The following is a 277,608-nucleotide window of genomic DNA, read 5'->3' on the forward strand; positions in this document are numbered from 1 at the left end:
AGATATTATTTACTTCTTGATTGGAGAGCAGTTTGTGAGCTTCACCCAACATGACCACAGAGCTGCTTCTTTCTCTGGCAATGGGAATAAAATTGATCGGATCTTTTCTCGGAATAACGCATGAGTTGATCCAAAAAAACTTTTTTTCCCTCACAGCTCACATTATTTACTTTCTGTCAAAATAATCCTAGCATGCCAGGCACTAGGCAAAACACAGATTTTTATCTAAGAATTTTCATCTCTGTTTAGTGAATGCGTCTGCGTGTGGCACATCCCTTCTGCTCAACACATCCACAACAGAAGGAGAAAAGGTGAGGCAAATGACTCAGACTTGGTCATTTGTTTTCCCTTCATCAAAAATTTGCTGACACTACTCCTTGCTTCTCATTTGTACTAAGGATACCTTTCCTTATTTTGCACTTTCAGAACTATTGGGTCTCTTTAGTAACCACTCGGGATTTAATTATACCCTCAGAGCCCCGGGGGGGAATAAAAAGCCGCCCCTGCCAGCCACACTGTGCACCTGCTGTCAGCTCCCCAGGCTAGTGGGAGGTCCTGGCTTCTAAGCTGGGTCTCCTTTCAGGGAGCATTGGCAGGACAAGGTAGTCAGTCCACTTGGATAATGCAACCCAGGACTTTCAGAGTCTAGCAAAAAAGAAACCCCATTATGTCATCTCTAACTTTACCAGCTCGGATCATAAATCCCTGGCCAGAGCCCCTCGCCCCAAAGAGGAAGTTGTTGCTGGAAATGGGAAGCATGAATGCACGTGGGATGTCCCACAAAGTGCTAATCATTTAGCCGAACCTGAACAGGGAAAAAAATAAAAACAGTAAGATGAAAACATTCAAACCTCACAGCACAATGTAGGACAATTTTAAGCAGCACCCAGCATCCACTAGCATGGAGAGTGTATTTCTGATTTGAAAACTGCCTTTTGATTCTCTCTCGGGCTGGGACAGAGGACTCAGTAGAGGAGACTTCTAATTGAAACTGCACAGAAGCCTCCAGCGCTTGAGGCTGAGAGTGGGCAGCACTGCATGGGAAGGGGCTGAGCAGCCTGCCTTTCCTCTGAGCTGCGTGCAGGGAACCTGGTGATGACCTTTGTTCTGATCAGAACCGGGCTTTGGTTGATGGGGTATGACGTGGTATAAGGATGTGGGCTCTCGTATGCAGATGTGCACAGTTCATGGACTTTGTTCTCCAATTCCCACACAGTGATCATCAAACCCATGTAGTGACAGCCCTGGGGACGAATATCCATCCAACACTGTCAGCTACATGACAGGACAAGGAGATTGCAGCCAGAGAACGGAATCCCAAAATGACAGATGTTGGTTGTAAGTTCAGAAAAGCAAAGAAAATGAGAACCAGAAGCATGAAGTTAAGGTTAGAAAGGCTTCTCCCTGGAAGGCCTTAACCCCCAATACCAGCGGCTCAGAAAGCACAAATTGCCCTAAAGGTGCTTTCTAAGAAGGCAAGCAACAATGCTTGATCCAAAATGCTAAAGACCAGAAAAACCACAGATATCATAGTACCAGCCTCAAAAACCACAGGTTAAAAAGAACTGCCTTAGCATCCTCTGATTAGAAATAATAAAAGTTGCTTTTTGACAACATGTAGCTCAAATAAAGTTGGGCGTCCTTCCTCCTGCTTTAGGACCAGTGCCATTACAGAGCTCCTTCTAAAACAAACAAACGAACCAAACTCTGTATCATTACTGAAGATTTTCATTGCCAGGAACTGATTGGGAGCAGAAATGGTATGTTACAATCTACAACAAATGGTAAAACTTTCTAAAAACCCTCTTTCCCTGTCTCTGTACCCCAGAATTCTACGTTTCAGTGCAGCAGCCCCTATTTTCATTCTCTATTAAAATATTCCAGCATCAGTGGACTGGACATCTCACTAACTTGTCAGCATCTTCCCTTTATTCCTCGGAACTTTCAGGTTCCTTCTTATGTCCAACCATTAATTCTCTGCAGTTTCCTCAATTTTTATCTCTGACCATTTTCCCAACTGGATCCAGTAGATCCTCAAGGAAGAATCCCTGCTCTCGACAAGAAAGAATATTCATTATTCACTATCTACACCACTGTTTTGGTTTTGTATTACTGCTGAAACAAATTATCACAAATTTAGTGGCTTAAAATAACACAAATATATTCTGTAACAGTTCTGAAAGTCTGAAAGGAGTCCAGAGGGGCTAATAACAAAGTATGGGCAGGGCTGCGTCCTTCTGGAAGTCCCAGGGGAGAATCTGTTCCTTGTCTCTTCAGCTTTTAGAGGCTGTGGGCATTCCTTGGCTGGTGTCTGCATCACTTCAATCTCTTGCTTCCATCATTGCATCTACTACTCAGTCTGATCTCCTGCCTTTCTCTTAAAAAAGATTCTTGTGATAACATTGGGCCCACCAGATAATCCAAGATAAGATACTTAAAAGCTCAAGATCCTTAATTTAATCACATTTGCAAAGTCTCTTTTGCCATATAAGGAAGCTTATTCAAGTTCCAGGAATTAGGATATGGATATCACAGAAGGACTATTCGTCAGCCCACTTTACCAGCTTACTGTCACTTCTCACACAAATCTTTATAAAACAACAACAACACTGTGATGGTTAAGTTCATGTGTCAGCTTGTTTGGTTAAGCAAGCACCAGTCTGATTGTAACTATGAGGGTGTTTTGTGGATTTAGATCATTAGTCAGTTGTTTGCATCTATGGCTGATTACATCTACAATCAACAGAAGAGATTGCCTTTGGTGATAAGAGAAGTCTCATCCAATCATTTGAAAGTCATAAAGGGAGAACTGATGATTTCAGCAGTCAGAAAGAAGAGTTTCTCTCTGAACTTCAGCCAGCCAGGGAATTCAACTTCACCTTCATCAGCATTCCCAACTTGCAGCCTGTGCTATGGAATTTAGACTTGCCAATCCCCACAGTTATGTTTTTCTAGAGGACTCTGACCAACACCAAGGACAAATTCAAAGCAAGATAATTGTAGAGTGAAACTGCCAGGCTTGCACTAGATGAATGATTTTGTGAAGTCAACAGAAGTGATGGTTGAGAACCACTGGAATTATACCCAGAGTCACTGACAAATGGAAACCCAGCAGAGGTAGAACACTTTACAATCGAAAATATACAAAATTAGCAAGGATAATAGCAGCCAAGTACAACAAAGAAAAAAGTATGTAACTACCAGCTGATTAAGAGGTAGTCTTAGGAAAACTGATGAAGCTCTCAAATTTTTGTTTATGATGTAAAACTGTGAAACAAATGATGTAAATAATGATACAATTATCTTAGGAAAAATTTTTACCAGAAATGAATCAATCGTGGCTCATTCTTTGTTCACTCTAAACTGACAAGCTCAATTACAATCATTTTACTCCAACAAAAAAATCCATTTTCATAATTTTTAGTTTTATTTTTCAAGACAAATAACCCACTCAAAGCTTTTCACTATTCATTACAATGTTTTGGTGCCTATTTTAAGTGAATTCATTTAAAATGGCTGTTTTCTAGTGAAAAAAAAACTCAACCTTAAAATAAGCATGGGGTCTGATGGGGAGCCTAAATGAAGCGGCACCCTAGAGCCAGGCAAGAGGCCTGCAGCCTAAACACAAGTGAGAAGGAGGAGCTGTGGGGAGCAAGTCCGTATCCACCTTAAACAGAGCCCTTTCCTCATGTGAGCCAAAGACTTCCTCCTTACTGCAGCCTCAACGTCATCTGTGTGTTTGTGTTGGGGTGTTTGTGTGTGTGTGCGCGCAAATTACTAGTCTATTAAATGTAACCTTTATGAAGTGATAACAAAAATCACAATATTACATGGCAAAGCTTTTAGGCACTTTCTGAAGAGTATAAAACCTGCCGTGCAGTGAATGCCTTCAAAGTGCCAAGTAATTGTTCAAGGAAATTAAGTTCTAGCCATCACTCACCTGAAAAAAACTAAGTAAGTGAATTTCCATAAAAACCAGTAATTTCCCCCCAGGTCTCGTATATACAAAGCAGTAAGGTCATGGAGGGAACAGGCCTTCCCCGCCGGAAGCCCACACCATCTTGCTTGGCATGTCTACATGCCACCACAGGTGCGGCCTTGGGTTCCGGGACTACAACGGGGTAGGTGACATGGCGGAGGTGTAGACAATGCACTGCATTAGAGAGTCACCTGCATGAGGGGGGATACCTGGTTCTAGGCCCTCTCCAAGTGTTGTTAGTTTTATGACTGAGGAGTAAGGAATGTTTTGAACCTCTCAGCAGATCTGTTCTTCCTCTGTAAAATAAGAATGTTATTAATACTGGTCTCAAGAAAATTCACCTTAAAGTTCAAGTGAATAGCTAGTAAGATGTTCATTTTAATGCTATCCCAATAAAGACACCATACAGAGTATCTGGAACGAGACAAGCTAATTCTAAAGTTAACATGGAAAAATGAACTCACAAGAATATTCTAGAAAAGGAGAGTAATGCGAAAATGAGCCCAATCAGGAAGGAAAAGGTATCATGAAGCTGTATTACTTAAAACCGTTTGGTTTTTTACTTGAACGGACAGAACAGTAGAGCAGAACACAGCAGCTTCAAATAGGCTCAAATATACACAGAATTTTAAGATATGATCAAGGTGTCATTTCAAATCAGTAGATAAAAGACAAATGAGGACACCAATAAATGGTGTCAAAACAACTGAGTAACCCTCTGAAAAAATATATCTCTACTTCCTACCTTTCACAAAAATAAATTATAGATGTATAGGTGATGTTTCATACAAAACAAAACTACTAAAATTGTTAAAAGAAAATGAAAAATTTGTGTAATCTCAGGTTAGGAGGGTCTTTACATTATTTAGAAACTGTAAGAGGATTAAAAAACTATGAATTTGACTACATAGCAATTATAAATTTCTGCATGAAAATATCACAAAGTAAATAAAAGCAGCCCCATTATTCTTTGGTTCGTCCTGCATGTCTTGGGGTATTTGTGCTTGCTTTTCCCTCAGCTTGAAAATGCTTTTCATTTTTAATATTTGCAATACATATAAAGATGCTAAGAAGTCAATAAGAAAATTATCATCAACAACTCAATGGGAAAATGAGCAAACACCACAACTCATGAGAAAATGAAATACAAATAGCTTTGCAGCATATCAGGAGATAGTCAAGCTTACTCAAAGTTAAGCAAAACACAAATAACACTACAAGATTCCACTTTTTAACTCTTGGATTGGCGAAAAACAAAACTTTGATTGTATCTTATATTGGCGAGGTGAAGCAAGTACTCCATACAATGTAGGTGGGCATGTAACAAGAACAACCTCCTTACAGGGCAACGTAGGCATTTCTATTAGAGAGACAAATGTACATACATTTGACTGATAAATTCTATTTCTATCAATATTAATATCTGTGAACATTTTAAATATACATATTCCGATTCTAACATATCCTATGAAAATACTCTCACACATACACAAAAAAGTGGGTGAAGGGAAATTAAATGCAACATTTTTTATTTGGGGGATAGAAAATAATCAGATCAAAATCAAATACCTTTCAGCTGCAGAGTGGTTAAATAACTCATAGCGCATATATTCAATGAAATATTTTGAAATTAATAGGAGTCAGATAGCTCCAGGTGCACTGGATGAATTTCAAGTTATATTAAGCGGAAAAATCAAGGTACAGAACAGAACATATGATGTCCCACCGCTGTTATGTGTTCTAACTGATATATGTGCATAAAGTCGGATCAAGGGTAGAGGAAAGCTTTTCACTATACAACTTTTGTATTTTTAAATTTTTATCATGTTCATATATTATGTATTCCAAGCATTAAGAAAGAAAAAAATATTCAAGCAAGATCCTGAACTATTTGGGCAGATCATCTGTGATTTCCAGTTGCCTGCACCACTGAGCTTTGTTGTTGACATGGATAATGAAGTGCTGGCTGTGTGTAATCTCTCATTGTTCATTGAGCTCTGGGATCCAATGAAGTCTGAAATTCAGTGGGAGACACATGATGCTGTACAAAATGCACAGTAAGCATTTGGAGTTAGATTTGGGTTCAGTTTCTAGCTCCATCTCTAAAAACTATGTGATCTTGAAAAAGACACCTACATTTTCTGAATCTCAGTTTTCTCAACTATCAACAGGGGCAGATACCATCAGACCTCCTTGTGAAGTGCCAGTTAGATGGTGACAGAATTAAAAATGAAATGTAAACTCAAGGCAACATGCACATGCTAGTTAATATCTAATTAATCTAACATTTAGAAAGTCAATAGCCTGGGTAGGTGTAACCAAGCTGGAAAATCTTGAGGAAGGACACAAGACAAAAGAAACTTAAATAGTAAAACCCTCAGCCACAGCAGGCAAAGAAGATGTTTGGGTTAGCCCAAGTTGATGATCTGTCCAAAGAGGAGGGTGCAAGTGTGTCTGTGTGTGTGTGTGTGTGTGTGTGTGTGTGTCTGTGGGTGGCTGGGTGTGTGTGTCTTTGTACATCATATGTGAGTGTGTTTTTTTAGGGTGGGAGTGAAATGTACACGTATTTTTCTTTTCAGCTTGAGTCTAAACAGGAAGTTATTCTTTTTCTCCAAGAAATGAATTCAACTCCTCCCTCTTCCCTGGCACAGTGAACACAAAGAGACACAACAAGAGACAGCTGGCCACTGAGCAGAGATCTCAGTAAAAGGCAGAAAATGCCGATGAGCCATTTCCAGGTGAGTGGGAAGTGCCTCATCAAGTAGATTTGACAGCCATAATTCCATAGCTATGAAAGACATGCATGTTATTTAAAATTTTACCACAAGTGAAACTGAAAAAAAAATCTGCAAACAATACTAAGGGCCCCATTATAAACAAAAGATAATCCATGTGAACAAGAATTTGTGTGAAACATAAAGAATGATCGGCAGAACGTAGAAAATTCAAAGAGGAAGAATAGAAGGAATCTGGATATGGAGGTTTTATACATATATGCAAATTCTTTGGTACTCTTAACCATCAAAAGGCGGGTTCTATGTCCCCTCCTCTTAAATCTGGGCCCAGCTTAGCGACTGGTCGACCAGTAGCTTTTGGTGAGAGTGACACTGTGTCACTTGCAAGCAGGCCCAGCTGCACGGGTATGGGGCCTGCACAGCCAGAGCAGGGCCTGGGCTCAGAAAGGACCCTCACTCGTTTAACGCTCCGATGCCACTGCCTTGAAATTCTTAATCTGTTTTGAACAAGGGACTCCCACGTTTCCATCCTGCACTTGGGTTCTGCAAATGCTGCAGTCAGTCCCAACTCCCAGGCTGCGTCATAAAAGGCGATGGCGGCTTCTGCCTGTTTCTCTGGCACAATTTGTGCTGGGCCTGGCAAGCCACCATGTAAGCTCCCTGCCCTGAGGCCAGCTTTCTGTGAGGAAACCAAACTATTCCACCCAAAGAGACCGCATGGAGAGGTCCTGAGACAACGTGGCGAGAGACATGTCTTGCCAGCCGCCTGCCGCTCCAGGCCCAGCCGCTCTCGGCAGCCACAGGGGGAGACTCTGAGCTGCGGCTGCCCAGCTAAGCCCTTCCCAAATGCTGCTCGGGAAACTGGGAGAGATGATAAAATGATGATTGAAGTTTGAAGTCTTTAAATTGTAGGCTGACTGGTTACAAAGCAACAGATAATTGGAACACCGGATTGCGCCAGAACAGATTTTATTTCTTGAAGCACGGGTTCTTAATTCTTTTTAGTGCAATAAAGAGGAGAGGACAGGTGAGGAAGGACAGAGACACCCTTTTTCAGGATGTTATCTCTAGCTATTAACCATTAAACAAGAAAGGGAGAGCATTTAAGGGCACGCTAGGCCTGGAATCCCAGAAAGAAGGCGCATCCTGACACAGACAGAGCCTCGGCCTGAGTCCGCTGAGCCAGGCAGGCAATCAGCTCACAGACTAACTGAAAAAGAAAAGCGAGCAAAGGGGGACCACATCTTATTAATCTAACTGATCTCCCTCTGGTTTGATCATCCCCAGGATGATCCTTCACACTGCAGAGAACCGTTGCAATGCCAGCCCCCGGTGGGGTCTGCAGAGCTCAGGGATCATGAGCCCCGTTCATCAGGGAAGCATCACGAGCCAGACCCTCCACTCACACTGGCTCCAGTTCCACAAACAGCTCCGTGGGGGAGGGCTTTTTTAGCATATGTTTTTTCTTTATTAGAGAAGTTGTGGGTGTACAGAATAACCATGCATGAAATACAGGACTCCCATACACCACACCAACACCTGGCATTGGTGTGGGCGTTTGTTATAATTGATGATATGGGGAGGGTTTCATTATCCCCACTTTAGGAGTTAAGAAAGGAAGTTTAGAGTAATGAAGTGGCTTTATCAAGCTAATATCTGTTGAGTGTCCACTTGCTGCAGGCTTCACTGTGCTCTCTGTGATGTTATCCCACAGACTGTTCACGGACATGTGCTGGAGTGGGGAGGATGCGGCCCCGTGTTATAAATAGATGACAGGGCTGTATGCATAAAGTATCTTTACGTGTAGGGAAACTTGCCTGTCTGGTTCCACTTCTTTCGGTCCAACAAGGCAGCACCATTTGAAACAAATGCCATCAGCTATGTTGTCCAAACTGGGCCACATCTCCATTTCAGGGAGTCTGGGGGAAGTCACAAACACGTTCCAGGGGCCATCTCCCAGCCCTGGCCCACCCCTCCCCTGCTGCTAGCCTCCTTTTCTATGGTGTGCCGATATTTCCATCTGTTTCCATTCCACATCTGGGGGAGATGCTATATCTAACAAACAGACCTGAAACTGGGAAAATGGGAACAAGCCACCCCAGATGCTTATTAGGACTGGGATTCTCAGTGGTAGGACCTCCTTCCCCTGCATGAATAAATATTTCACACTCAGACAGCGCGGGGTCTCTGCCCTCCAACATGAAGGGGGGCTTGCGAGCTGCCATGCACCGATCCTGATCCAGTTTGGCCTCTCTGGGAGAGTGGCCACTATGGGACCTCTTCCCCTGCTCTTTTGGACTCTTTGTGCTGTTCTAGTAAGAGAGCAGTCATTTGCTGAAAGTTTTTGTTGTGCCTGAATGCACCGTGTAGCAACTCACTCTACAGCAGGGCGGTGGGGGGCTGGGGAAGTGGGAAGGGTGGTAGTTCACACACACCACCTAAGCTCTTCCTGTCTCTTTGGCTTATGGTCACATGTGTTTCCAACTTTCAGAGCTGATTTTGCTGGCACTTCCTAAGGTTAGCAACATCACCCCCATCAGACACCTCTTTTCCATCTCCTTGATGGAATCTTACACCATCTATTCCCAATCATGTTTTCTTGCTTATCTGTAAATTGCATTCATCACTCTAAAAGGACTCGAAACATCTTGACTGCTTTCTCTTATGTGGAACTTGAAATGCATTGATTTCTGTTGCTACAGCCCTAGCTCTATGTTTATTATCTGTCAGTTCTAGTTTACTTAGAAGTTGGCTGTAAAGAACCTGGCAGTCTAAAACCAGCTCATAAAAAAAATAAATAAATAAAGGGAATCAAAAGCCATATTTCATCCACCATGATGACTCTTGCTGTTCTCCATACCAGTTCCACTCAAGGTCTTTTAACTGAGAGGAGCCTGGCATCTGAAGACTCAGTCTCATTTAGCAGCCAGCAGAAAAAAAGTCCCCTACCTGCTCCTAGTTGCTAGAAGAGAACAGAGTTGTTGTTTCTTGGGATCAAATTCAAACCGCCTTGCTATCTGGCTGTTACTACTGTCCCCATCGTGGATCTCTGTCACTCGGCAGTGCCATGGGAGCCGCGGTTTCCAGGAATCCCACTGAGTCAGGCATGTGCTTAGCACAGGTTCTGGGAAATTACCTCAGAGACATACAGACTGGCCCAGGGGGCAAATGGTGGGATTTGGAGCCTTATAGACATGGTCATAGAAAAGTCATTGAATTTCTCTTGGGGTGAAAAATTCTTCTCTGTAAAATGGGAATAATGGTAGCTAACTTACAGGGTTAATGTAAGAAAAAAAACAATATCTGAAAAAAAAGCTCTTCTCAGTACCTAAAACATAGAAGACCCTCAGTAGCCAGTATCTATCACTTTTATGATCCCCCAAAAGTTGGTATAGTAGCTTTCTTTAAAGTCTTGATTTTATCTTTAAGAAAGTTATGCATGCACATATTTTGAAAGGTCAAAAAGGGCAGTCAGTCTGGTAATGAAAATGTTACCCCCTCAATTATGCACACTCACTACTCTACAGACAACAACAAACTACTTCCAAAGTGGTTGGATCCCTTAACTCTCCTGCAGGTCCATGGACTCTTGATTTTAGAAACTCTTGTCCTTGAATCCTGGGTGATTACTAGAAATTCTTCTTTGATGTATTTTCCAGCTGATTACTTCAACTCTGTCTTCCTGCCCTTCCAGTGAGCTTTCATCTCTTCTCTCAGTTTTAATTGTCACTATTGTTCTCTGAATGTTCCTTTTTCATAGCCACTGTTTTTGTTTTTGTTTCGTCTATGGCTACAGTATTTCCTTTCATCTCCTTGCCTATATTAATGACTTCCTTCGTTCATAGTTTCTTCTTCCTTTTGCATTCCTAATGCCTGTTCCCTCCAAGATGCTTTTTTAAAAAAATATTGTTTCTATCCTTGCCTCCCAAATTAGATGCTTCCCTATAATGTCTGACATTCCTTGCTTATCAGCTCCTACTTAAAAGTATTGCACTAATAAGTTGATTGGAAGCACCATGCGCATGGGCAAGGCTTGCCAATTTTATTCTTCAGTATAAGGTCATCTTCCTAGGCAGTTTCATTGGCAAACCCCTCATGTCAAGAGACAAAGGTCTTTTCTCCTGGGCTGATCAGATTTTTCAGACAATATAGTTCCAGTTTCCGGCATGCAGGTGAACCTTGCAGAAGGGAAGAGTGAGTGGAGTCCCTTTCAATATGTAAACATTCATTCCAATCCCTTGTTTTCAGAATGATCTTTCAAAAAATAATCCTCCAGTCTCCCACCAGAGTAGCCAAGGGGCAGTTGACTGGCTATGCAGAGTGGGAAAGAAGCTCTTAAGGTCTGCTTCTACGTTAATTAAGAAAAGTTTATTACTCTCACACAAAATAATCCAGAAGTAGGCAGACTATATTGAGTGGATAGACTTTGATCCATGAGATAATCCAAGGATCCAGGTGCACTTTATCTTGTTGCTTTATCTCCTTCTTGGAGCTTGTGTTCACCTACCTGGTCAAAGCTGACTCATCACACAACAACCCCATTCCAGTTCACAGAAAGAGATGAGAGAGAAATTGAAGGGCAAGTAACTTCTTTTCTAAGAATCTGACCCATCACATCCCAGATAGCCCACATTTGGTCATGGAGTCATAACTCTACCAAAAAAAAAAGTGAAAAATGCAATTTCTAGCTGGGCACCACATATTGCAGCTAAAAGTTGGTGAGGAAGAAAGGGAGAGAAGGAGATTGGATTTGGGGATTTTAGTTTTTCCTTCTCCGGCTTCTCAAATAGAGTTTCCATCAGTCCTCCCGTTCTTGGCCCCACATCCATTTCCCCCTCTAGAAGAATCTGGGCCACCAATTCCAGAGCTTTCTTAAAGTTCTTCAGTGTAAATCAGTTCTCTTTTTTAACTTTCCCACTGCTGGACCAGGATTCAGGTTTCTCAAATCTGCTTTGCCATTTATAACTCAGCCATCTACTCTGTAGCTTCCAGAATAGCATGGTGGTTGTCCTCTCCTGAGTCCCTTTTCCTTAAAGCTTCATTCCCTGTTAAATAAAACCTTTTACCCTTATTTTAGTTGGATTCAGAGAGGGATTGTTGATTAAATGTGCGCTCAATCAGCCAATTTTAAACATTTCTGATTTCACCAGTTTTGGTTTTTAATCGGGATTAAAGATGATAAGTATCTGCTTTATTCAGTTCTTTCACTGGACATCTTCTATTTATTCATTTATTCATCTTGCAAGTATTAATTGTCTGCTATGTGGCAATCACTGTGTTAGCCCCTGAAGACACAATAGCTTTATCAAGCTCATAGCTCAAAGGCAGAAAGAGATAATAAATGGAGCTTTTTAAAGTAAATATGAAACATGCAATAAAGAAAACAAACATTATGCTGCAGTAGAAAATAAAGATGCAAGAGAAGACCTCTCTGAGGTGGTGGCATTAAAGCTGAGATTTAAAGAATGGGAAGGAACGAGCCACACAGAGACGTGGAAGCTGCACATCCCACGCACAACAACTGCTCTGTTTGAAGAACTTAAAAGACACTATTATAATTCTCAACTTTACAACTTCTTGCCCTCGACTTCTAAATAGTCCCACAAACCTTGTCTACTTTTTCCTTCTCAAATTATAGTTCATGCTGGTATAATGCAAAGAGCATCTCTCTTTAACTCAAAATACATGGGTTCAAACGCCAGCTCTGCCACTTGCCAATTTGTGTGACAGTAGCCAAATTATTCAACTTCTTGGAGCTTGATTTCCCTCAGTTGGAAAGTGAAATATTATAAAAGACTTACAGTGCTACTCAACCGAGATAATTGTGTGAAAACGCCTGGCATTTAGTCGGTGTTCAGAAGTTGTTTAGTTTGTTGAATCTAAATCTGATTGTGGAACACTTTCTTAGCCTACATTAAACTTGGTTTCTCCTTCAAACTGATGAAAGACTCATAAATTAGACAGATTATAAGAAAAAAGAAAACATCTGTGAATGTTGTAAGCAAATATCCTACATAATAAAACCAGAATTGACTGGGTTAGATTCATGGCTTCCCTGACTTAGAATTTCACCTAAATGTATGTTTTGGAAGGAAGGTTATGCCCCTTGACACTGCTTTAAGGTTAGATGTAACAAGCCTCAGCACTCTAATCTGCTATAGCTCATCACAGAGCCACAGTTTACGGATTTATTTGGTGGTTTTGAGTAATTCAGCTTTTTCACAGATGTGAACTCTGGGAAGCCATGAGCTCCCTAAGTTTAGGTTTAACATGAAATACTTCAAGTTTATTTTTCCATAACTTAATGTCTAATTTTTGTGGTCTAAATATAATCATGTCTAAATATAATAAAATTCAGATAACTCTCAAGGCTTTTTTTAGTGATTCAGGGGGTTATTTTAGATCTTGCAACATCCCAGAGTAATTATTATGAACATCAATTACTATTCTATAAGGACATGCTTGTCATAGAAAGACTGAATAAGAGTCGGTAAGACACAAAATATCGGTAGAAGTGGAAGTTGCTCTCTTCTGTGTGCTCCTAACCTGTTCTGTATGGTACTTGAGATTTACCATAGTAGTAAGCTACACACACTAAGAGATTTCCCTTCAGGCTCTGAAATGTTCAGTGACCAGTTCTGAGTCTTTTCCATTTTTGCATTCTCAGCACCTATAATAAAGTGAGGCATACAGTATACACTTAATAATGCCTCTACAGTATTCAATTTAATCCCCTAGAAAATAAACAGTCATAAATAGTGATACTAAAAACACTCTAAATAGAACACTGAAGCTTAGCATTAGCATTGCATGTAGCAGAGCTACTATTTGTACAGCAGTATATGTTTATGCATATAAGGGGTTAACACCAGGCCTCAGCCGATGCAGGCAAGCCTGAGAATGACCTTGCTCTCCTACAGCACTGTTTCTAGTCTGCAAGCTCCCGGAGTGCAATATACCAGAAATAGAATGGGTTTTTACAAGGGGAATTATTAAGTTGCAAGTTTACAGTTCTAAAGCCGTGAAAATGTCCACATTAAAGCAAGGCTATAGAAATGTCCAATCTAAGGCACCCAGGGAAAGATACCTTGGTTCAAGAAGGCTGATGATGTTCAGGCTTTCTCAATCAGCTGGAAAGGCTCATGGCGAACATGGCAACATCTGCTAGCTTCCTCTCCAGGCTTCTTGTTTCATGAAGCTCCCCTAGGGCCATTTTCCTTCTTCATCTCCAAAGGTCTTTGGCTGCGGGGGCTCTCCTGGTTCTCGTGACCCCACTGCTTTCTCCAAAATGTTTCCTCTTTCAGAAGATTCCATAAACTAATCAAGACCCACCTGAAAGGGGTGGAGTCACATCTCCCTCTAATCAAAGGTTAGTACCCACAATTGGGCGAGTCACATCTCCAGGGAGATAATCTAATCAAGTTTCCAACCTACAGTACTGAATAGGGATTGAAATAAAGGGCTCCCTCCACAAAATGTAGCAGGATTGAAGCATGGCTTTTCTAGGGTACATAATCCTTTCAAACTGACATACTTAGGAACAATGGAGTTACCATAAATGGGGGAAAGTTGCCTCTCCCTCCATAGTGTATGGAACAAAACTTGAGTTGGGGGATCTGCAAGCTGGCATACAAACCTCAGACTTGATGGGAACCCTATACAAGATCAATGGGAAAAAGGCGCTGCACACGCTCTGTGACAAGGCGGCCCGCCCACACACACCATGGCTCCCACTCCTTGTAGTTGTCTGGGTGAGGGGGCAAAAGAAGCAGCTACTTGGGAAGCTGTGGGACCTCCCTGATGAGTTGAAAATGCTGCAACTCCTGCCTTGTTTCCTTCCAGCAAGCTTGGTAGGCGTGGTATTAGATTAAAGCTGTTTGGGTCCCCTGCGTTTCATTTGCCAGCTCGAACCCTAACCACCGCTTAGAGGTCACAGTGGGTCATCTTGAGGCCTGGCCTTCCTGTTCCCAAAAAGCCACTTTAGGCACAAAGAAGAGCAAGTTGAAAAAGAAAAACAAAAAAGAAGGAAAATCTTCAGTGCTGTGAACCCCAGGGTGAATAGTTAACCTCAAATATTTTGGGATGCCGTGAACTTCAGACAGGACCCACACCCACTCCCAAGAAGGCACCTCACTCCAGCCCCTCCCGGGTTAGCTTGATGATCACGACCCAGCAAAATCAGGGTTACTCAGAAGGGAGGGAACTAAAATTAATCCAAGTAGCAATGCCTGGAGTAGGCACCGCACGACTTAAACTGTATCACCAAACACAGGTCATTTAGGAAAGGAAGTGCAAAAGAGAAAAAGCAGAAGGGGGTAATTTCATGCTTAGAGAAAGGTCAAAGGGCACAGTCACTGAAGGTCCCGCTGTATCAGTGAACCAAGAGGGAAGAAAGTGCATGCATGTTAATTGAAATTAAAAACCCTTTGAGGTTGTTTACTCTGCTGAATTCTGATGGCTTGAAAATGATTTTTAAATTCCTGAAAGCAAGTCCTTCCCCTCTGAGTGAATGTTCAGCCTCTTTCAAACACTTTAAGCATGAGTTTGGTATGTGCTTTTAAGCCAGGATAAGAGTTTTAAGGAAATCTAATAGGTCCTGCAGGTGTATGTGCTTTTTCAGGCACCAAACAAGCAAGAAGAGTCGACAAACTAATTAACCCCAAAGAGACCACGAGTGACATCAGACAAAGCGCCACCCAAGCACCTGCCACTAGGCTGACCATCTTCACTATCATTCATTCGCTGTCATTCATTTTTTAAAACAGACTGCAAGCCACCCAAGAGCAAGTCAAACTAACCCTAAATCTCTCTTGTTTCAATGATCCCATACGTTCAGTTCCAAAGAGAAATTTCTCACAGGTCATTTCTCTCTGTATATTTTTAAACATTTACACAATCTCCGTGGATCAATTCCAAGAAATATTGATAGTCTTAGCTATATCAATCTAAATTTAAGGTAGATGTCTGAAAAATTATATATATGTTCCAAGAAAATCCTAAATGCGATATATTTAAGGTCGTCTCTATATACCAATATTACTTTAATAAAATTGCTTATAAGCCTATAGCAATTTATACATGCCTAAAAATTTTGCATGAATTAGCTAATGTGATATTCTCAATAACCCTGTGATGTTGTAAGGCAGATATTTTTATTACTATTCAACTCTCTTGGAAACAGTAGTCAAAATATGTCCATCAGAGCACAAGAAGATATTAAATGGTCTTGAACTATAATCTAGACATTCTGACTTCTAGCAAAATACTCTTCCTACCATGTGCTGGTTTGCAAGGAAGTATGCCCCCTAAGAAAAGCCATGTTTTAATATAAATCCCATTTCATAAAGGTAGACTAATCTCTATTCAATACTGTGTGTTTGAAACTGTGATGAGATCATCTCCCTGGATGATGTGATTTAGTTAAGAATGGTTGTTAAACTGGATTAGGGGGTGACATGTCTCCACCCATTTGAGTGGGTCTTGATTAGTTTCTGAAGTCCTATAAAAGAGGAAACATTTTGGAGAGCGAGATTCAGAGAGAGCAGAGAATGCTGCAGCACCACGAAGCAGAGAGTCCAGCAGCCAGCAACCTTTGGAGATGAAGAAGGAAAATGCCTCCCGGGGAGCTTCATGAAACAGGAAGCCAGGAGACAAAGCTAGCAGATGATGCCATATTCGCCATGTGCCCTTCCAGCCGAGAGAGAAGCCCTGACTGTGTTTGCCATGTGCCATCTCACTTGAGAGAGAAACCCTGAACTTCATAGGTCTTCTTGAACCAAGGTATCTTTACCTGGATGCCTTTGATTGGACATTTCTATAGACTTGTTTTAATTGGGACATTTTCTCGGCCTTAGAACTGTAAACTAGCAACTCATTAAATTCCCCCTTTTAAAAGCCATTCCGTTTCTGGTATATTGCATTCCAGCAGCTAGCAAACTAGAACATACCACTTAATCAAAATTAAAGCAAAATATTTTTTTCAGTTCATTTCTACAAAATTCAAAGTCAGTAAAAACAAATAAAAGTTGTTAAATATATCTCTTTCCCTCAGTAACAAGGTAACTAAGTAATTCATCTGTTACTAATTTTAAAATTCAAGCTTCTGAAAAATATGTAGCTGTTACTGTAAGCCACTGAGTGAGAAATTGGCTGTTTCTTTTTTAATTCCTAGGAGGACCTGATTAGACAAATACTAAGTATAAAAAATTATATAGGACAAGAGCAGTTCAAAATGTTTAATTCCAGCACTAGAAATAATTTAATTTCCCTCTCATCAAAAATCAAAACTTGGGGGCGGGCCACGGTGGCTCAGCAGGTAAGAGTGCTTACCTGCCGTGCCCGAGGACCCGGGTTCAATTCCTGGTGCCTGCCCATGTTAAAAAAAAAAAAAAAATCAAAACTTGGACCCATTTCATTTAGAACACGTTCTAACAGTTCACCAAGCGCCACATTTTGTTTCAGAACATGTGCAGTGGGCATTTCTATCCACTGAGGCACTCTTCAGATTTGCTTTCAATTCTTTGAGAAGATTCACACTTTCTCTAGTTGGAAAGAAAAGTGTGGCTTCTGGAAAGCATAGAGAAAAATATTGATAATGGGATTTCGGAACAGGAGTTTTGCAATTAAAAAAAAAAACATTTAAACATTTTACATAAATCCAACTAAACCGGAGTGTCAGCGCAATTCTATTTGTTAATTTTGACATGATTTACTGAATATAATCCCCTTAAGTCCGAAGCTGACCTCCACAGTAGTCAAGCTTCCTGTGGGATCAAAAGGAATAATAAGAACCATGCCACTACTGTAAAATAAGCAAGCTGGTGTTATGTGCAGGTTTGTTCCTATGTTGTCAAATAGACAAGCATGCAGCAAATACTCAGCAATAACAAAATAAATGTCCAGAGACCTTTTTCCAACCGACAAGCAGACAACTCAGCAACTTCAAACAGATTTTTTTTTCTTTTGGAGCCAATTCACTTGCAGCATGGGCTGATAAAGCAGTACTAATCTCCTGCTTTAAATCAAGTTTCTGTCACTGGGCTCCATTAATCTCCCCCCTGTTATCAAGTGTCTCCATGGCAGGAAATTATATTTCTAAATTGAATTTTGTTCTGTTTCGATGTAGTAAGAAATATTTTCCAGACTACTAATAGGATGCATAAAGATTGTGACTCTGACAATACCGTTAGATAAATAAAAGCTATAAATTAAAGGCACCTTCATTCACTAGCCAGCCTAACAGCAAAATAGAAAGCATTGATTACCTGGAAAGAGTAATCAAATAAAAGATTTTAAATTAAAAGTGAGGTAGCAGATGGTTAACTTTTTAATTTACCTTTTTATAGGAATTGCCCATAAAGGTAAAAGGGAAAAAAATCAATCCAAACAGTCTCTTGGTGCTAATAAAACACATATTGATTCCTCGTGCATATGCTTACTCTATGAGATGCTTGAATCTGGTTCCACCATAGGTAATGGAAGCAAATACCATTTAAGAGCATTTCAGTGGAGACATATTTACAGTAAAGAAATGTCTCTGGGCTCGTTTTATCATGAAAGCACTAAAACTTATAACTCCAAGCCACAAAGAGATTTCATTTTATGGGCAGAAATCCACTTACAGTGAGGCCAGGACAATTCAGTTCCATCTCGGAAAGAGGCCTTCAAAATGACAGTCCCCTTTTTTTGTTGGTGAATAATACAGTGATTTCAATAGAGTTTAGACTTTTTTTTCATAGATAAAAACTGTTTTGAACTGCCAACTTTAACACAGTTCGAGGTTCTCTTTGAGTGTAGCAATTTCAAGAAAGTCTCCTCCAAGCATTATTGAACACCTGGTCCTAAGGTTGTACATTTAAAACCTACCATATATAAAGAAACATTCCAGGAAAGAAGTTTTTCATTATGCACCAATGTAAGGAGCTTTTAGAACACTCAATTAATGCTACGAATGTACCAAGATGCTGGTAGGACTTGACAAATGTACAAAGTAAAGAGAAGTTTTCTACACAGAAGAGGGGTAAATAGACCACAGCATTCCTTTCCCAGTCTAACATAGAGACCTTGGCCCAAAGAGATAAAATATATTGGTCAAATCACTAAGTCCTCTTTAACTTTATGTTCAGAACTTTTCAAATGTGGAATTACTGTGGTAAACTAAAATTACTGTAAATCACTTTTACTCATACTATCTTTAACAATTTAAGTATTTTGAAGCTCCATTAGATGAAACACTAAGATTATTCATAATGGAAAAAGGAGTAATAATTCGAGGTCATAGATCTTAAAGCCTATAGAAGTAAAACTAAGAATCTGATGGGTAAGTATAAAAGAATACTTGTAAAATAACCAACAAATATTAACTAGAGCTGGAAGATTAACTGAAATGGAATAAATTACAGAAGAAAAAAATACAACATGTCATTTGACTTAAATCAAAGCAGGTGGTGAGAAGGAAGTCAGAATTTGGAAAAGATACATCCTCCTCCTTTCCTCTTTGAGCAGATCTTACCTATATGCACAAGAAAAGAAGAAACTGCAGCTTCCCAAAGTAGTCACAAGTCACATTCCTCAAGAGCAACCAACTGGAATGATAAGTTTGGAAAACTATAAAGCTTATTTTATTATTTTTAATGTATTTTCTTAAGGAGAGTAAACCAAAAATATGTTCCTGGGAAGAATGGCAGAAAAAGTGAATGCTGCTTATTTTTCTATATGCTGTAATTTGACGATGGGTTTTGCATAAACACCACCACCAGATGTCTAGCCTCTGGACTCACTTTTTGTCCGAAAAACCAACCATCTCATCAAGTGTGATATATGTTTCAAGAATTTCTACTATGCTCAGTTTAATGCCTGAAGGTTTGGTGGACTTCCACGTGGAATTAATTTGTGATTCTAAAAGCCAATTTGGGACAGACCCAAGTTTAAGCTGAGTCTATCTGCCAAAATGTTGCTTCGCACATGAAATATATGTGCTAGTGGTGAATTTTCAGAAGCATCTCATAGTCTCTTCCTGATCTATAAAATGTTTATCACTATTGCTATTCATTAAGGGATTACAAAACAGAAGTCACAAACAAGGGTGTAAAAGCACTTTTTCAGGAGAGATTCTTATAGTGTTTTTATTGAAACTCTCCAGCATCAGTCACTCCCCCCCACCTCCCAAGGCTGAATGTTCAAGATTTTAATTTTCACCATTAAATGGTCCCTCCTAAAGGATTGCCTTGCTTGGAAAATCATGTTTATACACACAGTTGTACTGGTTCAAAAGCTTCTGGTTCTAAAGGTCTATAGGTGAGAGAGAGAAGTGTTAAGAGCTGACTTCACCTTGCCTTTTCCTGAGATCTGAGAAAGGCTGCTCTACCACAGACCAGTACATTAGAATGTGGTCGGGGGTTTCATTCTCCCCCACTGAGTGAAACCTTCCTTAGAAAGCAAATCTTCAGTAAGAAAGGATTAGGCAACTAAGGGCTGTGCCAGATGTCTGCAAGGAGTTCAGAACACTTTGGAGATCAAAATGTTCAACCAAGATCATTTTGCAAACGGATAACTCACATCCGTTATCATCTATGTGGTCAACTGAAGATGAAGACTTCGCCAGGGATATTCTATTTTCGTCTCCAAAAATGATGGCACCCTTTCAATTTTTAAAATGTAAGTATCTTTAGTCATTTCCAAGTATAGCGGAGCTTTGCTTTGAATAATTGTGCTGGCTTCTCTGTGAGCATGCTTCCTAATCCACTCTCCTTGAACGTCAGATTGTCCAGGATGCTTGTTTATCATGCTTCCAGAAGACACCAAATCTTAAAACTTGAGTTGAATAGGAGAATGAATGCTTGATTTTAAAGTATTTCCTCAATTTCTGCTGGGTAGAAGGGGCAATTCCTAGAGCAAACCAAAATGTCTTTGAAGGTACACATTATAAATGATTTGTTAATCAAGTGAACAGTACAGAGTGGAAGGAGGAAAGTTCACTGGCATGGATTCTTAATACCCATTTGGTTCCAAATAGCCAATTTTTATAGTAAAAGGCTGAAGCTAAAAACTTGTTTCTTACCTGTAACAGCCTTAAAATGTAGTAAGATCTTGTTACAAGTAACAAGGTAAGCATACTGGAAAGTGTGCTTGGAGTAACCAAAGTGTAGCTTAAACAAAAGCATAATCTTGTAGAATTCCTTCAACTAAATTCTTTGGCAACTCTTCAGCAACATCTGTCACCGTTCCACAGCATGCTGAGCACAAAACAGGATAAAGTAAACAAAAAGAGCAGTTGGAGTTGATGTACTTAAACAGAGTTGTAAGAGTTTTGAAGTAATTGGTATCATTTAAAAATCTGTATATTTCCCATAAATATCCAGATCTCTGGCTCCTTTTTTCTAACTTGGAAGATATAGCAACACCAGCCTTTCCTTCCTAGCTGGGAACAGTTGATTAGCTCTGAATGGCTGCTGCTTAGTCCTCGGGCCAGATCTTTTCCAAAATCCTTCCAGGAATAAAGTTCTGATAGTCTAAATATGGCTGTAGTGAGCTTATTGTTAAATTTGGGATTTAAATAGTGTTAACAAACAATTCCTAAATGTGACACACAAAACACTACTTAGGCAGAAAGTAATTTTCTGAATTATGATTATTTAAGATGAACAGGGCTGGCCTTGCCAATGCTACACAAAATGGGGCAAAGACACCAAGAAATACACACAAACACTGAAAAGTGCTTCACCAGACCCTACGATTAGATTTTGGGATGTGAGAAAGAAGTTTTGTCCTGAAGTACAGAGAAAAGAATGAGCAAAACTGAGGGGGACAAAACAAAGGAAGAAGCTATCCTTACAAGCTTGTTAGAGAGAGAAGGGGGTAGTAGCATCGTAGGAAGAACAAGAAATAAGGATAAAGTACCTTCAGGCATTTTTGTTTAACCCCTGTAGTTAATCAGGCTCTACACATAGAAGTCCTGGAGATAAAATAGAAAGTAAAGAGATTGACTTGGTAATTTTAAAACTTCCCACACACAGAAAGAAACCCAGAACCAAATGGCTTCACAGGTGAATTCTACCAAACATTTAAAGAAGAATCAATACTAATCCTCATAAAATCCTCCAAAAATTAGAAGATGAGGGAACATTTCCCAGCTCAATCTATGAAGCCAGTTTTGCCCCAATGTCATAGCAAGGTACGGGGTGGCTGGGGAGTGGGACTAGGACAGGGGTTGCCTCTTGCCTTATTGTCCCCTAGCACCACCAGGACATCATACCCGTTGCTGGTACCATGAAGATATGGTCTTCAGAGCACATCTTTGACCACTCATGGGAAACTGTTAGAACAGCTGCCATGCAGAAATACTCAATGGAACCAAGTGCGGTTGGAGTTGATGTACTGGACAGACATATGGATCCCCCTGGAAAGCTGCACAGCCATGGACTTCTCAACACAGAGTGGGGCCTGCCCTTCATGGTGAAATCTCTTATTGGTGCAGCAAGAACCGAAGTATATGTGCAAAGGCATTTGGTAGTTGATCCTGTAGAGAGAACAATGAAACTTAAATTTACTAATATTTCATTTACAAATATGGTTAGAGTAGATGAACAATGTTTATACAAACCAAATTCTCAAGACCCAGAAAAAATTGCTTTGACTCAAGAAAGGAGTCAGCTTCAGCAGTTACCTGGAAGAACTGATGGCAAATACAATTTGTTCAAACACTAATAAAGGCCAAGAAGCAATGGATTGGGTAAAACCTAAGTCAACTGTTGAGACTGAAGAATGATGGCTTCGGCAAAAGGAAGCATAAGGACACCGATTGTGGTGGCAGATTTGTAGAGAAATGATCATGAAAATTGGTGTGCCACAACAGATCCCCAGTCTTTCTAAGCTGCCAATATATTTATATGTTATTTTAAAAAGAAAAAAAACTATATTTTAGGTAGACTTTTTTGTAATAAGCTCAAGAAAGGGTATGTGACTTTTGATGAAGACAAAGAGATGCAGGGCCTCTAAATAAAAGATACCATCCAAAATTTGTATTATTGGAAATGATCATCTAATATTTTTCTTTTTCTTTTTTTTTTTTTGGTGCATGGTCCAGGAATTGAACCTGGGTCTCCCACATGCAAGGTGAGCATTCTACCACTGAAACACCAATCATCTCATTTTAAGGATTCCAGTATTTAAGTTAGAATTTTGCAATTTTTGAAACAGTACTTTGAAATTGGTGTTGGCATATTATATCTCCTTCAGGTTGAATTCTAAAGCTTCCCATGCACAGGAACTCTACTTATACTAACCCCAGAGCAAAGCAGAGCCACCTCTTTATATGCACACATGCCCTGCCACATTAAATTTCGATAGTTGACATGAAGGAACTCAGTTTAAAAGGAAAAATTGTAATTTTTAAAGGATGTTAATTTGTATTTTAAAACTTGTCCTGCTCTAAACCACCATTTAAAAAGTGACAGTGGTTAGATATGGCTTATAAGTGATATTTTGGGAGTGAAAATTATCACTAAAGTAATATATGACTCAAAAAAATAAAATACAATTTTATTGTATTAAAAGAGTATAGAGGGGGCGCACATGGGTGGTTCAGTGGTAGAAAGTTTGCCTTCCATGAAGGAGACCCGGGTTCTATTCCCGGATGACGCACTCAAAAAAAAAAAAGGAATATGGTATTGAAATCTGTTCTACAATTTATTGTTGCAATATGCTTTGAAATTTATTGCTTTTTTGTATGTTATTTTTCACACACACACACAAAAAAAGTCAATTGTGAGGATAAATGTACAACTATATGATGGTATTGGAAACCATTGATTGTACACTTTGGATGATTACATGGTATGTGAATAAATAATATATATCAATAAAAATTTAAAAAATAAAATTTAGGGTGGGCAAGAGTGACTCAGCAGGCAGAGTTCTCACCTGCCATGCCAGAGACCTGGATTTGATTCCTGATGGCTGCCACGCCAAAAAAAAAAAAAAAAAAAAAAAAAAAATTTAAGGAAAAAAGAAGAGTATGGTATTGATTTTCCAAAGTTTTGTAACTTAGCAAAGGTATTACCTTCCTTGTATGTGTACTTAAGACTCTTTATGATTTTGTATGTTGTACTGTGGGCTGGTTACATTAACTGCAAAAATAAAGTCATTACCTGAATTTTGCAGCATTCTAAACAAAAACAGAAGAATAATTGTTCACATCTTTTAGCATTTCACATTTTCCTAACTTATAAATTGCCATGTGTCAAAATCAGGTTCCGTAACTGTTAAAGTATGATACGTTAGGTTATTTGAATATTATTACTTTTCAAAGTAATTGTGATTACAAAACATCTTTTTTTTACATGGAGCTGTATGATGTCTTGATTTGAAGTGTAAATCCCAGGTACTTACTGTTTTCAATAATATGATGCCACTGCAGGGTGTGGGGATGGTGGGGGGGTGAGAAAGATAAAAGAATAAAAGAAAAAAAATGCATTGAGCTAAACTAATCACTGAGTAAATTTCACTGTAGCTTTACTTATGAGAAATCTCTGTTTGGTTGCAGAAGGGCAGCTACAATCTGAAAAACAATCTAGTAAATGCATTCTGTTTTATATTTTGTGGCAGGTAATTATCAATCACTAAATAATATATTTAATACTTATTTGTTGCATACAAAGTATTTTTGTTAAAATGTGATTAGCGCTTGCCTTTATTTTACAGTGTATTATATACAAATGATAAACATCCAGTCAAGTTTCCTACGAAAGAGACCAGGGAATGTGTGTACATAAACCATAGGAAAATTATATCAAACTATTTAAAAATTAGTGGGTTTTTCTTACTTAAAATATTATTTGGCTTCAGGCTTCTTGGGACATTTCAAAAGCACATTAAATCCAGTATGGTTTCTGATTATATTTTGTAACCAGGGAGGGTTTTTTGCAAGTGAAATATTTCTGTTTAACAACACTGCTAAATTTTGATATTTGCTAAAAATTTGCCTTATATAATTCCTGTAAATTATACTTGTCTGAGAAAAATGTTACACTTAATGATAAAATTTACAAGAAAAAAACCAAATAAACAAAACAAGGCAAAACATCACAAGAAAAGAAAACCATTCAAAAGAAAACTTGTGACTATAACTGCAAAATTCCTCAAAAATATTAGCAAATTGAATACAATGGCATATAAAAAGGATTATGCATTATGACCAGGATTTATCCCAGGAATGCAAGGTTGGTTATATATACAAAAATAATGTAATATACCATATTACTAGGATAAGGAACAAAAAAACACAGTCATTCTAATAAAGACAAAAAAAAAGCATTTAACAAAATTCAACTATCCTTCATGATAAAAATGCTCAACAAATTAGGAATAGAAGGCAATTTCCTCAACTTGAAAAAGGGCTCCTATAGAAAACCCACAGCCAACATAATATTTAATGGTGAAAAACTGAATGTTCTCTCCTTAAGATGAAGAATAGTGCAAGAACATCCACTTTCACCATTTCTATTCAATATTATACTGGAGATTCTAACCAGAGCAATTAGGCAATGAAAGGAAATAAAAGACATCCAAATTGGAAAAGAAAAGTTAAACCATCAGTAGTTGCAGATGATACAGTCTTGAATATAGAAAACCCTAACAAATCCACTAAAAAACCACTAGAACTAATTAAAAAGATCAGCAAGTTTGTAGGACTCAAGATCAATATCAAAAATAGTTGTATTGCCATATCCTAGCAATGAACAATTCAAAAATGAATTAAGGAAAAATCCATTTAAAATAGAAAAAAATGCTCAGGAATAAATTTAACAAAATAAGAACAATATTTGTGCACTGCAAACTCAAAACATTAAAGAAGTTCTAAATAAGTGGAAAGATATGCCATGTCCATGGATAAGAAGACTTAACATTGTTACGTTAGCAATACCATCCAAAATCAACTACTGATGCAATGAAATTCCTTTCAGAATCTTAGCTTATTTCTTTGTAGAAATTGACAAGCTGATTCTAAAATCACAGGGAAATGCAAGGGACCCAGACTAGCTAAAAGAAAGTCGACAAAAACAAAGTTGGTAAACTCATACTTCCTAATTTCAAAACTTTTTACAAATTTACAATAATCAAGACAGTATGGCATCAACATAAGGAAAGACCTATGGATAACTCTGGAAATGAACCCATATATCTGTAGTCGTTTGATTTTCATCAAGAGTGTCAAGACAAATCAATAGAGAAAAAAGTAATCTTTTCATTAAGTTGTGCTGAACAACTGGATATCCACATGCAAAAATAGAAAGAAGCTAAACATTTCTTACACCATACCAAAAAAAAAAAAAAAAAAAAAAACTCAAATCATAGACCTAAACATAAGAGCTAGAAGTATAAAACTCTTAGGAAAAAACATAAAATTAAATTTCTGTAACCTTGAATTTTGTAAAGTTCTTAAATATGACACCAAAAGCATTAGCAACAAAAGTAAAAAGGAGATAAACCATATCAAAATGTTTAAAACTTACAAATTGCAAATTATACTATCAAGAAAGTGAAAAGAAAACCCACAGAAGGATAGAAAATAGTTGCAGACTATGTATCTGATAAGGAACTGGTATTTAAACGAATCTTACAACTCAATAAATAAAAGACTAAAAATCCAATGGATTTAAATAGACATTTTTCCAAAGAAGATACACAACGACCACTTAATGCATTCAAAGATGTCTAATGTCTTAGCCATTAGGGAAATGCAAATCAAAACCACAAGAGATACTTCCCATCCACTAGGATAGCTATAATCCAAAAGACAGGTAATAGCAACTGTCTGTGAGAATGTGGAAAATTGGAACCCTTATAGTTTCTTTTGAGAATGTAAAAGGGTGCAATCACTTTGGAAAATAGTTGGCAGTTCCTCAAAGAGATAACATAGAGTTATAATATTACTCAGAATTCCACTTCCAAGTATATTCCCAAGAGAGATGAAAACATATGTCCACACAAAAACTTGGACATAAATGTTCATAGCGCCATTATTTCCAAAAGCTAAAAAGTAAAACTAAAAATTTTTCACCAACTGACGAATAAATAAAGTGTGCTAAATCTATGTAATGGGTATAGTTATTCAGCAATAAAAAGGGATTAAAGTACTCACATATAATACAACATGGATGAACTTTGAAAACATTAGGCTAAGTAAAAGAAGCTTGTCAGAAAAAAATCATATATTATATTATTCTATTCGTATGAGATGTCCAGAATAAGGAAATCCAAAGCAGCAGAAAGTAGGTTAGTGGTTCCCATGGCTGAGGGAGGGGAAAATGCTAATGGTACTGTACTTGGGTCTCTTTTGGGGTGATGCACAGGCTTCAAACTTAGATCATCACGATGGTGGCACAACTCCATGAAATACAATTTAATGGCCATTGTAACAATGCTTTTTGTTGAGAGGATAATGTATACCAAATTCACACAATTAAAACTCTGTATAACCAAAGTTTTCTATAGACGAGGTCCACGTAAGGATGGTACACCCAGCAGACTTAACATACCTCTAAGACAGAAGGGAGGACACCATTAAATCAGACTTCTCATCTCCAGTTTGCACATCTCAGTCAGTTCCCATATTTAAAGAGATCAAAGAGCCTGAGCATAAAAGGAAGCTGTGATGGAAGAGAGGTTGTGTATGAGAAGTCCTCTTTCTCATACTAGTTTCGAAACTCAATTTATTTGCTGATCCACCACAGATAAATTGGACGTCAGCTTAATGACATCTCAACTTCCATTTTTATCTTCAGTTCATGCAGGCAGAGAATATAATTTCAGGCCTTAGACTTAAATTTCACTTAAATCAGATGTTCCATTCAGGTTTTGAAAACAAGATTTAAATTGTAACATTCTGCTGTTTCAGTCCCCTTGATGCTATTATTTCTTGTCTTAAAATCCTAGGTCCATTCAGAGATGGGGAAGAGGGACATGCCTATATCCCAAAATGCTTTTCATTGTTCAGCCTAGAAGACAAATCCTTTCCACTGCAGTTGTACTGGTGGTCAATGTTGTATGAATGTGGAGCAGCATGGCACCTTAAGCATTGTTACAGACTTAGTACATTGGGCACAGATAAAGTTACTATTAAGAGCAATGGACTATTTCCTCCAAAACACATGCCTGGGGCCACTTTTGTTTGGCATTCATGCTCTCTTACCTTATTGCAAAACCGTACCCCAGAGTCCTGCTAAGTCAGTTTTCTTTTTACTACATTGGATGCAATTTTCACATCAAGATGTTTGTATAGACTGGACAGAGTTAGAGTTCAGCTTCTTCTAGCCAAAGTGTTTAAATTTGACTAGACAGCAGCAATTGCTTTTTAATCTAAGCAAACTGATCTGTCAAAGGCAATCAACTCAGGGAAGTTATTCCAGGAGGATCCTAATAATCCCGATGAATCACACTACCCTCTGAGAAACTCAGCTGCTGAACTCTTGACATAGCATGTCACAAGTACTTAGAGGAATAAGTACATACAGCTGAACTCTGTTGACACACAAACTCAGGCCTCGCATGCATCAGTTAATGATCACTGTGTTTGGTCTGGTGGAGGAGTACACTTTTCCTTGATGATGTCAATTCATGTTTAATGATGCTACATCAACAAGCCTTCCTGTTGCATAAACTATGAGCATTTATCAAGAGTATGCTTGATTCTTGTAGATGTAAAGTTTGGTTTTTTAAAATCACTCTTATCTGTTAAATAAGTGTTCTCAACCTCTTAATAATACATGTATCAATTTAGGGCTTTACAATTACCAAGGACTTTAAGTATTTTATTTTTTTGATTATCACAACAACACTGAGAGGTCAGTAGAGATAGTAACATTGGTTACCTCATTAGTAAGTGACAGAACTGAGACTCACACCTAGATCTTATGGTTCTAGGTTTTGAGGGCTTCCTTTTGCACTAAACTTTGCTATTGGAGCTCTTGTTTTAGAGTTAAGGTTACTGGGACAAGGAGGCAGGGTGGGGCAGCAGTTGGAGAGTCCTGTCCGTGAGAAGGGCAGCACTGCTGGGCTCCCTCTGTTCTCCACAGAGAACCCTGTCAAACCTCAGATAAGAGAACAAATAGGGAGGCAAAATAATGAGTGGAGATGGTGGGGGACTGAAAATACCCCCTAAGTGACAGTCCGGGTGTTCTTTGAGAATCACCTGTTCTTATTGACAATTGGAAGACAGTTTTAAGAGAAAGTAAGCATTAAAAAATAATAATAGCTAATATACATTGAGCGCTTAATATTTTCCCTGTTCTAAGTTCATTATGGGCATTAATTTATTAAATTATCATCACAATTCTATAAAGTAGAGACTGTTATTACTGATAAGAAATCAGGCAAAGGGAAGCTGATTAATTTACCTCTGACAATGCAGCTAGTATATGGTAAAACCAAAATTCTAACCTAGGCAAACTGATTGTACAACTTGTGCTCTGGTTATGGTTTGATGGTAATGATGGATTTGGGAAGGCTTCTTGGATTTATAAGAAATTTCATTAACCTTCTTACTTAGAAACAATGATGAATATTTCCATTTCAGGCAATCTTGTGGCCTAGATACTGACTGACCCTCCTATTGAAAACATCCAAAACTGTTGCATAGAAATAAAAGGAAATTACTTGTTGAATCTGCCAACAAGATGGCAAAAAGGTAAGGAACACTGAGGTGTCAAAAATTACAGGAAAATATAAATCCAGAAGTGTCAATAAGATGGCAAAAAGGTAAGGAACACAGAGGTGCCAAAATTACAGGAAAATGTAAATCCAGAGAGGCAAGCTGAACCATGAAATCAGTTTTCATTCTGATGATATTCATTGATCTTGTTGACCTTGATCTTTGATTTTTATAGCGTCTCGGGGAATGAGGACACAAGTCTATGTCTATAGCTGGACAATGATAGGGAGTCAAACAGGAAACCTGAAAATAAAGCTGGGACCCACAGATCTCACTTTCTCACATGGAGTATAATAAGAAAAACTAATTCCTCATACCCAAGTGCCAGTAGAAGAGGTAAGAAACTCTCCTAAGAATTCATAACACAAAACAGACCTTCATTTATGTTTTCAGTCCAAATTCACAATTCAAGGATTGTACCAGAAAAACTTTAGGCTAAGAATATGGTTTAAAATGGATCTGGGATGCTAGTGCACTTAGATGCCTGGCAGAATCAAAAGCAAACCCAATCTAAAGGAAACTGCCTTAAGGAAATTCTCAAGGAATTTCCATAGATGGACTTCCAAAGAATAAAAGCTCATAGCAAAATATCACAAAACACACAAAGTAACAAGATGACACAAATGTAGAGCCAGTAGAAACAATAGCCATAAGAGTTCATCCCCAAAGACATCAGATATTAAGACTATACAATAGAGAACATGGCAGGTTGAATTATGTACCCTGACTAATATATGTTCTTTTAAGCTTAATCCATGTCCCTATGGGTATGACCCATTGTAAATAGGAATTCTTGAAGGGGTTATTTTCACTTAAGATATGGCCCAACTGATTGAGGGTGGGTCTTAATCTGGATTACTGGAGGTCTTATACAAGAGAATCCAGAAGTCAGACAAGGAGAAAAGGAGGAGATATTGCCATGTGATGGGAAGTAGATAAATAAGCCAAAGAATCGCATGGATTATCAGCAGTTAGCACCAGAAAGCTACTGTCTCTGGGGAGAAAGCAAGCTTTGCAGAGATTTTGATTTTGACCTCCTTCTACCCTCAAACCATTGGTTTTGATTCTGCCAGGCATCCAAGTGCACTAGCATCCCAGATCCATTTTAAACCATATTCTTAGCCTGAAGTTTTTCTGGTACAATCCTTGAATTGTGAATTTGGACTGAAAACACAAATGAAGGTCTGTTTTGTGGTTACGAATTCTTAGGAGAGTTTCTTACCTCTCCTACTGGCACTTGGGTATGAGGAATTACTTTTTCTTACTATACTCCATGTGGGAAAGTGAGATCTGTGGGTCCTAGCTTTATTTTCATGTTTCCTATATCAATAAATGCTTGATGTTTAAGCCAACGTATTGCATAATATTTTCCATAGCAGCCTGGCAAACTAAGACAAGACTAAGAGGTATATTCTTATAGTGTTTTAGCTGAACTGTACCATTTATTCCTCACTCTCTGCTTATGAGCTTCTCTGATATCCATCATGATGCCTTTAGAAATCAACAAAGTACTTATGCATACACAGTCTTGAAGTATAGAGAAGCTGCCATCCCCAGGGTAGCCATAACCAATGGAGTATGGAAGCTAGAAGATAAATGGTGCCATCATTCATTACTTAGATGGGCAGTGTTTAGATGCCAGCTCTTCGAAAGGTCCTAATGGCCTTGAGCCCCAACTGCTCACAGTGATGACCAGTCCATAAGGCCCCATTGTGTTGGCTTTCCCTCCTTCCTTGTTTGATTTTCTCCAGGACTCATTTCTGTTCCCTGGGATCACATCCTGCAGTAAATAATTTGCCTGAAAATTCAAAATATGAATACAGAACAAAAGATTATAAAACATGACAAATCGTATGCAAGCCTCAGCTAGATATTGTTAATTACCATGATTTTCCAAACACCAACCAAAACCATTCCTAATAACCCTAAAGAACATCTAGGGCTTTACCTGAGATTCTACAAAAGTTTCACATCCTAAGACTACTTTCCAGAAACCTATTAACCTCCAGATGGATTCCTAGGCCAGACAGATCCTGAAACCCAGAGGGGAAGCCTCTCCAAGAACATCAACTAATTCCATCCCCCATCACATCTAACTGAAGCTCTTTCCAACATGAAAAAGTTAGAATGGGCATAGTCCAAATACCCCTAAGATTGGGGGAAGCCTCAAAGGAATAGGAAGGGTTACAACAGAGAAGATAGGACTTAACAAATGAGTATGACTGCTGAATCATTATATTGATATTTCTTTCAGTCTCCAGTGTCTTGGAATAGCTAGAAAAAAAAAAAAACCCAAAATTGTGGAACAGTAACCCATACCAAACTCTGAAATATTTTCTCTAATTACTTGTTACAATGTATCTTGAAATGTATTACTTTTTTGTTTATATATTTCACAATAAAAATGTTTCAAAAATAGAAAAGAATGACTATTGGTTTTCTGATGGGCAATACAATGTTTCTGATGTAAAAGATTGTGGTGACATCTGGAATTCCCTTAAGGATACTGAAGGGATCTTACAAAAGGTAAAGAAGTTGACATGGGACTTTTGGGAACTGAGATGACTCTGGCATCCACTAGATACTCACTCTAGGTGTTTAAAGTGGTAAATTTTGATTTATAAAACCGAAGAACTACACATCTTTGGGGGGGGATGGGGGAGTACAAGAGTCAGGAATTGAACCTGGGTTGTCACTGAACTACTCACGCACACTGCTACACCTCTTTTTTGTTGTTGGTTTTTGTTTTTGCATGAGCAGACACTGAGAGTCGAACCCAGGTCTCTGGCATGGCAGGTGAGAATTCTGCCTGCTGAGCCACCGTGGCCCACCCACCGTACACCTCTTTTTGAAGTAAAAATTAACACTTAAGTCATAAGTGAATGGATGTCCTCTATGTCCTCAGAAGTTGAATCTAAGAATTCTATTAGACTTTCTACAGTTATTCTCATGAAAACTATGAAATTTGAGCATATATAGGAAAAATATATTCTCTAGTACTTGTACACTTAGCGCGGGGAACTAAAACAAACAAAGAAATTATTGATGGATCTTTTTTTTTTTTTTTTAAAGAGAGAGGGAGGAAGGGAAGGAAAGACAGAGAGAAGGAAGGAAGGATAGAAGGAAGGAAAGGAAACATCTTTAAACATTTTCTTGTTTTATTGTATTTTGTTTGTTTGTTTGTTTTTTACATGGGCTGGGGCCGGGAATCGAACCGAGGTCCTCCGGCATGGCAGGCAAGCACTTTGCCCGCTGAGCCACCGCGGCCCACCCTATTGATGGATCTTTATATCACATGTTTCATTTGGTCAGTTGCTCACTCCTGAAGTACCATCATAGATGTATTATATAAGAAAAATGTTTTGAAAAAAATGACAAAGCATACTTGAAAAAAGAGTAGAATAGAAATAGAATTTCTACTCAAATAGAATTTTTAGAGATAAAAAATCAAATAATTTTAATTTAAAACTCAAGGGGTAGAGAAGAATAAGCATAGGATAAGAAACAGGAAGCTGTCAGGAGATTTTGCTTAATACAGCACAGAAGACACAAACATATGGAAAATACAAAAAAGATGGCAAAGTGAAAACATACACAAACCTCAAACTGGAATTCCTAACAGAGAGAATAGGTAGACTTTGAAGAGGCAATATGCAAGAAATAATGGCCAAATTTTCCAGACTGAAAAATTCAAGTCTCTAGATTCAAGAAGCTCTAAGTTGCAAAAGAGAAAAACATAGAAAAACTGGACAAATAGAAAATATGAATTAAGATATTGGAAATAAAGTATATGTATAATTATATGAATTTAAATAGAAAAATGAATCTATTTAGAAGTAAAGATTAACAGATGGGATAAAAATAAATAAAGCTACCTATACAGTATTTGGAGTAGGGGGTGGGCAGTGCATTGTCCGGGAATCGAACCCAGATCTCTCACGTGGAAGGTAGGCATTCTAACCACTGAACTACCCGTGCAACCTACAGTATTTTTAAAAAGCCTAAGAGATAAGGATCCCAAATGCTTGAAATCAGAAGGGTGAAAAATATATATATGATAACCAAAATAAAGCTGATGCTGCTATGCCAAACAAAACAGACTTTAAGGCAAAAGGCTTTGAGATAAACTACATTAACGAGAAAAGGTTGAAGTTGCCAGTCAGACACAATGTTTCAAAACTAAATTAGAAATAATGTACCTTGAAACAGACTGGGGGGAAATAATTGCAAAATATATATCTGATAAAGAACATATATTCAACATATAGGAAGAACTCTTATAATTCAATAACGAGACATTAAAGTCCAATTTTTAAAAGGTCAACTGGTACCTCACAAAAGAAGATATACAAATGACCAATAAACCCAAGAAGATGCTCAACATCATTAGTCATTAGAGAAATGCCTATCAAATCTACAGCGACATAATACCACACATCCCCTAGAAGAGTTCAAATTAAAAAGACCAATTATAATGTTGGTGATGATGTGGAGCCACTGGAATGCTCATGCACTGATGTGATATGGCAGAGCCACATGGGAAAACAATGAGGCAGTTTATTATAAAGTTAAAAAGAAACATTTACCATGTGAGGCAGTAAAGCTACTCCCAGAATTCTACCCCGGAGAAATAAAAACATATGTACCCTCAAAGACCTAGGTACAAGTGTTCATATCATAGCAATTTTACTCATAATACCTAAAAACAACTCAAAAGTCCATCCATAGATGAACAGATAAACAAATGGTGGCACATCCATATAATGTAATATTACACAGCCATAAAAAGTAATGAACAACTGATACAGAGAACAACATGACTGAATAACAAAAGCAAGGTAGGGAATGGAGTTAATGCTTATTTGGTACAGCGTCTCTGTTCGCAGTGTTGGAAAAATTTTGTTAATGCATGGTAGTGATGGTAACATAATGTTGTGAATTAAAAACACTGAAATAGATATCTGAATGTGGTTTGAAGGGGAAACTTTAGGTTGCATATATGTTACTAGAAAAAAGTTTAAACCGTATAACTTTACAAAACAGTGAACTACGGGCTACAGTCAATAGTATAATTATAATAATATTGTTTCATCAATTATAACAAAGGAACCACACTAATGCAAAGTGTTAATTATAGGGTAAGCTATGTATATGTGGGGGACTATGGGAAAGCTGTATTTTTTACATGATTTTCCTGTAAACCAACTTCTCTAATTAAAGAAATATGATTTAAAAGAGGCAAGGCACAAAGATTACACACTGTATGACAGCCTAGAAAAGGCAAAACTTTTGGAACTGAAATCAGATCAGTGGTTGCTAGGGGCTCAGGTTTGGAGGAGGAGATTAACTGTAAAAGGATACGGAGAACTTTTGGGGTGATGAAGATGCTTTATATTTTCATTGCAATGTCAGTTACATGGGCTGTGTACATTTGTGAAAATGCATCAAACTATACTTTGAAAAGGTGAACTTTATGGTATATAAATTAAATCTCAAGAAAAGAAAAAAGCAAAACAGAAACCTATCAGTTCAGTTCAAAGAAAAAAGTTCACAGAAATACCTGGAAGTCCTGGAAGAGTATACACCTAATTATTAAACAGTGATTGGTTTTGAGGAATGGCATAATTACCACCTTGCACTATTTAACAAGTTCCTTTCAAGAATGCCAAAGTTTCACTTGCATCTTCTTTTTATCATTTTTAATAAATATTGTCTAAATCATATTTACGTCAAGGTTAATCAGTTCCAAAGTATAACATTTTATTAATAACTGTATGGCACATGCTATTAATTATTAATGCAATGGAAGTGACTACTCATGAGGATTAATTTCATTACACTGAGTAAAAAACACTCCTTTTAATATTTGGATTCCTTACTATATATAACATAATTGCATTATTGATACATTAATTGAGAGCCTAGTGTAGTGAGAACTCTGAAGCCAGACTCAGGTTCAAATCTTGGTTCTGTCCGTAATGTGTGAAATGTGACAAGTTGACTTCATCGCTCTGTGCCTCAGCTTCTCATCTGAAAACAGGAGTAAAAAGTGCTCCCTTATAAATAAACTCCAAGACTGTAGTAGGTTGAATGGTGAGCCCCTCACCGCCCCCAAAATAATACATCCCGGTACAAACTCTCCCAGACCTGAATGTGACATTATTTGGCAAAAGGGTCTTTGCAGATGTAATTAAGTTAGGGATCTCCAGATGAGATTATCCTGAATGATCCGTGTGGGCCCTAAATTCAATGCCATGCATTTATAAGTGACAGAAGAGAACTCAGTAAAACAGAAGCGATGTGAAAAGGTAGGTAGAGATTGGATGATGTCCCCACACAGAATGCTGACTGCCCCCTCAAAGCTGGAAGAGGCAAGGAAGGATTCTCCCCTAGAGCCTCCAGAGAAATGCTGCCCTGGCTATACCCTAATATTGGATTTCTGGCCTCCACAACTGTGAAAGAATCCATTTTCATTGTTATGGAAGCCTAGGGGAATCTAATACAAAAAATAAATGTGTTAAAACACATAAAGCATTATAACAATACCCAACATATAGTAAGTATTCAATAAATTAAGCTTTTTTCATGTGTTTACTTATTTAGCAAATGCTGATAATAGCAGTGTATTTGTTTGTTAAGCTGCTGGAATATAGTATACCAGAAACAGAATGACTTTTAAAAAGGGAATTTAATAAATTACAATTTACATTTCTAATGTCATGAAAGTGTCCAAATTAAGGCACCAATAAGAGGTTACCTTCACTCAAGAAAGGCTGATGCTGTCCAGAACACCTCCATCACCTGGGAAGGCACGTGGCTGGCATCTGCTGGTCCCATGCTCGTGAGCTTGGTTGCGTTCAGCCTGTTTCCTATGAAGGTTCCTCACTTGGTACCTGTTGAGTCTTCACTTAGCTCTCTGGGACACAACTCTGGATTTCATCTCTTAGCTTAGCATCTGCTGGGGTCAGAGATTTCTTCCCTTTAGGTTCTGGTTATTTCTCTGAGTCCTTGCTTAGCACCCAAGCTATTTCTATCTTGATCTCCAAATGTCCACATTGATCCTCTCTGTCAGCTCTGCTCTCTCCAAAATGTCTCCCTTTTTAAAGAACTCCAGTAAATTAATCAAGACCCACCTGGAATGGGTGGAGTTACATCTCCAGCTAATCAAAGGGCCACACTCACAACTGGGAGTGCCACATCTCGGTGGAGATCATTTCATCTAAAGTTTCCACCTACAATATTGAATCAGAATTGAAAAAAAAAAAATGGCTGCCCTACAAGACAGGATCAGGATTATTGCTTTTTTTGAGTACATAATATTTTCAAACCTGCACAAGCTGGCATTGAACAAGACAAAGCTCTTACCATCATGGAGTTTAAGTACAAGTGAGGAAATAAGTGAACTAATAATTCCAAAATTGTGCTAACTTTTAATGAAGGAAATAAAGATATTTTAAGCATTTGCAAAGGTAACTTTTGAGTTAGGATCTTAAGAGTGATTTCCAGTCAGTCAAGTGAAGCGCTTGGAAAAGCATTCAAGGCAGAGGAGACAAGCTCAGAAGTTCAGAGGATGGGAAGGGTTCTGTTTTTCCATAGGAAGGAAACCAGTGTGCTGGGCACTGTGGAGGAAGGGCAGCTAGGCTGCTGAGCTGGTGAAGTTGTTTAACAGGACCCTTTCAGTATGACAAGGAAAGTGGATTTTATTCCATAGGGAATAACAAGCCAGTCTCCACTTACTGTGAACTTGTACCTAAGCTGCCATATGTTTACTGGACAAAAATAGAACTCCATGACCACTGGCTCTACTTTCATGATGACTAGCCTCATATTGGTCTTCCTTGCTCCCCAACAATTCTACTACATTTTCCAAATTCATTCATTCTCAAACATCCAACACCTGCTGCCCCTTCTGCTCAGTATCTTGAGAAAATAGAATCAATTACAGAACTTCCATTCTCTTCCACCTCCACTACCATTAACCTACAGCTTTACATATCCATGTACTTTGTCTGCCCCACTGTTATTATGTTACTGTGGTTTAACCTGTGTGAATGCCCATTCCCTATCCCCTACCACCTCAGGACATTATCCCTTCTTGCTCTGGTATCAAAAATTTTCCACTCAATCATTACTATCATCATTCAAACATACTTTAATATGGCCAACTTAAAAAAAAAAAGCCACTCAATCCCATACCCCCTCCAACTTCTGTTACATTCCTCACAAATGGATCTGCACACTGCTCAGCAACGTTTGTCTATACTGCCGTCTCCACTTTATATACTTCCGATTTTCTCTTATTTTTGTGTTTTTTTAAAATGAAATCTTAAGAAAATCACCCTTAATTCTGGCACTTAGAGATAACTAATGAAAATATTTTGTTGCTGTTCATCAAAATTATCATCCATGCATACACACACAAACGTATATGTGAGCTTATTTTTTATGTTAGAATCTTGGATCATATTATGTATATTGTTTTGTAACCTGCTTTTTCACCACATATATTCTGTATTTTTTTCATATCAAGAACTATACATCCTCACTCTATCATTCTTAATAGCTGCACATATTCCATTGCCTGGTGAATTTTTACTCATTTTCGTGAATAAAGAGAAAAAAGAAGAAAACAGTTAATGCTAGAGAAGAAACTGCTCAAATGGTCAGTGAATCCAAACTCATAGAAAAAGCATATCTTAATGAAAACAATTTGAACAGATTATTTGAAATGCATGTGGCTCGGTGCTAATTTGAATATAGCCAACTACTAAGAAATTTATACAATAAACTCTATGCTGAAGTCTAGATTTTATCAGGCACTCTTTAAATGCCTTTCAATGTGACCATTTTATATATGAGACCTATACTATTAGTTTATTGCTGATTTCATGTCTGGATTCTTAATCTTCTCTTGTTACAGTCAGAGGGAAGGAAATCCATTATTTGATGACATGGCATAATCCAAACATTATACTATATAACATGAGTGTCTACACTACCCTGGAACAAGGCAATGGAATTGATGAATACAAGAGGTCATGAAATTCAACCTCTTCATTTTATAAATGAGAAAATTTTGACTTCTAGCTCTGATTCTTAGAAGAGTACTTTCCTCTCTTTTAGTGGCTTGTAAAACAAAGGTGGTGTTAAAAAATGTTGATGTCATGAAAGACAAGGAAAGGCTAAGGAACTATTCTAGAATGATAAGAGGTTAAAGGGATCTGACAGTTAAATGCAACGTGATTCTGCATTGGATCCTGGGAAGGAGAGTGGGAGACAGGTGCCATAAAGGATATTATTGGAACAATTGGCTATAATTAAATATGGACTACAGGTTAGGTAATACTGTAGCTATGTCAAATATTATGAATTTGACAACCATCCTGAGTTTATATAAGAAAATGCCATTGTTAGGACATTTAGTTAGGCATTATTTAGGAGTAATGGAGTAAGATTACTTACTCCACAACTAATCGTTCTGAAAACATTGTCCTGAAAAACAGATAGATAGATAGAGAGAGGACAGAAAGAGACCCCATAATGTAGCAGTTGGTGTGTCTAGGTGAATGGTACGTAGGATTTCTTTGTAATATTCTTGCAACTCTCCAACCTTGAAATTATTTCAAAATTAAAAGTTTTTTTAAAAAAGTAAAACAGACCCACGCTTTAAAAAAAATTCTACAAGAGGCACCAATATATACCACAAACAAAAGCAGAGTGCTCTGTTTTTGGAGGAAATTCGGGCTCCCCATCTTATTCAGCCTTCCCTATGTCCTCAGTAGCAGTCACTGAGTCAGGGCTCTCCACATCCCTCAGACCTCCCATCACACAAATATAACTTGGAAAGCATCAAACTATGTCAATTTTACTTGGTTACATCTTGACACCCAAACTACTTACATTCTCTTTCCATCTCCATCAACTTTTAAGATAACATTTAATAAATTATACTGATACATACATAAGAACACATATAACATGCATGCAGGCTAGAAAACCTAAGAATATAATGCATAACTGTGAACCTTAGATTCATCCAAGAACTAGAACTTCACTTATGACCGGAATCTTCTCTGTTCCAACCCCTGCCTCACCTCTTGGTTGTTAACCCTTAATCTGAATCTGGTTTTCTATTCCTTACTTTCTTTTAATACTTTTATCACATATGTATGTATCCCTAAGCAATATATTATTTAGTTTTGCCTATTTGTTGAGCTTTGAGAAAATGGTATTATGAAAACTGTAATCTTCTGAGACTTTTTTTTACTCAAACTTTTGTAGGATTCATTCAGGTTGTTGTGTATGATTGATAGTCATTCACATTTGGTCCTGTGTTATATTCCATTGTGTGACCATACCACAACTCAGGCATTCCCCTGTCAGTGAACATTTTGGTTGTTTCCAGGTTTTCGCTATAAGAAACTGTGTTGCTAAATATGTGTCATGGTGCACATTAGCCAGACAAGGTTTTTCTAGAGCAGTTACAAGTGATTTTCCAAAGTCATAGTTAAACCAATTTGCACTCCTACCGACTATATAGATGAATTCCTGTTGCGCTACATATTCTCCAAAACTTTGTATTATCAAACCTTAATTTTTCATAATCTCGTAGGTATAAAATATCTCATTGTAGTCGTAATTTGCCCATTCTCTCGGACTCACTCATATCAGATTTTATCTCAATCGCTCCAACTAAACAGTTCTTATTAAGGTCACCAGTAAGCTCTACATTGCTAAATCTAATGGTCAATTTTCAGACCTAATCTTATTAAACGTGTCAGCCACACAGTTCATCTCCTTCCTTAAAACATTTTCTTAACTTAACTTTCTGGGCATTGCTGTCTCTTGGTTCTCCTTTCAACCTCACTGGCCATTCATTCCTCATGATTGTTATTGATTTTTCTCATCTGACTGACCCCAGTGTCTCATGGCTCAGTCCTCAGACTCATCCCCTTGGTGATTTCATCCAATCTTATAGCTTTAAATACTTTCTCTATTCCAGTCATCCCCAACCTCATACATACAGCCCAGATAACACTCAGGCCAGATTTACATATACTGCAGCCTATTCTATATCTCCATTTGGATGTCTCAATTTTTACATGTTCAAAACCAACCTCCTCATTTTCCCTTCCAAAGCTTTTCTTCCCCTAGCCTCCCCCATATCTGCATATGGTAGCACCATTCTTCCAGTTGTTCAGCCCATAAATCTTGGAAGCATTCTTGATTCTTCTCTTTATCTCATACTACACATCAAATCCATAAACAAATCTAGCAATCTCCAACTTCAAAGTGTTTCCCAAACAAGAATTTTCATCTTTTCTCCATTGCCATTCTGACTTGAGTCACCATTATCTCTTTTTTCTTTACCATTCTCTCTTGCTTCATTTATCTTAAATAGTTTAATTTGTCTCCATGTGCTGCCACATTTGCTCCCCTACTGTTTATATGCCCCATAGTGGACAGAGTGATCTTTATAGAAATAGCTTCAGGTCATACCATTCTTCTGCTCAAAACCCTGCAATGGGCCTTTAATCCTGTATAGCTTAATGTAATGCCTGGATATGTCCTAGAATATATTAAGCAGATAATCAAATAGTATTGGCAAAGTCCCTTGAGGGATGGGAGAAAAAATATAGAACTATTAAACCTTACCACTGGGGAAATCCCAATACTGTGTCAAATCAATAGGCCATGCCCTGGATCTTGAGGCTTGTTCTTGTGAAGCTATGCGTGTAGCAGATAAGCTTAGTCTACCTATAGGTATGCCTAAGAGTCACCTCTGGAGGACCTCTTTTGTCACTCAGATGTGGCCTCACTCTCTCTAAACCCAACTCTGCAAGTGCAATCATTCCCCTCCCTTCTATGTGGGACATGACACCCAGCAGTGAAAGTTTCCCTGGTGGCATGGGAGATGACTCCCAGGATTGAGTCTGGCTCTGGCACTGTGGGATCAACAATGCCATCTTGACCAAAAGGGGGAAAAGAAGAGTATCAAATAAGGTATCAGTGGCTGAGAAAGGTCAAATAGAGTTGAGAGGCTACTCTGGAGGTCACTCTAACTCAAGCTTCAGTTAGACATTGCTACCTATCATAACTTGCCAAACCCAACCAAAACCATTTCAGCCAATCCTAAAGAACACCTAGGGCAATATATAAGATTCTACAAAGGTTCCATGCACTAGGGTAAATTTCTAGAAACCTACAATCTCCAGATGAGTCCCTGGGCCAGATAAGTCCTGAAACCCAGAGGGCTCAGCCTCTCCAGAACATCAGCTAGTTTCATCTCCCTACCCCATATTATTGACAGTCCCTTCCAACATGAAAAATTTAGAATGGCCATAGCCCAAATACCCCTAAAGAGTGGGATAGAAAGACCAAAGGTGATAATGGAGTTATACAGAAAAGGTAGGGTTTAACAAATGAACATGACTGCTGAATCATTATACTGATATTTCTTTTAGTCTCCAGTATCTTAGCGCAGCTAGAAGTAAAAACCTAAAATTGTGGAATTATAACCAGTATCAAACTCTGAATTTGTTCTACAACTAATTGTTGCACTATGCTTTGAAATTTATTGCTTTTTTGTATATGTTATTTTCACACAAAAAAGAAAAAAGTCAATTGTGATGATTAAAAATATATATATTTATTCCTTCTAGCCTCCTTCTAGTGTTCTGGAGCAGCTAGAAGGAAAAACCCGAGATGATGGTATGGTTGCCCATGACAAACTCTGGGCTCTGTACTGTAATTACTTGTTGAAGAGTGCTTTGAAAACTATCGCTTTTTTCTTTCTTTGCTTTTTATATATGTTACATTATACAATAAAAAAAAAAGTCAAAAAAAAAAAAAGCCAATCCATTTCTGGCATATTGCATTCTGGCAGCTTTAGCAAACTAAAACAATGGGTCAATTTCTTCCTACATTTCAACTTTCCCTGACCTGCCCTCCTGCCTCATGTCTCAGGTTGCCTTTTCTGCTTTTCTCTTTTGCTTTCAAGCACTTAGGTGATTAGATTATGGCCATCTGGATAATCAGGATAATATCCTTATTTTGGAGTCAATTGATTAGTAACCTTAATCATATCAATAAAATCTCTTTACAAACATAAAAACAAAACACAAAAACAAAAAAAAACCTGCAGTGGTTCCTCAGTCCATTCACCTCAATCCATTCAAAGTCCTAAAGGTCTTGCTGATCTGACTTCATGACTTCTAGTGCCTTTGTCCACTCAACTCTAGACACAGTGGCTTCCTTTCTCTCCCATCATAAGACTTTAGGACTCTGCTTAAATATGACTTTATCAAATAGTCCTCCTGATATTACCCCTACATTTACATACAGCACTCCCTGACCCCTTACCCAACTTTTATCACCATCTGACATTCATTTGCTTTTATTGTCTTTCCTTCTCACACCCATTTCTAGAATACGAGCTACAAAAAAAAACAAGGATCTTACTCACTTTCTTAACTGCTGTATCCCCTATACCTAGAACAGTATCTGGCTACTAGAAGGTATCTTAGTTTTCTAGGGTTGCTGTAATAAAGTACCAGAAATTGGCTGGCTTAAAACAAACAGAAATTTACTGTCTCGTAGCTCTGGAGTCTAGAAGACTGAAACCAAAGTGTTGACAGAGTGATGCTTCCTCTGAAGGCTATAGAAAAAAATTTGTTCAAAGTCTTCTCCTGGCTCTGGCAGTGGCTTGCCAGCAATCCATACTGTTTTCTGCCTCAGTCATATGGTATTCTACACTCTTTTTCTCTCTTCCTATCTGTGTCTAAATTTCTTTTTCTTATAAGGACACCAGTAATGTTTGGATTAAGGCCTATCCTACCAGTTTGGGCTCATCTTAACTAATGACATCTTCAGAAATCCTATTTCCAGATACATTCATGAAACTGGTGTTTAGGACTCGAACATATCTTTTGGCAGGACACAATTCAATCCATAATAGAAGGCATTCAATAAATATTTGCTGAATGAACAAACCAGAGTTTCCGCAACTGAGGCTTTTTAAAAGTTAAAATTTAGAGTGCCCACTATGTGCCATGCACTATTTACAGTGATGGGCAGAATAATGGACCTCTAAAGATGGCCATGTCCTAATCTCCAGAACCTGTTAATATGTTATATTACGTAGCAAAGAGGTATTATGGTTGCAGATGGGATTAAGGTTGCTAATCATCTGACCTTGAGATAGCGAAATTATCCAAGATTATCTGGGTGGACCCAATGTAATCACAAGGGTCCTTAAATATGGAAGAGGGAGGCAGAAGTGTGAGCATCAGAGTGACACAATGTGAGACAGTATCAGCCAGCCATTGCTAGCTTTGAAGATGGAAGGGGACCAAGAGTCAGGGAATGCAGACAGCCTGTAGAAACTGGAAAAAAGCAATGAATAGATTTTTTTCCCTAGAGCCATTAGGAAAGAACACAGCCCTGTCAATCTCTTCATTTTAGCTTAGTGAGATCCATTTCAGACTTTTGGCCTCCAGAACTTTAAGATAAATTTTTGTTGTTTTAAGCCACTAAATTGGATTTGTTACAGCAGCAATAGGAGACCAACACAATGGGTGATTCTCATAAGTTTACATCTCCATTATAAAAGTTGAAGAACCCAAGGTCACACACCTAATAATGGAAGCACTGGAATTCAGATCCAGGCAGTCTTGACTCTTAAGTCTGAATTCCCAGTCACAATACTCCACTATCTTCTTTTAGACTATTGTAGTTCAAAGATGATGGCAACTTAGACAAGGGCAACAGAAATTGACTAAATTAAGATATATTTAGGAAGTACAATTTAACAAGAGTTTGTAATATAGGTTAGACATAGATGATAAGAAAAAGGGAAGAAAAAAGAATGATTTTTAGGTGTTTGGCTATAGCAAATGGGTAGACAGTGGTGCCCATTTGCATAGATGGGAGATTGGGATGGGATGACAGGTGCAGAGGAAGGACGGTGTTTTAGTTTGCTAAAACTGCCAAAATGCAGTATACCAGAAATGAGTTTACTTTTACAATGGGGATTTATTAACCCACAACTTTCAGTTCTGAGGCCATGAAAATGTCCAAATCAAGCATCATCAAGATGATACCTGGACTCTGAAGACCCTCAGCTCCTCTGCCACATGGTGGGTCTGTTGGTCTCTCCCTTCTCTTCTTGGTTTTGCTGCTTCCAGTTTCTGGCTTTCTCCATCTGTGGCTTCCTTTCCAAGCTTGTTTGTGTCCCTTTTTCCTGCCTCTTCACTCTGTCTTCTATCCTCTTATGAAGAACACCAGTAAGAGTATTAAGACACACCCTGAATGAGGTGGGTGGGTCCCATCTCAAGTTAAGATCCTACTTACCAAAAGAGACTACTTACAATGGGTCTACACCCATGGGAATGGATTAGTTTTAAAAACATTCCTTTCTGGGATACATACAGCTTCACACCATCACTGATGGGAAAACAAGAGCTCCTCTCTGCCCATATTTAAGGTTTGTGGAGCCTAATAAACAACCAAGTAAAGGTGTCATGTATACCAGTGCATATAGTATCCTAGAGTTTGGATGACAATACCAATTTTATTTTCTCTATTCCTACACATTCATTTGGAAAAGAGAAATACTGCCTAAGGGAACACAGGACAAATACTATTTTAAATACTCCTCCCCACCCTACAGTGAGCTTCTTTCACCTGCTAGATACTGTCACTCTTGATAAAAATGCAAACCTATTCTTAAAATGTGGCTGGGGCAATATGGACAAATAAGTCTCCAAATGGTAAACACCACCAGAACAGAATTTCCAAGGAATGACCAGAATCTGGAATAGCAAGTAGCTATTCACTAAGCAAAAAATTTGACTATCATATATTAGCCTTGTTTTACCGTAAACTTATCTTTTACTCTTTTCAGTTATTTGCTCAAACAGGCTGAATAATTTATCTCCAAATTTAAAGGGTAATTATGTAAGGCCTGATATGTGAAGCTGCCTTGGAAGTTCAGTTTACATCAAAACCATCGTCCCCTGCACCAATACACTTCTGTGGAGGGCACCCCTGATTTTTACACTTGATCATATGACACACTGCACAGTTTTAAAGCCTGTTTAAAATATGCCTTCCATCTGCCTGAATTAATTTTATATCCTTTGAGGATAAGGACTGGGTCAGAGTCCCTAAACCAGTGTCGAGGATATAGAAGGCACAAAATGGAATTTGATAAATTGATTTGGAAAGTTTTTTTCATTAACTGTATATCCAGCACTCACCTAGGACTACTTTCCCTCCATTTCAGTCACTAGACTCAATTCACACACGAATATAGTTATTAGATTCTTTCTCAGTTTATGGTTTTAATGGTTTTGCAACATAAGATGCACGGCATATTTCCAAGCACCAAGTATGCTTGAAATTGAACAATTTTATAAAGATAATAAAAGTTAATGACTACCCATGATCTATGATCTGACAATACATCTGTTCTTTTTCATTTTGAGATGATAAAATACTCAACCTAGCTTGTGGCACAGTGGGAGAGAACAAATACAGTCCTATTAATCATTCTTAACTATCAGCTTATTAAGTTATAGTTTTTCAACAGGCTGTTGTACATGGCTGTTAATGGGCTGCAGGTGTTTTTCTAAGAGTCTTTTCAATGCAGTTATGTCATAAAGAGACAGTATGGTTTAAGAGAAAATCTAGTGGACCAAGAATAAAACCATCGAGGTTCTAAATTTTAGTTCAGTTAACACGTAGTAGCCCTGCAACTTTGAGCAAGTCATTTATACTCTAGTTGCCAATTTTCTCATCTTTAAACTGAGAGATTATAAATAAATGAGTCTGTGCCAACTTATACTATAGCAATAGACAAGTAACCACAACCCAGAATATAAGGATTTCACCAAGTATGTACTAAGAAATCTGCCCACATTAAAGTAATTTAAACCAAACTATGAAACTGGGATTTGTTATAATTTTACCTTTAATTGTGAATTTTGGGGCCCAACCACTGTGGAAGTGCAGCAGGACAGGGGAGCATGTTTTACATGAAAACAATTCTGACTATTGATTTATACTAATAAGCTTTAAATTGAGGTGGAAATAACCAAAATTTTAATATTAGCTGAATATCCAATGATAGAGACAGCTGTTACACATATATTCTCCAATTGACAAGAGGGGTGTGCTCCAAAAGCTTGTAATCAGGCAGGCCTTGATTGGTATACTTTAAAAGAGGAAACATTTTGGAGAGAGTTCCTTTTTAGAGAGTCACGAGAACAATAGAGCCAGGACCACAGGGCCCCCGCAGCCAGAGACCTTTGGAGATGAAGAAGAAAAACACCCCCAGGGGAGCTTCATGAAACAAGAACCCTGGAGAGGAAGCTAGCAGATGCTGCCATGTTTACCATGTGCCTTTCCAGTTGAAAGAGAAACCCTGAAGGCCATCGGCCTTTTTGAATTAAGGTGTCTTTCCTTGGATGCCTTAGATTGGACATTTCTATAGCTTTGCTTTAGTTGAGACTTTTTTTTGTAGCCTTAGAACTGTAAACTAGCAACTTAATAGATTCCCCCTTTTTAAAAGCCATTCTGTTTCTGGTATATCACATTCCGGCAGCTAGCAGACTAAACACCTGCCTACCACAGGACTCTGTGCTTCAATACCCATATTACACAATTGTTGGGCACTTTTTTCTCTGGGTGCTACACCAATTAGTGCTTTCCAGATTGTCCTATATCAATCAAACAAGTACTACTTTTGTTACTTAAAAAAGCAAAATTAGGAAACATTTAATTCAAATCTCTGGAAGAATTTTAGGGAGCTAAACACAGTGCTAAATATAAGGCAATGTGGAAATTGAGCTTTATGGCTAAGGAAGCATTCCTTTCTTTGACTTTATTTACAAAAGAGTTTAATTAGGAGATTTGTTTTAAACAAGCCACATTACAAAATTATTTACAGATTCAGTAACAAGTTATGTTAACACTTCTTCGGATTGAGGATGCTGATGTTTCTTTAATCATAGAAATCATTAAAAATCATGTAGAAAATAACACAGGCGTGTGGTTTAGAGGAACAATCAGGAAAAAAAAAAGGGTTACATGTAAAAAAAACTTTTTATCCCATTTTAGAACTCTCACCTAGTGTTAGAGTTGGGTTCATGTGTCAACTTGACCCGTTGTTTGATCAAGTCAGCACTGGCCTAGCCATTACTGCAAGGACATTTTGTGGATCGTTAATAAATAGAAGGCTGGTTTACTAAATCACCAGCATGTTCATTGCATCCATGATTGATCATAAATGCAGTTGGCCAAAGGGAGTATCTTCTGCAATTCCTGATGTTTAATCTAATCAACTGAAGGCTTTAAAGGAGAAATCAGAAGAAATAATCTCTCTCTCCTGGAGAATTCTTCAATGACCTTTACCAGAGCTGTCGGCACGCAGTCTGCTCTATAGAATTTGGACTTTTGTGCATGCTCACAGTTGTGTGAGACACTTTTATAAAATCTCCTATTTAAGATATTTCCTGTTGGTCCTGTTTTCCTAGAGAACCCTGAATAATACACCTAGACACAGTAATTGTCTCTTGTGCATTCACCCAGAAAGTTTTCTTGCACATACCTCTATGCATTTTGTTTTTACATACTAATTCTTTTATACACCTTAATTACTTCACTTACAAACCTTAGAAATCTTTAAATATCAGTATGTATAGATCTATCATCTCATTCTTTGTAAATACTCATAATCTTAACACAATTTAATCAGCTCCCATTTAAATTATTTCATATTTCTCTATCACAAAACGAAGTTTCAGTGAACATTCTTGTACACATATTTTTATGTACATGAACAAGCACAGCCAACAGATAAATTTCTAGAAATAAAGAGAAATTATTGGGTCAAAAGTGTGCTGGTTTGGGGAGTGTGAAGGTAGTTCAGTGGTAGAATTCTCACCTGCCATGTGGGAGACCCAGGTTCAATTCCTGGCCCATGCACTTCCTAAACAAACAAATGAAATACCAAACCAGAGAAAAAAAATTCAACAAATGGTGCTGCAATAAGGGGATACTCACATGGAAAAAGAATGAAATGTGACTGACCCCTGCCATACAGCACACACAAAAAAGTGTGCTGGTTTGAAAGTATTATTACCTCAGAAAAGCCATGTTTTAATCCTGATTCAATCTTGTAGGGGCAGCCATTTCTTTACATCCTAATTCAGAAATGTAAGATGGAAACTTTTGAGTTGATCATCTCCAGGGAGATGTGACACACCCAAATGTTAGTGCGTCCTTTGATTAGAGGGAGATGTGATTCCATCCATTCCAAATAGTCTTGATTAGTTTACTGGAATCCTTTAGAGGAAACATTTTTGAGACAGTCAGAAATGACAGAGGTGACAGAAACGACAGGAGCCTCAGAGCCAATAAGAACTTTACAGCTTATTGACAGAACTTGACAAAGACGTGGTCACATGGAGAACAGAGACATGATGTTTGGAGATGCTTGGAGCCCAGTAGACTTTGCCATGAGATGATAAGCAAGCCAGAGCCTGGAGAGAGCCAAGGGAAGCCAAGAGATGAAACCCAGCCCTGGAAAAGTCAAGTGAGGAACCCCACAGGAACAGAGGCTGAAAACAACACAGCCCAGGAGCAAAGGACCAGCAGATACCAGGTATGTGACTTCCCAGCTGACAGAGGTGTTCCTGACCCATCGGCCTTCCTTGAATTAAGGCATCTTTCCTTACATGTCTTAGTTTGGGCATTTCTATAGGCTTAGAAAACTGTCAACTTGTAACTTATTAAAGTCTCCCTTTTAAAAAGCTATTCCAGAAATCAGAAAGAAAGCTAGACGATAAAGACTGAGATGGTATAATCTAGGAATGCCTAAAGTGTATACTGATAGTGACTTAATGTACAAAATGCTTTTGCATGAGGAAGAACAAAGCAATAAATTACTGCAGGGTGTTGAAAATAGATGGCAATTAATATTTAAAAATTTTAACTTACGTGTAAGACTAAAGCAAAAAATGTTTATTTGGTACAAAATTTATATTTTGACTTAGTGTAGTTCCTAATATAACTTATGTGGACAGCTTAACTGAACACCATAAGTACATGGAACCTTGAATAAGGCATAAGATTCTGTAGGTTTATCCAGAGTGATGCCCCAATAAATTCCAGAGTGGTTTGAACAGTGAGTAAAAAAAGTATTTGCAAAGTCCCCTTCGGGGAATGGTGAGAAAGGGGGAAAATTCAACTTCCCCAAGTGGAGAATTCTTGATATTCTCGCAAGCAGTGGGGACAACCAAAGCAATAGGCTGAGTTCCCAATCTTGGGGTTTGTTCATATGAAACTTAACCCCACAAAGGATAGATCAGGCCTACTTAAAATTAGGCCTAAGAGTCACCCCCAAGAGAATCTCTTTTGGTGCTCAGATGTGGCCTCTCTCTCCAGCCAACACAACAAGCAAACTCACTGCCCTCCCCATTTATGTGGGACATGATTCCCAGGGGTGTGCACCTTCCTGGCAACCTGAGACAGAAATCCTAGAATGAGGTGGGACTCAGCATCAAAGGATTGAGAAAACCTTCTCAGCCAAAAGGGAGAAGAGCAAAATGCGACAAAATAAAGTGTCAGAGGTTGAGAGATTCCAAACAGAGTCAAGAGGTTATCCTGGAGGTTATTCCTACACATTAAATAGATATCACCTTGTTAGTCAAGATGCAATAGAGAGGCTGGAGGGAACTGCCCGAAAATGTAGAACGGTGTTCCAGTAGCCATGCTTCTTGAAGATGACTGTATAATGATACAGTTTTCAAAATGTGACTGTGTGATTGTGAAAACCTTGTGTTTGATGCTCCTTTTATCTACCTTATCAACAGGTGAGTAAAACATATGGCATAAAAAATAAATAACAGGGGGAACAAATGTTAAAATAAATTTAGTAGATTGAAATGCTAATGATCAATGAAAGGGAGGAGTTAGGGGTATGGTATGTATGAATTTTTTTCTGCTGTCTTTTATTTCTTTTTCTGAATTGGTGCAAATGTTCTAAGAAATGATGAATATGCAACTATGTGATGATATTGTGAATTACTAATTATATATGTAGAACGGAATGATCATATGTTAAGAATGTTTGTGTCTGTTATTTTTTTTCAAAAAAATTAAAAATTAATTTAAAACGAAGTTGTTCCATTTCTGGTATACTTCATTCTGGCAGCTTGCAAACTATCAAAAAAGAGTATGTGTACATTTAAAAATATCTGAAACACCCAATGTCACATTATCTGATTGTTCTCAAAAAAAAAAGCCAAACAGCTGGACTTCTCCATGAAATCTTCAATTTTTTTTTTAACATAAGTTGTACATTCATCACCATGATCAATTTTAGAACATTTGCATGATTCTAGAAAAAGAAATAAAAAAAAGAAAAAACTCATAGTGCCATACCCCTATCCTTCCTTCTCACTGACCACTAGTATTTCCATCTACCCAATATATATATATTTTTAATTTTAACATTTGTTCTCCCTATTATTTATTTATTTTTAATCCATATGTTTTACTCATCTGTTCATACCATAGATAAAAGGGGCATCAGACACAAGGTTTTCACAATCACACAGTCACAATACAAAAGCTATTATTATTATTATACAATCATCCTTAAGAACACGGCTACTGGAACACAGCTCCACAATTTCCAGTACTTCCCTCTAGAATTCCCTCTAAAATTGAAATTTTAGAATTGGCATGACAAACAAAATACACGTGTGAGTAGGAATCATCTCTTGGCCTCTAACTTGTGGCCTATGCTTTAAAGCTTTCTTTTACCTCTACATTCAAAAATGTAGTATAGGGGCTGCTTTTGACAGATTGTCCAAAGCTGAGACTTCCTTATTTTGTTCTAGAATTAATTAGAAAATAGCTTTTATTAAGTACATGGTCCTATTCCTTCATACTATTTGAATATCAAGCTCCAGATATTTTCATTAATCAGTTGTCTATATTTTGTTCTCTTGACTTATATTTTTCATTCCTTTAGATTGCTGTATTTCTCTGTTTTCTTCCTTATATGGAACTACCATACAGGCATCAGGAATTGATACCTTTTCCTATTAGTGTAATCTTCTTTTTCTCAAAAGGGAAGAAAATCTTTCTAATCATTTTTCTATACCACCTTGCATTCAACATACTCATCTACTTACAGAACAAATTGCGGGAATGGGAGTAAATTTTAAAGATTTCTTGCCTCTAGGTTAAATTTCATTTTTAATCCATTTAAAATCTTCTTACAGTAACTTCTTTTATTATGATTTAAAAAATAAAGACAACATAAAAGAATAAATCCTGAAATTACCAAATCTATATTAAAAACACTCAAAATCATGAGTATAATATGAGATATTTGGATGTTTTATTATCTCATCTACATAAATATGTGCAAAATGACCACTGTGAGAAAGTCATTGTATTTTATAATTATAAACATAAATAGATGTTTTTAAACAGTAAAATTAAGCAATGTAATATTAAAGTCAGTTACCTATTTGAAAACTCAGAAAACTTGAGTTTAAAATTAAATTTCAAATAATATTTTTTAAAAGTGTAGCTTAATTTATTGCAAATAAAACATCTGAATTTTTATTTTAGAGCTAACAGCATTTTTTAAAGAATTCCTAATTTTTCATGCAGTCTCTTGAGAGAGATTTTCTTCATCTAAAAAAAGCAAAAAACTATCAAAAAAGATATGTTAAAGAAGCCTTAGAATTTAGCAAAGCTTTCAAAATATGTATATTTCTTTCGATTAACTATCACTCACAAACACACTGGCTATTTGAGAAAATCTGCATGTAAGTAATTCAACCAATAAGCAAGAAGAATTGGATAGTCTTTCTTAGTTTCCAGAGAGCAAGGTCCTAAACATTATGAATCATTTCTACATGTATGAGTGTTCCTATTTTCCTTTAAAAGGTATGCTGTAATTATTCAAAGGTATTTATTCAAAAGAAAACTGATTAGACCATCCTAAAATTCAAAACCTCAGTGCTTTGATTTAGACATAAATCACGCCAACTAAACATTCTAACTACAAAAAGTACATTAAAGAAAATATAAAATTTATATTAAAATTATAATCTGACATCAAATTCCTTCTTCAAATGTGTCCTCAGAGCTCACAGATAAAGCAAAAGGAATCAAAAGAACTATGGTAAAACATTAGATTTTAATTTGACCTTAAATATAAATTAAGGCATAAAAAAACCTTTGAGACCATGACACACACACACACATACATATACATATATGAAAATTGATTAAAAGATGCAAATAATTCATACAATATAGTGTAAGCTTTAATATATAAATTAGATGTCATTTCATCGGCTGTTAGTCACATAAGTCTAAACTTTACATTATATATTAAAATATTAAAAAGCTAAAAAACATGATTGCAATATAGACACAATGTGGGAAAATACATATTTGTGACTTTATACACAATCTAAATCAATCCATTCTATACAATAGTTTTCCAAAATATAAACAGCACTTTAAATGCAGTAGAACATACTAGGGTGGATGTTCTCATATAGTTTAATATACAGGAAAGTAAAGAGAAAACACCCTTTTAACAAAACAGTTACACAGATGAGGTGGAATGTAGAATAAAATTTTGCCATAACACAATCTTAGATAAGATTAAGGGAATATGAAAAAGGAATTTCTACTACTTTCAACTATCATTTTTTAAAATAATGTCTACAGTGATTTTATTTTTTCTAATTGCATCACACATTGAGAAAACACAAAAGGGAAAGGGGGGGGGAATAAAGAAAACCTGATCGTTCATGAATTTTAAACATCAGCCCTACCTACGGGCTGCATTTTGGGTTGCTTTTCTTTTGAAAGTTTCCTAAATTAATTCTTTCACTCTGAATTGCACATCAGTAGTCAGATGAGTTTTCCAGACTTCATTATGCCATAGTGTAACCATAGCTGCCACAATGTAGTGCCACGAGAAGTCTGTCCTTGAGTATTTCTTTACTTGGGTATTCAGGTAACTTAAGCATGTTGATGCTTTAAAAGAAACATATACAACCATTAAATAGGAAAGCTATGAATTTTCTAATTGTTTTGTCTCAAAGTGAAAAACTACAATAATTAACATAAAACCACTCTCAAATTTGCATTCAAATTGTAAAAGCCTGAAGTTGTATTTAAAAAAGAAAAAAAGTTTCCGTTAATATGCAAATGTAGTAGAAGAAAATCAGTTACTTCCAGTTTAAAAAAATAATCAGTAGGACAATTTAGTTTGAAGTGATGGGTGTAACTCAGTGATACTTGTGACAATATAACTTAAGGAATGCTTGATTTATATTTAATAAAACTATAGGTTGTTAGGGTTTCCCCAAACATTATGCCCACAAAAAAATGGAGAGCAAAGAACATAGGTTCATATTTATCAGTCATTCCAAAATCCTGAGGAGAGATTACAGTTGAGGTTTTCCTCTCAATGCAGCGAAATAGAAATCAGACTGTTGATCTTCACAATTAATAAAAACAATTCTTAATGCATTTCAATAAACCAATTTAACATACCATGTGCTTGAAGTTGGTAGAAGATTTGGAGTATATGGCACAGCAGCAATTGTAAAGTTTTGTAATCCGCTTCCACCCATGATATTAGCAAACCCACCATGTGGTACCCTGGAACTAAAAGTTCATGGTTTAATAAGTTGTAATCATAAAATAAAAATCAATCTGCTAGAAATATTTCAAGTTCTAAGTTAGGGTAAGAATCGATTCAATTCTGGGGACAGTGGCAATATGACATGTTTAAGTCTGCAAAATTCAAACAGATTAATAAAAACATTAATAAAGGCTGTAAAAGTTGCTTTGTGGCCAGTCAGCAAGCTTCCACTGAACTCTACAGTTCCATATGTCATACTATGCTTTCAAAAGTGATCACAGCACATACTTCTACTACTGCATTTATCATGCTGTATTTGCAATTATTTGCTTTCCTATTAACTGGGACCAGTATGAGGGCCCAATAATGCCACATTTACATTTGTATCCCCCTGGGGTTAGTGAAATGTCTGGAATCTAGTAGACAACTATTAAATATTTCTGGAATGAAGATCTGATTGCTTAATTCAAGAAACAGACTCTTTCTTATACATAATCTAAATGATTTCCCTGTTTGGGCAAAACATTAAGAGCCAAGGATTTTTTGTTTTGTTTCTCATGGTGGGAAAACTGGAAAATTCTTTACATTTCTCTTTGTATGTATTTAGAATAGGAAATGTATTTTTTTTAATGCCACCTAACATAAGGAGATCACAAGAAGACAAAATGCATAGTCTTAACACGTAATCTTGGGTATATGGCTGTAAAAGACGCAGCGTAACTTCTACAGTTTGTTTACATTTGAAAAAACAGGAATATTTCAAATTAACCTTTATATTTATCATGATCAAACAAACTGAGTCTGGAAAAACTCTGATTTAATGCTATGTTCATGACTCATCAGGTAAGTATGGATAGAAAATAAATGAAATGGTCTTTGGTTGAATATTATGGCACCCTTGGGTCATGCAATGTAAAATTACAGTTAATAAAAATGACACACTACTATTCTATACGCAAAGAAATCAAGTCTTAGTATCTAAATATAAATGAATAGGTGATCAGATATTTCTAAAAAGTACTAAAGTCACAAAATACATAACTTTACTTTTAAATGGCAAATGCTATACTATACTAATGACCTTAGAAGTGAGACTGGGGTTTAATGTGTAAGGAAAGTTAAGATATAATGAAAGTTAAGATATAATTGAGTCTTTCTTGGTTTGAACTCAAACCATATGACTGTAATTAGAGAAAGTGCTGCAAGGTGGATTCTTCAGTCTGAAGGTAAAGCCTAGCTCTGTGATGCTTCCTCTCAGATTCTATTCTTTACCTACATCCTTCACTTCAGTTCAAATGAATTTATGTGCCATGCTTCATGACCAGTAACATAATAAATTGTGCAGTTCTTTTAAGCATTGCTAGTAATGGCTACACACACACACACACGGGAGAGACACCAAGGTATGTTTTTACTCTACAAAAGTAGCAATATACTAGACACTTTTAGTACCAGAGAACTTGAGCAACTGTTTTGCATTCCTTAAAGAATCCAACTGCATCATAGGGAAAAATACATAATTAATTAATTGCTACTGTGGCATAAACCCTTCAGAAAAAACAAAGTCTAGATGGCTTAAAAACTGAGACACAGATGAAACAGATCAAGAGGGCAGGATAACATGCCCCAGGGTGCAATTCCTTCACAGAATCGTTACTAGCAACTAGCAAAAATGGGCAGGGCCATCTCCCTCAAATCTCCAGAAAACAGTTAAGGGTTGTAATAACTGAGAAAGTACCAAGTCAAGAAAAAGCATCTTTAAAAATAGTTGGAGAAAAAAAAATTGTAGGAGAAGCTCCTGGCAACCTTGCTGGTCCCTCTTCTACATCCTCCCCAGGATGGTGTGGAGCCAGCCTGAGCTTTCACTGTGGATCCCTGGCCTTGTTCCAGGTAGAGAAGAGGACTCTCTATGTGTATGCCTGAGTGCTTTTATGCCAATGCCAATCTATTCAGTGACAGCCAGAAAGACTAAATGAGGAAACTCCCACAGGCTTGCCCTCCCAGAACTTACCCTGCAAGGAGCAGTTTGTATTAAAGGACTTCATCATGAAAGGAAAAAGACAACCTCCAGAATGGGAGAAAATATTTGGAAACCAAGTATCTGATAAGGGTTTATTATCCAGAATAGAAAGAAATCCCACAACTCAATAACGAAAAGACAAACAGCCCAATTAAGAAATGGGCAAACAATTTGAATGAATATATCCCCAAAGAAGATATATAAGTGGTCAAAAAAGCATCACTAGCCATTAAGGAAATACAAAACAAAATCACAATGAGATACCATTTCACACTCACTAGAATGGCTACTACTAAAAAATACATAGAAAATAAGTGTTACAGAGACTGTGGAGAAAGAGGAATACTCATACATCTCTGGGAGGGATGTAAAATGGTACAGCTGCTATGGTAAAGAATCTGGAGGTTCCTCAGAAAGTTAAGTACAGAATCACCATATAAACCAGTACTAGGTATATACTGAATTGAGAGTAGGGACTCAAACAGATATATGCACAAAGATATTTCATAGCATCATTATTCAGAACTGTCAGAAGATGAAAGTGCCCAAATGTCCCTCATCAGATGAATGTTTCATTAAAACATGGTATATACATAAAGTATTATTCTTCATTTTCCATACAAAATGAAGTTCTGATACATGTGATAACACGAATAAACCTTCATGACATTATGCTGAGTGAAAAAAAGTCAGACACAAAGGACAAATCTTGTATGATCTCACCAATATGAAATATTTAAAATAAGTAAATTCAAAATAAAAAATCAGAATACAGGTTATCAGAGATGGGGTGGGAATTCGGAACGCAGAGATAATGCTTTATTGGTACAGAATTTTTGTTTGAGACAATAGAAAAGTTTTGGTAAAGGACAGTAGTGATGGTAGCACAACACTGTGAATGAATTTAACACCACTGAATTACATACTTGAATGTGGTTAAAGAAGGGGAAATTCTAGGTTATATGTATGCTACTAGAATAAAAAATTAAAAACAACAAAACAGGACTGTATAACACAAAGTGAACCCTAATGTAAACTATGGACTATAATTAATAATACAAGTACAATAATACTCTTTCATTAACTGTAACAAAAATACCACATTAATGCAAAGAATTAATAATGGGGAGGGTAATATGGGAAAATATAAATTTCTATGTATGAATTTTCTATAACTGTACAACTTCTCTAATTAAAAAAATATTTTAAAAATTGGAATGTAAAAACTGAAAACAGAAAGTTACTGAAAAACACAGAGATAAACATATATACAAATTCTTAGAGTAGGGAAAGATTTATGCAAAACAAAAAGAAAAATCCTGATAATCAAAATGGCACAAATAATTTAAAACGTCCATATTATAAATGTAATTCACTTTTAAATTTGTGTACTTAACTTCATAAAGTTAAAAGGCAAATAATACATGCAGGAGACCTGGGTTCAATTACTGGTCCATGCACCCCCCAAAAAACAAACAAAACATTGTGAAAAAAATTCTCTAAGATACACATATCACATATCTGCCTCTGTGTATATGTATGTATAGATAAAGAAATATATACATGTAGGAAGACTGAAAATAGGCAAATGATAAACTAGAAAAATATTTAGAAGTTATTTAAGTTAAAGAAAACTTAAAATTGAACTTTTAAAATGACTGTAGAATAATACACAAAAAATAAAGATGCAATTCACACACGAGAAAGTTATATATATGAGAAAATAAAAATGATTACATCCTGCATTGACAGAAAAAGGAAACAGGCCATCTAATTCCCTACTGATGTGAATACTGATATTTTCTGGAGGATAAATGATTAATATATATCAAGAATGCAAAAATTTGCATACTCCAGAGACCATGGGATTCTGTACAACATTCAGGGAAGTGTGGGAGGAAGAGTCTAAGAAATCGTGTTTAGGGATGAAGAGTAATTCTGTCAGTGGCACCTACTGCCCATCTCCCACCCCCAAGGGAAGCCACTGCAGGCAAGGTCTGATCCTTGCCTGGAGGAGTGCTGAGGGCTGGGATGGCTGCAGCAGTCCTCCACCCCAAGTACAGAGGGGAACACAGCAAAGTACTGAGCCAGATATTGACTGATGAAGTCTGAAGGTAAGATACTGTGGGTTCAGTCTGTGCCAGTCAGACAATGCCAGGCATTGTTGTTTCAACCACATCAGAGGCAGAACTGGCAAAGGGCCAACACACCCTGAATTCATAAGGCTGAGGAAAATAGGTAGCCAAAGAGCACCATCTGCTGGGCAGGACCTTCTGTCTAGCCTGGTAATGTGGAAGGAAAAAAAAAAGGTCTTTTGAAGTTCTTCCTGCCTCTCTTCCAAGGCCCTGTGGATCTGGTCTGTGTTCCCTGCATGGGTACTTGGCCCTGCTTTGGCTGGGAAATAATGACCAACCAAGGTCAAAGAAAAGTCTTAACACAATGCCCAATCAACAACAAAATCCTAGGCAAGAGAGAGAAACCAGCTTTCAAAATAAACCCATCAAGATAATCAGATGCCCAGATACCAGCAAAAAATGACAAGCCATACTAAAACTGAGGAATGCATGGCCCAGACAAAACAACAAATTAGAAAATTTGAGGAACAACTAATCAAAGATGTTCAAACAAATCTCCTAAATCTATTCAAGGTGATGGCTAAAGAGATAAAAGATATTAAGATGACACTAGGGGAGCATAAAGAAGAATGTGAAAGCATACAAAGAAAAATACAGACCTTATGGGAATGAAAGACACAATAAATGAAATTAAAAATATGCTAGAGGCACACAACAGCAGATCTGAAGAAGCAGAAGAAAGGATCAGTGAGCTAGAAGACAGAAAATCCAAGATCAAATAGAGAAAAGAGCAGATGAAGAAAAGAATGGAAAGATTTAAGCAAGGTTATCAGGAAAATGATTGACAATACAAAGAATGCAAACATATTCATCACAGGTATCCCAGAAGGAGAAGGGAAAAGGACCAGAAAGAATATCTGAGGAAATAATGACCAAAAATTTCCCAGCCCTTATAAAAGACATAAATATGTATATTCAAGAAGCCCAAAGTACACATCAAACAGAATAAATCCAACTAGACCCATTCCAAGACACAGACTAATTAGACTGTCAAATGCCAAAGACAGAGAATTTTGAAAGCAGCAACAGAAAAGCAACTTACCACATACAAGAGAAACCAAGTAAGACTAAATTCTGATTTCTCATCAGAAACCATGAAGGTGAGAAGACAGTGGTACAATATATTTAAACACTGAAAGAGAAAATTGCCAGCCAAGAATTCTTTATCTGGCAAAGATGTCTTCAAAAACAAGGGAGTATGGGCAGCCCACAGTGGCTCAGTAAGTTGAGCTCTCGTTTGCCATGTTGGAGACCCGGGTTCAATTCTTGGTGCTTGCCCATGCAAAAAAAAAATTAAATAAATAAATAAGTGTGTGTGTGTGTGTGTGTGTGTGTGTGTGTGTATAAACAAGGGACTGTTTAAAATATTCATAAACAGAAGCTGAGAGGGTTTGTTAACAAGAGACCTGCCCTACAAGAAATACTAAAAGGAGTTCTGCAGGCTACAAAGAAAAGCCAAAGGATAAAACGATTGAACTAAGCACTGTCTTTACAGCAATAGGACTGAATGTTAATGGATTAAACCCCCCAGTCAAAAGGCACAAATTGGAAGAATGAATTAAAAATATATATGATTCATCTAGTTGTTGCTTACATGAGACTCATTTAGACCCAAAGATGTTAACAGGTTTAAAGTGAAAGGCCAGAAAAAGATATTCCACACAAGTGGTAATCCTCTTCCCACCAAAAACCTGGGTTAGCTATATAAATATTGGACAAAGTAGATTTTAAATTTTAAAATATTATAAGAAACAAAGGAAACTATATATTAATAAAAGGGACAATTCACCAAGAAGAAACAGCAATTATAAGTATCTATGCAACTAACCAAGGTGCCTCAAAGCACACGAGGCAAACATTGTCAAAACTGAAGGGAGTAAGAGACGTCTCTACAATAATAGTGGAGGATTTCAACACACCACTCTCATCAATAGAGTATCCAAACAGAGAATCAAGAAGGAAACACAACCTAAATAATATGATAAATGATGTAAACTAGACCTAAGAGGTATATATAGAACACTGCACCCCCCAAAACAATATATACTTTCTTCTCAAGCGCTCATAGATCATTCTCAGGATAGACCACATACTGGGACATAAACCAGGTTTAATAAATTTAAAAAGATTGAAATTATTCAAAGCACTTTATCTGATCATTATGGAATGAAACTGAAAATCAAAAACAGTTAGAAAGGGTGCATGGTAGAATGTTCAGTGGTAGAATGCTTACCTTTCATGAGGGAGACCCAGGTTCAATTCCCGGACCATGCACCTCCCCCATCCCACAGCTAGAGAACTAAAAATTCACAAACATATGGAGCTTAAACAACACACTCTTAAACAATTGGTGGGTTAAAGAAGAAATTGCAAGTAATATCTTCAGACGAATGAAAACAAGAACACAACATATCAAAAATTATGGGATGCAGCAAAGGCAATGCTAAGAGGGAAATGCATAGCCCTAAAATGACTACATTAAAAAGAAAGAAAGAGCCAAAACCAAAGACTGAACTGAAGACCTAAACAAACTAAAGAAAGAACAGCAAATCAATCCTAAAGCAAGCAGGAGGAAAGAAATAACAAATATTAGAGGGGAAACAAAGGAAACTGAGAACAACAACAAAAAAATACAGAGAACTACCAAAGCTAAAAGTTGGTTCTTTGAGAAGATCAATAAAATTGACAAAACCTTAGACTGACAAAGTCAAAAAGATAGAAGATACAAATAAATAAAATCATAAATGAGAGGGGGGGTCATTACCACTGACCACTTAGAAACAAAAAGATTATAAGAGCATACTACGAACAACTGTACGCCAACAAATTAGACAACAGAAATGAAATGGACAATTTCTTTCAAACACATGAACAATCTACACTGCCTCCAGGAAAAATAGAAGACCTCAATAAATAAATCACAAATAAAGGGAATGGTTCAGTCATCAAAAACCTCCCAAAAGAATGAAGCCAATCTGGTTGGGATTAAAGTAATCCAAAACACAGCAATAAAAAAGACATTGTCTACATTTTAAGAACTGCACCTAATCTTTGAGACCAAAGGAAAAAAGGTTTATTTTGTCCAGAACCTAAATTTTCTGTAGCACATAATCTAACTCCACCTGTCTGGATAGATCATTTGAACAACTGAAACACCAGAAGCCAAGAATATGAATCAGGACCTGTATATATAATCCTGTATAGCTTAATGTAATGCCAGGTACATCACAGAATATATTAAGCAGATAATCAAAAAGTATTGGCAAAGTCCCTTGAGGGATAGGAGAAAAAATATAGAACTATTAAACTTGACCATCAGGGTATCCCCTGATACTACGTCAAACATTAGGGACACCCAAATCAATAGGACAAGCCCTTGATCTCGAGGCTTACCCTTGTGAAGCTTATGTAGGTAACGGAGAAGCTTAGCTTACCTATATCTATGCCTAAGAGTTACTTCTGGAGGACCTCTTTTGTTGTTCAGATGTGGCCTTACCCTATCTAAGCCCAACTCTGCAAGTGAAATCACTACATGGGACATGACATACAGGAGTGAAAATCTCCCTGGCAGCATGGGAGATGACTCCTGGAGATAAGTCTGGTCCTAGCATTGTGCGATCAGCAACTCCATTCTGACCAAACTGGGGAAAAGAAGAAATAACTAATAAAGTATCAGTGGCTGGGAGAGTTCAAATAGAGTTGAAAGGCTACTCTGGAGGTCACTCTAACTCAAGCTTCAGTTAGACAGTGCTACCTATCATAACTTGCGAAACCCCAACCAAAACCACTTCAGCCAATCCTAAAGAACCCTGGAGCAATATATAAAATTCTACAAAAGTGCTAAAAAAAATAAGCACTAGGGTAACTTTCCAGAAACCTACAACCTCCCAATGGGTCCCTGGTCCAGATGAGTCTTGAAACCTAGAGGGGCCAGCCTCTCCAGAATATCAGCTAGTTCCATCTCCCTATCCCACATTACTGACAGTCCCTTCCAACGTGAAAAAGTTAGAATGGCCATAACCCAAATAACCCTAAAGAGAGGGATAGAAAAATCAAAGGCGATGGTGGAGTTATACAGAGAAGGTAGGACTTAACCAACAAGCATGATTGCTGAATCATAATATTGATACTTCTTTTAGTCTCTAGTATCTTAGAGCAACTAGAAGTAAAAGCCTAAAACTTTGGAATTGTAACCCATTACAAACTCTGAAATCTGAACTATAATTAATTTTGTGCTGTGCTTTGAAATTTATTCCTTTTTTATATATCTTATTTTTCATAAAAAAAAGAAAAAAAGTCAATTGTGATGACAAAAAAATACTTATTCCTTTTAGCCACCAATGCTCTGGAGCAGCTAGAAGGAAAAATTGGGAGGATGGTATGGTAGTCCATGACAAACTCTAGGCTCTATCCTATAACTACTAGTAGAAGAGTGCTTTGAAAACTAAAAAAAAAAAAAAAACTTCACAAGTAAATTCTACCAATCACACCAGCAGAATTAATACTGATCCTGCTCAAACTCTTCCAAAAAACTAAAGAGTAGGGAACACTACCTAACTCATTCTAGGAAGCGAACATAACCCTACAACCAGTGCCAGATAAAGATATTACAAGAATAGAAAAATCATAGGCAAACCTCTCTATGAATACTAGATGCAAAACTCAACAAATTACTTGCAAATCAAATCCAACAGCACATGAAAAGAATTACAGACCATGACCAAGGGGCTTTATTCCAGGTATGCAAGGATGGTGCAACACAAGAAAATCAGTTAATATAATACACCACATTAAAAAATCGAAAGGGAAAAACCACATGATCATCTCAATCTATAGATTAGATGATAAGGCATTTGACAAAATCCATCATCCTTTCCTGTAAAAACACTTTGACAGGTAAGAATTGAAGGAAACTTCCTCAATATGATAAAGGGCATATATGAAACACCCACAGCTGACACATACTAAATTGTGAGAGACTAAAAGTTTTTCCTGTAAGACTGTAACAAGACAAGGATACCCACTGTTATTCACCATAGTGCTAGGAGCGCTAGCTAGAGGAATTAGGCAAGAAAAAGAAAGAAAAGGCATCCAAATCTGAAAGGAAGAAATGAAACTTACACTATTTGCAGAGGACATGATTCTATATTTAGAAAGTCCTGAAAAATCTACAACAGAGCTACTAGAGCTAATAAATGACTCTAACAAAGTTGCAGGACATAAGACCAACATGCAAAAATCAGTAGTGTTTCTATACATTAGTAATGAGCTATCTGAGGAAGAAATCAAGAAAAAATTCCACTTACAATAGCAACTAAAAGAATGAAATATGTAGGAATAAATTTAATCAAATATGTAAAGGAATTATATTCTGAAAACTACAAAACACTGCTAAAAGAAATCAAAGCAGACCTGAATAAATGGAACGACATTCCATGTTCATGGACAGAAAGGCTAAATGTTATTAAGGTATCAATTCTACCCAAACTGATCGACAGATTCAAGGCAATAACAATCAAAATTGCAATGGCCTACTTTGCAGGAATGGAAAAGGCAATCATCAAATTTATTTGGAAGGGTGAGTGGCCTTGAATAGCCAAAAACATCTTGACAAAGAAGAATGAAGCTGGAGGTCTCAAGCGTCCTAACTTTAAAGCATATTACAAAGCTACAGCAGTCAAAACTGTATGGAATTAGGAGAGTTCCAAGATGGCAGCTTAGTGAAGTATGGAATTTAGTTAGTCCTCCAGAGCAGCTAGTAAATAGCCAGGAATAGTACAGAACAACTGCTGGGGACACATCAATGACCAGACAAACACAGCATATACCAGTCTGGACAAGCTGGACCAACTGCAACCACACATAGAACTGTAAGACCCCTAAGCTGTGAAGGCCAGCACCCCTTTCCCACAGACACAGAAGACTGGTTCCCCAAGAAAGAAAAGAGACTTTACTAGCAGCAGGAGCTTGGCTCAACCAAGCTCCAATTGTGGAATTAACGAACTCTGCCTACTGAAAATAGTATCTCAGCTCAGATAAACCTCTAATAAGAGCTAAAGTTACCAAGAGTTTCTGTGCTGGCAGAGAGAGAACTGGGTTGGGGGAAAAAAAAGTACAAGATACTTGGAAAGGGCTGGACTCTAAAAAAGGGGGCAGGGGGGCACACAGAGCCTGGAGACATATTGAGCAACGTATCAACTTAAGCCCTTGATTAACAAACCCAAGGTGGGGGGGCTGCTCTGAATAGGATATATATATATTTTTTTTTTGCTTTATTTCTACTACTTAACAGCTCATTAGATAGAACTGCAACATTTCTCAGGCTCCAACTGCCCCAGGAAGGGCGGAATTAAGTTTATCTGAGAGACTAAGCAGCTGGTCAGTGGTCAGGTAAAAGCAGCTAATTCCCTGGAGGTTGTGTCTTCCCCAGCAGAAGGATGGGACCCAGCTCAGGTGGAATTCATTGCTCAAGGAATTCAGACTCCAGGGACTGGAAAACTGAAGCAATTAAAGCCAGCCTACAACCTCTCCTTTGTCTCAACCACGCCCTCCGCAAGGAGAGTGTGCTGAAGTTAAAGGCATCGCCTCACCTTATACTGGCGGGAAACCTCAGGCAGACAAGCACCACATACCATGCAGGGTAAGAAAAACACAGAATCTAGAGGCTTCATAGGAAAGTCTGTCAACCTGCTGAGTCTGACCCTCTGGGAAAACTGATGCAGGTGACTCTCTCCTCCTGAGAGGAAGCCAGTCTGGTCTGGGAAAATCTGATTAGGGTCTATAACAGCTAAGGAGACCCTCCTAAAAGAAAAAAAAAGTTCCTTATAGGCAGGGCAAGAAACAGAAAAACCAGAACTGAAAAATTCTGATCCATTAAACAAAACCTGTGCTAGAGGTCTAGAATAAGCTGAACTGAATGTCAAAGACCAGAGAGAGAACAAAGCCATCCAGCAAGGAAAAACAATCTCCAGAATAAACTAAGGAAATCAAATGCCTAGATGCCAGCAAAAAATAATGAGTCATACCAGGAAAATGGAAGATATGGCCCAGTCAAAGGAACAAACCAATAATTCAAATGAGATAGAGGAGCTGAAACAACTAATTCAGGATGTTTGAACAGACATGGAGAATCTCAACAAAAATCAAATTAATGAATTGAGGGAAGATACAAAGAAGGCAACAGGTGAACAAAAAAAAGAAACTGAACATCTGAAAAAACAAATCACAGTACTTATGGGAATGAAAGGCACAGTAGAAGTGATGAAGAAGTACAGGTTCTCAGGAGAAAGAAATAGGGTAGAGATTGTGTAACTGGTGCTTAAAGGATGCAGGTTGTACAACAGGACTGATTACAAAAATTCAGAAATGGATATGTCAGTACTACCTGAATGTAGCAGAGCAAAGTAAGTACACTGAATGAAGCTGAATGTGAGAATGACAGAGGGAGAAGGGCTGGGTATGAAACAGAAGAAAAGACAGACGATAAAGACTAAGATGTTTTAACTTAGGAATGCCTAAAGTATACAATGATAGTGACTAAATGTACAAATCAAAAAATGTTTTTACAAGAGGAAGAACAAAGGAATGTCAGTATTGCATGGTGTTAAGAATAGATGGCCATCCATATTTTAAAACTTTTACTTCTGTGTGAAACTAAAGGGAGAAATGTTTATTTGGTACAAAATTTATATTTTGACTAGTGCATTTCCTAATTCAACTTGTATGGTCAGTTTAATTGAACACCATAAGTACATGGAACCTTGAATAGGGCATGAGATCTTGTTGGTTTGTTCAGTTTAGTGTGATGCCCAGATAAATCCCAAAGTCCCTTGGAAGAATGGGGAGAAAGGGGGAAATAGTCAACTTCCCCACTGAGAGTATTTCCACTATTTTCACAAGCAGTGGGGACAACCAAATCAACAGGCCAAGCCCTCAATCTTGGGGCTTACCCCTATCAAACTTATCCCTGCAAAGGATAGGCTAAGCTTACTTAAAATCAGGCCTAAGAGTCACCCTCAGAGACCCTCATTTGTTGCTCAGATGTGGCCTCTCTCGAAGTTAACACGGCAAGCGAACTCACTGCCTTTCCCATCTATGTGGAACATGACTCCCAGGGGTGTAAACCTCCCTGGAAATGTGGGACAGAAATCCTGGGATGAGCTGGACTTGGTATCAAGGGATTGAGAAAACCTTCTTGACCAAAAGGGAGAGGAGAATAATGAGACAAAATCTATTAGTGGCTGAGAGATTTCAGAATTGAAACATTATCCTGGAGGTTATTCTTACACATTATACAGACATCCCCTTTTTAGTTTATGGTGTATTAGAGTGCCTAGAGGGAAGAATCTGAAACTGCAGAGCTGTGTTCCAGTAGCCATGTTTCTCAAAGATGATCATATAATGATATATAGCTTTTATAATGTGACTGTGTGATTGTGAAAACCTTGTGTCTGATGCTTCTTTTATCTACAGTATGGAGAGATGAGTAAAAAATATGGATAAAAATAAATAATAGGTGGAACAAAGGTCAAAATAAATGGAGTAGATTGAAATACTGGTGTTCAATGGGGGGGGTAAGGGTATGATATGCATGAGTTTTTTCTTTTTTATTTCTTTTGCTGGAGAGATGCAATATCTCAATATCACACAACTATGTGATGATATTGTGAGCCACTGATTGTATACCCTGTATAAATGTTTGTATGTTTGTTGTTTACAATGAAAATATTTTTAAAAAAAATAACAGTATGGTATGGGCATAAAGACAGACATATTGACAAATGCAATCAATTTGAGAGTCCACAAATAGACCCTCAGATCTATGGTCAATTGATTTTTGACAAGTGTGTTAGTTTGAATCTGTTGAGTACCTCGGAAAAGTAAAGTTCTTTAATCCTCATTCAATATCGTTCAGTGGAATCTTTTTTACTGTTTCCAATGAGATGGGGCTTACCAAATTATGGGTGGTAACTTTTGATTAGATGGTTCCCATGGACATGTGTCTCCACCCATTCAAGGCAGGGTTGCTTACTGGAGCGCTTGAAGGGTGAACCATTTTGGAAAAAGCTTTAGAATTGATGGCATACCACCAAACACCTTTAGAAATGCATAAAGAAAATGCCCCAGGGAAGCCATTGAAGAAGCCTGGGGAGAAAAGCTAGCAGATGTTGCCATGTGCGTTTTCAGCTGAGAGAACCAAGGTATGTTTCCCTGGATGTCTTGGTTTGGGCATTTTTATAGCTTTGCCTTAATTTGGACATTTTCACAGCCTTAGAACTGCAAACTTGTAACTTAATAAATTCCTTTTTTAAAAGTTGTTCCTTTCTTGGTATATTGCATTCCATCAATTTGCAAATTAAAACAACAAGGCCCCCAAGTCCACTCAACTGGAACAGAACTGTCTCTTAAATAAATGTTTTTGGGAGAACAAGATATTCATACCCAAAAGAATGAAAGAAGGCCCCAATCTCACACCCTTTACAAAAATCTACTGAAAATGGATCCAAGACCTAAATATAAAAGCGAGTACCATAGAACTCCTAGATGAAAATAGGAAAAGCAGGGAAGCATCTTCAAGATCTAGTAATAGGCAGTGGTTTCTTAGACCTCATCCTCAAAGCACAAGCAATAAAATAAAAAAATAGATAAATGGGACCTCCTCAAAACTGAATCCTTTTGTTCCTCAAAGGACACTGTTAAAAAGGTGAAAAGGTAGCATACTTAATGGGAGAAAATATTTGAAAACCATATATCCAGTAACGGTTTGCTAACTAGAATACATGAAGAAATCCTACAACCCAACAATTAGAAGACAAACATCCCAATTAAAAAATGTGTGAAAAACATGAATAGAAATTTTTCCAGAAGGAAATACAAATGGTTAAAAAGCACATGAAAAGACGCTCAACTTCACCAGCTCTTAAGGAAATGCAAATCAAAACCACAATGAGATATCATTTCATACCTACTAGATACCATTCATACTGCTGTTAAACAGGAAAATGCAAGTGCTGGAGGATGTAAAAGAATATTTATTCACTGCTGGTGGTTCCTCAGAAAGCTAAGTATAGAACTGCCATATGATTGAGCAATCCCGCTACTAGCTATATACCCAGAAGAACAGAAAGCAGGGACACAGACATTTGTACACTGCATTCACAATGGCATTATTCACAATAGCCAAAAGATGGAAACAACCCAAGTGTTCATCAATCGATGAATGGATCGTCAGAATGTGGTACACGTGTATGACAGAATATTATTTAGCAATAATAAGGAATGAAGAACTGAAGTATAAGACAACATGGATGAAACTTGAAAAGATTATGTTGACTGAAATCAGTCAGACACAAAAGGACAAATATCGTATGATCTCAAGTATGAACTAATTATAATAAGTAAACTCACAGAGTTAAAATATAGAATATAGGTTACCAGGAGATAGAATGAGGCTAGAGATTTGGGAGTGGATTTTTAGTGTGTGCTGAATTTTTAAATAAGTTGAATTTAAATGTTTGTAAATGGATAGAGGTGATAGCAGCATATTATGGTGAGTATAATTAACAGCACTGAATTATGTACCTGATCATGATTTAAAGTTTAGGAAGTTTACTTTCAAGGGAAGTTTAGAGTCGTGCATATTACCAGAAGGAAAGCTAGAGGATAAAACATGGGAATGTAAAATACAATGAACCTTGTGGTGGACAATAACTGTGATTAATAGTACAAATATAAAAATGTTCTTGGGCGGTACAACGGTGGCTAAGTGGCAGAATTCTTGCCTGCTATGCCGGAGACCTGGGTTTGATTCCCAGTGTCTGCCCATGTTAAAAAAAAAAAAAAAAGAAAAAAGTCCTCCATGAACTACAACAAATGTATGTCACTATTACAAGGAGTTAATAATACAGTCATATATGGAAAAAAATGCACCAAATTTAAAAAAAAAACAGAGGAAAAAAAAGAAAATACACCAAATTTCTTACAATGGTTACTGCTGGCAAGGGATGATTTTTTCTTATTCATTCTAATTTTCTGTTTCAACTTTCCTAGAAACATGTACACTTATAATGGAAATATGAACTACATTTTCATAAATAGAAAGTAAACAGATGATGTTACCAAGAATGAATAACATACCTTTTTGACATTTTTCAAAACATAAGTTAAAAAAGGTTTCAATCACATAGTTTTCAAATATCTATTATATTTAATGAGAACCAAAAGTGAATTTTTTCAAGAAGTGTAGTATTACAAATTATTTTTTTAGGAAATGAATCTTGAGACTGTAAAGTTTGATAAGAACTAGAGAACGATAGCTGTGTATAGGTGTATATGTGCATATATATGCTGTCTAAGGCAAAATGAATAACCTTACTATTAAATCAAACTAGCAATATACAATAAAAATTTAACTACCATCATTGTCCTATTTGAAGAATGAAAAGAAAACCAAATCATAAAATAAAATACATGCTCATAGTCCTTAGTGGAACTATTTTCTTTTACACACTGAACAAACATTTATTGAGCAGTACTATGTATTCTTTACCTTTAATATCTAAATAAATCTTTGTTTAATACCTAAAAGAGTGGAAATGAAGTAAGATTCACAATTCACAATAATAATTCTTCATTTTGGCTGTTTATCCCTAAGTCATTAAGCAATGGAATACATTAAATTCTTTTCATATTATCATAAAAATACTTCTTACCTGCCAGTAACAAATTGCAAAAGAAGAACTCTCTCCTCTTGAGTAATGTCTTCCACAACTTCCCAGAACCACTAACAACAACAACAAACAAACTTAGCTCATATTTCAGAGCAATTGTAGACTTTTTAATACCAGAGAAATATTCAATATTCATAAAACATATTTTATTCTATGAAACTCATTTACCAAAAAAGATTTCACACAAAGCTTTCATAAGCAATATTCCCATAAGAAAAATTCACAGAATTACTTTACTTGCCTAATTAAAACAGGTTTCATCCAATGATGCTGGAAAGCTTACAAAATTAAATGGCAAAATTTAACTTTGTTCTATGCTCTAGAGAGATTTTACCTGTATTATTGGATCTTCTCTTTCATAGCCACTTGTGTATTCTGTATTTTTTATCCAATCGCTCACATCAATTTCTGGCATGCCAGAAAGCAGTAGCTCCTTTGGGGAAGAAGAAAAATATTTCATTGATCTTCTTTGGGAAAAACACTTACTACATTTAATTAGTAAATATGCCATAATTGGAACTAATCCCATGTAAAATTGACTTATTTTTGTGCCAGTTTCTGCATGTGATCAATAAGAAGCACTCATAGGACAGAACCCTTGACACTAACGACCTCAAAAATTATGAAACATCTCCACACTGAATACAATGTAACTGAAACGTGAGAAGACTAGTTTAGCATAATAGTTCATATATCCAACAGCTTTATGAACATTATCATCCTTGGTTTATATTATGCTTATTTCATGATTCTATGGAAATTTGTTAAATTCTTTAAATACAGACAACAGTATCCTCAACATGAAAGTGACAACAAAGACCTTTAAAGGAAGGAAAGATCATCAAGAAACCTTTATCACTAAAGAAAAGACGGAATATAATATATTAGGGAAAGGAAAAAAAAAAAACAGATTTAGGCCTTTTAGGAACTCTATTCAGGAATAATTTGGATCATGTTAAGTCAACTTTGTCCAAGGTGAGGAAAATATGCAATTTTCTTAACGACTTTCGGTAGCCTTCTCTTTTCCAAGATGATTATAATGCAAACAAACAAAAAGCTCCATCAAATAACTAAAAATGAAATTAAGAATGGCAAAAGTATTTACTGTCATGCTGTCCAAGGAAGCAAAGCATATAAAAAGCTTGTTCACATCTCTGAATCAGTCCATATTTCAGTCAGATGTGCTTTAACAATGGGTAGGTAAGGCAATGATTAGCATACCTTGACTAAATGCTAACAACCTGGAATAACATGGACACAGATACCTGTGGTACAAAAATCATGTCTCCTACAGTATAGCAACTACTTATAACATATACTTTATGAGTACAGAATATACTCTGAACAGAATTCATATAAGGCAGTGCCCAAGAATCCCTAGCAATCTCAGATCTTTTCAGGGGGTCCATGAGGTTTCTCCACTTTCCAACTTATCTGTGTGAGGTTGAATTTTCTCCATTTACTTAAAAGAAAACAGCATACCACAACAGAAGTAGATATGAGAATCCAGCTGTTTTCTATCAGCCAGACATGAAAGAGACTTCCAAAAATGTAAAATAGTGCTTAGTGCTATTCTTTCCACTATTTCTGTTTTGTTAAATGTAGTTACTTTTCCTTTAAAATTTTTCTCATGCTAACATAAAATAGACTGTTATTTTTATATGACTCAATAAAATGTTTTCAAATTGCTTTAATTTCTAATACAGTAAAAATTGATTGATATAACAGACATAAACAAAATCTTTTTTTTAAGTGGTCCTTTACCAGAAAGTTTGAAAACTGTTGGTACAGTGCTTTAGTCCATGCCCTGCCAGTAAAATACCTTATTGAATGAAGGTGTTCTGGTTAGTCTCCATTTTCTCTGTGTACCAGCTTGTGTAGACTGGCTCCCTTGCCTACTGGCTTCAGCCTGGGTTTGGAAAATGGGCAACACAGGCAGAAGTGTGGAGGAGATGTTATTTTCTAATTTCTCCCTCCTTCAGCACACCTTTGCAGCGGCCACAGCGCCTCAACTATAGCTCCCGCTAGGTGGCCCCTCTTTAGCAGTTCAGGATATTACTGGGCTCCTAATATTCCGCTACCTGTAGCTTCAGGTCTATAGTATAAAGGCTGCCTATTGCTGCTAGGCTATGGATGCCTTACCAAATCTTGTTTATTCTTAACATTGCCCACATATCTGAAACAGTCCCTTTGTTGAAGTTAGTTTATTTGGATCCTCTGAGGAGAATTCTGTTGCCTGGCAAGACTCTATATAAATCTGCAAATAGGGAGTGGGAATGCATTTTACATATTTCTTGCAATTCATGAGTTTAATCCTTGTCCTTTTAGGCCAGAGATCAGTTTTTAGTAACATTAAATATTTATATTTAATATTAATTAAATATTAAATAATTATTAATAACTATGACAAATTACTGAAACTATAATCTATCAAAAATAATGATTTGAAGTAATAAATTCTCGATCAATGCAAAGTGTCTTTTGATTTTTATTTTATCTCATGAAATTAATTTTACCTTAAGCCTTGAATAAAGATGCTGATATGTACAACTATACCCTATTTAAAATACAGTGTTTTAGACAATCAAAGAGTCTGAAAATAATTTACTACCAAAAATAAAATGAAAAAGAAATGGAAAATGTAGACATAAATCATCTAAAATTAGAATTAGGAAGGCAAATAAAAGTAACAAAACAAAACAAATGGAAAAGCATAAATTTATGTACCTGGTAAAATAAGTAGCTGGAAAAGTTAACACAACAAGAAAAACCCTTTTAACTGATTCTTCTTTGTATAAGTACAAGCAGTTAGTATTATCATCCCTTACCTTATGTAGCCAAATAACACATTCAGAAATAATGTAAGCAGTGCTTAAGGGAAGACCAACCTTCAACATCTCTCATGTAGGGGACATTAGAAATACATTTCATTTTTCTTTACCATCAGTTTACCCCACTTTACATTGAGGAACTGCCTATCTGGTTACTAAGTTTAAGATAAGGTGAACCACAAATTTCCCACCACATCTCTAAACAAGAATATCAAACGACATCTTATGCATTATTCTGTTCATCAGAGTCCAAAATTATTTCTCAATTAAAACTGGAATTTTATATGTTGCAATAAAAGAACAGATATTTTTCCTTACCAATTCATATTCATCAAAAAGTTGTATTAGGGAAGGTGGAATGAACATATGAAAGCCCTGTAAAAAAGCATTGATCTGAGGCTGAATGGCTCTTGTCATACGAAGTTCAGTAACAAGCTGGACATACTCTGCCTATAAAGAAAACAATTTGTGATAATTTTAATTTCATATAATTCAAATAATGCTGATATAATTTTATTTATTATGCAAGAGGTAAAGGTTTAGGATATTCACACTTGTCAGGAAATCACTGTTTAGACCAAAATCCAAGGAATCATCCATGATTTCTTTCACACTCTGTATCCGTGAATGCTGCCAGATCAACCTTCAAAAAATATTCTCAAGCTAACTTTGTCACTTCACCTCCACTTCTGGCACCCTGATCTAAGCCATCATCAACTCTCACCTGGATTACTGTAACATAGTATCTGTTTCCATTTTTGCCTCAGTACTACTGCTCCTCCACATCACAACCAGAATGATTTTTCTTTATATATATAAATACGTGTTATATTTTGAGAATTACTGAGATACACACATAACTCTATTGCTCAAAAGCCCTATAATGGCTTCCCGTGATACTGAGAGTAAAATTTAAATTCCTTGCCCAGTCACTTAAGCCCAAATGATCTAGCCTCTCTGACATTTCCTTCTACTCTCTCCCTTGTTACTTACTCAACTCTAGCTTTCACTGGTCTTCTTGATATTCACCAAACATATGCCTCTTCAGGCTTCAGAGTCTTTACACTTCTGGTCTCCCTAACTGAAATGACTCATAAGAACGTATTATCCTGCAGACAGTGGCCTTGTTTGTTCTACCATTTTGTATTTAAACTCAAAAAACGGCTGCTACTTTTTAAGAGTACATCAAATATATGACGAATAAATAAATACACATTCATCAAACTCATTTAAATCATACTTAGAACTTGATGAAATGGTGTATTTAAGCATGGCCAATTCAATTCTGAGTTAAGGTAAGCTATTTTCATACATTTTACATTAAAATACATCATCGTCATAGAAAATATTCTCCTAAAATTTAACTAGCAATTTAAAAATATATATTTTGGATCAGATCAAGTGATCATATCTCTATTTAATTTAGACACTGTTATTTACAGCTTTTAAAATTATTTCTACATGAAACTTTGTGAGTTAAAAGCAAGTATATAGTTCAAATCTCCCAAGAATGAATACTCTAAACATAAAGGCGAGAAAGCCAGTTCTAGGTCCCTTCCTTGATTCCTTCTTGGCGCTAACCTGATGTTGTGCTCTAAAACTAAAAACAAAACAAAATTAAAAAAACTAGGAACTGAGCCAGCAAGTTATAGTTATATATGACTGAGACTATGAATTCTCTGTACCTTTCAGAATTAACAGTGTTTTAGTTGATTCCTCTCAGCTTGACACAAACCCTCTGAGGCTGCTTGTACAATTCAGCAGAAAGTAAGCTACCATCTCTACTGTCCAATCTACCTACTCCACCCTCAAATCACACTCTACACCATCCTAAGGTTTTTCTCCAGTATATAGGAATTAATAAGTTACACAAGATTGCTTCTATAGAGAGGGAGACAGAAATGTGTGCCAAACAAACAGAAAGGTACACTGTCAGAGTCAGAATTTAGAATACAAGTAACACTCTCAAGTACTGGTAACTCTGACTAGATGTATTAAAATCTTTTGCCTCATTCATACGTATCTATATGTTTATGAGACCTATTTTCCCTAAACAAGAATGATTTTTTTCCTAAGAGGCTTTTGTTTTATAATTTTACAGCACTATTTAATAATTATTGTTCAAGACTTTACAAATTATGAAGCATGAAAGATTTGTGAATTGCTCAAGTTCACAACTTATTTTAACACGTCACTGCATTCTATATCAGAACTGTGCAATATATTTTTATCAATCAATTCCTATTATTTCCTTATACATTTTTTGTTTTATTTTGTTTCTGTCATACATTCTATTTATAGGAAATAATTTTTGCAAGTACACAGTTATTCCTCACAGTTTCTTTCTATTTCTTCTAATATTATGCTCCACACTTTTTAATAACTCTGATCCACAGCTCTTGGATACCAGTTTGTGAAAATCAGCTTGTTCAGATCCCAGTCTCCATAATAAGTAATTTAAATGGGCAAGGTTCTTGGAAATTATTTTTCAGTTCAAAATAATAAAATCCTAGTCATTACAAACCCTCCTGAGTTGTTTAATAAAATAAGAATTTTTCAAACAGATGAAAGACAATTGTGTTTAAGTAAAAGTCAGATTGTTTGTAAAATATAATATATACTTCCCTGCCTTCTTAAATAGCACATACTTAAAAAGAATACAAAGTAACCTTTTCTTGATACTGTAATTATTACTATGAATAGCCACAATTATTACATCTAAAATTTCAATTTTTCATATTTTGCAGATTTATACTAGTTGCAAGTTCCACTGCCTATAGAGGTATTCAAGTGACTCGTCCCCACCCTTTATGCCCTTGTATAACTTCATCAAATATCCTACACACTTTAGGGAAACAGTGTAGACATTTAGATGACAATCAGTTCACCAAATTCTGATATAGAGCTGTATAATTAAACATTAAATATAAACCAAATCTAAAACCTCACTGTTCTAGTATTAAAAAGCTGATATAACTTTGGGGGGTGGGTCTCTTTTGTCCCCAACAGATGGCATATCCTAAAAGAGACATATCTAGTTTCGATGACAATTCTGTGAGGGCATAAAATTATGACAGATGATACAGAATTAAACTGAAGAATTAACCATATTAAAGAATCTGAGTTAGTACTTATACCGGTACAATAATTATGAAATTATACAAAAAGTTTTCAACCAAAAGAGCCCCAGCATAGAGACAAGACCAACATAAAAAGAGCATTAGCAAGTTTTCTCCAGCTCAGTCTCTGGGCCTGATGACTAATAGAAGATAGGTAAGCAAAAGAAACTGCAAAAGAAAAAACAAAAACACTGTAACAAGATTCAACTTTCAGACATTATGTTTCAGTTAAATTACATGTCAAATTACAGAAATAGTTCATTTCTATTAGTTCCTAATCTTCTGAACATAAGGAATGGGTAACTTCTATCCTCAGAGATCTTCCTTAAAATGTTAATCTATTTTCAGGCTTTGAACCTAAATTATGTCTTCTTAGGGGGAACAGGGAATATTGAAAATTGACTCATTTCATAAAGTTATTTTATTCGTGAACATCTTTTTTCACCATTTCCTATAAATTCTCCACTGAGAACTCAAAGGATACCATTCTTTTATGGGAATAAGTAGATATAAACAAAAGGAAAGGCACATTTTACACAATGTATTTCAACAATATATTCTTTACCAACATACTCTTATTTTTAAGGACACAACTTGGTTATAGGTATTGACAGTCTGGTAAAGAGTCCTATTCAATTTCCTTGGAACAAATTCAATCATTGAAACTAGTGATCTTTCATGTTAGTATTTACAGATTTAGTAATTTTTAAAGTGAATATTTAGGATATACTAACCAAAATGCAAGGAAAATTATGTTTTCCTTGTTTACAGAAAGATACACAGATAATCAAAAATTTACCTAAGAATACACATGTAAACTCAATATGGCTTAGACTTGAACTATCTGTTTTTAAAGTTTTCATAGTAAAAACAACTCTCATAGTATACTTTTATCAAATTGCAAATAAAGAACTCACTTTAAAGCAATAATTTATATATATAACCCTTTATTTTGTGCTTGTGAGTCAAATATGTTTGTATATGAACAAATTAAATGAAACTAGCAATAAACTAAAGGTATTAATCATATAAAAATGAACCGAGGAAAACATACTAAATTTGTATTTTCTACATTGCTCACATTCACCACCTCAGTAATGAAAGGCCTATCGGTTACACAGCCACACAGAATTTTAATGGTATGAGGATCCACTAATTACTGGGTTTGAACTCCTGGGCAGTTATCTAACTTCTAAAGAAATACAACAGATGAATTTTATTGCATCTTTAACATATCACAAATAGATCTGGCATTGTGTTACTTCCATAGCTGGACAACTCTCAGATCTTATTCATCAGCCTGAGGAACTGTTTTTTTTTTTTTTCCCCAGAGACTTAGATATACCATCTAAAATTTTTCTGATAGCCTTTATTTCAACTGTTGTGGCTTGCTGAATCAAAGCAGCTGAATTTAGTACAAGTTCAATGTCATATTCTTCAAGAATTAACTCATCTTTTTGGACTTGAGATACTAAACAAGTAATACCTGGCCTCATCTGAACCCTAAGGATATATTTTTCACTCAAGAAATTTCAGATTTCTAGAAGCAGCCCACTCTCCTGAATAAAGATATTGATGGGGAAGTGAGCATACACAGACCTTATCTTGTGATGGAAACCCCCATCATGTTTTGTACATGATTTACAAACCATGTGAACAGTAGACAGTTTCTTTCTATTTCCTATCACTTGTCAAGCCAAAGCCTCTTCTTTTTCTTTCAAAGGAAACTGAATTCTGCTTTACCATGACCGAAGTCCTCCCACAGGGTTCCTCTGGACCCTTCACAATTACCGTGTCTCTTCAGCTTAATGTGGACATTTTTGAAATGTTGACAAGCTCAGTTGCTGAAAATGGTCTTCATTCTCACAGCATATGTAGCAAAGAACATCACTTCCCTCTTTAACATCTGCACCCATCCCAAACCTTAAGAAATTTTTTTCAAATTCCTAGATTTGGGATGCAAATTCTTTCAAGATCTGCCTCGTCCACCTACCCCATCTCATCTTTTTTCACTTATTTACTTTGCAATGTAAAGTAGGCTCTACAACTCTGATCTACTTGTGGTTTCTCAAAGTTGTTAAACTCTTTATCATTTTCACCTTGCTGTAAGACTAGAGCATTTTATTCCTTCCTTACTCCAGCCTATTTAATTTTTCTCTTGGATAATTCAACTTCTATGCAAACAACACCATTCCCTAACATCCTGTTCAATCCTATCCTCATTTTTTACCTTTCAGGCTAGATGAAGTTTATAATTAGTATTATAAAAACGATATTAAGATTTAAAACCTGTGAAGTTTTCAACATGGGCAAAAGAAAGAAAACTCTGGGTATTAGCAGACTCAGCAGTCTTGTTTCCTCTTTAGTTCTAAGATCTAAGCAAAAAACGAAATGGAGATCTAAGCGAACAAAAGTCACTTCTAACTCAAGACTTGAGGGCTCCATGATTTCAGCTTTAGATCAAGAATAAGATAGTGAAAGGAGAATGTTAAAAAAAAAGATGAGAAAAATATTAAAATGTTAAAATTCCAGCTGCTGCTATTCAAATATTTTCAAAAGTGAAACCACAAGTATTTTTCTGTTCTAAAACAAATCATTGACAGACACAAAACTAAATTTAAGAGTATATTTCAAAAATGAAATTAATATATATTCTTCTTCCTTCATTACTTGAATTTATTTAATGTATTGATTTTTAAACAAAAATTATTTTTATCTATTTGGTTTCATGCTATACCTTCTAAGAAAACTGAGGAATAAATGACTCCCCCATGTGGAGGTCAGCTTACACACAGACCCTCTCTTATTAATAAAGCCTGGCAAGTCATTTAAACCTCAATATGCTATAAATTATAAAGTTGAACTCCAAAGGTGAAAATTATAATTTTTAACCTAACAAATTAATAAAAAATTGATTCTAAATTAACAAACTTATGACAGAAATAATTTTTAAAATAACAATAATGTCTTTAAGGAACAGGTTTGAAAAATTTAACATTTTGTAAATCGAATACTTTAACAATTTTAAGGCAAGGTAATCATTTTAACATGTAAGTATGTTTCTAAAGATTTTTTAAATTTCCAAATGAATCAGGTGGGATGTTTACTGACTAAGCATTAAATGTTTAAACATCAACAATTTGATATATAATTATAGCACTTTTACTAGTAATATTAGAAAATGAAGAGGCTCAATTTATTGTGAAACATATCAGAAAAAGAAAAGCTGAGAAGAATTATCCTGAATGAGATCCTAGATTAACAAAGCTAATCACTGAAGAAAAATCAAGTTAGTGTAATCAGCCAAGCAATTAGTTAATATAGTTAAATTAAAATGTCTTAAAATTAGGAATAAAAGTTTCAAGCTCCCTAATATTACAACAGTATTCCAGTCTCAGAGAAGATTCACGATGAATGTTCAATGTAAGCATATTTTCATTTATTATTTATTCAGTACCCTTCTTCTTTTTAGGTTCAATAATAAGACACAAATGCAAAAAAACTCAGAAAGTAAACATTTAAAAACATTTAAACAAAAATAATGTGATGATGGGAGGGGGGCTACTAGGAAATGGAAGCATAGATAAACCAAATATCACGCAACTTTTAATGGGTCTTTCCACTTGGTCATATCAAACATATCTAAGAGAAGTGACAAATGCACTTTTGTTTAATAAGAGTCCATAACTTCTACCCTTAATTGGGACCAAGTCTTCAGTGTATAATAAAATAATAAAGGCACTACAATTAGAAGATTTTTAAAGTATTTTCATTCACTGTCTAGCCCATACAGATTTTAAAAACTAATCCAGGGCAGTGCAACGGTGGCTCAGTGGCAGAATTCTCGCCTGCCATGCCAGAGACCCGGGTTCGATTCCCAGTACCTACCCATGCAAAAAAAAAAAAAATTAATCCAAGCATTTATACAATTTTAATCTCCTATACCTAACATGACTCATATTATAGTCATCTAAATTCTTCCTCAACATGGTCAATTTTGCATACAGTTTAAAGAACATGAGACCTGAAACTAAGGGTCCTGGGTTTTGGCATCAGCTTTGCCAGTAACCCCTTAGAATTCAATTTCTTCTCAGGCAGAGTAAAAAGTTAGAATAAAAGAAATTCTTAAGCATAAATGTGTAAAAATCCAGCTCCTGATTTTATTTTCAACACCTAAATTTCATGTTTTTATGGCATCTAAATTTCTGAAAGTAAAATTATGCAGCTTAAAATAGGTTCCCATTTTCCTTTTTATCTCTGAAACTAATATCCTATTTTTACAGACTACAATCTAATAATAACAACATTACTAAATGCCAATATGATTTTGTAGGGGCAGTATTCTAATTTTACAGAATAGAAAAATCATGGATTAAAGTTTAAAATGTGCCCAAATCTTCAGACCTTTTAAAATATACATACATTTTACTAAATCTATAATCTACAAAACAGTTTTTACTGAACTTTTTTTTTAATTTAGTTGATTTTGAAGTTCCCTTTGAATTATAATCCAATTGAAGAAAAGGAAAAAGATTTGAGTCTTGTTTAAGCAAAAGTTGCTACTAGTAAGCGACAGAACTGAGACTCATATCCAGATCTTCTGACTCCAAATCCCCTATACATTAAAACTGTATTATATATAAAGTCCCATTACGGTTTTCAACAATGAAATTTTAAAATATGCCAAGATTTTAAAATAATAATATGTACAGAGGAAATATAAATAAAAAATAATGAAGTTATAAAGTTTAAAAATAAAGTCTAGTTAAGAAGTCTGACAGATTTAATAGAGCCCCAAAGCATTTACAAAGTGTAAACATGGCGATTTCTTTTCTTTTCTCTACAAGAACTTGTAATATCACACTTTTTAAACATGAAATAGCAATTATTACAAATATGGTCTTGATCTGAGCGTGTATTTCTAATCAAAACTTCTTAAATGCCCAATTTATACAATAATGACATTAGCTGAATTATGCTCTAGGCTGCTCCAGGAACCACCTCAGCATAGTTAGCACAATATTGAAATGACTTTTAACTCAAAGTTTGAAAAATCAAACATATTTGATGGTTTTGTTAATATAAATGTTTTATCTGTTATGAAATTGTAAAAGTAAAGCTTTTCCAAATGAGTGCCAGGAGACTTCAGAGTAATTAGTAAACGACTAAGAAATGGCTAAACTAAAAATTCTAATACTTACTTTGTTACTTTGTGTCACAAGAATACTTCCACCCCCAGGTTTCAAAGGCACCTCTTCCATTGCTCCAAACACATCAGTCTCAACAGAAAAAGTCAGTTCTAGACCCAGATCACTAATATCATTATCTAAAATCCATTGTAAATTTTTGGCATATTCTGGATCAATGGATGCTACATCTTGATAATTTACAGGAATACCTAAAAACGCAAACATACAAGTTATATTCTAAATTTTCTTGCTTCTCCTTATCTATTTAATGGTAAAACACTGCCCTCTACAGATAATCTGTAAAACTGCAAAATATAATGCAATTCAAGGCATAAGGTAAATGGATGCTAACTCCTGAATTTGGAAGTCCGTTAAATTGAGTGTATGTGTCTTCTACATTCTTACAACGCTATTTTTCTCTGAAACAGCTATCCATAAAATTATTATAAATTCCTAAAGTGCAATTCTCACAAGTTTATTCATATTAATGAGCATTCACACTTAAAAGGGGAAAGGAAAAAAACAACTTTTAGCAAAGGATGTCAAAAAAATATGTCCTTTCTCTCTCCTTCAGACCCACAGATGCCTTTCATATACAGATGGTCTCCAAGCAAAATAAAAAGTATCTCATCCAAAATGCCACCACTTTGTTATTTAGTTTTCCCTGAAACCTGCAAGAAAAACACTTTAAATAAATGTTAATAGAAACAATAAAAGAGCCATACCAAGAATGTGCTTGTAGAATGATCTCGTGAAGTAAATGTTGACCAACTGCCTATGGTTCAAAGCTAATCCCAAGATTTGCCCAGCAAACCGAAAATAGTTCAAGTGATCAGGATTTACATAGGAATTGCTATTAGGTTGAAAAGTTGTTCCTGTAAACATAAATACACAAAATAATTCATTCTTAAAAATCTATATGCAGGAGAGAGAGGGAGCGAATTTTAATGCAGTTATATTAATTCACATAAAAGTTCAACAAACTAAGGCTACATTATGTATAAACTTCCACAGGAATGTTTTTAGTAGAATATACCAACTGGCAATGGAAATGGGAGTACAAAAGATAATCAATTCACATGTACTTATCAAAGTAAATCTGTTTGCAGAAATAAAATTTCAGAATACTTTTTATTAAAAGTAGTTAGCAAACCTGTCAGAGCAAGCCTGGAAATAATATATAAAGGAATCATACATATAGACACACACACACATTTTCCAGGGCATATGGCAATAACTACTAGGCTGTGAAGTAGGGCAGACACTGTTCATTTATCTTTACATGCCCAATGCAATAGATATTCACTGTTTTTGCTTCTTAAGGAATAGAGAATTATAAGAGAATAACTAAAAATGTTAAATGTACAATGGCTAGGTAATAGACGTAATCAATGAACTGATACCTGTTAACAACTGTCAGAATATCACCAACTCCACAAGTCAATGGATTCATCCTCATGACAAATAAGTATAAACAGGTACCACGGAGGTAAAAGTAAAAGTGACAAGGGCAATAGATACCTCTTACTGCCAAAATCTAGTGCAATGGAAAAGACCAGATCGAAGACCTCAACTTTAAATATAAATCTTCTTCCCTATTCTTCTGTGACAACCAATAACTGGGAATACAGAGTCACTCATTCGTTCAACAAATATTTTTTGAGCTCATGTTATGTACTATTCTAGGTCCCTGGGCTAAAAGAAAAGTAACTGCTAAATCTTTCTAATGAAATAACATCAAGGAAAACGGAAGGAAAAAATAGAAAAGAGTTGGAATGTGAAAAGTTTAGTCAATCAGTATACATATTTTGACAACAATCCACTTTGTACTTTGTTGATCTTTGATTTATCAGTGTTGGCACTGGACTAAATTGTCACAACAAGTTTATTTATACATAAGGTAGAAATTATGCAAGGTTATGGATGAATGATTTAAGTGGGCCACATGAAACTAGGGGCCATATTTACTTCAAAGCATCTTTTGAGAATCCTTCCTATCATGAGGTAAGACTGAAAATTAAGTCAAAGCAAAATTCTATGAGATTACAAAAGACTTCAAAAACAAAAATATCCACAATTTCAAAAATGTAATATTTGAGAATATTCACAAATTTTTTTAACCTGTTAAAATAGTGAATGCTTAGGGTTGCTGATGAACCAGCAAAAACATTTGATTACTTTATTTTCCTCCCCTAGCTCTGTGTATAATTCTTCCTCTAGATAAATACTTTCTGGGAAATCTGGGTTATTAAAAAGATAAGTATAAATTAAAAGGAAAAGGGAAACAAAAAAATCTTCAGGAAAGGAATAACTATATTTAATTTGAAAACTAGTTAAAACAGAATATGTGGTTTATGCTTCAAGTTGAAAATAAATGTAGCTATCACCCTCCCAACTATATTCATGCCTCAGAAAAATCCTATTGCACAAGAAAATAACATTTTCATAGTAGAATGATAATAATATACAATATTTATTTCATGCTTTCTATGTGTCAGGCACTGGGCAAAGCATTTACATATAACGGCTAACTGATTTCTCCCTATAGCCATAAAATATAGGCTATCCCCATTTTCCAATGAGGAAACTGAGCTTCAGAAAAGTTAAGTTTATTGGCCCAAGTTCATATAAAAAAATGTAGCAAACCGAGGGTTCAAACCCACTGTAACAATAAAAGCCAAACTCTTAACCACAATACTACACTGATTCTCTGTATTAAGCACCTTAATATGATTACAAGTTTTTTTAAAAATTGTTATATATATCAGATCTATGCATGTGTTTCCCGTATTTAGGAATTTTTAGCTCTTAAATGTAATTCTCTTCATGTCTACTAAATATAAGAACAAGAACATATTTAATATAAATTTATCCCAAAGAGATCTATATGATTACAAAAAAGACCAATCACAATCTTTATAGTCTATATGCTTCAACATACACTCTGTTATAAACTGGTACTATAAGAAGTACCTCTACTAATGATTTCATATCAGTTTTTCAGCTATTATCTAAATAGATGGACTCAGAATAAGGGACTATAAAGAAAAGAAATAAGCCTACAATATAGGGCCATAATACTAAATCTACCTTCAAAGATTAGGCCTAATTAATTAAACTTGCTGCCTCAAGAAACTTGTTACAAAATCACAGATACCAAATTCACCTCAGAGCAAATAATCAAAGGTTATAACAAAGTTCAAGAAGGTAATAATCCCATATTCCTAAGTCACTTCAAATAAGCAAAGTGTACCCGAGGAGCCCATCATTCAGGTGAATGCCTCCAGCAACCTGGCACCATCCTTCTTATTAAGTAACGATGTGCTGCTGGTTTTGGTTGGAAGCAATCAGAAGCTACAATTTATGAGGCATTCCCCTTATAAAAAAATGTAATATAGGGAAAAAAAGGATTTTCAGGAAAGAAAAAACAAGGAACACTACAAAGCATTTAAATGCTTTGAAATCACACCTTCACTTGGAAGATAGGTCTTCGTTAAGTTAGAGAGCTCTCAAATACACCTCACACAAATGAGGTGGCAATCATTTCTATTTGGTCTGTAATATCATATCACTCTATTTGTCACAAGCACCATCTCAAGAGAGTTATTATACTATATGGTTAAATAAGAGCTTTCTAGTCGCCAAATCTTGATTTTTGAAAAGAACTGAAAATAAAGTTACTACACATAAATATAAGTTAAGACAACATTGTGATTTCTAGACTTTGGTTTTCACGACCAAAATTTTAAGTTTTGCCCATGCACCTGAAAAAAAAAATTTTTTTTTTTTAATTTTAAGGCTTGGAGACTTAAATAGGGTTAGCAAATGTTATTTTTTTTTCCAAATAAAGACTTTAATTGTTTGATACTTCTAAATCTTCTAGCACCATTATTTCACAGAAGAAAATTTTAACTCAAAAAAAAAAAATAGACTAAAAGACAACCCTTAAACTTAATAAATTTAGTTTTATTTTACAAAAGATTGAGGAAAACTTCCCTGGGGTCAGCACTAGTCCCTGGGACAAGCATTTGGAAACCAACTGCTCAGAGGGAAGAATGCTAGAAGGTTCCCCACTCATGATTCTACCAATTACTAATTATGTGAATATAGGCAAAAACTCTAAATTTCAGTGCGTATAATGGGAGTGCTCAGTGTGGCTCACTGGCTATTGTGGGATGCAAAGGATAAAATGTAATATAGTAGTTTGAAAAACGTGACACGTCACAGAAAAAGTTATCTAGACCACACAACTTACCATCAGCTGACTGGGTAAACAATGCATAATCGGGATTGACTATCTCATTAGACAGAATATCAAACCACTCACGCACAACACCTTGACCCTGAGTTCAAGAAAATAAAATTAAACATCAACAGAAATATTATTTAGGGAATTTTTGTGTAAATAATAACAAAATTAAACTCATTAAATTTCTTCCATATTATTAAATATTAAACTGTATTCAAGTATATTTCAACTTTTATTCAGTGATATTTATACCCACCATGCCTTCTTCTCCATGAAATCGAACAGCAATCCCTTGCTTTAGCTTTGCACAATTTGCTTTTGACACAACTTCACAGCTACTCCTAAAAATGGAATCTAAATTCGTAGCATTGATTAACTTTACATATTAAAATTTACAATAACAAACTACTTTTTATCTCATACATCTATCAGTTTCTTTGTTAAACATACCTCTGTGAACCAAGAGGATATCGTTTTCATTCACTGGCCTGTGTACCATGTCTGAATCTGGTTGTCCCGAATGCAAATGTTCATAGAACCATTCACAGCGATCCTTAAATGGCTATCCCAAAAATAACAGTAAAATATGTTAATAATATTTTAGTCATCTAGCTAGCATTCTTAATGTCCTTTCCACAAATTATCATTCTTAGACCTTTATTTATGAAAAGCATCTAACATTTCAACAACTATTCAGAAACAGACAGATCTTAGCTGAAATACTTGGAATACCTAGAGAATTTATTTTCCAAAATTTTCTACATTTTAACAGAAAAGATTTGACAAACCAGAAGGTTATATCTAAGAACTTAGTATCTGATATGCAATTGAACATATTTTCTCTCAATTTCTTTTAAAACACAAGGTTTATAAGAATGAATTTTCATATGCAGAAAAAATCACGTTGCACGTTCCATTTAATTTTTCATCAAAATAGGCTTTATGCCTAACTTTATTTTTATATCTATCTTTTGGAATACATGCAACAAGCAGAGAAGAATTTGTTACCCTAATTTTTTTCCTGAAAATTGAAGAATAACATCTTTTGAATAAAGTCTCTACCTTTTGTTTTATCTGTCAGGTTAGCAAACTGCAACTGATTTTTAATTTTTATGATAATCAGAAAATATTATTGAGTACCTAGTATGTGCCTGACACTGCTAAGAGCAGCTGAGAAGAGACTGAAATTTTTAAAAAATGTATAAAATATCAAATACTAAACAGTGAAGTACAGAAAGTAGACGAGCTAAGAATTTAGAGATTGTGCAGATGCATGGAATGCAAAGGCTTCATGGGACAATGGTTTGAATTAGGACTTAAAACTGGATAGGACTTCCTCTGGTAGGAAGAAAGAGGACACACCAAGGTTAGATAAGGCAAAAAGCCCAGAAGGAGAAATTGTGTCTCACTGCCAGATGTAGTGAAAGTACGGGCATAACAATAGTCCTACCCCACACACACTGAAGGAAATAAGTTTGTAAAAGTAAACTGAGGACATAATTATGGATTCTGAAAATCCAATAAAAGATACATGGGCCATTGTGGATATGTGGTCAGAGAAATAACATCATAAATGCAATAATTAAATAAGTCTAGCATCAGTATAAAGGAAGGAGGAAGCAGTAACTGTAATAGCTACTAAATGATAAGGTTCTGATCATGGCAGGAAAGAGGAAGAATAAAGATAAATCTTAGAGCTACCATGTCTTAGAAAACAGATGAAACTTACTGTAGAACTTCTTAACAGAAACAGCCTAGAGGGGGGAATCTATATATACTCCACCGACCCAAATGAAACTGGTAGAAAAATAATGAATACAGGTTTGGGGATTCTGAATTTAAGGTTACTGTGGAACATACATACTATTAGGGGCTTTAAAATACTGCCATGTGCTACAGCAAACACTACAAATCGAATCATGCACACAACTGAAGCTGGAAACAGATTCAGGTCCCTTGTTCAATAGATTAAAGACACAAGGAAACAAACATTAAGAATGGAAAAGTTTATGATTACAGATCACGACTGCAAATATGCTTAACAAATGCTATAAACAGCTAGAAAAATCAAAGAACCATGGACACACAATATACCACAAAAGCCAAGTTATAAAAGATAATGATCAGTACTATTCAACTACACAAAGAGTTATCTTTCAGGCAGCTTTTAAGACACTATTAATATCTTCATCTAAACTAAATATTAGCTTTTCAGTGAATAAAAAAGTATTTGCAAAGCCCCCTTCGGGGAATGGTGAGAATGGGGGAAAATTCAACCTCCCCAAGTTGAATTCTTGACATTCTCACAAGCAGTGTGGACAGCCAAAGCCCTAGGCTGAGCCCCAGTCTTGGGGTTTGTTCATATGAAACTTAACCCCACAAAGGATAGGTCAAGCCTACTTAAAAGTAAGCCTAAGAGTCACCCCCCAAGAGAACCTTTTTTGTTGCTCAGATGTAGCCTCTCTCTCCAGCCAACACAACAAGCAAACTCACAACCCACCCCCTGTCTATGTGGGACATGACTCACAGGGGTGTGGACCTTCCTGGCAACGTGGGACAGAAATCCTAGAATAAGCTGAGACTCAGCACCAAGGGATTGAGGAAACCTTCTCGACCAAAAGGGGAAAGAGTGAAATGAGAGAAAGTGTCAATGGCTGAGAGATTCCAAACAGAGTCGAGAGGTTATCCTGGAGGTTATTCTTACGCATTAAGTAGCTATCACCTTGTTATTCAAGATGTAATGGAGAGGTTAGAGGGAACTGCATGAAAATGTAGAGCTGTGTTTCAGTAGCCATGTTTCTTGAAGATGATTATATACTGATATAGCTTTCACAATGTGACTGTGTGATTGTGAAAACCTTGTGTCTGTTGCTTCTTTTATCTACCTTGTCAACAGACAAGTAGAACATATGGAATAAAAAATAAATAACGGGGAACAAATGTTAAAATAAATTCAGTTTAAAATGCTAGTGATCAATGAAAGAATGGGAAAGGGGTATGGTATGTATACATTTTTTTTTTCTGTTTTCGTTCTATTTCTTTTTCTGAATAGATGCAAATGTTCCAAGAAATGATCATGATGATGAATATGCAACTATGTGATAATATTGTCAATAACTGATTATATATGTAGAAAGGAATGATCAAAATAGGAATTTGTGTTTGTTTGATGTTTTTTGGTATTTAAAAAAATAAAATAAGAAATGTAGAAAACATATTAGTGTTTCTTTAAAAGACTTAAAGATCACTTTTTAAAAATTTTTAATAAAAGTATTATTGATTATTAAAACAACTGGTAAGATTAACTTCTGCTTTTTCATATCTGTTCTTTCAGGAAAAGAGTAAATGTTTCCTGTTAAAAAATTAAATGTGTGATTTTGGCCATTTTTCTAATAGTCCCCCACATTTTTAATAAAGTACTACTGTTATTTATTGCATATCAACTGAATATTTCATTAAAAGTAAAAACAAGCCAAAATGTAAATTTTCAAAATTTTAATGCTGATTATTTCTAAGACTTTGGTAAAAGAGGAGAGAAAAAAAGCATTATGCAAGAGTAATGAATCTAAGTATGGGCTTTGAAGTCAGATAAAGAGAGGTTGAAATCCTGGCTCTGCAGGATTGAGAAATTACTAAATTACCAATTACTAATCCTCTCAGAAACTCAGTTTCTTCACCTGTAAAACAGAGATATTAATATCTACTTCAAGGGCTTACTGTGCGGATTAAATAAAATAAGAGAAATAAAGAACACAATCATAACTCTACTCATAATCGTAATATAGCTAAGGTTTATTAAACAATTATAAACAGTTCTCTTTTAAGCACTTTACCTTACATCATCACATATAATCCCTGCCACACTACTAGAAAAAGGACATTTATTATCCCTGTTTTAAAGAAGATAAAAAGTGCAGCACCACAGGGTTAAGTAACTGTGGAACACTCAACACCCAAAAGGGCTCCATAAATAGGAACAAGTATGTTAAAATTATTCTGAATAGCTACTTAAATATAGTAAAAAAAAAATACACTAACTTGCCAATACAAGATCTGAAATATTAAACCTAATACCCTTTAACTAGAAAATATGAACCAAGAATAAAATCAAATGGTGATTATTTTAATAAAATAGTTTAAATGGAACATTAAAAAGTACAAAAGGCTACCTTCAAAAGCTAATACCCCATACACACACAAACATACACACAAACCAAAGGGCACATTTTTATATTTAAACTTTCTGGGTACCTGGTTTCCATAAAATAATTCACAAAACAGGACTGAATACAGATGCTCCTCTTAACAGTATTTGTAGAGTAATATAAAATCATTCCCTTTAACTAGTGGCAACCTGAAAACCACCAACAGAACAAGAAATCAATTCCAGAGCAAAGTTCGTATTTTTTTAATCTTTTAATAGTTTTCAAGTTGCAAAAAATTTCTAAGTACAATACAGTGCAATGTAATTTATTTACTCCCTGAAGTGAGAGTAAGTTATCAACATGATGCCCCACCACCTCTGATACTTAAATATCTATTTCCTACAAATAAGGGTATTCTTCTACATAACACATAACAGCACCATCAAAATCAAGAAATTCTACTTATTACTACTTCATCTAATCCTTGGACTCCCTTATATGGTCTGCCAACTGTCCCAATAATGTCTTTTATAGCAAAAGTTCTTATCCCTCTGTCAGTCTCCTTCACTGTGGTACAAATCTTCAGTGTTTTCTTAATTTTCACGATCTTGATACTTTTAAAGATTGCAGGTCAGTTATTTTACAGACTGTCCCTCAATCAGAGTTAGTCTGATAATTCCTCATAATTAAATCCATGCTGTACTTTGGCAGAATATCACAGAGATGATGCTGTGTTCTTCTCAGTGTGTCCCACCAAGTGACATAGTGGTATGTTAGCTTTGATCACTGCCAAGCATCTCTACTAAATAGTTATTTTTTCTCTTTATATTTAATAAGTATTCTGTGGGGAGATACACAGAGACTGTTTCAATATCCCACCCCTCATAAACTTTTTTCACTCATGGGTTCCTATTTATTCATAATCTTATACCATCATTAATTATTTTGATGCTCAAATTGTTCCAGATTTGGACAGTTGGGAGTCCATTCAAGCTTATTCTCTGTCCTTTTGCCATTAACCCATCATTCTTTGAATACTTTCTTACTTTCTAGCATAACAAGATGTTCCAGATTCATCCTGCATTTTCCCTGACCCAACCCTGGAACCAGCCATCTTACTGAGGAACACTGGCTCCTTTCAGTAGAGAATGGCATTTAGCTACCAAGAACTGAGTACCAAGATAACTATATCTGTCTATATATAGTGAAAAATGTAAGTTCACACTGATACTTCCAATTCCAATTCATCAGCTCATGGTTTGTTCAAGTTTCTTCCATTTTGTAGCTCCTTTCTCTAACTGGTGAGAAACCAGGTTCCCATTATCTGTATAATACTCACATACTTCATCAACCCTTCTATATGAAGTCAATCCCCTGTCACTGCCATGGTCCCTTCACTGCCTGGACGTCCTCCACCCACTCGGGCTCAATCACACCATGCCAAGTGGCTGCCACCACCCTCTGCATGGACAGCCTTCTCACCCTGCTCCAGCTCAGAGATGCTATTTTGGGATCTTCTTCCACACACCCTCCCTCCTCACCACACTCAAGTTGGTGATGACATCCACCTGCGACTACCCTGCTTATTCTGGTCAGGAACCAAGAACTCAGCCCCTAGTCAGGGCCACCAAGGTAAGTACCAAACACAAATGCGTGACCCTAACCAGTAGCTTTTTAACTGAATTGTTCAGGACAGAAAAAGTGAAAAAAAAAAAGTAGAAAGCAGATATAGAAAATATCAAACTACTCCCTCTTTCAAAAACTAAGAGCTTCTTTCACCTATTATCTTATTTGTCCTGAAATAGTCATATAATACAGGTTAAAAAAATGAACTTAGGAATGAGACTTGGGTTTAAATTCTGATTCTTTCATTTAGTACCCAAATGATTTAAACAATTTACTTAACCCTTTCAGCTTCAGTAAAAGTACCCATCCTATACAATTGTTATGAAAATTAATCCATGTAAAACAGATGTACAGTACCTGGCCTAAAGTTAGCAATCAATAAATGGAATTTATTAGTACTACCTTCTCTTATTACAATATTACCATTATTAAACAGGTTTCAAAGATCTGTATGCGCATGCTTTAAGGTCCAAAACCTACTAGATTTTTTTGCAAACTCTTATTATTATATTTGTATAATTTTATAAAAATTAGTTCTTAACCTTCTTTAATTTCTGAAAGGGTCAATGTCCCTAAAGACATTAAAAACTACCTACGACATTTATTGTCTTACTACTACTAAGCAAACTTTAGTCTTTGGTCTATCTTAAACTTCTGATGAATTATTTTCCTAAAACTTTACCAGGATCATGTCATTCTCAATGAAGCAAAGTTATCAGTGGCTCCTGACAGCTTAGCAAACAAAGATTCTTCAAACTGCCAGTCAAAGCTCAACACAATATGACCCCAAACTGCCTTTTCAGAATTCTATCTCCTGCTTTACCTAAACAAAATTTCAGCTCCACCACTGTAGAACACTTTTCTACCTACATGCCCTGGCCCATGGCTTGGCTAGTAGTCACCCTCCCTGTTTACTCCCAACAAAATTTTGCACATTTTCTTCAAGGTCCACCTTAAAATCTACCTCCTCTTTGAAATTTTCCTTGATGACAGCAGCCAGAAGTAAGCCCTTCCTCCCTTAAACTTCTAAAGAAAAAGCTAATATTGTAATTACTATTTTACAGATACATGTATTATAACCTCTGCTAGATTTAATTAAGATCATCTTGGAGAAAGGAAACACGCTTTCTTTCTACAAAACAGTTTACATTTATTGAGCAGTAACCCTTTACATTTTATTCTTCATAATAGCTCTGAGATTGGTGTCATTAATTCTATTTCAGAAATGAAGAAATTGAGTCTTAAGGATGCTAAGAAATGTGCTGAATGTCACACAGCAGACAAGTAGCAAAACAGGGTTTTCCATAGTATTCTTCATGAAATGTAAGATATGGAGAATGAACAGGTGCAATACTGGGAAGAGGGAGGTAAGGTTCCTGGGTCAAACATGTTTGGAGGATTAACAAAATCAAACCAGCATTTTTACCATAAAAGTGTACCTGAAAGCTCGTAACATGCTAAAGATGTATCTCATAAATCACCCACAAGGCACATGTTAGATTCTCCAAATATATTTGGTAATAAAATCCTTTTCTCAAAGACTACCTATTTGACAGGAATAACGTTCCATGAAATCCATTTAGGAAATGTGGCAATGTGTTCTGCTATCTTTGCACAGACCTTTGCACATAGTAGGCACTCAATAAACATTTCTTGAAGAAGAAAATTTACTGCTCACATGAAAGTAATGTTATCTCATTCCTTTTACATCAGGTCTCAAGTATAATAACTACACCCAATAAACAGTGTTCAAATTATTAAAAATTAAATTTATTTCATTAGATCAAGAGAAACTTTTACCTGTGCTTTTATGATATGCATGAATCTCGACATCAACTCAGGACATTCAAGGAGGAAGTGAAAGTGGTCAAATATAATTTTGGGATTTCTAAAAGAAAAAAATGAACAGCACTTAAGTGAGAGGTAAATTCAAAAACATGGGTACTAAAACAGAAGAAAAATGTGTATTAATCCACACTTATTATACTTCCACTTGTTACTGAACATGCTTTAAATAGTAAAAAAAGTAATATTTTTTTTTGCTAAGATGAAACTGTACCTAAAAAGAGGAAAGGCTATAAGGGAAGTCCATGAATCCCAAAAGCTTTACCTATTAACAAAGCATTTTAGAACTTCATCATGTTTGCAGACAAATTCAATGAAACGGGGCGAAGTCATTCTGTGGTGGATAAAAAAACAATCAGGATACAAAGACAAAAACTGGTGACACAATATAGCAAATTTGATAAGTATGTACTCAATTGGAATTGGCATGCCCAGTCAATGTATAAAATAAAATGTATAATTCTTCAACTGACAGCATAAACAAGTAACTTTTTTTAAATGTTAGAATTTTAAGCACCTCTGCTCTATACATTTCAAGCACATAAGAGATTTTATACAAAGTGACATTCACCATTCCACACAGTTATAACATATATCACTTGCTTAAAACTGAAATTTTTTAGAGAGGCTTCTATATTAGTATTAATATTCTAAAACAAGATTCAAATAGAACCAAAAATCAACAAACTTATTTATATTATTGAAATAAAAATACCATAGCTTTTTTTTCACATATCAAAGAAGAAAGTAATAAGCAGAAACTTCTTACCCTGGAGGCATCTGACAAGAACAGCACATGTAAAAAGCTTGAATGACAGTACTTAGCCGGTTGGCTGTCATAGAAATAACATCCTGACAATCTGCATTGGCTTCCTGTTTCCCTCCAAGAGCATCTGGTTTAGATTCCCCTGTGTCAGAAGACAGATTTTCACAGCTCCCAGGTCCTGGAGGTTCAAATGGAGGAATGGAAGTAACATCTTGATGATCTCGGCCTTTTTGTTTCAGTAAAATAGAAGTGATATTCGTCGAGTCCTTTTTGTTTTTCATCAATTCCGTAGCTATTAAAACTAGCCATTCATCTAATGAGTGCCAAAGCAATTCCAGAGGCTAAAGGGAAAAAAAAGTATTTTGTTTTGTTTTACATAACATCATTACTTAACCTTCAGGCTAAAAAAATCCACACAGCTAAACAAATATTTTAAAAGAGCAAACTAAGTCTAGGTATTTCTATTTTCCCAAGCAAATGTAACAGTAATGCCTAAAGGTTAAGTAACAAAAACATATGGATGTCATAAGTGACATAAGCGACAACTTATTTATAACAAAAAATTAATTTTCATTCACTTACTCCTTGAAATAAAGAGAGAAAATATTAACTCTAACAATAATGGAAGATTTATAAGCAACCTAACTTCTAATTTTCAAATATTTAGTTTTAAAGGCATATATTCCTTTTATATATACAATTCTCCTAAACTTTACTGTATTAATATGACAAAGTCAACAACTTTCAATTAAATGAAAAAAGTCTTTTCTCAATTAAAAACTGACAATTATCAAAGAGCTTAATAAACAGCTTACTTAATGTTCTGTTACATTCCTTATGTGTAATTCCTAGAATTTTGACAATTTATTCAAGAAATTTTAAATACAGCATGATATATGTGTATGTATAAACACCCACTTGCATATACACATGTGTGTGAGTGTGTATATTATATATATATGCTTATACACATATACACACACACAATCACTCTAATAACTAGCAATTTTTAAAACAAGAAGTACAATTGTCAAATTATATTAAAATACTAGGTAGAGAATTCTTAATTCCAAATGAAAGTTAACAATTAAAAAAAAAAGCAGGGGAAGGGGAAGTAAATTGCTTCTTACTCCCATACCACTTAAAATATTGCTTTTCAGAATAGTACGTCATCTACTAATTAGTAGAAAATGAAAATTTCTTTTAAAAATCTTAATCACAAATGCAAGCAATAGGGACAAATACTACAAATGATGATAAATATCATCTCTAGTAATTAGTATTTTTTAAAACAAGAAATGTAAATGCCCAATTGCTATTTTAATATCAAGTAAAAATTAACAGTTTAAAAAAAGGGAGGGAGATTACATGATCCTTTATTCCTAAACTTTTCAATTACTCCTATTGAGAATGACAAACTATCTGCAAATGAATGAAAAAGGAAATTTTACTTTTTGAATCATGTATGATTACAGAATGCTACAAACAAGGCCATGAGCTTCAGAAAGACCCATTCTTGCAATATTTCCACTTATTGACATAATCTTACTTTCTAAAGACCACTATGGAAAGATTTTATACAATCGCATTTGTAACCTTAGAAAATGTTTAAATAATCTGTTCTGACAAGAAGTTTTTCCTTCTTACCTAAAAAAATATTTCAACCTATGTTTACTTTCCAGAACAATCTCTTTTTGAGAATCTTTTCGAATTTTGCAAGCAATTAAAACACTCCTAAGTCTTCACTTAAATATCAAACCAAGATGGGGAAAAAAAAAACAACCCACGACCATCTACAAAAAACCTAGGTCATTTATTTAACAAGCACATACTTGCTAGTAAAATAAGCCCAGTATTTCCCATTTTTAAGATAAATTAAATATACTCTCTCTGGGGTTAAAATGAGTAGTTACCCTCCCCATAAAAGGGCTTTGCCATGGTCAGCTCAGTAATTGGAGGATTCAGGTCCCTGAGATCATTAAACAAAAGGCAAGAAGCACCAGCTGCCATAAACACTGAAAGGATATCTTCATTGAAAATGTCTTAAAATTCTCATTATTATCCAAGTTTGAGTTTATAATTTCTCTTCATGAGCAAAACATTAAACTCACTATTGAAGATAAAAATGAGCTTTTATGTCAGCAAAACCATTTAGTTTTACATTGCAAAATGAATTTCCAAAATGGGAAGAAGAGATGGCAATATAAGCCTGTTTGAAATGAGAGGAAAAGGAATAGTTGGCCTCTAAATAAAAAAGGATAAAACCTAGAAAATCAATGCACTGGAGATGAAGTTTAAGGCAGGAAATAATAGATGCTGATCTTGAAGATAAGCACATCCAGCCTGAATCTTTAACAATCCTATTTTTAAATACTGACAACGTGCAAAAAATTAAAGGCAAATGTTGAATAATCCAGAAATGATACAGGAAGGGAAAAAATGGATCTGTATAAAAATGATAATGGCAATAAAGATACTGTAAAGTTTGAGTTTTAGTAAGGAAGCAAAGCAAGTAAGTCATCTACTACAGAAAAAAACTGCAAGTTTCCTGGCACTGCGAAAATACTGCTTCATTTCCTATTACTGAGTGATCCTTACCACAGAATTACATTCTACATATAGTAACAATGACACGAGAATCACACACGATTTACAAAATGTGTTTAAGTTATATCTCAAAAGTGTAATAAATAATACCAAACTTGTTCGGCAATTTAAAATAATTTCAAGATCTATTTGCCAGAAGTGTGGTAAAAATTTGACAGGAAAGCATTACTAAGTTCAATACTAGTATTCAAAATCCTCTTTTAATCTAATTATTCTCAACTTGATGCCACGAAGTAAAAGATAAAAATCTAGTTAAAAGAAATTTCTCAATCTTTCCTTACATCCAAATTTTCCAAATAATAATTTTATGAAACTTAGTCACAGCTTACTATTCACAAAAAAGAACACATAATCTGGGGTTCAGGAAGTCTAAATTCTCTTCCCATGTTTACCCAGCTTGAATAACAGGAATTACCTTCTCCTTCACAAGCTCCAGAGTGCTTAGGCACTACATAAAAATCTCCTAACACTGAAAGAATGGTGAGGTATTAAGATTAACTTAAAGAACTTCTAAAATAAATCAGAAAATTAACAACAGGATGTTGAACAAGTTCGCCTACCAAAAACACATGGCCTATAAACCTGCTCATTCTTAATGGAAAACCCATTAGTTAATTCTAACAATAAAGTAACATGTTAGTGCATCCAGTTAATAAAATGGAAAGTCAGGATCAACTGCTACCTTAGACAAAATGTGGTAAAGATTAAAATGGTATTACCAGCCTAACATTGCAGCATCTCAGTAAAAGGTAAAGAGGTTTATAAACGTGAATTATCCTACAATGCAAAGGGGGCCTTATTTACATGGATGACAATGTAGAGCTTCTTTTTTTATTCTTATAAGTGGGAAGACAGATCATCTTGCCATCCCCTGAAGATTCCTCACATATTTCATAAAATTAGAGAGAAAGACACTAATATAAATCCCTTAACATAACATTATTCATGTTTTAAAAAATTAACTGAATTTTGGAGATGTGGCCTCTCTCGCTAAGTCCAACTCTGCAAGTGAAACCACTGTCCTCCCGCCTACATGGGACATGACATCCAGGGATGAAGGTCTCCCTGGGGGCATGGGAGGTGACTGTCAGGATGAGTCTGGCCCTGGAACCATGGAATCAACAATTCCATCCTGACTAAAAGGGGGAAAAGAAGTATAACTAATAAGGTATCAGTGTCTGCGAGAATCCAAATAGACTCGAGAGGCTACTCTGGAGGTCACTCTTATGCAAGATTCAGTTAGACACTGCTATTATCATAACTTGCCAAATCCCAACCAAAATCATTCACCAATCTAAAGAATACCTAGGGCATTATATAAGATTCTACAAACATTCCATGCACTACAGTAATTTTTCAGAAACCTACAACCTCTAGATGGGTCCCTGGACCAGTTAAGTCCTGAAATGCAGAGGGGTCAGCTCTTTCAGAACATCAACAGTTTCATCCCCCCTATCCCATATTATCAACAGCCCCTTCCAACATGAAAAAGTCAGAATGGGCATAGCCTAAATACCCCTAAACAGTGGGAGAAAGATCAAAGGTGATGATGGAGTTATACAGAGAAGGTCAAGTTTAACAAATGAGTATGAGTGCTGAATCATTATTGCAATGTACTCTGAAATGTACTGCTTTTATATATATATATGTTATTTCCCACAAAAAAACAGAAAAAAATAGAGAAGGAAGAGAATAATAGTGAAGATAGAATTTAACAAATGAATATGGCTGCTGAATCAATATACTAATATTTCTTTTGATCTCCAGTGTATTAGAGCAGCTACAAGAAAAAATGAAAAAGCATGGAACTATAACCCACGCCAAACTTTAAAATCTATTGTATAACTACTTGGTAAATGTACTTGGAAATTTATTGCTTTTTTGTACATATGCTATTTTTCACAATAAAAAAAAATTTTTAAAGATTAACTGAATTTTGGAATAAAATATTTTACCTAAATGGAAAGTAAAAATTTAAGAGAAAACAGTGGTTAAGAGGCAAAAGCAATTGTTAATGAGGCAGAAAATAACAGAAGGAAAGAACATATATATACATATGAGATACAGATATAGTACATAACAGTAAAAACACAAATTTTGGATTCCATAAATAAAAGCTAAAAGGGAAAACAGTAATATACTTTTTCTACCCTGTATGTCTCAACCACATTTAAATTAAGCATTGAATGCCCATGGAGAAGTTATCTAGCACATACTTATTTTCTGATATCATTAACAAGTAGGTGACAGATTGAAATTTTAACAATAAATTAAGATAATAATGAAAATAATCTATACCAAATTTGGATAATGGTGACCATTATCTACACCTGATTTGATATCCTGTTTGTCATTATAGATGATTAGGAAAAATTAATAGAAAACCAAATCAAGGATAGATTCAGTCAGTAACAAAGTGAGCCAAGTCAGACACATCAAGAACAAATGCATGTGATATGAATGTTGGAGCAGTAAAATTCACAAGTAGGGCTTCACTTACAGATCAGTAAAACAATGGATTAATAATTGAGTTTCAAATTTCATAAAAATTGTTGTTATCACTCCTAACTACTGTTCAAGGCAGTAGTAGAGTGTGAAAATACAAAATGTCAATTACAAGATGTAAAACTTCCTTCTTCCAGGAGGTGGCACAATAGGGCAAAAAAAAAAGAAAAAATATATATACATATACACATACTGATTTAAAAAAAAAGAAAGATCTATGGACAGACACTCATATATACCTTTATATAAGGCTATTTTTAATACTTATTCCAGGTTTTAAGTAAGTTTTCTACTAGTATCAAAATACAATTTACCTTTAAGTGTTTGCCAAAAACAAAATAATATATATCATATTATTAATTTAGCTTCAAATTTTAGAGAGTTGTAAAGCTGACACTCCTAACTAGTTTTCAAGGATATGGCACATACAAACATTTTTACCACTTTTTGGAATGATAACCTAACTTAGACTCAGAAAACTATTTAAGGAAATGCAGGCCTTTAGAAACCCAAAGCAAATTTTCATTATAAAAATCTCTTAAGAAAAAATGCCTTTTAAAAAAATATGAGATGGTTATTAAATTACACACTTTTCCAAAATGAGTTAATTAAAAATAAGTCACCAAAAAATATATAGCAATTATATAGCTACATCTATCCTGTTTTACTTCATGAAGTTATAATTTAAGAGAGGTACAAAAGTAGCAATACTACCTTGAGTTTATATGCAATTATTCTTCAAAAAATTCCATCTAACAACTGCTTGTACAGAAGAGAAAGCGGAAACAATAAAAATATTTTAAGAAAATACCCCCTGACATGATCCCAGGAATTAATGTTAAGTAAACCCAGTAAATCAAAGAATCTTATTTTAAAAACACATGCACAGACACACATATCTATATACTAATATATATGATAATAAAATCTAAATAAAACTGGATATTTTCTTTCTCTTCTAGTAAGAAATTTTTTTTAAAAAGCATGAACAATGATGGCTTTATTTTACCCACGTTAAAAACCTACAACCTAATAAAATTAGACCTAAAAAAATCAGACCCTAATAGAATTAAAATTTTGTTTGTAAGAAAGATAGAGAAAGCTCACCAATTAAGACTTCCTGTTGATTAGACAGAGATGAAAGGAGAAAGGTGTGCCAAATGTAAAGAGAAATATGCGTATGAACGAAACTTACGTCCTGTTCATGAGGTTTCTGATTAATGAATGCATGCTTTGTCAAATTCATCTCTTTTACATCTATCTTCCTAACAACGTCATATACTTTTCTGACCTTGAACACCTGGCTTCTTGGAGTTTTATTCCCATTGTAGCCCATATCAATTCCATTACTGGGGGAGGATGGACCAATTCGAAAGACGTGACAAAATATCCTCACAATCCTTAAAAGGCTTTTCATTTGAGCATCATAATTGCTAGAGAGACTGATAATAAAGAGAAAAATAAAAAGATGAACAGATTAGATGGAATAAAACAAAATACATCTTAAAGTACCATTCTAAAATATTTACACTTCAATGACTGTCTTATAATACATAGAGTAAAATTCCTTTCCTTTCATAATAAGGGATGGGATAGTCTGTTTAACAGAAAGTTATCAAATATTTGGATTTCATATAAAAGAATTTCTAATTTTTAAGCAACAGAATATAACCAGTGATTGAAGTATAAAATACAAAGAAAATCACCCCACAGAATAAGAGTTGGTTTCTTGAGGTACCATCTTCAAGACAATCCCTAACTTTCACTTTTAAAGGATATATGAAATCAAATTGTTTCAAACTGAGCACATTTTCTCAGAAAAGAAATGGTACAAATGTCCACTATCCCACAACCCAAACATTTTAATTAAGAGTCTGAACTCTTCACCATTCCACCTATAACTCCATTCCCCCTCTGTACGTTAGAACAGTATGACCAACTGTTTACATACAAAGCATTCACAAACTGAATAATCTGAATGTACTGACTACCTACATCAAGGTTAAAGGTTCTCTATAAAACATAACTGTAGAAAATAAAACCCACCATGGAAAAAAGATGACATAAATTCAAACACTAAACTATACTAAACATAACATAAAATTTCCCTGATAAATCAAAAAGTCTTTAGAACCCCACTGGACCTTGGGATTGTTCATCATCATAAATATAAATCATTACTCTTCCATAGTGAAACTGTAGGAGTTAGGCTAAGTTTGTATTGAATTTAATGATTTATCTTTAAAAATTTTTTGTTGTTGTTCAGGGGATGGTTTTATTTTGAAAGATTTCAAACACCAGTCATCTTGTATTACAACATTATACAAAAAGCAGAGCTAAGAGCCGCAAAAACTTCTGGGCAACATGGCATGATAGCCTTTGTTTAAACTTAATTATCAAAAGCTTAACCTAGGGCGGTGCAATGTAGTGGCAGAATTCTCACCTGCCATGCCAGAGACCTGGGTTTGATTCCAGGAGCCTGCCCATGACAAAAAAAAAAAAAAAAAAAAAAAAAGCTTAGCCTATCTTCCCCTAAGTGTATTTTACTCAATTCATTAAAATCTCCCCATATGGGAAGTGCAAGGGTAGTTCAGTGGTAGAATTCTCACCTGCCATGACAGAGACTCGGGCTCAATTCTCAGCCCATGCACCAACCCCCTCCAAAAAAAAAAAAAATCATCAAATAGTGCTGCAATAATGGGACAGTCACAATGAAAAAGAATGAAATGGGACTCCACCATATAGCATACAAAAAAAGCTCCCTATATGATATTTTTAGGTATCCTTTAATGTTAAAGGATATTAAATGTGGGGATAGCAAATGCCTACTTCTAAATATTCCAGTGTGATGGATAGCAAATAACAAGACATTTTCTATCTTGGTGACAGTGGTGAACCAACATTTCCTGACTGTTTTCTCATTTAAAGAATTATTAAATTGTTAATGAAAATTAGCTGTCAACTGCCTGTGTTAATAAAATATAATAGCTATTGCTATTTATCCCATCTTTCACTGGGACAGCTATAGCACTAACAAAACTTTCTTTAAGTAACTTTGAATCAAATATGTGCAGAATCATTAATTTAGCTAGCATTCGTTTTTACACATTCTTCAATACAAAGTCTTTCTATTTTGCTATCATAAGACTGCTAATACTAACAAAACAGAAATGTACTTTGGTTAGAACTACTTCCTTCTATTGCTATAGCTCTTGGGAAAGTTAATATTATATGACTCTCAAATTCTATTAATTCACTTTTGTTCTACAAAATCACACATACACAAATATTTGCTTTAAATATGTGATCTAGGGAACACTTTATAAGTTACATTATTCTAAGGGTTAGGCATTTTCTTAACGATGGAATACGAGTATCACATCAATTATTAACATAGGCTAATAATTTTATATTACTTTTCCCAGTTGAAACTTCCTCGAAGCTGAATCAGTTGTCTAAAATGTAATTTGCTCACTTTCAAACCAATGAAATATCTCTTTTCTATTATGCAAGAAGATCATAAAATCCAGATTTCACCGTATCTTCTTCCACTCTATCATTAAATAATTTCTCCCAAAACTACCATGGCCCAACATAAAGGTTTAAAACTTCATTTCCTAACTGAAAGTCCTTTCAATGTACTTACCATTGATTACATAAGAGTATAATTTTATTCAGTGTCTTACTTAGTATACATTTGTGACTTCTCTGTTCATCTGCATGTTAGTAACTAACTTTACCTTCAATTAAAATACATAAACAGCAAGATAACTCAATCATTCCATGCCAACACAACATCATGTACAAAAAGGACCTTAGCAAATACTTATCATTATCAAATATTCAAATATTCGTAGAACCGGGTGACAGCCCATTTTTCCAAAACTGTACCAATAACATCTCAATTGTCATTAATTAATATATATTTGTATCAATTATTTTCCTAATGAAAATTCCTATAAAAAACAGTGCCTAAAATTACTGCACTTTGTGGCTTAACAAAGAGAAAATGATACACAAATAAATGAACAAAAGGCAGATGATCCAGAAAAACACTAAACATAAACTGGCAGGTGAGAACAACTTGTATTTCTACCTCATACAATAAATTCTACCATGATACTAATAACCAATATTCACCAACAAAGAAACATTTACAGGCTGAAAATGGTCACACTTAACAGATTCATAAACCACTTGAAATAGTGCTATAAATGGTAAAACAGTATGATTTAGCACAGTAGTTTCAAAATTTGTGTAGACCATGGATCCCTCCTTCCTACCCTGTTTTTCCTAATCTCCCTGCCTATTTAAAGACCTAGATTTGAACCTTTGCTGATTTGAAATTGTTTATACCCCAGAAAAGCCATGTTCTTCTACTTGAATCTTGTGGAGGCAGGCCTATTATTGGGTGGGACCCTTTGATTAGGTTATTTCCATAGAGATGTGATCCATCCAATTGTGGGCGGGATCTTTTGATTAGATTGTTTCCATGGAGATGTGACCCCATCTATTCAATGCGGGTCTTAATCCACTTACTGGAGTCCTTTAAGACAGGGACATTTTGGAGGGGACACAGATGTTTGGAGACGCAGAACAAAAACTCCCAGGAGATGCCAGAAGCTGAAAGAGCTGTTTGAAACCAAAAAACAGAAGAAGGACAGCAGACATTGCCATGGGCCTTCCCATGTAACCGAGAATTCCAGATGCAATCGGCCTTTCTTGAGAAAAGATACCCTCTTGTTGATGCCTTAATTTGGACATTTTCACAGCCTTAGAATCATAGTTTGTAACACAATAAATTCACTTTATAAAAGCCAATCCATCTCTGGTATATTGCATTCTGGCAACTTTAACATACCACAACAGAACCCAAGATTCACTCTTTATTAGCAAGAATCTGAGCCCTACTTTTCTATTCATTAGCTTGGCAAGTCATTGAACTTCAATTTAATATATGTAAAATGGAGATAATAATAGTTAAAATCACAAAGTTACTGTGAGGTTTAAATAAAATAATGTATTTGATTGCTCCTTGTGCTTGTTTGAATGGATGTATGGACCCTAGAAGAGCCATGTTTTAATCAAAATCCCATTTTGTAAAGGCAGAATAATCCCTATTCAAAACTGTATGCTTGAAACTGTAATCAGATCATCTCCCTGGAGATGTGATTTAAATCAAGAGTGATTGTTAAGCTGGATTAGGTGATGACATGTCTCCACCCATTTGGGTGGATCTTGATAAATTTCCAGAATCCTATAAAAGAGGAAACATTTGGAGAATGAAGGAGATTCGGAGAGAGCAAAGAATGTTGCAGCACCACAAAACAGAGTCCATGAGCCAGTGACCTTTGGAGATGAAGAAGGAAAATGCCTCCAGAGGAGCTTCATGAAACTGAAAGCCAGAAGAAGCTCACAGATGATGCCGTGTCCACCATGTGCCCTTCCAGATGAGAGAGGAACCCTGATCGTGTTCACCATGTGCCTTTCCAGATGACAGAGAAACTGTGACTGTGTTCACCATGTACCTTCTCACTTGAGAGAGAGACCCTGAACTTCATCATCCTTCTTGAACCAAGGTATCTTTTCCTGGATGCCTTCAATGGGACATTTGTATAGACTTGCTTTAATTGAGACATTTTCTCGGCCTCAGAACTGTAAACTAGGAATTCATTAAATTCCCCTTTTTTATTCTGTTTCTGGTATACTGCCTCCTGGCAGCTAGCAAACTAGAACACTCCTTAACTTAGTATCTGCCATACAGTTGTTATTTAATAATTGTTAATTGTGAACCTAAAACACAGATATATAAATACATAAATGCTTTTGGATTACTGTGGAAGAGATGTTAGGACAAAGATCTGAGAATAAAAATCAAATAGGGCCTAATGCAGGGAAACAGGTTATAAAGTATTTTGGAGGCAATGAAATAATCATCAATCATCTCAACTATTTTCCATGTACATATTATTCATCATCATCGTATTCATCATTTCTACTGTGTGATTCTGGTCTGAAGTATATGAAAGGAAGGTTGGCTGTAACAAAGGGGCAACATAATGGATGTGACAATGCAATTGATTTATGAAAGAGGAATGGTGTCCAGTGGTAACCTCAGAGGTAGAAAAAGACTATAACCTATTCTAAGACTATCCACAGGAAAAGAGTAGAATTAACTAGTTAAAATATACACTTATACTACAAAGAAGAAGGCACAGAAATCTAGAGGTGGGTCAAAATTTTGAGTTAAGAAATAATAAATTATTTTCAATGGCTGCTTACTCCTATGAATGGCAATTGGGGTGGTTAACATACAAAGAAGTATAGCTGCAGGAAAATGCTATTACATAAATACAAGTAATATAAATGCGCTAACTCTAGGACTTTGTGATAAGTCATAAAAGCTACAGAATCTTTTGGGACAATTCAGGGAGAAAACTTTACAAGGAATCTTGAGGGTATAATGAAAGGTTAAACAGCAACCTATACCAATTTTATAAATTAGTGATAAAGATACTGGAATTACTTTCTTGATTTTTCTTCATGTTTTACTTACAGCTAGTCTAAGCAATCATTTTATATAATTCTAGACATATATGCCCAATTACACATAAGTAATGTCTCTATGAAAAAAAAAGCTCTTAATAGTTAACTGCCCTCTTTTAAACAAAACAAATGACAAGTCAGCGAATTTTTATAACATCTTTTTGCTGACAAAATGTATCCAACAGAATATACCTATGCCCTGAAAATCTACAAGGAGATGAAATCAACAGATATCATTCTTTATTGTGAAATACATACCTAAGCAGTTTATGACCATTTGTTGTAGCAACTTCAGCAAGACTCGTTAGAATTTTTAGGTACTGGCTTTCACTTTGCTGAGACAAATGCTCCAGAACTTGACGTAACTAAATTTTTGCAAATTAAGAAATGTGATTATAAAATAATCATTAAATTTGATCAAAAATTTAAGCACTTCTTACTTTAATGAGCATCCTAAAGACAATTAGCTTAAATCAAGTCCTTTAGTTATTTTACTTTGCATAAACTCCAAAAGTGAATGACAGATAATAAAGTCTGTTCAAAACTCACCCAGTAAAAAAAAACCTCACCCAGTAAAAAACAATAAATTACATAAATAGAAAATAAATTACCAAGCATATTTAATGGAAATTTAATTCCAAATATTTAAAATTTAAGAGAATTTTAAACCAGTTGTTAGCAATCAGAGTATGATATTCCTCCTTCTATTTTTTCCTCTTCCCTATGCAAATATTCTAATTATCTGAAGAAGTTATCAAAGACCCCAGAGGAAAAAAAATTCACAGGGCCAAATACTAGCAGAGTTCATTAATTATTATTAAGTCACACTTATAACGTAGATAAGCAAATTCAAGTTATTAAATATCTGATGGTAAATAAAATTACTAAACACATTTGCAAATTGTCATATATTCTAAGTAGGAATAAAGTTCGTTCATTTACAAGCTACTAAAACATTACCATGTTTTCTCAGAGATCATACTTATAATGTAAATAAGCAAATTCAAGTTATTAAATATCTGATGGTGAATAAAATTACTAAACACATTTGTAAATTGTCATATATTCTAAGTAGGAATAAAGTTTGCTCATTTACAAGCTACTAAAACATTACCATGTTTTCTCGGAGATCTTCATTTTGTGTCATTTGAATAATTGTCTGGAAAAGCCTAGGGTGATACTGAATTAATACTTCACAAGTCTCTCCATACCCACCCTAAAAACAAGATTTAAAATTACATAGGTTTAAAAACAAAGTTCTTCACCATAAGTACAAGGAGTCTTGACGAGGGCATGAGATCTTGTTGGTTTGTCCAGGTTAGTGTGATGCCCTGATATATTCCAGAGTAATCTGGGCAGAGAATAAAGAAGTATTTGCAAAGTCCCCTTGAGGGACTGGAGAAGAAATATTCAATTCCCCCATTTGGAGAATTTTTCATATTCTCGCAAGCAGTGGGGCCAACCAAATCAATAGGATGAGACTTCAATCTTGGGGTTCCTCCTATGAAACTTATTCCTGCAAAAGACAGGCTAAGCCTACTTAAAATTAGGCCTAAGAGTAACCCCCACAGAACCTCTTTTGTTGCTCAGATGTGGCCTCTCTCTCTAAAGTAGGTGAACTCCCTGTCTTCCCCCCTCTACATGAGACATGACTCCCAGGGGTGTAAATCTCCCTAGCAATGTGAGACAGAAATCCCGTGATAAGCCAGGACCCAGCATCATGGGACTGAGAAAGCCTTCTTGGCCAAAAGGGGGAAGAGGGAAATGAGACAAAATAAAGTTTCAGTGGCTGAGAGATTTCAATCAGAGTCGAGAGGTTATCCTGGAGGTTATTCTTATGCATTACAGAGACAGCCCTTTTTAGTTTACGGTGCATCGGAGTGGCTGGAAGGAAGTACCTGAATCTACTGAGCTGTGATCCAGGAGCCTGATTCTTGAAGATGATTGTAAAAGGATGCAACTTTTATAATGTGACTGTGTGACTGTGAAAACGTTGTGTCTGATGCTTTTATCCAGGGTATGGATAGATGAATAAAAAAATATGGATAAAAAATAAATAAATAATAGGGGGGATGGGGGTAAAATGAATTAGGTAGATGGAAATACTAGTGGTCATGAGAGGGAGGAGTAAGGGGTATGGGATGTATACATTTTTTTCTTTTTTCTTTTAATTTCTTTTTCTGGAGTGATGCAAATGTTCTAAAAATAATCATAGTGATGAATACACACTATGCAATGATTTTATGAGCCACTGATTGTACACCACGTATGGACTGTATGCGTGTGCAGATTTGTCATTAAATATATGTTTTTTAAAAAGTTCCTTTTAAAGATCATGTTCTTCACAGAATAAAAGCCCTCACATCTAGCCTCTCATTTAAGAAGAAAGTGATTTTGCTAGTCTCAGTTTCTATTATAAAGTTGGGAGACTAAAAATAAACCTTAAAAATATACCTGCTGTTAATAATGGGTTGGTATATGGGAAATATTAATGCAAACTATGGTCTGTAGTTAACAGTACCTTTGTAATATTCTTTCACTAATTGTAGCAAAGGCTCTCTATAACAGGGCTAAATGTCAATATGAGAGGGATATAAGGAAGGGGTATGGGATTTTTTGTTTCTTCCTTTTCGGAAGAAATGTGAAAGTCTCATGTAGATTGTGGTAGTGAATACTTAACTATGTGATTATACCAGGAGCCACAGATTGTACACTAAGGATAGATTTTTATGGTGTGTGATTAAAACTGTTAATAAATAAACAGATAAAAATAATAATTAAAAAAATACCTGTACACATAAATCCAGAGGGGTTACTCCATTTTTATCTGGCAGATATTTGGCTCCTCTTAATAGAAGAATCTGTGCTGTATCTCTCTGACCATGACTATATAGAAATAGAACCAAGTTAAAAATATAATCTTTTTAACTTAAAATCTTTCTCTATGAATTATGGGCTATTAGTATGAATCAACAGAAGGTTACCAGGAAAAAACCAAAATAGATAAATCAAGAGAAAACAATCTGAATTATATTCTCGGAGCCATCAAGAAACTTTTTCCCAATGTTAGGTCATACTTTGACTATGCAGACAAGAACAGTGAGACCTTTTTTCCTTCCACTCACTTTCTGATCTCTTTCTCAACTCTAGCCTGAATGAACTTCCTACCACAAACATCCACGCCTCCAGAAGTCTTAGCGCAAAAGAAGCTCAATATTCAAAATGAGAGAAGATACTAACTTTAACACCTTTTTTAAAAACAAAAGGAAGGAGAAATGACAAGTTTAAAAATAAGATAACTCTGTCTTCTACTTGCTTGCTTGGAAAACATTCTTTTTTTCAACCTTTTTCCTTTTTTTTTTTTTTTGGTGGGGGCGTGGTGGCAGCAATATAAGACAGCAACATGCTTGACCAACACCCACAGTGTGGTTTCTGCTGGTAGCTACTCAATTTAGTCTATAAGGAACAATTCTCTTATCCATCACCCCATTTTCTCTGCTTCTCTTTTTCCAGAGGAAGTAAAATTAGATAGTGACTATCACTCTTTCAGCTAGGCTAAGCTACTTTGAGGGTAGCAACTACTAGACTCTAGGTTTGGTCATTCAATGAGCTAATATGATCCTAGAGACAGGCAATGAAAAATAAATTTATAACCCAGGGACTCAAAAGTTTAAGCTAATTTTAAGAAATACCCAAGGAAGTCATACAGTCTGGAAGACCATCTAATCCAAAAACTTTTTTAGAAGCGAAAAACTACTAATCCAAGTAGAGGTAGAACCAGCATTTCTAGGTTTCTAGATCAAAATTCTTTCTAAAATAGCATTACCAAAAAAGGTATGCCATTTAACAAAGAGGAAGGCTATACAGATTGCTCAGAAATTTCCTTAAGAAGCAAAACAAAACATTCTCTTTCACAAAATGTCATGCTCAGAAATATAATTTATAACCAAATGAAACAAAACAATTTAAAAAATAGGATCCTACTATAAATCTGGAGCCAGTAAATTCTGTATAAGATACTCTAGGTACATCACTCTCTTGAGACTTCATCATAATACTGATTACTACCTTAACTCAATTACCAATAGACCATAATTAACTTAATGTACAATATCTAATTTACTCCAGACAAAGCAGAAAATCAAGAAACCAATTAAATTAACAATCTCTCCCAAAGCAGTAACTAGCTTTACTAGCATACAGCAAGAAAATTTCACAAGCATCATTTGGCATTAAGTTGGGAACACTGGTCAAGACATGACATACTGCATCTAAATGGGGCCTGTCTCTAAGCCAATTCAGCAGGTGAACTGACCTCCCCACTATGTGGGGCCTAACTTTCAGGGGTGTAAATCTCCCTGGCAACATGAGACAGAACTCCCAGGATGAGGTGGGACCCAGCATTAAAGGATTGAGAAAGCCTTCTTGACCAAAAGCGGAAAGAGAGAAATGAGACAAGATAAAGCCTCAGTGGCTAAGAGATCTCAAACAGAGTCGAGAAGTTATCCTAGAGGTTATTCTTATGCATTATATAGATATTCCTTTTTAGTTTAGTATATTGTAGTGGCCGGAGGGAAGTACCTGAAACACTTGAGACTTGATTCTTAAAGACAATTGTATAAAGACATAACTTTCACAATGTGACTATGGGATTGTGAAAACTTTGTGTCTGTTGTTCCTTTTATCCAGGGTACAGACAGATGAGTAAAAAAAAATATGGATAACGAAAAAATAGGGGGGACAAAGGGTGAAATAAATTGTGTAGATGGAAATACTAGTGCTCAATGAGAGGGAAGAGTAAGGGGTATATTGTGTATGAGGTTTTTGTTTTTTCCTTTTTATTTCTTTTTCTGGAGTGATGCAAATGTTTTAAAAAATGACCTTGGTGATGATTGCTCAACTATGTGATGATACTGTGAGCCACTGACTGTATACCATTTATGGAATGTGTGTGAAGATTTGAAAATAAAAATTTAAAAATAAAGAAAAAAAGTTGGGTGAATCTGGGTATCTGGATTGGGGTATATTGGAATCCTCTGTATGATGTTTGTACTTTTGCAGCTATCCTCTAAGACTGAAATTATTTTAAAATAAAAGTTAAAAAAATGATCCACATCTCTTAGAGAAGAAATCTGGCTGGGAAATCCTTTCTGTCATCATTTTAGTTTAAAATCAGGCTGCAAATGACACACTTACAGAGGCACTACCTTAATAAACAGCGCTCAGGATTAGAACAAAACAATACAAAGGAAAAATAAAAGTTATCAGCAGACACAGAATACACTTGAAAAGCATGGTGAGAGAAGAATCACATTTCATAAAAAGAAAATCATGACTAGCAATGAAAATGAATGACAGCAATATAAGAATGCTGTAATCACTGGGAGTGGAGAGCATGCTAGGATTTAGTGAGTACTTATCAACTACTAAGTGCCAGTACTCGACAGGACACTTCATATAAGACATCTCATTTAATCTGCACAATATCCCTGAGGCAGATATCAGCATCTCCATTTCACAAACAAAGAAACAGAGGTCCAAAGGTCAAAAATCATGATTAAAGTTGCAGAGCTTTGAAGCTGGGATTTGAACTTAGGCTCTTTGCCCCATATATCACAATGCTTTCTGAATTTAATTGCAAGATTCAAAATAAAAAGAAATATTTTGAGTAGCTGACTCTTAAATATGACATATGAAAATCTATCTAGTAATATGTTTCCCAATTACTTCTCAACCAACAATAACTTATATATCATTAGTCTTTAATCTTTGAGTCCTACCATTTGCCTGCAGGTTTCACTTGTTCTATTTTCCACATTCCTTTCCCTTTATCAGAGATAATACACTGGGGGTAATTTATATTCTTAATGCATATCTATATATAGATATCACAAACACAATTAAAATTCTGCCTACAAATGAAACCATGTTTCCTTTCTACCATCCTTCTACAGTGATGAACTTATTTTCTGGTTTTAATTCTAATCAGAGACTTGCTTGACTATCTCTGTCAAAGAAATCTAATGTTCACTAGATTAAAACTTGATGGGGCCTATAATATGAGCAGAAAGTACTTTCTAAAAAATACTTTTACCATATCCCTATGCTCAGAATAACTAACTTTTGTAATATCCCAGTTGTGCCAACTCTAATATGCCTATATTTTATTAGCTTTAAAAAATGGCATTATTTTGTATAAGATTTTTCAAACACTTAAGAGTAATCCATTCATTCAAAAACATTTACTAGGCATATAAGTACAAAGCACTATACTATGCACTGGATGTAAAGTGATGAATGAAACAAACGTAATTCCTGCTTTCATTAAGCTATTGGTCCAAAAGAGGAGACTGACTAACAAGGAATTACAAAATTCTATGAAAGAAATTATCATGATGCTGTGATCGAGGATTGAGAGGTCAGGTGATCAGGAAAAGTTTTCCTAAAAAAGTAACAGACTGAGATTTAAGAATGAGAGGTCAGCTATATAAAAAGTGGGAAAGAGGATTTCTGGTAAAGCAAACAGTATGCATAAAGCTTGCTAGAAAGAGCCAGGTGAATTTAGAGAACACAAAGAGAGCCAATGTGGCTAAAGTACAGTGAGCTAAGCAGGGATAAGACCATGCAGGTCTATGGAAGAGTTTGGATTTTATCTGACGTACAACAAAGAGGCACTTTAAAGTTGCAAACATGGAATTTAAATACAAAATGGCAAGGGCTGATTTGCCTTTATCTGTAAAGAAAATTACTTTTATTTGGCTGCTGAGAAAGAACAAACTTCAGGGAAACAACAGAGGATTCTGGATCACTTCCAATCACCTTAAGACTCAGGTGATTGAGTGAGTTAGAAAGATTCAGAATATATTTGGAAGGTTGAATTTACAAAACTTACCATTAAATTCCAAGTTGAGGGTCAAGGAGAGAGAGATAAAAAATGATTCCCTGGTTTCTGGTTTTAATAACTGGAAGGACTGACTGAGATAAGAAAAACTGAAGGAAAAGTTTGAAAAGAAAAATCAGGAGTTGTATTTTGAACATGTTAACATTTGAGATTCTGTGAGACTTCCAAGGGATGATATATGCCAGGGCAGGTAGACATTTAAAGCTTCAAAGAAAGGTCTGATTGAAAGATAACTCCTCAAGATAGGATATAATTACAGGAAATCAAACAATGATATTATTAATAACTGTGGAGGGAATTGATTTCCTAGCCAAGGAAAGAAATCCTAAGTATAATGTAGGAAAATTCAGATAAGATCTAGGAAGTCTTGAGATTCAAAATCCCTTGTACTCTTTACGAGGTCACTCAATAGATGATCTCAATCAGTCTAATCAAAGTAGCATCAGAGGGAGGGCCATGGTGGCTCAGCAGGCAAGAACGCTTGCCTGCAGAGCCCAAGAACCCGGGTTCGATTCCCAGTGCCTGTCCAAGTTAAAAAAAAAAAAAAAAAAAAAGTAGCATCAGAAAACCCAAAGAGAAGTTGAATAAGAAGAAAACCAGGTCTTTCAATATAAAATAAATCTTACATGTAAAATGACAGAAAACAGGAAAGGATAAGTAAAGAGAAGTGTTCTGGAAAGCTCTATATCTGAATTTAAGGGCCTAAATAAATCTAAACCAAAAAGAAGAATCACTATAATGTACTCTGAACTGCTTCTAATTACAAACTACACTTACACAGCATACAAATATATACTATATACACACGTGTGTGTACACATGTGTATAATTATTGTTACTTCCTTGAGAAGTGGGGTTTATTTATTTTTGTATCATTAATACCTATAAGAATGCATGGCATTAATTACACACTGTCATTTAAATGTTTGCTGATTTCATGAATGAATAAATGAACGAAATATATACATCAGGGAAATTAACAGACAGAGGCCAAAATAACTTAGGCACAAGTTCATATCTAACAAAGGAGATTCAAGAATTTTTTTTTTAAGTTATAGATCTAGAAAAAGCAAAGACATGTTCTGAACCAAGACACATTTCAATAGCTTAACCCAAGAGCGAACTACAGGAATTACTGAATTGGCTTTTTATAATAAGTAGTCAAAAACTGGGATAATCAAGTTAATCAAAGGCTCCCACCTATAACAAATAAAGGCACTGACAATTTAATGTAATAGAAAATACTTTTCCATACGATAAATAGCAGAACCACAATGCAGTACTTTACCTTAAAAGAAAGCATAGTATTTGCTGGAAAACAAGAGAGCTTTAGAAAATAAACACAAAGGTGTGTGTTTAGAAATGTACCATATATACACTATTTTTTAAAGGGAGCATCTTGAAATATAAAATACCATACCTGCAAGCAAAGTACAATGGAGTGGCTCCTGATACATTTGGCCTGTTAATATCAGCACCACTGTCTAGCAAGCACTGCACTGTCTGAAAGAAAAGAAAAAATTGCAAATAGAACCAGAGAATTAAAAAAAAAAGACACCATTACCTCAATTTTAATCCATATAGCTATACAGAACAGGGATAATAAGTGGTGAGTTATTAACGCCTCAATATCTCTTTCCAAAGGATAGTCTTCCCACAACTAGAAGCTTTAGAGGGGAACTGAGTGGGCATGTGATAATTACAATCACTGAATAACTTCAACTTTCTGATAAATTCTCTGAGCCCTTCATGTACTATACAGTATATATGGAATTATCAATGCAATATCAACTGTATAACTTGAGGAGGAGGCAGAGCAGTGCTTCATAATACAGTATTTATTAGTAACATGTGGGAGACTTTCAGGAAGATGGCCAAATAGAGTAGTGAGAGATTAGTCCTGCTCCAAGCAACAGTTAGAGAAGAGACAGGAGGGTGACTGAGGCGGCGATTTGGGAGCACAGCTGACTGGGAGAGCCTTCTGTACCTCATAGAGCACCCTGGTTGCAGAGGCCGAGGAACTGAGAGGCAGAAAGCTGGGGTCTGGCACGAAGGCATAGAGCCCGCGGGAGTACATGGATAGGAGCCTGGGGCTAGGAAGTAAGCCAGGCAGTTTCCTGAGCGAGCTACCCTCACCAGAACAGCCCCATGATCAGCGACTGACCCCACAACCCACGCATCTGAACCCCATCACCTGCTCCCATTCCCTGTGCTCCAGGTGCCCCCACCCTACCAGCTCCCACTACACACACCTGCCCAAACCCCTACCCCACGTGCAGCCCAACCCATCTCTCCTGCACCCCTACTGAGCACTACCTCCCCCTCCCTGTTCCCTGCAGGCTGTTGCCAGGGCATAAACGCGGTGAGCACTAATCTCCATACCTAGGCTACCCCTACGCCCATACCCAGTGTCACACAGCCTCATCCCCCCCTGCCCCAAGCTCTGAGCATCAGTTTACAATACTCCTAGGCCCAGGCATGTGCACAGATCCCCAATCACATCATTCAGCTCTGGGAACTGCACTTCATAGCAGTCCTAAAATCATGCATGTGCACAGCCCTCAGCCACATTTCTCAGCTCTGAGAAAGTGCTGACTTGCACAGCCTGGTCACATCTGCCTCCAATCCATGAAGGCATAACGCCAACCTGGTGCCACAGCTCTACGCATGTGCACAAAAGGCCCCCATGCCTTAGACTAGCACACACCAGGGTTACACTCCCCAGACCAGTGTGCCCACACAGCTACATCCTCCCTGGCCGCTGGGCACCCACATTCAAAAGCATCAGTGTAACATCCCCAACCTGCATCTTATACCTGCCCCTGAAACAAATCACCACACTAAGTGTCCCACCCCGTACCCTGCTCCCTGCTATACAACTATTCTGCAACACAAGGCCTTAGACTACTGAAAGAAATCAACTCCCAAAGTAAATCAATCAAGATATTTACATGCGATGAAGGTAACAGATCACTAAGCATATCACAATGCAGACAGATATAGCCCTGCCTAATGACCAAATTAAAACATGAGAGGAGACAGACATTCAAACAACTGATCAAAGATGTTCATACAACTCTACTTAATAAAATAAGTATGATGGCAAGTGACATAAAGGAGATCAAGAAGACAGGAGAAGAGCATAAAGAGGAATTTTGAAAGAATTATAAAAAAATAGCAGATATCACAGAGATTAAAGACTGTTGACCAAATAAAGAGGCACACAACACCAGATTTGAAGAGACAGAAGAAAGAATAAGTGATATAAAGGACAGAATGATTGACTTCAAAGACTCAAAACAGGAAATGGCAAAAAAGATGGAAAAAAATTGAATTGGATCTGAAGGAAATGATAGACACAAACAAAGCACACATTGGTGTCCCAGAAAGAAGAGAGGAGTAAAGGACTAGGAAGAGTAGTTGAGGACATAATGGGAGAAAATTTCCCAACCCTCATAAGGTTATGTAAGGTTATGTCCTCATAAAGGACATAAATATACAAGTCAAAGAATCCCAATGAACTCCAAACAAAATTAATCCAAATAGGCCTTCCCCAAGACACACACTAATCAGTCTGTCAAATGTTGAAGAGAAGCAGAAAATCCTGAAAGTGGCAAGAGAAAAACATTCTACTACATACAAGGGAAACCCAATAAGACTGGGTTCAGACTACTCAACTACCACCCAGGAGGCAAGAAGGCAGTGGTATGATCTATTCAAGATTCTGAAAGAGGAAAACCTTCAGCCAAGAATTCTGTACCCAGCCAAATTGTCCTCAAAACTGAGAGAGATTAAAATTTTCACAAAAAAGTCCTGAAAGAGTATGTCAACAAGAGACCGATCCTACAAGAAATATTAAAAGGAGTTCTGCCATCTGAAAAGAAAAAAGACAAGAGAGGGAAGTCTGCAGGAGGGCACAGAATTGAAGAGTACCACTAAGCGTAATTTAAAGAATACAAAGAGAAAGAGGGAAAAGAATATATAGATCTGACAAACAAAATTAAAAAAATAAGATGATAGATTCAAGAAATGCCTTGTCAGTAACAACTTTGAATGTTAATAGACTAAACTTAGCAATTAAAAGATACATATTGGCAGAATAGATTAAGAAACACAACCCAGCTATATACTGCTTACAAGAGACTCATCTTAGACAAGGATACAAACAGATTGAAAGTGAAAGGATGGAAAAAGATTTTCCATGCAAACTGTAACCAAAAGAAAGCAGGAGTAGCTATACTAATATCGGACAAAACAGACTTTAAATGTAAAGACATCATAAGACACAAAGAAGAACACTATATACTAATTAAAGGGTCAATTCACCAAGAAGATATAACAATCATAAATGTTTATGCTCCCAATCAAGGAGCTCCAAAGTACATGAGACAGATATTGGCAAAATTGAAGGGAGAGATAGATGTTTCAATAATAGTAGGAGACTTCAACTCACCACTCTCCTCTAAACACAGAACAACTGGACAGAAGATCAACAAGGAGACTGAGAAGTTAAATAACTTGATAAATGAATTAGACCTAACAGACATATATAGGTCATTGCACCCTAAAGCACAAGGATATACATTCTTCTCTAGTGCTCACGGAACATTCTCCAGCATAGATCATATGCTGGGGCGCAAAACAGGTCTTTATAAATTTAAAAGCACTGAAATTATTCAAAGCACTTTCTCTGATCACAATGGGATTAAACTGGATCTCAACAATCACAAAAAAATGAGAAAATTCACAAATATATGGAGATTAAATAATAGTCTAAAACAACCAGTGGGTCAAAGAGGAAATAACTAGAGAAATCAGTAGCTATCTGGAAATGAATGAAAATGAGAATACAACTTATCAGAACTTATGGGATATAGCAAAGGCTGTGCTGAGAGGGAAATTTATTGCCCTAAATGCCTATATTAAAAAACAAGAAAACAAAAATCAAGGATGTAACATCACACCTGGAAGAACTGGAGAGAGAACAGCAAACTAAGCCCAAAGCAAACAGAAAAAGAGAAATAAAGATTGAAGCAGAGTTAAATGAATGGAGAACAAAAGAATAATAGAAAGAATCAATAAAATCAAAAGTTGGTTCTTTGAGAAAAATCAATAAAATTAATGGGCCATTAGCAAAATTGACAAAGAAAAAAAGAGAGAGGATGCAAATGAACAAAATCAGAAATGAGAAAGGGTGCATTACCACAGACCCTGAAGAAATAAAAGAAATCATAAGAGGATACTATGAACAACTATACGCCAACAAACTAGACAACTTAGATGAAATGGGCAAATTCCTGGAGACAAACAAACAACCTACACTGACTCAGAAAGAAATAGAAGATCGCAACAAACCAATCACAAGTAAAGAGATTCAGTCAGTCATCAAAAATATTCCTACAGAGAAAAGCCCAGGGCCAGATGGCTTCATAGGGGAATTTTATCAAACATTCCAAAAAGAACTGATACCAATCCTGCTCAAACTTTTCCAAAAAATTGAGGAAAAAGGAACTCTACCTAACTCATTTTATGAAGCTTATATCATTTTAATACCAAAACCAGATAAGAATGCTATACTATAAGAAAGGAAAACTACAGGCCAATCTCCCTAATGAACATATATGCAAAAATTCTCAATAAAATATTAGTAAATCAAATCCAACAACACATTAAAAGAATTAGTAACATGTGGCTTCTAAACACTTGAAATGTGGCTATTATAACTGAAAAACTGAATTTTTAGTTTCATTTAATTTTATTGAATTTAACTGTAAATAGCCACACACGGCTAGTAGCCAACACACTGGATAGTACTATGCTAGATGTCTGAATTTAAAAATCAGTATTTTTTACCTCTAAAAATATAAAATAGGCACCAGAACTCTAACTTTCCTGGAGTCAAAGACCCTAAGTACAAAAATGTTAAAAAGCTGAGAAGTTATTTTGCTATTAACAACAGCCAATGCTATTCTCTGACAGTCATTCATATATACATTGTCCCCTAAGCTCTATAATCATTTAACTCATAATAAGAAAAGCAAGATAACAAATCTTGAGAATACATATCTAATGACTGGAGATATTACAGGGCACATCTGAAAACCTTCAAAATAGAGTATTTCCTAGTTTTATACCTATGATCATCATTTAAGTTGCTCCTGCAAAAGGGGAAAAATATATAGCAACATAAAACAGTTTCCAGAATTACAATGTTCAATACTATTTCTGGAAAGAGCATGTATTTATCTGTATAGCTACTCTAAAACCTAGTACAACGGCAGTTAGATGACAAGGAATATAACACATAACGGAAGAACAGGAAAGAAAACAACAGGATACTAGAGAAGTATTTTTGAAAGATAAGAAGCATTTGGAGGAATAGTAACTGATTTAGCAAATCAAAGAAAAATGATCCCTAAGTGCTTGCAAAGGGGATATTCTAGGAACAAGCAACCAAATTCTCACTACAGGACACAAAAAACATAAGAACTGGAAGTACCAAGCACCCTGGGATGTAGGAATGGTTATATGGAGCTGAAAACAGGAGAAAGAGTTGAAAGCCTGTAAAATAAACCATTGAACCCTCCCCTAGAACCCTTCTCCCCAAACTATACAGATGGCCACTATCCCTCCCTAGACTGTCTCAAAGATGAAGATTTATTCTCTGGACAAAGTAACTTAGGTGGTTCTAGACTGGTAGTCAAGAAACAGAGCTAAAGGCAGAGATGAACAGCCATGCTGAAAACAAAAAAAATAAGTGAAAATTTTCAGTTCCAATATTCCACTAAGCTCCCAGAAATCCAGCAACCAAGGTTAAAACCTCAGGTAGGAAGACATAAAGGTTTCCTCTCCGGAAACCTGCACCAGAGAAGATCTCCTATAGTTACTGGCATTTCAGAGTCTCCGATGAAACAGCCCAGTTCAAACCAATCAGTCTAAAGGAGTAGTTCTCAAATGGGGTGATTTTGTCTCCCAGGGGACATATGGCACTACCAGGAGATATTTTTTATTTTCATGACTGGGAAGGAAAGGTGCTACTGATCTCTAGCAAAAAGAGACCAGGGATGCTGCCAATCATCCTACTATGCACTGGATATTTTTCTTCAGCTAAAAATATCACTACTTCCAAGACTGAGAAACTACAACCTACAGTAAGCCAACTAGTCAACAAACCCAGCCCACGTATAACATAATGCTTCCAGTCAACATTTCAGTGCTATAACACTATACATGAATGACAGGCAATATTTAAGAGACAACAAAAAATTAAACAAATAGAAAAGAGCAACTCAGAAAACTAAAGACAAAGTAGGGATCCAAAGACAACAACAACAAAAATTAGAAAAGTAATTGATACACTCATAGAGAAAACAGAAATATTATACCCCTGGAACAAGAACAAAATGCTGGGGGGAAAAACATTTGGAGAATTAAAAAATGTAAAATGTGATAGTAGAAATAAAAATTCAAAGTTTAGAAAAACAATGTTGAAGAACCCTGGTTCTTCAAAGCAGAAAGTAAAAAGGAGGAAATACAAGAAAATTAGTAGCTCAATCATTTAGGAAGACATATTTACAGAAATTGAGAATAAAGAAAATGAAGGGGGTGGGGGAAAAAAGGGAAATAATCAAAATAATGATTTCAAATTATACCAAAAAATATCAAGAACTGAAAGACATAGTTGTCAGACTGAAAGGACCCACTGAATGCACAGAAACATAATTAAAAGACCTTCAACAAGGCATAAAGTGGAATTCCATAATACTGGAGATAAAAACCAACAACAATAACAAGAGCCTGAAGAGATAAACAGAAATCAGACTGTCACTAAACCTCTCAAAGGGAATACCAGCATCTAATAGGTGAAATGCTTTCAAAATTGTAAGGTACATGACTTCTAATATAGAATTCTATGGCCCACAACACTATCATTCAAATAAATGGATATAAATTAAAAACATGTCTAGCTATGTAAGATTTCAAAAAAAAGAAAAATGGCTTATAATGTCCCTTTTCTTAAGAAGCTACTAGAAGGTATATACAAATATATTCATAAGAAACAAGGCAGAAATATTCATAACCTTTATAGTCCTCATTTCTGCAACTGGTTACATGAACATAGCCATCTTTATAACTACTACTTCCACTCCCTGTTGAATATTCCCCTTACCCTCAGAATGCACCTCAGTTAATCTTGGTCTTTTCCTGGTGTGGTGACCCAAATCTTCATTCCCAAAAAGTATGGGCCATTAGTTAGCCCTGCCTGGTTTGTACGGTGCAGTATTCCACTGACTTTAATTACAGGGCATGGTAGTACTAAGACACCCTACGGGATCTTTTTATCCCAGGCAAACTCTTCTTTAACTCTATTGTATAGTAGCAGTCCTATTTCCCTTTGATAATCAGGATTAATCATCCCAGCCAGTATAGTAAGCTCCTTCTTTGCCTGTTAAGTTAGAGGCAAAGTGGCCAGGTGTCGGTATTAACTTTCAGTTCAATGGAATTACTGTTGTCTTATCTTGTGGAGGCACTCTTCTTTTTGGAACTAAGACCTGTAGACCAGCTAAAGTTCACAAAGACAAGAAGCAAAAATTTTTGCAGTGGATAACCACAGGTACTGGGTGGAACCACTGCCATTTCTAACCCTTGATTCCTAGACTCATGAATCCTGAAAAAACAGCACTATAGAGTGGTGCTGATTTAGAGCATTTACAGCTTCCTGGATAACAGTGTCACAACCTTGCAAAGTACTTCCACCCAATAGCTACCATAATTGAGTCTTCAAAAGACCATTCCTCTATCAATGCAGCTACTGGGGATGATGGGGAACATGGTAAGATCAGGGAACTCCATGAGCATGTACTCATTCCTGTACTTCCATTTGTTGTGAAGTGGGTTCCTTAATCAGGAGTAATGCTGTGTGGAATATCAAGATGGCAGATAAGGCATTCTGTAAGTCTACAGATGATAGTTTTGGTAAAAGCAAGGCATGCAGGGAAGGCAAACGCATACCTAAAGTATGTGTCTATTCCAGATAAAACAAAACGCTACCCCTTCCAAGACAGAAGCAGTACAGCATTTGAACCTGCCACCAGGGAGCAGGCTGATCATTTCAGAAAATGGTGCCATACTGGGTACTGAATGTTGGTCTCTGCTGCTGGCAGATTGGGCATTCAGCAGTAACTGTAGCCAGAGTCAGCCTCAGTAAGTTTAAGTCCATATTGCTAGGCCATACATAACCTCCACCTCTTCCACAATAGCCACTTTGTTTAATGGTCAATGACAAGAGTAGCTGGGGATAGAAGATGACTCGTATCCACAGTACAGATCATCCTACCACTCGATTAATAAATTCCCCATCTGCTAAAGTCACCTGGTAAGCATTCACATAGAATGCAAATATATTCATGTTTTTCACCCACTCAGAAAATCTATCCATACATCTCTTCCTTAGACCTCCTCGTCACCAATTTTCCAATCATGTTCCTTTCAAGTCCATAACCATACAGCCAAACCACTGGCCACAGCCCACGAATCAGAATACAAATGCACCTCCAGTCATTTCTCTTATCAAGCAAAATAAACAATCAGATGCACTGCTTGGAGTTCTGACCACTGGGATGATTCTTTTACCACTGTCCTCAGGGATGTCCCTGAACGGGGCTGTAGTGCTGCAGCTATCCATTTTCAGATAATACCTGTATATTACCCAGAACTATCTGTAAATCAAGCCCATGTTTTCTCTTCTTCAACCAGCTGCTCAGAAGGAACTCTCCAAGAGGCCATAGCTGTGAGATGGAAAAGAGAAAGTAATGTGGCAGAAGTGGGAATCATGGTCATTTGGGATACTTCCCCATGTAACTTACTTGTACCTTCAGGACCTGCTCAAGCCCAACTGCTTATATACTATTTCCATTTGATTACAGGGTGTTGCTGTGTGTGCCCAACTTTATGGCTTGGTGGGCAACTCTGGTCTCATGGTAACTTGGTGGCCTATGGTAAGCATTCAGTCTCTACTAAGGCCCAGAAGCAGGCTAAAGCTATTTCTCTAAAGGAGAGTAGTTACACGCAAAGGATGGTAGGGTTTTGCTCCAAAATCCTTAAAGTATGTGCTGTAATTATCCTATAGAGACCTGTCAAAGAGCAAACACTGCCACTGACACTTCCAGCACCACTGGATGTGCTGGATCATATGGAGAAAGTGGTAGAGTAGCTTGCACAGTGGCCTGGACCTGTCATAGAGCCTTCTCTTGTTCCAGTACCCACTCAAAACTAGAAGCTTTTCAGGTCACTCAGTAAATGGGCCAGAGTGGCACACCCAAATAAGAAATATGTTGCCTCCAAAATCTAAACAGGCCAACAAGGCTTTCCACCTCTTTTTTGCTTGTACAAAGAACCAGCTGCAACAGCTACTCCTTCACCTTAGAAGAGATATCTTGACTGCCCCATACCATTAGATGCCTATAAATTTCATTGACGTATAAGGCCCAGAATTTTTGTTGAATTTATCTCTCTCTGACAAGCAAATGTCTTAGCAGTAAGTCTAGAGTAGTTGTTACTTCTTGCTCACTAGAGCCAATCCACATAACATCATCAATATAATGGATCAGTATGATGTCTTGTGGAAAGGAAAGACAATCAAGGTCCCTGCAGACAAGATTTTGACATAGGGCTAGAGAGCTGACATACCTGAAGTAGGACTCTGAAGATAAACTTCTGGCTTTGCCAAAAGAGAGCAAACTACTTCTGGTGGTCTTTACTAACAGGTGTTAGGAAAAAAGCAACTGCCAGATCAATAGCTGCATGCCAGGCACCAGGGGATGCACTGATTTGTTCAAGCAATAAACCTCATTTGGAATAGCAGCAGTAATTAGAGTCACTACCTGGTTAATTTTACATTAATGTGCTATCATCCTCCAAGATCCACCTATTTTCTGCACAGGCCAAATAGAACTGAATTGGGATGAGGTAGGAATCACCATTCCTGTGTCCTTCAAGTTCTTGATGGTGGCACTAATCACTGCAATCCCTCCAGGAATGTTGTATTGCTTTTGATTACTATTTTGTTAGGTAGGAGCAGTTCTATTGGCTTTGACCTGGCCTTCCTATTATGATAGAACTCACTGCATTTTTAAGTCAGGGAACCAATGTGGGGATTCTTCCAGTTGCTGAGTATGTCTATTCTGATTATACATTCTGCAATTGGGGAAATAATCACAGAATGGGACTGGGACCCACTGTGAGATGGACCTGAGCTAAAATGGAGTAATAAACTCCATTTATCACCCGACCACCATAAACTCCCATTCTGAACGATGGTACACAGTAACATTTTGGGTGTCTTGGAATTAATATTAATTCTGAGCCAGTGTCTGACAATCTCCAAAATGTCAGATCATTTCCTTTTCCCCAAGGCAGTCACCCTGGTAAAAGGCCATTAGGTCCCTTTGAGGTTAGCTGTGAGGAAGATCAACAACACAAATTCTTGGCAGTGTAGTAAGGTCCTGCCCCAAGGGGAGCCAGCCTTCCCTTCATTCAAGGAGTTCTGAGCCTGTAAACTTGTCTCAAATCTGGGAATTGATTAAGGAGCCATGACTCCCTGTTTATGTGATTCAAGTTAGACTTCTGTTCACCTAACCTAGTACTACTCTTCTGCTTATACAAATCAAGTAAGAATTTAGTAGTCTACTGATTTATTTCACTTCTAGGTACCGCATAATCAGTCAGTCAATGCCATAGGTCTCCATAAGTCAATTACTGATTACTGCTTTGACTCTACTATCCATCACAGTAACCATACCCACCTTGTCTATACTTTGATTTCAGAGTGTTAGGAGATTGAATGAGATGAAATGTTTAAAAGCATGTTGGAAATTTTAAGGTTTGCTCAAAGGTGAGGGACTTTTAGAGAATTCATGAAACTGCTGTATCGAAAGTTTGTTGACGAGAAGTTGTCTAAATCAAAAAGCCCTCCTTATCTTGACTAGACATGATATTTTGTTGGTTTGTCCAGGTTAGTGTGATGCCCCGATATATCCCAGAGTAATTTGGGTAGAGAATAAAGAATATGTATTCAAAATCCCCTTGGAGAACTGGGAGAAAGGAGGAAATATTCAACTTTCTCATTTGGAGATTTTCTGATCTCACAAGTAGTGGAGAAAACCAAATCAATAAGCCAAGCCCTTGATCTTGGGGTTTCCCCTATGGAACTTATTCCTGCAAAGGATAGGCTAAGTATGCTTAAAATTAGGCCTAAGACTGAGCTCACAATCTTGGGGTTTGTTCATATGAAACTTAATCCCACAAAGGATAGGTCAAGCCTACTTAAAATTAGGCCTAAGAGTCACCCCCAAGAGAACCTCTTTTGTGCTCAGATGTAGCCTCTCTCTCCAGTCAACACAACAAGCAAACTCAATGCCCTCCCCCTGTCTACATGGGACATGACTCCCAGGGGTGTGGACCTTCCTGGCAATATGGAACAGAAATCCTAGAATTAGCTGGAACTCAGCATCAGGGGACTGAGAAAACCTTCTCGACCAAAAGGGGGAAGAGTAAAATGAGACAAAAAATAAAGTGTCAATGGCTGAGAGATTCCAAACAGAGCCAAGAGGTTATCCTGGAGGTTATTCTTACGCATTAAATAGATACCATCTTGTTAGTCAAGACGTAATGGAGAGGATGGAGGAAACTGCCTGAAAATGCAGAGCTGTGTTCCAGTACCCATGTTTCTTGAAGATGACAGTATAATGATACAGCTTTCACAGTGTGACTGTGTGATTGTGAAAACCTTGTGTCTGTTGCTCCTTTTATCTACCTCATCAACAGACGAGTAAAATATATGGACTAAAAATAAATAATAGGGGGAAGACATGTTAAAATAAATTTAGATTAAAATGCTAGTGATCAATGAAAGGGAGGGGCAAGGGGTATGGCATGTAAGAATTTTTTTCTGTTTTCATTTCATTTTTTTTCTGAATAGATGCAAATGTTTCAAGAAATGATCATGATGATGAATATGCAACTATGTGCTGATATTGTGAATTACTGATTATATATGTAGAATGGAATGATCAAAAGTTAAGAATGTTTGTGTTTGGTGTTTTTTGGTATTTTTTAAAAAATTAAAGAATTAAAAAAAAAAAGATGTAATAGAGAGGATGGAGGGAACTGCCTGAAAATGTAGAGCTGTGTTTCAGTCGCCATGTCTCTTAAAGATGATTGTATAACGATATAGCTTTCACAATGTGACTGTGTGATTGTAAAAACCTTGTGTCTGATGCTCCTTTCATCTACCTTGTCAACAGACAAGTAAAACATATGGAATAAAAATAAATAAGGGGGTGTGTGGCCAAGATGGCAGCTTAGCAATGTGTACATTTTACTTCGTCCTCCAGAACAACTACTAAATAACCAGAAACAGTACAGAACAGCTCCTGGACCCACGACAGTGATCGGACACACAGTGTACCCCAGTCTGAACCAGCTGCGAGACCCCCAGAACCATGAGATTCCCAAGCTACGGTGGCTGGTGCCCCTCCCCCACAGGCCGCTTTCCAGAGGGGAAAGGAAAGAGACTTTAACAGTAGCAAGGGCTGAGCCCAACCAAACGTCAATTGTGGAATTAATTAACAAATTCTGACTACTAAAAATAGGCCCCCAGCTCACGTGAGTCTGGTCAAAGCAGAGGTTGCTCATTGGGCTGGAAAGGGGAAGAAATGGAGGTTTTGTGGCTGTGTTTCTACGGAGGCTTGGCTGCCTCTGGATTCAGCAGCGGGACTTCTCGGGCTGCAGCTGCCCCAAACATAGGCAGAAACAGGCTGCTTTCAGGGCTTTTATCCCACCTGTGCCTTCCCCAGGGGAGGGGTGAAGCCCAACTCATGTGGAATCCCTCCCTCAAGGAATTCAGACCCCAGAGCCTGGCAATTTGAAGCCATTAAAACCAGCCTACAACCTCTCCTCTGTCTCCACCACACCCCCAGCAGGGAGAGTCTGCCAAAGTTCAAGGTGCTGCATCATCTTATGCTGGTGGGACCTGCAGGCAGACAAGCGCCACATACTGGGCAGGATAAGAAAAACAGAGCCCAGCGATTTCACAGGAAAGTCTTTTAATCTGCTGGTCTCAACCTCAGGGAAAACTGACTCAGGTGACTCCTTCCCCCTGACAGGAGGCCAGTTTAGTCCGGATAACAGGGTTGGAGTCTATAATACCTACACAGACTCCCCTAAGGGTTGGGGGGGGGGGAGAAGGTACCATACAAGTAGGGCAAGAAACAAGAACTGAAAAATTCTCTTCTGTTAAACAAAATCTAAACTAGAGGTCCAGATAAAGCTGAAGTGAATGTCAAAAAACAGACAGACAACAAATTCATCCAAGAAGAAAACCCTAGGTAAAAGAAGTGAAAGCAATCTCCAGAATAAACTAATTAAGGTTTCTAAATGACTAGACGCCAGCAAAAAATAACAAATCACACCAGGAAAACTGAAGATATGGCCCACTCAAAGGAACAAACCAATAGTTCAAATGAGATACAGGAGCTGAAACAATTAATTCAGAATATACGAACAGACATAGAAAACCTCATCAAAAACCAAATCAATGAATTGAGGGAGAATATAAAGAAGGCAAGGAATGAACAAAAGAAATGGAAAGTCTGAAAAAACAAATCACAGAACTTCTGGGAATGAAAGGCACAGTAGAAGAGATGAAAAAAACAATGGAAATCTACAACGACAGATTTTGAGAGACAGAGGATAGGATTAGTGAACTGGAGGATGGAACATCTGAAATCCGACAAGATACAGAAACTATAGGGAAAAAAATGGAAAAATATGAGCAGGGACTTAGAGAACTGAATGATAATATGAAGCGCACAAAATACGTGCTGTGGGTGTTCCAGAAGGAGAAGAGAAGGGAAAAGGAGGAGAAAACCTAATGGAACAAATTATCACTGAAAATTTTCCAACTCTTATGAAAGACCTAAAATTACAGATCCAAGAAGTGCAGCGTACCCCAAAGAGAATAGATCCAAACAGACATTCTCCAAGAAACTTACTAATCAGAATGTCAGAGGTCAAAGAGAAAGAGAGGATCTTGAAAGCAGCAAGAGAAAAGCAATCCATCACATACAAGGGAAACCCAATAAGACTATGTGTAGATTTCTCAGCAGAAACCATGGAGACGAGACGAGAGTGGGATGATATTTTTTAATTACTAAAAGAGAAAAACTGCCAACCAAGAATTCTATACCCAGCAAAATTGTCCTTCAAAAAATGAGGGAGAAATTAAAACATTTTCAGACAAAAAAACCACTGAGAGCATTTGTGACCAAGAGACCACCTCTGCAAGAAATACTAAAGGAAGCACTACAGACAGATATTAAAACACAAAAGAAAGAGGTGTGGATAAGAGTGTAGAAAGAAGGAAAATTAGATATGACATATAAAATTCAAAAAGGAAAATGGTAGAAGAAAACACTACCCGTACAGTAATAACACTAAATGTTAATGGATTGAACTCCCCAATCAAAAGACATAGATTGGCAGAACGGATTAAAAAACAGGATACTATCATCTCACACCCACCAGAATGGCCATTATCAACAAAACAGAAAATGACAAGTGCTGGAGAGGATGCGAAGAAAGAGGCACACTTATCCACTGTTGGTGGGAATGTCAGATGGTGCAATCACTGTGGAAGGCAATTTGGCGGTTCCTCAAAAAGCTGAATATAGAATTGCCATACGACCCAGCACTACCATTGCTGGGTAACTACTCAAAGGACTTAAGGGCAAAGACACAAACGGACATTTGCACACCAATGTTTATAGCAGCGTTATTTACAATTGCAAAGAGATGGAAACAGCCAAAATGTCCATCAACAGACGAGTGGCTAAACAAACTGTGGTATATACATACAATGGAATATTATGCAGCTTTAAGACAGGATAAACTTATGAAGCATGTAATAACATGGATGGACCTAGAGAACATTATGCTGAGTGAGTCCAGCCAAAAACTAAAGGACAAATACTGTATGGTCCCACTGATGTGAACCGACATTCGAGAATAAACTTGGAATATGTCATTGGTAACAGAGTCCAGCAGGAGGTAGAAACAGGATAAGACAATGGGTAATTGGAGCTGAAGGGATACAGACTGTGCAGCAGGACTAGATACAAAAACTCAAAAATGGACAGCACAATAATACCTAATTGTAAAGTAATCATGTTAAAACACTGAATGAAGCTGCATCTGAGCTATAGGTTTTTTTTTTACTATTATTATTACTTTTATTTTTTTCTCTATATTAACATTCTATATCTTTTTCTGTTTGTTGCTAGTTCTTCTAAACCGATGCAAATGTACTAAGAAACGATGATCATGCATCTATGTGATGATGTTAAGAATTACTGATTGCATATGTAGAATGATATGATTTCTAAATGTTACGTTAATTTCTTTTTTTGTGTTAATTAATAAAAAAATTCGATTGCTAAAACAGAAAAAATAAATAAATAAATAATAGGGGGAAGAAGTGTTAAAATAAATTTAGTTTGAAATGCTAGTGATCAATGAAGGCAAGGGGTAAGGGGTATGATAGGTATAATCTTTTTTTTTCTTTCCTGTGTTCGTTTCATTTCTTTTTCAATTGTTTTTTTTTGTTTCTTTTTCTGAATTAATGCAAATGTTCTAAGAAATGATGAACATGCAACTAGGTGATGATATTGTGAATTATTGATTATGTATGTTTTATTTTGTTTCTTATTTTTTTATTAATAAATAAATAAATTTAAAAAAAAAAAAAAAGAAAACACAGGATCCTTCTATATATTGTCTGCAGGAAACACATCTTAGACCCAAAGATAAACATAGGTTGAAAGCGAAAGGTTGGGAAAAGAAATTTCATGCAAATAACAACCAGAAAAGAGCAAGAATAGCTATACTAATATTCAACAAATTAGACTTCAAACGTAAAACAGCTAAAAGAGACAAAGAAGGATACTATGTACTAATAAAAGGAACAATTCAGCATGAAGACATAACAATCATAAATATTTATGCACCGAACGAGAATGCCCCAAAACACATGAGGCAAACGCTGCAAACACTGAAAAGGGAAACAGACACATCTACCATAATAGTTGGAGACTTCAATTCCCCACTCTCATCAATGGACAGAACAACTAGACAGAGGATCAATAAAGAAACAGAGAATTTGAATATTACAATAAATGAGCTAGACTTAACAGACATTTATAGGACATTACACCCCACAACAGCAGGATACACCTTTTTCTCAAGTGCTCATGGATCATTCTCAAAGACAGGCCATATGCTGGGTCACAAAGTAAGTCTCAATAAGTTTAAAAAGACTGAAATCATACAAAACACTTTCTCAGATCATTAAGGAATGAAGTTGGAAATCAATAATAGGCAGAGCGCCAGAAAACTCACAAACATGTGGAGGCTCAACAACACACTCTTAAGCAACCAGTGGGTCAAGGAAGAAATTGTAAGAGAAATCAGTAAATATCTCGAGGCAAATGAAAATGAAAACACAACATATCAAAATTTATGGGATGCAGCAAAGGTAGTGCTAAGAGGGAAACTTACTGCCCTAAATGCCTATATCAAAAAAGAAGAAAAGGCAAAAATTCAGGAATTAACTGTCTACTTGGAAGAACTGGAGAAAGAACAGCAAACTAACCCCAAAGCAAGCAAAAGGAAAGAAGATTAGAGCAGAAATAAATGAAATTGAGACCATGAGAACAATTGAGAAAATCAATAAAACCAGAAGTTGGTTCTATGAGAAAATCAATAAGGGCCCTTAGCAAGATTGACAAAAAGAAGAAGAGAGAGGATGTAAATAAATAAGATCAGAAACGGAAGAGGGGCCATAACCACTGACCCCACAGAAACAAAGGAGGTAATAACAGGATACTATGAACAACTTTATGCTAATAAACACAACAATGTAGATGAAATAGACAACTTCCTAGAAAGGCATGAACAACCAACTTTGACTCCAGAAGAAATAGATGACCTCAACAAACCAATCACAAATAAAGAAATTGAATCAGTCATTAATAAGCTTCCCAAAAAGAAAAGTCCAGGCACAGACGGCTTCTCATGTGAATTCTACCAAACATTCCAGAAAGAATTAGTACCAATCCTGCTCAAACTCTTCAAAAAAATTGAAGAGGAGGGAAAGCTACTTAATTCATTCTATGAAGCCAACATCATCCTCTTACTAAAACCAAAGATATTACAAAAAAAAAGAAAACTACAGACCAATCTCTCTAATGAATACAGATTCAAAAATCCTCAACAAAATCCTAGCAAATCAAATCCAGCAACACATTAAAAGAATTATACATCATGACCAAGTAGGATTCATCCCAGGTATGCAAGGATGGTTCAACATAAGAAAATCAATTAATGTAATACACCATATCAACAAATCAAAGCAGAAAAATCACATGATCATCTCAATTGATGCAGAGAAGGCATCTGACAAAATTCAACATCCTTTCCTGTTGAAAACACTTCAAAGGATAGGAATACAAGGGAACTTCCTTAAAATGATAAAGGGAATATATGAAAAACCCACAACTAATATCATCCTCAATGGGGAAAAACTGAAAACTTTCCCCCTAAGATCAGGAACAAGACAAGGATGTCCACTATGACCACTGTTATTCAACATTGTGTTGGAAGGTCTAGCCACAGCAATTAGACAAGAAAAAGAAATACAAAGCATCAAAATTGGAAAGGAAGAGGTAAAACTATCACTGTTTGCAGATGATATTATACTATATGTCGAAAACCCTGAAAAATGCACAGCAAAACTACTAGAGCTAATAAACGAGTACAGCAAAGTGGCAGGTTACAAGACCAACATTCAAAATCTGTAGTGTTTCTATACACTAGTAATGAACAATCTGAGGGGGAAATCAAGAAACGAATTCCATTTACAATTGCAACTAAAAGAATAAAATACTTAGGAATAAATTTAACTAAAGAGACAAAAGACCTATACAAAGAAAACTATAGAAACTGTTAAAGGAAATCACAGAAGACCTAAATAGATGGAAAGGCATACCGTGTTCATGGATTGGAAGACCAAATATAGTTAAGATGTCAATTCTACCTAAATTGATTTACAGATTCAATGCAATACCAATCAAAATCCCAACAACTTACTTTTCAGAAATAGAAAAACCAATAAGCAAATTTATCTGGAAGGGCAGGGTGCCCCGAATTGCTAAAAGTATCTTGAGGAAAAAAAACGAAGCTGGAGGTCTCACGCTGCCTGACTTTAAGGCATATTATGAAGGAACAGTGGTCAAAATAGCATGGTACTGGCATAAAAATAGATATATTGACGATGGAATCGAATAGAGTGTTCAGATATAGACCCTCTCATCTATGGGCATTTGATCTTTGATAAGGCAGTCAAGCCAACTCACCTGGGACAGAACAGTCTCTTCAATAAATGGTGCCTAGAGAACTGGATATCCATATGCAAAAGAATGAAAGAGGACCCGTATCTCACACCCTATACAAAAGGTAACTCAAAATGGATCAAAAATCTAAACATTAGGTCTAAGACTATAAAACAGAGGAAAATGTAGGGAAAGACCTTATAAATCTTATAATTGGAGGCGGTTTTATAGACCTTTCACCCAAAGCAAGAGCACTGAAGAAAGAAAGAAAGAAATGAGAACTCCTCAAAATTAAACACTTCTGTGCATCAAAGAACTTCATCAAGAAAGTAAAAAAACAGCCTATACAATGGGAGACAAAATTTGGAAATGAAAAATCAGATAAAGGTCGAGTATCCAGAATTTATAAAGAGATTGTTCAACTCACCAACAAAAAGACAGCCAATCCAATTACAAAATGGGAAAAAGACTTGAAAAGACACTTCTCAGAAGAGGAAATATAAATGGCCAAAGGGCACATGAAGAGATGCTCAACGTCCCTGGCCATTAGAGAAATGCAATTCACAATCACAATGAGATATCATTTCACACCCACCAGAATGGCCATTATCAACAAAACAGAAAATGACAAGTGCTGGAGAGGATGTGGAGAAAGAGGCACACTTACTCACTGTTGGTGGGAATGTCAAATGGTGCAACCGCTGTGGAAGGCGGTTTGGCAGTTCCTCAAAAAGCTGAAAATAGAATTGCCATATGACCCAGCAATACCATTGCTAGGTATCTACTCAGAGGACATAAGGGCAAAGACACAAATGGACATTAGCACACCGATGTTTATAGCAGCATTATTTACAATCGCAAAGAGATGGAAACAGCGAAAATGTCCATCAGCAGACGAGGGTCTAAACAAACTGTGGTATCTACATACGATGGAATATTATGCATCTGTAAGACAGAATAAAGTTATGAAGTACTTTATGTTACATCCAAATAACAACATGGATGGACCCTGAGAACATTATCCTGAGTGAGATTAGCCAAAAACAAAAGGACAAATACTGTATGGTCTCACTGATATGAACTGACATTAGTGAACAAACGTGGAATATTTCGTTGGTAACAGAGACCATAAGGAGATAGAAATAGGGTAAGATATTGGGTAGAGTTGGAACTGAAGGGATACAGACAGTGCAACAGGACTGAATAAAAAAACTCAGAAATGGACAGCACAATACTACCTAACTGTAATACAATTATGTTAAAACGCTGAATGAAGCTGCATGTGAGAATGACAGAGGGAGGAGAGCTGGGGACATAAATGAAATCAGAAAGAAAGATAGATGTTAAAGATTGAGATGGTATAATCTAGGAATGCCTAGAGTGTATAATAATAGTGACTAAATGTACAAATTTTAAAAATGTTTTTGCATGAGGAAGAACAAAGGAATGTCATTATTATAGGGTGCTGAAAATAGATGGTAATTACTATTTTAAAAAGTCACTGTATGTGTGAGACTAAAGCAAAAAACGTTTGTTACAAAATTTATATTTTGACTAGCGCATTTCCTAATATAACTTATGTAGACAGTTTGACTGAACACCATAAGTACTTAGAATCTCAGGTAGGACATGAGATTTTCTTGGTTTGTCCAGAGTGATGCCCCAATGAATCCCAGAGTGATTCGATCAGTGAGTGGAAAAGTATTTGTAAAGCTCCCTTCAGGGAACAGTAAGAACAGGGAGAAATGCAACTTCCCCAAGTTGAATTCTTGATATTCTCACAAGCAGTGTGGACAACCAAAGCTATAGGTGGAGCCCCAAGTCTTGGGGTTTGTTCATATGAAACTTAACCCCACAAAGGACAGGTCAAGTCTACTTAAAATTTAGGCCTAAGCGTCACCCCCAAGATAGCCTCTTTGGTTGCTCAGATGTAACCTCTCTCTCCAGCCAACACAACAAGCAATCTCACCACCCTCCCCCTGTCTATGTGGGACATGACTCCCGGAGTGTGGACCTTCCTGGCAGCATGGGATAGAAATCCTAGAATGAGCTGAGACTCAGCATCAAGGGATTGAGAAAAACCCTCGAATGAGCTGAGACTTAGCATTAAGGGGTTGAGAAAACCTTCTCAACCAAAAGGGGGAAGAGTGAAATGAGACAAAGTGTCAATGGCTGAGAGATTCCAAACAGAGTTGAGAGGTTGTCCTGGAGATTATTCTTATGCATTAAGTAGATATCATCTTGTTATTCAAGATGTAACGGAGAGGCTGGAGGGAACTCCCTGAGAATGTAGAGCTGGGTTCCAGTAGCCATGTTTCTTGAGTATGACTGAATAATGATATAGCTGTCACAATGTGACTGTGTGATTGTGAAAACCTTGTGTCTGATGCTCCCTTTATCTACCTTGTCAACAAACGAGTAGAACATATGGAATAAAAATAAATAATAGGGGGAACAAATGTTAAAATAAATTTAGTTTGAAATGCTAGTGATAAATGAAAGTGAGGGGTAAAGGGTATGGTATGTACAGAAAATGACAAGTGCTGGAGAGGATGCGGAGAAAGAGGCACACTTATCCACTGTTGGTGGGAATGTCAAATGGTGCAACCACTGTGGAAGGCAGTTTGGCGGTTCCTCAAAAAGCTGAATATAGAATTGCCATACGACCCAGCAATACCATTGCTGGGTATCTACTCAAAGGACTTAAGGGCAAAGACACAAACGGGCATTTGCACACCAATGTTTATAGCAGCATTATTTACAATTGCAAAGAGATGGAAACAGCCAAAATCTATATCAACAGAAGAATGGCTAAACAAACTGTGGTATATACATACGATGGAATATTATGCAGCTTTAAGACAGGATAAACTTATGAAGCATGTAATAACATGGATGGACCTAGAGAACATTATGCTGAGTGAGTCTAGCCAAAAACTAAAGGACAAATGACTGTATGGTCCCACTGATGTGAACGGACATTCGAGAATAAATTTGGAATATGTCATTGGTAACAGAGTCCAGCAGGAGGTAGAAACAGGGTAAGATAATGGGCAATTGGAGCTGAAGGGATACAGACTGTGCAACAGGACTAGATACAAAAACTCAAAAATGGACAGCACAATAATACCTAATTGTAAAGTAATCATGTTAAAACACTGAATGAAGCTGCATCTGAGCTATAGGTTTTGTTTGTTTGTTTGTTTGTGTTTTTTGTTTTTTTGTTTTTTTTGGTTTTTTTGGGGTTTTTTTGTTTTTTCTTTTTACTATTATTATTACTTTTATTTCTTTTCTCTATATTAACATTCTATATCTTTGTCTGGTGTGTCGCTAATTCTTCTAAACCGATGCATCTATGTGATGATGTTAAGAATTACTGATTGCATATGTAGAATGGTATGATTTCTAAATGTTGGGTTAATTTCTTTTTTTTTTTTCTGTTAATTAATAAAAAATAAAAATAAAAATAGACTTCCGGAGAAGATGGCGGCTTAGTAAGACGCGCAGGTCTTAATTCCTCCTCCAGAAAAGCAACTAAAGAAACAGAAACAATACGAAACAGCTCCCGGAGTCACGACAGAGACCAAAAAGACAGCGTACCCCATTCTGGAACAGCTGAACAGGCAGGGAGAATCTGCTGCGGTGAGGTACCCGAGGGGCGCGCGTTTTCCCGGCCGGGTCGGCTGGCGACTGGGGTCCCCTCCACGCACGTGGCTCCCCGGTCTGACTGGGAACGTTGGATAGCGGGGCCCTCCCGTCACGCTTGGCGTTTCGGGCCAGCTGGGCAATTAGGATCGGCACTCTCCCAAGCCGCGGCGGCCAGCGACCCCCACCTCCACGCGCGGTTTCCCGGGCCGACTGCCGTGCAGACAGACGAGCGCCACGAGCGCCACCTACTGGGCAGGAAAAGAAAAACAGAGCCCAGAGATTTCACAGAAAAAGCTTTCAACCAGCTGGGTCCCACACCCAGGGAAATCTGATCAAATGCCCAGACACCAGCAGAAAATAATGGATGACGCTCGGAAAATTGAAGATATGGCCCAGTCAAAGGAACAAACCAATAGTTCAAATGAGATACAGGAGCTGAGACAACTAATGCTGAATATACGAACAGAAATGGAAAAATTCTTCAAAAACCAAATCAATAAATTGAGGGAGGACATGAAGAAGACATGGGCTGAACAAAAAGAAGAAATAGAAAATCTGAAAAAACAAATCACAGAACTTATGGGAGTGAAGGACAAAGAAGAAAAAATGGAAAAAACAATGGATACCTACAATGGTAGATCTAAAGAGACAGAAGCTACAATTAGTGAACTGGAGGATGGAACATCTGAATTCCAAAAAGAAACAGAAACTATAGGGAAAAGAATGGAAAAACTTGAGCAGGGGATCAGGGAACTGAATGACAATATGAAGCGCACAAATATACGTGTTGTGGGTGTCCCAGAAGGAGAAGAGAAGGGAAAAGGAGGAGAAAAACTAATGGAAGAAATTATCACTGAAAATTTCCCAACTCTTATGAAAGACCTAAATTTACAGATCCAAGAAGTGCAGCGCACCCCAAAGAGAATAGACCCAAATAGGCGTTCTCCAAGACACTTACTAGTTAGAATGTCAGAGGTCAAAGAGAAAGAGAGGATCTTGAAAGCAGCAAGAGAAAAACAATCTGTCACATACAAGGGAAACCCAATAAGACTATGTGTAGATTTCTCAGCAGAAACCATGGAAGCTAGAAGACAGTGGGATGATATATTTAAATTACTAAAAGAGAAAAACTGCCAACCAAGACTCCTATATCCAGCAAAATTGTCCTTCAAAAATGAAGGAGAAATTAAAACATTTATAGACAAAAAGTCACTGAGAGAATTTGTGACCAAGAGACCAGCTCTGCAAGAAATACTAAAGGGAACACTAGAGTCAGATACGAAAAAACAGAAGAGAGAGGTATGGAGTAAAGTGTAGAAAGAAGGAAAATCAGATATGATATATATAATACAAAAGCCAAAATGGTAGAGGAAAATATTATCCAAACAGTAATAATACTAAAAGTTAATGGACTGAATTTCCCAATCAAAAGACATAGAATGGCAGAATGGATTACGACCCAGCAATACCACTGCTAGGTATCTACTCAAGGGACTTAAGGGCAAAGACACAGACGGACATTTGCACACCAGTGTTTATAGCAGCATTATCTACAATTGCAAAGAGATGGAAACAGCCAAAATGTTCATCAACAGACGAGTGGCTAAACAAACTGTGGCGTATACCTACGATGGAATATTATGCAGCTTTAAGACAGACTAAACTTATGAAGCATGTAATAACATGGATGGACCTAGAGAACATTATGCTGAGTGAGTCTAGCCCAAAACTAAAGGACAAATACTGTAAGGTCCCACTGATGTGAACCGACATTCGAGAATCAGCTTGGAATATATCATTGGTAACAGAGACCAGCAGGAGTTAGAAACAGGGTAAGATAATGGGTAATTGGAGCTGAAGGGATACAGACTGTGCAACAGGACTAGATACAAAAACTCAAAAATGGACAGCACAATAATACCTAAGTGTAATGTAACTATGTTGGAACACTGAATGAAGCTGCACCTGAAATATGGTTTTTTGTTTGTTTGTGTGTTTGTATCTTTTGTTTTTGTTTTTTTCTTTTTCCTTTATATATATATATATATTATTAGTATTATTATTTTAATTCTCTTCTCTATATTAACATTCTATATTTTTTTCTGCTGTTTTGCTAGTTCTTTTCCTAAATCGATGCAAATGTACTAAGAAATGATGATCATACATCTATGTGATGATACTAAGAATTACTGAGTGCATTTGTAGAATGGAATGATTTCTAAATGTTGTGTTAATTTCTTTTCTTTTTTTTGATTAATAAAAAAATTTTAAAAAAAATAAAAATAAATGTGTAAAGGAATTTGAATGTGATGAGAAACAAATGAAAAGTCATCAGTCTTTGTTATTTAAAAAAAAAAAAAAGATATTTGCTGTTTTCCTTTTGTAAAAAGCTCTGAACCAAGGTGGGAAAGGATAATGCAGAATCTGGTCAATTACGATTAAATGGCATAATAGGAAAAGCAGCAAAAGTGTCACAGATAACCTAAATCATAGTTTTAAAAAAAACAGCTAGTTCTCTGAATGGGGGAAAGTAAAAAGAATTCGAATATAGCCAGTACCTAAAATGGACTCACCTCAATAATTAGCAGCCTGCAAGTGGTAAGGGAAGGAAGCAGATCTACTGGTGCTGGAGCAGAAATAAAGAGCCACTACCATTTATCCAACCCACCTAGTTACTACTATGGCAGTTCCTACTGAGCCCTATTGGGATGGTGAGCCCTCCTGAGTCCCTTACTACACCTAAACTGGACCTAGCATAGGGCTTAAATTGGGTTCTCATTCCCAGATAATACAGAGTGACAATATTCCAATAGTAAAGCAAAAAGTCTAGCCACAATAACAAAGTATTTTCTTGTTGATTAGCAATACACCCATATATCAGCATGAAAGATCATAATGGACAAAAAGCTACAAAACTGCTAAAAGGTATTTACTGCCTGTCCTTAACAACCTGAGACTTCAATGAATCTGTATACACTCTTCAAAAGTATTAGCAAATAAATGTTTTAGGTTATTTAAAAGCTATTTATGTGTGTACAAATAGTAAAATAATATCAAAATTAGTAAAACTTAGGAAGAGGAATACTAGTCTCCAAACATTTACTAAAAAAATACATACATAAAAACTCTTGACAAAACAATACTACTTGAGGATTTTAAATTATACAGAAGCAGAAGGTGCAACTGAACATATTTGAAGAGAATGAATACTGCACTCAACTAATGAAGTCCCTAAAGATTCTCAAAAGCAGAGATTTTCATTAACAAACACAAATAAATTAGAGTCAACCTTCTGTAAGAATCAGCACTATCAAAAGACACACCACTTAAAAGTACAAAAAGAAAGAAAGAACATTCAGAAAGAGAAAATAGTGGTTGAAATTATACTGCTTTTAACCTAGCTATTTCAATTTTTTAACAAAGATTTCAATATTTACTATGGATTAGTCTAGATGCTGGAGTTAAAACAATGAACAAAACAGACAAAAAAAAAAAATCCCTGCCCTTGTGAAGCTTATATTCTAGTGAAAAAGAAAGACCAACATATAAAATAAACAAAATATGTAGTATGCTAGATGGTGATTTTTAGTGCTATCCAGAGAAATAAACCAGGATTCTCTATGACCGATTTGCATTCAGTTTTTTTTTTTAGCAAGTTTCTCATCCTTTAACCCTGACAACCAAAACTCTGCATTGTGCCTGCTTATCAGACTATACGCCATGAAGTTCAAGAAACATAACTGGGATTTATTTACAATTATGGCCATAATTTCTTCTGTTCTCAGGATTTTATGGCTTCTTTTTTACTTGCAAAATTAAGCTCAGCAGTTTACAATTCATTATGTGAACATGTAAAAGTATTGCATACCAATGTAAATATGTGTGATCGATTGCTGTTTACCTATATTTTTCAAGTTAATATGCCGAATTTTAAGAATTATGTTGAATCGAAATTATTTAGTATGCCTAAAATTAGATCAGCAAAATATTCTGTTTTAAAACACCCACAATCTCAAGTAACCTCTAAAACTGACCCTTATAAAAAGCTGTTCTCCTACTCCCAAATAATCTAAATTGGGGCTCCTCCTTCTCTTTACATAAGAAACTGTGAGGAGGAATCTAAAAAGAAAACACAGAAAGAGGATTTCATATGGCTTTCAAGAGATCCCTAAGAAGAAACAACACATTTTCAACGGACTTCTTGAACTTTCAAATGATAAAACACTATCTTGAGAGGAAAACTAATACACAAAGCTCATGTTTCAGTCAATCACAAGTCATTTAATTGAAGCCAGTGACTAACCAAGACCACCTGTGCCCAATACACTGCTGACAAATTACAAAGCAGGAAATTCAAGGCAGCTCTACTTTATCAACGTCAACTCTCAAAACAACACTGATCCAAATAAAAAGGAAGAGATATTCAATAATAAAACTACAAGTAAAAATCCCAGTTGCAACATTATTTGCTAAAAGGAAACCCCAAAACAAAACAAAAAAATGTAGACTTATTTTATTTACTAAAAATAATTCTTATGACAATGCACAAATAACATGCACTAAGAAAAACGGCCAACTCACTAATCAGACTGGTTTATCTAAGTCTTCTCTAGACACCTGTCCATGTAAACCTATTGAGCCCTTGAGCCCTTATGTAATATCCAACAAGAATAATATTATCCAGTTGTATGGGGGAAAATAACAGTGATAAGAGAACTTTCTACTAGCTCCATTAAAAAAGAATTCTAGCATTAGAATACATAAAATTACTCTGAACCTAAAATACATTCTGAAACGTCAGTCTACCTACTTCTGTGCCTAGAGGCTGAATCTAACTAATGTTTTGCAAAAGCTTTCAATTAAGTTTACATGGTTATCCTGTAACTCTGAATGAAAAGCTGAAGGCTGGTTAAAAATACCAAAAGCAGTGACTGAATGTAGGTGAGCACTGTTCCTTAACAAGTCTATAATATCAACAAGAAAAGCAGTCAGTTCTATCGCAATACTTTATAATACCAGTGTCAAACAACTGCTTTTAAGTTTCAGGATCTTAAATCTACCCTAACAAGGGTTCAACTGTCATTTTATATTGTTTGTGAAGCTTCATATTCAGCTCTATAAATGTAGGAAAATAAAGTTTATTCCAGTAGAAGCAAAAAATTTAAGTGAATTTCAGATTAGTCTTTAATCCTGCTGTGTACTCTTTCATATATTTAGATTAGACCATGTGACAGGCATAGCTTCTTTCTCTAAGGTTTCTATAGATCCAAATTATTCCCATAAGACAGTAATCAACTATTTGTGGCAATTCAAAGCATCTGTAAATCTTACAGAACTAATGACAAAGAAAAAGGTTAGCAAGAAGGTGAACTGACAACCAAAACAAAATTGAGTATATTATACCAAGGTAGGATAATATTAGGTTTTATTATATTTTCTAAAAATGAAATTAAAAGTCAAACACCACACTGGGCCTAATTTGTTGCACTAGTATAAATGAATCGGGGTCTGGATATAATTTTTTGTACTCTTCTCACAAAAATCATATCATCCATATTAATAACAGTAGTAACTGTAGCAGTAAATATTTAAATATTACTCAAGTGTCCTCCAAAGCATTTAAAAACACTTTTCTTAATTATGTTATCAGTAGACAGAATATACCAAATGAGGGAGATGAGGGCAGAGAAAGAAAAAGTTGCTAAAGATTATATATGACAGCTGAACAACTTTGAAACAAATTTTTTACATCAACATCCAAAGACACACCATAACTCTGGTATTATACAGCAAACAATGCAACATAACAGATGACCTAAGAAACGTTACATAAAAGTATTAAGGAGTTATGGTCATTTCTTTCATCTGGAGATTTTAAAATAGGAAGAGAAGTTTTTTTTTTTTTTTTTTTTTACATGGGTAGGCACGGGGAATCGAACCCGAGTCCTCGGGCATGGCAGGCAAGCACTCTTACCTGCTGAGCCACCGTGGCCCGCCCAAGAGAAGTATTTTTAAATCATACTGCTATTTATGTTACAAGGACAGAAAACATTGGAATACACTTCAAATGCCCAAACTACTTCCTTCCAAAAACAGGATGATGAGATCTTTGTTCTCTTCTAGTAAAACAGACACATCTATATGAAACCATGATAAAGATTACTTAATTTCTAGGTTATGACAAAAATCTTCCTTCCAAATCTTTTATTGTTAAAAAAGACTACAGTGAACCTGAAAAAGTATTTGTCACCAAAGCAAGAATACAGTATTCAATTATAATTTCTGTAAAGTTTAAGACTCTTAGCCAGTTGCTCAAATCTTTTCTATGCATTCCTGAAATCTATCCTAAGGTGAAATTAGAAGGCAAATTGCAAAGGATTTGTCATTGCTGCCTCTTCTGGTTGAAAAGAGGTGATATGCTTTTTAAAATATTTTTAAATAGTTTCTTTCCCCCTTTAAATTGTTATATTTAATTCTATATAATATATGTAATCAATATTCAAGCTTTGTTTGCAGTTTAAAAATCAAATCAAATCCTGAAAACTATACATATATGTCTACATGGACACAAGGCTTGAAGACCTTTTAATGAATTAATGCAAGATCTACTTTAAGACAATAAAAAGGCAACTCTGACTCTAAAATAAGTCACTAAGATATCTGACAAAGCATTTTTAGACTGAGTGTTCAACTTAGGGAAAGACACACAAAGAGTTAAAAAAAATCAATAATCTCAACTCTGTAATAACTTACTGTATTTAATAGCCCAGTAAATCACATCCAATTCAAGATAAAAGGAAATAGTCATCTGCTGATATACGAACATGAACCAGAAATGCATGAGCAATTTTGAGATCTAGGTAATATTAACACAACTATCAATACGGATTTTTTAATGGTATAATTTGGCCTTGAGGTAAGGAAATAGACTAATTTGTCAAGATTCCTTCTTGCCTTGATTGAAGAAAGATCACAGATATACAATGATTTGGAAAACAGTTACCATTAAACATTCTCTTTATCTGTATGTAATTCTTGCAGATGACAATAACTAACCAAATATGACAGAATGGGATCTCACTAATCAATTGCAAGTCAAAATGCTGTACTGTGCTTCCTCCTCTACAGTATCTGCCAAACCTCGCCCTGTGAAATCCATCAGCACAATGAAGTCAGGCAACTATAATCTTCTGAGAATACACTTCTTCAAAGGCAGTATATCTTGACTTTAAGGAATTCTCCATTACTTTACCACACCTGCTTTAGGTTGTAAACCATATGGAGTATATTATTCTTATGCTAACTAATCTTCAATAACTTCAGGAGGCAATTCTAAATTCTTTTTAATGCAGCCTGTATTGCACATGTTTTGAACCAAGGTTTTCTTAGTAATTGTTGCTTCTGCTGAAGGCAACTAAAATTATCTTTTGAAGCATTATTTCTAGTCTGAATTCTACTTTTTTTCCTATAGAAGTTCCTAGGCAACAAGATAGGGTTGGCAAGTCTTAATAAATGACACTCAGCTCATCTGTTATAGCAGAGTGTGTTTATGTTTAAAGTAGGTGCTTTTCTGTTCTCTGAGCGGCACTCATTCTCTAATAAGTAACAGCTGCATTTAAAAACCTCAGTCATTCAAGAGTAGGACATTTCAGATCATTTATTTTTTCCACCTACAAGACTTTTTTAATTTTATCACTGACAGTGATAAAAACGAGAACTAATGAGAAGGGATACTCCTTGAAAATCCTGAGATATTTTCCAAATGATAAGACAAAATATAAAAACAACCACTAGTGTTCAGATAAAAAATAAAAACAATCATTGGTGTTCAGATGAAATTTCAGCAAAGAGAAAAACAGTCCTATATTCCTCCTTTTCTCCAACCCCTATTAAACATAAGATAAACAACATCAACCTTTGCCTCACTACCTTGAAGAAGTTCAATATTCTATAAATTGAGGTCATATATGAAGAAAGGATCTAAATGTCTAGGACCCTGCATCCTGAACTCGCATTAGCAAAAAGCATTCGTAGAGATGGAAATGCCTATTTCATCAGGAATTCTTTAAAAGAAAGGATAAGCTTCAGAAAGTATATGTACCCCCCCACACACACACACACACACACAAAACCCTCTTGTATATCTGTAGCTGGTGGTGGTGATTTTTGTTGTTAGTTGGGTTTCGATTGTCTTTATTGTGGCTGTCAAGAAATAACTAACATCCTATCATCAATAAACATTTATTTAGCACATTATAGGTACAACATTATAGAACGTTAAATGTGAAAAAAAATCTTGAAAGTTATCAGGAAATGAAATTGTACAAAGGCAGAAATTCAATTTAAAATGATAAACTAACAATCTTTGTATAAGGCAGGCAGAGTCTAATGACAGAGGAAACAGATTTCAAAAGCCAAATATTTGTACATAGGAATAACATGAAAATATCACCATAAAACAAATGCATACTTTCAGAAAGTAAAGTAAGAAAGAGAACTATTAACTCTTGTAATTGCATATTTACTAAGTAGAAAAATATGATCATCTAAATTGAGCTATTTAAGCAATGCCAGTGCTCATTTTCTAAAACTGAAAACACAATAAACGTAATTGTTAAAATTATATGTGAAAAAAATTTAAAATTATATGTGAACATATTACATTAAAAAATCGGTATATTTATTAAAATCTATGAATCAGAAAGAAAACTGAAATCCTATTAAGAAATATTTAAAAGACTTAAAAGCACTAATTTCTATCCCCTCTCTCCACACAGAATATACTTCTCAGAAGTCAATATAATACAGAAAATAGAAGGTTTTGCTATGATGCTTCAGGTTCCAAAGTACGTGTAGTGAAAAACTTCAGGAACTCAAAAATTTCAAAAACAAACACATATAACTTAAAGTCCGCAGGGGTGAATTTACCGTCTTGTGACCGTTCTGGCAGGCCACATGTAGCGCTGTCTGCCCCATGGAATCCTCAACATCGACGTCACTAACGTGCTGCACGAGATCATGGAGAAGTTCTGTCCGTCCATTCACAGCCAGCCAGTGTATCTGTGCAGCCATTTAGTTATTTAACATTTGTACAAGAACGTTTCACATGTAAACAGCAGATCAGTAAACCTATTATTTCTCAACTATGAACATCATATACAAATAAAGATATTTTAAGCCCTTATTTTTTCCAATGTGTTTATATGAGGGAAAAGTATGCATCAAGATGTAGGTTACACCACCATGTATTTTATAAGTATCCTAGGCTTAGAAATCCCAAACACTCTACTTCTTAAATGACACTGAACTCTATGCATAGCTTGTCTCTAGAAAAACAGTGCTAGATAATTTTCCTTCCTCTGAAGTATATTTAAGTTAGACAGTAATTAACAGTACTATAATCTATCTTCCTTTATTTTACAAGTAACACATGTATCTCACATAAATTAAAAAAATATATATAGGGAGGATAAAATAAATATAAAACACTTGTAATTCTACATTCAAAGATAACAACATTAAAACTTTGAACTACGTATTCATTATTTTTTCCATTATAAATATACCATGAGATTTCTGTTTTAAAATAGCAGATTGAACACATGCATTAGCTTCTACTTCTTTTCAACACCCCACTGAAATGATAGTAAAGGTGAATATTTATTTGATAAAACTAACAACACAATAAACATAATTGTTAAATGACTGTGAACATACTGCATTAAAAATTTTGGTATATTCAACTACTAAAATCTATGAATCAGAAATAAAATTAAAAAGTATAAGAAAAAAGTAACTAAAGAATACTTTTTCTTAAAGGACAAACCCATTAAGAAAAAAAAGGGGCAGAAGACAATAGCAACAAATTTTGGAAGCCACGAAGTAATACCTGACTCACAAGAACAAAAGTGGAACCCTAAACCAGCATTAGAGAAGTCAAGAAAGGAGGTGATTCAGGTCAGAGAAGTCTCAAAATACTCAAGGATTGGTAGTACGATGCACCTCTCGAAATAGGGATGAAGTGGAACCAAACAAAGGATTCGATGATGGTGTATTTAATAAGACTTAGACTTTAGATTCTCATCCATGGTCAATGACTACCCCTCTTTAACTCCAACAAAAGGCAAAGGGCTTTCAAATAAAGGGTCTTAGATAGGAGACTCCAGGAATATTGAAGCAAGAGTACCAGACTGAAGAAGGGAGATTAAGTGCAAGTTTACAAACCAAATACTGAGACTCCAAAGCTGATCTCCCCTACTCAGTTCCAGAATGTGAACATCTTCCCAGCTTTTGGTAGAGCTTTGTTTAGGGAAGTAATGAGCTCAAGAATAAGTGCAAGAAACCACTAACACAAAGATCCTAAAGGAAAATCATCCTGGCAAATTACCCTACACTGAAGCCTCTAGTAAATAAATCTCAATCATGCAGACAGCTTTCAAATAACTTTTTAATGTTCTACCAGACATATGACAAACGCATCTCATCTGAAAGATTATAGAAACAAAAAGCAAGAATTAAGGGTAAAATATATATATATGAATATTTAAGGAAAAAATTTTTTTAAAATAAACTATATTTAGTACTCTCAGAGAGATAAGATGCTACTTGCATTCTAACAAGAACAGGATGACATTTTAAAAAGAGTGGGAAAAGAGTCCTGTTGGAAATTAATATTGTGACAGAGACATTAAAAAATAAGAAAAGAAAATTTATAAGCTAATGTTGAAGGAATCTCACAGAAAGCATAAAAGGCAAAGAAATGGAGAAACAAGAGAAAGAAGAAGAAAAATTAAAGGTCTGGTCCAAGAGGCCCATTATTTAAATAATAAGAATTTCAGAAGGAGAGAATAGAGAGGGAAAAGAAAAAAGAAGTGGAAATCATTAAAGAAATATGTGAAAATCTCTTGTGAGTTTCCAGGTTGACAAGGTCCCACTATCATCTATGAAAAAAAATGGATAAAATAAACCCAAATCAAGATATAAGTTCATGAAATTATAAACTCAGAGGACAAAGCAGATTCTACAAGTTTTTAGAGAAAAAACAAAATAGGTTCCATATAGAGAATCAGGAATCAAAATGGTACCAAACTTCAAAAGTAAAAGCCAGAAGACAATGAAGCAATGTTTTCAAAATCCTAAGGAAAAATGATTTTCAACCTAGAATGTTGTTGTCAGTTAAATCACCAAATAAGCTTGCACAGATTCAAGTCATATTCAGATGTACAAATGTCAACACATTTATCTCCCATGAACCCTTCTCAGGAAACTACTGGAAGATGTATTCCAGCAAAATGACAGAAAAGCTATCAGTAAAGACAGACACAGGACCCAAATATCACAGAACACAAAATAAGACAAAGGCAAAAGGAATCTCCAGGATGATAGTGAAGAGACAACACAAACATTTTGCAGCAGGCCTAGAAATCAATTAATCCAGTCTAGAGAAGACAAAAGGATGCAGAAGAGACTTCTTCAAGACATAATCAAGAAGACGAAAGTTACTAAATTCCTATGAAGAGGATATTTACAAAGCTGAGAAAGAGTTTGGAAGTAAATTAGTGAGAAGTACTTGGAAACCTAAATAAATAAAAGAATAAAGCCAGAAACAGAAATAAAAGGCATAGAGTTTGGAAAGGAAGAAATAAAACTCTCTTTGCAGATGACCCGATGTCTATATAGAAAATTTCAAGGAATCTACAAAAAAAAAAAGCCAAAAACAAAAACCTCCTAGAAAAAGTGAATTCAGCAGGTCACAAGATATAAGACCAACCACAGATACCAATTATATTTCTATCTATTAACAGTAAACTATGCAGAACTCAAATTAACGACACAATGCTATTTACAATTGCTCCAAAAATTTTAAATACTTTAGATACATGCTTAAAGCATGTACAAAATCTATGTGCTGAAATTTATAAGACACTGAGGAAAGAAATCAGTGACCCAAATAAAAGGAGAAACATACTGTTTATTGACTGGAAGGCTCAAGTCAACATAGTAATGTGGTCAATTCTTCTCAAATGAATCTAAAGGCTTAAGGCAATTCAAATCAAATCAGGCAAGATTTTGTATAGATACAGACAAGCTTTTTCTACAATTTATATGAAAAGGCAAAGGAACAAGAATAGCTAAAACAATCTTGGCAAAAAATAATAAGGTGGAAGGAATTACTCCACTTGATATTAAGGCTTACTACATAGCTATAATAATCAAGAAAACGTGTTTTTTACTGAGGGACAGATACATAAATCAATGGGACAGAAAAGATCAAGAAACAGGTTCTCACAAATATCCCCAAACTATTTTTGATAAAGGTACAAAATCAATTTAATGCAGAAAGGACAACCTTTCAACAAATAGTGCTGGAGTAAGTGAACATCCATAGCTTTTTTAAAAAAAAAAGAAAAACCTCAACCTAAATTTCACACCTTACACAAATATTAACTCAAAATGGATCATAGACTAAAATGAAAACCATAAAACTTTTAGAAAAGGAGCTAGGAGAATATTCAGGCTCTAGAGCTAGGTAAAGAATTCTTAAACTTGATTCCAAAGGCATGAGTCATAAATGGAAAAACTATCCTATAAACTGGGCTTCATCAAAATTAAAAATGTTTACTCTGAGAAAGACCCTGTAAAAGGATGAAGAGACAAGCTACAGACTGGGAGAAAATGTTCGCAAATCACAAACTTAACATAGCATTAGTATCTAGAATGCATAAGGAATTCTCACAAACCAATATTTAAAAAAAATCTATTTAGAAAATGGGCAAAAGATATGAACAGACATTTTACGAAAGAGGGTATACAGATGGAAAATAAGCACATGAAAAGATGCGCAACATCATTAGCCATTACAGAAATGCAAATGAGAACCACAAAGAGATAAGATATTACTACAAAACTCCTCATAATGGCTAAGATATAAAATAGTGATAACACAAAACTCAGGTGAGGATACTAAAAATATGCACCACTCATACACTACTGGTAGGAATATAATATGGTACAGCCACTCTTGAAACAGTGAGGCAATTTATAATAAAACTGAATATGAAATTACCATACAACCAGCACTGCAGTCCTGGGCATTTATCCCAGAGAAATAAAAATAAAAACTTATGTTCACACAATAACCTGAATACTAATGCTTATGTTTATAGCAACTTCACTCAGAATAGCAAAAAAAATAGAAACTACCTAGATGTCCTTCATCAGATGAACAGTAAAAAAAAGTAGTATATCCACACCATGTAATACTATTCAACAATAAAAAGGAAGAAACTATCGATGCACACAACAAACTAGATGAGGCTCCAGGGAATACACTGATCAAAAAAAAGCCAATCCCAAAAGGTTACATGCAGTATAATTCTATTTATATAACATTTTTTAAATGACAAAATTTCAGAAATGGAGGACAGATTAGTAGTTCCTAGGAGGTAACCATGCAGGAAGGGGAAACGGTGGTTATAAAAGCAACATAAAAGATCTTTGTGGGGTAGAACAATTCCGAATACTGACTGTGGGGGGGGTAGATACATGAAGCTACACAGGTAATAAAATTGTACAGAACTTAATTCACATACAAAACTGAATACAAGTGAAACTGGAAAAATCTGAATAAAATGGGTAGATTGCATGAAATGTAAATATCCTCATTGTGATACTATACTATAATTTTGTAAAATGTTACTATCAGGAAGAACTGGGTAATGTACAAGGATTTCCCTGTATTATTTCTTACAACTGCATGTGAATATACAATTACCTCAATTTTTTTAAAAAAAGGTAATTACTGACCAAAGGAAAAACAAAGTGTGCATGAAAGAAACATAATTATAACAACTTAGCTATGAATAGTCTTTATATAGTCAAAAAAGTGAAAAATTAAAACTAACTAAAACTCTTAATGACTACATCGGAAGGCTGTGGGGAAATGTGATTCTCCGTGGTGGGGCAAGGGTAAGAAGGACAGTAATCTCATCTTTCCATCTTCCAAGTCAATAAATGATGCAAAAAATAAAAAAGCACCAATATTAATGTGTAACTTAGATACAGAGAGACAAAATTTTTAAATTCATTAAAATAATTGAAAGGGATTGCCTTGAAAGTGGGAAGTTTGGGGAGTAGTGGAGGAAGGTCAAGAGACTGTTTTCTACTAAACGCCTTGAAGAATCATTTGACTCTTTAAACAAGATGCCTGATAATTTTGTAAATAAAAGTTTTATTTTTAAAATCTAACCCATATCCCTTAAAGTTCAGGAATGAAGCAGCACAACTATCAGATGAAAATTTATGTGTTTAAACCTACTATGTTAACACTGGACAACTTATCATGCCAACACTAAACAGTATCTTAAGGATAGAGATCTATGTCATTTCCATGGTTCTATAACTTCCTATAGGGCCTACCACATCACTACATAGCCTATACACTTTCAGAACATAGTTTTTTCTCACAGAGTAGGAGTTATATTGTTAATATATAATAATATCTGAATTTTCTCATGACCTGTGGATTCTATATAATGATTACCTAATGTTTCCTTCTAGAACAAGGAAAGGCAGTATCCTTCATTTTACATGATTGAGATTATTATTTAATAAGCCTTTCATAGAATAGTTCAAATCATAAGCTCATACAATACAGATCAGTAGATATACTCAAAGTCGTCCTTTTAAAGTCTGGGACAAAAGCTAGGGAATAAAACTAAAAAAAGAAATAAAAAGTCATAAACTTAAGGAGGAGAAGGAAGAAAAATAGTGATGGATAACTTCTAATAAGTAAAGCTGAAAACTGGCTCTCAAATCATTCAGCATCTTCTTCAATAAACTCCAAAGAAGTAACTTACAGAAACATTTGGACTACACAATACAATCACCATCAATTATAATTTTCTATAAAGTACTTTAAAATCGCAGATAAAATTCTTAGCACTTACTGCTGTAAGGCCTTCATTATTACAAATGTTGACATCAGCACTGTATTCTAATAATTTGCTCATGCATTTCTTCTGCCTATAAAGAAAAAGAGACAGTAACAAATATTTTAACTGGCACTAGAAAATATTCAAATGACAATTATTTTACTGAAATATTAACTACATTCAACATTCGTTGATGGCACATCAATTTATAACTGCAATATTTAAATAAACACTATAACATTTGAAATAACATATAAAATGACTCAAAGATAATCAGGAAAAAAACAGCAGAATCAAGTTTTCATTTCATTGGGGACAAATTAGTCATTCAAAATGAAGAGAAATTTCTAACATTGACTATTTGGAAAAGTAATTTTCATTCAAAATATAAAACAATATAACTTTAATGGAAGAGGAATGGATATAACAAAATTAAATCCCAATTTTGTATACTATAGATGACTGCAAAATATTTATTGCTAAGATGAGTTATAAAATCATAACCACAGGTCAAAATCTCCCTGGCAACATGGGAGATGACCTCCAGGGATGAGTTTGGCCCTGGCACCGTGGGATCAACAATGCCATCCTGACCAAAAGTGGAGAAAGAAGAGTAACAAATAAGTTATCAATGGCTGAGAGTTCAAATAGAGTTGAAAGGTTACTCTAGAGGTCACTCTTACGCAAGCTTCAGTTAGACACTGCTACCTATCATAACCTGCCAATTCACAAACAAAATCATTCCAGCCAATCCTAAAGAACACCTAAGGCAATACATAAGATTCTACAAAAGTTCCATGCACTAGGTTAACTTTCCAGAAGCCTACAACCTCAGATGGGTCCCTGGACCAGATAAGTCCTGAAATCTAGAGGGCCCAGCCTCTTCAAAACATCACCTAGTTCCACCTCCCTACTCCATATTATTGACAGCCTCTGAAAAAGTTAGAATGGCCATAATCCAAATACCTCTAAACAGTGGGAAAGAAAGATCAAAGGTGATGGTGGAGTTATACAGAGAAGGTAGGGTTTAACAAATGAATATGACTGCTGAATCATTACGTTGATATTTCTTTTAGTCTCCAGTATCTTAGAGCAGCTACAAGTAAAAACCTAAAATTGTGGAATTGTAATCCACACCAAACTCTGAAATTTGTTCTACAACTAACTGCTGTACTGTGTTTTGAAATTTATGTTATTTTCACAAAAAAGAAAAAAGAGTCGACTGTGATGATAAAAAAAATATTTAAGCCTTCTATCCTCCTATGTTCTGGAACAGACAGAAGGAAAAATCTGAAACGATCGTATGGTAGCCCATGACAAACTCTGGGATCTGTCCTGTAATTGCTTGTTGAAGAGTGCTTTTAAAACTATAGCTCTTTTCTTTCTTTGCTTTGTATATACGTTACACCATTTTAAAAGTTTGAAAAAATAATGATCACAAAATTAGTGTCCTTCTTATTTCCACTACCCACTTCATTTTGCTCACAATGTTTCTTCTTAGCCTGATACGTTACTAGTTACTATTAATATACATTTCAAATTACTTTCACTAATGCAACCAATGGAGATTCCTTTGAACTACATGGAGCCTCACACATTGGAAGACTCATTTTTGGTTGGTATCACTCATGTGGCAATCAGTTGTGAGCTCTGCTGTACTGTGACTTTCTCAGGTTTCATGTTCTTACACCTCAATTTTGTTATGAGGATTAAATGATGAAACAAATGGGTCTTAATCCTATTCCTGAAGGCCATACAGGGAAAGTCACAAAGACAGAAAGAAGCCACAAAGGGAACAGACAGAAGCTAAAAGTCAATGGAACTAAAAGTCAATGAACTCTGAAAAGATGAGAAGACAGGACAGGTCACCATGTGCATTGCCATGTGACAAAAGAACCAAGGACCAAGGATCTCCAGCAGTGAGCCCTAAAACACCTGTCTTCAGAAAGAAAGCATCACTTTAATGGCACCTTGATATGGACTTCTCCAAGCCTCAAAACTGTAAGCTAATAAATTCCCATTGTTTAAGCCAAACCAGTTATGTTTTTTGTTTTAGCAATGAAGAAACTAAAACAGCTCTTTGAATCAGGAGAGTGGGGTGCTGCTGTTTCAAACACCAAAAAAAATATGGAAACAGCTATGGAATTGGGTGATGGGTAAAGGCTGGAAGAATTGTGAGGCACTTGATAAAAAAAGTTCTGAAAAGACTATGGTTGAGATATGGATGTTAACGGTACTACTGATGAGGCCTTAGAAGGAAATGATGAATATGTTACTGGAAACTGGAGGAAAGGCAAGCCTGGTTTTAAAGTGGCAGAGAACTTGGCAAAATTGAGTTCTGATGCTAGATGGAAGGCAGAACTTGAAAGATATGAACTTGGATACTTAACTATAGTAAAATATGAAAGGAAAAGAATAAGCTGAAAATTGAATTCTTAAGCACAAAGAAATTAGAAATGGATGGTTTAGAAAATTCTAAGCCTATCTAGCGTGTGCTGAGACAAAGGCCAGAACCAACTCTATCTGGGACCTTCCTGAGCTTCCAGAAAGCAAGTGCCCTGAGAATAGAAATCCACATGAGGGTTCAATTGAACATGGAAGCAGTCAACCATTTCAATGGGAGTCAGTATTGGAAATTCAGTTATGCAGGAATGATAGGTGGTAAGTCCTTCTGTCTAATGGTTTAGATCCCTGTGAACTACACTTAAAGGTGACAGGGCTTTTGTGAAATCTGTATGAGCAGAACCACTACCAGCTGGACTGAGAAGGAGTGAAAAGGGATGAATTGAAAGAAGTATGACTAAAACAGTAGAACATGGAAAACTAAATCTGGACCAAAGAGATACCCTCGGGCCATGAGAGCGGACCTACCCATGTGCATGGAAAGGGCAAGTTCATATCTGCATTTGGAGGGGGCAGGCCATCTATCCTAGTGCATGGAGGAGAAATGACCTCAATGTTCTTCAGGACAAGTGCTGCCACCCCAGTGCTCAAGGACGGTGGGCCTGTGTCCCAGCGTTTTCAGATAGATGGCCACCATCTCAATGCTTAGAAAGTGCAACACTTTCACCCCAGTGTTCAGGAAGAGCGTGACTACTGTGTAAGTCCTTGGAAGGGTCGGGGCTGCCTTTCCATCAAGCCCAGAAGACAAAACAAAAATCCACAAATAACTCTCAGACCTCGAAATCTAATAGAATTTGTCCTTCTTGGTTTTGGAATTGTTTCAGACCCATGATTTCTATTTTCCTTCCAATTTCACCCTTCTGGAATGGGAAAGTTTATTCTATGCCCATCCTTCCATTTTATACTGGAAGCACATAACTTGTTTTCAAGATTTCGCTAGTTCACAGAGGGAAACTGTGCCCAGGCCAGATGAAATCCATAACCAATTTTGATGAGACTATGGACTTAACATTCTTACTGAAATAATTTAAGGTTCTGGGAATATTGTGAAGGAATGAATGTATTTTGTATTTGCAAGGTACAGTCTTTTGGGGAGACCAGAGTGTGGACTATGGTAGTTTGAAGCTAGGTAACTCAGAAAAACATGTTCTTAAATTTAATCCATTTCTATGGGTGTGAACTCCTTGTAAGTAGGATCTTTTTTACTTCAGTTAAGGTGTGGGCCAACAGAATCTGATAGGTCTTAATCCTATTACTGGTATCCTTTACAAGAAGAATGAAATTCAGACAGACAGAAAGCCACAGAGGGAGTAGCCAGAAGCTGAAGGTCAAGGAACCTGGAAGAGAAAGGAGAGGCCAGGAGAGGTCACCATGAGCAGTGTCATGTGACAGAGAAGTCCAGGACCAATGATCACCAACAGCCAGCCCTACAATGTCAAGCTTCAGGAGGAATGCATCACCTTGATGACACCCTGATTTGGAATTCTAACCTCATAACCATAAGCTAAGAAATACTCTTTGTTTAAGCCAACTGTATGCATGGTGTTTACTTCAGCAAATTTAGGATTCAAAACAATCTAGTTGAGTAGGTGTGGCATATTTCTCAGGGACTGGAGCCTAGCCATACTTAAAAATTTTTAATCCTTCTCTATATTCTCTCCCTGTCCCTCATACCTGCAACCTTACACACTGTTTCCCTTCCCCCTCTTGTCGTGGACCGCCCATTTCCGTAGCCCACCACTAAACCGCAACCCTTCCTGTTATGTTCTACACTTCCCTATTCCTAACTTCTGCCCTAAGCCTAGCAACTGCTTCTTAGCTTGTGTGGTTGGCTACCCTCCCCTGACGTACATGCCCCGACTCCACCCCTCCTCCAAACTGCATATAACCCGAAGCTCACCGAGCCTCGGGGTCCTTTAGCTACTGGTAGCCATGGCATAAGCTCGCACCGACAATAAAGTACTTTGCTTTATGCCTAAATTGACTCGGCTTCAGTTCTTGGGTCCCTCGGCAGCTTGCTGCCGAGCTCCGGCTGCGCCTTAGTACCCCATAAGAGATCTCTAACGAAACCCTCAGCTGCAGGAGAGTTGCCCCCAAGCGATCGTCAATCGGGAGACGACCGCAAGTAGGTAGTAATATGTATATATATCACACCACAAAGTATATATGCATAATAGGGCAATATATAGTACATAGTAGTAAACAGTAATTGATAGTATATTATATATAATAATGTGATGGGTATGTATACATAGCATGTAATATACAGTATATACAATATGTTTTATATATATATATATATATATATATATATATATATATATATATAACTACCTACTCACTATATCATAAACTTCTCCACACTACAGATTGTATCATAGTTCCTTAATCAATTCAGTACCAAGCACATTCAGGCATTTAGTAATTCTCAATAAAACTTTATTAATTATTAATTAAATATTCAATATCATAAATCAAGAGTTAGAATTCTTATTGATTTAAGCTTCTGACAAAGTATACAGACTACTTTCTTGTTTTATATTTTGCATCTAAAATGAAATTAAATATCATTTAAAATCAGCATTATAATCAAAAGAATGGAAGAAAATAAAAGCTGAGTAAACCTGTAAGTCCAAATATTTACAAAATTCCTTCATTTAACACATTGCTATGAAAACCTTAATAAATAAATCTTTAGTAATTAAGAGACAATACAACATAGTCCATAAAAATAAATATTTTAAATTGTTCAAAATTCATATGCGCTCGTTTGTGTGTCTGTATCTATACAGCTGGATTTCTAAAACCTGTTCAGAAGCCTGACATGAACCCTTAGACTAGTGTCAAAATAAACAATTAGCTGGGGAAGGGACTGAGGAAAGAAACTAGAAAAATCAGACAAACAAAAAGAGGGTTTAGGATAGGAGTTGTTGATGAAAAGCAGCAATCCCAGAGGTACAAGGCATGTGTAGGAAATAAATACATTCTATTTCTCTTACTTAACAGACATTATGTTACTTTCTAGAATCTGGGTAAGTCAAAACAATCAACTAAGTGAGTACCTATTTTGCTAAAAAATGGGTCTAAAATATTAACATTATAAAACAGGAGGGCTCTGCTCTTTAAGAACTCACCGACCCCAAAAAATAAAAATTCACACTTCAAATATGACTAATAACTATACACAATAACTTTGGAGTCTTGCCTTCTAACATTCTCATGCAATCAACAGCAATGCTGCATCCCCCTGTACAAGGAAGCACCTAGTTTCCTGCTCAGATATTACAGCAATTATTAAACATTACAGTAATCCAAAAGACACACAACCAGTCATACTAGTGTTCTGTGGCAAATTAATGGGGCTTGAACAGGAAAGAAAGGAAGGCAATCCAGTCAGGAAATATGTACTACCCATTCGACAATGACAACTGAGGAGACATAAACAAAACACTAATCCTCAAAAAACAGATGGAAAGTAAAGAGGGCACAATACCCCTATGACTTCTACTTAGTCTGGACAAATCCAAAAGCATAAAGATAGTATCATAAAATGCTATTTCTGAAAACATCAGAAGCTACAGGAAGTAAAGAGTCATTTAGCAAACATTTACTAAGTACCTCTAAGTTGCACAAGGCCCCCATTCAATAAAAAATTAAAACCAAAATGTTAAAGTACTGAAAGCCAAAAAGCAATCTTTACAGAAATAAAAAGGCATCCAAATTAAAGGAAGGGTCATGAACTTTTATTCCTTTTCTCTTCACTGACTTGCATCTGAATCAAGTAATATCTGTCATACTTCTTCACCTATAAAGCTTAACGGCATCCTTCAATTACTGTTGACAGATACGGTGTTTAAAACTATTTCTTTTCTACATGCTACTTAAAAAGCCTTTGTTTCTGAAAAGAAAAAGAAAACACTACTGAAAAGTTTTTTTAGCAGACCAAGAACATCCTGTCTTTCAAGGATAAAACCTGTTTCTTGGTCCTTTAGCTGAACGCATCTGACTAAGCTGCCTACTACAATGACAGGAGATTTGTTTTTATCCCTGCTGTGACCATCTGTCCTTTCATGTACATTTGTTGAGAGAGAGTACTGAGATATTTAACTCCATATAACCATTTTCAAAGAGCTATGTCACTATCCTACTGGCAGTTGGGATAACGTAGCACTGGACCTGAAATCAATTCAGCTGGGAAATAAATGACATTTCTGACATGCTACAACATACCTAATGTAACTAATAATTATAAAAACAATTGTTTAATCAGCATGTTGTTACCTATTAGAACAGTGGTTCACATGATAAAATCAGGAAATACAACAGACTAAAGTTAGGGTAATGAACTATGCCTTTTCCCTGTTCAAACTAGACATCACTATGGTTCTTGTCTTTTTGGTGCCACTTTACAGATTTTTACAGAAGCAAAAATCTGACCTCAGATTTACGCAATGGGCAATTTTAGCCCCACATCCATCTTACTTACTAGAATCCCAACTTGGAATATAAAACAAAACTATCTTCAAGAGAAATGAAAAGACACACATTAGGAATGTACTTTTAAAGAGTTTTATAGTATTTTTAAAAAGTTGATAAATATAAGTTCCTCAAGTCCTGAATCAAAACCTACTTATTTTCATTTTAGACATAATTCTAACTATTTTGGTCTGTTTTCTCAGTTCACCAGAAGTTTAAGAAGTAAAGAATAATGGTTGTGACACCTGAAATTTCCAACAGAAAAGGAGTGCAAAACCCATACAAAAGTATAACAGGCTTTAAAATTGCATACAATGACATAATGACATCCGTAATGATGACCAGAGAGTTATCAGGAAATGGCAAAAAACTATCCAATGTGTTGACATTTTTCATTTTGTGGAAATGTTACTTTTATCCACATTGTTTAAAAAGGCTAGTAAGTGCATTATTTATTTAGAGAGATTTTGTCAAACATAATTAAAGTGAAAAACAGTTTGGGCACTGAAAAGAGAAAACTACTCTTATCTAGAAACTTACTCAGGTACAGTTTATTCTCAATTAATTATACATAAACTGGGTACAAGGAAATTAAAATTAAATAAGCAATTTCAAACTACCAAAGGAAACAAAAATTTACCCATTTCTGGCTGCCAAGTGAAGAGGTGTACAACCTGAAATATCTTGATAGTTAGGATTTGCTCCTTTCTTTAATAGCAGAACCAAGCATTCCACCGATCCACAACTAAAACAGTATTAAAAGACAGTTCAAATACATTTAATAACCAGCCATAGCTCACATAGCTTAATTTTTTTCTAAGTTGTATTAAAAATATTATTCCTAAGGTCCATTTTACCTACAATTTGACTTAACTTCTGTCACAAACAGTAAATATCTTTACTTTTATGATGTACACTCTACCATGAAAGCTATATAGTATTTGAGAAATTCAGATAAAGTAAAATAAAGTATTATTTTATAAAAGAAACAATACAGTATTCTCAAATTTTTTTAACCTCCCATAAGTCAAATTTATTGTGAATGATTGATTTTAACACAGCTACCAAAATCCTGAAAAGAGGAAAGATATCAAGTGATTTACTGATAATACACTGGAAGATTGTGAGCAAAAATCAATCTCCCACTGGAAATTTTAGATTGTATATATGTTACAGAATGAAAATTAACAGACAAAACAAAGGACTATATAACTATAAACACTATTGCAAAGAATGGACTATTGTTAATAGTACAAGTTTAAAAACATTCTTCCATGAATTATAACAAATGTACCATACTAATGCAAGGTTTAAATAATAGTGAAGTATACAGGGTAAAAATATATATAATGTAAAAGATGGACTATACTTAGTAGTACAATTTTAATATTCTTTCATCTATTGTAACAAAGGCATCACACTAATGCATCTATTGTAAGAAAGGCATCACATTAATGTCAACAACAGGGGGTGTATGAGAATGCTGTATTTTTTACAAGAGTTTTCTGTAAACCTACAACTTCTCAAATTAAGAAAATAAAAAATTTTTTTAAATCAATCTTCCACTTAGTAAAATATATAAAGCCAGTAACATCAAATATAGTTAACATATCATAATATCACTGCTAATTCTAACTACCCTTCTTATACTCTGTGTAAAATCCTATACTGTGGGATAAAAGAAGAATTTTGGCAAATGACCTCTCATATGCATAGTAAGTAAAAACAATCCCCTGCCTAACTAAACCTCATCTGATCTACAACAAGCTAAGACAATAGTGGATATGAACCTTTCTTTTTTATCAGTCCAAATCTCAGTTAAAATTCATTTAGAGATAAAATCTAAGCATAGCACATTATTCTAGAAGGGAATAAAGACCACTCAGCTATTTTTTCTCATTTCTTGCCATAACTGTGGGGCAATGCTGATTCAAACCTTCCTGATCCTTCCTCTAGACAAGAATTTAACCCAAAAAAACCTTTACTCTTACTTTGCGGCAATGTGAAGCAAGCTTCTTTTCACACGTCCAAAAGCATAATTGACATCAAATTTGGAATTTGACAGTAGTTCAGAAACAGACCTATAAGAAAAGAAAATTAAAAGTCAATACATAAGAAAATAGTTTTTAAGAATATAAGAAGTCAATTTAACTGCCCCTTAGGTACTCTAACCACTTACACAAAAGGTTCTGTCCCACATCAACCAAAAAACAAGGCATAATTCTTAAATGTACAGCATTGTAGTCAGCACAATATAATCCAAAAAGGCAAATACCTTGACCAATAAACTGGTGCCGAAGGTTCCCTACTTTGCTTCTTTGGCAAAGATATCCTCTGAAGATACCAAACAGAGTAAGTTAGCTCAGTTTTTCCTACATTCTTCTGAAACAATGGGAACAGGGTAGCTGCTCCTCCCTATCAGAATTTTGGTGAGATTAAAAATAATCAGACAAAAAAAAAATTCTGACTTATTATACCAGACAGAAGTTTAAAACAAAACTTTTATAGGGATGAACCCGGCCCTGGCATTATGGAATTGAGAATGTCTTCTTGACTAAAAGGGAGAAAAGAAATGAAACAAAGTTTCAATGGCTATGAGAATTCAAATAAAGTCAAGAGGTTACTGGTTCTGGAGGTTAACCTTATGTAAACTTCAACCAGATACTGTAAATTGCCACAGTACGCCAAGCGTCAACCAACAGTATTCCTGAAAATCATAAAGAATATCCTGGGCCTTATCTAAGACTCTGTAAAAGTTCTAGTTAGCAAATTTATTTGTTTTTAGAAATTTAAGGCCTCCAGATTATTTCTATGCCAGATAAACCCTGAAACCCAGCGGTACCAGTTTCTCCAAGAATGGAAACCAGTCTCATTCCTCTATCCCGTAAGGCTGACACCTCTTTCCAGAATGAAAAAGTTAAAATTTTCACTACTCAGATATCCCTGAAGATTGAGAGAATTATCAAATGAGAGGGAGGAGGTGTAACTGAGAAATTAGAATTTAACAAATGATTATGATTACTGACTAACTACAAAAAGACACTTCTTTTTTGTTTCCAGTGCATTAGAATAGCCAGAAGGAAAAACCTGTAATTGCTGAGCAGTAATCTAGTAGCCTTGGTCTTTGATAATGACTGTAAAACCATACAGCTTTTATCATATGACTGTATGATTATAAAAATTTTATGACTGACACTCCCTTAATCCGGTGGATAGATGAGTAATAAATACATTAAAAAACTATATAGATTGGGAATATGGGGAAAAAATACTGCTACATAAATTGTGGTCAATAGTCACAGTACTACTTTAATCATCTCTCATCAATTGTAACAAAGGTAACTATTGCTAAAAAAAAATAGAATTACAAAAAAAAGCGTTATCAATTATAACAAATCTTCCACACCAATGCAAGTGTTGGTGGTGGGGTATTATATGAGAATCCCATATTTTATGCATGATTATTCTATAAAGCCACAGCTTCTCTATTAAAAAATTTTTAACAGAAAAAGTTAAAAAAAAATCATTTATATTTTCAACTTGTGTCAAACAATAGTTTCTCTTTACTCTCTTTTCATTATACCCAATTACCCAATGACTAACCAGCACAGAGCTACACCTGCTCCAACTGTAAATATCCATCACATAGCTAGCTAAATATAGCTCATGTGTGCCTCTGTAAAAGAGAATACACCAATAAAAAGACCATCAAATATTGTGAGTTACTAATTATATCCCAAGAATGGAGTCATCATATGGTAAGCATGTTCATGTTCATATGCTGTTGTGTTTTTAAAAAATTTAAAAATTTTTAAAAAAAGACCATCAAAGCAGTAGCATATTAGGGAAATAAGGTGTTCCTTGGTCCTAATCTGTTGCTATTAAGATTAGCAATGACCTCTAATGAAACCATCACAACATTTTCTTCTGTCAGTGATCAACCAAATACTTGACTTAACATCTGATAATGCATTTTAAAAATCTCTTTACAACAGAATTTTAGAGCTGATATGGATCTTGAAAAATGGTGCTCTTTATCTTATAGATTTAAAATTATACCAGGGAGGTTAAATTATTTACCCCAGGCAATATCAATATTAGGAAAGATTCTGAGTATTTAAAACAACACATAGGATTGAGTCCATGACCAAATCATGTGTGTAAGTATGTGTATGTGTGTAAGTATGTGTATGTGTGTAACATATACGTAGATTTATACTTCTCAAAAAGTATAATTTGGGAAAGAGGTACTTACCTGTGTTGATCAGCCATAACCATTGGCATTAAGGTATAAACAGCAGTTTCATTATCTGGGTAGTAAAAAGAAAATTAATTAATTGATCTCCTTCAAAGTCAAATCACCTATGACTACTTTTTCCAAGGAGTAGTAGTTAAGATAAGAGTTTTCTTAACTCTATATAAAAGACAAGGAGAGGAAGTAGAAGAGGTAAGGTAGTACAGAATACCAGAAGTATTATAAAATTTACAGTAGTGCAGACTTTCTTATCTCTTCTATTGTTTATCCCTTCAACATCACCACAAAAGTGTTGAGTTTCTATATTTAGAGGAAAATTGGAGATCTGATATCTTCTGCAGCTTAAACAACTGAGATTTCTTTCACTTCTAAAGAGATGGTTATAGAATTCATGCTTTATAGTATGTAGTATAGAAGAATTTTAAGTATATATGGATATTAAAGATATATATGCTAAAATAATTTTAAAATCTTAAATATACATAGTACTTTCTTTTTGCCAATATCATAAAAGAATTTATTTCAGAAGCTTTTACGATTTTACATTTACATATCACTTTACACTAACCACATTTTTATCTGTTTTAGAATAAATTTATGAAAAATTATCCAAACAAAAGGTTAAAAAATCAAGAACATTTATGTCACATTTCACATATAAATTTTAACTTGTGTTTTGAATTTATTTTATATTACTAATGGTCATATATCAATTCACGCATTTTAGAAGTCTGTATTTTTTAATAATACTTACAGAGAAGTAACCCTGACAGCCTCCATTTAGCCCTTTTAAAGTTACTACTGATGCAAAAATTAACAAGTGAGAGCTTGAAGAGAAACAGGATATTTGCATAGAATCAAAGTATCTCCCACAAAAAGAAGTAAACATTAAACTTCCCCATCTGGGGAATTCCTGATATTCCTGCAAGCAATGTGGACAACCAATTAAATAGGCTGAGCCCTCGATCCTGGGGTTCGCCCCTATGAAACTTATTTCCGCAAAGGAGAAGCTAAGCTTACTTATAATTATGCCTAACAGTCACCCCCCAGAGAATATCTTTTGTTGCTCAGATGTGGCCTCTTTCTCTAAGCCAACTTGGCAAGTGAGTTCACTGCTCTCCCCTACATGGGACAAGACTTCCAGAGGTGTAAATTCCCCTGGCAACCCAGACAGAACTCCTGGGACAAGCCAGGACCAGCATCATAGGACTGAGAGAGCCTTCTTGACCAAAAGGGGAAAGACAGAAATGAGTAGAAAATAAAGTTTCAGTGGCTAAGAGATTTCACACAGAGTTGAAAGATTATTCTGGAGGTTATTCTTATGTACTATATAGATATCCCTTTTTAGTTTATGGTGTATTGAAGTGGCTAGTGGGGGAAGTACCTGAAACTGTTGAACAGTATTCCAGTAGTCTTGATTCTTGAAGATTTGACTACATAGCTTACACAATGTGACTGTGTAGTTGTGAAAACCCTGTATCTGGTGCTCCTTTTATCCAGGGTATGGACAGATGAGTTAAAAAATAAGGATAAAAAAATAAATAAATAATAGGGGAGGAAGAAGGGGAAAAAATTGGGTAGATTGAAATACTAATGGTCAATGAGAGGGAGCAGTAAGAGGATGGGATGTATAAGTTTTTTCTTTTTTCTTTTCCTTTTTCTGAAGTGATGTAAATGTTCTAAAAATGATCATGGTGATGAATACACAACCATGTAATGACATTCTGAGCCACTGACTGTATACTATGGGTGGGCTGTATGTGTGTAAAGATTTCACAATAAAAATATTAAAAAGAAAAGGAAAGTATCTTCCCAAAATATATATTAATTACAAAGGAAAAATAGTAATTTATAGTGGAGAACCCAAAAGACACCACCTTAATAAAGTGATCAAGGATAGCATTACCAGAAATAATAATAAGGGCATCATCTAGTCTCTAATATGTTCCACATACTGTATGGTACGTGGAATGTTACTTTTGTAATCCTCTTAACAAAATGCCTAGCTTTAATCATGAGAAAACACCAAACAAATCCCCAAAGGAGGGCATTCTACTAAATAACTGACCAGTCCTCTTAAAAAATCTCAAAGCCACAAAAGACGAGGAAAAATTGAAGAACTATCACAGTTTGGAGAAAACTAAGGAGACAAAGTGGGTTCCTAGATTGGATCTTAAAACAGGAAAAGGACATTTGTGATAAACCCGGTAAAATTCTAATAATGTCTGTTATTTAGTTAATTGTATTACACCAATATTAATTTCTTAGTTTTGATAATTGTACTATGATTTATAAGATGTTAACATCAGAGGAAGCTATGGAAAGGGTGCATGAGAACTCTGTACTATCATGCAACTTTTCTGTAAATGTAGAATTATTTAAAAATTAAAAAAATTTTTTTTAAAGGGAAGAGGAACTGTTATAGAATGTCTTAAGAGATGAACCAACGAGCTATAGTATTTGGACCCTGTTTAGATTCTGGTTCAAACTAACCAACTGGAAGGGACAATTTTGAGAGGGAGAAAAAAAACGAACATAAACTGGGTATTTGATAATTAAAATTATTGTTAATGTTTTGGCTATGATAAAATGGTATTGTGATTATGTTTTTGAAAACATAATTGCTATATCTAGAAATATATACTGAAAGAGGAGCAATTTTAAAAGCTACTATCATTTCTTCAAATTTTTATTATTTTATTAATTGCGAGTAAACAGTACTCACTAGGACTAGCAACATTTATTCTTTAGTCCTAGTTGACATTCACAAGATGACAGTGTGCAGATGCAACAACTCTCTCATACAAAAATGAAATAATAAATAATCTCATTAATAACAGCACGATATAAGAAAGGCACTGCTCCAAACACTTCATATGCATCATCTATTATTCTTAAAACAACCTTATGAGGTAAGTACTATCATCATCTCCATTTTACAAATGAGAACACCAAAGCATTAAGAAGTTAATTAAGTAACAAGCTGCGTGACTGTGGCATATTCATGGCTGAGGTGGAATACAAACTTGACTGATTTCAGCGCCCCAGCGATAAGAAATACATCTTACACTGCAACCTGGTATAAACTATATACAACAATGAAAAGGTTCACAATGTAATACTTATTCTTAATATGTGCAATACACACTAATTTGCTTTATTCTATTTCATTTCTTTAACGCTGATTACAACCCACCAAATTGTTCTCAGTAACTACCAATGAGTCATTACCAGGAGTCAAAAAACACTGCATTAGACCTCCCTTGGCATAGCAACCAACATTCCTTTTCTCATATAAAACACACCCCAATCAAAATGAACTTCTAAACCATGACAGTTTCAATTAGTTCACTCCATGATAAACAAAGCCGTTTAGGAAATACTCTTATTTATGAACTAAAATTTATAAATCAAGATGGTGAATAATTTCTGGTGGGAATGAGAACTACATTAACATCATAAGGCTTTTAGAAGGTGTTCATTTCTATTCGTTTGTTTGTTTGTTTGTTTGTTTGTTTGTTTGTTTTGGGTACATGACCCAGGAATTGAACTCAGGTCTCCCGCATGGAAGGCGAGCATTCTACCACTGAACAGCCCAAGCACCCTCTATTTGTTTTTAATAAAATTGACACGTAGTTTTTTTTTGTCAAATCTTTTGAGCACTTTATAAAAACACAGTTCACATACACTAAAAAGATAAGTAAGAAGAAATAAATGTAATCACAATTACAGCAGGAGAAGGTGACTATCCAAGAAATACTATATTAAAGTATAAAACAAAATTTGTGGTTGGATGCTTTCCTCTCACTGAACTCATGAAGACACCTTGATGACCAATTATAGTTCTCAAAGTGATGAGAAAAGTTTAATCTCTCAGTTTATCAGATACATCGCAATCTTTATTAACTGGCAAAGTTTCAGAACTCAACAACTAAAAGGAAAACCTTAAAGAACAAGAAGCTCACATTCGTTACATCATACATAATTTCTCCTCAAACCATCAGATGGATGCAACCATCACTCAAACATATGCGAGAAAGGTTCAAGTTCTATAATTATATTAAACAAACTATATTAACTGTAAATGAAGTAGTTTAAGACTATTTTCTCCACATAGGTGAATACAAACCAATCTTTTAAAGTCCACTGAAAATTCATATCCCTAAAGTAATCTTTCCTCTTTGCCTTATTTCTTTTCACAATAATATTCCAATGTTAGCCCTGTCTAGGATGTCTCAACAACTGCACTCCATTACTTTGTATAATACTCAGACTTTCACCAGCCAAAGGAAACATAAATTTCTCCCACTACCCCCCACCAATATCCAATTCAATGTCTCAAAAAGTAGTTTCATCCCATGGAATAAAGTGAACATTAGCATAAAAGATGACTTAAAACTTTCCAACCTTAATAATCTATTCCAACTAGATGCTTATTAATTACTAAATTCAAACAAGGCAAAATAAATATTTGATTCTTTCCCAAATTTTGAGAAATCTCAGAACTTCTGTTCAGCCCTTAAAACGCAAATACAACAGTCTGGATTTTTATAAGTAGAATGCATTATATATGAAATACTTGAAAGAGTCAAGCTCAGAGAATTCAAAACAATTCATAAGAATTTGGGGGAAGAGAAAAATTCAAGGAATGAAATGAACACACTATGAGAGAAACAAACATAAGACACTTTTTTTCCTCTAGCAAAATGGGAACAAGTTTTATTTTAATTTTAATATTAAAATTAAATATTTTCATTTTAATTAAATTATTAATTAAATAAATTATTAATTAAATAATTAAATTTTAATTAAACTCTCCTGGTGGAGAGTTCCACCAGGCACTCTCACAGGTGGAACTTTACAAAAAGTTTGGAAGACTGACACCAAAAGCCTCAGAATGCTCATATGACTCTATAATTCTTTTAGGAACTAAACTTAGGGAAATTTTTAAAGGTGCAAACTAAGTCTTAAGTAAAAAGACTTTCTTCCTAAAATCAGTTATAAAAAAAGAAATTAGATTCAAGATTTGTTACATGCATCCTATGAAAAACTACAAAGTCATCAAGCATATTTAAGGATATTAAAAATGTCTGTGATATGTTTTCTAAAATCAAAATAGAAGACTTTATGCAGAATGATATTAATTTGGGAGACAGAGAAGAAAGGAAAATAGAAAACAAAAGTCAATACTGTGGAAATACAGATTTTTTAATTGCCTTATTCTTTCATTTCCAAATTTTCTACAATAAAAATACATAACTTTGAAAATTAGAAAACAGTACATATTAAAGTCTTCTAAATGATATTTAAATTTAAAAAATCAGAATTAAAACTAGGCAATATAAATTGCAATCATCAGTGAAACTATGCATGAGGTCTTCTTTATTAATCTATACCAAAAATATGACATGAAAAATATGTATGATAGCAGTACTTAGGAAATGGATTCAAAGGTGAAAGTTGGAAAGGAAAGTGAGAAAAAACTGAACCAGGAAGTCTGGTTACTAAAATCAGGATTATTTTAAGTGAACTAGCTTCATACTACGAAAGTACCAAATACAAAATTATTTTTGACAGACAACACAAGTCACCCCTATTCTGAATCTCAAGTAGAATGAGGGAAATCTTTTCAAGAAAATCATCCCCCAAGTATTCAATTTCACATTAACAAATGATGATTCTCTTTCAAGGCCTCCTTCTCTGACTACAATTCACCTCACCAGCAGCAACGTAAATGAAGTAAAATAAACTATTACCATGAAGGAAAAAACAACTTACCAGCCATAACTTCCTTCTACATCTTTCTCTTAGGCATAAAGAACCAAAAGCCTCTTCTGAGACAGCACTGCCTTCTCCCACTGCCACTAAAACGTCTGAATTCATTAGGCAGCAAACAAAAACGGCTCTCCTCACCTGTTTTACCATCAGTGTTTCACCTGCCTGAAGGAAACCCCAGTGCACAGAACTAAAATCCAGGGACCAAGGACAGGGACCAAGCCTTAGCCCTTCGTAGATGCGCCCCCGCCCACACCTAGCCCACTCCATGCATGTCTGATGAATAAAACGAAGGAAAGCATGCATATTAAAGAAAAGCGCATATGCGTATACACACACCACTTTAACAGTACAAGTTTGGTGTTTCACACTCTTTTGTCTGTTTATTGTCAAAATACAGTAGTCCCCCACATCTTAAAAAAAGTGCGCTTAACCTATCTCTCCGCCCCACCCCAACTCACCAACCCCAAGCAGCTTAAAGAAATGCTACTTTGGAGCATCTTTCTCTCCCCAGCCAGCACTAACTGTAAAAGTACCCGCACCCATAACGCTCTCTGAACCCGGGTCTCCACTATCTGGCTGATATTTCTGCCCCTAGCCAAAAACCTCTAATCGATAGTCGGAAATATCTCTGTAACGGCTTCTCCCGGCATTCAAGGCCCTAGCCGACGCCTCCCTTCCCGCAAACTCCCACGCGTCAGGGCGCTAGCAGCGGAGAGGGGTTGCCTGAGGCTCCCGGCCCCCCACAGTCAGCTAAAGTAAAAGTGGGCGTTTTCTCGGCTTTCGGTTTGTTTGCTCAGCAGACCTCGCCTCGGCCGGGACCCGAATCCCACCCTCGTCAGCCCCGGGTCGTGCCGGCGCCTCTCCCCCGCGACCCGGCTCACCCTCGGGCAGCTCCACGGTGCGGGCGCGGCGCAGAGAGCGCGTTAGGCGGTTGAGCTGCTCCATCGCTCTCTCCATCCTCGGCGCGTCCTCCGCGCACACCCCGCCGCGCCGACGGCCTCCGCACCCAGCGCCCTACATACCGGCCCCGGGCCCGCCCTGTGGGCAGAGGCGCGGGCTCGCCTAGATGTGCTCGGGGTACAGGGGACGCTCAGAGGCACGTCCTCCCCTCAGGCTCGCGTTAGCTGCCCGACAGACCAGCAAGAACGCACGCCCACCGCCCCTCGCGCCCTTCCTGCCGCCGCCGCCGCCGCTTCCAGGACTCGCACGGCCTTCTGGGAGCGGTAGTTCTGAGCCAGTCAAGCCGCGCGCCTGGGGCGGAGCGACGCTGGTTCCGCCCGCGGCCCCACTTAGCCCCGCCCACGCCGGGGTATGGCAGTGTGTACGCGAAACCCCTCCCAGATTGGGAAACGCTGAAGTTGCTGGAGAGACTTCCTGGGTGTTCTCAACGCCCAACTTCTTCTACCAGAGATAGGTGGAGGAGAGCAGCTTACTTAAATTTTATCACTGCCGTATATAGCTGACTAGGGATTTGCAGTTTTAAATTAAATCCAGCACTATCATCGCAGTTCTGGTACCTTTTCCAGTTACATGAAATACCGTGTTTTCATATGTCAAACGTAAAAGAACATTAAAATAAAATGAATGCAAATAAAGTTTCAGTGACTAAGAGATTTCAAACAGAGTTGAACCTCCTGGAGGTTATTCTCATGCGTTATATAGATGTCCCTTTTTAGTTTATGGTGTATTGGAGTGGCTGGAGGGAGGTACGTGAAACTGTTAACCTGTGTTCCAGTAGCCTTGATTGTTAAAGACAATTGTATTAAGAATATGACTTTTATAATGTGACCTTGTGATTGTGAAAACCTTGTATCAGATGCTTCTTTTATCCAGGGTATGGACAGATGAGTAAATATATATATATATATATATATATATATATATATATATATATATATATATATATAAGGAATACTGGGAATAAAGGGTAAAGTGAATTGGGTAGATTGAAATACCATAACTTGATTGTTTGTGCTGGGTGACTTCACTGAGGGCAGGGACATTGTGCATTGTTGCCCATGCTTTTCATAAAGTTTAAATTTGGGGAAGATGTGGATGATAATTTAAAAATTTTTTTTAGTTTATTTGGTACAAGGTTGAAGTGTCAGGATGATGGCAAAGGAAATCCAAAGGCTTTGACTTTGTGAATGAAAAAAAAACTTAAGGATGCCAATAAGGTATGGAAGAAATGAATGAAAAGGAAATAAGGAAGAATATTTGTTGTCTGTGCCGGAGGTTGAGCATCAAGCCAGATTAAAACAGAAATTTGAGCAGCTGAAACATGAAAGAATTAATCCAATCAGGGTGTGCATGTTTACATTATGAACCTGAATGAACCACTAATGAAGAAAGTTAAAGGAGGGAGTTTTCTCTTCTGAATCCATCTAGCAAGATGATGCTAGAGTAAGAGAAAATAAACAGCTTGACTTTCTCAGCTTCTCCTCCCTCAAAGAAGCAAAAGTGTCCCCACAATGAATGAGCACATGTGGGTAGATGATGTGTGTTGGTTAGGCCAGAAGAAGAAAGAGAAAGAGTCTCACCTACCCGGCCAGGGATAAGCTGGGGTACATGGTGGGTGAATGGGTACACAATTCAATGCCATCCTAAACCAGTTCCAACCTGCAGCTTGTGGCCACTTTACCTACAAGTTCATGCCAGACCACTACTAACTTTACCTAACCAGTTGGTTCAGATAAGATGTAAACCAGTCTGACAGCAAGGTGGGAGAGGTCAAACCTTAGAAGGAATGCCACATGCTATGGGCCAATCTGAGCCATGCCCAATGATTTGTCACTTGGCTCCAACTGGAAATGCTCCAGTCTTGTATGACTCCCCATACCATTCAAAGAGTCAGGATTTCACTGTTCAGAAGTTAGCAACTCAGCTCATGTTATCACCACTACTTCTCAGACTCCATATGAAGTGCCAGTGGGCACCAAATCTGGAGTGTGTGTGCAGGAACAGTAGACCCAAACTGCCTCCATACTGATGTCACTCCTCATGCTGTCCCTTTGCCCCACAGGAACAGAAAATGCTAGAAGAATGTTTATTCTAACTCATCCAAATCATACATTGCAACTTGCCTGGAAAGATTACAGAGCACCGCTATAAACTGACAAGTCTAAAGTCTGCAACAGTCTCCTAAATAACTCTGCTCCAAGGTGAATGAGGCTGAGATGGTACTATGGGTTTATCACCTCCTGTCCAATAGAACTTTCTGCAATGATAGAAACATTCTATGATATGAGCTGTGCAAAATAATAGCCACTAACCAAATAGGACCACTGGACACTTGAAAGTTAGCTCATGCCATTGAGGCACTGGATTTTAAAATTGTATTTAAATGTAATTAATTTAAATAGCCACATATGCTTGGTGGCTATCATGTTGGACAGCATGGCTTATCACACCAAGAAGGGAACTGCCCAGGACTAAAATGTTGAAATAGCTCTCTGTACATTATTAGCCAAAGAGTTAATGATTTCTCACTTGTCCTGTGAACCCGAACACAAAGAACCTCAAATGGAACTTTAAAAGGTCATTTTGTATTAAGAATTCCATTATCAAAGCACGAAGTTTTTCACTTACAAGAATCCAAGTTCTGTGCCCCAATCAGTGTTAACTTTTTTTTTACTATTTCTGGGTTTTCCCCTAGGTAATGGTTTTACTAGGAGTACCCAAGCTTCTTTCCATTTAAAAGGAGAAAAAAAAAATCAATCCTATAAAGGCAGGAAGAGAGGGCAAAAAAGTAAGGAGAATACAAAATAAAATGATAGAAATAAGGCCAAAAGTGTCCATAGTCACAGAAAATATATACAGAATAAACATTTTAAAAATAAAGATTTTAAGTTATACAGAAAAAAAATAAATAAGCCATTTGCTGTTTCCAAGAAACCACCATTTTCCAAGAGGAAATTGAAGGAAGATATTCCAAGTAAGCATTAACTAAAGATCTCTAATAGCAATAGTAATAACAGCAAAACAGTCTTAAAGTGAACATGGCAGCATAAAGATATCCCCTGGAAAAGTCTTCCTTCAGAATTAGCTACTAAAAGGACCAATCTCACTGGCTTAGAACTTTGGAGGATGCCAGACACTGGAGAAGGACTCCACAAACACTGAATGGAAGAAAAAGAACAACCTAAAAGAGCAGGTAGGAAATTTCCATCCTGGACCTGCCAATCCATACCTCTCCATTTTACTCAGTTCCATGCAGCTTTCAAGCCACACAGAGGCAGCACAGACCAGGTCTCTCCCACTGCAAACACAGACTGTAGAGCCACTCACAGCAGTAAGTTAGAACCCCAGGCATATACAGGCACAGAGACTCAACTCCACAGAGACCCAGGGCAGAACACATGACACTAAGTCATGTGGCATACAAAGGGGCCCCCATGGATTGGGGGGAGATACACTGTGGCAGAACTGTTGGCAAGAGATGCATTACTAAATCCTGTTAGCTGTACCACTTAAACACATAATAGACTTTTCTGGAATGATCTACCTTTTCTGGATTAATGCCATCTAGCTCCCCAGGGTAGGATACACTAATGGGGAAGAAACCAGAGGCAGAAAGACCTCATAGAATAAAAAAGGAGGTGGGGTGGTAAGGAGGTGTTAAACTGAAACTAAAGACAAGAGGGTCCACTACTGAAAAATGTAAGTAAAAGGGAACACTGAGTGAGGGGGAGAATTTAAACAATTCATAGAAGTTGGCAAAAAAATTCTGCACAACAACAAACAGAACAGATCAAGATCCCCAGAGAAGAAACAGAGGAAAGGAAGCTTTCTCCTGGATGTTAAACAATTTCACAATAACTGCAATCTTAAAAATTGTACCATATATTCAGGGCAAGAAACAGATGAAGAGCTGAAAAAATCTGAACAAACATGGGCTACTCTAAAGGTCTAGAATAAGTTGTACAAGCAACAAAGAACAGTCCTAACACAAAGCAAATTAACAATAAAACCCTAAACAAATGGGAGGAATGAACCTTCAGAGTTAACTCAAGATGATCGATGCCTAGATATTAACCAAAAATCACAAGCCATACTAAGAAACTAGAAAATATGGCTCAGTCAAGAGAACAAAATAAGCTTCAGAGGAGACTCAGAATTAGAACAACTAATAAAAGATGTTCAAAAAAATCCCCTAAATCAACTCAAGAAGACAAAGGAAAATTTGCATAAAGAGAGAAAGGATATCAAGAAGACAATGTGTGATCATAAAGAAGAATTTATAAGTATAAAAAGAAACAGAACACAAGAGACCTGGGTTCAATTTCTGGCCTGTGCACCCAAAAAATAAAAATAACAAAAGAAACAGAACATTTTGTGCATCAAAGAACTTCATCAAGAAAGTAGAAAGACAGCCTACTCAATGGGAGACAATATTTGGAAATGACATATCAGATAAAGGTCTAGTATCCAGAATTTATAAAGAGATTGTTCAACTCAACAACAAAAAGACAGCCAACCCAACTACAAAATGGGAAAAAGACTTGAACAGACACCTATCAGAAGAGGAAATACAAATGGCCAAAAGGCACATGAAGAGATGCTCAATGTCCCTGGCCATTAGAGAAATGCAAATCAAAACCACAATGAGATATCATCTCACACCCACCAGAATGGCCATTATCAACAAAACAGAAAATGACAAGTGCTGGAGAGGATGCGGTGAAAGAGGCACACTTATCCACTGTTGGTGGGAATGTCAAATGGTGCAACCACTGTGGAAGGCAGTTTGGCGGTTCCTCAAAAAGCTGAATATAGAATTGCCATACGACCCAGCAATACCATTGCTGGGAATCTACTCAAAGGACTTAAGGGCAAAGACACAAACGGACATTTGCACACCAATGTTTATAGCAGCGTTATTTACAATTGCAAAGAGATGGAAACAGCCAAATCTCCATCAACAGAAGAGTGGCTAAACACACTGTGGTATATACATACTATGGAATATTATGCAGCTTTAAGACAGGATAAACTTATGAAGCATGTAATAACATGGATGGACCTAGAGAACATTATGCTGAGTGAGTCTAGCCAAAAACTAAAGGACAAATACTGTATGGTCCCACTGATGTGAACGGACATTCGAGAATAAATTTGGAATATATCATTGGTAACAGAGTCCAGCAGGAGTTAGAAACAGGGTAAGATATTGGGTAATTGGAGCTGAAGGGATACAGACTGTGCAACAGGACTAGATACAAAAACTCAAAAATGGACAGCACAATAATACCTAATTGTAAAGTAATCATGTTAAAACACTGAATGAAGCTGCATCTGAGCTATAGGTTTTTGTTTTGTTTTGTTTTGTTTTTACTATTATTACTTTTATTTTTTTCTCTATATTAACATTCTATATCTTTTTTCGGTTGTGTTGCTAGTTCTTCTAAACTGATGCAAATGTACTAGGAAACGATGATCATGCATCTATGTGACGATGTTAAGAATTACTGATTGCATATGTAGAATGGTATGATTTCTAAATGTTGGGTTAATTTCTTTTTTTCCGTTAATTAAAAAAAAAAAGAGAAGGGATAATTGGAGCTGAAGGGATACAGACTGTGCAACAGGACTGGATATAAAAACTCAGAAATGGACAGCACAATACTACCTAATTGTAATGCAATTATGTTAAAACATTCAATGAAGCTGCATGTGAGGTATAGGGTTTTTTTTCTCTCTATTATCGTTTTAATTCTTATTCTGTTGTCTTTTTATTTCTTTTTCTAAATCGATGCAAATGTACTAAGAAATGATGAATATGCAACTATGTGATGATATTAAGAATTACTGATTGTACATGTAGAATGGATTGATTTCTAAATGTTTTGTTAATTTTTTAATCAATAAAAAAAAAGAAACAGAACAAAAATTATGGGGATGAACGACACAATAGTAGAGATTCAAAATACAACAGCAGATGTGAACAGGCAGAAGAAAGAATCAGCAAACTAGAAGACAGGAAATTTGAAATCATATACTCAGAAGAACTGATAGAGGAAAGAAGAGAAAAAGTTCAGCAGTTCTCAGAGATGAGTGGCAGCATGAAGTGCACATTCACATCATGGGTGCCCCAGAACAAGAAAAAAGGGAGAGAGAATATTTGAGGAAATAATGGCAAAAAAAATTCCCAACTCTCATGACAGAAGTAAATATACGTGTCCAAGAAATGCAACAGTCTCCAAACAGAATAAATCCCAACAGACCTACTCCAAGACACAAAACTGATCAGAATGCCAAATGCAAACGATAAAAGGGAGAATTCTGAAAGCAGCAAGAGAAAAGCAATTTATCACATACAAGGGATCCTCAATAAGATTACGTGCATACTTCTCATCAGAAATGGAGGTAAGAAGGCAATGATATGATACGTTTAAGGTACAAAAAGAGAAAAACTGCCAAACCAAGATCCTTTATACAGCAAAACTGTCCTTTTAAAATGAGGGAGAGTTTAAAATATTCGCAGATAAGCAGAAACTGAGAGTTCCTCAATAAAAGACTTACCCTACAATAATTATTAAAAGGAGATCTGGGCGGGCCGCGGTGGCTCAGCGGGCAAAGTGCTTGCCTGCTACGCCGGAGGACCTCGGTTCGATTCCCGGCCCCAGCCCATGTAACGAAAACGGAGAAACAAAATACAATAAAACAAGAAAAATGTTTAAAAGATGTTTCCCTTTCTTCCTCTCTTCCTTCCTTCTATCCTTCCTTCCTTCTCTCTGTCTTTCCTTTAAAAAAAAAAAAAAAAAAGGAGATCTTCAAGTTGAAAGGAAAAGACAGGAGAGATGGCTTAGAGTATGAAGAAATGAAGATCTTCAGTAGAGGTAACAAAAAGGGTAAATGTTAAACCCAATTGTACTGTATCTTCAATATAGAATTCTACTCATTATTTCCTCTAAGAGTCAAAATACAACTGAGCAAGATATATATATATATATATATATTTCCTGATAATGGACATGCAAAATATAAACTGGTAAATGGGACAAAAACAACATAAATAGGAGAAACGAGTGATAGGGGAGCAGAGAATGTGCATGCTATTTAAGACAAATTGGCATTTTTAAAAATTAGTAGATTATACATGTAGGTTGTGTAATATAAACCCCATGGTAACCATAAAGAAAATATTTTTAAAATATAGAGAAATGAGAAAGGGATAGTCAGATACACCACAAAATATCAACTATACAGAAAAGGAGATGGCAATAAAGTAAAAGCAAAACAAAAAGAGAAAATATATGACCCATAAAAACCAAAAGACAAAATGGTTGAAGTAATATATATATTTTTTACATGGGCAGGCACCAGGAATCAAACCCGGATCTCTGTCACAGCAGGCAAGAACTCTGCCACTGCACCACCATTGCCTGAAGTAATATTTTTTAGATACACACAAACAAAAATGAGAAAGAGATCAGTCACGTATATGACAAAATATCAACTATCTGGAAAAGAAGTTTGTGATAAAGGAAAAGAGAAAGAAAAAAAGAGAAAAAAAGAAAAAAGATATGACATATAAAAACCAAAGAACAAAATGGCTGGAGTAAGTACTGCCTTTACAGTAATATAACTGTATGTTAATGGATTAAACTCCTCAATCAAAAAACACAGATTAGCATACTAGATTTCAAAAGTATGACCAAGCCATATGTATTTACAACAGACTCATTTTAGACCCAAAGACATGAAAAGCTTGAAAGTGAAAGGATGGAAAAAAATATTTCATGCAAACAGTAACCAAGAAAGAGCTGGAGTAGCTATACCAATATCAGAAAAACACCCTTTAAGTCAAAAGCTCTTTTAAGCGATAAAGACACTATATATTAATTAAAGGAGCAATCCACCAAAAGAAATAATCATAAATATTTATGCACCTAACCATGGTGACCCCAAAATACATGAGGCAAACAATGGGTAAAATTGAAGGGAGAAATAGACAACTCTACGATAATAGTTGGAGACTTAAATACACCACTCTCATCAATAGGTAGAACTTCTAGAAAGAATGTCAAAAAGAAAACAGAGAACTTGAATAATAAAATAAATGAACTAGACCTAATAGACATATACAAAACATTGCACTCAAAAAATAGCAGGATATGCATTCTCCTCAAGTGCAGATGGATTGCTTTCCAGGATATACATGTTAGATCATAAAATGTCTCAAAAAAATTTTTATTAATTATTATTTTTTATTTTTTTATTAATTAACGGGAAAAAAAAGAAATTAACCCAACATTTAGAAATCATACCATTCTACATATGCAATCAGTAATTCTTAACATCATCACATAGATGCATGATCATCGTTTCTTAGTACATTTGCATCGGTAAATAAACTGTGGTATATACATACGATGGAATATTATGCAGCTTTAAGGCAGGATAAACTTATGAAGCATGTAATAACATGGATGGACCTAGAGAACAGTATGCTGAGTGAGTCTAGCCCAAAACTAAAGGACAAATACTGTAAGGTCCCACTGATGTGAACCGACATTCGAGAATCAGCTTGGAATATATCATTGGTAACAGAGACCTGTAGAGAGCCGCTTTCCGGGTTTGGCCTAGTGGACACGCTGCAGCCTGCTCTAGAGTTCCCCCCGCCCATCGAGTGAGCCAAGATGGCGCTCACATCCTGCTTCCGCAAATGACGCACACGCCCACCAACCCTATCTTCCAATCACCTCTGTATACGTGGCACTAACCTATTGGGTTTGGGCACAGTATATAAGGTTACCCGGACGGGGTGGGTGGAGACAACCCACAGGGAGCCGTGCCTGACGGCCGCATAGAGGTTGTTCCCCCGCGGGGCATCTTGTCCCGCGCGGAACCTGTAACAGAGAATGCAAGCTTAACTCCAGTAAAGGTCTGTGCTTACAACTGCTACGTGTCTTGGATCTGTGTTTCTCACCAGCGCGGATTTGTCTGCGTCTGTCTCTCTCTCCCTCCTGTTCCCTCCGCCGGCCGGGGATCAGAAGCCGAGCGAGAAGTCACGGACAAGTGGTGGCCCGTACGGGGAACCCTTCTGCTGCCTTTCCCCGAGCTGGTGAGGACGTGCTTCTTGAGTTCGCAGCGGACTTTTCGCGCTTGATCACCGCGAGAAGGTGAGTACTTCTTATTACGTGAGAGTTAAGGGCTGTGGGCGTTCAGGTAGCCCCAGTGAATCGGGAGAGCTCCCCGATTGATTAAAGTACAGTGCCGACTGCAAGCATGGGGCAGTCAGGAAGTTCACCTTTGTTAGCTCCTTTAAAGACCCTTTTGAAGCAGTGGGGTGTCTCGGTTAGGAAGAGTTCCCTCCTGCGGTTCTTAGACGATGTTGCTGCTTTTGCACCTTGGTTCGCCCACTCCGGGAGCCTTAGTCTGCCTTCTTGGTTAAAACTTGGTAATGACATAGAACGGGCGCGCCGGATGGGCCTTTGTATGGACCCGATCCTGGTCCCTATCTGGGAAACCGTCCGTGCTTGCCCTGAGGCGGAGAATGCTGCAGGCCTAAGTCCGTCTTCCGCCCTGCTGCAGGCACGGCACGCGCTCCAAGAAACTCAGTCGGCTTCGTCTGCAGACGGCTCCTGTAAGAGTGAGCCGCCAACTTGCAAGCCGCCAGAGTCAGACGTTAGTTCAGACACCTCTGACTCAGAGTCAGATGGTGATGAGACCGAGGGTGCAGACGCGCCTCCGCTGATCGATTGGGGGAGGCCCCCTGTCTCACCCACGCAGCCTTCCGCCCCGCCAGCGCCTGCTGCAGGGACGCGGCGGCTTCCGGTGAATGGTTTTGGTGATCTCGCCAAAAACCCTCACCACGGGCTCCCTCTGGTGGCCGAATCAGGTAATTACAGTGGCTGCTCTCCAACTTCTAAGCGCTTGTTAAAAGGAATGGGATATGTCCCCGGCAAAGGCTTAGGAGCCTCATTGCACGGGCGCGCAAGGCCTATACAAGCTGTCTCCAATTCTGACAGACGAGGCCTGGGTTTTTCCTAGGGGCCACTGAGGGGAGATTCCCACCCACACCTATAAAACTAAAATGGAAGACCAGTACCCCGGTGTGGGTGCCTCAGTGGCCATTATCACAGGAAAAACTCTCAGCATTGCATACTCTAGTGTCTATACAGCTAAAAGAGAGCCACATCATTCCCTCCACATCACCTTGGAACACCCCTATTTTTGTCATAAAGAAAAAATCAGGCAGATGGAGATTGTTACATGATTTAAGAGCCATTAATAATTGCATGGAGTCCTTAGGACCTGTTCAGATGGGGTTGCCCCTTCTCTCAGCTCTGCCAGAGCATTGGTCTATTTTCATCTTAGACATCAAAGACTTACTAAAGAAACAGAAAGGGGGAATAGGTCACGGCCTGTCCCCAAAGGCTCAACTGTCTATAGCCTTGTTTACGTACAATTTTTTTAATGAAAATTCACAAGGCATGACACCTGCCCTTCAGCACACCACTCCGAGTCCTCCACATAGAGGTCTAGTCCGTTGGAAGGATGTCCTGTCAGGACAATGGCAAGGCCCTGACCCAGTGCTCAGCTGGGCCAGAGGCTCTGTTTGTGTTTTTCCCCAGGAACCAGGACGTCAACCAGTGTGGGTTCCGGAAAGACTGGTGAGAACCGTGACACCGCCCGGGGGCGCCGAGAAACTGCTGCCCGACAAGTCAGCAAGTTTTCGACCTGAACCATCAGGCCCGGTCTCCAGCCCTGCTGATGACGGCGGCGACTGACGAGATAGCAACGAAAGCGCCGGTCACCCTTCGATTGTTTAGAAGGGGGACCAGTTTTAATAACCCCCGTTGCCTTCGACCTTTCCAAACTGGGCGAGACTGTACAAAGTCTGTGGAACCGAGTCACCTCATGGTTCTCTTGGCCCAATTTGACTACTTGGATTCTCGTGGCAGTGGGACTATTAGTGGGCTTAGTCACTGTTAAATGTTTGTTAGAACGCTTGTTCCAGACACAGCAGCAACTACGTGTTTCTACCATGTTAGCTATGTCTTCCCAGTCAAATGTGGGTGTGCGTCCCTCCTCGATAGATAGCCCGTCTGAATCACCTGGGGCAAAGCTCTTGTCAGCAAGGTTTGTTGCAGGCTCCCTGGCCACTACCCGTGTTTAGCTAGGCACCAGAGGCTGTTAATTTTGCGCGCCTAGCCGCCTCGACGGTGGAGCTGCGGCCGCAGTCCTGGCCAGACTGGGCTTGGCTCTAGCCATTGCACCGAGGCCTCCGCAGCGTTTCCTATGCCCTGGCTGTCGCTCTCATAATCCCCGCTTGACCCAGTTGCGAGGCGAAGCACTGCAGGGAGGAGTCACGTGGTATCCAGTTCACGGACTCTCCGGTCTCTATATGAGGTGAGCATTCTGGTCGGTGCCAGAGGCTCCGTCGTGTGATGACGCGAGCCTAGTCCAGACTCCCCAAAGCACCAAACTATGTTGTGAGCCACTCAGGCCCACGGGAGCACCATCATCAATAGAGACACTGGGTACAAGAATACGGTCTACGGACCATGCCTCTTATAAAAACAAAAAGGGGGAGATGTAGAGAGCCGCTTTCCGGGTTTGGCCTAGTGGACACGCTGCAGCCTGCTCTAGAGTTCCCCCCGCCCATCGAGTGAGCCAAGATGGCGCTCACATCCTGCTTCCGCAAATGACGCACACGCCCACCAACCCTATCTTCCAATCACCTCTGTATACGTGGCACTAACCTATTGGGTTTGGGCACAGTATATAAGGTTACCCGGACGGGGTGGGTGGAGACAACCCACAGGGAGCCGTGCCTGACGGCCGCATAGAGGTTGTTCCCCCGCGGGGCATCTTGTCCCGCGCGGAACCTGTAACAGAGAATGCAAGCTTAACTCCAGTAAAGGTCTGTGCTTACAACTGCTACGTGTCTTGGATCTGTGTTTCTCACCAGCGCGGATTTGTCTGCGTCTGTCTCTCTCTCCCTCCTGTTCCCTCCGCCGGCCGGGGATCAGAAGCCGAGCGAGAAGTCACGGACAGAGACCAGCAGGAGTTAGAAACAGGGTAAGATAATGGGTAATTGGAGCTGAAGAGATACAGACTGTGCAACAGGACTAGATACAAAAACTCAAAAATGGACAGCACAATAATACCTAATTGTAAAGTAATCATGTTAAAACACTGAATGAAGCTACATCTGAGCTATAGGTTTTTTTGTTTGTTTGTTTGTTTTTGTTTTTTTTTTACTATTATTATTACTTTCAAAAAAATTTTAAATATTGAAGTTATTAAAAAGCATCTTCTCTCACCATAATGGAATGAAGCCAGAAATCAATAACAGGCAGAAAGCTGGAAAATCCACAAATATATGGAAATTAAATAACACATTCAAATAATCAGTGGGACAAAGAAGAAACTGCAAGGGAGATTAGTAAATATCTTGAAACACATGAAAATGAATGAACACAACATATCAAAACTTAAGGGATGTGGTAAAGGCAATGCTGAGAGGGAAATTTATAGCCCTAAATGCTTACATTTAAAAAGAAGAGCTAAAATTAAAGACCTAACCACACTTGGGGGAACTAGAAAAAGAATAGCAAACTAATCCCAAAGCCAGCAGAAGAAAAGAAATAAAAAAAGATTAGAGAAGAAATAAGTCAGAGAATTTAAAAAAAAAAAAAAAAAAACACTGGAGAGCATTAACCAAACCAAAAGTTGGTTCTCTGAAAAGATCAATAAAATTGAAAACCCTTAGCTAGACAGACAAAGAAAAAAAGAGAAGATGCAAATAAAGTCAGAAATGAGAGGGGAGACATTATTACTGACCCCATAAGAGAATCATAAGAGGATACTATAAACAACTGTATGCCAATAAAATAAACAACCTAGATGAAATGAACAAATTATTAGAAACATATGACTCGAGAAGAAATAGAAGATCTCAACAAGTCAAATCCAAGAGGTTGAACTAGTCATCAAAAACCTCCCCACAAAGAAAATCTCAGGACCAGATGGCATTACAGATGAATTCTACAGATCATTCCAAGAAGAATTAACACCAGTCCTGGTCAAATTCTTCAAAAAAAATTTAATAGGTGGGAACCCTACCTAACCTATTCTAAGAGGCCAACATCACCCTCTTAGAGGTACCAAAGCCAGGTAGAGATACTACAAGGAAAGAAAAGTACGGACCAATTTCTCTTATGAATATAGTTGCAAAATCCTCAACAAATACTTGCAAATCGAATCCAACAACACAATAAATAATTCTACATCATGATCAAGTGATTTTATCCCAGGTATGCAAGGATAGTTCAACATAAGAAAATCTATTAAATACACCGCATTAATAAAATGAAGGGGAAAAACAGCATGATCATCTCACGACACAAAATCCAGCACCCTTTCTTGATAAAAACTCTTAGAAAAATAGAAATAGAAGGAAACTTCGTGAACATTATAAAGAACATAAAGGAAAACGCACAATTAGCACTATATTCAACAGTGAATGAACAACTGAAAGCGTTCCTTCTAAGATTAGGAACAAGAAAAAGATGCCCACTGTCGCCACTGTTATTCAAGATTGTACTGGAAATTCTAGTCAGAGCAGTTAAAAAGAAATAAAAATGCATCTACACTGGAAAGGAAGTAAAACTTTTACAACTTGCAGATGACATAATCCTATGTATAAGAAGTCCAAAAAAATCTACAACAAAGCTACTAGAGCTAATAAAAGAATCCAGCAAAGTGGTGGAGTTCAAGGGCACAACGCAAAGTTCATTTGTGTTTCTATACACTGGTAATGAGCGAACTGAGGAAGAAATCAAGTAAAAAATTCCAGACTAGGCATATACCCAAAAGAATTGAAAACAGGGACTTAAACAGATATTTGCACACTGATGTTTATTGTGGCGTTATTCACAATTGCCAAAAGATGGAAGCAACCCAAGTGTCCATGGACCAATGAATGGATAAATAAAATGTGGTATATACAAATGAAATGTGGCATACAATAGAATAGTAATTCGCCAAGGAATGAAGTCCTGATACATGTGACAAAATGGATGAGCCTTTCAGACATAATGTTGAGTGCAACAAGCCAGACACAAAAGGACAAATATTGTATGATCTGACTGATACAAAACAATTGGAATAAGCAAACTAATAGAGGCAGACTCTAGAATATTGGTTACTAGGGCTGGGTTGGGGGTAGATAGAAAATGGGGACTTGATGCTTAATTTGCACAGAATTTGTTTAGGTTGACTTAAAGTTTTGGAAATGGATGGTGGCGATTGTAGCACATGACTAACAGCACTGAATTATATATGTGAATGTGGCTAAAAGAGGAAATTTCAAGTCTTATATATGACATTAGAATGCCAATTAAAAGATTAAGAAAAACAGACAGAGCCAAAAACATTTGTGAAGTCAAAGACAGTCACGAGGAAGTTTGGAACAGACTTAAGCCAGTATCTAACAAGAAAGAATTTTTTTTTTTAAAAGCTAAACTTAACAGAATGACAAGATTAAGTTCCAAAACTACAGAGGTAAATTTTTACACCCTCCTCTCTGAAACTAATAGATCTAGCAGGAAAAAAAAATAGGTTAAGAATAGAGAAGATTCAAAATATTCCATTACAAGCCTAATCCAAGGGTAGGGTGGAACATTCATTTCTTCTAACAAATACAGAATACACATTCATTTCAACACATACACTACATTTACGAAAACAAAAAGGGCCATAGTGTTCATCTTCAGAATAGTGTCAATGAAGAGGCAACAAGGGAGCCCATGATAAAATCAAGGTTGGGATAAGGTGCAAACCCGAAGGAATGAAGTGGACAGAGGCAGCTGTCAAGGCAAAAATCCAGGCTGCCGGTCTGGGAGTAGCTGGAGGGAAGGCAAGGGCCACAGGAGTCAGGAGGCCGGAAAGAACCCTGAAGCTGAGCCACAATAGGCAGCCATCGGTCTGACTAAACCACCCTCTCTGATTCAGTACCCATAGAAAGGAATTTTTAATCAAAGTGCAGGATCCTACACTTGCTCTGTTGGATTTCATCTTTGAATATTGAGGCTATTATTATAAACTACAAGGATCATTTGAGATTCTGCTTCTATTAATCAGTACGCTTGCTGTCCTTCTATGCTGAATATCATGAGCACATTTGAAAAGCTTGCTCTATATAGAGAGATTTGAGTCAAAGATAATATTGCTGAAAAAAAGAGAGGGAAAATGAAAAAAGTCATTAGAATTGCCACTAAAATTTTTTCCCCAGATTATCTTTGATTCATTTATGAGGTCTTTTATAGAGAATGTTGAAATGTATCCAATGTATGAAAGTATTGAAATCCATTTTAGAAAGTTCATATATCTTTTGATCCATTCATTTCACCTCTAGGATGTACCCCAAAGAAATAATATGTACTATTGATAAATATTTATAAGTAAATATATTTATTCATTGCAAAATTGTGCATTAAGTATCTTCCATTATTCAAGCACTCTGCTAGTAAACAAAAACACCAGCTTAAAGTCTAATGGGGGACAGAATACTCCTTAAATAATATTTCCAAATAAATTCACCCAGGAATATATTATTACATGTAGGAAGAAGTGTTCTGAAAGAAAGGAAATCTGTGTCTGAAATGCTAAGAACAGCTGGGAAATCTTTCCCAAGGAAGAGACACTTAAGCTAAGAGTTAAAAGATGGATAGGCGTTATCAAGGTAAAGGAGGTAAGGCAGTGAAGTACATTCTGAATAGAGAATGCAATCTGGAAAGATCCTGTTGCGAAGTAGGTTGCTACAACATCCTGGGAACACAGGCTCAGGGCACAACAGAAAACTTCAGCAAATGATCTCTTTATTACCTACAGTATAAAGGGTCTAGAAGGGCAAACAATGCATTATTTATATAGCACAATGAGTCTAACAGTCAGGGGAAGAAGTCCCATTACAGCAGGTCTCCCAGGATGGCCAAAAACTGCTAGGGTCAGGATTGGTAGACGGCAGCTCTACACATCCCACTTCACATTGGAAAAGAAAGACAAATCTATACTGTTTGAGTGTGGTTTTCATCCACCTCAGGGGGAGAGGTCTTGACACTGAAAATTCCTGTTCTGCTAAGCATCTGGGACTGCTCGTTCCTGGTTTCCAGGTTCAGTGTTTGGCTGGGCCTTTATATTAGGTTTAACATCTTCCTCAGTTTCTGGAATGGCACACAATAGAGAAAGAAGTGAAAGTAGGTGGAAGGCTGGAGGATGACAGCTAAGCATGTGTTCATTACTTCCTCAGAGAAGGAGCTGGGAGTAGACAAGTTTCTGGGCAATGCCGCTTAACAAGTGTCTGTGACTTCCCCAACAGCTGTACTGTACAGAATGTTCAAGGAGCCAAAAGAAAATTTTCTTTAGGTTATGTCACTGAAAGTGAAAAAGTGAAAGTGAGTGTACCTTTGAAATAGACAAGAGAGGAAGCAGTTCACGTAGGGCTTTGAAGGCCATCCAGGGCCACTGACATAACAGCAGTGAAGAGGATTTCAAGCAGGTGGGAGAAATAAGATCAGTTCTGTGTTTGGAGAGAAAAAGTTCACTCCAAGTATAGTATGAAAAATGGAATTGACTGATGGTAGAGTAAATAAGGAGAAACTAGTTAGTGAGATATTAGTTCATACAAACGAGAGGTGATTGCCTTTTGGACTAGTATGGTGACTCAGTAAATGGAGAGAACTGAATGAATATGAGAAATGTTTTGGTGATAAATCAATAGCACTTGAGAGCAAGAGGTGACTTGTGCAATTGCTTATACAATGACACCATTTACTGGAACAGAAAATGCTGAATAGTACCAAGTTTGGAGGAGGAGATCATGTCATGATGAATCTGATGTGCCCTTGAAGTGGGGATATCAGGCAGATAATTGGACATATATGGCTATTATAGGCTAGATATACATTTTGAGATAACACTGTATAGCCTAAGGAGAGAGTATCAAGAAGGCAGTCTGAAAGTAGGGTTAATTTAACAGACTGATCTCTGCAGAGAGGATGCAGCCTTCCAGCCAATGCCTTGATTTGGACAATAAATCCCCATTGTTTAAGTCAACCCACTGTGTGGTATTTGTCATAGCAGCCTGGAAACTAAGATGATATAAAATTTCACCTGTAAATATTTCAGTACATCTCTAAAAGATAAGGACTCCAAAAATAATCACAGTTCTATAATTATGCATGAAATATTTGCAAAAATTCACTGATAGCATCAAATATGCAGGATATGTTCAAATGTTCTCATTTGTCTTAGATATTTTTAACAACTGGCTTACTTGAATCAGAATGCAAATGATGTTCACATATTGCATTTTGTTGATATTATCTCTAAAGCCTCTTTTATTCTATAGGACCTCCCAACTCCCTTTTTTTCCTCGCCACGTATTTTTAACTTCTAATTACGTTCAGGTTTCCACACTTCCGCAGAGCTCATGTGCTTTTGGAAATGCTGATACTATCTCTGGCTCTAGATATGGGGCATGTGGCTCAGTATAATATCATCCCAGGCCACTGCTGATAGTTAAGAATTCAAACCAATGAAAAATGAGGAAAGTTGTTTAGAAATTTCAGGAAAGAAGATTCATCACCCTTCTGAGGAAGCTTCTAGAACTCATGTTCCCTCTTAGTTTCTCTCTCCCTGGATGTGGAGGAAAAAAATGCTATAGCAATGGAAATAGTTGCTGGCAACCATCTTGCAGTCAAGAAGGAAGTATGGCCTTTGGATGAGTTGCATATTATCCAAGACAGGACCCAGAGAAAGGAAAGCAACTCAATCTTTGATCACATCCTCGAGCATCAACCAACTCTGCGACCTGCCTTTTCTCTGGGCATTGTGGTTGCTTCCCCTAAAATCCAACAATTACATAAACTAAAACACATGCTTTATTGTTAAAGCCAGATAGTGTTGAATTTTGTATCAGTTATGCACTTACAGAAATACTTAAGATATGTTGTTAAGTTGGAGAAATTTTAACGAAAACATCAAAGTGCCAAGAGTTGAGGTTGCAAAAGTAATCAAATAGCAGAAAAAATATTAGAGACCATGTCAAGGAGTTGGGACTAGGCTTTGGAAACAATGGAGAGCCTTTTAAACTTCCTAAGTAGAAGAATGAATTGAATGCATGCAGTATGTTGAAAGGATTTCAGAAAGTAAGGGGGGAGTCTGGAAAATTGTTAGAGTAATTAAAGTAAGTCCTACGAATAGAGAGATGTCAATGTTTAGGAGGCAGAATCAAACGACTGGATGAATTGGAAAAACTGGGGAAAGGAAAGTATAGAGTTAATGATACAGTTGCCACCCACCTCCTCTGAATGCTGCCTTCTAAGTATCTTTTTATTTTTTTTTTTAATTATTATTTCTTTTAACAAGGGCAGGCACTGGGAATCGAACCCGGGTCTCTGGCATGGCAGGCAAGAACTCTGCCACTGAGCCACCATCACACCACCCCTAAATATTTGTTTAAACCTTGATATGACAGTTAAACCACCCCTGAATGTTCATCTGGCCATAGGATTATGTGAGCTAAGAATCTCTTTGTAATAATGGCAGAAATTGTGTTGGAATTAGCAGAAGCCAAGATTCAAACTTATTATAAGTGGTCTGGGGTATTTCATTTTACCCTAGAACAGATATGTTTCTGGAATTCACAGTTCAAATTTTGACTCATCAGTCTGTCAACTTTTTCACTATGTTTTTGCTCCTCCCTGACATGTAAAATATGGCAGCTCCCCCAATGAAGTTGATATGGGGTGGCGGGTATTATTTCTACTAAAGGGGTTAGGGGAAGATGGAGGTGAAGAGATTTGGAGGGATGACAAAACCACAAGTGGTTTTTTTTTTTTTTGCAAATAAATCCAGTGGACTAGAAGATGGTAAGACCTGTTAAGAGATCATTAAAATTAAGGTGAGAGAAAAACAATTACCTACATGTGCAATGGAGGAGAGATAATTGGTATAAGAGGTGTTGCAACTAAAGAATAAACCATGTAGAAAGTCTAAAGAGCTACCTTGATATATATGCACTTAGGAAACTTCTGATTGGCTCTGCCAGGACTACATAACCATTTTGGGGGCTAATCACTATAAGTAAGTTATAAGTTACCATTATTGGCCAGACCTGGGTCACAAAAAAAAGTTTCCATAGACTACTACATGTATGGTTTGTAAGTTATTTCCTTAAAAAGGCTGCCATGTCCAATGTGTGTGGGGGGTGTGTATGAGTTAGGATACTTTCTAAATTGTAAAGTGCTGTAAAAATGTTAGTTTATTATGGCAGAATAGAAACTGTTCAAGATTTTCTCTCACTCTGCCATAAGAATTAGAGAAAACTAGAGATTGCCCTCGGCCAAACAATGAAATCTTGGGTAGATACCCTTTAATAACCAGTATACAACTATGAAATTTTGAATACTCATCCAAACCCATTATGCACCAATCTTCAACACTTCTCCCCAGGTATCCAATGCCCTTGGTCCCCTATTGTAGTATCTTTCCCTGGACTAGTTGACTTATCAAGAGCGATGATTAAATTCATCTGTCAGTTTGGCAAGGTTATGGTGCACAATTGTTTCGTCAAACAAATGCTGCCTTCATTGTTACCGTGAGGATATTTTGTGGATTTAAATCATTAGTCAATGGCTTGCAGCTACAGCTAATTATATTTACAATAGACAAAGGAGATTGTAATAAGAGAAACCTCATCCAATCAGTTGAATGCCTTAAAAAGAGAAGTGATCATTTCAATAGTCAGAAGAGAGAATTTCCATCTTTACTTCAGCCAGACAGCTTCTCATGGGGAATTCATTGAAAACCTTCATTGGAGCTCACAGCTTGCAGTCTGCCCTATGAAACTCAGGCATGCCATTCCCCACAGTTAGGTGAGACAATTCCTATAATAAATCTCATAATATTCTCCATGGGAAAAAATAATTTCAAAGTAGCCAACAAAGAATTTGTGTATGAAGAACTCCTATCACTCAAAATCAATGCAGTAAACTGAAGATGTTTGTACTATAGTACTATCAGGAACTGTGATATGGCCCCTGGAACAGAAAGATGTACTATAATCTATATCACACTAAGTTAATAAGTGACTGTTCGATCTGTGCAGAAGGCTTCTCTCTAAGACCAAGGTGAAATAATACGGGAATATGGTGGAAGATGTTCTCCTTTCCACATATCACTTTTAGCTTAATATATGGAAGAGAAAAAATCTAACTGCAGTAAAATTATTTTTAATTATTTTCTTGGGTTCAGAGATAACACACTGAAAATACTGAAGACATATAACTAATACAAAGCACCACAGACATCAACTTTCTCCCCTGCATATCCACACGCTAACAGCAGGTGATCCTGAAGGATAGGAATTGCAGTACATCAGAACTTTCTCAAGAGTAAATTATTGCAAGCCTACATGCAAGTTAGGCTAGGATTAAAAATGCATTCACTGTATGATGCCCCGATAAATCCCAGAGTTATTTGAACAGTGAATAAAAAAGTATTTGCGAAGTCCCCTTCAGTGAGAATGGTGAGAAAACTTCCCCAAGTTGAATTCTTGATATTCTCAGAAGCAGTGCGGACAACCAAAGCAATAGGCTGAGTCCCCAATCTTGGGTTTGTTCATATGAAACTTAACCCCACAAAGAATAGGTCAAGCCTACTTAAAATTAGGCCTAAGAGTCACACCCAAGAGAACCTCTTTTGTTGCTCAGATGTGGCCTCCCTCTCTCCAGCCAACATAACAAGCAAACTCACTGCCCTCCCTCTGTCTATGTGGGGCATGACTCCCAGGGGTGTGGACCTTCCTGGCAAGTGGGACAGAAATCCCAGAATGAGCTGAGACTCAGCATCAAGGGATTGAGAAAACCTTCTCGACCAAAAGGGGGAAGAGCAAAATGAGACAAAATAAAGTGTCAATGGCTGAGAGATTCCAAACAGAGTCAAGAGGTTATGCTGGGGTTATTCTTACACATTAAATAGATATCACCTTGTTAATCAAGATGTAATGGAGAGGTTGGAGGGAACTGCCTGAAAATGTAGAGCTGTGTTCCAGCAGCCATGTTTCTTGAAGATGATTGTATAATGATATAGCTTTCACAATGTGACTGTGTGATTGTGAAAACCTTGTGTCTGATGCTCCTTTTATCTACCTTATCAACAGATGAGTAAAATATATGGAATAAAAATAAATAATAGGGGAAACAAATGTTAAAATAAATTTAGTAGATTGAAACGCTAGTGATCAATGAAAGGGAGGGGTAAGGGGTATGGTATGCATGAATTTTTTTCTGTTTTCTTTTTATTTCTTTTTCTGAATTGATGCAAATGTTCTAAGAAATGATCATGATGATGAATATGCAACTATATGATGATAGTGTGAATTACTGATTATATATGTAGAACAGAATGATCATAAGTTAAGAATGTTTGTATTTGTTTGTTGTTATATTTTTTAAAAAATTAACTTAAAAAAAATCTTATTGTTAGAAAAAATAAAAATGCATTTACTCTAGCCCAATGTTAAAAAGGTTCCATGCAGTAAGGTCACCTTCCAGAAACCTACAACCTCCAGATGGGTCCCTAGACCAAATAAGTCCTGAAATGCAGAGGGTCCAGCCTCTCCAGAACATCAACTAGTTCCATCTCCCTATCCCTTATTATCAACGGACCCTTTCAACATGAAAAAGTTAGAATGGGCATAGTCCAGATACCCCTAAACAGTGAGAGAAAGATCAAAGGTGATGGTGGAGTTATACAGAGAAGGTAGGATTTAACAAATGGGTATGATTACTGAATTGTTGTATTGATATTTCTTTTAGTCTCCAGTGTCTTGGAGCAGCTAGTAGTTAAGACCTAAAATTGTGGAATTGTAACCCATACCAAACTCCGAAATCTGTTCTCCAACCAATTGTTGCAGTATGCTTTGTAATTTATTGCTTTTTTGTGTGTATGATATTTTTCACAAAAAAGAAAAAAAAAGTCAATTGTGATGATAAATGCACAGCTATATTGATGATATTATGAACCACTGATTGCAAATTTTGGATGATTACATGATGTGTGAATATGTATTATATATCAATAAAACTTTTTAATGCATTCACTCTAGAGGAAATATAAACTGTGATTATGTAAATTAGGAGTTTTGGCTATGTCTAAAATAATTTTGATGTTTTAAAATTTCAAATACCTGATGCAAAAATTTCATTATTTATGCTAATATTAAAAGCAGTGCTGTGTCTTCCAAAGTGAGGAAATAAGTCCATAGAGATAGACAACAACCAAAATGTGTTTCATACTAAAGATTTGTTAAACATCAACCATTAAGGCTTTTGTAAAAGTCTCTGGCTTTCATAGTCAATGAAATGGAATTAATAATTAGATCTAAGAATGAGTTTTTTGAACTTCATATTAAGTTCAGTGACCTTGGTGATCTCTCTTTTTTTAACAAATTTCAAAGTACAGTTTTTAGCAATTAGTTATAGAACAGATTTCAGAGTTTGATAAGGGTTACAGTGCCACAATTTCAGGGTTTTCCTTCTAGCTGTCCAAGACACTGGAGGCTAAAAAGAAATATCAATATGATGATTAAGTAGTCATACTCATTTGTTAAATCCTAACTTCTCTGTTTTAACTCCTCCCTCTAATGTGATCCTTCTCCAGATCTTTAGGGATATTCCAGTTATGCCATTCTATCTTTTCTTCATGTTGAAAAGGGGTGTTGACAATATGGGATAGGGGGATGGAACTGGTTGATATTCTTGGAGAGATGGACAGCTGTGGGTTTCAGGACTTGTTTGGCCTTGGAAATATCGGAAGGTTTTAGGTTTCTGAGAAATAAATTTAGTGTGTAACTTATGTAGGATCTCAGATGGAGCCGTGAGTATTCATTAGGGTTGACAGGAATGATGTCGGTTGGGGTTTGGTAAACCATGGCAATTAGCAATATCTAGCTGAAACTCACATAAGAATAGCCTCCAGAATAGTTTATTGACTCTATTTCAACTCTTTAGCCACTGATACCTTCCTTTGTTACATTTCTTTTCCCCCTTTTGGTCAGGAACACATTGGCAATCTCATGATGCCAGGGCCAGACTCATCCATGGGAGTCATGTCTCATGTTGCCAGGGAGAATCACACCCCTGGACATCATGTCCAACATAGGGGGGAGGGTAATGATTTCACCTGCAGAATTGGGCTTAGAGAGAGAGAGGCCACATCTGAACAACATAAAAAGGTTCTCAGAAAGTAACTGCCATGCATAATTGTAAGTAGCCATAGGTTCTCCACTACAGAAAAAAGTTTCATAAGAGCAAGCCACAAGATCTAGGGCTTGGCCTATTAACTTGAGAGTCCCTTGTGTTTAAGAGAGTGTCAGAGGTTTCACAGGTGGGAACGTTTAATCGTTCTTTATTTTTTCTTCAGTCCCTTTTTACCAGTTATCTGCTCAATATGCTCTGGGAGGTATCAGGGTATTATATTAAGCTATACTGAATTATAAGCCCTCATTCCCATTCTGAACTCCATGTGTTTAAATGAACTATCCAGATGCATATTTGGGTTGTTTAAATGAACTGCAGACAGGTCTGTGCATCTGGACACACAACCTAGATTATGTGCTACAGAAAAATCAGGTTTTGGACAAAATAAACTTCTCTTTCTTTGGTCTCATACAGTAAGTGAAGTTCTAAAATAGATACACTGCCATCCTTTACCTTGTATTCTGATTTACCTTAGTCCTGACCAGATCAGCTTCATTCTTATTTCTAATTAAAGCCTAAACTCTTTTTCACTTTCTCTAACAGCTGTTGCATGTAGCAATGCTGACTTTCAGAGCTGCAGAACTCCAACTCTGAGTCTTGGGTGTCACACAGGTACCCAAAATTTTACCCTAAGTTTCAGGGAAATACCAGATTATACACATATAGCACAGCATCTCAGAATCTAGAAATAACACTTAAAGCTCAGGAATAAATGTTACTGCCATAAGAGCTTACAATCTAGGCCCAAATTTTCATATAAGTGTTTTCTAAAAGAGACCAAAAATATTTGTCCTGTTGTTTCTGGCTTATTTTGCACAACATAATGTCCTCAAGTTTCATTCACCTTGTTATATGCCTCACAACTTCATTCATTTCTGTAGCCACACCATATTCCATCAAATGCATAGGTCACAGTTTGCCTTTTCCATGTCAGTCATTGTGTCCTTCGGCCACCTCCAACAATTGGGCATCAGGTATAATGTTCAAAATAAATAATCCAGGTCTCTAAGTATCATCACTTAATTGTACAATCATCAAAACTCTCATTTTTAGGCTATTTTCATTGCTCCAAAGAGAAAAATAACCAGTAAACACACCCTCACCAAAGAGCAAATCCAAAACTCCCCTTAACTGTAGTCCTCCACTACCACCCCCTCTCCCCCAATTATTTACCATTGGTGTTGCTGTGGTACTGGTGATGTCTTCCTGTTAAATATAGGCCACAGTATGCAATAGTAGTTTTCCCTCTATACCCCTCTACTATTGACTCTTTGTACAAGATTCACACCTTTGAAGTGGATCATGCAAAAACTTATTTATATCTGTAGTGTTGGTGACATACATGACTCTATACAACCTCTTTCAATCATGTTCACCTTTAGTATGGCAATATTTCTAATAAACCCACTAGTGAATTACCAGCACTTCTATACATTCCCATACATTTAAGTTCCACCTTAAACTCTAGCTTCTGTGTATCTCTAGGTACCCTAAAATCTACTTTATAAGGTGCTGAGTTTACCTTTACCTAGGTCATAAACGCAAAATCATACAGTACCTATCCTTTTGTGTCTGGCTTATTTCACTCAACATGATATCCTCAAGGTTTATTCATATTGTCATATGCTTCAGGACCTCATTTCATCTTACTGCTGCATAACATTCCAACATTTGTATATACCACATTTTGTTTATCAGTGCATCTGTTGATAGGGCCATGAATTGTTTCCATCTTTTGGCAATTGAGAATAATGTCACTGTGACATTTGATGTGCAAATGTCTGTTTGTGTCACTGCTTTCAGCTCGTCTGAGTATATATTGTGTAGTGGTATTGCCGGGTTATAGAACAACTCAATATTTCATTTTCTGAGGAACTGCCAAACTGTCCTCCACAGCGACTGTACCATTATACATTTCCATCAGCAATGAATAATTTTTCCAACTTCTATGCATCAATTCCAACATTTGTAGCTTCCTACTTGTTTATTAGCAGCCATTCTTATAGTTATGCAATGATATCTCATTTTTGTTTTGATTTGTATTTCCCTTACAGCTAATGAAGATGAACATCTCTTCATGTGTTGTTGTTTTGTGTTTTGTTTTGTTTTTGCATGGACAGGCACCGGAAATCAAACCCGGGTCTCCAACATGACAGGCAAGAATTCTGCCACTGAGCCACCATCGCATGGCCCTCTTCATGTGTTTTTTAGCCATCTGTATTTGCTCTTCAGAAAAATCTCTATTCATATCTTTAGGCCATTTAATAAATGTGTTGCTTGTTTCTTTGTTGTTGAGTTGTATGGTTTCTTTATATATATACTGGATATTAAACTCTTGTCTGATGTATGGTTTCCAAATATTTTCTCCCTTTGAGTTGGCTGCCTCTTCACCCTACTGACAAAATACACTGAGGCACAGAAGCATCTGACTTTGAGGAGTTCTCATTTATCTATTTTTTCTTTTGTTGCTTGTGCTTTGAATGTAAAGTTTAAGAAGCCATCTCCTATTACTAGGTCTTAAAGATGTTTCCCTATATTTTCTCCTAGGAGTTTTATGGTAGTGGCTCTTATGTTTAGGTGTTTGATCCACTTTGAGTTAATTTTACTATTGGGTATAATGTAAGAGTTCTCTTTCATTCTTTTGGCTATTGATATCCAGTTCTCCCAGACCCATTTATTGAAAAGACTATTCTGTCCCAGTTCAGTGGATTTGGGGGCCATGTCAAAGATCAATTGGCTGTAGATTTGGTGGGCTATTTCTGCACTCTTGATTCTATTCCTTTGATCAATATGTCTATCTGTGTGCCAGTGCCATGCTGTTTTGACCACTACAGCTTTGTAATAAGCTTTAAAATCAGGAAGTCTTAGTCCTCCCACTTCTATCTTCTTTTTTAGAATATTTTTGGCTATTTGAGGTCTCTTTCTCTTCCAGATGAATTTAGTAACTAGCTTTTCCAAGTCTTCAAAGTAGTTGTTGGAATTTTGATTGGTATTGCATTGAATCTGTAGATCAATTTTGGTAAAATTCACATCTTAACAGCATTTAACCTTCCTATCCATGAGCATGGAATGTCTTCCCACCTATTTAGATCTTCTTTTTATATTAGTAATGTTTTGTAGTTTTCTGTGTAGACGTCTTTTACCTCCCTGGTTAAGTTTATTCTTAAATACTTGATTCTTTCAGTTGCTATTTTGAATGGAATTTTTTCCTTAATTATCTCCTCAGTTAGGTCATAGCTTGTGTATAGAAACATTACTGATTTTTGCACATAAATCTTATATCCCACCACTTTGCTACATTTGTTTATTAGCTTAAGCAGCTTTGTCATAGATTCCTCTGGCTTTTCCAAGTATAGGATCATGTCATCTGCAAATAAAGTTTTACTACTTCCTTTCTGATTTGGATACCTTTTATTTCTCTTTCTTGCCTGATTGCTCTAGCTAGAATTTCTAGTACAATGTTGAATAATAGTGGTGACAGTGGGCATCCTTGTCTCATTCCCAGTATTAGGGGGAATGTGTTCATTCTCTCACCGCTAAGTATGATGCTGGCTGTGGGTTTTTCACACACGCCCTTTATCATAGTGAGGAAGTTTCCTTTGATTCCTACCTTTTGAAGTTTTTTTAAAAATCAGAAAAGGATGCTGATTTTGTCAAAAGGTTTTTCAGTGTCAGTCAAGATGATCATGTGATTATTCCGTTTTGATTTGTTAATGTGTAGTATTACATTGATCGATTTTCTTGTGTTACACCACCCTTGCATACCTGCTAAAAACTCCACTTAGTCATGGTATATAATTTTTTATTGTGTTGTTGGAATTGATTTGCAAGTATTTTGTTGAGAATTTTTGCATCTACATTTATTAGGGAGATAGGCCTGTAGTTTTCCTTTCTTGTAGCATCTTTACCCAGTCTTGGTATTAGGGTGATGTTACCTTCATAAATGAGTTAGGTAGGTTCCTTTTTCCTCAGTTTTTTTTGGAAGAATTTGAACAGTTTTGGCGTTAGTTCTTTTTAGAATGTTTGGTAAGATTTCCCCAAGGAGCCATCTGGCCCTGGGCTTTTATTTGTAGGAAGATTTTTCTTTTTTTGAATGGGCAGGCACCGGATATCAAACTCAGGTCTCAGGCATGGCAGGCAAGAATTCTGCCACTGAGCCACCGTGGCCCACCCCATAGGAAGATTTTTGATGACTGATTAAATCTCTTTACTTGTAATTGGTTTGTTGAGATTTATTTCTTCTCCATTCAGTGCAAGTTCTTGTGTGTTTCTAGGAATTTATCCATTTCATCTAAGTTGTCTAGTTGGTTGGTGTGTAGTTGTTCATAGTGTCCCCTTGAGCTTTTTTATATTTCTTCAGGGTCCATGGTAACACCACCCTCTGATTTCTGATTTTGTTTATTTGCATCCTCTCTATTTTCTACTTTGTCAGCTTAGCCATGGGTCCATCAATTCTATTGATTTTTCTCAAAGAACCAACTTTTGGCTTTTATTGATTCTTTCTAGAGTTTTTTTGTTGTTCTTCTTCTTCTGCAATTCATTTATTTCTGTTTAATCTTTGGTATTTCTCTTCTTCTATTTGCTTTGGGATTAGTTTGCTGTTCTTTCTCCAGTTCCTCCAGTTAAGCAGTTAAGTCCTCAATTTTTGTCTTTCTTCTTTTTTAACATAGGCATTAAGGACAATAAATTTCCCTCTCAGCCTTTGGTGATCTCTTGAGAGAGTAGGAGGAAAGATCACGTTTCCTACCAAGAAATAGTAGTGTCAAGAAAACCAGTATAATTGAACTTGTATGTATTTGTTACCATTTTTATTTGTGTTGAGTTTTTCCCCATTTCCGTGAGGTGCTGCCTTTTTAAAAGATTAAATTTGGGTTAGATAAAAGTTGTTGGTGACTCATCAGTAACTTAGTTCCAAATTCAATGCAAATAAATATTTATGAACAAGGTAGAAGTACAAAAAGGATAAGACAGTTTTCTTACTCTCAAGGAGTTCAACTACTGGAATGAAATTTATGACATGCAAATGATTGTAATACACAGAAAACTGTGGAGAGTCAAGTCATACCAACAACTCTGGGCATTTGGGGGAGAGAATCATCACCAGTGTAAGTAAGGGAGTAGAATCAAGGAAGATCTCATGCATTATGGAGGTCACATTTACACATGGGGAGCAGAAATTTGTAGGACAATCTGATTAAAAACAAATAATCACAACTGATATTTGTTAAGGATTAACAACCTGATTTAACTGAGGCTTAGTGGAAATTAGGGAATTAAGGGCAACATGTTAGTGCAGCTATCAGTTAGCCTTGAATAGCGTACTTAAAAGGCCAATTCCATAAGCAATGAGAAGCAACTTAATCACTTAGTGGGAAAAAATGGCAACCACTGAATGATTGAAGAGGTTACTACAATTGTAGAAGTGGATGGAGACAAGGCATTGTATTAGGGTGGGAGAGGAGAAGAAAACTGGATATGAGTTCTATGGATTGACAAGATCCAGAATCTGGTTGGAAGTGGAGTGGGGGTTGGGGTGGGGTTGGCCAATGGGTAGGTAAGAGTTTAAGATGATTCCAAAGTCAGTGGCAGTCAGGAATAAAATCGCTTTTTTTGAGGGAGAAAGTCCAGTTCAAAAGTTGTTAAAAAACCTTTATAAGGGAGGAAGACAATTGTTAAATTCAAGCCAACCATTTCTCAAAAAGCTAGGTCTAAGGCATTCAAATTTATTATTATGTCTGTTTGATTCTGTCTTTTCTTCCCTTTGGTGCAGTGGATTATTGATGAGCACATGATATCACGTTTCCCACTATTTACGTGCACATACTGCTCTCTAAATCATTAGATTACAGAGTTCTTAGGAGACTTGTCAAGGCTGAGTCTGGAATATGGGATGCTCCTACACCAGATACATTTAGTAAATGCATCTGTCATCTCACTACTGGTTTTCCACATCCTTATAAAATAGCATGGATTTAATTTACATAAAAATCACTTTCAATAACCCATCAAGCATTAATTTGTTCACATGGTCTCCAAAAGAAACAGTGCAGTGAAAAAGTAAAAGGTCTAATTTCCCAGGGTAGTGAGGTTTAAGACTAGAATGTGGAGACATGGCCATTCTAGTGCTGACCTTGATCCAGTTAATCGCTCCTGTGCTAAATTTCAGCATCTGCAAACTGAGTTTTCTTCATCAGGCTTTTTAAGTTGCAAGTGACAGAAATGCAGTTTCAGTTAGCTTATGTAAAATGAGAAATGTATTAATACAATGGGATGGCTCTTGGACCCCAAGAGCAGGAATAACAATGGATCAAAGAGTATGGGGCACTATCAGAAGCCCTCTGGTCTCTGTCGGAGTTATCTTCCCAAAGCACCTCTTGACACATTTCACTTCCACCTCAAAACCACACAGGGTGGGCGAAGGTGGCACAATGGCAGAGTTCTCCCCTGCCATGCCTGAGACCCGGCTTCGATTCCCAGTGCTTGCCTATGCAAAAAAAAAACCTGCAGTTCTCCCCATTTCCATAAAATTTAAGGTCCAAACTCCTAAACCTCCTATTCAAATCCTGACACAATCTGTTCAGTCTTATTCTTTTGGTCTTATCATGTTAATAATTGCCTTCACTTATTGAGCTCTTACTGCATGGCAGGATGGATTTTAGAAGGAAACGAGCTTGGATTAGAACTCTTGGCTCTATCCCTACTAGCCATGTGCCCTTGAAAAACTTCTTTAACCAATGGAAACCTCCATTTCATCATTTGAAAACAGAGTTTTAATGTATCTGTCTTATTTCACTCTTATTTCCCTATTTCTTCCTCTTTTTGTGGGGTGTGGGGGTAATTGGTTTCATAACTTATAGCTTTTCTTGATGGTCAATTCTAGGACCAGAGTGCAGGGTCTAATTAGTTTTTAAAAGGCTAGTCTCTTGATTAACTATGTGTATGGGACCATATGCAATTCCTCAAAATCATGTACAGTTCCTCAGAAGGGAGGATCTGGGGAGCAAAATATTTTTGGCCAACTTAGAGGATATGGATTTCTTCATTCAATTCTGAAAGTCTGTGCCTAAGAAACAATATTCTTATTTGGAACATCCTTGACATCTATCTATTCTTCTGAAATGGTCTGCTTATTGATTGATTGATTGATTGATTTTGCTTCTTTTGTTTATACTTACAACCTTGCATTTATATCCTGAATACGTCTACATTTTTAGCACTACCACACCCCCAGAAATTCTCTATTAATTGAATGCCTTAGTGCTTACTGCTTTTAGGACAAGGTAAGCTGATCTAACAGAGGTTGCTCTTTCCTCTGCCCTCCACAATAGTCACCTCAGAAGCTGTACCTCCGTACAATTCCTTTGACCCAAATTAGCCATTTGGGACAAGGTCAAGACTACTTACTTAGTCAAGCCTTTCTTCTCTGAACCTTAGATGGTGGTAATGCATTTCATGTTATCAAGGAAGGAAGTGTTTCCTTATGGCTTTATTTTACCTGAAAACATATCACAATCAAAAATCCTTAACCTTACTCTACCTTAACAACCATTGACTTCTGTGCCCCTACCTAGTTCCTACCTAATCCCACACTCCCAGTTTAACTCAGACATTTCTGGCACTCATTCTTTAAGTTACATATATAGCTTTTATGCTGGCAGCACTTACAAGAGCAAGGCTTGACTCCATATGGCAATCTAGGCAGAAAGACTATAGAGATGGTTACATCAATCTTTTCTTCACAAAATGCTGTTAATTACCTAAAATTTATATAACTAGGTATACAAGCATACATATTAAGAAGTAGAATTTAGGAAATCTTTGATATTTAATTGTACTTCCTTAGCTGATTGATCACTTGCTCAGTTGAAAAGGAGTGATTTTCTTTCATCTTCCAAAATAAGCTATACAAAGCTTTAGTTTCTCTCTCCCTGAATTTCAGCACACTAGATCCAGTTATACTTCCTGACTAATTGTAGGGAGAGGTTTGGTGGGCCTGGCAGCATAAAGGCAGTTGGAAAGAGAAGTGGGTGCTCTAGCCTGGATGCCTGTGAAATAATAGGAGTGAGAATCTTCTGCTTTCCTGTGTTCAAAACCAGGCTGCTTAGTGGTGCTTCCTGTCAGAGGAATATATGACCCTGGTCAATCAATCTCTTTGGGAAAAGAAGTGTTCCCAGGAGTATTGAAAGTGGGAAGGGGTCTGGCAATCTCATTCAGATGCCCCATGGCCATGCACTGCTTGTAGTGATCTTCAGAGAAGTGCTATCAAGCTGGTTCTTAGGCTTCAGGAATAGCCACATAACTATTCTTTTTTCTGAACAGCTTTTTAGTTTCCAGAATGATATCGCGTTGATTATACCTTCAAACATTTTTGGAATATATCATCAGACCGTGAAGCTAAAAGAAATGGGCTTTCATCTTTATTTCTCCAAATCCCTATTTCATCCTTTTTTCAATACATGGAACAAGTGCAGAGCCTTGCATTTCATACTGAAAAAGATAATGATACATAAAAGATACTGTCTTTGTCCATAAGAAAATAACAAGCAAGAGCTGGCTGTGGAGATGGGAGAGGTCTAAAACAGGGCAGAAAGATTAAAATGGGCACATTTGTTTTGTGCATATATTCCATTTCAGGAAATATTCTAGGTGCTGGAGGCACAGCAGGAAACAAGACAGACAATATACCTACCCACTAAGGTTTTCATTCTAGTGGAGAAAGCATAAAAAATACAAAGAAAAAATATAATGTTAGTTATTTAAAAGAGCTGGGGATAAAGCAGAAGGAATCACAAATACAAAGGAGAGTTTAAGCTTAGAAGAAAGTGCTAGAAAATAAGACCAAAAAGTTATAGGGGAGGTAGAACAATAGTTTGATGAACAATTTTACCATGGTTTGAAACAGTGGAGTGATGTCTTTTAATTTAGATTTAGATTTTAATTTTAAATTAGATTTCAATTTAGATTTCTAGAAAACCTAATATTTTTTAGAAGATTACCCTAACTTCTAAGTAGGGAGCAAACTGTAAGGGGATACAAGAGTGCAAGCTAAGAGGGTTAGGAGGCTGCTATAATAATTCAGTTCAGGGATGGTTGTGGACCAGGGTTATTTCAGTGAAGGTGGTAAGAAATGATGGTTTGTGAAATAGAGTCAAGAGAATTTGCTGATGGATAAGGTGAGGAGTTTGAAAGAGAGAGGAATCTAATCCCATAAGTCTAAGGACTTTGGTCTCAATTAGTGGGTGACTGAACTGCCATTTGTTGAGATGGAGGACGCTGGAGGAGATGCTGGTTGAGATAGGGGGAATCAGAAGTCCTTTAATTTTTAGATATTTATTAGACACTCAAGAGGACATGTCAAGTAAGAAGTTGGAGATACGAGTCTGGCATTGAGATAAGAGGTCAGAGATAGATATATTAAATTTAAGAATCATCGACATTTAGTAGTATTTAAACCACAGAACTAGATGAGACCACTTAGAGAATGATTGTAGATAGATAAATTGGAGGTCGTAAGCCATCCAATGTATAAGGAAATGGAGGTACGTCTAGCAAAACAAATTAAGAAGGCCCAATGAGTGATAGTTAGTGGACCAGAATTCAAGTGAAGAAAGTGAATGAAGTGTGTAAATGTTCTGGATAGTTCATTGTTAATTGGCATAACCCATTTGGGACACATTTGTCAAAATCTCTCAAAATTCAATTACATGTATCCTTTGAACTTGCAATTCAACTTGGAATTTACACTGCATATGTATTTGAATATGTGCAGAATAGCATATGTACAAAATAATTTTTTATAACACTTTGTAGTAGCAACAGGGAACCAGTTAAATAAATTATGGTAAATAATGATACTATGTATAATAAAAAGAACGAGGAAGTTCTTTTGGTTATATAGAACTCATTACTGATATATAATAATCTGCAAGGTATAAGTGAAGGAAACAATAAGATGCAAAAGGGAATTTATAATATGTTAATATTATGAGAAAATAATAAAGACTACATCTCTGTTTATATATATTTGCATGTATATAATCAACTACCAACATTGGTTGCCTCTGGGTTGAAAACTAGTTAGGAATAGGGACATTGTGCATCCTTTTATATCTTTTGAACTTTTGATTTAGATAAATGTATTACCTAATCATTTATTTTAAAAGAGAAGAAATGAGGTTCTGGGAAGATGGCAGAATAGGATAGTTTGAGATCACCCCTGCTCCAAGGAACAGCTAGAGAAGAGACAGAAGTGACTGGGACAGCAATTCCAGGGTGTAAGTAACCTAAGAGGGTCTTCTTCACCACATAGGGAGGCCCTGGTTGCAAAAGCTGAAGAATTGAGATGCAGAGAACCAGAAGCCATCCAGCTAGAGCAAACAGCCTAATATGTCCCTTTCCAAATGGAGGCTCATAGCCCTCAGGAGTGTACAGGGTGATGGGGTCTAGGAACCATCCCACAAATACAAAGCTTTAGACTATTTAAGAAGATCAACTTCCAAAGTAACCTTATCAAGATATTTGCATGCTGTGAAGGCAACAGAAGATCACTAACTAAATGAAAGTGCAGACAGATAAAGTCCAGCTTAATGACCAAATTAAAACATGAGAGAAGACACAGACTTTGGAATAAATAATCAAAGATGCTCATATAACTCAGTTGAATAAAATCAGTGGAATGGCTAATTACATAAAGGAGATCAAGAAGACACTAAAAGAGCACAAAGAGGAATTTTAAAGAACAAATAGAAAAATAGAAGCCATCACAGAAATTAAGGATGCTGTAGACTAAATAAAAAATACACTAGAGACACACAACAGCAGTTTTGAAGAGGCAGAAGAAAGAATAAACTAGAAGACAAGATAACTGATTTTGAACACACAAAAGGGCAAATGACAAAAGAGATTGAAAAACTTGAATAGCATCTCAGGGAAATGATGGATACAACAAAGTGCACAAATATAAGAATTATTGGTGTTCCAGAAGGAGAAGAGAAGAATAAAGGGCTAGGAAGACTAGTTGAGGATACAATGGGGGAACATTTCCCAACCCATATAAAAGACATAAACATGCAAATCAAAGAAGCCCAACGAACTCCAAATAGAATAAATCCAAATAGGCCTACCCCAAGACACATACTAATCAGTCTGTTAAATGCTGAAGAAAGCAGAAAATCCTGAAAGCAGCAAGAGAAAAATAATCTACTACACACAAGGGAAATCACATAAAGACTGAGTTTCTAGGCTACTTGAGTGAAATTATGGAGGTGAGAAGACAGTGGTATGATATATTTAAGATCCTGAAAGAGAAAGACTACCAGCCAAGAATTCTGTACACACCCAAATTGTCCTCCAAAAGTGAGGGAGAGATTAAAATTTTCACAAACAAATGCTAAGAAATTTTGTCAATAAGAGACTGGCCCTACAAAAAATACTAAAGGGAGTTCTGCAGGTTGAAAAAAAAAGATAGAAGAGGAAGGTCTGGAGAAAGGCACAGAATTGAAGAGTAGCAGTAAGGGTAACTTGAAGAATAAAAAGAGAAAGAAGGAAAAGAATATACAGATCTGACAAATAAAATCCAAAGGATAAGATGGTGGATTCAAGAAATGCCTCTATAGTAATAACATTGAACACTAACAGGACTAAACATACAAATTAAAAAAGATACAGATTGGATCTGAGGAGAACGACTTCCAGGCCAAGATGGCAGCTTAGCAATGTGCGTGTTTTAATTCGTTCCTCCAGAACAACTAGTAAATAACCACAAACAGTACAGAACAGCTCCTGGGGCCATGTCAGTGAACAGACAAACAGCGTACCCCAGTCTCAACCAGCTGAACTGGCTGTGAGCCCCCCCAGAACCATGAGTTCCCTAAGCCACGGTGGCCAGCACCCCTCCCCCACGGCTACTTCCTAGAGGGGAAAGGAAAGAGACTTCACCAGCAGCAGGGGCTGAGCCCAACCAAATACCAATTGTGGAATTAATTTAAAAATTCTGACTACTAAAAATAGGCCTCCAGCTCAGGTGAACCTGGTCAAAGCAGAGGTTGCTCATTTTTGCCCTGGCGCCAAGGGGGCAGGGCTGATGGAAAAAGGAAAAAAAAAAAAAAAAAAGGAAACAGGTTTTTGTGGCTGTTTCTACAAAGGCTTGACTGCCTTTGGATTCAGTGGCAGGGCTCCTCAGGCTGCAACTGCCTGAGGCATAGGCTGAAACAAACTCATTTTGAGGGCTTGTCTGGAACCTGTGCCTTCCCCAGGGGAGAGGTGAAGCCCAACTCAGGTGGAATCCTTCCCTCAAGGAATTCAGACACCAGGGCTTGGTAATTTGAAGCCATTAAAACCAGCCTACAACCTCTCCTCTGTCTTCACCACACCCCCAGCCAAAGTTAAAAGTACCGCATTATCTTATGCTGGTGGGACCTGTAGGCAGACAAGCACCACATACTGGGCAAGATAAGAAAAACAGAGCCCAGACACTTCACAGGAAAGTCTGTCAACCTGCTGGATCTCACGCTCAGGGAAAACTGACACAGGTGAGTCTTTCCTCCTGATAGGAGGCCAATTTGGTCTGGGAAAATCCAGCTGGGGTCTATAATACCTACGTAGACCCTCCTCAGGGTGGGGGGGGAAAGGCACCATACAAGCAGGGCAAGAAACAAGAAAACAAGAACTGAAAAATTCTCCTCTGTTAAACAAAACCTAAGCTAGACGTCCAGATAAAGCTGAACTGAATGTCAAAGAACAGAGAGACAACAAACTCATCCAGCAAGAAAACCCTAGGTAAAAGAAGTGCAAGAAATCTCCAGAATAAACTAATTAAGATAATTAAATGCCTATCCACCAGCAAAAAATAATAAATCACACTAGGAAAATTGAAGATATGTCCCAGTCAAAGGAACAAACCAAAAATTCAAATGACATACAGGAGCTGAAACATTTAATTCAGAATATATGAACAGACATGGAAAACCTCATCAAAAACCAAATCAATGAATTGAGGGAGGATATAAAGAAGGCAAGGAATGAACAAAAAGAAGAAATCAAAAGTCTGAAAAAACAAATTGCAGAACTTATGGGAATGAAAGACATGGTAGAAGAGATGAAAAAAACAATGGGAACCTACAATGGTAGGTTCGAGAGGCAGAACATAGGATTAGTGAACTGGAGGATGGAATATCTGAAATCCGACAAGAAACAGAAACTATAGGGGAAAAAATGGGAAAAAATGAGCAGGGACTCAAGGAATTGAAGGATAATATGAAGCGCATGAATATATGTGTTGTGGGTGTCCCAGAAGGAGAAGAGAAGGGAAAAGGAGGAGAAAAACTAATGGAGGAAATTATCACTGAAAATTTCCTAACTCTTATGAAGGACTTAAAATTAAAGATCCAAGAAGTGCAGTGCACCCCAAAGAGAATAGATCCAAATAGACATACTCCAAGACATTTACTAATCAGAATGTCAGAGGTCAAAGAGAAAGAGAGAATCTTGAAAGCAGCAAGAGAAAAGCAATCCACCCCATACAAGGGAAGCCCAATAAGACTATGTGTAGATTTCTCAACAGAAACCATGGAGGCAAGAAGACAGTGGGATGATACATTTAAATTATTAAAAGAGAAAAACTGCCAACGAAGAATTCTATATCCAGCAAAATTGCCCTTCAAAAATGAGGGAGAAATTAAAACATTTTCAGACAAAAAATCACTGAGAGCATTTGTGACCAAGAGACCAGCTCTGCAAGAAATACTAAAGGGAACACTAGAGACAGATATGAAGGCAGAAGAGAGAGGTGTGGAGAAGAGTGTAGAAAGGAAAACCATGAGTAAAGGTAAAAAGAAGAAAAATTAGAAGGACATATAAAAGCCAAAAGGCAAAATGGTAGAGGAGGGTACTGCCCGGGCAGTAATAACACTGATATTGATGGATTAAGCTTCCCAAACAAGGGACATGGACTGGCAGAATGGATTAGGGAATGGGACAGATCTATATGCTGTCTCTACTCAAAGGACATGAGGGCAAGGACACAAACGGACATTTGCACACCAATGTTTATAGCAGCATTATTTACAATTACCAAGAGATGGAAACAGTCAAAATGTCCATCAACAGATGGGTGGCTAAGCAAACTGTGGTATATACATACGATGGAATATTATGCAGCTGTAAGACAGAATAAAGTTATGAAATATGTAACAACATGAATAGATCTTAAGGACATTATGCTGAGTGAGATTAGCCAAAAATAAAAGGACAAATACTGTATGGTCTCACTGATATGAACTGACATTAATGAATAAACTTGGAGAATTTCGTTGGTAACAGAGACCATCAGGAGATAGAAATAGGGTAAGATATTGGGTAATTGGAGCTGAAGGGATACAGATTGTACAACAGGACTGAATGTAAAAACTCAGAAATGGACAGCACAATACTACCTAACTGTAATACAATTATGTTAAAACACTGAATGAAGCAGAATGTGAAAATGATAGAGGAGAAGGGCTGGGGGCACAAATGAAATCAGAAAGAAAGATAGACGATAAAGATTGAGATGGTATAATCTAGGATTGCCTAGAGTGTATCTAGGTATATAATGACAGTGACTAAATGTACAAATTAAAAAAAATGCTTTTGCATGAGAAAGAACAAAGGAATGTCATTACTGCAGTGTGCTGAAAATAGATGGTAATTAATATTTTAAATTTTCAACTTATGTGTGAGACTAAGCAAAAAATGTTTATTTGGTACAAAATTTATATTTTGACTAGTGCATTTCCTAATATAACTTAAGTAGATAGCTTGGTTGAACAACATAAGTACATGGAACCTTGGGTAGGACATGAGATTTTGTTTATTTGTCCAGAGTGATGCCCCAATGAATCCCAGAGTGATTTGATCATTGAGCGGAAAAGTGTTTGCAAAGTCCCCTATTGGAATGGTGAGAACGGGGGAAAATTCAACCTCCCCAAGCTGAATTCTTGATATTCTCACAAGTAGTGTGGACAACCAAAGCTATAGGCTGAGCCCCCAGTCTTGGGGTTTGTTCATATGAAACTTAACCCCACAAAGGATAGGTCAAGCCTACTTAAAATTAGGTCTAAGAGTCACCCCCAAGAGAACCTCTTTTGTTGCTCAGATGTGGCCTCTCTCTCTCCAGTCAACATAACAAGCCTCCCCCTGTCTGCATGGGACATGACTCCCAGGGGTGTGCACCTTCCTGGCAATGTGGGACAAAAATCCTAGAATGAGCTGAGACTCAGTATCAAGGGATTGAGAAAAACCCTAGAATGAGCTGAGACCCAGTATCAAGGGATTGCAAAAATCCTCTCGACCAAAAGGGGGAAGAGTGTGAGACAAAGTGTCAATGGCTGAGAGATTCCAAACAGAGTCTAGAGGTTATCTTGGAGGCAATTCTTACACATTAAGTAGATATCACCTTGTTATCCAAGAGGAAATGGAGAGGCTGGAGGGAACTGCCTGAAAATGTAGAGCTGTGTTCCAGTAGCCATGTTTCTTGATGATGATTGTATAATGGTGTAGCTTTCACAGTATGAGTGTGTGATTGTGAAAACCTTGTGTCTTATGCTCCTTTTATCTACCTTGTCAACAGATGAGTAGAACATACGGAATAAAAATAAATAATAGGAGGAACAAATGTTAAAATAAATTTAGTTTGAAATGCTAGTGATCAGTGAAAGGGAGGAGTAAGGGGTATGGTGTGTATGGTATTTTTTTCTGTTTTCATTTTATTTTTCTGTTGTCTTTTTATTTCATTTTCTGAATTGATGCAAATGTTCTAAGAAATGATCATGATGATGAATATACAACTAAGTGATGATATGGTGAATTACTGATTATATATGTAAAATGGAATGATCACATATTAAGAATGTTTGTATTTCTTTCCTGTAATTTTTTAATTAATAAAAAAATTTTAAAAAGAAAGATACAGATTGGCAGAATGAATTAAGAAATACAATCCAGTCTCTTGTTTATAAGAGACTCATCTTTGACACAAGAATATAAATAGCTTGAAAGTGAAAGGATGGAAAAAGATGCTGCACATAGGCTGTAACCAAAAGAAAGCAGGAATAGTTATACTAATATCAGACAAAAGAGACTTTAAATGCAAAGAAATCATAACAGACAAAGAAAGACACTACATATTTAAAAAAGGACAATTCACCAAGAAGAAATAAGAATTATAAATTTTTATGCTTCCAGTCAAGGAGCTTCAAAGTACATGAGACAAACATTGATAAAATGGAGAGATAGACATTTCAGCAATTAATAGTAGGAGAATTCAATACACCATTCTTCTCAATAGATAGAACAACCAGACAGAAGATTGAAAAGGAAATAGAGAAATTAAACAATTCGATAAATGAATTAAACCTAACAGACATATATAGTACATTACACTACCAAACACTAGGAAATACATTCTTTTCTAGTGCTCATGGAACATTCTCCAGGATATATATATATATGCTGGGGCACAAAACAAGTCTTTATTAATTTTAACACATTGAAATTATTCAAAGTGCTTTCTGTGATCACAATGGAATGAAGCTGGAAATCGATAACCACCAAAGAATGAGAAATTTCACAAATATACGGAGATTAAGTAACACACTCTTAAACACAACCAATGGGTCAAAGAAGAAATTTCTACAGAAATCGATAGCTACCTGGAGAGGATTGAAAATGAGAAAACAACGTATCAGAACTTATGGGATTCAGCAAAGGCTGTGCTGAGAGGGAAACTTACTTCCCTAAATGCCTATATTAAAAAAGAAGACAGATAAAAAATTGAAGACTTAACTGCTCACCTGGAGGAACTTGAGAAAGAATAGAGGATGCTTACCTTACATACTATACAAAAATTAACTCAAAGTGGATCAAACACCTAACTATAAGAACCAGTAACATAAAGCTACTACAAGAAAATGTAGGGAAACAACTTCAAGACCTAGTAATAGCTTCCTAAACTTTACACCCAAAGCACATGCAATAAAAGAAAAAATAGATAAATGGGAAATCCTCAAAATTAAATGCTTTTGTGCCTCAGAAGATTTTTTCAAAAAGGTGAAGAGGCAGCCAATTCAATGGGAAAAAATATTTGGAAATCATGCATCTGATAAAGGTTTGATATCCTGTATACATAAATAAATCGTACAACTCAACCACAAAAGAACAAGCAACCCAGTTATAAAATGGAGTAAAGATATGAATAGGCATTTTTTCTGAAGATAAAATACAAGATGGCTAAAAAGCACATGAAGAGATTTTAATTTTCATTAGCTAGGAAATGCAGATCAATACTACAATGAGATACCACCCCACACCTATAAGAATGGCTGCTATTAAACAAACAGGAAACTACAAGTGTTGGAGAGGATGTAGAGAAATTGGAACATTTATGGGTTGCTGGTGGGAATGTATAATGGTACGGCTGCTATGGAAGACAGTCTGGTGGTTCCTCAGAAAACTAAATATCAAGTTGCTCCTGGCAATACCACTACTCAGTATATACCCAGAAGAGCTGAAAGCAGTGACACAAACAGGCATTTGCACACCAGTGTTCATAGAAGCATTATTCACAATCACCAAAACATGGAAACAATCCAAGGGCCCATCAGTCAATGAGTGGATTAAAAAAATGTGGTCTATACATACGATGGAATATTATGCAGCAGTAAGACAAAATGATGTCCTGAAGCACATGACAAAAAGGATGAGCCTTGAGAACATAATGTAGAGTGAAATAAGCAGACATAAAAGGATAGATACTGTATCATCCCACTTGTATGACTGTGGTAAAGGTAAAATCAAAGGCTTATAATACAGAATATAGGAGACCTAGAGATATATAGGAGCTAGAGATGGGTGAACAGTTAGCTAACTGTAAGTGAATGGACAGAAGTGAAGGCAGTTCGCTAGTTGGTCTAAGTAATATTACAATATTGGTGGTGAACATGTCTGAAAGGGGTTGTATAGACTCATGTGTCTCACCAACTAACACTACAAATGGTAGTCGTTACATGAACTACTACTGCGAAGGTAGTAGTATATAAAGATTGTGTAATTTGGGGGTATTGGGGAAAACTGCTATTGCATACTATGGGCTACGTTGAACAGGAAAACATCAACAGTACTACAGCAACACCAGAAGTGAATAATGGGGGGAGGTTTGGATTTTCTATTTGGTGAGGATGTGTTATTGGTTATCTTTCTCTTGGAAACAATGAAATTGTATAAAATTGAGAGTGTTGATGGGCGGTTGGCTTTGGGTGTTATACATGAAGCCCAATAGATGGATATGGCTGAAAATGCACTGATTGACAAATAGATTGACAAACGATGGTGTATACGTATGATCAAATATTGTGCTGTCACAAAAAGGAACAAAGTTGTAAGGCATGCAACGTTGTGAATGAACCTGTGGGACATTTGGTGAGGCAAAATAAGCCAGAAACAAAAGAATAAATATTGTATGGTCTCATTTAGAAAATACTTATAAAACTGGAGCCTGGTTGTAAGCTCTAATAGCAGCCACATTTAGTCCAGAGCAGTAATTGTTATTTCTGGATTTTGAGAAGTTGTTTTAGATAAGTATAACCTGGTATCTAGAGATCAGAACATAGCAATCAGGTCAAGGTTAAGGTAATGTAGAATACAGGGGCAAGGAAGACATTGTCTGTATTTTAGACCTTCACCTACTCTTTGAGACAAAAGGAAGACAGGTTTATTTTGTCCAGAGCCTAAATTTTCTAACTCAATCTATCTTGATAGATCATTTAAACAATCCAAACACAGGGAGCCCAGAATAAGAATGAGGGCCTTTAATCCTTTGCAGCTTAATACAATGCCTGAATACATCCCAGAGTATATTAAGCAGATAATCAAAAAGTATTGGCAAAGTCCCTTGAGGGATAGGAACAAAAATATGGATCCGTTAAACTTTACCACTGGGGAAACCCCAGATACTGTGTTAAACATTGGGGACACCCAAATCAATGGGCCAAGTCTTTGATCCTGAGGCTTGCTCTTGTGAAGCTCATGTATGTAGCAGAGACGCTTAGTCTACCTTTAAGTATGCCTAAAGAGTCACTTCCAGAGGACCTGTTTTGTAGCTCAAATATAGCCTCTCTCTCTCTCTAAGCCCAACTCTGCAAGTAAATTCATTGACCTCCCCCCTACATGGGACATGACATCCGGAGGCTAAAGTCTCCCTGGCAGCATAGGAGATGACTCCCAAGGATGAACCTGGCCCTGGCACCATGGGGTATAAACAAAGCCATTCTGACCAAAAGGGAGAGAAGAAGTATAACAAATAAGGTAAAGTGGCTGAGAGAGTTCAAATAGAGTCGAGAGTCTACTCTGGAGATCACTCTTACGCAAGCTTCAGTTTGACATTGCTACCTATTATAGCTTGCCAACCCCCAACTAAAACCATTCCTGCCAGTCCTAAAGAACACTAGGGGCATTATATAAGATTCCTCAAAAGTTCCATGTACTAGGGTAATTTTCCAGAAACTTGCAACCACCAAATGGGTCCCTAGACCAGATAAGTCCTGAAATGGAGAGGGGTCAGGCTCTCCAGAATATCTACTAGTTCCACCCCTCATCCCATATTATCAAGAGCCCTTTCCAATATGAAAAAGTTAGAATGGGCAGAGCCCAAATACCCATAAAGAGTGGGAGGAAGATCAAAGGTGATGGTAGAATTATATAGAGAAATCATTGTGATTGCTGAATCATTATATTGATATTTCTTTTAATCTCCAGTGTCTGGGAGCAGCTAATAGTAAAAAAACCTAAAAAATGTGGAGTTGTGGCCCACGCCAGGCTCTGAAGTCTGTTTTGCGCCTGATCATTGTGATGTACTTTGAAATTTATTGCTTTTTTGTATATATGTTGTTTCTCACAAAAAAGAAAAAAAAAGTCGATTATGATGATAAGCACACAGCTATATGATGGAAAGATACTCAGTCCATGCTCATTAACTGGAAAACTTAATATCTTGAAGATGTCAACATTACATAAAGCAATCTACAGATTTATCAACATTCCAGCAGGCTTTTTGGCAAAGGTGAAAAAGTTAATTATCAAATTCATACAGAAAGGCAAGGGACCCGGAATAGCTTAAATCATCTTGAGCAAGATGAAAAAATTTGGAGAACTCAAGCCCCCTAATATCAAAGCTTATTACAAAACTATGGTAATCAAAACAGTGTGGTACTGGTACAAGAACAAACACATGGACCAATGGAAAATAATTGAGAGCATAGAAATAATCCCACACACCTATGGATAACTCATTTTTAACAAGGGAGCCAAATCCTCCCAAAGAGAGAAGAACAGTCTCTTCAACAAATGGTGCATGGACAACTGGATATTAACAAGCCAAAGAATGAAAGTGGACCCCTACCCTGTTACCAGACAAAGGCTGTGGATTCTTTTGCCCAACACACTCAATAATCAATTCTTGAGACACTGGGGTTTCAAAGACAGAAAGAGTTTATTACTAGCAATGTAGTAGGGGAGCAGATCATCTATTGACCCAAAATCTGTCACCCCAACTTTAGAGAGCTCAAGGCTTTTAAGTATTTTAGCAAGGGGAGATAAGGTCATTTTAAGTAGCAAGTTCAAAGCAGAAAAGGAGACAATGTTATCATTACCATTTCAATAGGTAATAATAGGAGATTATATCCTATAAATATCCTACAAATAATAGGAGAACACAAGCTGAAAGGAGAGGAGGCAGAGCTATCACTTCAATGCTAAAGGTGTAAGCCAAAAAGAAGGGAGACAAGTTATCTTTCAAAGGAAAGTCTAGCCAATATAATTTACAAATGTTGGGGCTGAAACTAGTTAATGGCTGGCTTAAAATTCTTCATTAGCGTTAGGACTTTGCCCTACAAAAAAAAGACCAGATAAAGGAAGTAACACCTCTTTCAGTCACAAAGGCACAAGATAAAGGTTTTTACAATCATTTCAGGTATCAGGGCAGCTGAAGTATAGTTTAGGGATTTTAGGCATTTCCTTCTGTCTATTCCAATATACCAAAAAGCATAAAGGAATAAAATGATTCAATAATCAAAATCGGCCCTTACATCCTAATTTCTCAGATACAACCTCATACCACATACAAAAATTTATTCCAAATGGATCAATAACCTAAATATAAGAGCTAAAACAATAAAACACTTAGAAGAAAACAGGAAAAATGTTAAGGACCTTGTATTAGGCAATGGATTCTCAGACTTTTCACTGAAAGCATGAGAAACAAAAGAAAAATGGATCAATTGGACTTCATTCAAATTAAAATCTTCTGTTCGTCTAAGGACATTATCAAGAAAATGAAAAGGCAATGAACAGAATGAGAGAAAATATTTGGAAACCATATATCTGATAAAGGATTATTACCCTGAATATATAAAGAACTCCTACAACTTAACAACAAAAAGATCAACAACACAATGTAAAAATGGGGAAATGACTTGAATAGCCATTTCTCCAAAGAAAACATACGAACATCAGAAAGCAACTAAAAAGATAGGCCAAGTGTTGCTTCTTAAGTATCTCAAGCCCAGAAAGATGAGTTAAGTCCTGAAGAAATTGGCATTGTATCAACTTGTATCAAATTCAGTTGCTTTAATTCGTAAGATACAATAATTCAAATCAAGGATATCAGAAAAAATTTGGATGGTATCTATGTCCCTAAAAAAGGAAAAGTTCAGTAGGCTGATGAATAATATCAAAGAGCTGTCCAGTTCTGGAAACAACAATGTGCCAGACCAATTTGTAATATTTTAAAGATGCAATAAAAATTTGTTGAAAAAATGAGAAATAATGACAGTTAAATGCAATACACGATCCTGGATGGTATCTAATATTGAAGTAGAAAAAGCTCAAAAGGACATTACTGCAAGACGTGAAAAAAATTGGAATATAAACTGTATGTTTTTTATTAGTGTAAAATATTTGAACTTGAGAACTATTCTTAGGATCGTTACATAAATGAATATCCTTGTTCTTAGGAAATATGCATGAAAGTACTATGTATTCGAGGGACATCATGTACGCCACCTACTTTCAAATGTTTAGAATTTAGAGAGATAAATAGATAGACATATTGATAGATATGGATTAGATAGACAGTGATGTGGCAAATGTGACAAAATGATGAATCTGGTTATCTGAGGGGGAGGGAGTTTGTTGAAGTTCTCTGTTATGGGTTTTGTATTAATTTTGCAACTGTTCTGTAAGCTTGAAATTATTTCAAAATAAAAAGTTCAAGAAGAAAAGAAAAGGAATACAATAAGAAGGAACAAAAGAAGAAATGCATAGGGTGAGATCTGGAGGCATCCCCAGATGCAAAGCTCCCTCTTGGAGTAAGGATAAAGTAAGGATGCATCACTAAGGCAGCACATCATCAGTGTGTATTAGTAATCAGGGAAGCTTCAGTGTCCAGATTTTTATTTGGGTTTTATTATGTAGGTATGATTAATTGAATGAATGCCCACACGATTGAATTCAATCTCCAACCTTTATTCCTCTCCAGGTTGGGCTCAAAACCCCAACCCTTTAATTACATGGTTGGTGTTTCTGGGGAGCCAGATGCCAACCTAAGAATATTGGTGTGAATAACCCACCCTGAGTCATTTTGTTAGTATAAACTATCAGATGTAGTTGGAACTTCACCACAAGTAACAAAAATATTCCCATCACTCTGGAAATTTCTAGGACATGGAAGTTGTCTCCCAGGAGCAAGGACGTGTCAAAGGTGAAATTCCTTGCTATATATTATCAGTCTTGACCACAAAGCCACGCATGGTATGTGGGAGGGATGGAGTCTTCCAGCAGCAGCAGCCCTGGACCTAAAGGACAGGTCCCAGCAAACAGACTCGTTCTCTTATAAGACATAAGTGATGCTACATAAGTGATGAGTTTCTTTTCTCCCTCACACAAAGAAAGCATGTCACCCACATAGATGGGAAGATAATGATATTTGGAAAACTCAAGATCCACCCTTGGAATTTAAGATGAACAGAGTTATCTAAAAAGTTTGTGAGGATATATTATCTTTCCATTTTTCTGAAGCTTTGGATGGGGGTTACCACCATGCTCTCAAATGGTGCTAGGGGCTGCCATAAGACAGTAACCTCTTCTTGCTCTTCCCCAGATATTGACATCATTCACTTTTTCACTTCTTTCAGACCTGTGATTAAATGTTTCCTTATCAAAGAGGTCTTTCTTGACCACCATCTTACAGAACATCCATCTCAACTCCTGTCACTTCCTAGATTCTTCATCTTGTTTTATTTTTTCTCACTAAACTTTTCTTGCTGTATTTTTTCTCATTAAACTTGTCCCCAGCGATTTGTCTCCCCTCCCCTGCCCCCAGATGGAAGGTATGCTTCCTAAGGGCAGGACCTTTGTGTCTTTTTGTTCACAGCTATATCCTCAGACCCTAACATAGTACCTAGCAAGTATAGGAGAACAAATATTTTTGGCATGAATGAGGCTCCGGGGAAATGTATTCACATTCTAATTGACGCTAACCCTGAAGATATATTCTCTAGGTGTGAAACCCTCAGTCCCTTGCTCTGATCTCTTCCCAGGTATCAGTTCTCAACCAGCACTTTTTATTAATTCAGCCTTAATCCCATTTCCCATGTCTTACCATGACTCTAAATTCTTAGTCCCCTTGTCCTGCCTCTATAAGTTCCTGAAAATTTCAACCTCCAGTCCATTAATATCTCTGGAACACATTAACATATTGATTACTTTTTCCTGCCTATCCATGTTTACTAATATTATCTTGAATGGCATACCCATGGTTTCCAGAGTAGAGCCAGATTATTGCTTAAAAGCAAGTAACAACCATGGTGCCCCAAACACCAAATTCTTACCTCTTGGGGTGATATATAAAGGCCAGATGTTACATTACACATACAGAACTTGTAGTGGAGGCAAGTAACACACGCACGCACACGTACACACACAAACACACAAAGAATCTGGAGATTTATACAGATAAGAGAGGCTGCTGTGCCCCTTCCCTCCTGAAAGTCTCCCTACCCATGTGATGGAAAGAATCCTAGATTTCCATGTAAATAAATCTCTACAAGAGTAAGATAAGCCCATGTTTTGCAATCCAGGAATTCTTGCCAGTTTTACAATCCAGGAATGTCTCCACAGTTCCTGCTTGCAGTTCCTCTTGAACAGTAAACACATACCTCTGAGAGGTAAGTCTCTTGGAATTCTCTCACATCTAATCAGTCATAAATTACCTTCCAGGCCTTGCTTGTCACCCAAGAATTAAGTTTCAGTAAAATGTGTTAAGAAAGCCTTAGCTGCACAAAAACATTAAAATGTTTTCTCTATAGCCTTATTCCCAAGTTTCCTTGCATCCATCAGCAACCTTATTTACCAGTATCAGAAACTTATCTGACTGATTTAAGCTGAAAAGGAAGATTGTATAGCCAGGCTTGGGAACTAAAAAAGTCCAAAGGGTTCTGTACAGAAGCCAGGGCTACAGCCAGCATCACTCCACAGAAAAAGTCTGGCATAACTAATGATGAATGCCAGATACCATGGACAACAAACACTGGACACCGTAGCAGAACTTATGCTAGTGCTACTACCACTAGAATGGCCACTAAAGTGCCACAAGAATGCATTAGCAAATCCATCATTTTTATCGTTGGTTTCTGCTTCAAATGCTGAAACTGGAGCATCTTATTGGTTGAATGTAGGACATGTGCTTCCACCCTAGCTGCAAAGGAGGATGGGAATGTGAGTCTGTCTTTTTTTTTTTTTTTTTTTTTTTTTTTTTTTTTTTTTTTTTTAAAGGAAAGACAGAGAGAAGGAAGGAAGGATAGAAGGAAGGAAGGAAGGAAGAAAGGGAAACATTTTTAAAAATTTTCTTGTTTTATTGTATTCTGTTTCTCCGTTTTTGTTACATGGGCTGGGGCCGGGAATCGAACCGAGGTCCTCCGGCATAGCAGGCAAGCACTTTGCCCGCTGAGCCACCGCGGCCCGCCCGAGTCTGTCTTTTTAGGTGGGTTGTAGGGTCTGATGTTTCAGAATTTCCCCAAAAAAGAAGGAAATTCAGATGCTAGGAAGCCACAAAACCCAACAAATATCCACAACCTTGCTACTTAATCTGCATTCCTTATCTCAGTCCTTATCTACACCCACCCAAGTGAATAAACCAGAAACCATAGCAACAGCTTTGAATTGTTCACACCTACATGCAATTGTCCTCACAGTTCTGTTGATTTTTTTTTCCCCTTGAGCATTTCTTGTATCTATACTTTTCTCTCCATCCCTATAATCAAGATCACAGGTGAGTATCATTACCTCCTTGGATTATTGCTATAGTATCTTACTTGGTTCAGCTGTGCCAGACCTCACCTCCCACCCCACCACAAGCCCCCACAATCAATCTTCAATACTACTATCACATAGATGTCTTTCTAAACTCTGATCAAATCATTCTGCTACTTAAAGTCTGTCAAGTGGTCCTTATCACATTCAGAATAAAGTTCAGACTACTGGAACGGCATCCAAAGATCTTTTGATTGACCCCATTTTCAGCTTCAGCTTCTTTTAATAATTTTGCAATGTGAATTTCAATCTTGGCAAAACACTACTTGTTCTCCAATTGTTCAGAGCTCTCTCAAACCATCACATTTATGTATGTGCTCTTGCCAATGCCTGAATGGCCTTCCAACCTTTACCGCTTAATTCCTACTTTCCCTTCAAGGCTTGGCTCATGACATCCTCTAGATGAGTCATGGTCCCATCCTCTGTGATCTCATAGCCCATTCTACACATATCTATTACAGTTCAATCATCATGTATTGGGTTATTTTATTGTCTCTCTCACTAAGTGATTTCTTTGAGGGTAGTGTCTTGTTATCTCTATATCCACATTTCCTTGAACATTCAATAAATATTCGGTGACGGAATAAAGAAATCACTGGAAGCAAAAAGGGAAGGCATTTCTTCTGGATGGATGAAAGTGAAATGTAAGATTAGATGGTGTGCTAGTTTGAAACTGTTGTGCACCGTAGAGAAGCCATGTTATTTAATCCTGATTTAATATTGAAGAGTGGGATCTTTTTGATTGGATTGTTTCCATGAAGATGTGACACACCCAGCTGTGGGTGGAACTTGTGATTGGATTATTGATATGGAGGTGTGACCTGCCCTATTGTGGGTGTGATCTTTTAATTAGATGAAGATGTGACTCAGCCCATTTAAGTGGGTCTTGATTAGTTTACCAGAGTCCTCCAAAAGAGGAAACATTTTGGAGAAAGCTTAGACACTTACTTTGGAGCTGAAAGAAACACAGACATTTGGAGATGCTTGGAATACCTACAGAGAGAGCCAAGGCCTAGAAATAGATGTTTGAAGATAAACAGCCCATCAGATGTCACCGTGTGCCTTCCAATGACATGATAAGCAAGTCAGAACCTAGAGCTGAGTCCTGGAGGAGCTAAGTGAAGGCCCACAGATGCTTAGAGAGGAGACCACTGGCACCAGAAGCTGGAAACAATGGAACCAGGAACAAGGACCAGCAGATGCCAGCCACACACTCCCATGCGACAGACATCAGCCTTTCTTGAGGCAAGGTTTCTTTCTCTGAATGCCTTAGTTTGGACGTTTTTATGGCCTTGGAACTTTAAACTTATAACTTAATAGAGTCCCTTTTTAAAAGCCATTCCATTTCTGGTATATTGCATTCCGGCAGCTTTAGCAAACTGAAACAGATGGATTATCCAAAGTCACACAGCTAGTTAATAACAGCATTATAGCTACACTTGACAACTAAGTCACTACTCTCCCCCATCTCCTTCATTCTTCTTCTATAAGGCATATGGTCTCTTCTGAAAATGTCACTACATATTTGGTTCTGTAAGAGAAAATTATATATGGAAGGGTCATGTGGGATTTTAATTTAGAAAATATTTTAAAAGATTGCCTCAATAGCCTGTTCATCACCTCAGGAAAAGTACTCAGGTTTCATCTTTTTGATATATAAAGAAATTTTTCCTACTATAAATATTTGAAAGTCAGTATCTTATAACATAGTCCCTGATCTGCCTCAGTGATGTTTGATGTGATGATACTTAACATGAGTACAAAAATCTGGGTTATAAGAGAGCAGGAGCTATTTTAACACACTGACGTGTCAATAATACGGTGCGTTAGGGAAGTCTAACACATGTTCGGTGTCATTCTCCCAGTCCTGGCCTACTCTCTCCACCATTTTCTATTGCATGTAGATGTCTCAGTCTGGTTCTGCTCCGCAGCCCAGGTAAGATGTTAGTTCTAATGACAAAGCCTGACCATACCTTGGACCCAGAAACTAGAGAACAGGCAGCCCCAGATGCTTATTAGTGCAGGAACTCTTAGTGGCAGGGCCCCCTCCTACTGCAGTGAATAAATAACCAATACTCTAAAACAGCGCAGGTTCTTTCCTTTCCTACACAAAATGGGGCATGTGGAGCCGATATTAGCAATTGACCTCCCTCAGAGATCAGCCACGATGAGCTCTCTCTTTCCCTGTTCTTGTGGGCCCTTTGGGCTGTATAAATAATAAAGTGATCATCCACTGAACGTTTCCGTTGTGTGTGGGCCTGTGCTCTCATGATGCGTAGCAATGTGCTCCAAGTGCCTTTGTGCTACCACTCTTATTAACAAAATCAGTTGTTTGTTTATATCCCAATGCTTAGATACTGTTTTTGCAGCAATTTTCTGCTCATTAAAGGTTACAATAGTATCAACCGATGGACATCCAGGAGCATATGGATGACCCAGAACAAAGTTGACCAATTCTGCATGTGAGGCTATAATTAGAGGACTAGAGCAGAATCCACCATTACTCAAAGTCTAATTGTGGCTCAGTAACATGGCCCAGACAGAACTAAAGAAGAATTTGCAAACTACTATTGCCTAGTGTTTTGTAGTTTCAAGTTAACAGATAATCATTCCTACATGGATTTTGGAAACAATAGGTGGTAAATATTTTCTTTTATCTTGTCTTTTCATTATTTGTATTATTTTCTATACTAGGAAGATTCAGGAGTTTGTCGTTAGAATAATGAAACAGAAGAGTAAGTCCTAAGAGGAAATAGGTATTTTGAAAACTGGAAATAAATTACTTGTTAATGACTATTATTATTTCCCAAATATACTTAAATTAAAAATCAAGTGGCAGAAATATGTTACACAATATGATAACATGTGTGTAAAATTATATATTTATAAATTTACACAATAATGTAAATACATTTTTAAAAGCCTATAACAGTGCTGCACTTCATCCCACGCCCCCACCATGTGCCATGTCCTGCCTCATCCATGCCATGAACCACCTCTGCATCCCCTACACCATGCCCTGTGCTGCACGCCATACACAGCACTGCCCTGCCACTACCACCCGTGTCCTGTCCTGACACTGTGACCCCATACCACGTCCCACCCCTTACTGTCCCATGCCGCAGCCCAGTGCCATACATCACCAACTCACCCCATGCCACCCCCACACCCTGCCACATCCTGCCACCTCAACCCATGCTCTCACATGCACGCCATAACCTCCATGCTCCCACCCAGCACTTAGTCCTGACACCACTGTGCCACCTCCTGCTCTGCGCTTGCCCCATATCATGTCTCACCCTATGCCCCACCCCCGCCACGCACTCTGTGCCTCTATTCCCACACCCCTGCACAATGTGCCCTGTGCCAGACTCCACACCACATCCCATGCCCCTTTGCCCTGCCCCATGCCCCAGACACATATATCCAGCAGACATTTCCAGGTTGGCTGTGGACGAGTACAGCTGACATACCCATTGCCACAACCCAACGTTATTCCAAGCGGACCCACTATCAGAATATCCAGTGAGGTACACACTGCCCAAGTGCCAGCCCCAGGATCAGCAGCATTCAGCATGCACCAGGACCAGTGGACCTGCCTGGAATTGCACCAGGTCTCCATCCCCCTCACCCAGCTGCCACAGTTGGAGAGAAGTGGGCTTAAGGGGAAGAGGAGGCCCAAGAGCATCATCTCCTGGGAAGAAACAGAAAGTGCAGTCTGGCCAACTGACTATCTGTCTAGCTCCAAACAGATCTTTAAGTAGAACGACATCACCTGTATGAGGTCCAGGCCTTGGTTTATGGGGAAATACTGATGAACCAAATGCAAAAGAAGACTGTCAGTGCAAACCCAAGCAAATACAAAACCTTAGACAACTGAGGGCAATCAACTTTCAAAATAATGCAATCAAGAAAACCAAGTGCCTAAAAGCCAACAGAAAATCACAAAGCATATGAAGATACATGGAGATATGCCCCAGCCAAATGACCAAATTAAAAGACCAGAGGACATGCAGACTTTGAAAGGACTAAGCAAAGATGTTCATACAGATTTCCGAAATAAATTCAATGGGTTGGCTAATGGCAAAAAGGGTATCAAGAAAACACTAGAAGAGCAAAAAGATGAATTTGAGAGAATAAGTTGAAAAATAGCAGATATCAAAGAGACGAAAGATACTATAGATGAAATTAAGAACACACTAGAGACACAAATAGCAGATTTGAAGAGACAGAAGAAGAACAAGTAAACCAGGGGACAGGATAATTGAATTCGAATGCACAAAAGAGAAAATAGAAGAAAAAAAAAAAAAGGTAATATTTGAATTGGATTTCAGGGAAATGATGGAAATCATGAAGCACGCAAATATAAGAATCATCGGTGTCCCAGAAGAAGAGAAGAGAAAAGGGCTAGGAAGATTAGTAGAGGAGATGAGGAAACTTCCCAAGACATATTTAATCAGCCTGTCAATTTGGATGAAAGTCCTGAAAGTAGCAAGAGAAAAGCAATTCACCACATACAAGGGAAACCACATAAAATTGAGTTTGGACAGGCACCACTGAGTCAAGAAGGCATGGTATGATATATTTAAGATCCTGAAAGAGAAAGACTTCCAGCCCAGAATTCTTTATGCAGCTAAGCTGTCCTTCAAAAGTGAGGGAGAGATTAAAATTTTCAGACACAGACAAAGGCTGCCAGATTTTGTCAACAAGAGACAGCCCTACAAAGAAAATTCAAGGGAGTTCTGTCAACTGAAAAAAAAAAAAAAAAAAAAAAGACAGGAAAGGGAGGTCTAGAGGAGGGCACAGAACTGAAGAGTACTGGTAAGGGTAACTTAAAAGATGAAAAGAGGAAGAGGGAAAAGAATATATAGATCGGACAAATAAAAACCAAAGGATAAGATGGTAGATTCAAGAAATGCCTTTACAGTAATGACTTTGAACATTAGCACACTAAACTCACAATAAAAAGACACAGATTGGAAGAGTGGATTAAGAAATATGATCCATCTATATGCTGCTTACAAGAGACTCATCTTAGACTCAAGGACACAAATGGATTGAAAATGAATGGATGGAAAAAGCTGTCCCATGCAAACTGTAACCAAAAGAAAGCAGGAGTAGCCATACTAATATCAGACAAAATAGGCTTTAAATGTAAAGAAATCTTAAGAGACAGGGAAGAACACTACATATTAATAAAAGGGACAATTCACCAAAAAGAAATAACAATGATAAATGTTTATGCTCCCAATCAAGGAGCTCCAAAGTACATGAGGCAAACATTGGTAAAACTGAAGGGAGCAATAGACATGTCAACAATACTACTGGGAGACTTCAATACTCTATTATCCCCTATAGATAGAACAAGACAGAAGAGCAACCAAGAAATACAGAATTTAAACAATTTGATATATGAATTAGACCTAACAGACATATATAGACTATTATACCCCCAAAACTAGGATATATATCCTTCTCTAGTGTTCATGGAATCTTCTCCAGGATAGGTCATAAGCTGGGGCATAAAATGGGTCTTTATAAACTCAAAAAGATTGAAATTATTCACAGCACTTCCTTTGATTTAAAAAATGAATGAAGCTGGAAATCAGTAACCACCAAAGTACCAGAAATTTAAGAGAGTAAATAATGCACTCCTAAACAATCAGTGGGTCAAAGAAGAAATTGCTAGAGAAGTGGATAAACATCTGGAGATGAATGAAAATGAAAATACATTATCAGAACTTATGGGATACATCAAAGGCAGTGCTGAGAAGGAAATCTGTTGCCTAAATGCCTATATTAAAAAAGAAGGAAGAAAGGTGCACGGGTGGTTCAGTGGTAGAATGCTTGCCTTCCATGTGGGAGACTGGGGTTCAATTCCCAAACCATGCACCTAAAAAAAAGGAAGAGCAAAGATCGAGGTTTTGACTGCTTACCTGGAGGAACTAAAGAAAGAACAGCCAACTAATCTCGAAGCAAATAGAGGAAGAATAATAACAAAGATAAAAGCAGAAATAAGTGATTGGAGAACAAAAAAATAATAGAAAGAATCAATAAAACCAGAATCTGATTCTTCGAGAAAATCAATAAAATCGATGTTCCCTAGTTAGGCTGACAAATAAAAAAAGACAGAGGATGCGAATAAAATCAGAAATGAGAAGGGGATGTTACCATGGACCCTGAAGAAATAAAAATAATCATAAGAGGATACTATAAACAACTATAAACCAACAGACTAGACAACTTAGATGAAATGGACAAATTCTTAGAAGTATATGAACAACTTACACTGACTCAAGAACAAACAGTAGATCTCAACAAATCAATCACAAGTAAAGAGATTCAGTCATCAAAAATCTTCCTACAAAGAAAAGACCAAGGCCAGACGGCTTCACAGGGGAATTTTATCAAACATTCTAAAAAGAACCAACACCAGTCCTACTCAACCTCTTCCAAAAAATTGAGGAATAAAGAACACTACCCATCTCATTTAATTAAGCTAGCATCACTCTAATACCATGACCAGGCAAAGATGCTGCAAGAAAGGAAAACTACAGACCAATCTCCCTAATGAACACAAATGCAAAAATTCTTAACAAAATACTAGCAAATCAAATCCAATGAAACTTTAAAAGAATTATACACCACAACCAAGCAGAGTTTATATCAGGAATGCAACACTGGTTCAAGACAAGAAAATCAATGTAATACAGCATAGTAACAAGTAGAAAGGGAAAATCACATAATCACCTTGAATGATGCTGAAAAAGCACTTGACAAAATTCATCATCTTTTCCTGATAAAAACACTTCAAAAGTAGGAATTGAAGGAAACTTCCCCAATAAGATAAACGGCATATATGAAAAACCCACAGCCAGCATCATACTGAAAATGTGACAGACTGAAAGCCTTCCCCCTAAGATGAGGAATGAGAGAAGGATGCCCTCTGCCAGCACTGTTATTCAACATTGTACTAGAAGTTCTAGATACAGCAATCATGTAGGAAAAGAAGACAAATGACATCCAAATCAGAAAAGAAGTAAAACTTTCAAAAATTGCAGACGACATGATACTATACTTGGAAAATCCTGAAGAATCTATGACAAAGCTACTTGAGCTAATAAACAAATTCGGCAAGGTAGTGGGATACAAGATTAATGTGCAAAAATCAGTAATGTTTCCATACACAAGCAATAACATAACTGAAGAGATAATTAAGGAAAAATACCATTCAAAATAGCAACTAAAAGAATCTGTCGACACAAGCAGACATTTGCACACCGAAGTTCATAGCAGCATTATTCACAATTGCCAAAAGATGGAAACAATCCAAGTGTCCAACAACAGATGAGTGGATTAAAAATGTGGTATATACATAAGATGGAATATTATGCAGCAGTAAGAAAAATGACATCCTGAAACACATGACAAGATGGATGAACTTTGAGGACATAATACTGAATGAAATAAGCCATACGCAAAAGGATAGATACTATATGATTCCACTTTTATGACTATGGTAAAGGTAAAATTAGAGGCTTATAATACAGAATGTAGGGGACCTAGAGATACATGGAAGCTAGAGATGGAATGAATGGGTAGCTAATGAGGTTGAACTCAAATGTAAAGTAATAGACAGAAGTGAACATGGTTTGCTAGTGGGTCTATAAGTAATATTGAAAGTGAACATGATTGAAAGGGGTTGCATAGTCCCATGTGTCCCACTGATTAACACTAGATACATAAATAAATTCTTGCATGAACTACTTCAAAGGTATGAATCTTATTCAAAGAATGTATAAGTTCAGGGTATAGGAGGAAAACTGCTATTGCATGCTATGGGCTCTGTTTAATAAGAAAACAATTGTACCACAACAACACATGGGGTAAATAGTGAGGGGATGGACAAGAGTTGAGAGGAGGTTTAGACTTTCTGTTTGGTGAGGGTATGTTTATTAGTTATCTTTCTCTTGGGAACAATGAAATTATCTAAAATTGGGAGTATTGATGGACTGTTGACTTTGGATATCATACATGATGCCTAATGAATGGAGGTGGCTGAAGGATGCACTGATTGAGAAGTAGATTGGTGAACAATGGTGAGTATATATATATATATATATATATATATATATGATTGAATATTGTGCTGCTATAAAAAGGAACAAAGTTGTGAGGCATGCAACATTGTGAATGAACCTGTGGGACATTTAGTAAGGCAAAATAAGCCAGAAACAAAAGAATAACTATCATATGGTCTCACTTAGAAAATGCTTATAAGAAAACAAGGACCTAAACTGTAAGCTCTTAGAACAGTCACATTTAGTCTGGAGCAGTAATTCTTATTTCTGCATTTTGAGAGGCTGTTGAATATATGTATAGGGTGGGCCACGGTGGCTCAACAGGCAAGAACACTTGCCTGTCATGCCAGAGGACCCAGGTTCGATTCCCGGTGCCTGCCCATGTAAAAATAAATAAATAAATAAATAAATATATGTATAACCTGGTATTTAGGAAGAAGAACAAAGCCAATCAGGTCAGTATTAAGGTAATTCAGAATACAGTGGTAAGGATGACATTGTCTGTTGACCCTCATCTACTCTTTGAGACCAAGGGAAGAAAGGTCTATTTCGTCCAGAACCTGTATTTTCTGTAGCACATAATCTAATCAAAACTGTCCAGATAGATCATTTAAACAATTCAAACGCAGGGAGGACAGAATAGGAATGAGGGCTTTTAACCCTCTATTACTTAATGTAATGCCTGAATACATCCCAAAGTATATTAAGCAGATAATCAAAAAATATTGGCAGACCTTTCAGCCACACTGAGCCTGTCTTGGAGTTTTCTCCTCTATCTCTGCTGGGTCAGCTATGGTGGCTATGAAGACCCTGAACCCCAAGGCTGAGGTGGCTCAAACCCATGGATCACTGGTGGCCAACATTAGCATGGTGAGAGGACTATAGGACGTACTGAGACAAACCTGGGGCCCAAGGGCACCATGAAGATGCTTGTTTCTGGTGCAGGAGACATCAAGCTAACTAAAGAGGGCAATGTGCTGCTTCATGAAATGCAAATTCAATGCCCAATAGTCTCCTTAATGGTAAAAGTAGCAACAGCCCAGGATGATATAACTGGTGATGATACTACTTCCAATGTCCTAATCATTGGAAAGCTACTGAAACAAGTTACAAGCTACTCTACATTTCTATAAAGCACCTTTATGGAATTTTGTGGAAATAGGAAGTATAGAGATGTTGGCTGGTTGTTGTTAAATACAGTGTATCTAACTTTAATGAGTGAAACCGATGAGTTTAAGGCTTCAAACGAGGAGCTTAAGGCTTCAAACAAGAAGCTTAAGCACTGTCCGACAGATGTAGATGTTTCTGTGAGTGTCCTGAAGGAAAATCTTATTTCCTGTAGCCGTAGACTTGAGATCTCAGAAAATCAGACTCAGAATCTTATTGTTAGAGTAGCAACTTTACAATGTAAATTGAAATCTCAATCTTGAATGGTGTCTGCTGTTAAAGTGATGGCATTGATTGGAAAGGAGTGGGATCCTGAAAAATGGGATGGTGACATATGGATCGATAATGATGTCAATAGTGAGGTTGAAACCCTAGGTCATGCTAAATCTTCTCGAGATAACCCTGTAATAGTCTGCCCTGAGGACATAGCTGCCCCACCTCCAGCCTGCCTTGAGGAGTTGGTCACCCAAACTCCACCTGGAGGGATTAGCCCTAGAGCGATTAATCCTATTTCACCAAATGAAACTGCAAATGAATGTCCTGAGGCAAATGGGATGGAAGAGACTTTTAATTCTTTTCATGACCCACCCTCATCACCCCTCATTTCTTCCAGACTTATAACTAGACTAAAGTCCCAACAGGCCCCTAAAGGTGAGGTACAAAGTATCACACACGAGGAGATACGTTATGCTCCAAAAGAACTGTGTGAGTTTTCTGATTTATATAGACAGAAATCTGGGGAATACGTGTGGCAATGGATTTAAGGGTGTGGCATAATGGTGGGAAAAACATAAGACTGGATCAGACTGAATTTATTGATATGGGCCCACTAAGCAGAGATTCTGCATCCAATGTTATAGCTCGAGGGATTACAAAAGGCATTAACAGTTTGTTTGGATGGTTGGTTGAAACATGGATCAAAAGGTGGCCCACATTACCTGAGGTTGAAATGCCAGAACTGCCCTGGTATAATGTAGATGAGGGGATCCAGAGGCTTTGAGAGATTGGAATGTTAGAGTGGATTTATCATGCAAAGCCTGCTCTTACACCCCAGGAATGTCCAGAGGTGTAAGATGGTGAGAAATAAATTTGTGAGACTAGCGCCATTATCCCTGAAGAGCTCTGTAATTGCACTTCTCTGTAGGTGGGATATTACTGTGGGAACTGCTATCCCTGAGCTGGAATCCTTAAACACAATGGGGATGACTGGATCCCAAGTTGGCAGAAGTCAGGTGGCAGCATTTAATCGCCAAAGACAGGATGGATGTGGCTATTATAATAGACAGCAAACTCAAAGCAGGAGTCAAAATAATCTGACTTGCAGAGATTTGTGGCATTGGCTAGTAAATCATGGGGTACCTAGAAATATAACAGATGGGCAGTCTACTAAATTCTTGCTTGAACTGTATAAACAAAAGAGTTCTAGGTCAAGTGAACAGAAGTCTAACTTGAATTACAAAAACATAGAGTGACAGCCCTTTAATCAATTTCCAGACTTGAGACAGTTTACAGACCCAGAGCCCCTTGAACATAGGGGAGACCAGATCCTTTTGGGGGAGAACCCTGTTACACTGCCACAAATCTATACTGCTAATCTTCCTCCAAGCCTTCCCTAAGGAGACCGATGGCCTTTTACCAGGGTAACTGTGCATTGGGGAAAAGGAAATGATCAGATATTTCAGGGATTATGAGACACTGGTTCAGAAGTGACATTAATTCCAGGGGACCCAAAACATCACTCTGGTCACCAGTCAGAGTAGGGGCTTATGGAGGTCAGGTCCACCTCACAGTGGGACCAGTGGGGCCCTAGACCCATTCTGTAGTTATTTGCCCAGTTCCAGAATGCATAATTGGAATAGACATATTGAGCAACTGGCAGAATCCCCACATTGGCTCTTTAACTTGTGCAGTGAAGGCTATTAAAGCCAAGTGGAGGCCACTAGAACTGCCCCTACCTAGCAAAATAGTAAATCAGAAGCAATACTGGATTCCTGGAGGGATTGCAGTGATTACTGCCACTCTTAAGGATCTGAAAGATGCAGGGGTGGTGATTCCCATCACATCCCCATTCAACTCTCCTATTTGGCCTGTGCAGAAAACAGATGGGTCTTGGAGGATGACAGTGGATTATCATAAACTCAACCACGTGATAACTCCAATTGTAGCTGCTGTTTCAGATATAGTATCATTGCTTGAGCAAATCAATACATCCCCTGGTACCTGGTATGCAGCTATTGATCTGGCAAATGCTTTTTTTCTCAATAGCTGTTAGTAAGGACCACCAGAAACAGTTTGCTTTCAGCTGGCAAGGTCAGCAAGATACTTTCACTGTCCTATCTCAGGGGTATATCAACTCTCCAGCCCTATGTCATAATCTTGTCCGCAGGGACCTTGATCATTTCTGCCTCCCACAAGACATCACACTGGTCCATTATATTAATGATATCATGTTGATTGGACCTAGTGAGCAAGAAGTAGCAACTACTCTAGACTTACTGGTAAGGCATTTGCGTGTCAGAGGATGGGAGATAAATCCAACAAAAATACAGGGGCCTTCCACCTCAGTGAAATTTCTAGGTGTCCAGTGGTGTGGGGCATGTTGAGATATCCCTTCTAAGGTGAAGGATAAGTTGCTGCATCTGGCCCCTCCTACAACCAAAAAAGAGGCACAATGCCTAGTTGGTCTCTTTGGATTTTGGTGACAACATATTCCTCATTTACCATACACCACAGAGTAGTGTGCTACTCTGGCCCATTCATTGAGTGACCAGAAAAGCTGCTAATTTTGAGTGGGGACCTGAACAAGAGGAGGCTCTGTGACAGGTCCAGGCTGCTGTACAAGCTGCTCTGCCACTTGGACCATATGATCCCACAGATCCAATGGTGCTGGAAGTGTCAGTGGCAAATAGAGATACTGTTTGGAGCCTTTGGCAGGCCCAAAGGAGATTCTCTATAGGAGAATCACAACACAGACCCTTAGGATTTTAGAGTAAAGCCTTACCATCTGCTGCAGATAACTACTCTCCTTTTGAGAAACAGATTTTGGCCTGCTACTGTGCCTTAGTAGAGACTGAATGCTTAACCTTGGGCCACCAGGTTACCATGAGACCTGAGTTGCCTATCATGAGCTGGGTGTCATCTGACCCACAAAGCCATAAAGTTGGGCATGTGCAGCAGCACTCCATCATAAAATGGAAATGGTATATATGAGATAGGGCCAGAGCAAGTCCTGAAGGCACAAGTAAGTTACATGAGGAAGTGTTCCAAATACTCATGGTCTCCACTCCTTCCACATTACCTTCTCTTTCCCAGACCAGAGCTATGGCCTCTTGGGGAATTCCTTACAGTGAATTGACTGAGGAAGAGAAAACTCGGCCTGGTTTACGGATGGCTCAGCACAATATGCAGGTACTACCCGAAAGTGGACATCTGCAGCACTACAACCCTTTTCTGAGGTGCCCTTGAGGGGAAATCCTCCCAGTGGGCAGAACTTTCAGCAGTGCACCTAGTTGTTCATGTTGCTTGGAAGGAGAACTGGCCAGAGGTGCATTTGTATACTGACTCATGGGCTGTTGCTAATGGTTTGGCTGGATGGTCAGGGACTTGGAAAGAACATAATTGGAAAATTGGTGACGAAGAGGTCTGGGGAAGAGGTATGTGGATAGACCTTTCTGAGTGGGCAAAAAACATGAATATATTTGTGTCCCATTTGAATGCACACAAGAGGGTGACTTCAGCAGAGGAAGGTTTCAAAAATCAAGTGGATAAGATGACCTGTTCTGTGGATACCAGTCATTCTCTTTCCCCAGCAACTTCTGTCATTGCCCAATGAGCTCATGAACAAAGTGTTCGTGATGGTAGAGATGGAGGTTATGCATGGCTTAGCAACATGGACTTCCACTTACCAAGGCTGACTTGGCTACAGCCACTGCTGAGTGCCCAATCTGCCAGCAGCAAAGACCCATACTCAGCCCTCAATATGGCACCATTCCTTGAGGTGTCCAGCAGCTACATGGTGGCAAGTTGATTACATTGGACCACTCTCTTCATGGACGAGGCAGCAATTTGTTTTAACTGGAATAGACACATACTCTGGATATGGGTTTGCTTTCCCTGCACGCAATGCTTCTGCCAAAACTACCGTCCATGGGCTTACAGAATGCCTTATTCATCGTCATGGTATTCCACACAGCATTGATTCTGATCAAGGAACACACTTCACAGCAAATGAAGTGTGAGAATGGGCACATGCTCATGGAATTCTCTGGTCTTACCATGTTCCCCATCATCCAGAAGCAGCTGGATTGACAGTACGGTGAATGGCCATTTGAAAACTCAATTACAACTAGATGGCAGTACCTTGAAGGGCTGGGGTAATGTTCTCCAGGAAGCTGTATATGCTCTGAATCAGCGTCCACTGTATGGTGCTGTTTCTCCCATAGCCAAGATCCATGGGTCCAGGAACTAAGGGTGGAAATGGGAGTGGCAGCACTCACTATTACCCCTAGTGATCCACTAGGAAAATTTTTGCTTCCTGTCCCTGCGATCCTGAGCTTGGCTGATCTACAGGTTTTAGTTCCAAAAGGTGGCGTGCTTCCACCAGGAGAAACAACAATGATTCCATTGAACTGGAATCTAAAACTGCCACCTGGTCACTTTGGGTAACTCATGCCCCTGGATCAACAAGCCAAGAAGGGGATTACATTACTGCCTGGGGTGATTGACCCTGACTATCAGGGGGAAATAGAACTGCAACTACACAATGGAGGTAAAGAAGAGTTTTCTTGCAATATAGGGGATTCCCTAGGGCATCTTTCAGTACTACCAAGCCCTGTGATTAAAATCAGTGGAAAACTGCAACAACCCACCCCCAGCCAGACTACCAATGGGTCTGAAACTTCAGGAATGAAGGTTTGGGTCACCCCACCAGGCAAAGAACCATGGCCAGCTGAAGTCCTTGCTGAAGGTAAAGGGAATATGGAATGGGTAGTGGAAGAAGGTAGTGATAAATATGAACTATGACCACATGATCAGTTACAGAAATGAGGACTGTAATGCTGTTTTGTTCATGTTATACTATTTAAGTTGTAAGATATCAAGTTTAAGAATGATTATTACCCAAGGACTTGCACCCTATTCTGGAGAGATTTAATATGTTCCTGGTTATATGCAGGACAGTTGAATATTGTTAGGAGAGAAAAAAGATGTGTCTTATTGTTTTCTATTTAGAAATTAGTTATGGTTTAAGGTGATGAGTATAGCTGCCAAGTTGACAAGGGGTGGACTGTCATGGTCAGGTTCATGTGTCAACTTGGCCAAGTGGTGGCACCTGTTTGTCTGGTTGGGCAAGTGCTGGCCTGTCTTTTGCTGTGAGAACATTTTATAGAATTAAGTCATGATCATATTGGCTACATCCACAGCTGATTTCATTTGTAATCAGCCAAGGGGAGTGTCTTCTGCAATGAGTGGTGCTTAATCTAATCACTGGAAGCCTTTTAAGGAGGATTCAGAAGAAACAGGCTCTCTTCCTGCTTCGGCCAGTGAGCCTCTCCTGTGGAGTTCATCCAGACCATCCATTGGAATCATCAGCTTCACAGCCTGTCTTATGGATTTTGGACTGTACGTTCCCACAGTGATGTGAGACACTTTTATAAATTTTATATTTACAAATATTTCCTGTTGATTCTGTTTCTCTAGAGAACCCTAACTAATACACCTGCCATGCCAGAGACCCAGGTTGGATTCCTGGTGCCTGCCCATGCAAAATAATAATAATAATAATAAAACTGAAAAAGAAAGTCTGTGGTGATTCAGATTTGTTGTCATTAATCAAAAGGGAATTGACCCCTTTTCCTTAGAGGCTCTTGCAAAAGAAGGCATAGGAGTCTCTGTATAGAGCTAAAAGGAGAATTATGGAAAGGCTGATTCTTGCTTGTTGTGGAATAGCTCTTAATTCTTTGGATGACCTAAATCCTGACTGGGGCATGCAGACCTTGTCTATGAGCATACATTGGGAGAAAAGTTCACCTTTATTGAGAAATGTAACAATCTTCATTCTGTGATAGTACTGGTGAAAGGACCAAATAAACACACACTTACTCAAATCAAAGATGCAATAAGATGATCTGAGGGCTGTCAAAAATGCTATTGATGATGGCTGTGTGGTTCCAGGTGCCCATGCAATGAAAGTGGCAATGGCAGAAGCTCTAGTTAAATACAAGTCCAGTGTAAAGGGCAGGGCCCAACATGGAGTCCAAGCATTTGCTGATGCATTGTTCATTATTCCCAAGGTTCTTGCTCAGAACTCTGGTTTTGACCTTCAGGAAACACTAGTGAAAGTACAAGTGGAACATTCAGAATCAGGTCAACTTGTAGGTGTAGACTTGAGCATAGGTGAGCCAAAGGTAGCAGCAAAAGTAGGCATATGAGATAACTGTTGTGTAAAGAAATAGCTTCTGCACTCATGCACTGTGATTGCCACCAACATTATCCTGGCTGATGAGAACATACAAGCTGGAATGTCTTCTCTAAAAGATTGAACTGAAGTTTCCCTTGTATCATCTGAATCATGAAAATTAGACCATGATCCTAGGAATATAACTATGGAATTTTTGTCCAAAACTCCAAATGACTTCCAAAGGAATTTTTTACCCATATTAAGACAGGAGGATAAACTATGAAGTTCTTAAATCATAATTAGTGTTTTTTAAATTGCACTGAAGTGTACACTTATAAAGCAGGTCCTTTTTACCTCGTGAACAGGATGTTTTACTTTAGCTACAGCTTCAAGTTTATACGTTGTATAAGCTTATGTTATCTACCTTGTTATTCAATATCCTTCACAAGAAATTTTAATGATTTCATAATTTTCTGTGGATATATTTAATTTATCCAACAATTCCCTGTTGTTGAGACCATGTTTTAAATTTTCTGCTATTATAAATAACACCTAAGTAACACATTTTTGAAGGTATCAATATTTCCTGAGTATAAATTCCTGTGAATACAGTTATTGGATCAATTGGACATTTCACACTTAGAAATAGCTTTGCTAAAATATTTCTGGGGAAAACTTTATATTCTCTAGTAGGCAAAAAGAGGGATAAGCTGGAGGCAAGGAAGTAAAAGAGTTGCAAGTAAAAAATGGAAAAAATATGAAATAGAGGGGGGAGAGGGAAAAAGATGCTTGAGTACAGTGACTAAGGAAGCTGGGGTTATCAGAAATTTTAAAGCCGACAGCATTTTCATGCTTCTGAACCTTTGCTTATGCAGAAATGTCCATTCCAAACCCTCACATGTTCTCTTATTCTTAAATTGCTGTTCCTCCTTAAGTGTTTCCACAAAATTGTTTGCATACAATTGATACATTCACTGAAGGTGTGATTGTGTTACTAAGCTTTGTTTTTTGATGGCTTATAGCAGTTGCCTACAGACTGTGCAATAAATCTTAATGCAAGATCTTACCAAAAAAATACTGGCAAAGTTTCTTAGGGATGGGAGAAAAAATATGGAACTATTAAACTTTACCACAGGGGAAACCCCTGATACCATGTCAAACGTTAAAGACAGCGAAATCAACAGGCCAAGCCCTTTATCTTGAGGCCTGCTTTTGTGACGCTTATGTATGCAGCAGAGAAGTTTAGCCTACCTATAGGTATGCCTAAGAGCTACTTCCAGAGGACCTCTTTTGCTGCTCAGATGTGGCCTCGCTCTCTCTCTCTAAGCACAGCTTAGCAAGTGAAATCATTGCCCTCCCCTCTATGTGGGATATGACATCCACGGGTAAAAATCTCCCTAGCGGCATGGGAGATGACTCCTAGGGATGAGGCTGTCCCTAGCACCATGAGATCAACAGTGCCATCCTGACTAAAAGAGGGAAAAGAAGTGTAATAAATAAAGTATCAGTGGCTGAGAAAGTTCAAATAGAGTCGAGAGGCTACTCTGGAGGTCACTCTTACACATGCTTCAGTTAGACACTGTTACCCATCATAACCTAACAAACCCCAACCAAAACTATTCCAGCCAATCCTAAAGAACACCTAGGGCAATATGTAAGATTCTACAAAGGTTCCTTGATTAGGGTAACTTTCCAGAAACCTACAACTTCCAGATGGATCCCTGGACCAGATAAGTCCTGAAATACAGAGGGGCCAGCCTCTCCAGAACATCAATTAGCTCCAACCCTACCCCATATTATCAACAGCCCCTTCCAACATGAAAAAGTTAAATGGCCATAGCCCAAATACTCCTAAAGATGAGAAAAAGATCAAAGGTGATGGTGAAGTTATACAGAGAAGATAGGATTTAACAAATGAATATGATTGCTGAACCATTATATTGATATTTCTTTTAGTCTCCAGTATCTTAGAGCAGCTAGAAGTAAAAACCTAAAATTGTGGAATTGTAACCCATACCAAACTCTGAAATCTGTTTTCTAATTAATTAGAATAAATATAATAATAAATAATCAATTGTATTGATGTTTCTTTTAGTCTCCAGTATCTTAGAGCAGCTAGAAGTAAAAAACCTAAAATTGTAGAATTGTAACCCCTACCAAACTCTGAAATCTGTTCTATAACTAATTGTTGTGATGTCAATTGTGATGATTATTTTATATATCCTGGGCCAGGATATATATATATATTTTTTTTTTTTCCAACTTCACACAGCAGGAGACCACTGAGCTTTGCTCTCCCACTGTGTCCACAGTGAGAAGGAGCCCTGTGTGTGCCCGAGATCAGGCAGCCACTTTATCCAGAGCCCAGCAGCCATTGAGCATAAACCTAGGGCTTGTGGTCCAGCAACCCAGGCAACACTGCAGCCCCACACGAAGGGGAGCCCTCACAAAAGGCCCTCGGTGTGAGAGGGGCCTTTGTATGAACTGCACACAAAGGACAAGCCCTGGAAGAGGTCCTCTGTCAGATGTTAGACGAGATGGCCCATTCCTTCTAGCCCCCTGTATTCTGGAGCAGCTAATAGGAACAATCCGAGATAATGGAATGGTAGCCCATGCTAAACTCTGGGATCTGTTTTGTAACTACTTGTTGAAGAGCACTTTGAAAATTATTGCTTTTTTCTTTCTTCATTTTTATTATGTGTTATATTCTACAATTTAAAAAGTTTTAAAGAAAAGAATCAAGTATCTAGAAATAAATTTAACCAGAGATGCAAAGGACCTGTGCACAGAAAGCTACAAAATATTGTTAAAAGAAATCAATGAAGCTCTAAATAGGTGGGAAGACATTCTATGCTCATGGACAGGATGGTTAAATGTGCCAAGATGTCAGTTCTCCCCAAATGGATCTATATATTCAATGCCGTGCCAACCAAAATTACAAGAACCTACTTTGAAAACTTGGAAAAGCTATTTATCAAATTCATTTGGAAGGGAAAGAGACCTCAAATAATTAAAAAAGAAGAAAGAAGGACTAACACTTTCTGATGTGAAAGCTTACTACAAAGCCACACTGGTCAAAACAGTGGCACCGGCACAAAGATAGAAATATTGATTAATGGATTTGAGAGGACAGAGATCAACCACCAAATCTATGGTCAGTTGATCTTTGACAAGGCCCCCAAATCCACTAATCTAGGACAGAATTGTCTTTTCAATATATGGGCAAATGCATATTAATAGCCAAAAGAATGAAAAAGGTCCTTTACCTTACACCCAATACAAAAACTAACTCAAAGTGGATCAAAGACCTAGATATAAAAACCAGTACCTTAAAATTCCTAGAAGAAAACATAAGGAAACATCTTCAAGAACTTGTAATAGGAGGTAGCTTCCTACACTTTACATCCAGAGTAGAAGCAATGAGAGAAAAAATAGATAAATGGGAACTCCTCAAAATCAAATGCCTCTTTGATTTGAAGAAGCAACAGCAACTAACTCAATGGGAGAAAATATTTGGAAATCATATATCACATAAAGGTTGATATCTTGTATGCATAAAGAAGCAATAAGGCAATATGTCATGTAGCATATGACAACATAGATGAACCTTGAGGACATAATGTGAGTTAAATAAGCCAGACACAAAAGGATAGATACTGTATGATTTGCTATTATGGCCTTGGCAAAGGTAAATTAATGAGCTTATAATACAGAATAAAAAGGACCTAGAGATACATGAAGCTAGAAATGGGTGAACAATTAGCTAATGAGGTTGAACTTAAATGTAAAGGAATGGATAGAAGTGAAGACAGTTCATTAGTGGGTTTATAAAAATATTGCCATATTAAAGGTGATCATGATTTAAAGGGTTTTACAGAGCCATGTATCCCACTAATTAACACTACAATATACAGTTCTTGTATGAACTATTTCAAAAGCATGAATCTTGTACAAAGAGTCAATAATAGAGGGGTACAGAGGGAAAACCACTATTGCATACTATCATCTATATTTAACAGGAAGACAACAACAGTACCACAGCAATCCCAGGGGTAAATAATTGCAGGGGGTGGAGGGGAAGGACAAGAGTTAAGGGGAGGATGGCACTTTTTATTTGATGAGGGTGTGTTTATTGGTTATTTTTCTCTTTGGAGCAATGAAAGTTTTCTAAAAATGAGAGTGTTGATGATTGTACAACTAAGTGAGGATAGTGTGAGACAGGGACTGTCGACTTTGGACATTATATATGATGCCCAATGGATGGAGGTGGCTGAAGGATATCTTGGCTGAGAAGTAGAATGGCAAACAGTGGTATACATATATGATAGAATACTGTGTGGCTACAGAAAGGAACAAAGTTGTGAGGCATGCAACGAGGTGAATGAAGCTTGGGGACATTATGTTGTGCAAAATAAGCCAGAAAACAAAAGAATAAATACTGCATGGTCTCTTTTAGAAAATACCATAAGAAAACTGGAGCCTAAATTGTAAGCTCTTATAGCAGTCACATTTAGTCCAGAGCTGTAAATGTTATTCCTATATTATGAGATGGTACACTCTATTTGTATAACCTGGTATCTCCTGGAGTTTTGGGTACCTGTGTGACACTTAAGACTCAGAGTTGGAGTTCAGGTACTCCTGGAGTTTTGGGTACCTGTGTGACACCTAAGACTCAGAGTTGGAGTTCAGGTACTCCTTGAGTTTTGGGTAACTGTGTGACACCTAAAACTCAGAGTTGGAGTTCTGCAGCTCTGAAAGTCAGCATTGCTAAATATGACAACTCTTAAAAGAAATCAGGCTTTGATTAAAGAAAAGAATGAAGCTGTTTATGTTGGAACTAAGGTAAATAAGAATACTAGGGTAAGGATGACATTGTTTGTATTTTAGAACTTCACCTATTCTTTGAGACCAAAAGAAGAGTGCTTTATTTTGTCCAAAACCTAAATTTTCTATAGCACATAATCCAACATAAGCTATCTGCATAACTCATTTAAACAACCCAAACACATGGAGCCCAGAATAAGAATGAGGGCATATAATTCTGCCTAATTTAAGGTAATACCAGATGCATCCCAGAGTATGTTCAGTAGTTCATTAAAAAGTATTCGCAAAATCCCTTGGGGGATGGGAGAAAAAAATACGGAAATATTAAGCTTTACCAATGGGGAAACTTCTGATAATATCTCAAATATTCAGGACACCCAAGTTAATAGGCCATTGATCTTGAGGCTTGCTCTTGTGAAGCTTATATATGTAGCGGAGAAGCTAAGTCTACCGAGAGTTATGCTTAAGAGTTACTTCCAGTAAACCTCTTTTGTTGCTCAGATGTGGCTTCACTCTCTCTAAACCCAACCCTACAAGTAAAATCATTACTCTCCCTGCCCGCCCCCAGATGGGACATGACATCCAGGGGTGAAACATTCTCACCATATGATCATTCTATTTTTGGTATATAATCAAGAACTCACAATATCATCACATAGTTGTATATTCATCACCATGATCATTTCTTCAAACATTTTCATCAATTCAGAAAAAGAAATAAAAAGAAAAAAAACCTCATACATACCATACCCCTTACCCCTCCTTCTCATTAAGTGCTAGTATTTCCATCTACCTAATATATTTTAGCCTTTGCTTCCCCTTTTTTATATACCCCTTGCCACTCCCTTTCATTGATCACTAGCATTTCAATCTACTAAATTTATTTTAATACTTGTTCCCCCTATTATTTATTTATTTTTAATCCATATGTTTTACTAATCTGTCCACACCATAGATAAAAGGAGCATCAGGCACAAGTTTTTCATAATCACACAGTCACATTGCAAAAACTGTATCATTTTACAATCATCTTCAAGAAACATGGCTACTGGAACACAGCTCTACATTTTCAAGTACTGCCCTCCAGCTTCTTCAATATACCATGAATGATCATATGGTAAGAATGTTTGTGTTCGTATGTTCTTATGTTTAAAAATAGCTTGAAAAAGGGGAGGGGAATTTATTAAGCTGTAAGTTTACAGTTCTAAGGCTGTGGAAATATCCAAATCAAAGCAAGGCTACGAAATGTCCAATCTAAGGCATACAGGGAAAGATACCATGGTTCAAGAAGGCCGATGATGTTCAGTATTTCTCTCACAACTGGAAAGGCACATGGCAAACATGAAAACATCTGTTAGCTTTCTCTCCAGGCTTCTTGTTTCATGAAGCTACCAGGGCTGTTTTCCTTCTTTACCTCCAAAGGTCTCTGGCTGTGTGGGCTCTAATGCTTTTTTTCAGAATGGTTCTCTCTTAATGGGCTCTCAGTAAGCAACCCTACTTTGAATGGGTGGAGATGCATATTCATGGAAACCATCTAATCAGAAGTTACCACCCACCTTTGGGTGGGTCACATCTCCATGGACACAATTAAAAAAGCTCCCACCCAGCAATATTGAATGAGGATTAAAAAACTTGGCTTTTCTAGGGTACACAATAGATTCAAACCAGCACAGGCCCTATCTGAGATTCTACAAAAATTTCATGCATAGCATTCCTTCCCAGAAACCTACAACCTTCATATAGGTTCCTCAGCCAGATAAGTCCTGAAACCCAAAGAGGCCAGATTCTCCAAGAACATCAACTAGTCCCATCCCCATGTCCATGTTACTGACACCCCCTTCCAACATGAAAAAGTTAGAAAGGACAGAACCCAAATACCCCTAAAGACTGGGAGAAAGATCAAAGGAGGAGATATAACAGAGAAGATAGGATTTAACAAATGAGTATTACTGTTGAATCATTATATTGATGTATCTTTCAATTTCCAGTGTCTTAGAGAAACTAGAAGGAAAAACCTAATATTGTGGAATTATAACCCATACCAAAACTCTGAAATCTGTTCTATAACTACTTGTTATAATGTACCTTGAGATACTACCCACAAACTCATCATGATTCTACCTTTGAGGAGGGACATTATATTAAGTGAAGAAAAGTGAAGGCCACATGCAGCTCTTTATATTTAATATTCTTCTGTTTTTTTTTTTTTAAGTTTTTACCAACAAAACACCTCAATTTCTATTAAGTATCAATACAGCCACTTTAAAAAATTAAAAAAAAAAACTTGTGAAGTAGTAAAGCAGGATTTTACCCAGGCTAGACAAAATTTCTCATGCCCATAATAATGCTATTACAATGGCGCAATTATGATACAAACACGTTTACATGAAAGTCTCAAAGTAATTCTTTGTAGGTAACTGGTATTTTATTGTATAGATGTAGTATAATTTTATTCATAGATCTTTTGTTTTCAACCATTTCAAAAAACTTTGAGAACTTTGTATTATGGAGTTTTAAAAACATATGCAGTAGGGTGCACGGGTGATTCAGTGGTAGAATGCTCACCTTCCATGCGGGAGACCCGCATTCGATTCCCGGAACCATGACCCCCCCAAAAAATATGCAACGAAGAGGATATACATATATATATATATATATATATTCCCTAGTTTGGAACACAGTTTCAATGATTTATCAGTTTATGGCTACCCTTATTTGCCTAAAATGAAGACTTTATTTTCTCAATATCATATAATTTCTTCCTCTTTATAATAATCTTTATCTAAACGTAAAGGAGATAGTTTATGAATATCTGGATTCTAATCAATTCACCATTCTCAACAACTTTAATTATCCTTCAATTCCATTGGTAATGGGGTGATGATCAGAGTCATGCAACTATCTGTGATAAACTTACTCAAAATCTAAATCTCCTGATATAGAATTATACACATACACAGGAATGTATATAAAAACTGGTGAAATCAGCATAAGATTTGTAGATTGTACTGACGTTAATTTCCTGGTTGTGATAGTGTATTGCGGTAATATAAGATGTTACTTGCAGTATTTGGGGGAAGGGTGTATAAAGCAACTTCCAGTGAGCTATAATTATTTCAAAATAAAATGTTTAAAAAAAATCCACAAGCACCTAACATATGCCATTGATAGTGAGATGATGGTTGTAAGTGGTAATCCTGTGTCGACAGATAAGTGCTAACAGCTTTGCACTGTTCACAGGTGTGAGAAGAATTGAACAGATGCTATTGATAACACCTGTTGCCTAGGTCTGGGGACACCCCCATGGTCTAGCCATTTGGAAGCAGATTCCTAATTTCACTACCAATTCTTCTACACTAACCAGAAGATAAAATAGGATAAAAAGGGGAATGACATAATGGGGGGGTGGAGGAATTGATGCATACTGACATGATTATTCCCATCTCATCTTAGGTACTTCACTTTAGTTTTTTAATATCTTAATATGCAAAATGACCATATTAGGACCTGACTTAGGTCTTTGCTTTTACCAGGGAGGAAAAATAATGTGTGTGTGTGTGTTTCCACATGTACGTAAGGATTTTGTCTTGATTTTAATTGGGAGAGAAATGGACAAGTAAGCACAGAATATAGAGGAAAGTTTTTGCCATTCAATAAGAAAATCACCTCTTACTAAGGGCAAAAAGAAAATCTTCATACTCTCCTTTTAAGTAGTTTAAATAAAGGAGAGTCTTTTGGAAGAAGCAAACCAAAAGTACAGGGGGTAAGTTTCCAACACCAGAGGTTCCTCTCTCAGAAATCAATAATGCTGCCAAACTACTGGAAAGAAACTGGAAAAAGAAGTTCAAGAGTTTGGAAAATAAGCAGGCAGAAGTGCCGGAGGGCTATATATCAACTTTTTTGCTGCATCATTGGCATAATTATCACGGGTGCAAATGTGATCTGGCTCTAGTGTAGATCTCTTTTCTGACCTCTACAATGGATTTTTTTAATTCATTTATTTTTTATTTATTAAACATAACCACACACAAATACAAACATTCTTATCATATGATCATTCCATTGTTATATAATCAATAACTCACACTATCATCACATAGCTGTATATTCATCTTGATCACTTCTTAGAACATATGCATCAATTCAGAAAAAGCAATAAAAAGAAAACAGAAAAAAATTCATACATACCATACCCCTTACCCCTCCCTTCACCAATCACCAAAATTTTAATCTACTAAATTTATTTTAACATTTGTTCCCCCTATTATTTATTTATTTTTAATCCATATGTTTTACTTGTTTGCCAATAAGGTAGACAAAAGGAGTATCAGACACAAGGCTCTCACAACCACACAGTTACACTGCGACAGCCATATCATCATACAATTATCTTCAATAAACATGGCCACTGGAGCACAGCTTCACATTTTCAGACAGTTCCCTGCAGCCTCTCCATTACACCTTAACTAAACAGGTGATATCTATTTAATGCGTAAGAATAACCTCCAGGATAACCTCTCGACTGAATCTCAAATTATTGACACTTAATTTTGTCTCATTTTGTTCTTTCCCCTTTTGGTCAAGAAGATTTTCTCAATCCCTTGATGCTGAATTCCAGCTTATTCTAGGATTTCTGTCCCATGTTGCCAGGAAAGTCCACACCCCTGGGAGTCATGCCCCATGTAGACAGAGGGAGGGCAGTGAGTTTGCTTGTTATGTTGGCTGGAGAGAGAGAGAGGCCACATCTGAGCAACAAAAGGGGTTCTCTTGGGGGTGACTCTTAGGCCTAATTTTAAGTAGGCTTAACCTATTCTTTGCGGGATTAAGTTTCATATGAACAAACCCCAGATTGGAGGCTCAGTCTATTGCTTTGGCTGTCCCCACTGCCCATGAGAATATCAAGAATTCTCCACTTGGGGAAGTTAAATTTTCCCCCTTTCTCACCACTCCCTCTAGCGGACTCTGCAAATACTTCCCTATTCACTGTTCAAATTGCTCTGGGATTTATCTGGGCATCACTCTGGACAAACCTACAAAATCTCATGACCTATGCAAGGTTCCAAGTACTATGGTGTTTGATTAAGCTGCCTACGTAAGTTATATTAGGAAATGCACTAGTCAAAATATAAATTTTGTACCAAATAAACATTTTTTGTTTGTCTCACACATACGTTAAAGTTTTAAAATATTAGTCACCATCTATTTTCAACACCCTGCATTATTGACATTCTTTTGTTCTTCCTCATGCAGAAATATTTTTAAATTTGCACATTTAGTCACTATCATTATACACTCTAGGCATCCCTAGATTAAACCATCTCAGTCTTTATTGTCTTCTGATTTCATTTGTGCCCCCAGGCTTCCTCCCTCTATCATTATCACACTCAGTGTTCTAATATTATTGTATTACAGTTAGGTAGTATTGTGCTGTCCATTTCTGAATTTTTACAATCAGTCCTGTTGCACAATCTGTATCCCTTCATCTCCAATTACCCAATACTACCCAATTTCTATCTCCTGATGGTCTCTGTTACCAACTGAAATTCTCCAAGTTCATTCGCTAGTGTTAGTTTATATCAGTGAGACCACACAGTATTTGTCCTTTTGTTTCTGGCTAATCTCACTCAGCTAATGTCCTTAAGGTCTACCCACACTGTTACATGCTTCATGACTTTATTCTTTCTTATAGCTGCATAATATTCCGTCGTATGTATATACCAAAGCTTGCTTAGCCACTCGTCTGTTGATGGACATTTTGGCTGTTTCCATCTCTTGGAAATTGTTAATAACGCTGCTATAAACATTGGTGTGCAAATATCCATTTGCGTTCTTGCCCTCGTGTCCTCTGAGAAGATACCTAGCAATGGTATTGCTGGATCATATAGTAATTCTATACTTAGCTTCCTGAGGAACCACCACACTGCCTTCCAAGGTGATTGTACCATTTGACATTCAACAGTGGATAAGTGTGCCTCTTTCTCCACATCCTCTCCAGCACTTGTTGTTTTCTGTTTTATTGATAATGGCCATTCTGGTGGGTGTGAGATGATATCTCGTTGCAGTTTTGATTTGCATTTCCCTAATAGCCAGGGAAGTTGAGCATCTTTTCATGTGCTTTTGGCCATTTGTATTTCCTCTTCTGAGAAGTGTCTGTTCATGTCTTTTACCCATTTTGTAACTGGATTGGTTGTCTTTTTGTTGTTGAGCTAACAATCTCTTCATATATTCTGGAGACTAGCCCTTTATCTGATATATCATTTCCAAATAACATCTCCCATTGTGTAGGCCATCTTTTACTTTCTTGATGAAGTTCTTTGATGCACAAAAGTGTTTAATTTTGAGGAGATCCCATTTATTTATTTCTTCGATGCTCGTGCTTCGGGTGTAAGGTCTATAAAACCACCTCCAAATATAAGATTTATAAGATATTTCCCTGCATTTTCTTCTAAAAGTTTTATGGTCTTAGATCTAACGTTTAGGTCTTTGATCCGTTTTGAGTTAATTTTTGTATAGGATGTGAGATATGGATCCTTTTTCATTCTTTTGCATGTGGATATCCAGTTCTCTAGGCACCATTTATGAAGAGACTGTTCTGTCCCAGGTAAGTTGGCTTGACTCCCTTATCAGAGATCAATTGTCCATAGATGAGAGGGTCTATATCTGAACACTTTGTTCGATTCCAATGGTCAGTATATCTATCTTTATGCCAGTACCATGCTGTTTTGACCATGTAGCTTCATAATATGCCTTAAAGTCATGCAACATGAGGTCTCCAACTTTATTTTTCTTTCTCAGGATATTTTTAGCTATTCAGGGCACCCTACCCTTCCAGATAAATTTGGTTATTCGTTTTCTATTTCTGAAAAGTAAGTTTTTGGGATTTTTAACTGGTATTGCATTGAATCTGTAAATCAATTTAGGTAGAATTGACATCTTAACTATATTTAGTCTTCCAATCCATGAACACGGTATGCCATTCCATTTATTTAGGTCTTCTGTGATTTCTTTTGACAATTTCTTGTAGTTTTCTTTGTATAGGTCTTTTGTCTCTTTAGTTAAATTTATTCCTAAATATTTTATTCTTTGGTTGCTGTTGTAAAAGGAATCTTTTGCTTGATTTCCCCCTCAGATTATTTGTTACTAGTGTATAGAAACATTACAGATTTTTGAGTGTTGATCTTGTAACCTGCCACTTTGCTGTACTCATTTATTAGATCTAGTAGTTTTGCTGTGGATTTTTCATGATTTTCAACATATAATATCATATCATCTGCAAGTAGTGAGAGTTGTACTTCTTCCTTTCCAATTTTGATGTTTTGTATTTCTTTTTATTGTCTAATTGCTCTGGCTAGACCTTTCAACACACTGTTGAAAAACAGTGGTGATAGTGGACATCCTTGTTTTGTTCCTGATCTTAGGGGGAAAGTTTTCAGTTTTTTCCCGTTGAAGATGATGTTGTCTGTGGGCTTTTCATATATTCCCTTTATTATGTTGAGGAAGTTACCTTCTATTCCTATCCTTTTAAGTGTTTTCAACAAGAAAGGATGTTGAATTTTGTCAAATGCCTTTTCTGCATCAATTGAGATGATCACGTGGTTTTTCTGCTTGGATTTGTTGATATGGTGTATTGCACTAATTGATTTTTTTTGTTGAAACATTGTTGCATACCAGGGATGAATCCAACTTGATCATGGTGTATAATTTTTTTAATGTGCTGCTGGATTCGATTTTCAAGAATTTTGTCAGGATTTTTGCATGTATATTCACTAGAAAGAGTGGTCTGTAGTTTTCTTTTCTTGCAATATCTTTGTCTGGCTCTGTTATGAGGGTGATGTTGGCTTCGTAGAATGAGTTAGGTAACTTCCCCTCCTCTTCAATTTTTTTGAAGAGTTTGAGCAGGATTGGTACTAATTCTTTCTTGAATGTTTGGTAGAATTCGCATTTAAAGCCATCTGATCCTGGACTTTTCTTTTTGGGGAGCTTCTTAATGATTGATTCAATTTCTTTACTTGTGATTGGTTTGTTGAGGTCATCTATTCCTTCTTGAGTCAATGTTGGTTGTTCATGCCTTTCTAGGAAGTTGTCCATTTCATCTATATTGTCGAGTTAATAAGCATAAAGTTGTTCATAGTATCCTCTCATTACTTCCTTTATTTCTGTGGGGTTAGTGGTTACGTCTCCTCTTCCATTTCTGATTTTATTTATTTGCATCCGTTTTCTTTTTGTCAACCTCGCTAAGGGTCCATCGATTCTATTGATTTTCTCATAGAACCAACTTCTGGTTTTGTTGATTTTCTCAATTGTTTTCATGTTCTCAATTTCATTTATTTCTGCTCTAATCTTCATTATTTCTTTCTTTTGATTGCTTTGGGGCTAATTTGTTGTTCATTCCCTAGTTCTTCCAAGTGGACAGTTAATTCCTTGATTTTTGCTGTTTCTTCTTTTTTGAGATAGACATTTAGGGCAATAAATTCCCCTCTCAGAAAAAGAAATACAAGCCATCAAAATTGGAAATGAAGAAGTAAAACTCTCACTGTTTGCAGATGATATGATACTTTATGTTGAAAACCACGAAAAATCCACAGCAAAACTACTAGAGCTAATAAATGAGTATAGCAAAGTGGCAGGTTACAAGATCAACACTCAAAAATCTGTAGTGTTTCTATACACTAGTAATGAACAATCTGAGGGGGAAATCAAGAAGCAAATTCCATTTACAATTGCAACCAAAAGAATAAAGAAGTAAAAATGTGGATGGTATGGCCATATCATTCTTTCAAGAAAAGCAGTATCATTTCTTCTTTAGAAAATCACTTATATTTCCTGGGTTTCATTGATGTGCTCTCCTCCCAGTATTTTCCTTAGATCAATCATCTCTAATCTTTCCCTGGCCTTTTTTTTACCTTGCTAGAATTGACAAACTATGTCCTGTGGATCAGATGTGGTCCATGGCCTGATTTTAGATAGACCATAAACTAAGAATGGATTTTACATTAGTTCTTTTTAAAAATGTAACACAAAACAAAAACAAAGGAGAATATGTGATGAAGAATATGTGGCCCCAGAAGCTTCACTATTTGGACCTTTACAGAAAAAGTTCGTCTAACCCTATACTAACATCTTGCTCAGAACCCCTAATCTAAGCATATGCAGAAGAAAAATTACTATGGTCTAGGCTTACTCTTCCTATATATTAGGCTGGGTCTGAATGCAGGTTCTATCAGAAGTATATTTTCCTAGGTATCCCTCATAAGATAAAATATTTAGGAATAAATTTAACTAAAGAGACAAAAGACCTATACAAAGAAAACTACAAGAAATTATTAAAAGAAATCACAGAAGACCTAAATAGATGGAAGGGCATACTGTGTTCATGGATTGGAAGACTAAATATAGTCAAGATGTCAATTCTACCTAAATTGATTTACAGATTCAATGCAATACCAATTAAAATCCAAAAACTTACTTTTCAGAAATAGAAAAACCAATAACCAAATTTATCTGGAAGGGCAGCGTGCCCCAAATAGCTAAAAGTACCCTGAGAAAAAAAATGAAGTTGGAGGTCTTATGCTACATGACTTTAAGTTATATTATGAAGGTACAGAGGTCAAAACAGCATGGTACTGGCATAAAGATAGATATATTGACCAATGGAATCAAATAGAGTGTTCAGATATAGACCTTCTCATCTATGGACAATTGATCTTTGTTAAGGCAGTCAGGCCAACTCACCTGGGACAGAACAGTCTCTTCAATAAATGGTGCCTCCTTATGTGTGAGACTAAAGCAAAAAATTTTTATTTGGTACAAAATTTATTAGTGCATTTCCCAATATAATTTATGTAAATACTTTGATTGAACACCTTAAGTACGTGGAATCTCAGGTAAGCATGAGATTTTGTTGATTTATCCAGAGTGATGCCCCGATGAATCCCAGGGTGATTCGATCAGTGAGTGGAAAAGTATTTGCAAAGTTCCCTTCAGGGAATGGTGAGAACAGGGAGAAATTCAAGTTCCCCAAGTTGAATTCTTGATATTCTCACAAGCAGTGTGGACAACCAAAGCTATAGGCTGAGCCCCCAGTCATGGGGTTTGTTCATATGAAACTTAACCCCACAAAGGTTAGGTCAAGTCTACTTAAAATTTAGGCCTAAGAGTCACCTCCAAGAGAGCCTCTTTTGTTGCTCAGATGTAGCCTCTCTCTCCAGCCAACACAACAAGCAATCTCACCACTCTCCCCCTGTCTACATGGGACATGATTCCCAGGGGTATGGACCTTCCTGGCAATGTGGGACAGAAATCCCAGAATGAGCTGAGACTCAGCATCAAGGGATTGAGAAAAACCCTAGGATGAGCTGAGACTCAGCATCAAGGGATTGAGAAAACCTTCTCAACCAAAAGGGGGAAGAGTGAAATGAGACAAAGTGTCAATGGTTGAGAGATTCCAAACAGAGTGGAGAGGTTATCCTGGAGGTTATTCTTATGCATTAAGTAGATATCACCCAGTTATTCAAGATGTAGTGGAGAGGCTGGAGGGAACTGCCTGAAAATGCAGAGCTGTGTTCCAGTAGCCATGTTTCTTGATGATGATTGAATAATGATACAGCTTTCACAATGTAACTGTGTCATTGTGAAAACCTTGTGACTGATGCTCCATTTATCTACCTTGTCAACAGATGAGTAGAACATATGGAATAAAAATAAATAATAGGGGGAACAAATGTTAAAATAAATTTAGTATGAAATGCTAATGAAAGCAAGGGATGAGGGTAAAGTACGTATAATCTTTTTTTTCTGTTTTCATTTTATTTCTTTTTCTGTTGTCTTTTTATTTCTTTTTCTGAATTGACGCACATGTTCTAAGAAATGATGAATATGCAACTAAGTGATGAGATTGTGAATTACTGATTATATATGTTGATGTTTTAGTTCATTTGTTAAATTTTTTAATTAATAAATAATTTTTTTAAATGGATCAAAAACTTAAACATTAGATCTAAGACCATAAAACTGTTAGAAGAAACTGTAGGGAAATATCTTATAAATCTTATACTTAGAGGCAGTTTTATAGACCTTACACCCAATGCAAGAGCATTGAAGAAATAAATAAATAAATGGGAACTCCTCAAAATTAAACACTTTTGCACATCAAAGAACTTCATCAAGAAAGTAAAAAGACAGCCTACACAATGGGAGGCAATATTTGGAAATGACATATCAGATAAAGGTCTAGTCTCCAGAATTTATAAAGAGATTGTTCAGCTCAACAACAAAAAGACAGCCAATTCAATTACAAAATGGGCGAAAGACTTGAACAAACACTTCTCAGAAGATGAAACACAAATGGCCAAAAGGCACAAGAAGAGATGCTTAACTTCCCTGGACATTAGAGAAATTCAAATCAAAACCACAATGAGATATCATCTCACACCCACCAGAATGGCCATTGTCAATAAAACAGAAAACGACAAGTGCTGGAGAGGATGTGGAGAAAGAGGCGCACTTATCCACTGTTGGTGGGAATGTCAAAAGGTGCAACCACTCTGGAAGGCAGTTTGGCGGTTCCTCAAAAAGCTGAATATAGAATTGCCATATGACTCGGCAATACCATTGCTAGGTATCTACTCAAAGGACATGAGGGCAAGGACACAAATGGACATTTGCACACCAATGTTTATAGCAGCATTATTTACAATTGCAAAGAGATGGAAACAGCCAAAATGTCCATCAACACATGAGTGGCTAAACAAACTGTGGTATATACATACGATGGAATATTATGCAGCTGTAAGACAGAATAAAGTTATGAAGTATGTAACAACATGGATGGACCTTGAGAACATTATGCTGAGTGAGATTAGCCAAAAACAAAAGGATAAATAATGTATGGTCTCACTGATATGAACTCACATTAGTGAATAAACTTGGAATATTTCATTGGTAACAGAAACCATCAGGAGATAGAAATAGGGTAAGATATTGGGTAATTGGAGCTGAAGGGATACAGATTGTGCAACAGGACTGAATATAAAAACTCAGAAATGGACAGCACAATATTACCTCACTGTAATACAATTATGTTAAAACACTGAATGAAGCTGCATGTGAGAATGATAGAGGGAGGAGGGCTGGGGGCATAAATGAAATCAGAAAGAAAGATAGACAATAAAGATTGAGATGGTATAATCTAGGAATGCCTAGAGTGTATAATAATTGTGACTAAATGTACAAATTTAAAAAATGTTTTTGCATGAGTAAGAACAAAGGAATGTCATTACTGCAGGGTGCTAAAAATACATGATAATTAATATTTTAAAATTTCAACTTATGTATGAGACTAAAACAAAAAATGCTTATTTGGTACAAAATTTTTATTTTGACTAGTGCATTTCCTAATATAACTTATGTACATAGCTTGATTGAACACCACAAACATTTGTCCTTGGGTTGGACAAGAGATTTTGTTGGTTTGTCCAGAGTGATGCCCCGATGAATCCCAGAGTGATTTCATCAGTGAGTGAAAAAGTACTTGCAAATTCCCCTTTGGGGAATGGTGAGAAAGGGGGAAAATTCAAGTTCCCTAAGTTGAATTCTTAATATTTTCACAAGCAGTGTGGACAACCAAAGCTATAGGCTGAGACCCCAGTCTTGGGGTTTGTTCATACGAAACTTAACCCCACAAAGGATAGGTCAGGCCTACTTAAAATTTAGTCCTAAGATCCACCCCCAAAAGAGCCTCTTTGTTGCTCAGATGTGGCCTCTCTCCAGCCAACACAACAAGCAAACTCATCACCCTCCCCCTGTCTATGTGGGACATGACTCCCAGGGGTGTGGATCTTCCTGGCAACGTGGGACAGAAATCCTAGAATGAGCTGAGACTCAGCATCAAGGGATTGAGAAAACCTTCTCAACCAAAATGGGGGAGAGTGAAATGAGACAAAGTGTCAATGGATGAGAGATTCCAAACAGAGTCGAGAGGTTATTCTGGAGGTTATTCTTATGCATTAAGTAGATATCACCCTGTTATTCAAGATGTAATGGAGAGGGAACTGCCTGAAAATGTAGAGTTATGTTCCAGTAACCATGTTTCTTGATGATTGAATAATGATATAGCTTTCACAACATGACTGAGTGAAAACCTTGTGTCTGATGTTCCTTTTACCTACTTTGCCAACAGATGAAATAAAAATAAATAATAGAGGGAACAAATGTTAAAATAAATTTAGTTTGAAATGCTAGTGATCAATGAAAGCGAGGGATAAGGGTATGGTATGTATAATCTTTTTTTTCTGTTTTCATTTTATTTCTCTTTCTGTTGTGTTTTTATTTCTTTTTCTAAATTGATGCAAGTGTTCTAAGAAATGATCATGATGATGAATATAACCAAGTGATGATATTGTGAATTACTGATTATATATGTAGAATGGAATGATCATATGTTAAGAATGTTTTTCTTTGTTGTTAAATTTTTTTAAATAAATTTAAAATTTTAAATAAATTTAAAAAAATTGGAAACAAAATTTCCCTCTTAGCACTGCCTTTACTGCATCCCATAAATTTTGATATGTTGTATTTTCATTTTCATTTGCCTCAAGATATTTACTGATTTCTCTTGTAACTTCTTCCTTGACCTACTGGTTGTTTAAGAGTGTGTTGTTGACCCTCCATATATTTGTGAATTTTCTGGCACTCTGCCTCTTATTGATTTACACCTTCATTCCTTTATGATCTAAGAAAGTGTTTTGATATGATCTCAATCTTTTTTAATTTATTGAGACTTGGTTTGTGACCCAGCATATGTTCTATCCTTGAGAATGATCCATGAGCACTTGAGAAAAAGGTGTATCCTGCTGTTGTGGGGTGTAATGGTCTATATATGTCTCTTAAGTCTAGCTCACTTATTGTATTATTCAAATTCTCTGTTTCTTTATTGATCCTCTGTCTAGATGTTCTGTCCATTGATGAGAGTGGGGAATTGAAGTCTCCAACTATTATGGTAGATGTGTCTATTGCTCTTTTCAGTGTTTGCCTCATGTATTTTGGAGCACTCTGGCTCAGTGCATAAATGTTTATGATTGTTATGTCTTCTTGTTGAATTCTTCCTTTTATTAATATGTAATGTCCTTCTTTGTCTCTTTTAACTTTTTTACATTTGAAGTCTAATTTCTTGGATATTAGTATAGCTACTCCTGCTCTTTTCTGATTGTTATTTGCATGGGATATCTTTTCCCAATCTTCACTTTCAAGCTATGTTTATCTTTGGGTCTAAGATGCATTTCCTGTAGACGCATATAGATGGGTCCTGTTTTTTAATCCATTCTGCCAGTCTATGTCTTTTGATTGGGGAATTTAATCCATTAATATTTAGTATTATTACTGTATGGGCAGTACTTTCTTCTACCATTTTGTCTTTTAAATTTTATATGTCATATCTAATTTTTCTTTTTACCTTTACTGATAGTCTTCATTTCTATATCTTCTCCACAGCTCTCCTGTCTTTTCTTATCTGTTGCTAGTGCTCCTTTTAGTATTTCTTGCAGAACCAGTCTCTTGGTCACAAATTCTCTCAGCGAATTTTTGTCTGCAAATGTTTTAATTTCCCCCTCATTTTTGAAGAACAGTTTTCCTGGATGTAGAATTCTTGGTTGGCAGTTTTTCTCTTTTAGTATTTAAATATATCATCTCACTGTCTTCTCGCCTCTATGGTTTCTGCTCAGAAATCTATGCATAGTCTTATTGGTTTTCCCTTGTATGTGATGGATTGTTTTTCTCTTGCTGCTTTCAAGATTCTCTCTTTCTCTTTGCCATCTAACATTCTAATTAGTAAGTGTCTTGGAGTACATCTATTTGTATCTATTCACTTTGGGGTATTCTGCACTTCTCGGATCTGTAATTTTAAGTCTTTCATAAAAGTTGGGAAATTTTCAGTGATAATTTCCTCCATTAGTTTTTCTCCTCCTTTTCCCTTCTCTTCTCCTTCTGGGACACCCACAACACATATATTCATGTGCTTCCTATTGTCATTCAATTCCCTGAGTCCCTGCTCATATTTTTCCATTCTTTCCCCTATATTTTCTTTTGCTTGTTCGATTTCAGATGTCCTGTCCTCCACTTCACTAATTCTATTTTCTGCCTTTTGAAATCTGACATTGCAGGTTTCCATTGTTTTTTTTCATCTCTTTTACTGTGCCTTTCATTCCCATAAGTTCTGTGATTTGTTTTTTCAGACTTTTGATTTCTTCTTTTTCTTTTCCTTGCCTACTTTATATCCTCCCTCAATTCATTGATTTTCTTTTTAATGAGGTTTTCCATGTCTGTTTGAACATTCTGAATTAATTGTTTTAACTCCTGTATCTCATTTGAATTGTTGGTTTGTTCCTTTGGGCCATTTCTTCAATTTTCCTAGTATAATTCATTATTTTTTGCTGGTGTCTAGGCATTTAATTACCTTAATTAGTTTATTCTGGAGATTGTTTTCACTTTTTTTACCCCTAGGATTTTCTTGCTGGATGACTTTGTTGTCTATCTGTTCTCTGATGTTCAGTTCAGCTTATTCTGGACCACTAGCTTAGGTTTTCTTTAATAGATCAGAATTTTTCAGTTCTTGTTTTTTTGTTTCTTTCCCTGCCTGTATGGTGCCTTTCCTCCACCCCTTAGGCGGGTCTACTTAGGTATTATAGACCCCAGTCAGATTTTCCCAGACCAAATTGGTCTCCTCTTCAGAGGAAAGAGTCACCTGTGTCAGTTTTCCCTGAGGATGAGACCCAGCTGATTAAAAGGCTTTCCTATGAAGTCTCTGGACTTTGCGTTTTTCCTATCCTGTCCAGTATGTGGCACTTTTCTGCTTGCAGGTCCCACCAGCATAAGGTGATGTGGTAGCTTTAACTTCAGCAGACTCTCCCTGCTGGGGGCGTGGTGGAGACAGAGGAGAGATTGTAGACTGGCTTTAATCACTTCACTTTTCCAGACTCTGGGGTCTGAATTCCTTGAAGGAGGGATTCCACCTGAGCTGGGCCCCACTCATCTCCTGGGAAATGTGCAGGATGTAGGCAAGCTCTCAAACAAGCTCAATTCTGCCTATGCCTGGGGCAGTGGAGCCCAAGAAGCCTTGCGGCTGTAGCCAAAGAGTAATCAACCCATAGAAACACAGCCACAAATGAGAAAAATAAAAATCGTTTTCAGAGCAGGACCCTATTCCTCGGGTTTGTCAATCAAGAGCTTAAGTTGGTAGGTTGCCCTGTGTATCTTCAGGTCCTATTTGCCCCCTGCTTGCCTGCAGGGCCCAGACCTTTTCAGATCCAAAAAACCTGTTTTTTTTTTCCTTTTCTCTTTTTCTGTCAGCCCTGCCCCCCTGCACCAGGGCAAAAAAACAGCAACCTCTGCTTTTACTCGAGGTTCAGCTGAGCTGGGGGTCTATTTTTAGTTGTCAGAATTTGTTAATTAATTCTACAATTGGCTTTTGGTGGGCTCAGCCCCTGCTGCTAGTAAAGTCCCTTTCCTTTCCCCTCTGGAAAGCAGCCTGTAGGGGAGGGGCGCCAGCCACCACGGATGGGGAACTCACGGTTCTGGGGGGGTTAGCAGCCGGTCCAGCTGGTCCAGACTGGGGTACGCTGTATGTCCAGCCACTGATGTGGCCCCAGCAATTGTTCTGTACTCTTCCTGGCTATTTATTAGCTGTTCTGGAGGACGAACTAAATCCCACACCTTGCTAAGCCGCCATCTTGGCTCCTTCTGACTTCTACAATGGATTTGGTGCTGTGACTGGCTGTCTGGATGGTCCCAAACTTCCTCAATACTTTCCAAATTTGTACTTTGTTGGTTATAGAATACCTTCCTAGATAAGAGAAACATATCTTGTGAGGGATACTCAGGAAAATGTACTTCTGATAGAACCTGCATTCAGACCCAGCCTAATATATAGGAAGAGTAAGACTAGACCATAGTAATTTTTCTTCTGCATATGCTCAGATTAGGGGTTCTGAGCAAGATGTTAGTATAGGGTTAGACGAACTTTTTCTGTAAAGGTCCAAATAGTGAAGCTTCTGGGGCCACATATTCTTCATCACATATTCTCCTTTGTTTTTGTTTTGTTTTGTTTTACATTTTTAAAAAGAACTAATGTAAAATACATTCTTTTACATTATTTTGTGGTCTATCTAAAATCAGGCCGTGGACCACATCTGATCCACAGGACATAGTTTGTCAATTCTAGCAAGGTAAAAAAAAAAAAAAGGCCAGAGGAAGATTAGAGATGATTGACCTAAAGAAAGTACTGGGAGGAGAGCACATCAATGAAACCCAGGAAATATAAGTGATTTTCTAAAGAAGAGGTAATACTGCTTTTCTTGAAGGAATGATATGGCCATACCATCCACATTTTTACTTCTTTGATAGTTAAAATCATTTTACCCCTTGGAAAAGTGTATGATGTGTCCATTCCATATAAACAGTGATGTTTGTAGGAAGAAACTGAAAGAAAGTCTGCTGACAAACTCAAATGGAGTTTGCCCCCTTGATTTTCTTCTTTATATCATAGATGGTAGAGGCAACAAATCCAAGAGAAGAGTACTTTCTATTTTATGTGGGGGGAAATAGATATGTGTGTTCATATAGGAAATATACATAATATATGTATATTTGAAGTTAAATGTCTTAACTTCACATAGCAATTAAATGCAAAAATGTATCTCCTGACCCCAAGATGAGCAAACTCTCTGGGTTGGCTGCTTAATGTATGACCTTGTTATCTACTTAAATTGCAAAGTCTAATCTGCTGATAAATGTTATGGAGGAACAATTTTATATTTTGGTATTTGTTCATGATGCAGTTCATACAGTTGCTGAGAATTTTCACGTTCAGAGCCTTTCGACAACAGGTATTGGGAAAATCCTGAAAGCCTTAGAGCATGGAAAAGAATCTTGTGACATATTGTAAACCTTTAGGAATGCAGTTTATGAAAGTGTGGTTTTACATCTCTCATAATACCCCAGACACAGAAGACTAGTAAATGCATGAAAATTAAATACTTGGAAGATTTTCAGACATACTGGGAATTCTAAAGCTCCAGAAGCAACTGAATGATTTAGTTCTGGTACCAAATTTTTACTTCTTTGATAGTTAAAATCATTTTACCCCTTGGAAAAGTGTATGACGTGTCCATTCCATATAAACAGTGATGTTTGTAGGAGGAAATTGAAAGAAAGACTGCTGACAAACTCAAATGGAGTATGCACTGCCCCCTTGATTTTATCTTTATATCATAGATGGTAGAGGCAACAAATCCAAGAGAAGAGTACTTTCTATTTTATGTGGGGGAAAATAGATATGTGTGTATATACATGCATGTGTGTTTATATAGGAAATATACATAATATATGTATTTACGTACATAACAATGTGAATGCACGTATTTATGTCCTCAAGATCACAGTTCCTACTTCTGTAGGAGCTTTCATCTACAATTTCAAAAGACATATAATTGAACTAATATAATTTAATGGATGAATTGGAATGTTCTTTGCACAGCTATCTAGTTACAGTTTTGTGCGATCATTACCTTCCCTCCCTATAAGATACTGGACATAACCACTGGTGTAGCAGAGAAATCCCCAGTGTCACGCCATAGAGCAATCCTCATTTCTGAAGTGAAAAGGGCTTTGCTCCTGCCTAACAACATTGCCAAGGTATGCTTTACCCATTTCCATTTAATTGATCAGCTGGTCTTGGAGGAATAAGTTTTTCATAAACATATGTGTTTAGATTAATTACACTTATTGTCAAGGATGTAATACCTCCTGCTACAAATGGATTCCATATGTGCTAATTACCTTACAGAACACAGAAGCTGTAGAGAGATTAGGGTAATGATTTGGATGGATGAATAAATAGGTCAGCTAGAGATGAGCAACTGATCTAATATTAGAACCAGGCCCTACACTGCCCCGCCAGAACTAAATCATTCAGTTGCTTCTGGAGCTTTAGGATTCCCAGTATGTCTGAAAATCTTCCAAATTTTTAATTTTCATGCATTTATCAGTCTTCTGTGTCCGGGGTATTATGAGAGATGTAAAACCACACTTTCATAAACTGCATTCCTAAAGGTTTACAATATGTCACAAGATTGTTTTCCATGCTCTAAGGCTTTCAGGATTTCCTAATACCTGTTGTCGAAAGGTTCTGAATGTGAAAATTCTCAGCAACTGTATGGACTACATCATGAACAAATACCAAAATATAAAATTGTTCCTCCATAACATTTATCAGCAGATTAGACTTTGCAATTTGAGTAGATAACAAGGTCATACATTAAGCAACCAACACAGAGAGTTTGCTCATCTTGGGGTCAGAAGACACATTTTTGCATTTAATTGCTATGTGAAGTTGAGACATTTAACACCTCAGTACCTTATTTTCTCATTTTATAAAATTGATTTCACATGCTAGTATCAATACCCCCATTAACACTAAAGTTATCTAAGAGAAGGAAAAGGAGAGGGTTCTTTATTTTGCTCTTCTTCTGCCTTTCAAATCCACCCTTCTCAGTCTTTATCTGAGACCCACAAAGGAAAGAAATACGATTCAGTGACAGAATGAGAAGGAATACAGGCTAAACTCATTGGCATACTATTGAAGTAAGTAGTTTAGTAGAATATAAGGTTCTATATAATTAATTCTATACTTGATCACTGGTAAAATAAAAAAAGAAAACTAAGATACTGGAATATTATTTGGTTTAATCATTGTCTTAATTTCTTTAGGCAACCAAAGATCATCTCTGTATGTGCTGCCCAGAAATCTCATCTCTGTAGTGAGAATTGGGTCAGAGAGAATTTATATAAGATCAATTTTTACCACCATAGGAAAAATTGCAAGTTACTGACATGTTTGGATATTGCAGTGGGGAGGTGATCCAATTGAATAAAATCCAGCAATTAGACATGGCTGGACCTGACTTCTTTTTTTCTCTTTCCTCCCCTGCCACCACCTATACATTTCCCCCAACCACGCACCTGAGACAACAGGTGGAGAAAATATTATGTTGTGTGTCTTCAATACCAATTCCTTGACTCCTCCATTGATTCATATTGGAACTCTCTAGAGAGAGGTCTCAAAAAGAAATCCAAGTAACATTGTATATGGCACTTGTTTTAGTTTTCTGGATAGTAAAAAAATTACCATGCAGTGGGGTGACTTAGACAATGAAAACTTGTTTTATTGGCTCATAGCTTTGAGGCTAGAAGTCCAAAGTCAAGGGGACAAGCAAGGCGATGCTTTTTTCCTGAAGACTGATATTCTAGGGCTAGCTGCCAGCAGTCCTTGGATCCTGGCTTTTATGTCACATGGCAATGCACACAGTGGCCTCTCCTAGCTTCTCTCTTCACCTCACTTTCACTCTGCCTATGAAGGACTCCAGAAATCCAGAATAAAGTTCAATCTGATTTACTGGGGTCACACCTTAACTGAAGTTAAGAGGCCTGATTTACAAGGGTCATATCTGCCAGAATGTGAACAAGACTAAGGGCATGTTCAAATGGGTACACAATTCAATCCACCATAGCACTCTGTGAGCCAAGGGGATACAGCATAATATAGGTGAGGACGTGGGACATTCTTCACGTCTTCTCATGGCAAGACATAACTTGACATCACCAATAACAGCTTCAGAAAATGCAGGGTTCCTTCAACACCTGCAGTTCTTAAAGCAAGGAAACATGACACCTTTAATGGACTCAATACTATAATGGACATGGGTGGAAAAGGCAGGTACCACCTTCAGGTGCTTCACTCCTTGGGCAGCATGTCAATCAGGGGACAAGAATTGCAGGGCATGAGAGGGCTTTCTAAGTTAATGAAAAATATGACCCAGTAATTTAGAGGGAGCCTGAAGGTCGTGTGATAATAAGTGGAGTCAGGAACTTTGAAATTTGATTAATCACTTATTTAATTCCATTTGTACCTACAGACTGGTGAAGACTGAGGAAGTCAGTGTATGTGGATTTTATGGTAAAACCCAGATTTTGAATATTTTGCCCCTGGTGCTTATACCATAGAAATGCATAAATTTCATCTTGAAACTATATGCCTCAATTTGGGTCCAGAAAAATATAACTACATGCCCATGTGTTATAATTAAAGAGATGTTGTAAAGACCCTTTGTAAAAGAAAAAAAATTCTTCCACTGATTCCTGAAATGCTATGCTAATATATTTTCTTTTGTTAAGCATTGGTCTTTGAGAGAAGATCTGCTTTATCAGTTGAATAGGGGATAGAAAGGGAGTTGAGAGGGAGCTGAAGAGGTAAAAATGAGAGAAAAAGAGGAAGAAAATTTGCTATGGCTCACAAGGTTGACGAGTGTTGCTCCTCTGGTTTGGAAGCAAAAAGAATAACCCCTCGAGTCTCTGCTGCAGCCTCCCTCCAGTGTGTCTCTGAGTAGTTTTGAGTTATGTGGTGAGATGGCTGGTATGGTTTGGTGAAAGGGTCATCTAGGAATTTAGGACTTAGGACCAAGGCTTAGAACAGTCTTTCACCAGCAAGAGCGAATCACTTTTTCTTTTTCCTTGTCATTGGTGTGCTGGTAAATGTTTAACAACTGCCTTGGGATTAGGGGGAGGGGTGTGGGAAAGGGGGAGGCCATGATTTGTAGAGCTTGCTGATTTCAGTGGTATAAATACTCCCACCATGATCTGTTTTAAGCTATGAGGATGTCATCAGTGAATATGGAAAAATGCAAAGCATCACACTATGATTATGATATTGCTACCATACAGATACAATAGATGTAAATAACTTCAATAACATAAGTAATAATAAGATTGTTATGGCTGGGTTCCTGTGTCAGCTTGGCAAGTTGCTTGGTCAAGCAAGTGCTGACCAGGTACTGTGAGGACATTTTATAGCTGGTTAGTAAGCCAGAAGGTTGGTTAATAAACCAGAGGTCTGGTTTATTAAATTCATCATCATGTTGATTGCATCCATGGCTGATTATATCCACAACTGGCAAAAGGGTGTGTCTTCTGCAATTAGTATGTTTAATCTAATCAGATGAAGGCTTAAAAGGAGATGTTAGAATAAAGAATGTCTCTCTCTACTTCAGCCAGCCAGGTTCTGTTGGGGATTCATTAGGACCTTCACTAGGGCTAACAGTTTGCAGCCTGGCCTATGGAATTTGGATTTATGTATCCCCACAGTTACATGAGACACCTTTATAAAATCTCATATTTACAAGCTTCACCAAGATATTGCTAATTGCCACAGTTTGTCACAACCCGAACAACATCATACCTGTTAATCCAAAAGAACACCTAGGGCCTATCTGAGATTCTACAAAAGTTTCATGTACTAAGTTTACTTTCTAGAAACCTATAACCTCTAAAAGGTTCCTAGGCCAGATAAGTCCTGAAACCCAGACAGGCCAGCCTCTCCAAGAACATCAACTAGTTTGATCCCCCTATTCCATCTTATCAACATCCCTTCTCAATAAAAAAAAGTTACAAAGGGCATAGCCCAAATATCTTTAAAGATTGGGAGAGGATCAAAGGAAAAGAAAGAGTTATAACAGAGACAATACAATTTAATGAGTATGACTGCATCATTACATTGATATTTCTTTTTTTTAAATGTTTTTTATTGTCAAATATAATATATATACCAAGAAAAGAAAGAAATAGCAATGATTTTCAAAGTACACTTCAACAAGAAGTTACAGAAAAGATTTCAGAGTTTGTTATGTTTTACCATTCCACTATCCCCGATTTTTCCTTTTAGCTGCTCCAAAACACTAGAAACTAGAAGAAATTTCTTTTTGTGTGTGTGTGAAAAATAAGATATATATTTAAAAGCAATACATTTCAAAGTACATTGCAACATTTAGTTGTAGAACAGATTTCAGAGTTTGGTATGGGTTACAATTCCACAATTTTAGGTTTTTACTACTAGCTGCTCTAAGATACTATACTGGAGAAATATCAATGTAATGATTCAGCAATCATACTCATTTGCTAAACCCTACCTTCTCTGTATAACTCCAGCATCACCTTTGCTCTTTCTCCCACTCTTTAGGGGTATTTGGGCTATGCCCATTCTAACTTCTTCATGTTGGAAGGGCTGTCAATCATATGGGATAACAGATGGAACTAGTTGGTGTTCTGGAGCTGGCCACTCTGCGTCTCAGGACTTATCTGGTCCAGGGACCAATATATTGATATTTCTTTTAGTCTCCAGTGCCTTGGAGTAGCTGGAAGAGAACACCTGAAATTGTGGAACTGTAACCCATACCAAACTTCGAAATTTGTTCTATAAGTATTTGCTAAAATGTACTTTGAAATTTATTGGGTTTTGTATATACGCTATTTCACAATAAAAAGTGTTTTTAAAACCTCATATTTAGATATTTCCTTTTGTTTCTGTTTCTCTTGAGAACTCTGGCTAACATAGCTTGGTACTGGCAGTGATTGTTGAGAAACAGAATCTTAAAAATGGGTTTCTGCAATCGGCTTTCTACTCTAATTAGACTCAAAGGCACGAATGACTCTATTTCCAATAACCAAGATGGCAACAGGCCATGGCATGAGTTGGCAACACAGATACGCAAAGTATCACCATTTGATTCTGCTGATTATACGCTTACATGAGGTAAGACTCTGGGTGACATTGTTTTTGACACCTTAACAGGGTTTTGTGGAGTTAACAGGTATGATGATTTTGACTGGTTGTTCTTAGATATGCTGGATACAGTAATGAGAGAAAGGGATGAACTGAAGGCTTTAAATTTGCAACTTAAATGCCATATGAAAGATGTAAAAGTTTCTATGTGTGTCCTGAAAGAAAATCTCATTTCCTGTGGTTGCAGACTTGAGATCTCTGAAAAACAGACCCAGATTCTCATTATGTGAGTAGCAGATTTACAATGTAAACTAAAATCTCAACCTTGCAGGGGGTCTCCTGTGAAAGTATAGGCATTGATTGGAAAAGAATGGGATCCTGAAAAGTGGCATGGGACATATGGGTTGATAATGATGGCAGTGGGGAGACTGGAACCCTGGATTCTGCCGAGTCTTTGCTAAATAAACCTCTAAAAGTCTGCCCTGAGAAACAGCCCCCACCCCCTCCATCCTGCCCTGAGAAAACAGCTACGCAAGGAGATAGCTACCCAACCTCCAGCATGACATGAGGAGACAGTTTAGCAACCTCAAGCCTGCCCTGAGGAGACAGCTGTCCAATCTCCAGCTGGACATGAAGAAACAGCATACCGATCTCCAGGTCGCCCTGAGCAGTCTGCCATCAACCTCCATCTATAGAGATGAACCCTTCAGTATCTGCTAAACCTGTAACCACCTCCTCTGGAGAAACATCTGTCATTCCTCTCTCTGGAGAGATTAATCCTGTTTCACCAGAACAGAATGCAGTAGAATGCCCTGAGGTAATTGGCTTGAAGGACACTTCTAATTCTTGGGCCAGAGTAGCATACCCAAATGAGGAATATATTGTCTCCAAAATTCAAAGAGGCCAACTAGGCATTGTATCTCTTTTTTAGTCATGGGAAAGGCCAGATGCAATAGCTTATCCTTCACCTTAGAAAGTATATCTTGACATGCCCCACATTATTGGACACCTCGAAATCTTATTGAGGTAGAAGGCCCCTGCATTTTTTGCCTTACCAATAAGTCTAGAGTAGTTGCTGTTCTTGCTCACTAGGTCTGATCAATGTGATGTTATCAATATAATGGACAAGTGTGGTGTCTTATGGAAGGGAGAAACAAACCAAGGCCCCTGTGGACAAGATTACGACATAGGGCTGGAGAACTGCTATACCCCTGAGGTAGGACAGTTAAGTAAACTACTGACCTTGCCAGGTGAAAGCAAACTTTTTCTGGTGGTCCTTACTGACAGCTATTGAGAAAAACCATTTGCCACATCAATAGCTGCATACCAGGTACCAGGTGATGTGTTGATTAGCTCAGGCAATGACACCACATCTGGAACAGCAACTGCAATTGGAATCACCACCTGGTTAAGTTTACGATAATCCACTGTCATCTCCAAGACCCATCTGTTTTCTGAACAGGCCAAATAAGAGAGTTAAATGGGGATGTGGTGGGAATCACCACTTCTGCATCCTTCAAGTTCCTAAGAGAGACTCACTAATCTCTGAAATCCCTCCAGGAATTTGGTATAGCTTCTGATCTACTATTACTATGTAAATAATCCCCCAATAGCTGATCATTTCTTTTTCCCCAGTGCAGAGTTACTCTGGTAAAATGCTGTAGGTCTCCTTGGGGAACATAGGGAGAAAGATTAACAGTATAAGTTTTTGGCAGTGTAACAGGGTCCTTCCCCAAGGGTACCTGGCCTTCCCCTCATTCGAGGGACTCTGGGTCTGTGAACTGTCTCAAGTCTGGGAATTGACTATGGGTATGTGACTCTCTGTTTCTGTAATTTAAGTTAGACTTTTGTTCACTTGACTTTGAACTCTCTTGTCTATACAGATCAAAGAAGAATTTAGTATGCTGCCCATCTATGTTACTTCTAGGTACTATCTATTAGCCATGCCATAAGTGTTTGTGAGTCAAAATATTTTGACTGTTGCTTTGAGTCTGCTGTCCATTATGGTAGCCATGCCAACCTTGCCTTGGTGATGAGCCACTTCCACCTGGCTTCTGCCAACCTGGGATCCGATCATCCCCATTGTGTTCAAGAATTTCAGCTTAGTGAGAGCAGTTCCCACAGTAATAGCTGACCTACAAAGAAGGGCGACCACAGAACTCTTCAGGGATAATGGAGCTAGTCTCACAAATTTATTCCTCACAGTCCTGGCAAAAGGTGTGTCCTTTCATCATTCCTGAGGTATGTGAGCAGGTCATCCATGATAAATCCACTCTAACATTCCAATCTCTCTAAACCTTTGGATCCCCTCCTCTACATTGTACTGGCAGTTCTGTCTTTTCGACCTCAGGTTATGTCAGCCACCTTTTGATCCATGTTTCAGACATCAATCCAAACAAACTGTTAATCCTTTCTGACCCCTAGAGCTACAACACTGAATGGAAAATCTCTGCTTAGTGGGGCCATATCAATAAATTCAATCTGATCCAACTTTATATTCCTCCCACAGCTATCCCACACCCTTAATATCCATTCCCACACATACTCCCTTGATTTAAATCCTATATAAATTAGAAAACTCATGCAGTTCTTTTGGAGTATAGTGTACTTCCTCATGGGTCACACTTTGTACCTCACCTTTTGGGGCCTGTTGGGACTTTAGTTATACATCTTGAAGAAAAGAGGAGTGGTGTAGGTGAGTCATGAAAAGAATTAGAAGTGTCCTTCATAGCCAGTTACCTCAGGGCATTCTACTGCATTCTCTTCTGGTGAAACAGGATTAATCTCTCCAGAGAGAGGAATGACAGATGTTTCTCCAGAGGAGGTGGTTACAGGTTTAGCAGATACTGAAGGGTTCATCTCTATAGATGGAGGTTGATGGCAGACTGCTCAGGGCGACCTGGAGGTCGGTATGCTGTTTCTTCATGTCCAGCTGGAGATTGGACAGCTGTCTCCTCAGGGCAGGCTTGAGGTTGCTAAACTGTCTCCTCATGTCATGCTGGAGGTTGGGTAGCTATCTCCTTGCGTAGCTGTTTTCTCAGGGCAGGATGGAGGGGGTGGGGGCTGTTTCTCAGGGCAGACTTTTAGAGGTTTATTTAGCAAAGACTCGGCAGAATCCAGGGTTCCAGTCTCCCCACTGCCATCATTATCAACCCATATGTCCCATGCCACTTTTCAGGATCCCATTCTTTTCCAATCAATGCCTATACTTTCACAGGAGACCCCCTGCAAGGTTGAGATTTTAGTTTACATTGTAAATCTGCTACTCACATAATGAGAATCTGGGTCTGTTTTTCAGAGATCTCAAGTCTGCAACCACAGGAAATGAGATTTTCTTTCAGGACACACATAGAAACTTTTACATCTTTCATATGGCATTTAAGTTGCAAATTTAAAGCCTTCAGTTCATCCCTTTCTCTCATTACTGTATCCAGCATATCTAAGAACAACCAGTCAAAATCATCATACCTGTTAACTCCACAAAACCCTGTTAAGGTGTCAAAAACAATGTCACCCAGAGTCTTACCTCATGTAAGCGTATAATCAGCAGAATCAAATGGTGATACTTTGCGTATCTGTGTTGCCAACTCATGCCATGGCCTGTTGCCATCTTGGTTATTGGAAATAGAGTCATTCGTGCCTTTGAGTCTAATTAGAGTAGAAAGCCGATTGCAGAAACCCATTTTTAAGATTCTGTTTCTCAACAATCACTGCCAGTACCAAGCTATGTTAGCCAGAGTTCTCAAGAGAAACAGAAACAAAAGGAAATATCTAAATATGAGGTTTTAAAAACACTTTTTATTGTGAAATAGCGTATATACAAAACCCAATAAATTTCAAAGTACATTTTAGCAAATACTTATAGAACAAATTTCGAAGTTTGGTATGGGTTACAGTTCCACAATTTCAGGTGTTCTCTTCCAGCTACTCCAAGGCACTGGAGACTAAAAGAAATATCAATATATTGGTCCCTGGACCAGATAAGTCCTGAGACGCAGAGTGGCCAGCTCCAGAACACCAACTAGTTCCATCTGTTATCCCATATGATTGACAGCCCTTCCAACATGAAGAAGTTAGAATGGGCATAGCCCAAATACCCCTAAAGAGTGGGAGAAAGAGCAAAGGTGATGCTGGAGTTATACAGAGAAGGTAGGGTTTAGCAAATGAGTATGATTGCTGAATCATTACATTGATATTTCTCCAGTATAGTATCTTAGAGCAGCTAGTAGTAAAAACCTAAAATTGTGGAATTGTAACCCATACCAAACTCTGAAATCTGTTCTACAACTAAATGTTGCAATGTACTTTGAAATGTATTGCTTTTTTGTATATATGTTATTTTTCACAAGAAAGAAAAAAGCGAATTATGATGATGAAAAATATAATATAAAATACAAATACGAAGATAAAATGAATATTAAATATTTTCTTGAGATATTTTATATTTAGAAAACAACAGAATAGGTTCAGGGTGACAATTCTTACAACAAGAATAAAAATCTTACTTTGGTGACTGTTTTTCAAGCCCTGAAGCTCTATGAACTGGTATTTGCTAAAACAAGACTAGGAGAAAGTTCTACATATTAAAGTTCTCCATTGGCAATACTCTTTCATCTTAAGAACTTCCTAAGTAGACTTTGAATCTAGGTGTTTGGACTTCTTTCAGGTCATGAGAGCAAGTTATTCTTCTTTACAAGAGAATTGCACATTATAGTCCTACATGTTTGTTCCCTCAGCAGCTTATTGCTGCTTACCCAATGATGGTTTCCTCTTTTAGAAGTTTAACCCATAGAATCACTGAGTTCCCTAGTAGGCTATTAAAGTATATCCAGCAAAGCAAAATAAATCAAAATCAGCTGCTTAAAATGCAAAATGCCTTTTTTTTTTGACCCTGTCCAGAGGACAGCATTTTCTCTGTGGTGCGTCTGAATAGCAAAACATAGTAAGATACTCCAAGAGCAAGTAACATGCTGAAGGTGTGTCCCCTAGGTAGACTGGTGAGCCTTGACTATCAGGAATGCAAGTCTAATTAGTTCCTTAATGAGCCATTATTAAGCTGTCTAGGGGTGAAATAGGAATGAATGTACACACTTGGCTCAGCTGACATCATTTTGATGGAAGTCTGAAATTAAACAACAGAATTTGTTAGGCCATTAGATACCCTCATATGTAGCCTTGGAGATCTCTTCAACATCTGAGGTTCTTTTTTTATTACTAAGAGGCTAATAAAATAGCCTCAGTTTCTCCTACCACCTAAACTTAGTTTTAGAAAATAGTCTGTAGGTTTTCTGATTATATTTATATTAAAAATAAAAACAACAAAAATATAAGGAAGAAAGTAAAAATCACATCACAGAATTAACATTTTTATTGAGTGTACCTTATGACAGATAAGTAAAGTAAGGATTTACACTGTTTTCCATTTTCACGACTTTCCAATTTTTACTTTCTGTTTGCATGCTCTGAGAATTCTCTCCTAGTCCATTATAGTTAAATGCATATGATATTAAAATACTTTTTCAATAATTATAAAATCTATTATCTTCCTTTAAGTATAATTGTCCCAGTTATTAAGCTTAATTTTGTGTTTAAACAGGCTCAATTATCTATTGTGAGCCTTTTCCTATGTATTGTTCACCATTTATTTTCATTTATCCCTTAGAGATGAAAAAAAAAATTCTCAAAGTGTTTTGTTTGTTTTTTTATTTTAAAAAAGATTATATGGAGGGTTAGTTATGGTTATGTGACATTACCTCCTCCATGTATTTTTAATGTTCTTGAGAATGAAAGCAATTATGAAAAATTTTGTTTTTAATGTCCTTGAGAATAAAAGCAATTATGTAAAATTTTGTTTTTTCCAGGTGTGTTCTTAATCTATAATTCATATATTTTAGTCCATTCTGGTTTTGCTCCAACAATTTGATATAGATCCCATGCAGATGTTTCTTGCTGTTCACCAAAAAATAGTGTTGGTGTAATCATCTTGCTGCTTCTCTATATTTATTTTGAGACCATCATTTCCTTATAATATGAGCTGGAGGTTTCATTTTGATAGGTTTTATTCTTAAATCAGTTCCTAGTTGCCTAAAGATGGTGCATAAAAATCCTGGAGCTAAAGGAGCCACAGAGTTGGGATTTTATTTTAAATACTATCTACCAATGTCTAGTTATGCCACACTATTAAAAGCATCTTATCTTATTCAATCAAATGTCCTTAAGTGTTGGTTCATTCTCTTGCTTCAGGATGAATCAGTCACACATGGTAAAAATCAGGTTAACGTGTCACCCTGTGGTGCTATGTTAACTATTTTCTTAACTTTTTTTTTCTTTTTGAATAGGTCAACTTTTTTTCCCCTCTTAATTCCTATGCTTCAAATTTGATTCCTAGTATAGAATTGCCTCTTGTGTTCCCTGCAGAGATCTCCCACCCTGATTAAAGAACCAGATCAGAGAATTTTTTAAATGATAGTTAGTGGCCACAGATGTATCACCATTGAAAATCTGCAGTCAGAGGTTGGGCTCCAGGCAGTTTCATGTTTGCCTTTCTTGTTGCTTCCTCATGCTTTCAGGCTCATACCTCCAAAATGGGGCATTACAGGGCACATCTTATTTCTTTGACTTACTTCCCACAACCAATAGGAAGTTAAGGTGCAATGACCCCAAGTAAGGGAAGCCTTTGTTGATGCTTTGGAAAGGCATATACTAACCTCTTAACTTTGAGAATTCTACTTGTTACTTTATATACTCCTTAATGTTCTAATTTTTTTCAGTAACAGTAACTGAGGAAAGGTACTGATTTTATTGAAATACAATGAAAATTGTATTTAATACATCTAAATATCAAATTGAAGAAAATATTGAAGGAAGAAGAGGTCTAGAGTTCTTATTAAATTAATTGATTTATTTCAGAACTGCTCAAACATCTTGGAAGGCTGAAAGTGCTTTCATATTTATAGACATATTCTAACTCAATTTACCAATTATCATGTATATTAGTTTGCTAATGCTGTTGGAAAGCAATAAGCCAGAAATGGAGTGGCTTTTAAAAGGGGAATTTAACAAGTTACAAGTTCATAGTTTTAAGGCCATGAAAAGGTCCTAATTAAGGCACCAACAGGGTTACCTTCACTCAAGAAAGGCTGATGCCATCTGGAACACTTCTGTCAGCTGGGGAAGCACATGGCTAGTGTCTTCTGGTCCTTGTTTCCAGTTCCATTGCTTCCTGCTTCTGGAACCAGTGGTTTGCTCTTTAAGCGTCTGTGGGAATTCACTTAGCTCCTCTGGGATACAACTCTGGGTTCTGGTTTACCTAGCAACTCATGGGAAGGCACGTGGCAATGTCTGCTGGGCTGTACCCATGTCTAGGCATCTGCTTTCTCTGTCAGCATCCAAACATCTCCAAACATCCGGGTCCAAATCAGCTCTAAAGCAACCGTTCTCCAAGTATCTGCATCTCCAAGCATCTCTGTTGGCTCTGAGCCTTTGTCAAAATGTTTCCTCTTTTTAAGGATTCCAGTAAACTAATCAAGACACACCTGAATGGATAGAGTCACATCTTCATCTAATCAAAAGGCCACACCCACAACAGGGAACATCACTTCTCCATGGAGATAATCTAATCGAAATTGTTTCCACCTTACAATATTGAATCAGGATTAAAGGAAATGGCTTCCCCTACAAGATAGGGTCAGGATTAAAACATTGCTTTTCTGGGGTACATAATAGTTTCAAACCAGCACACATGAAAGCTATTTCAGCTCAGCAAACCACAGGCATTAATCATAAGCCCTTGAAACAACCTCCAGGTATACCTTTGAGATGATAATTATGTTATAGATGTTCACACACCCAGATATTATCAACTTGAACACAACAATTTTCTCGTGATGCTTTAATTATTATTTAACCCCCTTCCACATCACCTGTTCAGCTTGTAGGGGTGCCTGTATTTCAAGTTCTTGGGGAACCCTGCAAAGACCCAAATGTCTAGGGAATTTGAGCATCTCCACATCACTCTGAATCAACTGTTTACTGTATGGCTAACTGCCCCAGGGATTTGTTTTGAAGATAGAACATGGCTATGTTAGAGTGGGGTGCTACAGAAAAACAGTGTTCTATGAACCAGCATTCATAGACAATATTTTAATCCTCATCCTGCTACTTCTCAGATGAATAATGTTCAGGTGCACTATTATTGTCCAAACAACCCTTGGGATAATCATACCATCCCTGACATCTCCATTCAATGTAGCTCTGGAAAGCAATGAGAATAGGCCTGAGCCTCCACCCTCTTAGGGAATATCAAGTCATTCCCTTGACTAGCCCATGTGGCTCATGCTCTTCCTTAGTAGACATTGCAAAATTCTATTCCTTGGCAATGCTTTCTAAGCTATTTCTTTCATTACCTGATTTTGGCATATTTCTCTGTGTCTCCTGCCACAGTGTACTCTTGCTCTCTATTGTATTGCCTTCAAAATGGAGGATAGATAAGTGATAAAGTGCTCTTTTTAAACAATTCCTGTTTATCCTCCAAATATAATTTTTCACCGTACTGAAAAGATTTCTCTATGAGGACAGACACCATAACCACCTTCTTCACCTCCACATCTCCAGCACATTTCCTGACAGATAGTAAGTGTTTGATAATATCTTTTCAATGGATAAATGTTCTAAGTCCCTCAGGGATTGGCTGGAGTATTTTAATGGCAATACTGCTTTTAAAATTATCCTTTCTTGTAGGCTTCTGGTCCAACAAGATGGCATAGACTCATCTCTTTGTACTACTCGTATACAGCTATAGACCCTGAAATAACATAAGGGGCAACCATAGGAGAACCCTGTAACGTGAAAAGTGAAACACAGACTAACTAGGAAATCCAGACTGGAGGAATAATACAGCAGTAGGGCATCTTAGGACTTCCCAACCCAGCAACAACCCAGGCCTTGTATTTCTTCATCCAAAACTTAGTAGCAGCCTAGACAGCCCAGGTCGACTCATTAATCCCTGGGCTTAAACAGGAATGCCACCTCTAACGCCAGACAAATCCAGTGGCATTAGCAGGGCAGACAGAGAGAAGCTCCAATGGCAAGTGACTACGGGAACCATTCTTTGTCCCTATGGGCAGGAGACTTCCTCCATGTGGGTCAGCAAGCAGCCTGGCTCGGGGAAGTGTCTTTTGCCCCCACAGGCAGCAACAACAGGGATCAGCAAGAACTCCAATGGTATCAGAGAAATCAAACAGACCAAAATAGTACAGAAAAGGCTCTGAAAATTAAGCTGTCATTGGGGTCAGAGCTTCAAGTAGACCAGGACCTCTCGTGTTAAATCTAAACAGAGTGACTGCCTGCTAAAACAGAAGAATTAAAAGGACCCACAATTTCCTAATATAATAGCCAAAATGCCCAGTGCACAGTAAAAAAAATGATATATCATCCTCAGAACCAAGAAAAGAACAACTTGATTGAGAAAAGACAGTTGACATGATGCCAATACTGAGATGAGTCAGGTGTTAGAATGATCTGACATGGATGTTAGAACAGGCATCATAAAAATGCTTCAGTGTGCAATTATACATTTCAATGAAACAAATGAAAAATAGAAAAATCTCAGCAAAGGAGTAGAAGTTATGAGAAAGAACCAAATGGAAATTATAGATGAGAAAAATACAAAAAACAAACAAAAAACTTACTGGATTGGCTCAATAGTAGAATGGAGATGACAGAGGATAGAAGCAGTGAACTTGGGAGCCAGGAAAAGAATTCACTCAATCTGAACGATAGAGAGAAACACTGGGGAAAAAAAGGATCAGCAAGACTCCCCTTTACTATGCATTAAATTATTTGCCTTCCTGATGCATTAATTCTCACCCACATCCCGCATCCTCCACAGATGTTGGCTGTATTTTGTCTCACAGGGATCTAACTGTTAGTGCCAAAGCTTTCTCTAGGGGTTTCTAGGACTTTTAAAGCAAAAAGGAAAATTTGTAGCCTGCTTCTAGCTTCCATGTTAGGTATATTAATAACTTCTGCCACTTGCCCAACCTTCCATCCTGCACCCAACAGATATTTCTTGTAATTCCTCATACAAGACAGTGTTGGGGTGCCCCATCAGGACTCGTAAGCACTATCTCCTAGCTAGAATCCATTTATGGCAATCCTTTTTTGAGCTTCATACGAAGTTAGCTCTGCAGAAGTAAAATTCTAAAATATAAATATATTATCCTTTATTAAAATAATAACATAAATTAGTTTGCTATTCATTATATATACAAAGTGAAGACATGGCAAAAAGTAATACAAGAAACGTAACTTTGTAGGTTCAAGTCACATTCCTGCCAGAATAAATCTCAACTTTTATTAATGACTCCTTAAATTAATCTTTGGTTTTCTTCACTATGCATAACAAAAACAGAAAGTTCAACTTCTAAAATTTTGGGCCTGTTCACAATGATGTTTCCTGCTTCAATTTGTTCTCTATACTTTGGGAACAGTTTTGAAAATCTAGAGCCATACTTAAGCTGTTTCAGTTGCTTTGTAGCTTTGGGCATTCAGAGCTTGGACTAAAAGTCTGTTTTAACTAATTAGCTCTGACTAATTACCTACATATTCTAATTGCCCTAGCAAACCACCGTAATCTCTGGGACTTGAATTCTTGGCATTCCTCTCACTTGCCAGATTTGGCTTCCCTGTGTTCTAAAGTTTAGCAGCCAAAGGTCTGCTCCCTGTCTCTCTCTTCAGAAGAGAATAAATAGAGGAAAACATGGACTCAAATGCAAAATATAATTCCTACCACTTCTTCCCTTTTTCCTCCAAACTCTAAGCTCATTCACACACACACACACACAATTCAACTAGGGCTTACAGTGTTCAGGCAAGGTCTATTGAGAGAAGAGAATTAGCAACATCCTTGATTAAGTCTTTTCTTCCCATCTGATCTACTAAGTTTTGTGTTAAGAATATTTTGTGCCTGTTTGGTGCTATCACCCTCACTATCTCCACCATTGCTATAGACTCTGCTACATTCCTCAGACTAGGGCTCCTTGTTATGGGGTCTACAAAAATATCCATCAAAACAGCTGTTTTCAAAACCCCAATTCAAAGAGTCACAGTGACTTGGCATCAGGGCGTACATTTCTAACAGTCAATATGTGGCTTCTTTTTTTAAATTTTATTGAGAAATATCCACAAATATACAGTCCAACCACATTATACAATCAATGGCTCACAATATCATCACGTAGTTGTGTATTCTCCACCATGATCATTTTTAAAATATTTGCATCACTCCAGAAAAAGGAATAAAGAGAAAAAAAACAAAAGAACTCATATATCCCATACCCCTTTCACCTCCCTCTCACTGACCCACAGTATTTCAATCTACCCAATGCTTACCCTTTACCTTCCCATATTATTTATTTATTTTTATCATTATTTTTTATTCATCTGCCCACACCCTGGATAAAAGGAGCAGCAGACACAAGGTTTTCACAATTACACAATCACATTGTAAAAGTTATATAGTTATACAGTTCTCTTCAAAAATCAAGGCTACTAGAACACAGGTCAACAGTTTCAGGTATTTCCCTCTAGCCACTCCAATATACCATAAACTAAAAAGGGATATCTATATAGTGGGTAAGAATAACCTCCAGGATGACTTCCCTACTCTGAAATCTTTCAGCCACTGAGACTTTGTCTTATTTCTTGCTTCCCTCTTTTGGTCAAGAAGGCTTTCCCAATTCCTACGATGCCGAGTCCCGGCTCATCCCTGGGAGTCAGATCCCAAGTTCCCAGGGAGATTTACACCCCTGGGAGTCATAGCCCATGTAGAGGGGGGAGGGCAGTGCGTTCACCTGCCAAGTTGGCTTAAAGAGAGAGGTTACATCTGAACAGCAAAAGAGGGTTCTCTGGGGGTGACTCAGATGTAATTATCAATAAGCTTATCTTCCCCATTGCAGGAATAAGTTTATAGGGGTGAGCCCCAAGATTGAGGATTCAGCCTATTACACAGGTTGTACCCACTGTTTGTAAGAATATCAGAAATTCCCCAGATGTGGAAGTTGACTGTTTGCTCCTTTTTCCCCAGTTCCTCAAGGGGACTTTGCAAATACTTTTTTATTCTCTGCCCAAATTACTCTTGGATATATCAGAGCATCACATTAACCTGTACAAACCAACATGATCTCATGCCCTGTTCAGGATTCCATGTAATCATGGTGTTCAAGTAAACTGACCATACAAGTTAAATATGCTACCCAAAATACAAATTTTGTACCAAATAAACATCTCTCCCTTTGGTCTCGCACAGAGATTGAAGTTTGAAAATATGGGCCATATCATCCTTTACCCAGGATTCTGATTTACCTTAGTCCTATCCAGACCAGCCTCATTCATATCTCTAGACAAAGTCTAATCACTTCTTCACCTTTTTAAAATGAGTTTTTAAAACTCAGCTGAATGAGTTAGTGCTGACTTTCAAAGCTTCAGTGCTCTAACTCTGAGTTTCAGGAGTCACATAAATATCCGAAGTTTCAGGGAATGAACAGGTTATAGACAAATAGCAGAGTATCTCAGAATTTAGAAATTAATTACGTTTCTAAATAAACTGTAATAAATCAGTTACACCTCCCAAATATGTGTGACTACTGTAAGAGCTTAATATCTCGCTTCTTGAATCATATATTGAGCAATTTCCAAAGGATGATTAAAAATAATTCGTATAATTAATCATGATTTACTGGATCTCTTCAAGGAAGGCAACTTTCAAGCAACATGAACCTTCAAACAAGGTGAACCTGAGAATCATATTTCCCATCAACTTTCCATTTATTTTCATATGTTGTATCACTGGGAGAGGAGGCATGGACTTCAGGCCATAGTCAGAAATACATAGTACATGTTGCTCCCACATTTATTCTGCCAAATCCAGCACCCTGTTCCTGGGAGTGAGGTTGGCTGAATTTTACGTAGGCCCCCATCTTGTAGAAAGTTACCTTTTCATAATATTTTTTTATTTGTGATTATATATATATATAGTCAACATTTTCCAGTACAAATGTACTAACATCTGCACCAAACTTAAACGTGTCTTCAGGAAATATGACGGGAGGCTGCATGCCTCTGTTCCTGCTATATGAGTTTGACAAGTTTGAGACAGTGATTGCAGGTAAGTGGGTCATCCCAAGGTCTACACATGGTGAGAAAATCTGGTGAGAAGTATTAGTAAGTTTGATTTTGGCTGTTGACCTAAGCCCCACTTTTCAGTCTAGCTTTTTTGTATTAATCTCCATCTGTCCAGCATCTCTTTAAATGTCTTAATTGGTTCAGAACTAGGAAAAGGGAGAGGGAGTATTTAATGCCCCAACAAGTAGCAACAGAAACTAGTGATATACCCAAGGCACAGTAAGGGAAGAAGAAAAATTGCTGTAAAATTAGCATGTAAGTAGAAAAAAATGACTGAAATAAGGAAACGAAAATAAATAGCAAAGAAGGAAATATTTTTTTAAATAACCGTAAATAAGGAAGATGGCACTCAGTTGTTTTTGGTATCATTCTTGACAGTCTACTGAGAAAGAGACTGTATAGATGTTAACATCTAGAATGCTGATCTCTCTTCTTTATTATGCTGCCTTTATTTGCAGATATTAGTAATTGACCCTTTGGAATACAGAAATGCAATTTATGGATACAGCTATTATTCACTAAGGAAATAAATTCATAAACAGAGGTGGATTAACTGATGACCCATGCGTAAAAAGAGAAAGTCTTCATATAATATACCATATTTTATAACTTTGGTATCATTTAGCACACCGGTTCTCTTGAGACTGCCACAGAAATTATGATTTAGGGGTATCTGAATTGAGAACCAAGAATTTAGATTTTTATAAACTCTCTAAATGATACTGATGTGGATGAATCTTGGAACCCATTTTAGAAACATAAAGTAGGTAACCTTAGATCCCTTCTCTGTAAATAGAGATGATTATGCTCACTTCACAGGTTGCTTATGAGATAATGTATATAAATGTTTAGAACACAGAGGCTGGCATATAGGAAGGATTCAACACACATTAATTCTATACCACCTTCCCCCATTACTTCCTCTGTTGGGAGTTATTTTCCACTTTACAAAAAAAAAAGTGCAGAATTACAAAATTTATCCCCACTCAATAATACTGCAAGTAATACAGTTCTGTTGTTCAGCTAGATTTAATTCTGGATAACTTTGTTGACACTTTAAGACTTCTACCACCTATCCCGGATTAACATCCATTAAACTGTGTTCTAATAAATGGAAACCAAGGCAATAGTCATGATATTTTATTTCTGCCCCACAATTTGAGCTAACCTGTTCATTCCTATTTTAAATACTAAATGTCATTTGCACTCATAATTGTCTTTCCATGCCTTGATCTGTAGGGCTGAAAGCTCATAACAGTAGGACTAATGGAGGAAATGACCCTGAAGGATCATCAGATGAGAATTCTTCACAGATCAACTCTATAAAATGATAAAACCAAATCAAGACTTTATATGTTAAAGCTAAATAGCAAGAAAAGCTGTGTGTGAATTTGGCATGTTTTAAGTCATTTTCCCTTTTCTTTCTTTGACATTTTAAAATATGTTGCAATGAAATAGATCAGATGGCTTTCTTTTCTTGATAGGTATCATTTTTATGGACAGTTCTTGAATTCTGTATGAACTTTGGAGGAGAAGAATCTAATTTCTAAAACTTTAAAATGGACTCTTACTGTTTTATCATTAGTTCCATCTACTTCTTTTGATATCTACCCTAACCTTGCAGAGGATTCTTTTTCTAAAATTAAAAGAGATGTTTTTTTTCTTACTCATCATCACCCATAACCCTGAGGGGACAATTCTATATATTTTTTAAAAAGAAAACTAATTCTAAAAATTATTTGAAATTTATTGTCTCATATTTTGTGTTTCTGATAAAGCTGAGAGCTGATGACTCCAGGTCATCTTCTTCCCGATTAAGCAATGCTCATACAGCAGAATCTTGAACTATACTGCCTCAGTACCTCTTATGATTTATATTTAGAGAAAGTCCTGAGTAAGAAAGGAAAACTGTAGAGAGACGGAATTTCCTGAACTTTTCTTTGCTTGTATGTTACTCTTTAACTTTTCATTCAGTGGCCAATGAGTCAGCCCTAATTCTAGGTAAATAAGATGGGTCATGATTTGAAAAACAGCCAAGTGTTCATCATCTCTGTCCCCTAAATGCTCTCTTCCCCTACAGTGACTCAGAACAAATCCTCTCCTATTGCCTATCCTGTAACTTTTTCCTCAAGAACCTTGGTTAAAAAGTAAAGACAGGAAAATCATCTGAGAAGCCATGTAAAAGATACTGTCCAACAATTGCATGTGCATAAAGAGTTTATTTACCATGGATCTGGGAAGAAATGGTAGGGTAACAAAGAGGCCATAAAAGTGCCTTGACACACATCCCTGGAAATTGTGAGTGAGAGTTCCCACAACTTGCAGAAATCTTATAATAGAAGCTGGCAAAGAGTCTGTTTGAGGGTCAGAAAGCATATCAATTAACATTTGCTATAAAACAAACTGCCCTAAAATTTAATGGCATAAGACCACAAAAATTTATCATCTTTTCTGTATCTCTAGGTTGGCTGAGTGATTCTTCTGATTTTGACTGGCTTGGCTTGTGGCTAGATTATATTGAATGTCCTTACTTGTATAGAAATGTTGGTTGGTCTGGGGTGGATGGGGTGCTTACCTGGAACAGTTCATCCTTGCTTTTCACTATTTTAACAAACGGGGCCAATAGTAAATACCACCCACTCCTAGTTTTCTGGATTCCAGCCTTTTTCCCTAGACCCAAAAGTCTGTTAAGTTTGTGAATTCCTTCCAAGTTACAACGGCAGCAGTTTCACCAAATATTTTGCCACCACATAATAAAATTATTATCTTTCCTGTTTTCTATATACGTTTCCTGGTCTGTTTGCTATATATTCACTAAGTCAGAGGCATATGTTTTACTTTTTTTTGTTATAATATAGAAGCATTAATGGGAATCAATATTTATGTCAGTCAAGATAGGCTATATTCATGCTGTGATAATGAATAACTTACAAAATCTCAAACGGTTAAAGCAACAGAGGTTTATTTGTTTTTCACACCAAATGTCCATTGTTTATAGGGAGAAAGTTCTGTTCATGTCTTCCACCATGAGGGACTGTGTCTGGTAGAGGCACCAGTATCTGGTCAAAGCTATGAAATATTTTGGCCTAAGAGTAACCCTTGTGATTCCTATCCACAATCGATTGTGCCATAACCAGTTGCATATCTTCACCCATTTTTATTTTATTTTTTATTGTATTTTACTTTTTCTCTTATTTATCTTTACCCATTTTTAAGGGATGAGTAGCAAAGTGCAATTCTCTTGTGTTACCGCCCAAGGGGAGGACAATCAGTTGTGGATGAACCCTTGGAAAATGTCTTTTATAGATTTAATACCTCAAGTAATTATTTTCTTATTTTATGCCGTTTAGGTTAAAGATATTCTGTCCAACAGAAATTTCTGCAATCATAGAAGTGTTTCCTATCTGTATTTTCC

General features: G+C 36.8%; 1 protein-coding gene and 2 pseudogenes across 4 annotated transcripts; 2 read left to right on the forward strand and 1 right to left on the reverse strand.

Moving 5' to 3' along the window:
* The first annotated feature begins 21,981 nt into the window (after window positions 1–21,981).
* Window positions 21,982–22,533, forward strand: LOC143683370 (PRELI domain containing protein 3B-like; annotated as a pseudogene).
* A 30,084-nt stretch (window positions 22,534–52,617) lies between these two features.
* On the reverse strand, window positions 52,618–168,454 carry HACE1 (HECT domain and ankyrin repeat containing E3 ubiquitin protein ligase 1). Of its 4 annotated transcripts, none has more exons than XM_077162510.1 (24): window positions 168,146–168,454; window positions 161,487–161,541; window positions 159,223–159,312; window positions 157,872–157,976; window positions 150,368–150,443; window positions 144,348–144,479; window positions 113,747–113,829; window positions 108,215–108,311; window positions 106,540–106,641; window positions 105,684–105,790; window positions 100,075–100,321; window positions 93,771–94,108; window positions 93,267–93,335; window positions 92,957–93,044; window positions 85,836–85,947; window positions 85,642–85,739; window positions 85,392–85,479; window positions 81,862–82,011; window positions 81,149–81,345; window positions 73,147–73,278; window positions 70,332–70,430; window positions 69,980–70,050; window positions 54,023–54,136; window positions 52,624–53,500 (listed from the first exon to the last, which is right to left on the reverse strand). In XM_077162510.1, the coding sequence occupies exons 1-24, from the start codon at window positions 168,219–168,221 to the stop codon at window positions 53,398–53,400; spliced, it is 2,829 nt and encodes a 942-aa protein (XP_077018625.1). In that variant the 5' UTR covers window positions 168,222–168,454; the 3' UTR covers window positions 52,624–53,397. The 4 variants fall into 4 exon arrangements, with proteins under 4 accessions (XP_077018627.1, XP_077018628.1, XP_077018625.1 ...); XM_077162511.1 differs by having other exon boundaries at window positions 52,629–53,500; window positions 100,171–100,321; XM_077162512.1 differs by lacking the exon at window positions 144,348–144,479 and having other exon boundaries at window positions 52,618–53,500.
* Window positions 168,455–220,347: 51,893 nt separating this feature from the next.
* LOC143683371 (T-complex protein 1 subunit zeta pseudogene) lies at window positions 220,348–232,727 on the forward strand (annotated as a pseudogene).
* The last annotated feature ends 44,881 nt before the right edge of the window (window positions 232,728–277,608 follow it).

The sequence above is a fragment of the Tamandua tetradactyla genome, chromosome 5 (genome assembly GCF_023851605.1).
Source record: "Tamandua tetradactyla isolate mTamTet1 chromosome 5, mTamTet1.pri, whole genome shotgun sequence".
Classification (NCBI taxonomy): Eukaryota; Metazoa; Chordata; class Mammalia; order Pilosa; family Myrmecophagidae; genus Tamandua; species Tamandua tetradactyla.

What these genes read in the sequence shown, in the direction of transcription:
- HACE1 (XM_077162510.1), bottom strand. Translation starts at nt 168,221, where the DNA reads ATGGAGAGAGCGATGGAGCAGCTCAACCGCCTAACGCGCTCTCTGCGC. An exon ending in AGAAACCTCATGAACAGGAC is followed by an intron (nt 94,109 to 100,074) that starts GTAAGTTTCGTT and finishes TTTTCCCTTTAG; the next exon opens with CCTCTGGAATTGCTTTGGCA. An exon ending in TTGCAATTTGTTACTGGCAG is followed by an intron (nt 54,137 to 69,979) that starts GTAAGAAGTATT and finishes ATGAACTTTTAG; the next exon opens with TTCCAGGGTACCACATGGTG.